The following is a 288,358-nucleotide window of genomic DNA, read 5'->3' on the forward strand; positions in this document are numbered from 1 at the left end:
AGGCACTCCCAGATTATATGTCTATCACATATTGTAGACATTTTTAAATTAAGGTAATATCTGTCTATTTACTTACCTACCTTCTGTCTCTCATCATCATGGTGTACACCAAATATATCTACAGCTCAGGAAAATTTTATAAAGTCAACACACATGCAACTAACATTCACCGTTTTGTAAAAACTGGCCAGGATCCCTAACAGTCAACTTCTGTCATCAAATTTTAGTGTTACTTGTTTTTAAACTTGAAATACATGGAAAAATGTACTCTTGTACACGTGTACCCTTGATTTCCTTATTTATTTCCTTAGATAAGTTCTCAGTTTCCTTCTGTATCACATTTTACTTGCTTGGAGGAATCTCTTCTTTCTGTGTGCATTTTGTAGTGACCCCAACACACTAAGATCACTCATAGATTCTGTGATTTGTTAGAAAACAGAAAATATGTATGGTTATAGTTCTGTGATTTGTTAGAAAAACAGAAAATATGTATGGTTATAGTTTGTTACAGAGAATGGATATAGAGTAAAATCGACAAAGGTTAAAAAAAAATCACTAAAGGTAAAAGGCACCTGGCACAAAGTCTAAGAGAGACCAGGTACAAGCTTCCAGTTGTCCTATTGACAGTGATTAATTCTAGCAATGGTGTGGGACAATATCTACAGAATATTGCCAACCATGGAGGCTCACTCAATCCTTGGTGGTCTAGGGTGTTTACTGGGGATGAGTCTCGAGGCATGCATGGGACTGATCTCAATTACTCAATCTCCAGCCCTGCCAGAGGTCAAACTACTACAGTGTGGCCCAAAGTCCCCACTATGAATCCTGTTGTTACAATAAACTCTCTGGCATGGCTCAAGCCCCTGGCTATACAAAGATACTCTAGTCAGAGTATTGCAAGGGCTCAGACGTTGTCTTCCTGAAGACAGACCTTTCTTTGAGATGTGCAGGGTTTGGACACGAAAGCCCACTAAATTAACTGTTTCCTGCAAGCTAAGCACCCCAGACCTTCTGAGTTAACCCCTTGCTGCATACCAGGCCTCCGAACAATGAATTTTCTCAGTCTTGGTTTCCCTGAAAAGTCTTACTTTACCTTTATTTTTTTTAAATATGTTATTTATTTACTTGACAGAGAGGGAAAGAGCAAGAGAGCACAAGCAGGGCGAGCAAGAGAGGGAGAAGCAGGCTCCCCGCTGAGCAGGGCGCTGGTACAGGGCTTGATCCCATGGTCCTGCCATCATGACCTGAGCCGAAGGCAGACACGTAACTGACTGAGCCACCCAGGCGCCCCTACCTTTATTTATTTATTTATTTTTTGAAGTATCTTTTCACTGGATACAGTGTTTTTCTCTCTGTACCCCAAACATATCACTCCTCTGTCCTGCATAGTTTCTAATGAGAAATCGACTATAATTCTTATCATTCTCCTTCTATCATTAATGTTTCCTTTTTTCCTGGGTGTTTTCAAGTTTAAAAGAAAAAATCTTGCAGTGTGACAATGAAGTGTGTATTTGGATGCATGTGCGTGTACGCGGTCCATCTTACATCTGTGGTTTTATCACTACACGGCCATAGTTCGAAGATGTTGAGGGTTTGGTTCCAGACCACTGCAGTAAAGCAAATACTGCGATAAAGTCAGTTAAATAAATTTTTGGGTTTCCCCATGCATATGAAAATTATATTTACACCATACTATAGTCTGTTAAGTGTGCAATAGCATATGTCAAAAAATGTACATACTTTAATCAAAAAATAGTTTTGGCTAAAACCTATTGACCATACTAATGAAAGAGTTTAAAATATTTAAGAATTACCAAAATATGTGACACTAAGAAACAAAGTGAACAAATGCTATTGGAAAAATGGTGCAACTAGACTTGCTTGATGCCAGGTTGCCACAAACCTTTGGTTTGCAAAAAAAAAGAAAACTCAACCCTCTACACCCCCCAAATTTTCAAAAGTCAGTATCTGTGAGCTCTATGTTTTATCAAGAATTATAAATCTTGGGCCCTTGGGTGGCTCAGTGGGTTAAGCATCTGACTTGATTTTGGCTCAGGTCATGATCCCATGGTCTTGGGGTTGAGCCTCAAATGGGTTGGGGGGTCCGTGCTCTGTGGGAATCTGCTTCTCTCCTTCTCCTTCTGCCCTTCCTCCTGCTTGTGCTCTCTTTCTCTCTCTAAAACAAATCTTTAAAAAATATTATAAATCTTGGTACATTAGTATCAAGCATTATTTGACCTTGCTTCCCTTTCTTCTCTATTTCTTGGACTCTCATATTTCAGACTACTTTATACTGTCCCACAGGTCACTGAGACTCTTACTTTTTTTCAGCTTTTTATCTTTTTCCTCATTTCAAATATAATTTCTATTGCCTTGTTTTTAAGAGTACTGATCTTTTTTTTTTTTTCTGCAGAGCCTACTCTGCCATGGAGCTCATTTGATGAGTTTTCAATTTTATATATTTTTTAGCTTTACATGTTCCTTTTGGTTGTTTTTCAGAGTTTGGATTTGTCTGTTAAGTTTCCTCTTTGTCCTTTACATCTTTGCGTATATTTACAGTAACTGAAAGTCCTTGTCTGCTACGTCCATCATTTATGTCATTTTGGGGTTGGTTTCAGACAGACTTCTCTTTGTTTTTTGGCCATGTCTTTTTGATTCTCTGCATCTTATTGTTTTTTTAATTGAATACTTGACATTGTGCATATGGTGTTGAGAGTTTGGATATTTTTAGCTTCCCTTATAGATTGTGGGAGTCTGTTTTGAAAAGCAGCTTAATTTAATTGCAGTTCAGCTTCCTATTTTCAACTGCTTCTTTTTGAGCTCTTGGAGTTTGTGTATAAAGTAGGCCTACCGTGTCCTATAAGACCTTCCATGATCTGGTTTGTAACCGTGACTTTTAATTCAAATCCCATATTCATTTGCCTTTGCTTCAAGTGTTTCAGGAACATTTGTCTTTTTGCTATTTTTAAAACGTGCCAGGTTTGCTTTAGACGTGGGTCTTGATTCTTGCTTCTCCTCTGCCTAGAATGTTCTTGTTCAATTTGTTTGTAACACTTGTACCCTTATTTCAAGATTTGGTTGTTGTCATCTCTTCAGACGGTACTTGCCTGACTGCCATTTTAAGAATCGATACCTTTTCATTTCACCACCTGATCACACTTCCCTTACCTCGCTTATGACTTCTTCACAGTTACTATCTGATATAATAAATTCATTTACTGAAAACACTCTGACTATAGCAGGCACTCCTGAATTTTGCCTTTTTCATAAACATCCTAAGTGACTAACAGAAACCTGGCACATTCAAAAAATATTTGTTGAATGAGAAATGATTCCCTGTTCCTTAGCTATCAGATATGATAATGCCTGCCCTGGAAACTTCAGGTTTATTTTTCCTGAGTGTTAAATGAAATATTAACAGTGTTGTAAAAATCTGTCATTTTTAAAAATGCTCTTACTGTATTTAGGGAAATCTTTGATTTGCATATTTCAGAGGTATACAAGGACCTACTTACTGGCTCTTACACAAAAGAACCAGGTGTTTATTTTTTTCAGCTCCTTTAGATGGGGTGATCACTATTTTGATTTGATTGGGAGTAAAGTTTTTTCCAAGTTGTGGAATTTTAGTGTATGTTTCCTATATTTGGCAAATCATATGCTACTGCCTTAGAGTTTGCGTATTCGGTGATGTAAAGAAGTCAGTGGAGAATTAATTTTAGCCACAGCAGGGATATCCAGGGTTAAAGTGCTGTGGTGGCAGCAGCCAGGTGTCTGATGTTCAGTGACAGTGGTTTTCAGAAAACCTCATCCTATGTCACATTCTCTTTTTATTAATTAAGCCATCCAGCCCCCTAATGTTCCTTCCCAAACCTTTGTTTTTGGTTAATTTAATAAAGGGGAAAATGTCTCTTGCTTGTTGACAAGAGTTCTGGCTGTTATACTCCTGAAACAATTTAGAAGAGGGTAAATTGTTTAAGACTATAAAAGCATTCTTTATCATTTTTTAAATTAGTGCAGCACAGAGCTCAGCTGAACATGCAGATAGCCAGTGTGAAACACCTGCAAACATAAATGGTTTTGCAGAAATGGGCATAGTATGTGCGTTAAGGAGTTTGATTATGGGGAATCTCAAGCTGAATAGGAAAATCACTTTATTTTCTAGTTGTTGTACGTGTTGTATTATATTCAGATATGCCTCCATGGTGTAACAGGTGGAAATGAATGTAGTTCCCTTAATAGGTGCTGTTTAGTCCCCTTAAACCATCTAGCAGTAGCTGATCATACATGAACCGGTTGAGAAGAAAATCAACTACATCTTACATGGCAAAGGAGGCAGAAACAGGACAATTATCGTTGGTTCATAAAGTGGCTGTGTCTATAGGGGGAACAGAAGCTCATCATAGAATTTCCTGTAAACCGGGGGATCTTCCTCCCATGCAGTTTCCTTATTACTGCTTTGTCATAAAGAAAAACTTGAAAAACATTTTAGAGAGAATTTAAAAGGGTCTGTTTATCAGTTAGCTTTTGCTTAATACAAGCTCAGTGATGTATAATAGAAAGCGTTTAGTGCACATTTACATGTGTTCAGCTTGGATTGGGTAGGTTTTCCTGCTGATTTTGGCTGGTTTCTTCTAGAGTGACACGGGTGACTCAGTTCTGTTGCATGTGTCTCTCACCCTTCAACAACAGGCTAGCCTAAAGGTGTTCCTATGGTGATGCCAGAAGGTAGGACATGTCTCCTTGAAGCCCGAGTTTGAACCTGGCACGTGGCGACTAATGCCGCTGTTAACGTGGGTGCATAAATGTCTCTTTGAGACACTGCTTTCAATTATGTTGGGTATTTACCAGACGCTTCTTATGGGCACTCTATTTACTAAAGGCAGCATGGAATTCTCCAGCATTGTATTCTTGTGTAGGACAGAAATTGCTTTGCTGATCTTGAGAAACTATTGACCAAAATGGCAGAGGACCTATTCTATAGAGTTCAATGGTATCAAGAGGATGTTTGATTTTAAAAGTATCCCAGGAAGTAAATGAGGCTATACTTGGGATTAACTGAAAGGTGTTCATACTTCATATAAATGTTAAAAAAGAGACCCTTATCTTTGATTATGAAAGTCATAAATGTGTATTTTAGACTCTTTAGAAAATTCATCTTATTTCTTCATATTGATTATTTAAAGCACTTTGATATAAAATAGTCAACTTTTCTGCTTCCCAGTTGTAGCAATGTTAAGGGTAGCTAGGATGGAGTTTGGTTCCCCATAATCCTCATAGCCTTTCGTCCATCCTTTATATATAAAGTTAATGTTTCCTCCATTGTAGGGTGCCATACAAGTAGAGCAGCAGGGCTCCCTTACCAATCATATCATCCCTTCTGTATTCTCCTGTTTTATATATATGTCCATGGGTTTTAGTTGTAATTAGCAGGAGGAGTTAGAAAAACTGTCTGTTCTCTATCATGTTGGAAGTGGAAGTTCCAGAATTATTTTTTTAAAACAGTTTTTGATGGTTACCCACAATTATATGATTTACCTCAGCTAAATAAACCATTCTTTATTTGCTTTACATTTTGGATATTTCTAGTTCTCCCCCATTCATGAAGATCTTCCCTATATAGCTATTCTGAGGGCTGCCCTTAGCTCCTTTTAATGATAAGTGGTGGTTTTCCTTAGCTTACCTAAGCAATGCCAGGATAGTGCTGTTTATGAGATCCTGGAAAGTTCATAGAATATTTTACTCAAATGCTTTGGAATTTTCACCCAGCTTCATGGCATTGCTACCTGTTAAGAAGCACATATCTTCTTGAGAGTTAAATCTCAGAACCTTGTTAACATTTCCATCTTTATGGAAGGAGGTTTTGGTATGTCTAGACCAGCTCTAGCCAAGATAATTTTCTTTTTTTTTTTTTAATGTAATTTACTTATTAGAGAGAGAGAGAGAGCACATGCATGCATGAGAGCGGAGGAAGGGGCAGAGGGAGAGAAGCTTCAAGCAGACTTCCTGCTGAGAGTAGAGCCTCACACAGGGCTCTTTGCCACAACCCGTAAGATCGTGACCTGAGCTGAAACCAGAGTCAGACGCTTAACTGACTGATTCACCTACACACCTTAAAAAGAACTTTTTATAACGGGAGTGTTCTTCTGCTTTGTCCAGTTCAGTAGCCATCGGTGACAGGTGGCTATTGATACTTGAAGTGTGGCTAGTGAGAACTGAGAAGATAAGTTTTGAATGTTATTCATTTTTAGTTTGTCTAAATTCAACTAGGCACTGATAGCCAGGGACTACCACATAGGCAGCAAAGGCGTAACATACAGGGACGTCAGACATCTGAGAAACAGTTGAGATGGAGGGGAGGCTGCTATCCTTTTTTCACAGTTTTGACGTTGGTACGTCTCAGATGTCTACTCTTAGTGCTGGAGATAGCCCTGTCATGACGGAATGTGCAAGCCAAAGGAGAGAAGTAATTATCCTTCTGAGACTGTTTTAAAAGAAGTTTCAGTTTAAATCCAAAAATTATTTTCAGGCCTCAAAAACCACACTTGCTCTGCACTGAAGGCCTCTTTTCTTTACAGAGCCCAAGTGTTGCAGGATCTCAATAGGAGTTTCATCATCACCGTTAATAATAACAACAACAGCAACCACAGCACGAGTCATTATAGCAGTAAACATTTATTTAGTGAGAGCCTTGCGCCACATTCTCTCTCATTTTCTTGTTTAATGCAAGAATCTTGTGGGGTTAGGTTATGGTTATGAAATAAAGGTGCAAAATAATTAAGCCACTTAACTAAATTCATATAGCCATTAAAAATGAGGGGCCTGGGATCCACAGGCAGGCAGCTGGGCTCCTTTTCTTACTCCTACACACTCCTGATTCTCTGGCCCTGACCATCAGAAGAGGGGCACCACCAGCATCATTCAGACTCTGTCAAGGGGAAAAACCAAAGCGGAGGGCCAGGGGATACTGTGACCAAGAATGCTATTTAGAGACCGGAAGACCTTGGACTCCTATTGGGATTGCATTACCGCCTAGGTTTGCATTCACCATTTAATTTCCCTGGTCCGGGAAGCCTGGGTGGCTCAGTGGCTTAGTGTTGCCTTCGGCTCAGGGCATGATCCTGGAGACCCGGGATCGAGTCCCGCATTGGGCTCCCTGCATGGAGCCTGCTTCTCCCTCTGCCTCTCTCTCTCTCTCTCTCTGTGTGTCTCTCATGAATAAATAAAAAAAATATTTAAAAAAATAATTTCCCTGGTCCTCAACTGCAGTATCTCTAGAATCGGCATAGTAATCCCTACCTGGCAGTATATTTGGATGGGCCGCCCAAGACATGAAGATGACGTAAGTGAAAGTGGTTTGTACAATGTAAAGAAAAATGTGCCCTTTGTCTTTGCCATCATCACCTCTGTTAGATTTAATACATCAGCAGATGCACAGGTTCTATAACCATCTACGTTGTCATTGCCCAACGTTAACACCTTGGGTTTTAATCCCTCTGTGGTCATCCCTAAATACAGAGCTAACAATCTAATTTGGTTTCTCTGGGGCCTCAGCCTCCAGGTTTCATTCACATTATTCTCTGCTCTGTGGGATGTCCAGCCCCTGGTTGAGGTTGTCTCACCCATCGTACCATCCGGAGGCAGGAGGTGGGCAAGCGGGGGTGACTAGAGATGAGAGACTTGAGCAGATGTTTCACTCAGGGCAGTTCGAGTCAGTGACACGGGAAGGAGGGCTCCGGCTGAAGGTCAGGAAGGTGAAGACGGGGAGGCAGGAAGACTAGATAGAGAGGCAGGGGTGTGGGCCCTGAGGGAGAGGAGGGCTCCCAGCAGGACACAGGTGGTCCTACCAGGGTAGGGGGTGAGGGAAGGCCCTGAGGGAGAGGAGGGGTCCCAGCAGGACACAAGGTGGTCCTACCAGGGTGGGGGGTGAGGGGAAGGCCGCCTGGGCCTCGGCCAGGATAGAGGGATTATGCTTAGGGAGGCTTTAAATAGGTTTTGCTGGGCTTGACTGGTTCCTGATAGGAGCTTAAAAGGGACCCTTTGAATTTTAAGAAAAAACAAGCCTGGAGGCAAAGCGATGAGGTGTGAGGATTTTACTCCAGCCAGAGGAAGCACTTAGCCCCAGGGACCAGCTGCACAGGATCCTGGCCTCCGCCTGGGGAAGGCCCCCGGGCCTGAGGGCGCCAGAGCCCAAGTTCTCAGCGCCCAGTGAGCGCACCTGGATGCTGAGGCAGAAAATGGAAATACCTCTGGGTCTGCTTAGAACCAGTCCTGCTTGCAGCTCTCACTTTTGCTTAAACAATGTCAGGGTCCTAGAGAGCTTGCCTATCTGCTCAGTTGCCTTTGAGCTGAACTTCCCCTCCCACATCATGGAATGGGGGTGCTGAGGTCCCCTGGAATGCCAGTGGCTCCCTCAGTTCTGCTGGGTTCCCAGGGTTCTGGGAGTCCCCGTGGCATCCAGATTAGCCTTGAATGATGACCTCCAACAACCCAACCTGAAAGAGTAGGAGGAAGGGGAGGGGAATGAAACCATGGGATTCCTGCCTGACGTCCCCACGTTGTGTCCTTCCCTGGGGCCTGGAGCAGGAAGGGGTCTGTGTGGGGACAAGGTGGAGGGTGGGGAGAGAGTGGGGAGCACACACTGAGGTTGGAGGACTCAGCTTGCGTCCCATGCACAGTCTGTGTGACCCCGGGCAAGCACTTAATTTTCTATGATCCTATTTCTTTAGGAACGAATTGGGAGTTCTAGGATGATAGCATTTTAAAAACTATTAGCGATGCTAAATGTATGAAGTGGTTAGCACATTTTCTGGCATGTCCTTTATAACTCAATACTTACTATGGATTATTATATTCCTGACTTCTGGGTTTTTTTGTTTGTGTGTTTCAAGTTTATACTAAACGATCAACTTGATTCTCCCCCCTTCCCTGCCCCCTCTCCTGTTCTCCACCCATATCAAATCCAATCGTAGTCAATAGAAACCGGATCCTGTCCATCATGAGAGACATTTCAGTACTGGGGATCAAATCAGCAAATTTTAGGATATGATCAAAATTCTAGCTAATTCCTCACTCTGATTGAGATTCGTATTTTAGGGCTATGTCTTAGGAATAGAAGTCGGACATACATCTGTGAAATGTGGATTACAGCTTTCAGCCGTGGGGGAGATTTGTATGAACCAGGCTAGGTAACAGACTCTTCATCACTGAACTGCATAATGATGCGCCTCCTTCTTTTCTCTAGACATGGCCTTCTCCAAGAAATTAAAGTAAACCGTTTTTTATTGATCTTTTTTCTTCAATGTCAACTATGTTTTCTGGCCATCATTATTTTACTTCTGCCCTTTGGTTAACGTAAAATAAAACTATCAAAAAGACAAAAGTTATCTTAGCAGGTTTTTCCAAGGTGGTCCACAGAAGGCCTAGAAGACAGCAGCCACTCAAAAATATCTGCCCCCTCTTTCTCTCTGGTGAGACACTGTGGGGATCCTGAGGGTTTGAAATCAGAGAAGTCAGTTCCAGTTGTTGGGGAGGAAGAATTTTCTCTGCCCTTCAAGATCCTTCTAGCTGGACTGAGGATCAAGTTGATAAGAAACAGATGGGCAGGAGTAAAACAAATTTAATAGTATATACAGGAATTCACACAGACGTGGAGATTCCAAAGATAGCGAGGGACCATGAGGCTTATATGCACTATATGTAGGGGCTGAGGAAACAGAGGAGAAAGATCATTAGCAGGAAAGTGAGAGGAGTATTTGGAAAATAAAAGTTGCCCTATTATGCAGATAAGTTTCTCTTTTTTTAATATATTTTTTATTGGTGTTCAATTTGCCAACATATAGCATAACACCCAGTGCTCATCCCATCAAGTGCCCCCCTCGGTGCCCATCACACAGTCACCCCCACCCCCCGCCCACCTCCCCTTCCATCACCCCTTGTTCGTTTCCCAAAGTCAGGGGGCTCTCATGTGCTGTCTCCCTCTCTGATATTTCCCACTCATTTTTTGTCTTTTCCCCTTTATTCTCTTTCACTATTTTTTATATTACCCGAATGAATGAGACCATATGATGATTGTCCTTCTCCAATTGAGTTACGTCACTCAGCATCATACCCTCCAGTTCCATCCATGTCGAAGCAAATGGTGGGTATTTGTCGTTTCTAATGGCTGAGGAATATCCCACTGTAGACATAAACCACATCTTCTTTATCCATTCCTCTTTCGATGGACACCGAGGCTCCTTCCACAGTGTGGCTATTGTGGACATTGCTGCTTATGCAAGTAAGTTTCTTAGGTGAAGAGGAATCTCTGTTAATAGTTCTCTTCCTGGTACCAGTGGCAGTTGAGGTGGAAGTAAAGAATTTTTCTAAACCTGCAAGGTTTTGTTTGCTTTTTTTTTTTTTTTTTTTTTGCTTTTAATTGAAAAAAATATTCATGCTAAAGTGGCCCATCTTTGGGGCTGCCCTGGGCGCCTACACAGTCTTACCACTCATAAGTCATGTGACCTTGAGCAAATTGTGTAAAGTTTTGCTTAGTGCTCTCATCTGTAAACGTGCAATAATAAGGCCTATGACTAAGAGTTGAGCTGAGAAGAGCCTGGCACAGAGTAAACTGATGATTCTCATCTCCTGTGAGCCTAAGAGTTTCCTGTAAGTTCTACAGGTGGATCTGTTGTTTACTAAAGATTGAGAAACTGTGTATTGTATTAGATACAAATAACAGTAATTCCTTTTAATTTACTTCCATGTTGGCTGAAAGATCTAGTATTCATACTAAGGGATAATTATTTGAATAACATCATATAATTTCAGAATTAGAATATGCCTTAAAGGTCATATTTAGAATCTTCCTTGATTTATAATTTGTTTTTACAACTTTCTTGACAAATGCTCTTTAAACTTTTCTTTAAATGACTTTGGTGATTAAAAAATCTGTTCTGTTAGAGTTATTTTTATTCTTTTCTTGTTTTTTAATTTGGTCAGAACTCCCTTTTCCACTACTCAGAAAAAGTTGAATTTCATTTCTACAGGTAAACTTTTATATATTTGAAGATGGATGTAACATCCCCTTGAGTCATTTCTTGTCCATAGTTAGTACCCAAAAGTGCTTTCCAAACTGGGGGATCAGCAGACCTCTATGGAGTTTTTAAATTAATACAACTTTCTGCTCTTATTGAATCAGAATCACCACAGTACATCCCTGGAGTCAACTTTTTTAAACAAGTTCTTCAGGAGATTCTGTGGGTATAGGAATCTTGCTTTCCAGGAGTTTTCAAGTGGGGGCATTTGTGCACCCCAGGGGATATTTGTCAGAATCTGGAGACGTTTTTTGGCTGTTGCAGCTGTAGTGGGGTGTGCTACTGTCATCTAGTGAGCACCAGCCACTGCTAAACATTCAAAAAATATCTGGGACAGCAAAGAGTTATCCAGTTCAAAATGGCATGGTAGTGAAGTTAAGAAACTTTTATTCCCTTCTAATATGACATAGATTTGACTCTCCTCGATATCATGGCTGACCTCCTAACTATTGTGTAAATGTCTTTTAAGTCTACTGCCTAGTAAGGACTGAACACAATTAAAAAAAAAAAAAAAGATGTGAGGGAGCAATGCATTCCATTCCGAGATAATTCATTAATAGTAGAATTTCAGGTATTCTTGGGAAGAGTACTAGAAACTACAATGCCTCTAGTCTATAACTACACTGAATATCCTGTGATTTCAGTTTGACAAATATGTTCGTGACCCCAGGATGCCCATGGAAACTGGAGGAGCTGCCTCCTGCCCCCTGCCTCCTCCTCTTCCTCTACCTCCCTCTTCTCTTGCTCTTCCTTTTCCTCCTTTGCTCACCCTGGAGAAAACTGCAAAAAGACTTTTCAGCCTTGGGCATGAGGATTTCCTTGATCCTAGTGATTTGTGATCACAACTCGATGTGAGGAGGTCATTTAGAATGTAGATATCCTTTGCAATCTGTTCACAAAAGCTGGAATCTAGAGACTCTTGTCTCCCGGTGGACTTGCAAGAACAAAATAATTTAAAAACAAAAGCTGAGCAATAGTGTCTTATTATCCTAGCCTATATCCACTTACTCCCTGAAACACTGAAATGGACTCTGAGATTTGGTGGAGGAGGTCCAGGTAAGCATTTATTTAAGAAAAATGAAAACTTAAGACTGAATATGCAAACAGACAGTGGCCAGACCACATATAAAAATAGAATGCTGACTCACAGTCAGCAAATAGCCCAAGAAATTAACCCATTATATATTGTAGCCAGCCCTAGCCGAGGAGGCCAGCCTGCTAGAAGTCAGACTTTTAGGAAGTCAGACTATCTCTAGCAACAAGCTCAGAAAACCAAACAATAGCCCGTATGACAATTGGCCTAAAATAGCCAGGACTTGATTAGTAACTGACAGGTTCCCTGACTTTTGTGCCTGCTTCCATCGTAGGAGCAACCAGAAATAGTCAGATGTGCATCCCTAACTCATCATATAGGATGACACCCTGCTTCTACTTAGCCTGCCTATGCTTCTGCATGCCAACAGCCTTCACTCACGGCACACCTAAAACCTCCTTTTTCCATAAGCTTTCCCACTCTTTTATCTGCCGTTGAATTTCTTCTAAATGCAAGTGATGGTAGCTGAGTCCCCTGATAGAGCAAACTCTAGATAAATAGCTTGTGCTTGTTCTCATTTGGTTGGTCTTCATTTATTTCTAGAGGAGTTTAATATTTTAAACAATATTCTCCCTAGTAAGTACCCATAAGATTACTTAGTGTTCTTCATGATATTAGAGGAAGGTAACATTGAGCCTAGTTAAATGATGAAGAAATGGAGGCTTATAGTCGTTAGGAAACTTTCCTTGAGTTCTATATAGTCAGTCAATAGCTGTGCTGAGATTTGAACCCTGAACATATGACCTCCCCCATCCCCCACCCCATACCTGTCTCACACACCTGATTCCATAGCTTGTAACTGTTGGTTCTGTATCATGTTCATGACTCTATATGCCTGAGATTTGAGGCTTGGCCTTATTTCCTCTCTAATGATCTTTGACTCTTTGCCTCAACCCAAGTCCCACAGTGCCAAAGTTATGCTATAGCCCAAGTTTGCTTCTTATGGTAAGGACAGCCTGGATCATACCAGTCTGTCCTCTAGGAGAGGTGGGGTCAGGGAGAGATGGACCGTGTGCTTGTTCTTGGTTGCTTGAGGCCATCTAGGAAGAGGTAAAACTTTATGCGTTGCCCGAAGTTACGGCATAAGCCACGCAGAACACTCACTTCACAAGTTCACATCAGTCACTCTCCATCCACAACAGTTTTGTTGAGCTCTTTTTTCCTGTCACATTAAAATTCCTAAATGAAGTCTGCAGTTGGGGTGCTTATTATGGGGCAGAGAGGAGATGAGCAGAATGGAGTTCAGAAAGGAAGGGTGAGAGACCTTGGCTGCCAGCAGTGAGAGTGAATCCAGGTCGAAGTCAAAATTGGGAAGTGTCCCGGAATGCCAAGTAAGAAGACGGACAGGACTTCAAGGGAGTGACTGCAAACTATGGCTCTTGAGAGGAAATTTCCTTTTCATGCTCTGTAATGATATGGAAATGGATCTGTTGAGTTAGGCTCATGCTGGGGAAGAGAAAGTAAATGGGGAACTTTCTGAAAGATCACAAGTCAAGTCCTTCCACTTAGAGTCAGCCCAGGAGTGCTCCCCAAACTCATTACCATGCAGCAGTCTTGCCCTTTAAGATTTTTTTTTTCAGTGCTGATGGCTAAACCTGACCTTTCGTGTAAGTGTATGTGAAACTGCCGGGACTCAGCCGCTGTTGACTATAAGAATGACAGAGATGGGATTAAAAAAATAGATGTACCTTTAATCATCTTGCATTTTACAAGCTCAACACAATAAAAACCGTGATCAATCTTCAGAGAAAGCATACCCTGGAAAGAGGAACTGCATTAAGGAGTAAATATCACTGGTTTTATTGGACTCCAACTCTTGTTACAGCCGGGTTCTAGAATCAGCCTCAAAGACAAAACTTTGTGGAGTACCACCAGCTAGTAGTGGCTGCAAAAGAAACTCAGCTGCTCTGATAGAGCTCAGATGCTGTGGTGCTGTCTGAAGGAATTTTCTTTCACACTGGATCAGCAGAATTGAGAGGGAAAGGTAACCTTGGGGCATTTAAAAGACAAAATCATAGACACTGCGACTGCCCTGCTGTTGAAGATTTGCCTTCTCTGTTTTCACTCTAGATTTCATATTTCTTACATCTAATGAATGGGCTTGTCAATGCTTACTGCCATATAGAAAGGTTATGGAGTGAGATCTCATCCAGAAGAGTATTTTGAGACCACTGAGTACTTGCTTTGAATGCTACAAATGACTATTGGACCATGAGACAGGAGAAAAATCAACTTAGAAATAATAGAGCTTTGCATGGTATCCAGCATCGTAGCCCCTGCCATTTATTGAGTACTCACTATAGGCCAGGGACTAGGCCAGACACCTCCTGTACATTATTAGATTAATGTCTCTGTGAGTTTATCAAGTAAATCATCATTTCGGAGCATATGTCTGCTCCTTTGAAATCTCAGTCATGAGCAGAGAGTGGTGAGCTCGCTGCTATAACCAAGAAAATAAGGAATATAACCAGAAGAGGAGGGAAAAGAATACAACTTAAAAGCTGGAGACTCGAGTTCTAAACAATTCCAACAATTCCACAAATTGCATTTTTCCTTGCTCACCTCAATTACTTTAGAGAAATAAGGAGAGAATATGAATGAGCACATGTAAAAATGCTTTGAACACCAAAAGGCTAAACAAATATGGGATCAGATATGAAGCTGCTAGATATTAACGTAACCTGCCTGCCGACTTACTCTTTCCTCTGTTTTAATTATTGTTGAGCTAGATGTCTCCAACTATGAGTCTGGATTTGTCATTTTCTTCTTGAATTTCTACCAGTGTTTGCTTAATGAATTTTGAAGTCCTATCATTCATGCCTGATGATTCCCAATTTTTGTGTCATTGTACTTCTTGATCTTTTATTCTAATATTTATGGGTAACCCCACTGACTGTGCCAATTTCTCTATCTGTTAGGGTTTTTGGTTTTGTTTTGAAAGAATAGAAAACTGTGGCTATTTTAAGCAGCATTAACAACAACAAAATGGAAAATTCAAACTAGCTCATAGAATCAAAGGAAAGCCTTAAAGGAACCACATTTGGAAAAGCTTATGGTAAAGGTGCTTGAGAAGACATAAGTGTCGACGTTGCAGGGTACCAACATCAGGAGGTATGAAGACCAAATAATTCTCTTCTCTGTGCCACTCTTCTCATGACTTAAATTCCAGGGGAAAGCATTTCATTGGCCGAGATCAAGTAAAATATCCACCTCTTGGCCAATGACAGCAGAAGGGTCGACAGCCCTGGAATACTGCATCTAGAGAGAGAAGGGTGAGTTCTTAAAGAAAAATCAGTTTGCTCTTAATGGAAGGAGACACAGATACTGAAGAGGCAAAAACTGACAGAACTCCTCAACTGTGAAACATGATTTGCCTGCCAAAAATTATGTTGTTATCATGTAAATCATGTAAAATCCCAAAGATGATGTATCAGTCAGCTTCGGCTGCTATGAGAAAACACCGAAGACTAGAAGGATTAAAAAATAGAAATTCATTTTCTCACAATTCCAGAGTCTAAGATCAAGGTGCCAGATGATTTGATTTCTAGTAAGGCTCATATGTCCTCATATGGTCTTTCTGTGTGTGCGGAAAGAGCAATCTCCCTTCCTCCTCCTCCTCCTCCTCTTCTTCTTCTTTCTTCTTCTTCTTCTCCTCCTCCTCCTCCTCCTCCTCCTCCTCCTCCTCCTCCTTCTTCTACTTCTTCTTCTTCTTCTTCTTCTTCTTCTTCTTCTTCTTCTTCTTCTTCTTCTTCTTCTTCTTCTTTCTTCTTCTTCTTTTAAGATTTTATTTATTTGAGAGAGAAGGAAGGCAAGAGAAATTACAGAGGGAGATGGAAAGGGAGAGAGACAAGCAGACTCACTGCTGAGCAGGGAGCCCAATGTAGGGCCCGAGCCCAATGTAGGGCCCGATCCCAGGACCCTGGGATCATGACCTGAGCTGAAGGCAAACGCTTAACCAACTGAGCCACCCAGGCACCCCTCTCTTCCTCTGAAAAGGCCTCAAGGACCCCAACCTTAGTGACCTCATTTAAATGTTACCTCCTAAAGATCCTGTTTCTGAATATAGTCACATTGGGAGTTAGGGCTTCATCATATGAGTTTTGAGGGGTCCATAACACACAAGCTTTAGTTTTTGGAGGGGAAAACAGCAGGCAACAGCACTAAGCAAGAACATTAAGATTTTCCATGAATATCTGCATTTTAAATCATTTTATTTTATTGTGAGCTTTTGTATATGCTGTAGGATAGAAATGGAAGCACATTCTTAGCCACTCCTCACTTGTAAGAGAGTACAAATCGTTGTTTTTTAATTCAGCTGATCTTATTACCTTGAACAATAGAATTTGGGAGAAAGGACATCCTGGAACTCCTAAGAGGCACCATCTATGCATCTTTTGGAGCACATGCTCTTGGAAGTTTATCCACATGGAAGCCGTCATGCTCTGAAAAGCTCAAAGCACATCAACAGACTGAAGGACGAGTCTTGGTGTGAAGTTAAGACAAGCAAAGTAGCCCTAAGTTGCCAGACATGTGCATGAAGAGGCCCTCTATGGAAGTGGATCCTTGTATTTCCAGCTGCCTCTACTGTTGCCACAAATGACCCAGTCAGGCCCTCCCCCAAATTCTTACAAAATTATGAGTGAAAATGATGTTTTACTTTCTTTAGGCTAATCAGTTTTGGAGTAGTCTGTTATGTGACAATAAGCAAACTGAACAGGCACCAAACACTTATGAAAAAAATACCTGTGTAGGAAAAAACAAACAAAAAACCTTAAAAGTACTAATATTCAATTCCTAATCTCTTTTTTTTTTTAAAGGAAAATGAAGTTGATCTAGAAGAGCTCTTAAAACAATAGTGTAATGTTAGCCTCTCATTGGAGAATTATTGAATCTTCATGATTTTTAAGGTTCCCTGTGTTTATGACTGAGCAAAAGCTGGGGGGAAATTTCCCAAGGATTTCCAATGACACAGCGGACTGGAAAACCAATAGCCTCTGGCTGATGAGATAATTTCCTCAAGGGAGAGTTTAACTTCCACAGGAGTAGAAGAACAATGGAAAGAAGCTGGAGGGAGAAAAACCAAGAACTATTCTATATTCTCTTGGTTAAAGGCTATTTCCTCTCTTTTTATGATGAATTTCTTGGGAGAGGTAAAACAAACGATGCCTCTTAGCACTCATTAACGAAGGCTTTCCCTCCCCTTCAGATGGAAAAGCCTCTTCCTTGGCCTGAGAGCCACCCCTGCATTTACATTCAGCACCTCCACCAAGCTAAAAGTTACCGGTTGCATTTTATTAAGAAGTAAGTAGGAATTACCACTACCTTCCAAAAAGTATAACAAACAAATGCATTTGCCTCAAACTGCAGAAAATACAAAGGCTGTAAATGTTCTCTTTATTAGGCCTTTCAAATGGAATATTTTGAAGAAAACAAACAGCAATTGTAAGATTGTAAAGAGAAATTAGCATTTTGCTTGAAAGAAATGGCAATTAACAATGATGACAATGTGATTTATACTAATTGAGATTAAGTCAGACAAAATGGCAACATTAGTAATCATTTGAAGTGCTGTATTACTCATTATACTGTGCTTTGTAAACATCTCTCTTGAAATTAAAAAGTAATTAGTAGCATTTTAGTCATTTAATTCAGTCTAATTAGGATTTTCAAAAATCTACAGACCTGCTGTTGAAATCCTTTCCCATTTTGAATTGAGAAAACACATTCTTTAAAAAAAAAAAAAATCAACTTCTAGTGCTCTTTCTTTCTTGATCCGTAGTCTTCATAAAAAAATAATAATAAAAGAGGAGAATGGTATAATTAGAAGCAATAGGTAGGAATTTACTTGAATTGGGCTAAATTTTAAAATTCGACTTATAATTCATGGAAAACGCATTTTAATCTTTTTTTTTTTTTTTCCTGCGAGTGGAAAGCATGTTTTGTCAGTTGCTAAACGGAAAGAAGTACTTATTATTCTTTTCCTGGTCTAGTTCAGCCACATCTTCAGAATATGTCTTTAAAGAGAAAAAATAGCTTTAGCCAGAGTTGTTATTTGGATGGCATTTGGAATGTAGAAAATTAAGTTTATCGCCAGGACTTTATGACTGGTGATAACATTTGCTCTTTGTACTTGATGAAAAGAGACGCTCAAACCTCACCCTTGGGGCAGCTGTAAGTTGAATGGCAGGGCCTAGAATGATCGCCTCCCTCTCTATGGGAGTAGGGCTGTGACTCTCAGGCTGTGACTCTCAGGCTGGATTTCCTTTTGTACTTCGATGGTGGCGCTAAGGATGGGGGTGTTTATTAGAAGTCCTCAGTAAGTTCATGAGTTTCCTACCGCCACTGTCACAGTTACCCATCAGATTGGTGGCGTGAAACCACACGGATTTATCCCCTTACGTATCTGGGGGTCGGAAGTCTGAAATGGGTCTCCCTGGGCTAAAGTCCAGGTAGGAGCCGGGCTGTGTTCCTTCTGGAGATTCTAGAGGAGAATCTGTTTTCTTGCCTTCTGAGCTCTGTAGAGGCCCTGCAGTCCCTGGCCCGTGGCCTCTTTCTTCAAGACTAGTGTAGGCATTATTCTGATCTCTACTTCCACAGCTTTACCTCTTTCTCTGATGCTGACCTGTCCTCCCATCAGTCTGTCTCTTTCTCTGCCTTGGATGCCCCTTGTTTCCTCTTTCACTTAAAAGGACTCTTATAACAACATTGAGTCCACCCGGATGAATTCAGGGCAATCTCTCACATGTCAGGTGAGTTAGGAATCTTAATTCCGTCTGCAGCCTGAATTTCCCCTTGCCATGGATCACCACATATGCATAGGTTTCGACATTAAGATGTGGCCATTGTAGGGGACCACTGTTCTGTCTACCACAGTAGGATAAGAGGACTCTTGGATAGCTCGGGGCCAGGGGAAGTAGGAAATCCTGGATCCTGCCCAGATCAAATCTTGGCCTTTCTGCCTCAGAGTTCTCTAAGGATGTGACATACATCAAAAAAAAAAAAATAATAATAATAATAAAGTCAGATGGGAAACAACCATTTTTATAATAGATGGACTTGAGCCCAAAAACAACGTGCTGCAGTACACTGGGCTGAGCCATGGGGAAACATCCTTTTTTTTTTTTTTTTGGCTAACTAGTTTGAAATAGCTTTCGATCAGTGTTGCCATGTCTTCAGTAGCTACCTAACCTGTGCCTAAATGTGCATCTAGTATTGCTACCTTCACATTATTCATTCATTCTGTCTGCAAATACTCATTGAGCACCTAGGTTGTGTCAGGCACTGCTCTAGGTTCTAGAGATATAACATTGAATAAAACGGACCAAAAAATAAATCTTGTTCTCAGAAGCTGATGCTCTAGTGTGTACCTAGGGGTAGCAGGAGACACATGCTATACAAGTAGAGAATGTAAATACAAAATTTGTTGTTTGGTGGTAAATGGGGCAGGGGATGGGGATAGAAACTACAGAGAAAGGGCATTTGTAATTTTTAGTGCAGCGTACAAGGAAAGGTCTCCTGAGAAGCTGACTTATGAGCAAAGGCAGTAAGGAAGTGCAAGACTTGGACATGTGGGTATATAGGGCAAGAGCAGTGTGGCAGAGAGAAAATACCAACACTCTGTTGATGGTGTGGTATTTTTAAAAGAGATGTTAGCATGAGTAGAGCAGAGTGAGCTATGGGAAGACTTAAAGGAGATGAGATCAAAGAGATGCCCAGATTCCATCAGACCTTGTAAGGACTTTGGCTTATACTCCAAAGACATAGGAATTAGAAGGTAGAAGAGTGATGACACCATCTGACCTGGGTTTTAAAAGGCTACCTCTGGCTAGTGTGTTGAGAACAGTCTGTGGGATATGAGAATGAAAGCAGGGAGATGAATTAGGGGCTCTTCTTTCATCCCGGAGAGAGATGATGGGGGCTTGGACCAGTCTGATAGAAGACGACGTGATGTGGAGTGGTCAAAAGGGACGGACCAGACCCAAGAGAACAGCAAGTGAGGACGGCCTTCTGGGCTGAAGACAAAGCACTGAGCTGGAGCTATAAGTCATTATTTATGTACTCATGAAGAGGGTTGAGTCCGTCCTCTGGAATCTGACCAATTTTGATTCGTATTTTTCCTCCCTGCGCGTTGATGCGAAGAGGAGAGAGTATGGAAGGCATGGGGAAAGGGGACGACTAACAGTAAGTTCCCATTACAAGTTTGTAGAATTTATTTGGATGCTTTTCCAGGGCAGTCTGCTTGCCCTCAGTTGCATCCCTGTAGGGCCAAGCCTTCAGATGTACCCGCCAGGGAAAGTGCAAGATTAATTGACACTATTTACAAATGAAAGAGGTCTGGGAGGCCAGTGAAAGAACAAAAATTTACAAATGAAAAGCTGTGCATTTCTATTCTAGTATATTCACTTTATTTTATTTATTTATTTTTTTAGGTGGGGCAGAGGGAGAAGGAGAGAGAGACTCTCAAGCAGGCTCCATACTCAGCATAGAGCCTGACCTGGGGCTCAGTCTCCCAACCCTGAGATCATGACCTGAGCCTAGATCGAGAGCTGGACGCTTAACCTGCTGAGCCACCTAGGTGCCCCATATTCACTTATTTTTTGTAAAGGTTTTGGCAAATCTTCTCCTTCTACATGTAGCATCTTACATCTTCTGAAGATGGCTGCAACGATATTTGCCATCCCCCCCCCCATGTTTTTCCAAAAATCTCTACTTCTCCATTGAGAAGTGGTGTCTAATCTCAATCTCCTTGAACCTGAACAGTCTTGTGTCTGGAACAATGCTGTGTCACTTTCAGGAATAGGCCATAAAAGGTGCTACAGCTTCTATTGGATCTTTGACACCCTGAGCTGCTGTGTGAGAAGTCCCAGCATCCTTGGCTGCCCTGCTGCAGAGGAAGCCTTAAGCCATATAGAAGGAGGACACATATTCTAGCCCATAGCCCAGCTCAGGTCCAAGCGGGGAGCCAGTGTCAACCCCCAGACGTGAATAAAGTGCCACCAGAGCCCATCCTCACCTAAGTCTCCCCAGGTGAGGCTGTAGACCACGTGGAGAAGAGACATGACTTCTCTGCTGTGTCTTGTCCCAAATCCTTGTCCAAACAATCTGTGGACATCATCGAATGGCTTCTGTTATGTATATGCCACTACTTTTTGAGGCTAATTAATGCAGAAGTAGTAACTTGGCATCTCCGGTTCCTCATACATAAAATGAAGATGATTTCACTCACTTCCTTCTAAAGCAGAAAAGCTTATATGAGTATGCTAAATTTTTTACTTTTTACCAGAAAAGCTTAAAAAAGAAAACTTAAGGTTTGTTGAGTGTTCATCAGGAACACATTAGAAGTGCTTTCAAGAATTTTGCACTTATTAGTTCCTCATCCTCACCGCAATTCCAGGAGATAAGTGCTGTTATTAAACCCACTTGGCAGATGAACAAACAGACACAAAGAAGATAAGTAGCTTGGCTCTTGCCTGAGTTGTGGTACCTAGCAAGTGGGTGGGTCTGCTGGGCTCAAACCCAGGCAATGTGTCTCCAGAGTCTGTACCCTTAACATCTAGATTATGTTGTTTTTTAAGGAGACGTAGGAATGATTTTTAAGAGTAGTAGATTGAATTGTCGTTTAACCCAAGCCCTTAGCGTGTGACCTGGAGTCACTATACTCTGAGTCTTAATTTGTGCCTTCTTTGAATTGGGAAGGTGATTGCTTGACCCTCTGATCTCACGGGGCTTTGGTTAGGATCATATGAGATAATGCGTGTGGCAGCCCTCTGAAGTTTATAGAACTGTAAGGTGGTGGCTGTCCTTACCATTCCTATTAGAGAACCTGGCATTTGACGTACCTGGAAATAGAATTTGGAACTTTGAAATGTAGCTTTTAATCTGAAGCAGTGCTAGTCCTGCTCTTCCGAAGAATAAACTGTGTCCCGATGAAAATCCAGGATCTCACCATTTCTTTTAGGTTGTTTTGTTTTTTGTTTTGTTTTGTGTGTGTGTGTGCCAGAGATGTCTTTGGCAACATGCCCTCCTAGATGTCCAGAGAAGAGGTGGTCTTCTTCTGATTGTCTAGTCATTCTCGTAAGAGTGTGTAAGATGGGTAATGCAATCTTTGCTGCTTTCTTTATTGTTTTAGTTTAATCAGACCATGCTTGTTAGTTGTAATTAGGTGTCAGTTTTATTAACTTTGCTGTTGTAACAGCATAGCAAAAAGCGAATATATTCTATAAATGCTAACTTCTATGGTGTGTTATTTAGATTCCCAAAATAAATTAAGGCTAAAATATTGAGTTCAATTAGTGAACAGTAGAAATGAGGGAAGGGACAGAGTCAGAGTGGGAGAATTAGAGGAACCTGCAGTCATAGAGGAGTGGAGGAGTATTAAAGCAATTTAATGCAGTTAAATTGGATTTTAAGGACCATAAGGAGACAGACTGGGGCCTTGGGGAACAAAGGAACCTAGTCATTGCAACAGTGAAGAACAAGGACACTCTGGGTATACAAGGAAGAGGGCTTGGAGGTGCTGTGGCAAGGGAGTGACATAATTTGAATGGTAAATATGGGCCATAAAAATAAAGTCTTGTAGTGGTTGAGGAAAGGATGGGAAGATTCCTAAGGAATTCTTAGATAGTGTGTGTATGTGCTAGAAGAATGCGCTGTTATTCCTCTGAACTGTAAATTCCTCTGAACTATATCAGGACATGGGATATTGGACTTCAGAAATAAAGGAATACAGCAGGATTTTTCAGTCTTGGCACTGTTGACATTTTGGCTCATCTGATAATTCTTTGCAGTGGGGACTGTCCTCTGTATGGCGGACGTCTAGCAGCGTCCCTGTCCTCTACCCACGAGATGCCAGCATTATCAATTGTGATAACCAGAAATGTGTCCAGACATTACCTCGTGTCCTCTGGAGGACAAAATTGCCCCTTGTTTAGAACCACTGGGATAAAGGAATAAACATTATTAATGTTATTGATATTTTGGGTGCCTCCTTTCTATCTGTTACTGTTCCAAGCACTTCACTTATCTTAAACTTTTTAATTCTTAAGTGAAAAATAGGTATTGTTGCCTTCATGTTGGAAATAAGGAAATACAATCTGAGAAGTTAAGCAACTCATAGCATATATGCTATTTTAATTGACTATATGTTATTTAAATAACCGTAGAAGATGGTTTGGACACTAATTTTTTTCTTGCCAAACTCGGTTTTACTATTGACATTCTGTTACTGAGATATCTTTTCTTTTTCTTACTGTTTCTCCTCTTCTTTCCCCACACTTTCCACCTACAATGCAGTGGCCACTGACAACACACTTTATATTGGAATAATAATCACTATGAATGAGGAAAAGGGGCTCAAACCAAATCATCAGTGATTCTTACCAGACCGCATGCCTGACACAGTGATTACTTTGTGGTTCAATCACTTTTCAGATTATTGGGCCATCATGGAATATATCAAAAAAATTATGATCAGTTCTATTCAATTAGACAGAAGCTGAGTATTTATTGTATATCAGATATGATACAAAGCTGAAAAAACAAGATGAAAAGATGGTCTCTCTCTCTTCTGGAACCTTATACTTTGGTGAAAGAGCTATTTACAATATTGTAAAATTAGCTAGTGAGTTCCTTTGTTCTGCACTTTTTTTTTTGCACTTTTTAGCTTTCCTTCATAACATTTATAACTGTTTATGTTTGTTTGTTTGTTTATTTATTTATTTATTTATTTATTTATTTATTTATTTATTTTATTAATGCTGGCTTCCCCTCCTGGAATGTAAGCTTCCAGAAGGTCAGGGCCTCTCATTACTCACCACTGTATCTCAAGAGCCTGTTAAGAGTGCTTGGTGGAAGTATGTCGAGGAAATGAAAGTGTACCTAACAATGAATAAATGAACAGGAAGGACTTAAACAGAGTTTGGAAAGAGCATAAACATGGCAGCTTCCCAGCTTGAAGTGAGGCAGATGGGCCGGTTGGAGGAAAATCAGAGATACTCCCTAAAGGTAGAGATAACTCATCTGTGTCTTGGTGACTAATTAAAAGTTAATGGTTCACTCAAATAAGTTATGATTGTTTATATTAGTCAACACTCAATCCTGAAGAATCGGGAACTTGGATATATTTACTGAATCTTCCACTCATTCCAAGTTGCCTTGCTATTTTTATAGCACTTGCTTTAAGGACAAGTCAAGGCATTGTTTCCACTTCACCCTTAAATTTTACAAATATAGTGAGAGGCTGATGTATCGCTGTGATCTTGAAAAGGAGACATGGATCTAGAGAGGTGAGAAGATGCCTCTGGGTCAGAACCAAACCTCTTTAGTCATGGTGGCCACCACCGTGCTGAGTGTGGGCTTTAGGACAATATTTATGATCACATTTTTATATTTTCTGGTTTTTAATGATACTGAAAAATAAAAATAAAATAATATACTATAAGAAGTATATGAAAGTACTGTAAAAAATTATGGTAAAATCCCACCATAATTCTACTTTCAGAGTTAATTACTGATGATAGATTTCTATAGAGATTTTCAGAGTATTAATTTATATATTTTTAATATTATATTATATATTATGTATTTTTTATATTATATATTATATATTTTTTGATATTTAATGTTATTTCAAATATTGTTATAAATACTGTCGTATAACCTCCTTACATGCTCTTGCTTTGATTTTATTTGTATATTTTGATTTTAGAAGAGCATACATGTTTCTAATAAAAAATTTGAACAAAAATTACCCTAAAAAGCAGACAGTGAAAGAGTCCTGCCACCCTGTGCTCCCAAGGTGACTGCTAGTAACATTTTGGTTTATATCTTTTCAAATATTCTTATATTACATGCATACACATACCACATGCACAGATACACACATATGTCAGTGTGTGCATTTTTTTTCAAAAATGGGATTCAACTTGCTTATTTCACATTTTCAAGTCATTTATGCATGTATATCTCTGCATCATTTCTAATAGATAATGAAAAACATTAAAGGGATTTCCAGTTTTTCTTTGCTACCAACATTGCTTCAATAAGTAACTTTTCCCCAATTCATGCATATTTGTGTAGATACATTTTTGGAATAGAGTACTAGAATTGAAGATTCTATATGGAAGGATAGACCCATATAAAATTTGACGTTAGAAAACTACCCTGAAAAACATTATACCAGCTTATGTCATTACCAACTTGATACAAACGCCTTTTGTTCTATTAACACTCTTCAAAAACAACACCTCATTGTTTTGATTGACATAGAGTTTATTAGTGATGTGAAGGATCTTGTATTTATGCTATATTTCATTTTCTGCAAATCCATTCTACCTCTCCTTTGTCCATTTTCTTCTTTGGTTTTTATTATTTTCCTTGTTATCTTACAGGCATGTTTTACTCTAATGATGCTAACATTTTGCTTTTCATTTAAATTACAAAAATTTTCTCTCATTTGTTTCTCATTTTACCCCCACATTTTGATGGGCTCTAGTTTTACTGTGTTCTGTAATAATATTAAAAAATTATATATCATCTCTAGACTTAATGTAACGCTAAAATTAACCACACACACCCTGAGATCATACAGTAATTCTCCAATATTTTCTTCTAGGCTTTTTAAAGCTTTATTTTTTTCCCTCTTAAATCCTTACATCCTGTGGACTTGTCTTTGGTATAGGTTATAAGGTAAATATCTAATTTTTTCGTCAAATATTGTCATACCCAAATTTATGCTACACTGACTCCATTTGTTATTTTTTTTCATTTCATTAGTTTTTTCCCAAACTTTTTAAATTACTATACTTTTATAGATTGTTTCTTTAACTGATAGAAGATAATACTAATTCATTATGCTTCTTTTTCAACATTTTGAGTGTTATTTTTGAAACTTCTTTGTGGTGTAGGTATGAGAAGGCAGGTTTAATGAGGCAGATGGAATCAGGAGCCTAAAGCTAAAACTTTACTGTTTTTCTTAAAACGACTCTTTTGACTATACAGGATAGGCTACATCTGGTTGTAAACCTTACTCCCCCTTTATATTTGTGGAGTGATTTAATCAGATGCTATCATGATATTTTTGTATGATGGTTAATAGTAGAAGCCCTAACTGCAGGTCACAGGTCAAAGGGACCCAGTGTAAATCAGTAATTCAGCGCCAGGTCTGAACGCTCATACACGAAGTGAGTATCAATGAACAGTCTCAAAGAGTCACAGGCTGGAGAGTCAAATTCCAGAGTCATGCTTTCAGACTAAAATAGAGATGGGACATGTGGCCAAGGTTTGGTTAAGATACTTTGCATTAGATAAAGCAGAATTAGTGGACTGTTCAACCAGAACTAAGTGAACCATCCATATAGGGCAGGTTGGGTTCAAGACTAATGTACTTTAGATTGGTTTTTTAAATAACACTGTGTTATAGAAGGATTTACTGTAAAGCACTAGGAGAATGTTTGCATATTTGCAAGCTTTTAAAAAAATTGGATTGTTTTAAAGGCACAAGCTGTTTTATGAAGAGTAGACTTTCAATATATGACTACAAGAATATGGACCAGGAAACCACAAGGGAATTCCATATTTGACCCATGCCTCATCCTTGTTTAGTATCAAATTTGACCTCCTAGCCTCTCTCATTGACTTGTGATTTTTTTTCCACATAATTTTGAGTGTCTAAACCAGTGTCTGCCTCCTGTTCTGCTCAGTGAACTGACCCTTAAGTATTTGATATCTCAAAGCACCCTTTGAATCAACTTCAGTGCTTTTTATGCCTCTGGTGGAACCAGTAGGTTTAGATTACTAGAGGCTCTGAAGAATCAATGGCCGTATGTGTGGTAACTACTTCATCTCAGCTACTATTGAATGATTCTTGTTTGTGCTTCAAGTTTTGCAAACCATTTCAGGATCCCTCTGGGCTGAGAAGGGCTAGAGTAATGTAAGATATCACTAGCAATGGTAATAACCTTTTATTTATCAAACACCTTGCTTTCAAGGAGCTTAAAGTGCCTTATGGATGTTATCTCATGAATCCTCCTGACATCCCTGTGAGGCCAGAAGCAAATGCTTTGCTATCCTGGAATGGAAGGAGAGAAAATGGTAAAATGGGAAAGTAGAACACACAGCAGTCTTCACTGAGGGATGAGGGTAACTCCTAATTGATCCGTGATATGCAGTAGCCATGACTTGATAGGTTATGAGAAAAGGTCTCTTCCCAGTAGTTTAATTTCTATGGATGATGATGACGATACCTGATACTGATTGAATGCTCATTACATGCCAACTAATTCTTTAAGTACTTTCTTGCATTAACAAATTGAATCCTCCCAACATTCCAGTGAGATTATTTACTGTTATTATACCCATTTTTACAGATGCAGAAAATTAAAGAGAAGTTAAATGACTTGCTTGGGGTCACGGAACTAGGCTGCTTGAGCCAATAACTGAATCAAGGTAGTTTAACACAAAATCTAAAACTTTTTTTTTATAAATGTATTTTTTATTGGTGTTCAATTTGCCAACATATAGAATAACAGCCAGTGCTCATCCCGTCAAGTGCCCACCTCAATGACGGGCACCGTCACCCAGTCACCCCCACCCCCCCGCCCACCTCCTCTTCCACCGCCCCTAGATAGTTTCCCAGAGTTGGGAGTCTCTCATGTTCTGTCTCCCTTTCTGATATTTCCCACTCATTTTTTTCTCCTTTCCCCTTTATTCCCTTTCACTAAAATCTGAAACTCTTAACTGTTTGTTGTACTATGGAAAATATACTGTATTAAGATCTGAGGTAAATACAGTTAGAGATGGATTCTTTTGATTTAGGTACATTCTTTTATGTATGTATAAGTCTCCTTTCAAAATACAAATAATCTCAAGATAGTGGGATTTTTAGTAAACACTGACATTACTTATTGAAATCTGTTCCTCTTGGAATAATCAAGGAGAAAAGGCAGTAGCTATGATTTTGAACACCTACACTAAGTGGTAGGATTTTCAGAAGATTTTCAAGGCAGGTATAGACAGATGAGGGAAATAAAATGTATTGCACACTTGATATGTCTAAGCACAGTGTTAGCTACTCTATATAGATTTAGTCATTTAATATTTCCAACAAATTTTTGAATCCTGATTTTGCTTATGAAGAAATGGTGAATTAGGCTGTCCAGAAATAAGTAGCAGAAGTCAGACCATGATCCAGGACTCCATGGCTCTGAAATCTCTACTCTTACCTCTGTTATCTGTCTCACTAGGGGGAAGTGTAGATAGAAGGGAATCCCTGGCTGGATCTAGGCAAAGTTAGCACTAAATGCATGAAAAGAAGAAAGAAGAGAATCTGGAAGGGAAACAGTTGGTAAAGTAGAGGGAATAGCATATGGTTTAGGGGGAGAAGAAAGACTTTCAGCATGGGAGCAATCAGAGGTGGTAAATGTGAAGTCAAGAAGGCTGAAGACCAGGTACCTTTTGGTAGGTAAGCAGTCTCTATGACCTTAAACAGAGCAGTAGAATGGTGGGGAAAAGTCATGTTGCAATGGATGTTGTACAGAATTGGAATAGAGAAAACACAACAGGCAATTCAAGATAAAACTTAAAATAGATTGAGCAATTTTACGGATTAGTCACTGCTTTACATACATTGTCTCTGAATTTCACGATGGTTCTTTGGGACTATTATTATCACTATATTTCTGATGAGGAAGCGTAGGGTTAAAATTTGGAAGTAGTTAGTCTGACATAGTGTAGTTCACTATGTAGTAAAGCCAGAACCAAAAGCTGGCTCTCACTGATTCCAGAGCTCATGACTTTTTTCAGCTTCTCCCTCCAGAATGTGTAGACTGCTCCTTGGTGAAGCCTGCCTGCCCTATACTCTTTTACTTCTCACAGATGTTTACTATTTCTCCTTGTAAAAGGGTTATATTCCCTGCCCCACTGATGTCAGTCCTATCCACATAATTTGTTTTGGCCAATTAATGTGAGTGACAGTAACATGTGTTACTCCTGAGCAGCACAGAAGTCATAGAATCAAGTCATAGATCACTGTGCTCTTTTTCACTCTGCCACAACACCAGGGACATTCTAGATGAAGGCTGCTTAGTCAACTTGAATTCCAGAGTGAAGATAAGGGAAAGTGAGTGAGAAATAAGCTGCCGATCTAAGCCACTTATATTTTGGGGTTGTTTGTTACTACAGCCTAACCTTGCCTATTACAACTGATGTACTGTCCATGACTAGAAAGAGGGGAAAGAGTGAAAGCCAAAGGTAAAGGCAATTGTAATGCAGAGAATGTACACCTATCACCCAATCAATGTCAGATCAACTAGATGGGCTATCAGGACTCAAATCTAACATCCCAAGGAAAAACGTCTCTAGCTAGACAACATACCCAGCCAGAAAAGTGTGTAGCTGAGAATACCCCTAGGACAATTCCTGACTTAAAAAAAATTATTACTCTGATGAGTAGGACATACATCCTCATCTCATATTAAATATGCTGTTGAAAGTGATTTATTCTGAAAAGAAATAGTCCCTAAGCAATCTCAGAAACTCAACAGCAAATGCATATTTAATGCGTCCATTTTTTAAAACAGTACACTTGCAGAGAAGGCACTTGCAGCCCCAGACCTTGGAGGTTGGGAATAGGGAGAAAGCATTTCCTCCTGATTATTAAACAAAACAAAAGGGAAAAATAAAATAAAGCCCTAGCCTGCATGTGTGGATGTGTGCGTGCGTGTGTGCATGAGCTTGTGTGTGTGCATGCACGTGTGTGCATGCATGCACTTGCATGTATGTGGGAGAAAGAGAGGAGGCGAGGATTGTAAGATGTTAACTTGAGCATTATAATCCCTCTCCCAGGATTTTTTTTTTTTTCTGAAAATGACTACTTTTAACACAAAGGTCACTAATTATTTTGGTAAAAATTCTTTAGAGCCCTTAATGAGCCAAGATTTTCTCCAGAGATCAAGCCACTTCTTCAGAGGATCATGCCAGTTCTCATACCTTGTTATCTATATACTGTCTTCTCGGGATTATGGATGAAGAGGTGACTGTGACCCTAATCATTTCTATGTATTGAGAACTCCTTATGTTCAAGCTCCCTTTTTGAGGTGGTTTCCACATATTTCCTCAGTTAACTCTCATGATGGCTTTAGCAGGCAGCCCACAAAGTTCTGTGTACTTGTGTCCCTGACTGTTTCTCCAAGTTCGTTTCATTCTACAATCTCTCATACTGACTACATTGCAGTCTTCTTTCATCTCCCTAAATTTTTGTTCCAGACTCAAGGCATTTGCCTGTATTGTTTCCTTTGCTTAGAAATCGTTGTCCCATAAGATCCTTCTCAACTTGTAGGTTTCAGTTTCAAGTTATATTCCCCAGAGATGTCTTTGCTCACCACTCTGGCTGATGCTGCTACCCCCAGGTAGGCTTTATCTCAGCCCCCTTGTGTGTATGCTTCACATTGCTTATCAGAATGCAGACATAATGAATTATTATGTATTGTGTAAATAGATCAATTATTATTATTTGTGCCTTATGTATGAAAAAAATTGATGCTCAGAGAAGAAAAGTGAGGATATTTAGCAGAGAAAGGACTCAAAATCAGATCTGTCCAACTCTGAACCACACACCTTTGATGCACCATACATCCATTTGTTTATTTATTCACCACTTACCAAATATTTGTTCACTGCCAGACATAGCTTTTAGGCATTAAGAGTATAATAGTCCGTAAAAAAAGTTGAACACTGAAATGAAGTTCCTGACTTCAGGGAGCTTATACAGTTGACTCTTGAGCAATGCAGGGGTTAGGGGTACTGACTCTTGCACACTTGAAAATCTGCAATTAACTTTTGACTCCCCAAAAGGTTAACTACTAATAACCTACGTTGACCAGAAGTCTTACTGATAAACCTAAATAGTCAATTAAAAACATATTTTATATGTTATGTGTATTATATACTTATTCTTCCAATAAAAGAAGCTAAAGTAAAAAATATGTTATTAGGAAAATCATAAGGAAGAGAAAATACATTTATAGTATGGCACTGTATTTATTTAAAATTACCTGTGTAAAAGTGGATCCATCCAGTTAAAACTTATTTGTTCAAGGGTCAGCTGTTTTTCAGTGGTGCAGACAGATTATTAACCAATGAATCAGGGAAATAAATTAGAAACCACAACTGTAATAAGAACTATGAAAGGGAATAATATGGTGGAGCATTTGAGAGAGTTGGTTTGGAGGAAGGAGTCAGTAAACTGTCCCCTAAGAAATAACAAGGGAAGATTTGAAGGGAAAGTAGGTATTTAAAGCATGAAGGGAAGGAAGAACATTGAGGGGAAAAGGAAGAAAATGTGCTAATGCCCCATGATGAGAAGCAGCCTGCTTCCCAAGAATGAAAATAAGTCAACGTTGTTGGAACCAAGAAAGCAAAGTAAAGTGAGGGAGGTAAATCGGAGCCAGCTATGTCCTGCCTTGTGAGGCTTATTAACAAGTCAGGTCATCTAGTGGGATGCCTGGTGGCTCAGTGATTGAGCATCTGCCTTCGGCTCAGGGAGTGATCCTGGGGTCCTGGGATCGAGTCCTGCATCGAGCTCCCCGCAGGGAGCCTGCTTCTCCCTCTGCCTGTGTCTCTGCCTCTCTCTCTCTCTGTGTCTCACATGAATAAATAAATAAAATCTTTTTTAAAAAAAAGAATTAAAGTCATCTACTGAAGGAGTTTAAGAGGAGAGGGTATCATGATAAGATTTACTAAAAGAAAGGAATGTTCTGGAGGCTTTGTGAGAAAATGGATTGATAGCAGGCAGGAGTGTATACAGGTAGAGCAGCTGATTGCCCAGGGTAATAGATGGTGGTAGTCTGGGCGAGGAATGGGTCTCCTCTATTTTTCCATCAAAGCTGACAAGCTGTTGCCTTTGTATTCAGCTGTATAAATTGGGGTGTCATTGCTTCTCTTATCATCATGGCTCAGTAAACAGGCACTTGAGGTGGCAAGAATCTTGTGCAGACTGTGATCCTTAAGCTGCAAGTGGAAACTGTTCTGGTCTTTCCAGGCTTAGCATGTAAAGTAGTGGTTCTCAGAGTGTGGTCCAAGCATCCCTAGAGTCTCCCCCGAATTTGTATGTGTGTGTGTGTGTGTGTCGGGGAGGGTAGGTGAGTCACCACGAGATCAAAAAGACTTCCATAATGATACTGAGATGTTATTTGCCATTTCACTCTCACCCTCTCACCCTGCACAGAGGCATTTTCCAGAGGCAATATGATAAATGCTATGCGGCAGATTGAAGAAGCAGAGAAGAGAATCTCTCTGGTTTCTATTAATCTAGGCACTAAAGGGATATGCAAAACTAAACCAAAACAAAAACACCACTCTTTATTTATTTTTGTTTTGTTTTGTTAGATAGGGAGAGAGTGGAGTAGAGGGGGAGAGAGAGAGAGAGAATCCCAAATAGGTTCCACACCCAGTGTGGAGCCTCATGCAGGGCCTGGTCTCATGACCCTGAAATCATAACCTGAGCCCAAATCAAGAATCAGACACTTAACCAACTGAGCCACCCAGGTGCCCCTAACTGCTTTTTTTTGTTTTGGAAAAAAAAATATTTTCTAGAAATATTTATTTATATCGACATATAATGAATCTGTTATTGCCATTTTGAGTGAGCTTATAAATAACTATTTTTAAATGTCCTAACTTGACTTTTTAGTGTAGTAAATATAGACAGATACAATTCACACAAACGAAAGGCTTTTGGGGGTCCTCAGTAATTTTTAGGAATATAACAGAGTCCCTAGGCCAAAAGTTTCAGAACACTAGTTATAAAAAATTAATAGTCTGACACAAGAGACCATGTGAAATATCTAACCTGATGGAGGAACTTTACTAACAACTAAAAGAATAGTTAAGACTTAACCTGCTGTCACTAAGAGCTAGTCAGGGGTGTTTGATTTTTTTTTTTTTAATTTTTTTTTAATTTTTTATTTATTTATGATAGGCACACAGTGAGAGAGAGAGAGAGGCAGAGACACAGGCAGAGGGAGAAGCAGGCTCCATGCACCGGAAGCCCGAGGTGGGATTCGATCCCGGGTCTCCAGGATCGTGCCCTGGGCCAAAGGCAGGCGCCAAACCCCTGCGCCACCCAGGGATCCCGGGGTGTTTGATTAATTCAGGACATGTCTTTAACCAAAGTGGGTTCTTGCAGAAGCAAACAATATATGGTAGCGACTGAATGAATATATTTATTTGCACCCTATCTTAATACCCAAGAGGTGAGTTGGAGATACTGAATGCATATTTTGGTGCACGAAATTATACCAGAGGCAGTGCCAAAATTCATAACTTACATTTAAAATGATCTGAAGACATATTTCTTGAATAAATAAAATAACTTCATGAATACTATAAAAGATGTGATTTGGAAAGCTCTGATGTTGGGTTAGTCTGAGAGAGTTTATGAAGCAAGATGATGGGAGGGTTTGTAAATTTACCAAAGTGGTATCAGAGCCTCCTCTGTCTCTATAGTGTAAATAAGAGCTAATTTATACAAAGTTCAGTCTTCAAAAACAAAATGTATACCATGATCTTTCTTATATTTACAATCAAGGGAGGGGTTTATCTTGACTAATTGCTTAGTAGTTTTTTTAGAAAAGGAAAAAATATTTATATTTGTGCATAAATATATACAAACATACCCCTTCAGGACTATTTCTTTTTCTTCCCCAGGCTTCTGGAATTATTGAAATACTGTTGTACTTGATTTTAATTGGTAATTTAGGAGTTGGGTAGGATTTCTTGGTCGTAGTTTTCATATTCTGTAAGCCAGAGAGAAAGAAAGAAAAATGATAATTAATGGAAGAAGTATGAGGGGAATAGATATTTAAGGACGAAATAAAAGTTCTCTGAAGTCTAGAGACAGGATCATAGTGTTAAAGAACAGGACTGACATGCCCTAGAGAAGAATTCCTTGTCTTTCATTCATCCTGTGTCCTTGGAGAGCCTCCATGAATGGCTGATGATTTCACATATAGTCCCCATGCCTCTCCTCACATGCTTTGCTCTGGCTTTTAGGGTCCATGATTCACTCGCAACCCCAGTCCACTCATAGTGCAAGACCTGGCCCTGACATCTCATCTGTGCTGGGAAGGCGTTTTATTCTTAATTCTCCAACATGCATCATGTGGAAGAGACCATGTTTGTTGCTTGGGGTTTCTGCTGTTTTCTGCACTTGTACACGTGTCCGTTGCTTCCGGTCATCTTTTATTTGGTTACACACGTGATGTATTACAACATAGCGTCTTAAGCCATTCTCAACATTATGATTTTAATGCTATCTTTCCTTCCACTCTAGAAATTACATCAGGATATAAGTTGGTGTACGCAATGCAATTTTAGATAGACGCTTGTACCTCCAGGACTGAAGCGGGAGCAAGAAGTTTATTAAATAAAGGAACACATGAGTACCTTCTGGAGATGTTCGCTTGAATCCGGACTCTGTTAGTTGTTTGCTTTATGGCTTAAGTAAAGTATTTCTCCCTAGATTTCAGTTTCCACAGCCATAAAATGGATACAATATCTTTCTTCTTATCTGTATCTCAAGGCCCTTTTCAAACTTAATATTCCTGAAGATCCCTGAATTTTTTTTTTAGATCCCTGAATTTTTAAATACTAAAGTACAATGTGATTGTAAGACTCATTTTTTTTTTTTTTATGGGTTTCCTCCTCCTTACTTTCATATCAACAGTGAACAACCAGGCCCTTCCCTCTTAAGAACTGATTACTGCTTGAACACTTCTCCACTCTAGGGACTCTGTTAAGAGAACTGATTCTCTGAGCCATTCTGCAGGGATACGGAAATAGCTGTATTATCCAGAGACTTTTATAATAAGGGTGCTTTGTCTGTAACAAAGTGAAGCTTTCCTTTCCCCCAAAGAAGTAAGTTCTTCGGATGAAATGTCCTCTGCTGCTGAGTCAGTGACCAAGAGAGATTTTGTTGATTTTCCACTGGCCTTGTACTGAAGCAATGGGACATAATTATAGGGAGGTGATTTCCATAAATTGCCTCTGGGAGGGTTTTAGGAAACAGACTGGTAAGGGATGTGCTGGGATTCTTTCTTCTTTCTTTATGTAATAATGATTAAAACAACAGCAACAGCCTCTGGGCACAGCCCCTGCAGACTGTGGACACTCAGACCATCCAGTACACAGTGCCATCCATTAAGAGAAAAGCTGAGGGCAAACGGGGAAAAGAATTGCATCTAGCATTGTTTTATGGGAAGCAGGTTCCTCTCTCCTTCTTCACTTTCCTCTCATTTTCTTAGAATTGTCAGGCTTTGCAAGATTCTGATTAACTAGCTCTCCAAACTTCCGCTGTTACCCCTGAACATATATATGACACAAATTGATTCACTTGCTCCTTCTTGCTTGAATTAATAATTTCTTATTCTTTGTGGCAATGTTGTCAGGTATTGTTTTTCTTGTATCTCTCTTATGCATTTTGCATCTGTTTCTGCACTTTTTTTCTGAGACATTTCTGGCATGTATAAGCTCTCATACTTTCCTCTATAGCCATTTCAGAGTCTTGACTGAGAGTGCTTTCCCTTAAGATGTATCTTGAGTGTGTAATTTCAGGGAATAATACAGTCAGTTCTTGATCAAGCAGGTTAAGGCATGCAGGATAGACGAGGTGGTTACCAACATCCCAAAGCCTGGATATATTTGTTAGAAATTGTTACAAGAGATGGGAACACAATTGAAACTGCATTGGGCATTAAAGGGGATTTATTGGCTCACATATCGATAAAGTCCACTGGCACAAAAGAGTCAACCAGAATTGGATCCGGGGGCTTAAATGATATTATCGGGGCACTCTCTTTCCCTCTACAAGCTCTCTCACAAGTAACAGGCAAGATGGTTCTAGATGCCTCAGATTCATATCTTACCAGGTTAGTAACCCAGTGAAAAAGGACAGTCTTTCTCAGTAAATATGGCAGAGAACTCCTAAAAAGGACTAACTTTGCATAAATTGAATGTATATCTACTCCTGAACCAATTAGGCGTATAGGATATTCTGATTAGCCATGCCTGTGTTTTGTGCTCATTCATATGGGATTCATGTCTACGCCAACATTACAGAATGAATTTCCCATTCTGGAAGTAGAGGGAACAGAAAACAGAATGAATGGTGAATCGAGAAAAATAACAGGTGTCCTTAACATACGTTAAAAGAAAAATAAAACAGTGTAAACATATGTGGTTATTATATCTAATATTTAAGAACACATTTACAGGTCTTTAGTCAGATATCTTATAAAAATGCCTTATGTCAGAATAATACTTTAGGAATACAAAGCATCACATAAATTTATTGCAAAAATGATGGCAAATGAGTGTATCTTTAAAATAGTCTTCTCCCGAGTTAGGTGACCTTTCACTTCCCTACTTGAGAATGGGATGTGAATAAGACAGAAATCAACTGCTGTTGAGTAGGGTTCTTCTCTCACCCCTCTTTTCCTAGTGGCTTCCTCCTGGCAGTCCTTCTATCCTGATGTTATTATCTGTAGGTGCACAGTCTCCCACTCTTGTCCCTCTTAAAAGACCATTGGCAGAAGAAATGACTCATCCAAGATGGTTTGACTGAGTTAACTTTTCTGAATTCTGTGTTTTTGCCAGCTTCCCACAAGCTAGCTTAGGCATAGGTGGATGACAAAGTGGAGCTGTGCAATGCCTCTTGAGGCCTGCTCTTGCTCTGTCACATTTTCATTTTTTCTTATCTTATTGGCTAAAGCAAGTCATAAGCCCAACCGAGATTAAGAGACAAAGAAATTTAATCAAAATTTTTATGAGAAGAGCTTCAAGGTCTTATTGAAAGGGTAAGGATACACAGAGAGGTAGAGAATTACCACACATTTCCTCGTGCGGTTTCTTCATGATAGTCTTCTGCAAATAAACCATCCTGTATTTTTTATTAAAAGTGCATTATTGGAGGGACTTACGATTTCTGCATGTAAGTCACCTCTCTGTCCTAACAAGATATTAAAAGGTGAACAGACTTAAAAGTTAGTACCTCCTCTTGGATCCATAAGAGAGAGGAAGACACAGGGCAGGCCACTGTTATCAAGATTGGATACACATGTAAATACAGGGAGTTACTGCTTATTACAACATAGGCTCCCAGGCAGAAATTGCTGCAGAAATCACCTTGGGATCCAGTGCCATGGTAGGGAACCCAGACCAGTAATTGGTGAATTGCTAGATGGTCGATGTGGACAACTTTGAGAGTTAAAAACACACAGTCATAGGAAGTCCCCCACAATATCATATGATTTACCTCTGGGAATTCAGCCAGAGTCCTACAGTAATATCTGAAAAAAGTCCCCTTGTGCTTTTGGCAGAAGGACGGGGAAAGGAACCATTTTGAAATAAGCCAGAACCTTCTGTTCTTCTTAGCAAGGCCTACCTTCAGGGAAACTAGTTAAACCAGATTTTGATTGACTTGGAGATGGGAAGTACCCAACTTCAACAGGCTGTAGCCATCTTGTCTCACTTAAGTGGGGAGAAAAATGCCTGAGAAACTCTCATGAATTTCACAAACTAGGGACAAGGTTCAAGAAAACTTGGAGACCTACTCACAGTACACACAACACTTCCTTTATCCTTATACCTCACTACCACATTACCGAAGGCCTACTTACAGCAGTTCCTTGTACTCAGTACATCATATCTGACTATCAAGAAAATTTACAGGGCATACCAAAAGTAAAACAAAACAAAACAAAACCAAACAAAAACCATAATTTGAAGAGAAAAGACATCAGAACTGAACATGGTAGGGGTGTTGGAATTATCAGAGAATTGTAAATAACTGTGTTTATAAGTTAAGCATTCTAATGGATAAAAGCGACATCATGCAAAAACAGATGGCCAATGAAAGCAGAGAGAGAAATCCTAAGAAAGAATGAAAAGAAATTCTAGAGATAAAAAATTGAATGTAGCAGAACTGAAGAATGTCTTTGATGGGCTTATTAGGAGACTGGACATGGTTGAGGAAAGAAACTCTGAGCTAGAGATAGATCAATATTGAATCTTCAACCACAGAAAAGTGAAAAGAAAAAACAAACAAACAAACAAAAAAATGCAACAACATCCCAGAACAGCATACCCAAGGACTATGGAACAACTACAGAGGTGTAACATACACATAATGGGAATATCAGAAGAAAAAAATGAAACAGAAGAAATATTTGACAAAATAATGACAGAATTTTCCCCAAATAAATGTCAGACATTAAACAACAGATCCGGGAAACTCAGAGGATACCAATCAGGATAAATGCCAAAACAAAATAAAATAAAACAAACCAACAACCCAATTATGCTTGGGTATATCATTTTAAAACTATAGAAAATCAAAGATAAAGAAAGAAATCTGAAAGATGCCAGAGGGAAAAAATCACCTTACCTGTAGAGGAACAAAGTTAAGAAATGACACTGAACATCTTCTCAGAAATAGTGCAAGCAAGAAGACAATGGAGTGAAAAGTTTAAAATGTTGGGAGAAAAATCAGAAAACCTAGAATTCTGTACTCTGCAAAATTATCCTTCAAAAGTGAAGGAGAAATTTAGACTTTCTCAGACAAACAAAAACTGAGGGAATTTGTTGCCAGTAGATTTATTTGCCTTGCAAGAAATGTTAAAAGTTCTTTAGAGAAAGGAAACATATAGGTCAGAAACTCAGATAAATAGAAAGAAAGGAAGAGTATTGAAGAAGGAATAAGTGAGGGTAAAGAACAAAGCAAAACTTCTTTTGTTCTTATTCTTAACTGATCTACCAGATAAAACACTAATTCAAAATAATAATGGCAATAATGTGTCCTATTATATAGGTACTATATATGTACACATTTATATAGACATGCATATGCACTTATGTATGCTTATATATAAATAAAATGAATAATAGCAAAGATATAAAAGCTAGGAGGAAAGAATTAGGATTATTTTGTTATTATGAGATTCTTATACTGCATGGATTAGTTATGAAAGTATATGGCAAACTAGATCAACCACTAAAAAAAGCTAAAAAAATTAAGTGTAAATGATATGGTAAGAAAGAAAAGATTCATATAAAATGCTCATTTGAAACCACAAGAGGCAGAAAATTTGTGGAAGAAAAAAAATAGGAACAAAGAATAACAAACATAAAACATTAATGAATATGGTAGGTATTAATCCAACTGTATCAATTATCACTTTGAATGTCATTGGTCTAAATGCATGAATTAAAAGAGAGAGATTTTCAGAGTGAATCAAAATCCATGACCTAACTATATGCTGCCTACATGAAACACACTTTAAACATAAAGACATATATATTAAATACAGATTAAATGGAGGAAAATATACCATATAGACATTGATCAAATTGGGTGTTACTATTTTAATTTCAGGAATAGCAAACTTTTAAAAAATTATTTATTTATTCATGTGAGACACACGGAGATAGGCAGACACAGGCAGAGGGAGAAGCAGGCTCCCTGCAAGGAGCCCAATGTGGGACTCCATCCCGGGACTCCGGGATCATGACCTGAGCCAAAGGCAGACGCTCAACTGCTAAGCGACCCAGGGATCTGAGAAATAGCAGACTTTAAGGTAAGGAAATCTATCAAAGAGAAAGAAGAGAATTACATAATATTGAAGAGGTCACTTCTCCAAAAAGATATAATCATTCTTAATGTGTATGTGCTTAACAACAGAGCATCAAACTGCATGAGGCAAAAACTGAAAAGAATTACTAGGGGGAATACGTGAATTTACTATCATAGTTGGAAACTTCCACAGCCCTTTCTGAGAAGTAGACAGATTAAACGGCAGAAAATCAACAAGGACATATTTGAATTCCGTACCATCAGTCGACTGGATATAATTGACATCTATTGAGTACTTCATCCCAAAACAGGAAAGTACATATCTTTCTCAAGTTAGGGAGATAAATCATATTTTGGCCCATAAAATGCACATTAACACATTTAAAAGAATAGAAATCATACAATATCTGCTCTTAGATCACAGTGGAATTAAACTGGAAATTAATAACAGAAAGACATCTAAAAAATGTCAAAATATGTGGATATTAAACAACACACTTCTAAATAACATATGGGTCAAAGAAGAAACCTCAAGAGAAAAAATATTTGAATGAAATGAAAATGAAAATACACCTTATAAAAATTTGTGGGATGCAGCAAACATAGGTCTTAGAGGAAAATTTATGGGATTAAATGCATATATTAGAAAAGAGGAAAGATCTAAAACCAATAATCTAAATTTCCACCTTAGGAAACTAGCAGAAAAAAAAGAGCAAATTAAATTGGAAGTAAGCAGAAGAAAAGTAATAATAAACACAGAAAACAATGAAATCGAAACCAGAAAATTAATAGAGAAAAATCAGTGAAATCAATAGCTAGCTTATTGAAAAGATCAACAAAATTGAAAAGCCTTTAACCATGCTAAGAAAAAAAGAAGACACAAATTATTAATGTCAGAAAAAAAAAGAAGGGACATAATTATAAATCATACTGACATTAAAATAATAAAGGAATACTATGAACATCTTCACATCTACAAATTTGATGACCTAGAGGAAAAGGACACATTCATTGAAAGACACAAGCTTTCAAAACTCATAGAGGAGAAATAGAGAACCTGAATAGGCCTATGTCTATTAAAGAACTGAATCATAGTTAATAACCTTCCCAAACAGAAAGCACCAGGTTTAGATAGGTTCACCAGTGAAATCTACCAAGAATTTAAGAAAAAAATTCTACCAATTTTCAGAAGATAAAAGCAGAGGGAGTATTTTTAAACTCATCCTGTGAACTCAGCCTTACCTTATATCAAACCTGGACAAAAACATTTCATGAAAAAAGAAAAAAGCTAAAGACCAATTTGTCTCATTAACATAGATGCAAAAACACTTGAGAAAATGGTAGTAAATTGCATCCAACAGTATTTAAAAAGGATTACACATCACAACCTTGGGGATTTTATTTCAGATTTGCAAGGCTAGTTCAACATTTGGAAATCGGGGTGACTGGGTGGCTCAGTCAGTTAGGCACCTGACTCCTGATTTTAGCTCTGGCCGTGATCTCAGGGTCATAGGATCAAGCCCCACATCGGGCTCCCTACTCAGGGTGGAGTCTGTTTGTCCCTATCCCTCTGCTCCTCCCACCCCTCTCCCCAAACAAACAAATAAAATATTTAAAAAACAAACAGAAACATTTGAAAATCAATTAATAGAATCCATCACAGTAATAGGATAAGAAAGAAAAACGACATGATTAATATGAATAGATAAAAAAACAACTTGACATGATACAATACCATTCGTGATTAAAAACTTGCAGACTACAAATAAAAAGGAACTTCCTCAAATTAATAAAGAATATTGACAAAAAATTCTTTTTTTAAGATTTTATTTATTTCTTCATGAGAGACACAAAGAAAGAGAGAGGCAGAGACACAGGCAGAGGGAGAAGCAGGCTCTATGGAGGAAGCCCTATGGGGGACTTGATCCTGGGTCTCCAGGATCATGCCCTGGGCTGAAGGCAGTGCTAAACCGCTGAGCCACCCGGGCTCCCCTACAAAAAAATTCTATAGCTATTATCACATGTAATGCTGAGAAATGTAAAGGTTTCCTATAAGGTGACGTAGAAGACAAGGGTGTTCCCTCTCACCACCCCTTTGCTATATTCTGCTGGAAGTTCAGGCTTGTGCAATAAGACAAGAAAAGAAAAAGGCATACAGTTTGGGAAGGAAGAAATAAAACGGTCTTTGTTCACAGATGATGTGATCACCTATGGAAGAAAACCCAAGATAACTGACAAAAAACTCCAGGAACTAGTAAGTGATTAGAGCAACATGGCAGGACACAGGGTTAATAATACAAGAGTCCATTGCCTTCCTATATACCAACAATTGATAAATTAAATCTGAGTTAAACACAAATACCATTTTTACATTAAGCACACCAAATACCTCGGTATAAATATAACAAATGTGTAGAAGATCCATATGAGGAAAAGGGCAAACCTTTGATGAATAAAGTCAAACAAGAAGTAAATACATGGAGAGATATTTCATTTTCATGAATAGGAAAACTCAATATTGTCAAGATGTCAGTTCTTACTGACTGCATTTGCAAATTCAACAAAGTCTCAAATAGGAAATTATTTTATGGGTATAAGTCAAAACTGATTCTAAAAGTTATATGGAGAAGCAAAAGACTCAGGGTAGCCAACACCATATTGAAGGAGGAGAACAACGTTGGAGGTTGGGTACTACCCAACTTTAGGACTTCCTAGAGAGCTACAGTAATCAAGACTGTGTGGTGTTGGTAAAAGAACAGATGAATTCATCTTTAGGAAGAACAGAGAGCACGGAAATAGGACCCATAAATATAGTCAACTGATCTTTGACAGAGGAGCGAAGATAATACAAGGGGGCAAGGAAATTTTTTTTCAACAGATGATACTGGAACAAGTGGAGATCTGCACACACATAAAAGAATCTAGACAGAGATCTTACACCCTTCACAAAAATTAACTAAAATGGCTCACAGACCTAAGTGTAAAATGCAAAACTATAGAACTCCTGGAAGATAACACGGGAGAAAACCTAAATCACCTTGGATATAGAGATGAGTTTTTTGGTAGAAAGCCAAAGGCACAATGAATGAAAGAAATCATTGATAAACTGGGCCTCATTAAGAACTTCTGATCTGCAAAAGTCCACATCAAGAGACTTTGAAGACAAACTGCAGACTGGGAGAAAATATCTGTAAAAGATACTCCTGATAAATGACAGTTTTTAAAAATATACAAAGAACTCCTAGAACTCAGCAGTAAGTAAACGACCTGATGTAAAATGGGCCAAAGCCCTTAACAGACAGCTCACCAAAGATAAACAGAGGTCAAAAGCCATGTGGAAAGATGTTCAATATTATACGTCATGAGGGAAATGCAAAATTAGAATATGTAAAGGACCAGTACGCACTTTTGAGAATGGCCAAAATCCGTAATACGATGATGGCAACACTAAATGCTATTGAGGATGTGCAGCAAAAGGAGCTCTTACACCTCGCCAGGCGGTGTGCAGAATGCCACAGCCACTTTGGTGGATAGTTTGGAGATTTCTCACAAAACTAAACATACTGTTCACTTTCGATACAGCAATCACGCTCCTTGGCATTTACCCACGGTGGCTGAACACTTACGTCCACGTAACCCACACAAGGGTATAGATAGCAGCTTTCTTTATAATTGCCAGTATTTGGAAGCAACCAAAGGGTCCTTTTGTAGATTCATGGATAAATAAACTGAGGTGCATCCAGACAATAGACTATTATTTAGCACTAAATAGAAAGGAAGGAAACCTACATGCATATGACTAAGCGAGAGAGGGTGATGTAAAATGTTAGATACTGTAGGATTTCAGCTGCATGAGTCTCTGAAAAAGGCAAAGTTATGGAGACAGTAAAAAGATCAGTGGTTGCCAGGGTTGGGGTTGGGGTTGGTGTGTGAGAGACAAATAGAGGCCAGAGGATTTTAAGGATTGTGAAAATACTCTGTGTGATAGTATAATGATAAATACATGTCCTTATACGTTTTCCAAACACAGAAGATGTGCGATACTAAGGATGAAACCTAAACCGCGGCCTTTGGGTGGTTATGATGCGTCACGGTGGGTTCATTCGGAATAGGAAACCTACCATTCTGGTGAGTGATGTTGATAACAGGTAGGGTATCTGCATATTATGAGCAGGAGGTATCTGGGAAAATCTCTCCATCTTCCTCTCAAGTTTGCTGTAAACCCAAAACTGCTCAAAGAATAAAATCTTTACAGCGAGCATGACTGCATTGGCGATTTTACCACGGTTATAGAAAAATGAGGGGTGGAGGAAAACCTAGATATTCAAGATAGACTCGATTCTAATTTTTCCATAACCCACCTGCCTTAAGAGAAGAAATCAATTATCCGATATTCAATATTCGTTTGTAAGGAAGTCCTTTTCAATGGCTTGTTTTATTGAATTCCTTCAAATATTTATAGAATTATTAGAATTGCTGAAGTTGTATCTTCAATTTGATTTCTTCTTGAAGACCTGTGTGGGATCTATCTCGTGTCCGTGTCTCTGCTTGCTATTCTTCTCTTGCACTGTCACGGGCAAACAGTCATTAATCCAGGGCAGCAGTTTTTCATTTCAGGGCTTGTCCTGCCTCTGACTAGCCAAGCACCGTCGGACAAAATAAAATCATGCAAGTATATACCACTGGGAAATGATGGCCTTGGGTCTCTTCTGCACCATCAGTGTTGCTAGGGGATCCTTTTAGATTTCCTTAATTGTTCACTCAATAGATGTTTCCTAAGAGCCCTGTCTCTCACACGCACTCCACTAGGATGCAGTGCGGAACATGGAAGTGCATGAAGATGGATTAGTCTTAGCTTCCGTAGAGACTGTCCTCTAGTCTATTGGGTGAGAAAACCGTAGAAGAAGGCATCGTACAGCTACACGTCGAGCATATGCCTGGGGCACGTGTTACGAAGGGACGGTCGAAGAAAAGGGGACTTGTCGTAGCATGGAAGTGGGGGAAGATTCCCCTGGACAACACCACCCTTGGGGCACCTGAGAGGCACAGTCTGTTAAGCATCTGCCTTCTGCTCAGGTCATGATCCCAGGGTCCTGGAATGGAGCCCCCCATTGGGTTCCCTGCTCAGCGGGGAGCCTGCTTCTCCCTCTCCCTCAACCCTTACCCACTGTTCATTCCCTCTCTCAAATAAATAAATAAATAAATAAATAAATAAATAAATAAATAAAATCTTTTAAAAAAAGAAAGAAACACCACCCTTGTTTCCATCTTCCATAGTCGTTACCTCACAGCCTTCTTCCTGTAATTTCCACAATCTCACTCTTTACTGGGAAAATAAAAAACATGAGAAGAAAACTCTGTTAATTATTCACTGCAAAACCCACACACTTGGGTTTGGTGTATTCTCTTTTCTTCCTGTGATGACTGGAAAAAAATGGTCTCTTTAACCTAAATCTGATCTTGTCTAACATCCCCACCAAAATCACATTTTTCTTATGATTTTTTCTCCATTAAAAAAATTAAATTTAATTGACATATGACAAATTGAACATTTAAAGAGTATAGTTGAGGGGCACCTGGGTGGCTCAGGGGTCAAGCACCTGCCTTCGGCTCAGGGCGTGACCCCGGGGTCCTGGGATCCAGTCCTATATCGAGCTCCCCACAGGGACCCTGCTTTTCCCTCTGCCTGTGTCTCTGCCTCTGTCTGTGTCTCTCATGAATAAATAAGTATAATCTTTAAAAAAAAAACTTCATCCAAGAAGATGCATAGATAACAAATAAGTTTAAAAAAGATGCTCTACATGATTAATCATTTTAAAAAATCAAAGCAACCATAAGAAAAAGTAATATTGAAAACACAACCACACCAATTGTTAACAAGGATATAGATATGGGAACCCTCACATATTACTGTATAACCACTTTGGAAAACCGTTTGTTAGTTTCTTTAAAAAATCAAACATACATCTATTTATATAATCCAGCCATTCCAATCTTATGTATTTTCCTAAGAGGAAAAAGAAAACCAAACTAGAATTACACAAGAATTTGTGCACGAATGTTCCTAGCAACATCAGTGGATCTCCAATTAATGATGCTCAGTGAAAGGAGGCCAACTAAGAAAAGTTAAAATTGTGTGGTTTAATTTATGTATTACTCAAAAAAAAAAAAAAAAAAAAAAAAGGAAACTAACCTAAAGTGATAGAAAGCACCTCTGTGGTCACCTGGGGTCATCAATCCCAGAAGGGGAGGAAAGAAGAGCTGATAAAGGGGTTCAAGGAAATGACTGCTCGTGACACACATGTTCTCTACCCTGACTGTGGCAAATACTTCACAGGTCAAAACATCAAACTGTACTGTTTAATTTTTTAAATATTTTATGTATTTATTATTAATTAATTAATTAATTTATTATTTCAGACACAGAGAGAGAGGCAGAGACACAGGCAGAGGGAAAAGCAGGCTCCCTGCGGGGACCCCGATGCAAGACTTGATCCCGGGACCCCGGGGTCACACCCTGAGCCAAAGGCAGATGCTCAACTGCTGAGTCACCCAAATGCCCCTTGGATGAAGTTTTTTCAAATATTTTTACCATTTTTTATTGGGTTATTTGATTTCTTTTTTTTTTTAATATTTTTATTTTTTTTTTAATTTTTATTTATTTATGATAGTTACAGAGAGAGAGAGAGGCAGAGACACAGGCAGAGGGAGAAGCAGGCTCCATGCACCGGGAGCCCGACGTGGGATTCGATCCCGGGTCTCCAGGATCGCGCCCTGGGCCAAAGGCAGGCGCCAAACCGCTGCGCCACCCAGGGATCCCATGATTTCTTATTGAATTTTGAGATTATATATATTTATATTTGCAAATATTTTCACTTAATCTATACCTTGTATTTTACTAGTGGTTTTGTACAGTAGGAGTTTTCCACTTTGATGAATACCAATCGGGCATGTTTTCTCTTTGGACCATCTGTTTGATGCTATATCCTAGAAACCTTTGCTTACAAGGTAACAAAGAGACTGCTAACTCTGGGAAACGAACTAGGGGTGTTGGAAGGGGAGGTGGGCGGGGGGTGGGAGTGAATGGGTGACGGGCACTGGGGGTTATTCTGTATGTTAGTAAATTGAACACCAATAAAAAATTAAAAAAAAAAAAACAAGGTAACAAAGATTATTTGCTTATGTTCAGTTTTAGGTATTATGTTCAACTCAAGTTCATTTGAGTTATTTTTTTGCATGAAGTAAAAGGTGTGCATGGCCTTCCTTCCCCTTCCCTCCTCCTCCGTCTTTCTTTTCTTTCTCTTTACTCTTCTTCTTTCCTGCATGAGGATATCCGATTGCTTAAGCACAGCTGATTGCAAAGACGAGCCTTTCTCCATTGAATTACTTTTGCATTAAATTTTAGAGATGCTCAGTTGTAATGCCGATATGATATTCAAGGGGCGTGACCAGTCAGTAGGTGAGTTAACATTTTCAAGAGAAAAGAGAGTATATGTTTGGGGAATTTTATATATAAATGATAATTGAATATGTGAGAACAGATGATATAATCAAAGAGGAACAAGTGCAATGAGAAAAGAAGAGGGAAGAAGTGAGAGCTATAGACAGAGAGGAAGGAGGGGAAATTAGGAAAGCGTAACTTTTTGAATGGATAGGAACCACAACTGAGTAGTCTTAAGCTGCAAACGAAATGAAAACGTCGAGGGAAAATAAAGTTTCTTAAAAAATAATTTTTTTTCAGCTTGCAATTTCTTTGTTATACATTAGATAAACTATTAGGACTTTTATCTGTCTGTTTTAGTTAAACTTTGTATTTGAGATAATGGTAGATTCACATGCAGTCATAAATAATGATCTGGAGGTGCCATGTACATTTTATCCAGTTTCTGCCAACAATAATATCTTACAACCTATAGTACAATATCACAAACAGAATATGGGTATTGATACACAACACCTCCTTCAACATATGGAACCTTAATGTTGTCCTTTAATAGTTACACCCACTTTCCCGGGCCCTATCTGCTTCTTGGCCTCTGGCAACCACCAATCTGTCTCCATTTCCAAAATGTTCACATTTTAAGAAGTTTGTGTAAATGGAATTGTACAGTTTGTTACTCTTGGGACTTTGTCTTTTCTTTTTATTTATTTATTTTTTAAATTAAATTAAATTAATTAATTAATTTTTTGTCTTTTCTTTAAGTAGGCTCTGCACTGGGCATGAAGGGCTTGAACTCATGACCCTGAGATCAAGACTGAATTGATATCAAGAATTAGATACTCAACTGACTGAGCCACCCAGGTCCCCCTGCGATTGGCTTTTTATATTCAGCATAATGCTCTGGAGGTTCATCCAGGTGTTGCATGTATCAATAATTTATTCATTTTCATTGCTAAATAGTATTCCACCGGATTGGATGTATTATAGTTTGTATAACCAGTCTACCCATTGAAAAATGCTGGGATATTTTCTACCCTGGGGCTATTACAAATAAAGCTGTGATAAATATTTATGTACAGGTTTTCATGTGAACGCTTTTTTTTTTTTTTTTTTTTTACCTCAGGGTTAAATGCCCAGGAGTGTATTTGCTGGGTCCTAAGTAGTTGCATGTTCAGTTCCTTAAGAAGTAAGAAATCTTGATTTTATCTTATTTTTTATAAAAGAAGAGAAGGGTAATGGTTTTAAGAGTTAGGTAGTGATTGTTTCAATAATGCTGATGAAAATATACTTTCTCAAATGTTTATGCTTATATTTACAGACAAGACAAAATTTAATTTTTATTAACAAAATTTTCTGTCATTTAAGTACGCTTAAATTTAAGTACGCTTAAACAAAATGATAAATCACACTCTGATTTGTAGCATTTGCCAGTTGTCATGACATAAACACTCTGGCCGTGGCCTATTTCAAGCTAGAATGTGATCTCGCTGAAGGTGGAATTAGGAAGAGATAGTCAGGAGCACGCACTATGCAGTGTTTCCACCGTACAAACGCAATAGACGACCTCAAGACCATACACGATAGTCCAATATAGTAAGATGATTAGGAAGTGATTATTTTGAGTATTTGTTGCCTTTATTTAACTGTAATTTCATATGATTTAGTTTTTAATAATGGCTTTGCTTCACATACAACTTAGCAAAGTTCCCCCAAAATCGAGCAATCAGCTCTCAGGAATTGGTATACTTTGGCCTCAGAAAACCACTTACTCTTTTTCTCCTTTTGGGCCCCACTAATTTTCTTCCATATTTTCTATGTGTTCTAGTCCAATTACCTAAATATACGATACTTAATTTTTTTCACCAGCTTAACTCTTAAAATAGTCTAGTTCTAGTTCTCTTCCCCGGGCAATAATCTCACTGGGAAGTGTTTCTTTGAAAATATTATAATGTTGGTTTTTTTCTTGATTATATGCAAATTCACTATAGAAAACTTAGAACTATGAAGAGGAATATAAAAATCAATAATTTTATCACCTCTCTACTAATAATTTCTAAAGTACATTGGAATTTTATTCTATGTCTTGTCTTAGCTAAAGAGAACCAAAATAATAATTTGGTCTTTGATCATTTCTTTCTTCACCTAAACTGTATTCCCTGTATATTTCTTTCTTTTTTTTTTTTTTTTTTTGGATTTTAAAAATTTATTCATCTTACAGAGAGAGAGAGAGTGCAGGAGCACAAGCAAGGGGGAGTGGCAAGCAGGGAGGGAGGCAGGTGTCCCCCCAGCAGTGAGCATGTGTGCGGGCTGCATCCCAGAACCCCGGGGTCATGACCTGAGCCGAGGGCAGCCACTTACCTGGCTGAGCCCGGGCTTCTCTATCCTCCTGGCACCCTTGGCCCATCGGGACACGGGATAGACGGCTGCTGCGGGTGTCCCCAAAGCGGTGCATCTGCCAGGGCCCCGGGTCTGCCCAGAGGGCTCAGAGGCTAAATGAGGGTCGTCCTCCACACCTGCCGCCCCGTCTAACTCGGGGGCATCAATTGGCCACTTACGTTTAATAGTGAACTAATGGTTACTGCTAAGGGTGCAGGACAAAGCCTTCCGAAGGAAAGGAGTGTTCCATGGACCATTTGGATGTGCATGCGTGTGTGTGTGTGTGTGTGTGTGTGTGGCAGTTTTAAGTGATCAGTTGTTTAAAAAAATCAGTACTTTTTAATCGAAACAGCTTGAAAAATCTGTTGCAACAGATTTTGAGACCCATTAAAACAAAAGTTTAATGAGAAAAAAAAAAGACACTCCCCCCACCTTTATATATTTCTTTCTAACAGATTAAATTTGCAGCAGCACCTTGCCTGTCCCTAGATGAGGAAATACTTTGTCTCAGCACGTTGTGACCACTCTGGTCTCCGTTCCCCCATCTCCACCGGGGCCGGTGATGGCCGAGTGACCCTGGTCAGGCCCCGAGTCCCAAGCACAAGGAGGGAGGTGTATTCGGGGAAGCTTTTCCTGTCCCGATGAAAGCCGATTGACGTATACAGCAGGTGCCATTTCTCCATTTTCCTGCCTTAACCACAAGCGCCTGGAACTGCCCCAGACACCAGGATGGATGAAGTGACAAACACAGAGGAAAAGGCAAAGAGCATTTCAGAAATGCCAACTGTGACTGATTTGAGCTGATTTGAGCTGCTGAACTGAAGCTGGAAGCTTCTTCCTGCCTCCGAAGTTCTTTTTAGGGGAGGGGGGAAGAGCCTTATACAATGAATCCACTATCGATCAGATGTTCCTACCTGACAGGCTCACACCCCCTGGGGGTCTGCTTTTTCCTTTATAGCCTGAGCCCCAGCCACGCTGAGCGATGCCCTCGCGCGCTTCCATGCTTTTGCTTACACTGGCATCTCGGACTAGGACGTGCTTTTTCTTCCTGATTGCTTAGCTTTCAGAATAAGATAAAGTATCATTTTCTACATAACTGTTTTGACTCTTCATTCAATCCTGTCCCAGTAGGACTGAAAATGCTTTCTCTTTTGGTCTTTATTGTACCTTGTGTATGGCTCTATCACAGCGCCTGTTGTACTCCTACTTGCATCTGCATCTCCAGATTTCCTTTAGCACAGTGTTTCTCCACTTTTTTTTTTCCCTCAATTACTGCCTTCCTCAGAAGCCTTTTGGGAAAGATTTCCCTCCCTAATTGTCCCCATCCCCCTATAAAATAATAATACCACCGATAGATTCTGTATCTGTTAGTGCATTGTGTGCATATTTGCTTTATACGTTAAAAAAAGAATAAGTTCTTTTTTTTTTTTTTTTTGTAACCCAGAAGAACCAGTTTTTGTCCCTTTTAGGGCAATATCCCCCTTGTTGAGAATGTATGCCATAATACAATGCCTGATGCTGCTGGGTGTCTTGTAAACATCTGCTGAGCTAATTAAGTAATCTTGACTTTTAGTAACTGAACACGGTCGCCCCATCCACACAGGGCAAACAGATGAAAGCCAAAGAAAACTCCCCTAATTTATTCTCAGTCTTCCCCTGAGCACCACTGCTCCCTTTCATCTATACGAAACTGTTGTTTCAGATGGAACTATAGGTAGCTAGACTCCAAATGGCTAAAGTAAAAGGGATAATATGGGATGGGAAAGACTAGATATAATTTTAACGTCAGACATAGTTCGATCCAGAGCCTCAAAAAGTGTCACCAACACCCTGATCTCTCGGTCTTCGGGGTCTACTCTGTGGCCCAACTTTATTTGACTTATTCTCGGACTTGTCCTTCCTGGCTGTAAAATACCTTCTACTAGCCCACTGGGTTATATCATTCTAGATTTATCTTCAAGAGACAGGATAAAGAGCTTCGTTCTACCGGGGAAAAATATATTGCATTTTATTTTATCGCCTGGCACATGTGCTGGTCATTGGACCAACCCCTGTAGCCTGGGAACACAAGGCAGCACTGGGCTTCATTCTAGGGCAGGATTGGGGTGGGAGCTTGGAAAGGACTGTTGAGTGGCAAGAAGAGGCTAGGGAGTAAGAATGGAAGGTTTCGGAGGCATTGGGTAGAGTAATACTAAATGGGGATCATTTCCGTTGAGCTGTGTTCTGGGTTGAATTGCATCCTTCACAAAACTCAAGTGGTCAAGTCCTAACCCCCAGGACCTCCGAATAGGACTGCATTTGGAGATAATTAAGGTAAAATGAAGTCATACGGATGGACCCTAATTCTATATGACTAGTGACCTTGTTAAAAGAGGAGATTAGGGCACAAACACCCTCCGAGGAAAGACCATTCGAGGACGCAAGGAGGAGACAGACCATCATCTACAAGCCGGGGAGAAACGCTTATAGGGGAAACCAATCCTACTAACGCCTTGACCTCAGACTTCCAGGCCCCAGCATCATGAGAAAATAAACTGTGTTGCTGAAGCCACCCAGCCTGTGGCGCTTTATTTTTGGGCCCCGGCAAACTGATGCAGGCTGAGCATCTTCAGAAAGGGACGCAGTGAGCTCACTGACTGCAGAATTAACTCTGCTTTTTAGTGCCCGTGAAGTGAGGAGATGTTAGCAGTGGTTCAGAGGTGCTCTTGGCAAGGGAGGTTATTATGCTGAGATGCGTTCTCAGTTTTTGCTCCAAGGTACGTCTCACTGCAGAGGTAAATTGACATTTAAGGCCTTTTCTAAGGTAAATTGCAATGATGAATTTTGACACCTCAATCCACTTAAATTGGGTCCCTTTAATGCTGCCAGAGTGGAGATTATTTTTGGTCAGCTTTTCTTTTATAATCCTCCCAGGGTCCGACCTGGTGCTTTGAAGAGTAGGTGCAGTGCCAGGTTGAAGGGCACGGCCAGCAGTCTAATGACTGAGAAGGGACGGAGGCATCCTCTCTGCCTTGAAACTCAGAGCGGAGGCTGGACATAGAGCATCTTCTAAGATCTTTTATGGAAGCTTTCCCTATTTTGCATGTTTAATTGAAATCTGCACTTGTAGACTTCCCTTTTGAATACTTTTCTTTAGGCATTATGCCTGGTGGTTAAGAGGACTGCCTTCGGCAGGAAACAGACCCTGGTTTAGGACCTCATTTGACACCAGTCGGTTGTGCAAGTGGTTAAGAAAGTTGTTTAAACCCTGTATGCCTCTTATTTCTAAAATCGAGATCCTAATGGGACTCACGTCACAGAGCTTCTGTCGAGATTAAATGTGATCATGTCTGCAAAGAACCCAGCACAGTATTGGGTTTCTACGAAGGGCTCCGTGGGTACTAGTGCGCTGGGCTCGTGTTAAATGGTAATTAGTAAAAGTAGCACAGAACACCATAGACCATGATTATAGTGGTTAGAGAAAATGGGGCACCCGGGGGCTCAGCGGTTGAGCATCTGCCTTTGGCTCAGGGCGTGATCCCAGTCCCAGGATCGAGTCCCACATCGGGTTCCCCGCGGGGGTGCTGCTTCTCCCTCTATGTCTCTGCCTCTCTCTCTCTCTCTGTGTGTCTCTCATGAATAAATAAATAAAATCTTTAAAGAGAAAGAAAAAAAAAGTAACTTTTCTTTCCCCTTTTAGCAAGCACCATTCAAGGAACACAGAAAAAGGATGCTCATGAAGCATTATCTACAGGCAGGAGTCCGTCAAACCCTCTTAAGTGTCAAACAATCAACTCTTATTATTATTTCAAGGATGGAGCCAAATGGTGCCGAAATAGGCCCACACTTGATGTATCTTTGATTGGTTTGGATTTGTTTGCTCTCTTTATTGGTAGCGGATCGGATCGTGTTTTCTCTGGAATACTAATCTCTTAGTCTCTCTGCTGTTCAGGGAGCATCCTCTCCAGGCTTCCCAACCTGCCACCTCCTTCAATCTCCTCTGTAGTGGAGTCTTGGTGGAGATTTCAGGCTTCTTTCCTACCAGTGTCAAGGTCTGGAGCAACTTGCCGGTGTACTTTCTGGCCTTTTTATTGCCTGTGAAACTCACAGGGAAACCCAATTTGGTTTCATTGTCTTTTGGTCTTGACTAATAAATAAAAGCGAGATAAGAAAGTGACTCTAGTAATGGCAGCCTAAGTAAGCAAAACTCTGGAGTGTATAAAAGATGATTGAGTTGGATGAATGTGTCAGTTTCCATTCCTAAAATACTATAAATATTTTAGGTCAGCTGTTTCAAATTAAGGCTTTTTACATCTTAATTTTACATAGCAATGTTCAATAAAAGGACCATGCGACGTGATTAGGGGCCTATAAAGAGATATATTTGCATTTTTTAATTAAGTGTTACGTAGGTATCCATCTCTGTGTATACGTGTCCCTATACATACATGTACACAGGGACATACATACACCAAATACACAGTACTCAGTGCGTGTTTAGAAAATGTGGTGTGAATCCTAAGGTACATATCACTGCTCTGTGGTTGGTAGCTAACAGATAGTGAATGGTGTTAAATCTAGAACCAGTAAATCTAATCAAGAGTCCTTGTGGTTCTAACGAGTAGAGAGACAGCCGTGGAAGATTAAAGACAACACCGAGTTTGGAGTCATTCGATCCAAATGGTCCTAAATTAGAAAAAATAAATAAGCATGATATGTTTCTCAAGAGTCTTTTTTGAGAATTCAATATGCAAATGGAAGGTATGGGATTATCCACATGCGATCCAATGCTCATTGGTGATGAATGGTTGGTTTGTCACATATAAAAATGAGTAAAAAAATAAAAAAATAAAAAAAATAATAAAAAATAAAACTGAGTATCTGGGATGGTGTGTTACACGGGAAGAAGCTAGCCTCCGGTTAGCTAATCAGGTAAAAATGATTTTGTGAAGAGTGCTTTGCTTTTCTAAGCCTCAGTCTTCTCATCTATATAACAGGTCTGGAGGACAAAGGGTTTTCGAGGTCCGATCTAAGGACATTATGCCTCCCAGGTTCTGAGATTCTATCTTTGTTTCGCAGAGGTGAGCATGTTGATGTGCAATGATGGGCCACGTGGCCGGGGAGGCAGGAGGATGGAGCAGAGGAGTGAGGCGTCAGTCAAGGGCACACATTCGTGTGGCTCTGTCGCGAGACGCAGGTCCAAGAGTCTGGAGCGCTAGGTTCTAACCCTACAGATGCCGATCAGGAGGAGTCGATGTCTTGAGGCTCGCTTGTCTTATCTATAATTGGACCGTTTCCAGTAACACGATTCTCACCTCACTGCAAACTCCGTAGTCATTGCATCCCCCAGCCATCGAGGTAGCCAGGGAACGTGTGAAACCAGAGACCAAACTGGCTCACAGGTACAATGGGCATGTTTGTTGTCTTACTTGTTTCATAGTTTCATATTTTTTAAGAGTTTTTCTTTATTTACTCGAGAGAGAGGGAACAGTAGTAGGGAGGAAGGGCAGAGGCAGAGGGAGAAGCAGGCTCCCCGCTGAGCAGGGAGCCCGATGTGGGGTTCAAACCCAGGACCCTGAGATCATGACCTGAGCCGAAGGCAGATACCAAACCGACAGCCGTCCCAGAGCCCCTATAGTTTTGTAGTTTTATTTCTAAAACTTTCTATAGTTTCGTCGCCTTGTGTAAAGCAGCAGGGTGGTTCAGAGTGAGGGGTCTGGAGAGTCCTGCCTGCGTTTGAGTTTCAGCCTCATTCACTTATGACCATATAATGTGACTAGACGTTTTACTTAGGCAATCTTGGCCTCCTTTCGCTCATGTTTAAAGTGGCCTAACTCTGGGAAACGAACTAGGGGTGGTGGAAGGGAAGGAGGGCGGGGGGTGGGGGTGACTGGGTGACGGGCACTGAGGGGGCACTGGACGGGATGAGCACTGGGTGTTATTCTGTATGTTGGCAAATTGAACACCAATAAAAAATAAATTTATAAAAAAATAAATAAAACAAAATTCTGGTTAAAAAAATAAAATAAAATAAAGTGGCCGTGATTATAGTAGCACTTTTCAGGATTATCATGAGGAGTAAACGAGCTAAAACATGAAGAGCTTGGAATGGTGCCTCCTGGTACATCATAAGGGTTTAATAAATATTAGCTATTACTGTCTCCATTTCTGTCTCCATTCTGTGTCCACGCGATGTCTGTTTCTTGAGAGCCTAGTGGTTAAACCAAGATGGTTCAGTATTTCCTTAACTGTGAGAACAAACATCATGCAATGCTGCCTTTCTCCGCCTCTTTCTCTCTCTTCCTCCCTATCTGCCATGTTTTTCCTTCCTCCCTCCCTCCCTTCCTTCCATCCATTCTCCCTTCCTCCCTTCCTTCCTTCCTCCCTCCCTTCTTTCCTTCCTTCCTTCCTCCCTCCCTCCTTCCTTCCTTCCTTCCTTCCTTCCTTCCTTCTTCCTTCCTTCCTTCCTTCCTTCCTTCCCTCCTCCCTCCCTCCCTCCCTCCCTTCCTTCCTTCCTTCCTTCCTCCCTCCCTCCCTTCCATCCTCCCTCCTTCCCTCCCTCCCTTCCATCCTCCCTTCCTTCCTTCCTTCCTTCCTTCCTCCCTTCCTTCCTTCCTTCCTTCATCCCTCCTTCCCTCCTTCCCTCCCTCCCTTCCTTCCTTCATCCCTCCTTCCCTTCCTCCCTTCCTTCCTTCCTTCCTTCCTTCCTTCCTTCCTTCCTTCCCTCCTTCCTCCCTCCTTCCCTCCCTCCCTTCCATCCTCCCTCCCTCCCTTCCTTCCTTCCTTCCTTCCTTCCTTCCTTCCTTCCTTCCTTCCTTCCTTCCTTCCTTCCTTCTTTCCTTCCTTCCTTCCTTCCTTCCTTCCTTCCTTCCTTCCTTCCTTCCTTCCTTCTTTCCTTCCTTCCTTCTTTCTGTCACCTGAGCCTACTGTCATTTCTTCTCATAGTAAATAGCTGATGGGAATTTTCCATCAGGAAATTTCCAGACATTTGCTGGGAACAAGCTTATCCTTTGTAGGATCAGAACTTAAACCAATAGCCAGCTACTTTGGTCAGTGCCGTGATGTTGCCTCAGATTCCCCAAACATCTCTACCTACTACGATTGCGTGGATTTTCATGCCCCCCTTTACCCAAAGGGAGACTAAAATATTTGGAAGAGGCATATGTGCCATTGTCCTTGATCTTGAACTGGGACACAGGTATTTCACACCCTTCTGGATTTCTCTTTAATCTCTCCCAAGATATCCCACCTAGGTGGGGAAGGAGGAGGGCAAAGCACAGAGAGATTGAGATAGAGCTGGAGGTTGAGAGGATAAAAGACCAAGATGGATAGTCTCTAACACTCACTGCCTGGAGGAAAACCACAACAATGAAATAACAGGAGCCACACTGACCATGGGCCTAATTTTATATTACTTGGCAATTCCAATATGTTTCTGGCAAGCACTGATTTTTCCTGAGGAGGATAAGGAGGTATGGACATGTTCCTCCCACCGTCCCTTCTCTTGATGCCACAGTTCTTTAATTTGTTGCATCACCTTTTGTGCTATGGACGTGTGGGACACATGTTAAATAATATTACTTACACTGGCCTCAGGGAGGTTCAAATGTGCATCTCATTCATCTCATATGTTTAAAATCCCTAGCATACTGATGTGGCTATAACTATGCTCCGTACATGTTTATTGAGTAATCCATTGGATAAGGATTATGTACAGGGCTCATGAAACCCTATATAAGCATATTTCTAAAACCAGATTACAAAAAATAAAACCAGATTAAGTAGGGATTATTCTTCATTTTTATTATTTCCACAGTGTCAAACATTCAGAAGTTTGTTTTAAGTGGATTTTATTTTTTATTTTTTGCGTTCATGCAACAGACATAATAGTTTGACTGCTTCTGTTCTCTACACAGGAATTTTCAAAGCATTCTAATAATAAATCCTGCAAAAGGTTTTGACCATAATGGTTTTTCAAAGCTTACGCACAAAGAAACTTAGTTAAGACTGGGCCATAAATAAGACCTCAGTGCTGAAGCAGGAGAAGGCCCTGTATATCTAAACCCATTAAATGAATCATTTATTTTGCTACTCGTTCGTCATGTTTTGAAGGTCACATAACAATGCTTTATTTCTCATGGCCCATCAGCAAGCTGTGGAATCAGAGGCTGAACCGAGTCCTTGAGTCAAATACTTGAGATGGGTAATTGTATTTTCAGGACTAGTACCAGCAATTTTGTTCGGCAGGGAAAATCAAATCCCATGCCCTGGGAGGGCACAGCATGCTACTAGGGCAGGAAAGGGATTTCTCCTTGCGTATAGGCTCTGAATGGTTGGGTCATATTGAAATATTTCGGGGATGTGCTCAGCCTTTTTTATCTCCCCCAGTCCATGACTTAGGCGATTTTTAAGGTGGAGATGGCATAAATAGTTCTGAAAGGATGTGCCTACAAAACAGATGGATCTGGATTTGAAACTCCATTTGGGCCACTCACATACTGTCTATTGTTAGACGAGTTACTTAACCTCTCTGGACCTCCTTTCCCTCCTATAAATCGAGGCTAATGTTATCTTACAAGATTGCTGGGAAGATTTAATGACTTAGTACATGGAAAGTGATTTCCACAGTGCCTGACAGACACACAGTAGATGCTCAGCGTATGCTAATATCCATCAACCCCCTGTTCTTTTCTTACAGCTAGGGCCACTTATGGATGGAATCCTCCCCGGAGCTGTGCCCAAGAGCCTCTGGCAATTCCGGTAAGATTGCTCTTCGTGTTGCTTTATGTCCTGTTTATTCTCTCGTGTTTTTGTTAAAGTTTAATTTATTACGTTATAACTTACATGCAGTAAAGTGCACAGATCTTATGTGTGTGGCTCAATGGATTTTCACGTAGACATATACCCAACTATCACTCTGATCAAGGCACAGAAGAAGTATTTCCAGGGCCCAGGAGGCTCCCTCATTCTTTTTTCTAGTCCAAGTGCACCAAGGACCAACTGCATCATACGCAGCTCAAAGTCCAAAATGAAAATGTGGGCCCCTTCGTTCAGAAAATATTAAGAATTTCAAGACAGTGAGTACAGAGCACTACACCAAGCATAGGGCCTTTCCAAATGTGGAGCCTTATGAGACATGCAGCCATGAAGCTTGCCCTGATTACACCCCCCCACCACCAGGGCAGCTTCTGTCTCTATTCATTATGGTTGTGAAATTCATATAACTGGAATTATGCAGTGCGTACTCATTTGTGCCTGTTTTATTTTTTTTAAATCCCTCAACATAGTATCTGTGAGATTCATCCATGATTTTGCACGTTCTAGTAGTTTCTATTTTTCTTGCTGTGCATACCCTATTGTAAATACATAATCCCAAGTCATTTATCTATTCTCCCGTTGATGGATATTTAGGTTATTGCTAGCTTTTGGCTGTTAAAAACAAATCTGCTTATATACGTCTTTTGGTGGACACAGGCACTCTCGGGTGTATCCTTGGGAATGAATTTGATGAGTTACTGGGAAAACAGTCTAACAGGTTCTTCATGTGAAATGATTATGCCTCTGAAAATGCAAATTAAAACCCCATGGGATCCCACTAAATACTCACTGGGATGGCTAAAATGAAAGAAGCTGAAAAGTCCATTTCTTGATGAAGATATTGAAGAATTGTAAGACTCACACATGCTGGTGGGAGTATAGCTTGGTTCGGTTGCTTTGGGGAACTTTTGGATGCTGTTTGCCCAAGCTACACATACACTGACTTCTGACCCAGCACTTCTGCTCCTGGAGATATATAAATAAATAAATAAATAAATAAATAAATAAATAAATAAATAAATAAATTTAAAATTTATATATATAAAATATATATAAAAAATAAAATATATATATATTTTATTTTATTTTATTTTTTATATATATATATTTTAAAGTTTTGACGTCACTGTGAAATTTTTGAAATCAATTTCAACCTGATTCTTGCTTTATTTTTATGCTGCAGTGGCCATTTGCAGTGGAAGTCGATCGTACCTAAGCTGATGCTCACGATACCTGGGTTATCTGCTTACGCACTCCTGCTATCTTCTGGCAACAGGTGGGTCAAGACCGGCAGCCTGGTGGGCCACCCAAAGGTCATGATTCAGAACCATCTCTTATTGGTTTTATTTATAGCATCGTTGTGTAGCTTATTCGTGGAGGAAAGCAAGAATAGGACACGTAGGTATGTGGTGTTTTGTGAAGTGGGCCTCAGATACGCCCCTCTAGAGTGCAAGCTGCCTTGTGGAATGTGTTCAGAAAGGTCCTCATCACAAACAGGACATTGCAGTGGGCTCAGTCTCACCCACCTGCTTAGCCCATGGGTTTTCAAACTCTAGCCCACGGAATAATGTCCTGGTGTCCTGAGGAAATTTTAGAAAAGCCATGTTCCCTGGTATACTCTCTTGGAGATTCTGACTTGGCAGATCTGGATTAGGCCCCGCCATCTGCATTTCTGGGATGCTCTTCTGCTGAGTCAATAGTTTATGCTCACCAAGGCAGAGCAGTAACAAGGCTCACCAGCCTGCACCCAACTGAAGGCCCTTGCTAATCTCTGCCTGTTCGGCTGGTGCACAGATATTTAGCTGCTCTCACCAACTCCCTTCCCAGGTGGTCACACCAATTTCTTAATCCCTGGGAAAGCCTAGATTTAAAGCTCTAAGACTAGACTGATGTTACCACTCATCTAACAAGAGTATAATCCATCTCGTTGGGTGGGACCTACTTGTTGGGCAGATGCTTCTTGAGCTGATTCTTAAGCTAATCATTTTGTCCTTGGCCCTACAGAGCCAGCTGCTGTCATTAAGCCAGGTAACAATTATGACCCATCTATTAGACGTTTACTATGGCTTAGTCTCTTTGCACATGTGGTATCTCATCTAATCCTTACAACATTTGCAAGCTTGACACTATGATCATGTTTATTTTATAAGTAAAAAACAAAACAAAACAGCAACAAAAAAACCAATGGCTTAGAACAGTGAGGTTCATTTGCCTGATTAACATTCTAATAAATAGTTGGGAAGGCCATAGTGCTATGTAACTTGCAACCTGAGGTGGGTGTTTCTGGGGTTGCTAAAGAGAAACCAGGGTTTGAACACAAGTCTTTCTGATTTTCTAGTTGCTATTTGGTGTCTAGGCCCAGCCTCCTTTACCTCTCTGCCCAACACACTGTTCATGGTTGCATTAGAACATGGCTTCTGGGGATCCCTGGGTGGCGCAGTGGTTTGGCGCCTGTCTTTGGCCCAGGGCACGATCCTGGAGACCCAGGATCGAATCCCACGTCGGGCTCCCAGTGCATGGAGCCTGCTTCTCCCTCTGCCTATGTCTCTGCCTCTCTCTCTCTCTCTCTCTCTCTGACTATCATAAATAAAAAAAAAAATAAAAATAAAGAAGAACATGGCTTCTATTTGTCATATTATAAACGTCGGACTTGCAGTTCTGGAACTCGAAGGAAAAAAGATCTTCAGTCCCTGTTGTAGAGCGGATCTGTTTTCTATCGGGCATGCAGAAGTTTAGAGATCAGGGGTTGTTTCCTAATGAGGCCCCACTGCAGGCTGTGCATAAATCGGATTGCTCTTCTTACTTATGCTTTCCTGATGCCCACAGTAGTTTGACCTAAATGAATAGATAATTACTCAGGCTGTTACAAACATTCCGATCCATTCGGTGATCCCTTTATTAAATGAAACAGGCCCTTTTATTCTTTTTCTGATACTGCCTGTTAATAGAATAATCTCAAAGCTATTAGCATTTAAAGAGGAATTAGACAAAGATGTCCAGAATTGTCCCTTCTCCTGGCTCTTGGTTGCTCATGGGACCCTTGCTTTAGCTAATTAGCCTGAAATGAATATTAAGCGCATTGATCTCTATCAAACACACCCTGGAAGGAAAGCTTTTGTGAAAGTCATTTCAGTCGCAGACTTAGGTTGCCCATACCTAATCGAAAACAGTAGGCGCTGGGAACATGCCACAAATCTAAGAAAATAAAACAAAAAAAATTCACAGGAGATGGCCCAGGTAGGGCTGTTGCACTTCATGAAATGCCCTTGTGTATGGGGATGGGTTAGCTTTATTTTCATGGGAACCAACTTTCCTTTTACTTTTCCACCCCCAGGACAGCTTGTAGGGCCTTCGCCTCATAGCCCAGTATAGAGAGTAGGTGTTCTTCCCTGGAAACACACAGGCGGGGCTTCACTTCCTTAAGACCTATCAGAGCTGTGGGATCTTGGGCAGATAATCTCCCCAAATCCAAATTTGTAGACCATTGACATGAATAAAAATCTCTGGCCTGCTTCGTCCGTGATGGGGCTGTGAAATGGACGTAGTCAAAAGTATCCAACAAGCATCAGTTGTCAATAACAAAGACTAGGGTGGGAGCCCTGGGCTGGGGCATCAACAAGCAGCAAGATTCCAAGTCTGACCAGTTAAACGTTAAAATCACCAGAGGATAGAAGAGTTGTTTTGTCCTTCTTTTTTGAGGGACACGTGATGTGGCCTTGTAGCATGGGGGGAAAATACCTTTAAGTTTGGTGGCAGGAAAGACCTAGATGTGGATCCTTGTTCTGTTTCTGCTTTAGGGCGTCGGGCCTGAAGCTCTCTGAAGCCTCGTGTCTGTACAGCGGGGACGCCGTGCCTCCCTCTGGGCGCTGCTCGGTCGGGGTCGGCGTTCAATGAGAAGGTGTTTAGCAAACACCCAGCGCCCCAACTGCGCTCACTATTCTGTGGTTCTGTTTTCCTTTTCTGGGCAACGTATGGATTCCTGCTGTTACGGGTCCTCCTGTGGATGGAGCTGAGATGAGGGTGGAACTGGACGGGTGGGGGGCAGACAGGCGCTGAGTGGGGGTGAGGGGAGCCCTCAGGGCAGGGCGCCGCTGCCCACCCTGCACACCTCCCCGAGCCCGCGGAAGGCATGACGCCTCCCGGGTGCAGGACCTCCTCGATCCTTAGAAACCCAAGGCGCACCCGGCCTACACGCGACAACATGCTTGCGTTTTCAGGCCGTTTCCGACAGCTCGCCCTGCAGCTTGGGGTGCATGGAGTGGGGTGCGGGCCGGGGTGCGGGCTGGGGAGGTGGCCGGCGCAGCCAGTGCTCCTGCTGCAGGAGGAAGCCATGGTGACAGCATGGGGACAGCAGGCCACCTAGTGCTTCTCCTGACCCTGGGCCACCATGTGCCCCTCCTGACCCTGGGCCACCGTGTACCCCTCCTGACCCTGAGCCACCGTGTGCCCCTCCTGACCCTGGGCCACCGTGTGCCCCTCCTGACACTGGGCCACCGAGTGCCCCTCCTGACACTGGGCCACTGAGTGCTCCTCCTGACACTGGGCCACTGAGTGCTCCTCCTGACACTGGGCCACCGTGTGCCCCTCTTGGCGGCAGAGCCCCTTTCCTGGTCAACAGCAAGAGGCCGAGGGCCTGCACCTGCTCACGTCCCTAAGCATCTTCCCTGCAGGCAGTGCCCCGGGGGTCAGTGGCACCGACCTGGACTCCTGCTTCCCCCCGTCACCTCTGCCCGCTGCTCAGACCCCCCACCCCGGGAACCCTCTTTCCCTCTTCCCATCGGCTGAACCACAGGCCTCTCGGCCACAGAGAGGCCCCTGCACGTGGTGCCCTGGGCGCCTGACGACCACAGCCTGGGAGGTGGCCGCTGGCCCTGCTCCGCTGCTGGTGAGGCTGGTGACCTGGGTCCCCTGGGGTGACCCGGGCCGTGGGGGCTGGAGCCCCACCTGCAGGCACCCGCGGGGGCTAGGGGGGCGGCTCCAGGCTCGGGGAGCAGAACTGCCTCCTTTGTCCTGAGGGTCTGGCCGAGCGGCAGTGTCGCAGCAGGCCAGGGGCTTTCCTCAGGAGCGGGAGGAAAAGAGGGGGAAAAGGGAATGTAGTGGATTATTTATGGGGCCCTGCTGATGCTTCCTGCCAGGCCGCCAGGTCACAGGTCACCCCTCCCGCCGCCACCCAGTGGACCAGTGTCCGCAGTGAAGCAGAAGGAAACCCCCCAGTCTCTGGAATAACAGGACCAGGTTTGAGTCCTACCTTTGCACCTCAGGGTTCCGGGGCTGTATCGACCCCTGAGCTCTCGGGGCTCCCAGATCAAGTATCGGTGACCAACAAATCCATCAGGGATCGGTTGTAAACAGAAAAGACTGTGGCAGGTGTAATGTGCCAGCACACCTGTGGCCAGAAAGACAAATGACCGTGGCTTCTCCTTTGTTACCACGACACAGAGGTGTCACTAGGCTCAGATGATGGTTTTGCACTTCTTTTCTGGAAACCACGGGGATTAACAGAAGGTATGTCCCCAGGATCCTGAAACAGCTGGTGTTTGAAGAGGCCAAGAGTCCTTTTTGAGTTGTGCTCCTGGGACCTAGAGCATCAGCGTCCCCGAGGGCTGGTTAGAGACGCAGATTCTTCAGCCGACCAGGATCTACACAACAGCCTGGGTGGTAACCCGCTCCTGTGAGCCTGAGAAGCGGCTGCTGTCACGGAAAAGGAAGGACAGGGTGCTGGACCCGGAGCTTCTCGGGGACATGACGTGTCCTGATGCTGTGTGCCCGGGCGTCCGGCCTGTGGTTCCAGTGCTCACCCACCGTCACTTTGCTCCCTTGTTTTCTGTCACCGTGCAACCCTGAGCAGCAGGGGAATCTTCTGCCCACCTGCAGTCTTTTAACCGTCTCTGCATTCCAATTCGAAGGTCAGTGAGGTAGGCAACACGACTAAATACAGCTAGATGGGAAACCTGACCTCTGACTTGACCTCTCAGAGCTCTTCTTTTTTTTTTTTAATTAAATTTATTTTTATTGGTGTTCAATTTGCCAACATACAGAATAACACCCAGTGCTCATCCCATCCAGTGACCCCCTCAGTGCCCGTCACCCAGTCACCCCCATCGACCCGCCCACCTCCCCTTCCACCACCCCTAGTTCGTTTCCCAGAGTTAGGAGTCTTCATGTTTTTGTCTCCCTTTCTGGTATTTCCCACTTATTTCTTCTTCCTTCCCTTTTATTCCCTTTCACTATTTTTTATATTCCCCAAATGAATGAGAACATATAATGTTTGTCCTTCTCCGATTGACTTACTTCACTCAGCATAATACCCTCCAGGTCCATCCATCTCTAAGCAAATGGTGGGTATTTGTCATTTCTAATGGCTGAGGAATATTCCATTGTATACATAGACCACATCTTCTTTATCCATTCATCTTTTGATGGACACCGAGGCTCCTTCCACAGTGTGGCTATTGTGGACATTGCTGCTAGAAACATCGGGGTGCAGGTGTCCCGGCATTTCACTGCATCTGTATCTTTGGGGTAAATCCCCAAGAGTGCAATTGCTGGGTTGTAGGGCAGGTCTATTTTTACCTCTTTGAGGAACCTCCACATAGTTTTCCAGAGTGGCTGCACCAGTTCACATTCCCACCAACAGTGCAGGAGGGTTCCCCTTTCTCCACATCCTCTCCAACATTTGTGGTTTCCTGCCTTGTTAATTTTCCCCATTCTCACTGGTGTGAGGTGGTATCTCATTGTGGTTTTGATTTGTATTTCCCTGATGGCAAGTGATGCAGAGCATTTTCTCACGTGCGTGTTGGCCATGTCTATGTCTTCCTCTGTGAGATTTCTGTTCATGTCTTTTGCCCATTTCCTGATTGGATTGTTTGTTTCTTTGCTGTTGAGTTTAAAAAGTTCTTTATAGATCTTGGATACTAGCCCTTTAAACTGATACGTCATTTACAAATATCTTCTCCCATTCTGTAGGTTGTCTTTTAGTTTTGTTAACTGTATCCTTTGCTGTGCAAAAGCTTCTTATCTTGATGCAGTCCCAATAGTTCATTTTTGCTTTTGATCCTTTTGTCTTCTTGGATGTACTGGCACGAAAACAGACACATAGATCAATGGAACAGAATAGAGAATCCAGAAGTGGACCCTCAACTTTATGGTCAACTAATATTTGACAAAGGAGGAAAGACTATCCACTGGAAGAAAGACAGTCTCTTCAATAAATGGTGCTGGGAACATTGGACATCTACATGCAGAAGAATGAAACTAGACCACTCTCCTTCACCATACACAAAGAGAAACTCAAAATGGATGAAAGATCTAAATGTGAGATAAGATTCCATCAAAATCCTAGAGGAGAACACAGGCAACACCCTTTTAGAACTCGGCCACAGTAACTTCTCTCAGAGCTCTTCTAATGAGCATCGGCACTGTGGCTCTCCAAGGGGATGCAGGCCAGCCCGGGCATCAGGGCATCATGCTGCCCCAACACTCCTTGGCTCTGGGACTGTGGGCAAATTCAAGGCTTCAGAGCCTCAGCTTTAAAAAAACAATCATTATATATTTTTCATATTCACAGCAGCACATGCTTTGGTATGCAGATTATAACTACTTAATGAAAATATGCTAGCTAATAATAAATATTCAACAACTGGATTCTCTCTTTAAATATTGAAAGGCAGGGGGGTGCCTGGGTGGCTCAGTCAGTTAAGCTTCTGCTTTTGGCTCAGGTCATGATCCCCGGGTCCTAGGATGGAGCCCTGCAGCATCGGGTGCCCCGCTCAGCAGGAAGCAGCTTCAGCTTCTCCCTCTCCCTCTCCCTCCGCCTGCTGCTGCCCCGGCTTGTGCTCTCTCTGTCAAATAAAAATTTATATATAATTATATATAATATATAAATATAAATTATATTAAAACATTATATAAATATAATAACATATATAATTATATATAATATTATATATATATATATATATATATATAGAGAGAGAGAGAGAGAGAAAGAGAGAGAGGAAGTACTTGAGGTTTTATATTTTTTAAAACTCTGCCTAAGTTTCTTCAGTGATATAATCCCTGAACCTGGGATGAAAAAGGAGGTTCTTCCTCAAGCTACTTATTTTTCAGTAGAGGAGCAGTGTGATGACACAGTGTTTGGGGAATAGAAAGACCTGGATATAGAGGAATATCTCAATGAGTATGAGCTCTCACCAGTTTTCTTCGTAGGTGGAAAATAACATTTTTGAGAACCATAGTTTTCCTGGTTGCCTGTGGCCAGTTCTCCAGCAACTGCAGCGAAGGTGTTGATCATCTCGGGAGGGGGCAGCGTGGCCTAGAACCCAGCCTTGAACTTCCCATTCTAGGTTTCTAAGTTCACAAGAAGAATGAACCAGTGCTTTTGATGTGGATAAAACACAAACAAAAACTGGCCGCCTGGCTTTGGTGGGAGAGGAAAGGACTTTTCTGGGGACACCTGTAGCTGGGTTTACAGGTTAATCACCAAGGCTAAAAGAAATGGGTATAAAAATGTCCTGAAAAGGATGCAATAAGGACAGAGAAGGGTAAGGAGGGAAGGGGAAGGGAGAAGGAAAAAAATAGAAGGGAGGAAAAAGAAACAGCAGAGGGGATGATGCTGGGGATTCTGAAAACATTGGGTAAGCACCCTATTCTCTGAGCTTAGAATATTAGAAACTTAGAATTGCTACAAGTGGCTCATGAGAAAATAGAGTAGTGGTGTCCAGGGGAGGTCCTTCAGTAGAAGGACTTGAGGTCAGCCCCATCTTGTCCTACACGTTGTAGCCAGATTTGGAGAGAGCTATCAGGATTTCCTTGTTGCCTTTGGGGATAAGCAAGTGCTCACGACGCTAAGGAGATCAGGACAGCCGTGTGTACGAGGCAGTGGCAGGGCCCTCATCTTTGTCGTCATCACCACAAGTGTCAGCATCATGTCCAAAAGACCCAACAGAACTTGCCACGCTTCAGTAAATCCCATGCAGAATGCCTGTTGACCAAGTCGACCAACTATGTACAAGGATGACCACTGGACAGAGACCTACACTCCGGAAAATGAATTCCATAAGGCTCCCTCAATGAAAGTCACTTAGAACCAGAGACCATTTTCTCAAATCAGGACAATGTGAAGAGCATCTGGGAACACAAGTCTCTCTCTTGCAGTCCATCTTTGACCTTATTTACTGAGAGACGACAAGGAGGAGGAAGAGGAGAAAGAAATACTCAAAACCAAAGGATTTATCCAAAGTCATCAGATAGTAAATGAGATAATAATACTTGAGTTTGGTGAAAATAAAAATAAATGCAGGAAACAGTAAGCTTAAGGTAATTTCAGTGGAAGGAAGTTTGAATAATTTGTCCTCTCTCAGCAAATGGTTGAGTTCAGTCCTGTGAGAAGCCAGTAAGATTTCCTTTCTTCACACATGAGTCATAGAATATAACTGTCAGCCTCTCTACCATTACTTACACGTAGCCTGTTTGAACTTAGGGGGAGGCAAGAGGAGGCCCCGGGTCACAGGGCAAGGCTTGTGTGAAGGAGGTTTCCCCAAAGAGGAAGGAATGCCGAGTGCTGGGGAGACAGAGTGCGAAGGATGCTGCTCACTTCTGTGTGTCCATCTTCTATTGGGGGAAACGTGGCCGAATGAACACGTGAATGTGTCAGAAGGGCCTGGGTGAGGCCGCTCCTTTGAGATGTCGGTATCAGTCACGGCCTCACTATCCCATCCCTACACCCAGAGTGATCCTTTTAACATAGAAGTCACATAATGGGGCTCCTGTGCCCCAACTCTTCATCGGCACCCCGCCTTCTTAGAGTGGAAGCCAGAACCCTACCAGTGACCTGCTGACCTGTCCGACCTGCTGCCTGCTGCTTCCCCCTCAACCGCTCATCCGCTCTGCTTCAGACAGGCTCGCTGGTCTGCTCTTCTCATACCGAACATGTTTCCATTTTAAGGCCTGTCCACTGGCTGTCCTCTCGGCTCAACTCCTCTTCTGCTAAACACCTGCAGTCCTACCATATTATATTATTTATGTGTTTTTATGCTTTTTCTTTATTTCTGCTTCCTTCTTCTGGAGTGAATGCTTCACAAAGGCAGGGATTATTTTTGCCTGTTTTGTTTAAAAACATTTTTGATTCACTAGAATAGTATTTGGCCACACAATAGACCTCCGTAAGTATATGCTCAATGGATGAAGGAAGGAAAGTGGGTCTGATAACCTCTCAACGAGTCTCTTTTAGGCATCTTTTGAAATGGATGTAGTGATTAGTTCCTACAGGACTGTGCCTATTTTTTTAAAAGAATCCTTCATTATAGATAGATGCCTCAGAAAGTGGATACTTTGACCTGTTTCTTCCTAAAGGAAAGATGAAATTCCTTATGGAAAAAAAAAAAAAAAAAGTCTTCTATTTACTAGCCATAGTCTTGAACTGGAGGAAATTCTGATTTGATTTCACATTCATTTCTCTAAAATGCTGCAGGCTCTCTTGGGGATTCAGGGAAAGATTTACTCGTAAAAGCCATCTAATAAAGAAATTTCCCAATGAAATGCTCACTGGAGACCCAAGTCTCCAAGATCTCATTAAATTGTTATGCACACAATACACTTCTTCGCTGCCTGGGTCACTTTGCTGCCAAGGTACATCATGAAGGGAAGGTGATAAATCTCATAGATCTTTCCTCTGTCTCACCCCCGGGTTTCAAGTCAGAAAGATTGTCCTCCACCCAACACTGATCTAGATGGGCTGAGAGGCAACAATGAAATGTTCAAAAGAAGCTACAGTGGCTTTGCTCACATGGAGTCTTTCTGAGATGTGAACACCGAGGACCTTGGGTCCTTGGGGTACTTTTGTTGCTAAAGAAACCGAATTCCTTTCAAGTGTGGTCACATTGAAAAGAGGAACAATGTTGGGGAGCCATTGTTATGTCTTCCTAGAGCAAATGTGCACAGCTTTCAAGTTAAAACTGGACATTTGAAAATCTAAAAGCTGTCTCTGTGGACTTTTACGTTAGAAGCTCTCTATAATATGTGGATCAGTGAGATCCTTTGGAACCTGTGTTCATTGTGCCCACATGAAATAGGCCAGACCCCACTGGGAATCAAGAAAAGAGTAAACTGCTCATTCATTTGGTGGAACTGGGTGGGAGCGGGGAGGGGGACGATTAACTCTTTCAGGAAACAGTATAGACGCAGACATAGGTGTGAGACATAAGATGGGGGAAGAGACGTTGTTTACAATGTGTCAGCCATTCAGGTATTTTATTTCTATAAAACAGGGTTGCCCTTGATGTAATTTCTCAGTGCCTCTCTTCAAATGTAGATATGGGCATAGTTTAATTTTATGAAAGCATTTCTTTTGCAATAACCTTGTATACTTCAAAATTCAAAGTACCTGAAAGAAAATGGGGGAAAAAAATTGCCTTCAAAGAATATGTTGTGTTGGTAAGGTCCAAAATGAAATAGTTTTATCAGATAGATTCATGACAGGCTTTGGTTCTATTTTTCATTTGGACATTGTGATATTAAAAAGACTTCCTGGGGAGTAGTTTTGCAACGTAAAAAGGGTCGACGCCAAAATATGAAAACCTAAGACAAAACAAAACTGTTGTTTCTTCAACACTTATTAGAGGCCAGAAACTTTGTGAAGTGATAAAGACTTTATTTCGCTGAATCTTCGTAGCTATGACAAATGATAATTTCCATATTACATCAGAGGAAATTGGCACTCAGAGAGTGTAAATTGTTTTTCCAAGGTCTCACAGCTTTCAAGGGAGGGGAACCCACACATTCAACTGTTCTGCTGATTTCTAAACCTATGGTCCTCAAGGTCTACTTACACACCCTATATGTTGAAAAAAATAATTCCATTTCCTGCCCATAGAATCTGGCTTAGTCTATTTTTTCCCATTTTAATTGGGAAAATAACCTAATATTAAAAACTAAGAAGCATTCCTCATGCCAATTGTTTAAAATAATTAAAGGGCATTATGTTTACACAAAAATTTAGGCAAATATGTCTTTGAATGATTGTAACCATTATGAACATAGACATTTTATACTTTGCTCTTAATTTTAGGTCATATACATTGGACGTGATGTTGAAATTTTAAAAACGTTTAAAAATATTTGTGTAACATTTGAATGACTGGACACATCATAATGTTGGACATTTGAGTTATTTATCATCTTTAGGTATTATCGTTAGCATTGCAGCCAACATCTTAGTTAAAAGGAAAAAAAGCTAATGAATAGTTCCTCCAGAATAATTTGAGATTGAGATTACTGAAGTATCTTTATTTCTGTTGCTGTGTCTTGATACACTGTCTTTCAAAATGACAGACCCACATTGCAATCGCACCCCAGATTGTTGGAGCTTATAAGTTTTACCACATCTTCACTGTCTTTGGCAATTATGATTTATTTTACAAGTTCATCTGTACAATAGCCATAAAATAGAAACTCGTTGTTTTAATTCGCATTAATTTGATTATTTGTAAGACCCCAACATTCCCCCATATATTCATTGACAATGTTCATTTTCCTTTTTTATCATGCAAATGAGCTGTATTGCTTAAATACACTATTTTATCATTTTCCGTATTCACAAAGCATATACAGTATATCTTAATCTAAGTAACTATGTACTCTATGTATCTGTAGAAATATAAATGTGCTTGTGTATTTCACTTTAGTTAGATGAAATCATTGCAGGAGACATAAAATACTCAAGGATTCCTTTCTCTGAGAGGAAATCAAAAAGTCTAATATCTTTATCATGTACTACTGAGCACTTAAATTATTTACTTTAATGAGATAATCCATATGACCTTTCCGTGACTCTTGAGCTTCCAGGAACTCAATGAAATAGTCCCCCCCAGTCTAATTAGGATTTGTCATAAGGATCCTACCATTTGGAGGCTGGTGACCCTGCTGGCTGTAAGGGATGTGGCCCCGGAGTGCAGATGACAGGTACAAGGTTCTGAGCATCCGTGGTGCCTGCACCCTGTGCCCTGCTCGAGGGAAGCCCAAGCCTTTAGTGCAGGCTTTTGGCCTAGTCACAGCCTGAAGAGTAAGTTCTGAGTGTCATTTGTAGCCACTGCCACCGAGACACCCACCACTTCATCGTAGGCGGTTTTTTTTTTTTTTTTGGTCTCATACATTTTCGTGAAACTGCGGCTCTAGAAAGGATTTAAAACCATAAAACTTCCCCTTGAAGTGAAAAAAATAGAGTCTCTCCACTTGTGTGAAGTGTCTCATCCACAGAAGCAAGTTTGGATGACTCGAGAGAGGGCGAAGGCCCTGCACCAACACACACAGAACTTCTTTCATCGGCTTGGCAAGCACGATCGCGTTGGGCCTTATTTCAGAGGCTCTTTGACCCACAAGTGGGCAATGAAACGCCGTGATGTTGGGTAGAAAGTAATGAGAGCATGTGGCTCTCCGTCTTCCTTTTCTCCTTCATGGTTAGAACCCTCTGTGATGTTAACCAGGAATAGAACACTCCATGGCACGAGGTGTTCCCGGCAGGCTGGATGGTCCCAGAAGTGACATCCTTTATCTCAAAAAAATAAAAAATAAGTAAATTCATTTATCTTATCCCTCACTCACCAGTCAGGGAGCAGGTGTGCAACATGGTACAACAGAAAATTTGCACTTCCGCATTGTAACTTCTCAGTCCTCTGCCAGTTATTTAGCCGCGTCCCTGGGCTCGCGGGTGGCATCTCCGAGACGAGGTTTCTTATTTCCAAAATGAGAGACTGGACCGACTTCCCATTTCCTTCTTGCTGTCAGATTTTGTGATTCTTCAGTAACACCCGCATCAAGCATCTACTTCTGGCCCAAGACACTTCTGGCTTAGGAGGAAAGCATGAGAGAAACGTAAGCTGTATTCCCTGCCATGCCAGGATTTTTCATCTTGTCATGTCCCACAGTCAGAGCCACTAAGTGACAATGCATGAACCCCAAGAAGTGGTGCGTGCAAGAGCCGGCCTCCGAGGGCATCTTGGCGATAGATGAGACAGTACCAGGTGTGTGGAGGTTGGAGGGATCATCCAACCTGGAAGCTTGCAGACCCATGTTCCCAGTTCTACTACAGCACCTGCTCCCAGGGCCCTGTGCTTCAAGCGATTGGACTTCTAGGGTTTAATGTGCTTATCCCCCTCCAACAAATGGGAAGGGAATAATTTCCTTGAATAGTTTGTTATTCTAAGAGTTAGGGATGGAACACATAGTGCGTCACCTGATACGTCGTGGACACCTGAAAAATGTCAGACAACATATGGAGACGGGAGGGGTCACAGGAAGTGGAGAAATGTGAGCAGCACAAAGGCTTTGGGTTGGGTTTTAGAGTATTTGTGTTGTTGTACTTTCAGTTGAATAAAGGAATTTGCAAAACGTGGCATACATATATATAATTTACATCATGGAGCTTCCTGTTTTAGGGGGACAAACTGCCACCCCTGCCCCCCAGAAGGAATGGAGATGCGTTGTTACTGTGGCGTGTGCTTTGAATGGCTGGGGTGCGTTGAGAACTTATAGCAAGATCACCTGATTTCATCTGATGTGTTGGAAAGGTGATTCTCTAAGGAAGTGACCTCTGTGCTGAAATCTGAAGGATGCTAAATAGGAACCGATGAACTGAGAGGAGCTGCACACCTAAAACCCCGACACGGGAGGGAGGGAGGCATATCGGGTTATTAGAAGTAGGACAGGGAATCGGACAAGAGTGGTGCCATTGGGTCCAGTGGGTGGAGAATCACTGAGGGAAAATGTTAGGGGTGAGAGAGGATCCCTGCTAAGCGGATCTGACAGTCCTCTTGCTTCAGGCCGTCCACGATGATCAACTGTCCGCTGGAGGATGATGAAGGACGGGAAATTCGGTCGATATCGGGGTGGAGATGGGCTGGGGGAAAATTCTCACTCAACTAAGACTTAGCAAGACTCTTGCTACCACGGACATCATAGTCTAGGCTTGGAGGCCTTAGAGGAGCCCGAAAAGAAGAGACACCTGGTCAGACGTAACTGCAATTTATTTCAATTAGTACATCTGATTAGAATAGGGGAACCCTGAATAGCTTCTTTCTAAAAGTATATATTACTTTTGTACATCGAGTCACAACATCTTCTAAAATGATATATATTTTTTCTATTATTCACTACTATGCTAAGTTCAAAATAATCGGCATCTATAAAGAAGTTTCCTTAAAGTGCACAGGTTTTTAATGGGTGTTAAACCTTTAAAGATAACGATGTCACCACCTTTACAGGGGCTCAGCTTGCAATCGGTTGTCACGGGTGCTTTTTCCTTTGATGCGTGTGGAGTTACGTGCCACCCTTTCCGTTATGCATATGGAACTAGGGATGGAGCATGGACAAAGGATAAGAACGTATCTTTTGTTCTTTAATGAAGCTCTTTCTTTTCTTCTTTAAATCATTACCGGAAGCCTTTAGTTCTGATGGTAAAGTCCTGGGTCTATCTTGGCAGACCCCAAAGTTTCTGTTTATATTGCCCTTCATAGGTTTATCCTTTGCATTCATATGTGATCTTCATGCCAGTTCTCCATGAAGTAGGAGCAATGGAGAACAAGGATTAGGAACTTGAATTTTGTAGGGCACCTGGGTGGTGCAGTTGGTTAAGTGTCCCACTCATAATTTTGGGATTTTGGGATCAGGTTGGGATCTCAGGGTCATGGGATCAAGCCCCACATCGGGCTCTGTGCTCACCACGGAATCTGTTGGGGATGCTCTTTCTCTCCCTCTCTCTGCCCCTACTCCTACTCTCTCTTCTTCCTTCTCTCTCTCAAGTAAATAAATAAACCTTTATTAAAAAAAAAAAAAAAAGAAAGAAGTTGAATCTTGTACCCAGACCAACTGGGGTTCAAATCCTGGCTCTGCTATTCATCAGCGCTCTTTTGCTAAGTACCTCCCATGGATCGTTTTAAACTCAGTGTGAGAAGTGTTGTTATTTTCACATGTAGAGGGGAAAATTGAAGCGCAGAGGGGTAAGGATGTTTTTCCAACGGCACATACCTAACTCTAAAATGTAAGGCAATGGTGCTTGCTTAAGGTTAGCAACTTTCTCTTCTATAATAATTAAAAATGTTTCATATTTTCCTGACTCTGAAATTCTACAAACCTCTTGAGGTGGACCAATCTCTGGGTCCCTAAATACTTTGCCTTATTAAAAAGCAACAAAGTCTCCTGATGGAAGAGTTGCCTGGCCAGGGAAAACATTTTTTCTTGTTTCTTAATGGAAAATCAAGCCTGCTGATTAAAACAGAGTAATAGTTTCGAAAGCTTCCTCTTGACAGAGCATTTGCTTTCTCATTTCCTAATGAATTACTCCCCAAAGAAACTCATTATATTTCAAGGCACAAGACTCCCTGGAGACCTCCCCACCTCCACCATTCACTTACAAAAATGTTCATCATTTAGAAACCCATAGGCCTTGGCCAAATTCACTGAATCCTCCTTTGCTTATCAGTAACTCTTTGTTCTAAGTTATGATCAAAGCTTTGCCCCCAGATAAACAGGAAAGGAAACCTTTTACAGAAAAGGAACATTTTGCTGATGAGTTGAAAAGATGCGATCAGTAATACGATTATATTATTGTTTTTATTATTATTATTATTATTATTATTATTATTATTAACGTATTACAATTATACATTAGCTAAGAGTCTTGGCTCATTGGGAGGTACACGTGAAACAGTTTTATTGTTTCTAACAAGAATTCCCCATAAAGCTCAATTGATGCCTCTCTTTCCCACAGGGGAGCAGGTGCCTTTCATGATACCTAATTTCATAACATGTTACTCTCTTTTTGGGTTATTACAATCATTTTGTTTTAGTTCTTAAGGTTCATAACTTTTAATTATAAAACTTCAAATCCATGTCTGAAGGAAAGCTCTCCTATTCCTTTCTGACTCTGCACCAGCTCCCCAACATGCTGTTTGTGCCTAAACCATCAACTAAGCTGGTGGGGTTGCAGTACGGGGGTCTGTTCCACTTTACCCAACCCTCCCTTCACTATGAGAGCCTCTTGGGTATTGGGGTGAGAGGAAAGGGTGGGGGAAATATGTAAGTTGTGTGTGTGTGTGTGTTTTTTTTTTTCCTGGACAGCTTTGGACTCCTTTCCTGCCTTGTTGATTCTGAGGTTGATGTGGACTGCTGGTGTTTTGTTTTTTTTGAAAAAGATTTTATTATTTATTTATTTATTTGTTTGTTTGTTTATTTATTTATTTAATCTATCTATCTATCTATCTATCTATCTATCTATCTATCTATCTATCTACGGGAGAGAGAGTGTGAGTGGGGTGGGGGTGAGGAGAAGGAGAGGAACAAGAAGGCTCCATGCTGAGTGTGGAGCCTGACTCAGGGCACCATCTTACGACCCTAGGATCACGACCTGAGTCAAAATCAGGAGTCAGACACTTAACCGACTGAGCCACCCAGGTGACCCAGACTGCTGGTGGTTTTAAGAGCTCTCCTGCTGGTGGGAACCCAAATCTCAGTAGCCCCACTGCACACTAAGGGTTCCTTGTGGGGCTCAGCTCTGAGTCACGCGGATGGTGTGCCGTCTTCCTTGTGCCTCTTCTGAGCACAAGGCTGGGTCCCAGTCTCACCTACTCACTGTGGTCTCACCTGTGATATCTGCACACACTACTAGGGTCCATCTTTTGCACCTGTCCATCCCACCATGCCATGTTAGCTCTTTGCCCTGCCCTGGAAGCATTGGGCATGCTTCCCTTGCACTAGTTGCCTAAGGCTACCCTAACACGGCACCACAAATTGGTTGGCTTAAAGCAACAAAAATTTATTCTCCCGCAGTTCTTGAGGCTAGAAGTCCACAGTCAAGGCATTGACAGGGCCACACTCCCTCTGAGGTTCAGAGTAGGACCCTTCTCTGCCTCATCCTACCTTCTGATGGTGGCCATTTCTCCCTGGCATTTTTGTCTTGCATCACTCCAGTCTCTGTCCCTATTGTCACATGACATCCTCCCTCTTCCCACAACATCTTCTTATGAGGACTTGTGGATTTTGGCAGCCGACTTCAGTGTAATCTCACCAAACTTCACTAGTTGCATCTGTCACTCTTTCCTCCAAGTAAGATCACACTCTAAGGTACTCAGGGGTGGACTTCAAAATATCGTTTTTGAGGACACAGTTCTTTCCAGGCACTCCCAAATTTGACAAATGATTCCCTTGGCTTTGAGAAGCAGAACTTGTCACATGACTTCTTTCTGCCCCAACCAGAATGTAAAGAGGTAGAATTTCTTCATGAATATTGCATTATTCAAAACCAATACCCCCCCCATTCTTTTAAAAATGTGATAACTAAATCTGCTGAAATGTTGCTTCTCTGCAGGACATGAGGGGAAATGGCCCAAGAGCTAGCAGGTCTGAACTTAGAATGTTGTAAACTTACCACCTTGATCCTCATCTGTGGGCTTTTGTCATCAATTTGAGGAAACAACAACAAAAAATTATATGCAGTATCTCACACCATCTTGTTATATTAATAATACTGATAATGATGATAATGATGTCCACAAAGTTTTTTTGTGTGCGGTTGTGCCAGGTACTGCCATATACACTCATATTTAATTTTTATATACACATTTACATATACTGTCATATTTGATTTTTTTTGACTGAGATGCTTGCTTTTTTATTTCCTTAATTTTTAATTTTAAGTGAATGTTAGCCTTACAGAAAAGTTACAAAAATATAGTTTCCATCTGTCCCTCATCTCACTTTCCTTAATATTAATGTTATATGATTTTAGTACAATATCAAGATCAAGAAATCAACCCTGTACAACACTATTAACTAAATTATAAAATTTATGTGTATTTCACCAGTTTTTCCACTGGTATCCTATTTTTATTCCGGAGTCTTATCTAGGATCTCAAATTGCATTTAATTTTTATTTTTTCTTGACCTCTCATAGTCTGTAATATTTGTTAGCCTTTCCTTGGTTTTTACAGCCTTAACACTTTCTGGTGACTTTTGGTCACTTTTTTAACTGAGTTTTTGGTCAGTTATTTTCTCAAATGTCCCTCAATCTGGATTTTTCTCTTTCATTTTCTCCTGATTGGACAGGCTGCAGATACACATTTTTTTTGGGGGGGGGAGGGGGCAAAAATACTGTTGAAAAACTTCTCTATCCTTCTCCCTGAATGTTATCATGGGGTTCATGATGTTGTTATGAGTCATCACTAGTGATACTGAGTTGGTCACTTCATAAAGGTGGTTCTGGTAGGTTTTTCCATTATAAGGTGAGTATCTATTCTCTTTATAGAGAGAAATACCATGAGGGAGATACTTTGAGGCTATGATCATCCTGTTTCTCTTCATCTTGTACCTACTGATTTTAGCATCCATCATAGATCTTGTCTGCAGCAATTATTACTGTGGTATGATGTTTGTTTTCTATTTCCCTCTTTCCTTTTTTTTAATTTTTTTATTTATTTATGATAGTCACAGAGAGAGAGAGAGAGAGAGAGAGAGAGGCAGAGACATAGGCAGAGGGAGAAGCAGGCTCCATACACTGGGAGCCCGACGTGGGATTCGATCCCGGGTCTCCAGGATTGCGCCCTGGGCCAAAGGCAGGCGCTAAACCGCTGCGCCACCCAGGGTTCCCTCCCTCTTTCCTTTTACACTTATGAATTGGAATTCAGTGTAAGGAAGTGCTGCCTTTCTTCCTATTTATTTTATTATTTATTAAGTCAGGATAAGCTCAGGAATAGCTGTTTTTAACTTACGAGTTACAGTTCAGTATTGTCATAATTTTTTTTAGTTCAGGTCATTCCTCCTTTGATATTAATATAGTGTATATATATAAATGATTTAGTAAATATACATACATTTCCTAACCATTTCCATTGGGAGGGCCTCCCTAGACTTAGTGCAACTCTAGTACTAAAGAGTACACTTAGCTCCTAATTCTTGGTTTCTAAACGATATTTTCCTTGTATTGGAAAATCTTTGGAGAAGAGGTGGATAACAAGGCTAAAACAGAGAAAATGCAAGATAAATCTGAGTAGGAAGTGTTAAAAAAAAAAGTTGGGGCTTTTTTGGAACCCCAAAGGAGCTCCTAATGGCCACATTTAATTTTTTTAACTAAATTGTAAAGCAGCCTTAGCCATCCCCTTTATACAGATGAAGAATGACATTCAGAAACATGAAGTAACTTTCTTGACATCATACAATTAATAAGCCGCAGAAAAGACACTAATACGGAAGAAATCATTCTGAGTCATTTTTACCCAGTTATATAGTAAGCCCTTTTTAATGAGTAGACACAGGTCTTGTTTTATTTTCAGAAAGTTTTCTTGGGTTATCATTTTAAGCATTAGTTTTGTTTTATTGTTTTGATGTTTGTCCTTATGTCATCAATTATATGTATTTTGGGCTTCCTTTGCTTGTCATTTATTTAAGCCACTTTCTCTCTGATTAGTCTTACATGTTTATCTAATGTTCATTCTTGATTGGTTGTCTGGTTCGCTTAAATTTTCCAAATTAAATATTTTTCATTTAAATCAACTTTATTGTTTTTACAAGTTTTAGTTATGGAGAGATGGTAGGTGTTGTACAAAGATTCCGTATACTGCAATCTGGTTTTCCCCATGGTTAATATCTTACATTAGTATGACATATGTATTATCATTAATGAACCAATACTGACAGACACGTTATTATTAGCGCATGTTCATACTTCATTCAGATTCCCTTAGTTTTTGCCTAATATCCTTTTTTTTCTGTTCCAGGATCCCAAACAAGATACTACATTACATTTAGTTGTCATGTCTCCTAGTTTCTCATATTTTTATTGTTTCTGATGATGATAGTTTTGTAGGTCAGATGTTTTTTAGCATGATGCTCTCTTTGGCTTTGTTTGTTTCAAGGGAAGACTTGGGAAGGAAGTTTTTAGATATTTGGGGAGTTTTTTGGGGAGAAAGACAATAGATGTAAAATGCCACTTTAATGAAATCCTTTTAAGAGTACATATAATTAACATGTTTTATCTCAGTCGATTTTGACCTTGGGCACTGAGATAGTGTTTGTCAGATTTCTCTACCATGAAGCTATTCTTTTCCCCCCCCAGTTCATACTAGTTTCTGGAAGGAAGTCACTGTGCTTCCCACACTTGAGTTTGGGATTTGATTCCAGTCCTGGAGGGCATAGTAAGTCCACAAATTATTTGGAATTCTAATGCACACATTTATCTTTTCCATTTAATTAATTATCTCATTATTGATTTATATAATTATGAGCTCTTATATATTTATTTTATACTATGAGTGTAATCCATTGCTTCTTTATACTGTTGATAATAGTCCATGCTTCTTTATGTTGTTCAAATTTTTTTAGCTTTGGCCATTGGGAGCCCTTTCAGTCGCCTCCTGTGTGCCTTTAATGTATATGCCACCATTAAATTGTTTGGGGGGGGGGATTGTCTAAAGCACTTGCTTACGGACACCACAACATGGTCCAGACTAATTTTATATATTTTTACCCCAGTTCTTGGATCAATCATTTCTCCAAGTAACTCTGGTCTCTTTTATTGGAAAGCAATATTAGAAGCCAAAATCAGGGTGCTAGGTGTCCTTGTTGCTACTGGAGTGTCAATGATTCTAGGCCATTTCGACTGACAAAAGGGATATATATTTCTATATGCACACGTCTACAAACATTTTTTAATGTAACCTTCTATCTTCACTAAATTAAGCTACACATGAGTTCTTGCTGATGTTTCTTGGTGTCATCTGTTATCATATCTATTATTCCAGAAGGCTCCTCTTGCATATGAGTAAACTCTTATTCCAACTTTTATGTCCAAGAAATCTGGATTTTACCATCTGCCATCCATTTACTTAATTGTTCAGTTCTATTATACATGCACTGCACTATGAAGATTGCTAATCTACAGCCCCATGGGAAACAGCTTTGCCAACCAGAACATAATGCTCACATGCAGTTCCAGGCTCCCTTCACTTCCAGAGTTACTTAGGTCAGCACCTTCCCCATCCCCTCCCTATGCTAAAGTTGTTTCATACATTTGTAATATGGTTAAGTTCTTTTGTACCATGCTACATTTCATCCAGTGATCCCCAAATGTCCTATTTTTTAAAAAATTAATTTATGTGCATTAAGGTTCGATCTTTGTGCTCAAAGTTCTATGCGTTTTGACAAATGCGTAATGTCATGTATCTCCCATTACAGTATCACACAATAGTTTCTCCATTATATAAATATAACTGTGGCTTGATCTATTAATTCTTCCTTCTCTTGGACTTCTGGCACCTGTTGGAGGAGGTCATCAAGAGGACATGACCCCCAGTTGAACCAGGAGCCCCTCCCCTCCCCTATCCTTGGAATGTGTGTTCCACCCATCATTCGACAGCTGGAGCTATTTCAAGGATGCAGCCTTGAGAGAGTAAGGTGTTGGAACCATCTGGACTGAATATGCTCCTGAACCCAGCGAAGATCTTTTTCTAAAATTCTAAGATTCTAGCAGGCAGCCGGGAGATCTACTCTTGCAGCTGCTCAAGGCAAGCCTCAGATGTAAGACCCCTTGCTTACTAACACTGCCTCTTTCTTCGGCCCCTCCTTGCCTTCTGTGCATTGCCATCAGTTTGAGATTTCACCTGGGACGCTCCCAAGGTTGCAGCCCACCAGCAACAAATGATCATTTTACTGTTTTCATAGTTTCGTCTTTTTCAGGATGTCATAAAATTGGAATTATAAAATAAGTAATCTTTTCAGACTGACTTCCTTAGACATGTGCATTTAAGTGTCATCAATGTCTTTTGTAGCTTGATAGCTCATTTCTTTTTATCAGTGAATGTTGTTACATTATATGGATAGACCGGTTTGCTAATTCATTCGCGTATTAAAGGATGTCTTGGTTGCTTCCAGTTTGGGCATTATGAATAGTTAGCACAAATATTCACATGCAGGTTTTTATATAAGCTTTAAAATAAGTTGGGTAAATACCCAGAGTGAGATTGCTGAGTGATATGGTAAAACTGTACTTAGCTTGGCAATAAATAGCCATAATGTCTTCCTAACTAGCTGCGCCATTTTACAGTCCCACCAGCAATGAATGAGTTCCCATTGCTCCACATCTTTTCCAGAGTTCATAATGTCAGTTTTCTGGATTTCAACCATTTTAATAGGTAGGTCATGATATGTAAGTATTGTTTTAATTTGTAGCTTTCTAATGAAAAGAGAGGTTGAACATCTTTTGATATGCTTATTTGATATCTGTATAGATAGCAATAAGATAGCAATAGATATCGTGAGATATCTGTTTAGATAATTTTCCACGTTTTTATTAACTTCAATTCTTAGAGTAATTTTAGGTGTAATCAAAAATCAGGTGGAAAGTAGAGGGCTCCTATAGATGCCCTCTTCTTCCCACCAGCTTCCTCCTATTTTTAACACGTTGCATTATTGTGGAACATTTGTTTCAATTGATGAACCAATATTCACACCTTATTATTAACTACAGTCCTCAGATTACCTTAAGGTTTGCTCTTTGTGTTACACAGTTCTGTAAGTTTTGATAAATGCATCATGTCATTATAACATCATGGAGAATGGTTTCATTGCCTTAAGTATGCCTAAATATCCACCTACTATTCCTCATCTCCACTTCCTGAAAAACAGGAGACTGCTGAAATTTTCAGTGTCTCCATAGTTTCGTGGCTTCCAGAATTTCACATAGATAAAATCACACATTATGTAGCCTTTTCAGATTGGCTTCTCTTGCTTACCAGTATGAGTTTAAGGCTCTCCCCCATGTATTTTTGTGACTTGATAACTCATTTGTTTTTATTGCTGAAGAAGAATATTCCATTTTAGGGAGACCTATTGAAGAACATCTTGCATACTTACATATTTTAGCAATTTTGAGTAAAACCACTATAAGTATTCTTGTTAAGGTTTTCGTGTGGACCTAAGGTTTTAGCTCCTTTGGTAAATACCTGAGTATGGTGGTTGAATTGTGTAGTAAGTCTAACTTTGTGAGTTTAGCTTTGGAAGAAGCCTCCAAACTGTCTTCCAAAGTAGCTGTACTGGTTTGCATTCCCACCAGCCACGAATGAAAGTTCCTTCCATTCACTTCCTTCCCAGGACTTGGTGTTCATGTATTTCCAACTCAGAGTTTTGTCCTCACATTTCCAAATGTTTGTTCAAGGATTTTTTAAAAATTCATTTTTGAGTGTAGTGTTACAGTTTTCTCAACTTCGAGGTTGTCTTTTTGGAAGAAAGAGAGAAATTTCACCAGCTGAAATGCTTTGATTCATATTTTCTATTTTTATTTCTGTAGCTTTGTATGAATACAGTCAGAATTTTTGCTATTCCTATTCACACTTTATTTTTTAAAACATTGTTCCTAGTTCAAGAATTCTGTTTTCCTTTGTCCTCTTCTATGCAGCTTCTTCTGTGAATGGGGCTGGCTTGGTAATGGGGAAGGAGGGGTTGATGAGCCTTATTTTTCTTTTGTTTGTCCAATCCTTAATTTCCCTCTCCCCACTTCATTCCGTACTATCTTTCACTGCCTCATTGCTAAGCACTACCACCCACCCTGTATTTATATCTGAATATCCCCCAAAGCAGTACTTCTGCATGGTCACCACTACTTGCCAAGTTTCTTCACTGTAGCCAGTGCTGTGAACCATCAGCTTCTGACCTGTGTTCGCTATGTTGGCATTTAATATTGAACTTCCACTTTCTCGGGCGATTTTGTCTGTACTTTTCTGTGTCCTTCCTACTCTTCTTTTCTTCATTAAAATTCCTTAAGCCTCTTCTATCCTGTTCTCAACATCTATGGGCTTACAGTAATGGGTAGGAACCCTGTTGGAATTTTTTAATCTACTTACAATTCATTTTCCCTTGTGGTAGTAGTAAAGGCATATTATTTTCATAGTTATTAGGAGTCTCATAGGGAGGATGTTGGGAAGATTTGAAATCTGGCAGCTACCCTTGTGTTCAATCCACTAGCTTTGAATTGAGAGCAGAAATTTCAAAACTTCAGAAATGATTTGTCTTGGATACAGTTTTATGAGAAGGTAATGTCCTGAGCTTTCAGGGACTGAGGCTGTGAGCCCTGTATTGCAGCACAACATATGGAAAAGTGAAATATTTGAAATGAAATGAAGAAAAGATAGATGGTTAGATGAATGGATGAGTAAAGAGAAACATTTGGATGGCTAGATATATTGTGAGGATTATATTAGAGGCAGAGGGATGCTGGAGAACTTTTTGTGCTTTGTGAAGGACTAGCTGGCCCCATCCATTAACTATGTGGTAGGGGAGTAAAAAGGAAGAAATTTCCTGCCAGAGAGAGACTGATTCATGATGCCTTTCTGTCTGCATGTTGAGGTTAAGACAAATTAAATTGGCAATTACTGCAAACATGAGGGTGAAAACAATTAGCAAAAAGTCAAAGAAAGAAGTTATTTTCTTAGGGAAAGGAAAGCCTTTTGGAGCATCCATGCCTCTGTATGGGGGGTATGTAGTAAGTTAAAGGGGCAGAGGTATTAGATCTGACCTGTGCCTCAGCTCTGGAGGAGATTCGTCTCCTTGCCCAGAAGTTTCTGGGCCACTGAATTGGTAGATTTTCCTGGCATCGCCAGCGAGTGGTGATAAGCGCATTAGGCCTGGGTGGGGAGGAAGAGAGAGGGAGGGAGAAGTATAAATAAGGCAAAAGGGATCTAGGGCAGTCTGCTTTCTCACCGTTGGGCAGACACAGGAATTCTCCATGAGTGGAAAGGACACTGCGAAAGGTAACAGAAGGCACCTTGTGAGTCCCCTAAACGAACAGCCATACCAGAGCAAGGGGATTTAGGCAGGAAATGGAGTAGCCCCTCTGTGGCATGGGGAGAAAGAAGAATCATTTCTCGTCAGGGTCACTGAAGTGAGGGATGTGCTCCAAGAGGAGCTTCCATGAACCCCTAAATAATCAAAATATACATTCCAGAAGATTCCAGCACTTTTTTGCCAGCAGCTTAGAGAAAGTCAGAAGCCAGCTAATGCTACATGAGGACTTGGGGGTGAGGAAGATGGAGAAGCAGGCAACAGGCTTGTCAACTAGTCTGGGTAGTTAATCCCAAGGGCAGACATTGTCTTCCCTGGGGAGAAGGGAGAGTGTTCAGGGCCATTCCTCCCATTCGCCATCTCTGTAACACACACACACACACACACACACACGCACATGCGCGCACTTCTGCTGGTAAGTCTTTGGAAAGTTCTGGTAATGGACAATTGGAGTGTGAAAGATAATAATGCTACCCCGGGCTGACTGAAATTACCAGGGCTAATTACCCAAAATGAGACCCCTTCAAGCAAAGAGGGAATAGTTTGGGATTGATGATTATCTGAAGAGACCAATATCCAATCAGATGCTTTTCTTCCCAACTCATATAGTTTGTAGAACAGAAGTCAAAAAAAAAAAAAAGGCGTTAATACCTATTATTGAAGATAAATAAATGAAATCGTCCATGTACATTACATCCCAGACTTGACTCTCCCATTCCTTGTTACTAAACCTAAAATTTTGTCGCCAAAGATTCATTACCTTTATATTGGAAATATGACTAAAATCTGTCCTGCGTACCCTCCCATGTTTGTTGAAAAGGATGAAAACAATGTATAATGATTACCACCATAAATTGTAAAAAGCTGGTATGACTATCAAATAATAGAAATAAATTATAATCTATAATTATCAACTAGACCCTGATGTCCGTGTTGAGAGTTCCTGGGTAGGTTTCTACAAGATGCTTTCCTTTCTGTTTTAGCTACTTTGTTTCTGACCCTTCCAACAAATGTGAACTAATGTGGAGAACTCCAAGAACCAGAGCAAGAGGAGACAAAGAAGAGTCGACTAAGAGTGGATTATAGGTAGAAGGGTGTTTCAAAGCATGTGTGGTGGGTAATGAAAGAAAAACACTACAACAGTTAAAAAAAAAAAAACCAATCAACCTATCTTTTCATCTTAATCCAACAAGAAACAACTTTTTTATTACCTGATCACCTGTAGCTACGGTCCCTCCTGACGCTAGTCGGCCTTCCTGTGTTGGGTACCTTTGAGGGGGTCCTTAAACTTCTCCCTTGCCCTAAATGTTAGTTTTTTTTTTTTTTAATCTAGGCACTATTTTAAGAATTTTACATGTCATGTCATTTTGATAACTACAATGAAGAGGTAGGTCTTTTTTAACTTTAAGGAAGAGAAACTGAGGCACAAAGGGATTAAATAACTTGCTTTGTCACAGCTGTTAAGTACTGCAGCCAAGATTCAAAGCCAAGAAGAGGCCCAGCTCCAGGCAATGCTCAAATTTACTAACTTAAGCCAATAATTTTCATGGTTCATTTTCCTGTTTCTGGGCAGAGGCATTTGTAAACCATCATATTTAGGTGACAATCCTGTTGCCTCTAAAATGAAAATTTGTTTCTGCTCTTGCTTACCTGCTCATAAACACACACACACACACACACACACACACACACACACACTCATTCTCTTAAGCATCAAAATTTTTTTGATTTTTGGAAAAGATGACTAGCACTTTTGGTGCCTTAATCCTTTTGTGGTCAATGAGTTATGTGTGTTTTAGCCTTAGATTTATTTTAACTTTAAAAATGACATAAAAATGACTCTGATGGCCATACATTTGAGAGCACTGTGAAGTAGGAATCATTCCATGCAAGGCCACCATTTATTAGCTCTGTATGTCCTTGGTTTTATGTAAACTTTCTAAGCTTCAGTTTCCTTTTCCTTAAGGAAAGATAATTCTACCCACTTTACAGGTGTTTATAAAGATTATGTAAGATGCCGTGTATAAATTCTAAAGACTTTTCCAAATGGACGGTGCATGTGATAACTAATTTATCTTCTATTCTCTGTATCATCTCTTCATTTCTCCTTGAAAAATGAAATTTCCCTTGGTCTTTTATCCCCTGTGAATACTCTACAGTTTAAGTGGATAACCTAAGTTTCTCACATAGAAACTTCATCAGAGAAGTAAGAAATATGTATTTGAAAGTGAAGAAAAATGAGGCCAAAGAGTCACACAGGGGAATTGGAACCAGAGGCAGTTCTTACTCATAGTCTAAATCCATTTTCTTTAGATTATAGTGTTCACTTTTTCTCATCTCTGTTTTTTTCTTTCATTTCATCATATTTTCATCTCTCTTCAGAGCTAAAGAAGGAAAAAAATGAAAACAAAAATGGACTCAAATCTCAATTGAGCAGGGTCTTTTTTTCATCAATTTTCAGGGTCCCAAGTTCCTTAAATAGAGAATATAAATGGGTAAGAATCTAAATTTGTATAGGACTTCATTGTTAGGTGTCTTTACATCATTATGTGTTACGTGTTTGAAAACACTCATTACATTCACTATTCAGCGTGATTCCTCTCAATAATTTAAGACACATCAAGTAGATTGCATCATTCCTGTTTTATAGATAAGGGTACAGAGGCTCAAGGAAATTGGACAGGATAGACTACTGGCTGAAGGTTCACAGCAAGTTGAAGGAAGAGACAAGTGAGAGGAAAAAGATCCTTGACCATAAAGCAGAATTCAACTTTTTTCCACCTCAAGTATAACCATTTACTGCTTGATCAAAACCATTCAGTTAAGGGGATACAGCCTTTGTCCAGGTAATTTGTGGGACATGATACCTAACTGATGGTTGCATTGAAGTACAAAGCATTTAAATGGCCAGTGGTTTCTGACCTTGTCTAGGATTTTAAGGCCCATTTGAGATGATACTCTATTTGGTAAGGGGTAGGTGTGGGCCCCATGTATTTGCTGGGAATACACTGGGGAGAATAGAATTCTGTAGAAAGGAAGTGATTTTCAGGATGTGATAGATAATCCTCACACTCACGTACGTTTGAGCATTTGCATACATTATTTGGTAATTAGCATATCTTATTGCCTTCTGACATTAGGAATTAGCTTGCCTGTTTGCTTTGCTTCTCTGCTTAGCGCATTACCAAATGTGTCACAGGAGCCCACTGGTCACCACAGAGCTTTGCCTGCGGCCTGGGTCTCCCTTAACTCACAAAGGGCTCATCAGATAAAAGAGATGATTTCAGGATTTCAGAATCATCTCTGACCTCTGAAGTCCTTGAAGGGGGAGCACATTCCATTTTGGTAATTTCCAGAGAGATTATAAATCCTGGTGATTATAGAGCATGGTAATAGAAAATAATTAGAGCTTATACTTAATGAATATGTATGCCATGTTGCTATTACATAATCCTAAAAATGATCATCATTACATGGCAACAAATCATACTCTTTTGCTGGCATATACAAACAATGTTCTAGCCCCAGATGGTGATGAGCCATGAAATAAGGTACATATGGGAAGGACTAGGTCAGTCACAAAGAACTTCAGGGGGAGTGATGAATCTTAAATACTTCTAATAGAAGGATAACGTAGTGATTGAGGTGTTGGAATTTTTCCAGGGAAAGTTGCTTGATTGGCCTTCAAGCAATCTGATAGGCAGATGTTTACCTTAGAAGTAGGAGTCTTATGAAGTAGAAGAAGCCCTCTAAGTGTGATGGTTAAGTTATGTGGCAACCTGACTGTCCCGTGGGATACCCACTTAGCTGGTTAAGCCTTAATTCTGGGTATGTCTGTGAGGGTGTCTCTAGAAGAGATTAGTATTTGAATTGTTGGGCTGAGTAGAACAGGTTGTCCTCACCAATGTGGGTGAGCATCATGGAATCCATTGAGGTTCTCAGTAGAACTAAAAGGCAAGGGGATGTTGAAGTTCCTGCCTGCCTGTCTCCTTGAATTGAAGCATCAGCCTTCTCCTGCCCTCAGGGTCCTTGGCCCCCAGGCCTTCAGATTCTGGCTGGAATCTGTACCATTGGCTCTCCAGCACTCAGGCCTTTGGATCAATTACACCACCATCTTCCCTAGGTCTCCAGCCTGTAAATGGCAGATCACAGGACTCCTCAGACACCACAATCATGTGAGTCAATACTTATAATAAATCTCTTTCAAGAGATGTTTGTATATAGATAGATATAGGTACATAGACCTAAGGAATTTGATACAAGATTATCTATTTCCATCTTCTATGGGTTCTGTTTCTCTGGAAACCCTGGATAATGCACGAATACACCAAAGTTCCTCAGCTTTGCACATCCAGAAACTTGAACTTATCGGTACAGCTGAGTTGCACTGATTCACGAGCCTCATTCATGCTGAATAAGTTCACAAGAGACTAAAGAATGTCTACCAAAATGAAGTTGATTAATCTTTTCGATAAATAAGATAAGGTCATCTTCTTGGAAAATTACAGAGGTGAGCTTGATGAATATAGATGCACGATAAAAATTAGTTACAAGACTGGGCAATTTGATGTCATCATTGTTTTCTGTGATATACTGTCCCTGAGGACTAGGATATTAATTTAAAGCTCTTCCTTTTGATCAGAATTTGAGTCCATGTTTATAAAACAGGGCTAAAAATTTATTTTCGAATGTGAGGTATTTTATATAGAGTCAACCCCTTTGGTTTGATTAGCATCGAGTCTTGAGTTGGTCTGGCAATTTTTCTTTCCATTCAAGGTAATTTCGTATCACTACTGTGATGTATCTTGGGTTAGTTGTATAGTTTCTCTCTGAGAAGTTCTACTTTCTTTCTCCTAAAGAAATATTTTAGGAGTGTCTCATTATTGTCTCACTGCAATACCCAGAAGTCTTTAGGAACAGTTGTAATCAACAGAAGTAGCTTGAGAATATCATCATTATATTATAAGTCCCTAGCTAACTTGACAGCATGAGTGAGGACTTGTAGGTAATAATGCACCATGTAGGGGAAGAGTTTAAGAAGACCAATGCGGTCTGAACAAATTAAAATACAGTCAAGAGTTATGAGATCAGTTGGATGGATGTGGGATCCCTGGGTGGCTCAGCAGTTCGGCATCTGCCTTTGGCCCAGGGCGTGATCCTGGAGACCCGGGTTTGAGTCCCATGTCGGGCTCCTGGCATGGAGCCTGCTTCTCCCTCTGCCTCTCTCTCTCTCTGTCTCTCTCTCATAAATCAATCAATCAATCAATCAATCAATCATCTTTTTTTAAAAAAATTGGATGGATGCTGGGAAAGGTATCTTGGAGGTGGGCAGTTGCACATTCTGCAATGTAGAATAATTGGTAATAATAATAATTGAATGTTGAATGAATATTGAATTGAATAGAATAATTGGGGATAATAAGGTAAAATTCAATCTGGAAAGTGGAAGTGTTGTGAACCCTGATGCAGAGAGGGATGAGGCACTCTCAGGTAAGTCCTAGACGTTCGCTGATGGAGTGCTGCTCTGCCTCTAGCCCCCTTCTGGAACCTGGGGACACAGGACTGAATGGCAGAAGGAAGCTTCCTGCTATACCATCTAGAGGGGAAGGCAGACATTAAGCAACTATTTAAAAAAGAAAAAGCATTAAATAATCATCAGTGGCAAAGTATCATAAAATAAAAGTCTAGTATTCCATGGCAGGGTATCCCCATGGAATTAAACAGAGTCTGGTGGGGTCTGAGTGCTGAAGCAACTCCCTGGTATAATAGAATTACGGATTCATTGCTTATAATCGTGAATCTGCAATGACCAGCAGGGGGTTAGAATTCCTAAAAGGTAAAGTGAGATACCATCACTTACTGTGGACTCAGAGGATCTGAGAATCTTCCTTTCATTATCATTTTTTTAAATATTAGTAGCATAGGCCAGTGTCCTTGGGCAAACGTCTGAGACTTAGTGAATGTGTGAATGTCCGGGTGGTAACTGGCCTCCCTGGGATGCTAAGCTATATGTGACTTGGGTGCATCTACTTAATGGCCCTCTGCCCGTGACAAATTCCAAATGCCTCGTTTTAAGACCTATTTACTTTTCTGCGTGTAGATGTGGGCCCTAGACAGGAATGTGGAAGATGGAACATCAATGAACTGTACCTGGAAACTCAGTAAAATGGAGAGGGTGACACAGAGTAGGTCGTGCTTGGTCCTCATCCATCCATTCATTCAGCTAATTGCCATCTGTGCCAAAATGTGTGGCCAAGGCTGCACTGGGATTCCAGGGAGCGCAGTGTTAATAAACCGTTTCTCTCCTCCCGGGTTTGAAATGTCACGAGAGCGCTGAGATGCAATAGAGGATTTTAATGGACATTCAGGTGTATGATTCTTTCTATTATCATTCTGATTATTATTATCATTATTCACATCCTATTAGCTTTTCACCTCAAGCTAATGTGACATTTCAGTGCCATGGAGAATCAATGAAGCAAAAATTTCTCATGGTACCGCAAACAATTACTGTTGATTTAAGTACAAAGACTAAATACCACGTGGACAATATGGATAAAGAGATTAAAACGCACACACACGGACGTAACCATCCATTATTGAGAATCTTTTAAGTGGCTTTCAAAGTTAGCGTTTTCTGCTGGGGAAGAAAAGGTTCCACTCTTGAATGACTGTAGCCTGAACTGAAACTTGCTTTCAGCATAATTAGCTATGTCCTCGCTTCTGATAATGATGCCGAACTTCGGGTTTCATTAGACTCTAATTGCTGTTTTAAATTGTCTCCTGCCTCACACTTTCCTTTTTGCGCCAGCTCATTCTGGCTGGTTATATATATATATATATCCCCCCCGCATTTTCTACTTTTGTTCCTGTATTGACACAACAATACTCAACATATGAGCCACAAAACTTCTAACAAACAGGGTGATCCTACCAAGAACGTGTGATGTTGTCCAAGCAGCTTCTCTCACGAAGATTTTGTGCCTGTTTGTCAAGCACATTTGCAGTTTCTCCTGGGAAGCAGCTAGCTCATGTTCCCTGGCATATAGACGTGACCGTGTGACCAGGTCCAGACCGTGGAGCATGTACAGGAGAGGCCCCTGCTCCTCACACCTTCACATGGTCTTCCATTGCCTTTCTTGCCCTGTCTCCCGGCCAGGAGATGATGTCCAGGTGACCTTGGAGGCCATACGGTCTCCAAGCCCTGCTCCCTACTGGTTTTCATTACGTGAGTCAGAAACAATCTTCTGATGAGTTAGGCTGCAGAGATTGGGGTTACCCCAGGCTTAGCACAGATGTGGGGGCTGGCAAGACCTAAGGCCATTGGGCACTCGTGTGGGTGGGAGACTGGCAGGAGCTGATGCTTTTATTTATTTTTGTTAAAGATTTTATTTATTTATTCATGAGAGACAGAGAGAGAGGCAGAGACACAGACAGAGGGAGAAGCAGGCTCCATGCAGGGAGCCTGATGTGGGACCCGATCCCGGGACCCCAGGATCAGGCCCTGGGCCGAAGGTGGCGCTAAACCGCTGAGCCACCCGGCCTGCCGGAGCTGATACTTTTAGTCTTAAGGCAGAATTTCTTTTTCTCCTCCTCCTTCTCCTCCTCTTCCTCCTCCTCCTCCACCTCCTCCTCCTCCTCCTTCTCCTCCTCTTCCTACTCCTCCTCCTTCTCCTTCTTCTTCTCTTCCTTCCTTTTCTCCTTTTCTTCCCCCTTCTCCTGCTCCTCCTTCTTCCTGTGTCTCTTTTTCTTCCTCTCCTTCAGGAAAACCTCAGTTTTGCTGTTAAGGCCTTTCCACTGATTGGATGAGCCCTTCCCACACAGCTGAGATACCCTCCTCTACTTCACATCAACTGATTGCAGATGTTAACCACATCTACAAACCACATCTACTTCCACAGAAACACTCAGATTGGTGTTTATAACCCTGGCCAGGATGACACATTAAACTAGGGGAAGGAAACCCTCTTTGCTTAAGTCCAGAAATCTAAACTCTTAGAGATCATAGGAGAGCTTCTTATTCGTGTAATAGAAATGCTAAATAGAAAACTTTATTGCAAGTACAGAATTTTTCTATTAGAAAAGGCATCTACATACTGGGAACCACTAAAATCAACAGTGGCCAGCCAGATGCATACTGTGCATGGAGCTGAGCGTAAGAAGAGGGATGGTGTAGCGTATGAAAAATTGGAGTTAGTCATTGAATCAAAAAGTTTGCAGTATTGCAGGTTGGTTACAACCACTTCTGGGTTGGTTACGATATGTACTAACCTCTAAATAGTGACATTTCTTTCTTCTTTCCCTAAAATTACTTAAATTGTTGGAATTGGATGATTTCTCTGGGATTGCTGACTCAGGAAATCCGTAGCAGTTTTGATCTGGAAACATGGAAAAGGAAGAGGGAGATAGGCGGAGTCTACTCTCCACACAAACGTAACTCCGGTGGGGATGCAGGGTTCGAGAACGTGTGTGAAGTCTCCATGGCCTCAGTCTTACAAGACAGTGCTTTCAGATCAAGTGAACAAACTGATAAACGCTATTTGATGAGACAGTCATTGGATGAGAGACAGCATGGCCTTCAAGTGCCTGCCTGCCCTGTCCCTCGCTGCCTTTGTAACCTTGAACGAAATAATTTTGAGCCTCAGTTTCCTCACCTATCAATTAAGGGGATTGTGCACAATGATCCACCCAGAATGTCTTAGCTGTACCAGGATGTGTCTGCTCTGAGGAGAGGTGTATGGTTTTCCTCACTTCCCAGTTGTAGCAAAGTACTGAAGAGTCACTTAGGACCCAGCCACCCTTGACAAATACCCGTGAGAAACAGCAGTAGCTTCCACTCCTATTTGCCAAGTGCACGTAGGTGCCTGGCACCTTATACGCAGCGTCGTGTAATCATCACAGTAGTCCAGTGAGGTGTGGAAGGTTAAAGCCAAGAAGCAGTCGGTTACACTGATCGCTGAGCTCACACAAGCTAAAAAGTGGCAGCGCGGGCGTGCCCTCCCCGGCTTCAGCTGCCGGGAGTCCTGACCCCCTGCTGCGGTGCCAGGTGGACCTCTCAGCCTTTACTCCGAGTCGTGCCCGATGTGTCCGAAGCACCCCTGCCTGTCTTTCTTTCTGCTCGACTTGGCTCCCTCCTCAAGAAGCAGTGCTCACACCTGCTCCTGATAGTGTTCATTGTCTCCTTCTTCGCCTCTCAGGCTCTCACAGGGGTCACACCTGCCTTGGTCTCCGGTGAGTGATGACAACCAGGGGACGCCCTGCTTCCAGACAGCTTTCCTTTCTGGTCGGGCTGAAGCTCATAGTTTGTAAAAGCAGCAGAGGGGCAGCTCACGGCGGGGTGGGGGGGGTAGGGGGGGAATTGGGGACAGGCCGGCATCCGTTCTCCCCTTTCCTTGAGACATGTTTGCAGTTGGCTACACAATTTAGAGGAAGAGAGACAAGTTGAAAGGAAGCACAGTAAAATGGGAGAGCAGAGAGATGGCTTCTGAGATCTGGGAGATGTGCCCCTCCCAGACCGCTGGTGGCACCTTCCCTGGACAAGGCTCCTCCATCTGCTGCAGTAAGAAAAGCTCTTTCAGGACCACGAACAGTGCCCTCCCGCTCCCAGGTCCCTGTCCCCCAGGGGTCACGGGGCCAGCTGCCCCACCGGTAAGAAAACCCATATATCCGAATTCTGCGAGTTTGTGTGGCAAATCTTTTTTCTTCGATTTCCTAGTCATCTAAGCCTGTATCTTAACTGATTGTGAAGCATACAATTTCTTTACCAAATTTCCCTCTTCAAGCATGTTTGAGAATTCCGCAGTGTCTCGGCATTGCCCAAACCTGTCCTGATTGTCCCTATTCTGATGGTCACCCCAGCCACCATAGGGCTTGTGTGTTACCGTCTCCACAGCCTGGGATATGTGCCCCTCTCGTCTTTGCCTGTCAATGAGCTTTTTGTTGTCACCGTAACAAAGTTACCCCAACCTCATGGCGTAAAACAGCCCATGTTCATTATAGTTCAGTAGGTCAGAAGCCAAGTACAAATCTTAGCGAACTAGAATCAAGTTGTCAGCAAGGCCACAATCTTTTCCGGAAGCCCTGGGGAGGAGTCCACTTCCTGCTCATTAGTGTTGTGGGCAGTATCCAGTTCCTCATGACCGTAGGGCCGAGGTCCCTGTTCTTCTCCTGGGTGTCAGCTGAGCCTGTTCTCAGCTCCCAGAAGCTGTGACTCCCCTTGGCTTATGGCCTCTGTCCTCTGTCTTCAAAACCAGCAACAGTGGGTCCAGCCTTTCTCACCTCCCATCCTTCTTTCTGTCTTCCTCTTCTGTGTTTAAACTCAGTGACAACATTGGGCCCTCATGGATCATCCAAGATAATCTCCCCCCCATCGAGGTTCTTAATCCTAATCACTTCTGCAAATTCTTTTGCCATGTAAGGTCACATCGTCACAGATTCTGAGCATAAATGGTGTGGACATCTCCATTGGGGCCATTGTTCTGCTCTTCCTGTTGTTCAGACATCAGTTCAGATGTCGCTCTCAGAGGGGCCTTGCTTGATCCTAGAAAATACTGTTTACACAGTAATGATCGTTACTTGCATTTACTTTTCTCACTTACTGTTTTTACTTGTTTACTGTCCATGTCTCCAACTAGAGTGAAAGCTCCTTATGAGGGGTCTTGTTCACTGCTCTGTTCCAAATGCCTGAAAAGTATTGATACGTAATTGCTATTCAGTAAATGTTTATTGAATGGACAAAAGTATGCATAAATGGAAATGCTCTTGAGCCCATCTGGTATAGAGGATTCTGGTTTGGAGTCTTTATATCCTATATTTCCCTTGTCCATATGGTTGACAAAATGCCTACTGTCTTCATCAAAACAACTCCTTCTGCCTCCATCTCCAAGTGTCTTTGGCCAGGGCATTAGAACATCATATTCCCAGTGCAGGACATTTCCCAAAGCCTGAGTTCTTCAGTCCAGGAAAATAATGCATAGAAGACTTCAGTAAATGATACAGATAGGACTTCAGTCTTGCCTACCAGATTCTCTAACTTTCACGAGGTAAAGATGTGACCCTCTGTCAGCAGGTCACAATAGCTAGTTCATGCATATCCCTCAAGAATTTGCATGTATTTGTGGGGAGAGTATAGCTTTACCCTTATTTAGGAAAGATACATTTTCTTTCTTTCCTGAAAGAAGAAATACGTGATACAGTAGAGTTTAGCTGTCCGTTATCTCAAACTGTTTTTCTTTTCTTTTCCTTTTTGCTTGCTTTATTGCACACAAACAAATAAATTTTTTTTATAAAAGAGAAAGGAAGAATTGCCCCGAAGTTGATACCAAAACTTTGTAAAGAAGCAGGAAAAATATTTCTAAGTATAAAATGGAAGTCCACTCCTAACCACACACAGACAGACACACACACACATACACTTACACAGACACTTCCAGCAAGAATTTAAAAATCCTGGGCTCATCTTACCATGATATGTCTTTACGGTAACATTTGTGGATCTCTAGACATGAAATGTAGCCTGTGCTCAGGTGATATATATATATATATATATATATATATATATATATATATATGTAATCGCATTTAATAATTTTTTAGCCTTCTGGGAAGGTACTGTTACCCCATGTTATACACAAGGACATTTTGGAGAAAGAGTTTCCAGGAGATAATTTGGACTCCAAATCTGGTTGGTTGATACCAAAATCAGTGTTCTTCTCAGGATTTTTTCATTGCTCTAAATCTGTCAATCTTTCTGCTTTCCGTTAGGTCACTCCAGTTGTCTTCTGTACACATGCACACATACTATCCTCATGCTGTCCATGAACGCATCCTTTTCTATGTCTGTTCTTCTAGGGGAATATTCTCATTCTCAAAAACATATTTATTTTCCTTGACTCAAAATATTGTTTCCTTCCAAAGCTTGATCTCACCAAGGAAATCTCTGGGACTGATACTAAGTTGAAAGCAGCCTGACCTGGTCAGAAAGATGTAGAACTTGAATTTGAGCCATGAGTCTACCAAGTTTGGTAGTAAGATTTTGGGCTAAGGATGTTGTAGAAAAGCCCTTGGGAAACAGTGATGTCTTCCTGAGACTAACATTTATCAGGCCTGTCCTCTGAGCTCTGCATCTGGTCAGCACACTTCCATTGGTTATCTCATTGAGTTTTATCAACATTCCAAGCCTCTGTTTCTGTATCTCTAAAATAGCATGGAGAACTTTAGTCCCTTTCCCACTGGTGGTAGTGACATCAATGTTGTATGTTATACACGTGAAAATGATTTTCTAAATTCAAATCCTTGTACAAGTGATTGCGAAATCCAAAGTGAAATGATAAAAAAGAACCTTGACCTGTTTTAAGTAACAAGAACATTTAAATCTTGCATAAATGCAAGTCCAGCAGGGCAGGCTCCAGGTGTGAATGGAACAGAGGCTTTAGAATGTCATCAAAGAGCCTGGTTCTCATTGTCTTTCCAATCTTCTATCCTCAGTATTGGCTTCATCTAAAGCTGTTTCTTTTATGATGTTAAAATACTTTACAGATGAAATCATGACCAAAGAGATTCTTTTTCCTGTCCAGCCGGCAAAAGAGAGAGAGACCCGGTGCCAAGAATTTTACGTATATGCACTTTCTTTAGTTTGATTGGGCTAATTTATGTTTAAACCACTACTAGATAGGAAAGAGTTACCCTACGAAGGCCATTCACTGATTGGCTCACAATAACAAGAAATGAGCTCCCTTCCCTGAGGCTCATGGAAATAGGGGGTCATTTGCATAAAATTGGAGCCCTGTGTGGAAGAACACAGTTGAGTCTGTGGCTAGGCAGTGAGCAAATCCACCTTCACAGGGGACTTCTGCCCTGTTTTCCACGTCTTCTGTGTTTCCTCTTCAGAAAGGCAGACTGGTTGCTCCTATTGACTGACTAGAGCCCAGGATGTTTGTTATTTGCACTTGATAATGAAATGCTGCTCTGTATCCTTTCTGGCATAAGAAGTCAGGTCTGGAGAACAGATCAGACCATCCAAGGATTTCTTCCTACCTGTATAGGCGTGTTCCGTACAATGTGCCTTTGCCACTCCTCCCATCAAGGAGTAAAATTTATTTCCCTACCTTGTCAATGGAGACTTGTCTTGGAAGTTGCTTAAACAAAAAACTGCAGTTGGATATTGCAAGGCTTTTCAGCCTAAGTCTCAAAAGGCATGTAGCTTCTAATCTTGTGTGCTACCCTAAGACTGCTGTGTCTAAAAGCCCGCGTTAGCCTCTCTGAGGATGAGACACCACATGGAAAGAGAGGTCAAGCAGGAGGCTGACATGAGCAGATACATGATGCCTGTTTCAAGCCTCTGTATTTGGGGGTAGTTTGTTAAACAGTAATAGATAACTGGTATACAGTCTATGGGTCTGGTTATTTAAGAAAGAGGGGTGTTTCATATATATATATATAATAAAGTATAAAGCATATTATACTTAATATGTATGCTGTATTTAAAATAGGATATGCCATAATATAGTTTAAAATGTTTATTTATAGGGGAAGAAAGAATAAAGTGAAGGGGAAGGATATAGAATTCTTTGTTGATTTGAATTTAAAATCATGTAAATATCATACATAATTACACAACAAAATACAAGTTTTAAATACAATCCTAAAAATCAAAAGTAAAAGCAAAATGAACTTAAATTTCTATCTAGTGGTACAACTTTTCATAGTAACTTAAAAACACAGTTATTTGTCTATCCATCCCTGGAGGAGAAAAATAATTACAAACAAACAAACAAAAAAAGACAAAACCACTTTAAACTTGGTTATTCCAGGAGAAATACCTATCTTTATTTACTATCTGGGTCCACTGTACCTTTTTTAATCTTTATAATTTCAAGTTATTTTACAAATAAAAGAGTTCAGTGGACCCATATGGTAACCGCAAGACAAAATTAATTTTATTCTGTTTTTTAAAGTAAATTTTAATGTTTTTCTTCAGTAAATTATTCTGAGAAACGTCTTAATTGAATGAATTCCTGAATGAGTAATAAAAATTCGGTTCTTTATTTCTCCATTTAACACCGATTTTTCCCTCTTTGTTTACAATTAACCGTATTTTACAAAGGAGGAATTTGACAAAGAAAAATAAGATATGGATTTCGAATGTCCAGCAAAGGACTTTTTCTTAGACTGTGTTTCTGCCTTCAAATCAGAATGACTTCAGGGGAAGCAGTCAGAACCCTAAATATTAAATGTTCTATCTGGAATACTCTCAATAATTGCCTTTAAAAAATGTAACCTTCACCCGTTTGAAGAAGGTGAATTAGGAACTCAGTTCTTTTTCCTCTTATTCAAGCGCTGAGACAGTACAACTATGCATTTAGCAGTGACAGACTCAGCTTTATGGGACTAATTATGAAAACCAATTATTTATTTTTCTTCATTAAAAAGCACAAATATATGTGAATAGCCTCCCTAAGGACTGGAGAGTTTCTAGGAATTCTTTTTTTTTTTTCAACAAGAAGAGGTTAAGAGTTTATTTTCTTAGAGCAGCTATTCCAGATTGGTTTTGTGTTTAATGGAATGAGCTGATCAAGTGCAAGTGGAGAACTGAGTATCTCTAGCCCAAGAATCATTATGGACATATTGGAGTGGAGACCTTGGTAAATTAAGTATCAAGCTAAAAGCAAACTTAAAATGAATTCTAATCCCATTCGACATAGAAGGTACATCCACATTTGTCCTGGTGCTGATACAGAAAAAACTATGAGACAAAAATCTCTTTCCTTAAGAGATGACTTCCCAGTGAGGAAAAGAAACATTTGTGAAAATAAAACTGATGTGTTGTGACAGCGACTGATGTGTCCACCAAATACTGTGGTATTCCACGTATATAATGAGTCAGCTTGAACTAGGTGACTAGAGCATGGACTCAGAGAGGATACGTGTGCTGGGATTCCAAGGGCAAGAAGGAGTTGGCTGGGTGCACCAAAGCATTGCTAGACAGAGGAAATGGCAGGATGGAAAGGCTGGATAGTGCAACATGCATTTGGGGAACGGTGGAAAGTCTAGAATGACTTAAGCCTGAGATGCGTGAGACAAACAGGACCATTTAGTGGAGGCAAGGATTATCTGTGCCTCGCATCCATTCTCTACAACTGTTCTGAGCCAATGTCTTTTGGGAGAAGCAGTCAGAGGGCAAAATCGGCAGGTCTGGTCAAGAATTGGGAGCTTGGGACCAATAAAGGGCATGGGTGGGAGAGGTCATTAACAGCATCCGATTGGCATTCACTCCAGTTTTTGGAAAGGAACCCCATCACTCCTTGTTTTGCTTGATCTTTCACATGCAACATAATGATTAAGAGTCATTCTAAAACATTTCTAATTACTAATGAGATATGCAGGGGAGTAATGGTGCAAGGACTTCTTGGACAATCTTGGCACTGCATGAAATCCTCATAAAGAGGATGAACATAGAGGAACCCTCTTGCTAATGGTGCCAGACATCCATGTAAACCTGTGGAGTTGGAAGAGCAGAAGGAGGGCACAAAACATGGTGTCAATACCGATTGGCCACATACAGATCTGTGAGGTTAAGATATTGTTTTTCTGTTCTGTTTTGTTTTGTTTAAGGGGTTGCAATAGTGTTAGTAGCAGGAAAGGAAGGAGATATGATTACTGCCATTATTATATATATATCTTTCCAGAATTGAACTGTGGGCTCTTGGATCTTGGTTATAAGGAGTTTACTTTCTGACTGATGATGTCTGACTACACCTGGAGATAAAGCAGCAGGTTGGTAATGCATATTTCTACACATTTTGTATTGTGATTAACTACTATGGTTTTCTGTCTCTCAAGCACTCACTGCCTTGTACTCAATACATCTCTGTTGAATGAATGAATTGCGTACCTTATATTATACAGGATTTTTGCATACTAGACTATACATTTTATGAAGTCAAGATTTTTTTTGCAGTAGATTGCTGAAAAATGGCTTCGAATTCCTCCACCCCTGGATGTGCACCACATTTGAAATATGATTTTGCTACTCCTTCCAAGAAAAGATGGGATATGTTTCTTCAGCAGTTTGGATCTCAGCTGGACTTCTGACTTCCTTTGACTGGTGCAGTACAGTAGGTAGAAGATTTTAAAAAGTTCTGAGTGTAATTCTCGGACCTTGAAGTTTCTGCTCTCACCCTCTTGAAATGAAGATCACTGTATAAAGTTGCTAGGTTGGCTTTCTTGGAGTTGAATAATCATATGTAGAGAGAGAGTTTGTTACCAACAACCAGCATATGTATGAAACCATCTTAGACTATGCCTCAGTCCAACTACCAGCTGATTGCCATCACAATGAATAATTACAGGTGGAATCAGTTGAAAATCATCCAGATGTACTAAGCCCAAATCAGGGACGCCTGGGTGGCTCAGTTGTTGAGTGTCTGTCTTTGGGCATGATCCTGGAGTCCGGGGATTGAGTCTCACATCAGGCTCCCTGCATGGAGCCTGCTTCTCCCTCTGCCTGTGTCTCTGCCTCTCTCTGTGTGTCTCTTATGAATAAATAAATAAAATCTTAAAAAAATAAAAGAGTTGCATGATTAAAAAAATAAAGCTCAAATTATTGGCCCACAGATTCATGAGTAAGTAAAATAGTTATTTCAAGCTGTGGAATTTGGGGGGGTTGGTTTTTTATGTAGCAATATATAACTGATATACTTTATCTGTATGATTCATTGCTGGATTTCTAGAGCCTAGTCAATCTCCCAACACCTAAATAGCCCTTGTTAATTTTTTATCAACTACAAATTTTGATTCTTACAAGAATCATACGAGGTAGATTATTATACTCATTTTTTTTAAATGAGGAAAAAGAAATTTAGAGAGATAATGTAACTGGTCTATATCAGTAAAAATGCCAACAGGAAACATAACACCCACACCATAGATTAAATTGAGAAGAGTTTCGTAAAAGGGCTATTGACAGAGGCATGAATAGGGAGTTCAATTATCTGAGAGTCCCAACATGGAACCTCGTTGTGACTGCCCCAGACCTGAAGAGCAGAGAAGAAAGAGCAACCACAAATAATGTTTGCTTGACAGGAACTAAAATCTTTGATGTAGTGATCCCTATGGGGAGAAAGATGCAAAATAAGTACCCTAATCCCACTGTCTTCCTATCCTCTGGTTTCTTGCTGATGCCTCATTGGACAAACCTAAACAGAAGCAGAGGCCTGAAGAGCATGTTGAGGAATCCATGTGGACAGCTTCCCAGGCATGGATGGGAGAGAAGTATGGAAAGTGGATTTGGAGAGTCAAGAGAGTGCCAAATATGCCGCATGGGGCCAAGACCATTGCCTGTCAGGAATCCAGGTCTGATGACTCCCAGGACTCTGTGCAGCATGCATTTGGCTGTTTCAGGTCAGACATTGGATTCTTAGAATATGAGAACTGATCTCCAACATCTCTTTCCTAGTCTTTTACAGAAATAATTGCCTAAAACATGTCTGCATGGCATAGAGGTCATTTCTTGCTTATTAGCAACTTAATTAGTCCCCGAGTGGGGCAGGAGAGTTGAGGATGTTTGTCAAGAAAAGGAAGCGATCCTATTCATATACACATTTTTTAAGAGTATTTGCGCTCCTGGTACCCTTAAGAAGGCTGTTTCTTATGGTTGGAGAATATTGTCCTTCATAACCAGATCCTATTTTGAGTCTTGTGAAAAGATGGAAAAGTAGTTACTGTAAGACTGCAAAGAAAAGCAAGGGGAGAGAGATAATACAGACACTATATACTTTCTTCTTGATGAAGGGGCACCTAGATGGCTCAGTCCATTAAACACCTCAGGGTCTTTGACCTGCATTGGGCTGGTCAAGTCCTGCACTGGGCTCCCTGCTCAGCAGGTGGAGAATCTGCTTGTCCTTCTCCTTCTCCCACTTTTGCTCTCTCTTACTTGCTCTTTCTCTCTCTATCAAATAAATAAAGAAAATCTTAAAAAAAAAAAAAGAAAGAAAGCAGATGAAGAATGGTTTCACCCAAGAAAATAACTTAGTCATATAAGCACACAGAATTTCCAAATTTCTGGTAGATAATGTGGGTCGTGTAGTGTAGTGAAAAGAGCTCTGGGTTTGGGACTCCAGACCTATCCTCCCTACTGAAAGGTGTAACACTGTGATTCAATATTTCAACTCGTTGGGATTCCATTTTCTCATCTATCAAAATATCAAAATTATGTCTGACCTATCCACCTCCGAGGGTAGGGTATAATAGCATGGTAACATTTTTCTCTACGGCACACTGAACTCTGTGTGTGTAAGGTATTCTTCTCAACAAATGCAAATATTTTGCAACCCCCTGGAAAAATCAAACAAGCAAACATGTGGCCGTATTTCTTTGAACAAATTCAGTTACCCTTGATGGCCTTCCTTCTGAACCCTGTCTTTGAAAGCTGTGCTTTGTGAGAAAAGGTGATGAGTTGGCCACAAAGAGCCTTGACCTCGCGTGGCCTTCCTTTGTGCTGGCTGTCCTGGATAGCAGAGGGCTTAGCCGCGGGTAGCCCTCAGGGATCCAACCCCAAGCAAGTGATGTTTGATTCATAGAGTTCTTGAAAAATCAGAGGGAACAACTGAAGCCTGGCCTGGATTACAAGATTTATGAAATACAAATTTCACCAGTGGCCTCTGTCTCCTCTTTCTTTTTTGGTGATGGGTTAAGAGCTCAGGTTAGAGAAAAATAGAGAAGAAAGCAGTAGGCAAGTTAGGCAGTGACTGATGATCCTTCTGGCCTGAATCCAGGTGCATGTTTGTGCACAGCTCCATGTTTGCACGGAGAAGGGAAGCATATAGGGGCACAGGGACAAGTGATAAAGTAGGGCCACCAGCGTGGTGGAGACTACACAATGAGAATTTTTCCAAGATCCATTTTGGAGAGAAGGAAGTGACTTTGTTTTCCTTGCCCACTTTCTCTTAATGCTTCTTATACCGTTCAGATAAATGGATGGAGGTACATTGCCTCCATACTCATTACAGAGGGTCAAAGGAGATTTTTTTTTTTTTTATCTGTAGAGGTTTGATGTCAGATATATTGAGGAAGTCTTTCTTTATTATGCTTTTATTTTGGCCAAATGAGTTGTGCTAAACTTAGCACACGTGCCTGAAACAGCGTGGTAAAATAAGTTGTAGTGCTTATTTACATTTCTGGCATATCTTCTCTTATTTGCTGATTACCTGTTTTTCACCCTATATCTTGTCCCACCCAAGTTAGAAACACTTGGCCCTATATAGATATATATGGAGGTAGGTAGGTGGGTCTATCTCTGTGTGTGCTGTGTATACATGTGTGTATGTGGTTCTTGGTGTTTGGAGCCTGGCTTCCTCTTAGGAACAGTAGTTATGTCATCTTCCCACCTTTGGCTTCCTGTGCAGCCTCAGAGTAGTTCCCCACTTTTGCTCTGGTTCCGCGGATGCCAGCCTCAGAGCAAAGCTAATTCAATGGCCTGACACAATTCTGACCCTACGAAGGCAGTAGGAATGAGTCTCATTCAATTTATGAAACTGTGATGACCTGTTTTCTTATGGATGGTTCTATATTTATTTATCTTATTTGGGAAAACAGTACAAAGAACATAACCATAACTTTCATATGAAAAAAAAATAATGCAGCTGTGATATACTTGCTTGGGATATTGTTGTAACACACCTTCAACAAATTGACCTTCTGGCTATTTTGCCTAAGCCTTCATAGATCTCAGCCTCAGGAAGATGTTTGCTGTCTCTTCAATGAACGGATTATAAAGGGATAACAAAGAATAGTAACTAACAACAGCTACCTATTCAATAGCACCCACTAAGTAGGCCAGGCATTTAGAGTGTGTGTGATATATATGATATATACACACATGTGATCTATACACACATATAAAATGTGTGTGAGTATAGATAATGCATATATTTATTATGTGTGTGTATGGAATTCTCTCAAAGAGTAACGCAAAGATATTTATTCAGAGCATAGCAAAAAATTGATGCCAATAGAAGGGAGATCAATTATGCATAGACTGTCTCCATAGTCAAAGGCAAAGGTAGGACTTATGAATATTTCAACTCTAAGTGTGCATGATGTATCTATATCTGTGCAATGGTCATTAGTAGATAAGCCAGGCTTCGCACCAATTCCTCCGTTCTGATTTTTTTGTTCTCCTCTTGGTCAGCTCAGCTAGCAGAGGAACATATTTATCAAGAAGACTCCAGTCTCTTCTTGATACAGCAGTATCAGCTGAATGTCGGCTCAAGATAATGACCAGCTAAGTAGGCTCCGTGTACCATTCCCCATCTAAAATGGAGTGGCTCCTCTGCCTTAGGCAATTAAAAGGTATTTGTTGATTGTCAGCCAAATGTCAAAACCGTGCAAGGTCATTCAGAAAGCATACGGGAGAAAATCTTTCTTTGAAGATCACATAGGAAAATATGGTTGAGATTATGATTTAGTCTCAGTGAAGTCCCAATAACATCTGAGCAGCTTTTGGTCCTAGCCACCAACGTGGAATGTCAGTGTCTTTCCTTTCATCAAAGTAGGTACATCCCTGTTATCCCACTTGCATTGTATCCAAACTTCGGTTCTGAGAAATAGTGTTTAGAAGGAGAGTGAGGGAGAGGGAGAGAAAAGAAGCAGGAGTCTAGAGGAATAAAGGAATAGATTATACATGATTACATGTGTAGTTTATCATTTTCAAATATTATATTAACCATTCACTAAGATGTCATCATGAAACTATGCTTTACCAGCATATTCTTGGCTATTTTTGTGGGTCTTTACCATTAAAAGCCATATTCATATCATGCCCATATGTTTTTATACATCAGCCCTTATGTAAAAAACCATATGACACACAACATTTAAAATTTGTAAGGGGGAGGGCACCTGGGCGGCTCAGTCAGTTAAACGTCTGACTCTTTAGTCTCAGCTCAGGTTGTGATCCTAAGATTTTGAGATCAAGTCCTGCATCAAGCTCCGCCCTCTGTGCTCACTGAGGAGTCTGCTAAAGTTTCTCCCTCTGCCCCAACCCCCCGCCCTGTGTGCACACACTCTCTGCTCTCAGTCTCTCTCTCTCTTAAAATAAATACATAAATCCTAAAAAAATAAAATTTTTATTGGGAATTTTCTTTTTCTGTCCCAGAAATTATACTTTGTTATTTTTCATATCAGGAAATTGAGATGTAAATGATGATACTACCTTGGTCTTCATCATGTTCAATATGCTTATTTTCTTTTTTTCCCTAAGATTTTTTTTTTTTTTTTTTTTTGTATTACGATTTCATTTTCTTTTGAAACTCTGTGTTTTCTGTGTTATGGCCCACCTCTGGTTATTTTTGTTAAGATGAGATAAATAGACAGAGAGATACCTGCCTACTGTCACCAGTAATCCATCACAGAAAATCTGACATTCTGCATGCAAACAGGAACTGGGAGTCAATTTCCCCTTATTTTAAGTGAGATAAATTATAATGTGTTTCACACCAACCCAAAATCTGTGACAAACTTCCCAAATCGCAACTAAAACAAACTATCTATCTAAAGCTCAAACTGTGTTTGTTTAGGATAGAGGGTACTTAAAACATCACTTTCTGATCACCAATATGTTATTTTATTAAGAGTTGCTTGTTTGCAGTAACATCTCTTCTTCTATTATAACTATTTTTCTCCTTTATTTTCTCGTTTTCTTTAGCAAAAAGTTAATTTTGTGGGGATGGGGAGAGTCATTGAACAGCATTAGTCGAAGGAGGGCTAAGCATAAAAGATACTGTGGAGATCTCTTCAGCACAAGCTCAGGATGGCAGGAAATGGCTCACACTGAGTATGAACGACCCTGCGATGCCTCTCTTAGCACCAGCAAGTTTGGGACCCACATCCCCTTCATTGCTGCCCAGAGTTGCTTTTCAAAAGATGCACCATGGTTCTGATTTCCCATCAGTTGTATCTGGAATGTAACTCACAGCCGTTACCGCACATTGTCTTTTCACTGCACTTTGTAAATATTGCATTTAGAACTGGGGATGTATGTATAAACTTTTCTTAGGTATATTGCTGAAAAGTGTTATATCGAGAGATAAGTGCATTCAATCAAGTTATGTATTGAACACTAACAAATGTTTTAGAAGGAAACAATTCAATAGGGAGAAGAATCTCGCAGACCGTGCCTTTATAATGTAAGCAGTTTTCAGAACTGTGGTAACCATGACTCTAATGGCGTGCTCCGTGGTGGGGATGAGAGGGTAAGTGCATGTTGTACTCCCATTTTGAGCAGCTCAGCTGAGGTAAAACAGAAGCTGGGGGGAGGGAAGCAACTAATGCCCAAAACAAGAAGAGTCTTTTAGAATCACCTCATACATTAGAGTGTGGATGTCAGTAGCCATTACATTTGTCGGAGATAAATTTCTTATTATGTACACTTTTATGGTTATTCTCTATTTGTAGCAAGGGCTTGGGGTTTTACATTTCTTGTGTATATATTTATGTGAATTGGGTAAGATAATCTAAGTGGCATGTGAAGGAGGCAAAACTTACAATGATATTATGTGAAGATCTAAGAAACAGTCAACAAAACTACAAGACAACCTACAGATGGGAGAAGATATCTGCAAATGACGTATTAGATAAAGGGCTAGTTTCCAAGATCTATAAAGAACTTTTTAAACTCAATAGCAAAGAAACAAACAATCTAATCAGGAAATGGGCAAAAGACATGAAGAGAAATCTCACAGAGGAAGACCTAGACATGGCCAACACGCACATGAGAAAATGCTCCGCATCACTGGCCATCAGGGAAATACAGATCAAAACCACAATGAGATCCCACCTCACCCCAGTGAGAATGGGGAAAATTAACAAGGCAGGAAACCACAAATGTTGGAGAGGATGCGGAGAAAGGGGAAGCCTCTTACACTGTTGGTGGGAATGTGAACTGGTGCAGCCACTCTGGAAAACTGTGTGGAGGTTCCTCAAAGAGTTAAAAATAGACCTGCCCTACGACCCAGCAACTGCACTGCTGGGTATTTACCCCAAAAATACAGATGCAGTGAAATGGCAGGACACCTGCACCCCAATGTTTCTAGCAGCAATGTCCACAATAGCCACACTGTGGAAGGAGCCTCGGTGTCCATCGAAAGATGAATATAAAGAAGCTGTGGTCTATGGATACAGTGGGATATTCCTTGGCCATTAGAAACGACAAATACCCACCATTTGCTTCAACATGGATGAAACTGGAGGGTATTATGCTGAGTGACATAAGTCAATCGGAGAAGGACAAACATTATACGGTCTCATTCATTTGGGGAATATAAAAAATAGTGAAAGAGAATAAAGGGGAAAGGAGAAAAAATGAGTGGGAAATATCAGAAAGGGAGACAGAACATGAGAGACTCCTAATTCTGGGAAACGAACTAGGGGTGGTGGAAGGGGAGGAGGGCGGGGGGTGGGGGTGACTGGATGACGGGCACTGAGGGGGACACTTGACAGGATGAGCACTGAGTGTTATTCTATATGTTGGCAAATTGAACACCAATAAAAATAAATTTATTTAAAAAAAAGAGCTAAAGATTTGTAACCATTGTAGAGTTGTCTCCTACTAAATACTGTGCGATCTTGGTCAGGTTCTTTAGCCTTTTTTTTTTTTTTTTAATCTTATTTATCTACCCATAAAATATGGGTAATTACAGTCAGCTTGTGATGGCTTTTAAAGATAAGTATATTGACTCAGTTTTCTTCAAATATAGACCACAGGACAAGTCAAGAGAGGCCATTGGGATGGGGTCTAATCCAAATGACTAGCATCCTTAGGAGGAGAAGATATTCACATAAAAGGATAGTAGTATTTGAGTTATGCTGTATGTGGCAGGATCTGTTAATTCCATAGTCACGTGTACTGGCTCTATTCCCAAATGAAATTACATTTACAGGGACTGGAGGTTAAGATTTTGAAATATCTTTTTGGTGGATACAATTCAACCAATAATAGTGAGTAAGAAAGGTGAAATTTTCCCAAGTTAGTCAATGAGGCTGACAACAAAAGAGGCCAGTGCTACTTCTACCTAATGTAGTTGGGTCAAAGTACATGCCACATCCTACAGGACAAGCATTCAGTTTATTGTATTTAATTTAGTTCCTCAGCCAAATCTTTAAAAGGCCTTTCAAAAGTTCAATCAGAAAAAAAAAAAAAAATTCAATCAGGATAGTAGTATTTGAGTGACGCTGTATGTGGTAGGATCTGTTAATTCCATAGTCCTGTGTACCTTCTTAATCATAAAATGGTTGCCTTAGTCTGAGACAATGGGAGGTGGTATTTTATGTCAACAATTCAAATATTATCTGAGTCTATGGATGATAGTGACAGCTCAGGAAATGTGGGCAAGGCAGGGGAGCTCCTACCCAAAATAAATAATAATTCCTGAAGAGAGGAATGGTTGCGTTCCAGAATTGACGGCACTCAAAGCAAGCAACTTTGCCAAGTGAATGGTCAGTCTTGCTAGGGGATCCTACTTACAGGAGATCAGTATGTTTTTGCTACTGACATGCCAGCGGCAGCATTTGCTAGGTCGGCCTCACTCAGAGGCAGTTCATACTAATGGGTGTAAAAATAGCCTTCCTCTCCACCACCGTGTCTACTTTGTTTATGGCCGTTGTGCAAGCATTAGCGTGCTCACAGAAGGAATGTGGGTAACCACCTCCGGATACATTTATCTATCTCTTATTCAGTGCTCCGTCTAAGGTAGATGCTTCCTAATGGCTGTGAAGTGAGATAGCATGACCTGCACAATCTGCGCTTATTATCATAAGTCTGTTTACATAATTTTTGTACAAATCTTCTTGTTTCCAATCATCTGACCTCACTCTTTCAGACCTCTTCAGGGGTCAGGCTAGATACTAAACAATTAAATATCTGGTTTTGCAGGCCACGCAGTCCTTGTTGCAACTCTGTTTTGATTCTGTCATTGAAGTGTGAAAGTAGATATAGACAATAGGGAAAAAAAAAGTGACTCTGGCTATGTTCCAATAAAACTTTATTTACGAGAATAGGCAGTTGGCTATATCTGGCCCATGAGCTGTTGCTTGTCGATCTCTATTCTATAGAAGGAGTTGATCAAATATACATGTCAGTGTTCTGCTTACTGGAAGGGTTTCCCTCTCATCAGAGCTCCTGCAGTCCGTTCTTGCTCACATCAGTGTTTTGAGCTCTTCCATCCATGAGCCAAGCCTGATTTCCTTTGTCATATGTCAGCTGATTTTAGGAGGTGACCAGAAATCCACATTGTGAGCTGAGGGTGACATGTTGGTACAGCATTGGTAGGTGCTCTTGGGCTGTAGAATATCTGGTACGTAACTTCCTTTTGTCTTTTAGTCCCGCTCGGCTCAAATACCAGATTTGTTGTTACCATATGATGGATTGCTTCTGCACGTGTCTAACTGGGTGAGTCTTACAATACCAACCAGTTGTAGGCAGCTACATTTTATAGCTATTTTATTTCCCATGGTGTAGCATTTAGTCTCTAGTAAGGCCTAGTAGCAGATTTTCAAATGATGAGTAATGCAGAAGACATGGCTTTGCCCTGGAACACTAGGGAACTTCATTGTAATTTTTCTATTATACTTACTAGAGACTCCACATGTCGTCCTTATCTACCGTAGATGCTCTAGCATCAGTGGATCTGTTGTGGCCTGAGCTGAAGGGCGAGCTGTACTAAAGCTGATATCTACAACAGAATCCTTTTCTGCTTTGAAAATCACTCTCTGCCTGCAATATCAAAGTGGCACACCAAACACTATGTATCTTCCTTAACGGGGAAGATACAAAAATTAACAGTAATTTTTGCATTACCTTAGAAGCAGTGTTCCAGCATATCTTGGAAGTGGTAGTCCTTTGAGTTTCTGTGAGTTTTATATTCCACAGTCTCACATGCATATGTTTTGACAGGGCATCCAAAGTAGTTGCCATTTTCTTTCTTTACTAGGTTCAAATACTCTGATGCTTCAGATTGAGTGTCTAAAGAATGAGATTCTGAGACATAAATTAGTGTGCAGGAGGTTTATTAGGGAGGGCTATTAGAAGAGACGGTAAATGAGAGGCTGACTGGTCAGAAGGCGATGAGCTATGATGCAATTTTAGAGAAACTCTGGGGCTAGAATGAAATTTCTTCTTTAGAGTTTTTTTCCCCAGGTGGGCTGAGTCTGTCCGATCTTCATACCCCCACACAGATCAGTCATTGAAGTTAGGCCACTCCAGAAGAGGGCATGGACCAGGTTAATGTGACTCTTTCCACAGACAAGGTTAAGGGCCTTCTTTCCAGGAGATTCCCAAGGGGATTAAGAGCGGAAAGCCCTTTCTTGGCAGTACTCCCAGGAACTAGAAGTCATTTACTCCTCCATGGAGATTTGGGCCATTTTTCACATTATCCCCTCTATTAATATAGAGGACCCAGGATGATATTCTTCAGCTATCAAGGAAGTATTAGGCCCCTGGACATTACTGTGCATGAGGGCTAGAATGTTCACATAGCCATTATGAAGTGAATAAATGTGAAGTGCTATCTTCCCCAAGTGAATGAAAGCTGCTTTGATTCTTTTTCCTGTTGGAGATTGAAAAGAACACATTTGTCACATCTGTGACCCCCTATATACTATCAAGCCTATGCTAGTCTGTTGTTTTAAAATATATATTCAGTAGAGTAGATGTGGTTGGGACCATCATTTAGGTATGTTTAAATGATGATAGCCCTAATCTGCCTTGATTCATCTGTTTCTTGCAGAGACCATTGCAATGATTTAAAGGTAGGGATATGCTGAGTACAGCAATCCCTATTCAAATATCTTGAGGTAAAAAAAAAAAAAAAAATTTAAGGTATCACTTGAAATTAACCTGGGGGTATATATTACTTCTGATATATTTCTTGGCCAGTGGGGCAGTTTTAGATGCTTTCCACCAACTTATAAATCCCAATGGAAGATAAAAAAAAAAAATTAGACACAGGACAGTTCTATGGCCCATTGGGTTCCCTGACCTAGTATTTTATTTGTTACCTGGAGTCTATACACTTTCACTATTCTAACAGGGAGTCATCCTAGCACTTCCAGTCTCCTGATTATCAGATCAACCCCTTTTCTGAGAACTCTAAAATATTAAAACATATTTCCTTTACTCCAGTGTACATTTATACTGAACAATAGCCGTAAAACCTTTAGAGGAAAGTGTTGAGAGAATATTTTATATATGTGCTGATGCATTGTAAGACTTTTTTCAGGAAAACCCACCTTTTCCTTCAGTAGATGGACTCTACTGAGTTTCAAAATGGCACCAATCTGGCAGCTAGGTGACAGAGCCTGATTGTCCATTGCTGTAACTGAATTCACCAGCTTTTGATATAAGTTAAGCAATTCTTTGTTGGCTGTCCATCTCCAGGAAGACCATGGCCTATCAGCTGTTGCAACAATTCCCTGAGTGTCAAGGCTCACTTGTTTCTACTCCAGACTTATTGCTTATGATAGTAATCTATCCACCTTGCCTCAGAAGATTAAGTGCCACCACTTTGCCTCTGTTCTCTGAGTTGTACTGTCCTCATTGATACTGGGGAACCCAGATCCATTGCAGCATCTTTTATGGTATTGTCCTATAGGGGACAGACACCATTACACTTTTTCAATGAAGCCATTGTGCCTCTCTCTTACTGGTGTAGTCCTACTGCTTTCATAAATGTAGTTAATTCTGAACCCTCCTAGGGCGGGATTAGCTGGTGGGTTTGCTGATTTCACATAATAAACATATTTTAAAAAATAAATATATTTTCATGTTCACCTCTTGAAGTTTTTTTCTCTCTTTATCCAAGACATTTTTGACACAAAAACACTCACTTGTTGTAGGTCACTGTCCTGTTCAAGTTGTGGGAGCCATACCATTTTAACGTTTGGACTGTGTCCAAGCATCCTTGCCAGGATATTAAATTCTGGTCATGGGAGAGAGTCGCTATGTCAATGAATTCCTCCATGCAGCCTCACATTCCATATTTCCTAGTCCAACCCAGTATTATCTCACTAGTCACTGTTGTACATATTAACTAATTCTGTAGTTCTTGGATAAATAAGAAAATTTCTACCAATGTAAGATTGTATATCTCTGTGTTTTCCGAGATCTGATTCCAGTTGTTAGTCTAGAAGCAATGAGAGGAATCAGGAGTAGATATTGAAGAAGTCGGGCATAATTTTGTGAGACATACACCTCATGCGAGGCTATTACATGTCCCTAATAAGGCTTTTGTGTCAGATAGGAAAGCTGCCAGTGTATTATGTCTTTACAGCTTACTACGTTTCTGATCAAATACGTGGCTTGACAATCCTGCTGCAGGGAATGGGGTTTTCTTTAAAATCTGATAGGAATGCCTCCTCCTTTTCACAAAATACTTGGAATGAATAGCTGATTGACTTATGCTTGCCATTATTTCTTTTCAAGGCTTCTAGGACAATTAACAGAAGCCAATTTAATCCACTATGTGCCATTTTCCCCAGTATTTTTCAATAATTAAAAACATCGTATAGCCAACATATCCCTTTCTACTTGTATCTAACCCTTAATCAACTCACAGTGAGAGTTTAGTAATCATGACATCACAGCTTTTCAGATATCATCACACCACTTAGCACCAGAAATGAGATCCATTGACTAGTAGGTGACCCAATCCCAGGATCTCATCTTAAGAGTGTGCTTTCAAGAGCCTTTTCAGTACCAAGATTCAAAGATTGAACTCCCCTAAAAGCAGACCCTGAAATAAGAAAATGGTGGGCATATATAGTTTACTTTTGAGATGATTCTATGAAGCATACATATGAGAGTGGGGGAAAATGAGCCAGAAAGGAGTAAAGCCAATGAAATCTGTCTTAGTATTTGGGTATATAGGTTATCTATTGCTGTGTAACAAATCGCCCCAACACTAAGTGAATTAAAACAGTTTATCATGTCACACAAATTTCTCTTTTTAAAAATACTTTATTTATTTATTAGAGAGAGGGAGCATGAGCAGGGTAGGCAGGGGGTGGGGGGTGGTGTGTAACAGAGAAGCGGCAGAACAGGGTTCAATCCTAGGACCTTGAGATCATAACCAGAGCCACGGGCAGCCCCTTAACTGACTGAGCCACCCAGGTGTTTCATGTCGCATAAGTTTCTGTTAGAAATTTGAATAGCTTATCTGGGTAATTCTGCCTTGGAGGCTCTCCTGAGTTTGAAGTAAGATGTTGGTTAGGGATTGACTGGGGCTGGTGGATCTGCTTCCCTGATGGCTTACCCACATGGCTAGTACGTTGCTGCTGGCAACGTATGAGGTCTCAGTTCCTCATAACATGTACCTTTGTGGAGGTACATATCCATGTTTGAATATTTTTAATACACGACAGCTGTCTTTCTCCAGAGCAAGTGATCCAAGAGAGGTCAAAGCTGAAGCCCCATTATATTTCATGACATATCCTCAGAAACTGGACAATGTAACTTCCTTAATGTCCTACTGATTACACAGAGCATCCCTAATCAATATGAAAAGGGAATATAGAGGGCAGGATTTCCTTGGAAGTAAAGACCATTGGGGGCCACCTTGGAGGCTGGCCACCATGGTTGATTAACCCTACTTGAAACTCCTCCTAAATTCCACTGGGAAATTCTGAGATGTAGTATGCCTCAAAATTGTCCCTCAGGATTGCTGGGATGCAGGGGTATCTACCTACAACATTCCATTCCCCGTTGGTTCGCTGACCCCAGGACTTGAACTTGCTCACATTTCTGAGCTGCATTCACATATAGCCGAGAGACCTCATTGGCCGAGTCAGAGAGGCTCATGTTCTTGAGGCACAAAGCAATCAGCATACTAAAAATTGTCTCCCAACACTTCAGGCAAATGTGGCAGTGGGCTGAGGTCTTGAAATGGGGCAGCAACAGCCCCATGAGAATAAATGTGAAATACCTAGGACTCAAGTAATAATACATTATTATTGTTATTATTTTATTATTATTATAGCTGATTCTCATTTGTGGTAGTTGTGTTCTATAAAGTCACCATGAACGCTGAATTAGCAAATACTGAACCATTCTTCCTGGGGGAGATACAGATAGAGTCCCGTGAGCCTTTGCTTGCAATATTTTTGTCAACCAGTCAATACATAACCTTGCTTTATGTGTGTCCCTGCTGAAAGACACCGTATTTAATATTACTATTGATTCATTAACATTGGACTAAGAGCCAGCAGTACTCTAACTCATGCCTGAATGATGCTTATCTAACACACATATTTTCTTTATGAGGCATAGCACAGCCTTCTTGCACTTCGGAGCACTAGACAGCATTTCAGCATGACATTTAGGGGCCATTTTAAAACAGGAGAATCACTAACAAAAAGCACAAAAAATGTGAAAAAAGGACACTGGTGACACGATGAGAGCTGCAACCAGAAGGCAGAGCATCACCTTTTTTGTACCTCAGCTGCAAATATGTGCACTCAGTCTTTTCTGTGCCTTTTTTGCCCGTTCTGTACATGTCTTTGAAAAACCACGGGAAGATATATTTTAGCATAAAGATGAATCGTCAGATACAGAATCTATAAACAAATGAAGATCGACTGTATTATTAGATACTTTACTATGTTAACCATATTTAGAAAGGCTTGATTATAAAAATCAAGTATGACTGATCCTTATTAATTGCTTCCTATAAGCCAGTCACTATTCTAATTGTCTGATTTGTATTTTATTTTTGAAATAACTTTGTGAAGTAGGCACCGTTACAATCTTTGTTTCCAGATGTGGTAAGTGAGGCGAAGGGCAATTAAGCAATACGAACTGTCACATTGACAGTGGATGAAAAGCTGGATTTTAAGTACGTACAGAGTAACGCATCCCATTGCCATTGTTGAGTGCTGTACTGTGCCACACCCTGCATTGCCAACTGGTAGCCTGTAGCTGAAAAGTAGGTTTCCGGGAAGTAGTGTACAACAAAGGGAGATACCGTGCACAACACATGCACCCTTTCCAGGGGTCTTTTGCATTCAGTATCTGATCCAATTGGGGATACCAAAGCCCAGCCCCCTCACCTCAGTAAAGGGCATTTCTGAAGGTTTCAGAGCTCCCTGTGGGGTTGGCTGAGACCTCTGTTGCAACCATATCACAGTCCAACTTCTCCTTCATCGAGATTCTGCTTACTTCATTTCCTTGTAGGCGTCATTCCTGAGAACATCCCCAAAGGGATGATCTGTATGTACACACAGCTCTCCATTTCAGGGTCTGCTTCCTAGAAAATCAGCCTATGGTATTTAAATGGTCAGCGCTTATCCTTTTCCATTTATCACATGAATCGATATATTAGTTGCTACCTTTATAACAGGAAAGCTTAAAATAAAAACAGTTCTAGAAATTAGCATGTCCATTCCTGTCCAGAAGCATTCAAATGGTTTTGTGCATCTTAGAACTCAAACAATGCTCTGGGATTCTTCATGTAGCCCAGCCACTATTACTATTCTACGTCCCAGGTCTCCAAAGCCTAGCATATTACCAACACTCGATAAGGCATTTGAGGTTTGACCAACGGAAGGCAACTTTGGTTAGCTGTTCAGTCAGAGTGATGAGTACAAAGTTGTCTCTTCATATTTTCTTTACCTAGTCAAGAGGCACTTTATGAACTTTAACCTGTTTCTGATTATTCAGTATATGTCCTTTATTCAAGGAACTTCCATACTTTGTCTTGAGAGAGAGTTCTTCACCAGACTTCCCCACCATAGTTTCAGCAGTGAAAACCAAACTCAACATCCCAAGCAAAAGCTCTTTGAATGAAGAAGCTTCCCCTGCTCTATCCCAGCATTGGGAGAATTAGGTCAGGACCTGGAAGATGACCCATATAAAGAGCATTTAAAAGGAACGTTAGCCCAGAGAAGTCCATGACTCCCATAGTCTTCATTTAGATAACTCCCAGCAGGATGATGTCCCAGAAAACTATCTTACCCTCTCCCAGAAGGCCTGATGTCAAGACATTATCTGATCATTTCCTCAGCTTCTATTCCCAGGGGGTTAGACTGATCCATCAGAATCTAACTGATAAAGACATTCTTATTTTTACCCCCACTGGAGAATGATGATTGTTCTTGCCTAGAGGTAAATTGAAACTTCAAAATGTCGGCTTCTGCTGTATGAAGATTCCTGCTCTCTGCCTCCTTCCCTTTTTGGTCATTAAACAGCAGTTGCTCTCTTTAGCAAGTCTTTCCATTTCCCATACCCTAATGTACCTTTATTAGTTTAAGCAAGTGCTGCTTTCTTATTCCAAGTTTTATGACACATCAAAAGTATTTCTTTTTAATGATCCAGCTCTATTAGTAGCTACTGCTTTAGGAAGATCTCTGTTTAATATAGGCGGCTATTTTTAGAGGTAAACTCTTCCCAAGCTGTATGAACATTTTCTATCTTTCATCTATATTTCATTTACTACCTCTTTTAACCTTTTGTGCTTCACTGTTCTGGGATAATATCCAGACCCACCAAAGGGAAAACAAATCAGGACAAGTTTTGTTTTCATGCATGCCACTCACATGCATGCTAAACAGTGTAGGAAATAATTGAAAACCCAATGGGAAAATTGATAGTATATTCATATTAATTTTTTACAACAACATAAAATTTGTATAAAGTATGTCTCTTTAGGATATCAAGCAATAGGAGAACTAAGTGGGCTAACAAGGAACCCCTGAAGGGTTTGATGTTTTATTTATTTGCTTTCTATTTGTGTATGCAACATGTGTATTTTCTCACTGTTTAGGATTTTATATTTGACCCTGCAGTACTTGGTTAACTTTTTCCGGATGAATTCTGAATTTTCCATCATGATTGTTGTTGACACACAACGAAGATGCTAATTTAAGAGACTCAGAACTCTAGATATGAAGAGGACTTTATAAATTCACCTTCATATCTTAAAAGGGTACAAAACTGAGCTTTAGAAACTTTAAACAATGTACAGAATGTCACAGTGTGGCAGAGCCAGGACCGAAAATAAGTTTTTAGCTCCCAATCAAGAGTTTATCCTGCTGTATCACCATTTTATGTAAAAAGAGAAACCTTCCATTACATGAGGGCTCTAAAACTCACACCAGAAAAAGATAATTCTAGGAGAAAATAACCTAGAAAAATGAATTTGTTCAACCTGTAGTTCCTGAAATGTAGTACTGGTTTCACTCAGGGTTCTTGTAGGTAGCTTATCTGATAGTATGATATTTTTTTGCATGGTTATATCTATACTTTTCCTGGCATAAATAGTGTATTAATTAACCCCAAATCTGGGAGGATCTATATTGAAATGGTAAAACAGCATACATTTTCTCTAGTTACTTCTCACGTAAGATAATTTGAACTGTCATTCACTATAATGGAAGTTAAACTGAGGGAAATATTATAGGAAGTTGAATAATGCATAATGTGTATACTCTCTATTCTTCTGTAGTTCATCCTCAACAAGGTAACTTGCATACCTGGGACACACTGTTTTTTCTTTACCTTGCCATCCTGAAATTAATTCATATATTTTATTTAAAAATATTTACTGAGCACCTTCTGTATACCTGTGCTATATTAGGTGTGGGAAATATGTACAGAGGTAAACATAATCCTTACACACTTGAGGAGTTTTTAGGAAGATGGCAAGGTAGACCCTAATGAAATAACAGTACAAATAAATTTAAATCATGTATATAAACACAAAATCATACCTCTTACAAAGGAAATGAACAGTGTGCAATGGTAGTATAAAAAAGGGATATTTGACCTAATGGCATGTCAGCAAAGGCTTTCCTGGGAAAGTAGCATTTGATTTGAGAACCAAACTGATAAGAAAGAATTGTGAAAGATGGTTATAAGAAGTGGTATTTAAAAATGGAGCAGCATGTGTAAAGTCCTTTGGTGAAAGAACATGATTTATTTGAAGATTAAAAGGTTAATGTAGGGCAGCCCGGGTGGCTCAGTGGTTTAGTGCTGCCTTTGGCCCAGGGTGTGATCCTGGAGTCTTGGGATTGAGTTCCACGTCAGGCTCCCTGCATGGAGCCTGCTTCTCCCTCTGCCTGTCTCTCTCTCTCTCTCTCTCTGTCTCTCATGGATAAATAAATAAAATATTAAAAAAAAAAATAAAAATAAAAGGTCAATGTAGGCTTTGAAAGCTGAGGGGGGTCATGGTGTGAGATGAGACTGGGACAGGATTTGGGGCCTAGGGCATGCTGAGCCATGTTAACTACGTTAATTGCACCCCAAGAGCAAAGAACAAAAACGAAATCCACTGAAGGATTTTACACATGTGATAAATTACCAGATTTGCATGTAGAAACCACTGCTCTAGTTGCAGGGAAGAGATTTGATTCCTTGGGGTTAAGTTGGGGGTTTAATTTTTTTTTTTTTATGATAGTCACACACACACAGAGAGAGAGAGAGAGAGAGAGAGAGAGAGAGAGAGGCAGAGACACAGGCAGAGGGAGAAGCAGGCTCCATGCACCGGGAGCCCGATGTGGGATTCGATCATCCCAGGTCTCTAGGATCGCGCCCTGGGCCAAAGGCAGGCACTAAACCTCTGCGCCACCCAGGGATCACCAAGTTGGGGGTTTAAAAACATGAAAGAGGAAGGAGAATGTTTTGATAGTTTAGAAAGATGAGAGGTTATTTGGGCCAGTGTAGTAGCAATGGGAGTAGAAGGATTCAAAGTGTGTTTATATGTGACATTCAGAATTTATTAATGGATGTAGAAAAGGAGAGGGAGTTGTCAAAGATGACTCCCAGGCACTTGACATGTAGAAAAGGATGAAAAGTAGTAACATTCAATGAGAGAAAGAGAAATAGAAAAGATCTTAGAGTATAGAATAGGCAATGCTTCCAGTTTTGTATGTGTTCTGTTCAACCTGTTTGTAAAGTGTCAAGAGGGTAGCTGGAGGTAATATATATGGAAGCTCAGAGGAGAATTAGAAGTTTTCAACATGAAGACAGAGATTGAAGCTATGGCTATAAATGAGAATGTTTTGATTTATTTACTGTATTTTCAGATAAAACAGACAAGAGGAATTAAGTGCTATTGAGAAAAGTGCATTATTAATGGTGAAATAAATAATATATGGTGAGGAATAGGTTCATTTCTATGAAGCCAGATGAGAATGGACACTGAAGCCTATGTGAGTTGTCTGCTAGAGAAAGTGTACCCCTTAAGTTATAGTAAGAAGAAGGTAGTCTTATGATGTGATAGTGAGATATGAAGAATTCCTGTCTTACAGCAGAAATTTCTCTCTGTGTTGGGCAATGAGAGAAGAGAGGATATACATAGACTTTTGTGGAAAGCATAAAAGTTTAACATAATTGCTATGGAAAATGGAAAAGATTTGTTGTCAAGAGAAATATCTGATTTCAAGCGCACATTAGGGTCTCTTTTAATTTGAAGATCATGGGAAAATTGCAGGATCAATTTGTTCTTTTGTGTAGTTTTCTCAAGCAGTGTTTAGTTGCTTGGGTGAAAGCAGAAGGAAAAGGAATGTTTAATGTCATTTAGGGTTGATATTTTTCAAAGTGGGTTTCTAATAGAGAAGAAGAGGTGATTAGCAAGACTGTTTTGGAAATGGTGAACCAAAGAACCTAAACTGGATAATGAAAGAATTAGCAAGAGGGAAAGGTTATTGGATTGGGGAAAAAGTAAAAGGAGCTAATAGTCTAGGTATAAAGTGGTCAATTGACTAAGCAAGCTGGAATAATAGGGAGCTGTGAGCACAGAGACTGGACTAAAGGGTTAAGAGTAGATTATAAACGATGGATTAGGAAGGAGGTTTTGTAGTAAGAAATATAAAGATGATGTTATTTGGACCATAGTGTTGGGTGGGGTGGGGGGTGGAAGTGAGGTTAATGATTTTGGAAATGGAATTATTTCAGGTGATGATAAGCTTGAGTATATGACTTTGAGAATGGGTGGTTGAGAGAAGATCATCAGAGTTGAGGAGCTCGAGAATGTTGATTGAGGCCAGTGGTCTGAGTGGGTTGACCACATGAATGACAATGAAGGTAGAAAGGAAGACTTTCGAAGTGTCAAGGTCTCTGTTGCAGGAGAAGCAAGAGCAGGGTCTCTGAGAATGATGGTACGAGGAGAGAGGGAATGTTAGAGCCCGATGGCTATCGCTGGCAAGGAGCAGACTTTTTTATAAGACATTGGTGAAGAGTTTCAGAGACTGACTAGCAAATCCCATTTCTCCTTCTTGATCACAAAGAGGGACAACAGTCCTCATGTGACCCCTGCAGTCAGATGGGTTCTGAGTTCTGCCCATTGGTAGACAAAAATAAGTGATGCTGTGTCTTTTAACAAGATGATAAGTAGCCAGTATATCTTCCCTTTGATATCTTCCCTCTATCTGTGTCAGTTGGATGTTTCCAGAATTTATTTACAGTGTAAAAGAAGAGGACCAAAAGATGGAAACAGACTGATTTTTGAGTCACTTCTCAGAAAAGAAATGTTCAAACAGCACTTATTGGACAGGGCAGTGATGTGATTAAGAATAAAAAGCCTTCCAAAGGGAGGAGCCCAAAGCCCTGGAGAGCCCTAGGCAAGAGATGTATCCCAGAGAGCAAGAATCATAAACCCTAGGGTGGAGACTTCCATTATGTCTGCCCAGCAACACTGCAGAATTGTTCAGACCAGTAAACATGGTGAATTTTTCAGTCTTCACCTGTCTAAATGGGAGCATTTACTGTTGATATCCGGTTCCCATTTTACCACTACATGTGGTGTGTTCATTTATGTGGGCAGGGAGAAGATGACTTACCCTTTTAGTCCAAATCCTTACAGGATCCTTATAAACCACATCCAGAGAGGACAGAGATGGTTGGGCCTCATGTACTGATTCCAGAAATCTAGCCAGAGGCAGTGGCTGAATGGAGACTGGGTTCTATTATGCTGAGGGAGTGAGAAATTTTCTACGTGTGGAAGGAATATTGAGGCAAGAATTTATTGATCCAGACGGTTTGACTGTAACAGACACTGGCTGAATCTATCATCAATTTTATGTCCCTATCCTAGGCACGGAGAAGGCTGGATTTCTTAATTTTCTTTGCCCTTAGTTAGGATCAAGTTAGTTAGAGGCAAGCGTTAGTTATGGTCAAGTGAATGTGGGCATAAATGATGTAGGCTGTTTCTAGGTCTGAATTCTCAAACCACCGAAAGCCGTTTGGCCTGTTACCTCTCTTCTCAGTTTTGTGGGTAGAAAAAGGATTCTGAGATGACAGAGACATATGACAGAAGACAACAGGATGTGAATCGCCGCTTAAAGGAAAGCTGCCAGGAAACCTTAACTTTTACAACTGAATATGGCAGGACAGAGAACTAAACTTCCATTATATTAAGTCACTAAGAGTGTGAATACTTGTTCAGCAGCTGGTATCTTTGATCTTGAGCGGAATTGAATCAATACCACAAAAAATTTTTCACAAATATATGGCACTGGCTTAGTAGCAGAAAGCAAACAGGAAGAAAGTACCTCATGTTATGCTGGGAGAAAACACTTGGAAAATTGTCACTTTTGGTAACACTTTGAAAGCAGATGATTTACCTAACTGACCCGGCAAGCCTAGTGAAAGAAATTTGAAAAGATCATGCAATTCATGTTAGTTGGCTGTTACGGACAACGTTTGACAAAGTGTTATAGAAAAAGGGATGATGTAATGAAAATTTGGCTCGTTTCCTTGGAGAAATGAAATGGAGTAGATGTAGTAAAAAAATTGGAGGATGTGTAGGATTAGAAAATATTCTTTCTAGACCTCAAATGGTAACAAATGGAGTTACGTGTGTGTGTATGTGTGTGTGTTTGTGTGAAAATATGGCTCACCTTTTCATTTACCAAAATGGTTCAGGGTGAGGATGAAATAGAGTATGTGGTCTGTATTTGTATTTATTTCAAGAGAGCATCAAGGTAATAGTCGCTATACATAGAGAAAATCACAGCTTGAGAATTAAATCTAGAAAGAACCTTGGATATGGCTATCGGAGCATGAATTGATTGGAAAAGACAAAGTACAGGCCTAATAAATTTGGGGGGTAAAATGTATTTCCAGGGAAACTTCAAGCCCAGGCTGAAAATCTCTAATGCTGTTGGAGCTACAGTCAAGAGGCAGCCTGACTTCCCTCTAGCCTGACTTGCCTCAAGGCGGTCATACTGAGTCTATCTAGGATGTGGCTACGCAGGGTAATGGGAAGGAGAATGCTTTCTAAGAGAAGAGCTTGAGGTCATGGGGAGCTATGGCCAAAACTGATCTTTCCAAAGAATAGAACCAGTTCATGGACTCTCCACTATCTCCCAGAAAAGGACAATTCCCAGCGTCTTGTCCCCTAGCTTTCACAATTACTATGGACCCGTGACTCTGTGTGTTTCTTTTGTCTCCCCTTGCCTTTGTTTTTGGATGGAAGTGTCTGATATGGGGATCCTTTCCACGCTCCAACATTCTGTATTGAAGTGAGACAGATATTTTATCTTCACGGAAAAGAGCCACATGTGGACTTGATGTGGAGGAGTGGGAATCGCCTGCAGGACCTGATCTCAAGGTAGATGACAGTGACCAGATGGTACATTAGCCAGTCTCTTTTAGGAATAAAGAATGTATTCTGTGTTTTGGAGAAAGGGCAGAAATATTTATTTGTGTGACCAGAATTATTTTCTTATGGAAAACCCTAGGTCTACATTTGGGAACAACTATTAAGTTGGTGCCATATGACTAAGTGTGACTATTAGAATGTAAGGAGAAATAACATGGCACATTGAGCCAATAACATGGCTCATGTTATTACATGTGAGCCATGTTATTGGCTCAACGTGCCAATTGGGGTGCCACCTGGGGTGAGCAAATAAGTGTGTAGTGTGTATTCCCTCAGTTTGTATCTCTTCTTGTTGTCTGAATGATGCCCAGAGGACCTTAATGTCAAAAGAGGGTCGAACAGCTACAAAGAAGCAGCTAATCTGAGGGAAGTCACTTGACCTCATCAGACTATGTTTTGAGTGAGGAACAAACTTTAGTGTCACACTGGCCTTTCAGAATTTCTTTGTTACTGTGGCTTATTCTAGCCTCACCTGACTGATACAGAGGATTAACACTTGTGAGTATCAAGGCTTAGGGGAAAGGAAAACAACTCTCTCCTCAGATTTATAATATATGAACTTTGAGAGAAGGTGTAATTATGATGTGGGGAATGATATCTTTAGGAGAAAGCAATGTTTTTATTAAAGTAGGAATTAAGGAAAGAGCTAAGGAAAGGATTAAAGATAAAAGTGAGTTTATTTCTTATACAGTAGTGTTTCAGGAGAGGACAGTGAGAAGTTTGGACAGGTAAGCATAAGGTATAGCTAGTTAGGACCAAGGAAATATAGAACATCTTGATAGTAGGAACTCTAAGGATTAGAGGGCCAAGGTGATGGGGGTGGTGGTGCTTACACAACAGGATGAAAGGTCGGATAGGTCCAGTTTATACTTTTGGTCTAATTAAACTGTGGCTACCAGGCCTAAGTGTTGGAGGAATTATGTGACTCCATCAGGGGTGGACAGCTGCCAGCCCTTTCTTTCTCAGTGCCCCTGAAGCCCAGAGTGGTGGCAGGCCCTGCAGCTGTCATGCTTGGACAGCATGATGACAGCAACGATGATTTTGATTCTTATATTTTGTTTTCCTCAATTCTTGGATTGACTGCCCTAACCCTTCTCTGGAGGCTATTCAAAGGTCAATGTGTCATTGAGATGGTCAGTGGTTTCTTGAAGCATCTTCAGGTCAATTATCAACTTTGCTGTGATGCCATTAGAGATCCCTGGTTGTGACAACTATTTCCTGCAGGTATTGTTTTTGATAATCCAAAGCTGGAGAAGAGTTTTCAAAGGGGACATGATTCCTTTCAGGCTTGTTTTTTCTCTTAGCGGCTTAAGTTTGATTTCCTTCTGGCTTTATGCATCTTCTATCTCTCTAGGAAGCTTGATAATGACATTGTTTATCACATTGCATAGTGTTCTCTTTATTGAGTTCTTGGTATAGAAAACTCTCCATAATCTCGGTACTAGTAAAATGTACTTTTCCTGGAAAACTGGATTGTTTTGTTCTGCTATAGATAATGTGAATCGTGTCATGTTTACCAATGGTGTTGGTGGCTAGTTTTCATGTGAGTCTATAGTTTACCCCCTGCATGAAAAGTATTTTGGGCACGAATCGCACCTCGGGTCCATTTGTTTTTAACTTTTATTTTTCTTATTGTCTAGATTCCTTCAGCTTTATTTTTTTAAATGGCTCCATGGATATATTAAGGTGAATTTAAAGATTTTATTTTTATTTATTTATTTATTTTAGAGAGAGGGAGGGAGAGAGTGCAAGTGAGCATGAGCAGGTGGTGAGGGGGAGGGTCAGAGGAAATGGGAGAGAGAGAGAATCTCAAGCAGACTCTCTAATGAGCATGGGACCTGGGGCTCCATCTCATGACCTGAGCTAGAATCAAGAGTCAAGTGCTTAAATCACTGAACCATCCAGATGCCCCATTAAGGTGAGATTATAGCCTTTTGTGGTAGTTGTGGTGTCAGAAAGAATGAAAGAGACATAAGAAAGTAAAAGAAAGCAAGGACGGGCTAGAGTAAGAAGGAAAGAGTAATTTCTGCCAGAGTTTTGTTTATATTCCTTCAGACCCTGCTATTTTAGTGGGACTCAGCTGAGTTCCCACTGCTAGTGTCCATATCTGTGCTGAGGTCACTTTCTGGAACCGCAGAAGGCCATGATGCATATGTGTGTAGAACGCCTGATGTATCAGAGAATTAGCTTCCCCTTTGCAAATGTCTTTATCAGTGACTCTTAGGTTGGTATATAAATACCCCACCTTCCTCACCCCTCGGCAGGGATATTTATGACTTGTTTTGCATCACTTCCCAATTTGCCTGATGGGTTGAGCTCTGGTCAGTCACTGTGATATTGGGCTGCTTTTTCTTCCATGTGTCTCTTTTCCATTCTCCTATCACTCTTCCCTTCACTTCTCAAAGACATCCTTGCTGCAAATTCTTGTGTCAGGTCTACTTCTAGGGAGACCGAGCTAACGCTCGGTTAGGGAAGGAGGGAGAAAAGGAGAGGAAGAGGGAAAGAGGGTAAGAGAGAGACATGGGGGAGGAGGAAGAAGGGAAGAAGGGAGACAGGGGGAGAAACAGAGAAAATGCTTATTTTATGAACAATACATGTTCATTTTGCTACTTGAAGGATCCTCACTTTTCAGATAAGGTGTTTTATAGCTATAAGTATGTGATTTTTCTCTGTTAATAAAGGAGTAAAACTAAAAGGACTCAACTCACTTGCTTAAAGGTTTAAGGTAGTGAATAAATATTTATTCAAGAAGTTTCTCTATTTCATTAATTAATGCCTAACTCTAAAGGCTTATTTATTGTTTTTATTTATTGTTTTTATTTTTGTTTTTATTCATATTCTTTTTCAGAACATTAATAAGAACTAATTTCATACTCAGTCCCACTCTGTGAAGTGTGATGAGCTACATTCTGACATTTTCTAAAAATCTCATTCACATTCAGTTCTCTCTTCAGTACAGGTATCACTTGAATCTTACTCCTTGAGGGACGCCTGGGTGACTCAGCTGTTGAGCATCTGCCTTTGGCTCAGGGCATGACCCCAGGGTCCCGGGATCGAGTCCCACATTGGGCTCCCCGCAGGGAGCTTGCTTCTCCCTCTGCTTGAGTTATGCTTTGTAAACACTGGTGTAGAGCTCATGAGAAAGGCTGAAATTTGAATTTCGGAGTCATCTGCATAAATGTATTTGAGGTAATCAAAGGCCAAAGTGAAGAAAAGAAAATAAACACTATGCTGAATCACACTCTAACTTTACATCTAATAATATAGAGGACTAAAGTGAAAGTATTGGAAAAATAACTAACATTGCATACAATATCAAGAATAATGATACTATGCAAGTTTCTTGAGCATGAGGAATATGTCCTGTTAACCATCATATCTCTAGTCCTTTCACAGTTCCTGGCACATAATAAATGTGTTTTTTTTTTTTTAAATTGATAAGTAACATTTTCATTGTACTTTACCATTTTTAAGTTCCATTATCAATATCCTCACTGTCTCAACAACTTTGTCATTTATACTATTAAAATAGTGTGTAACAGTTACATTTTTATACAGAATGCATTTTTCCCTATACATCAAAAGGGAATATTTTCCTCACACACTTTCCTATAGTTAATAAGTAACCTTTTCCCATTTTTCCTGTTCTAGTATAAATCAGCTACATTTCACAGTGGCCATCATGGGAGAAAGTCTGAGAAGAAGAAGGAGAAGCATAGCTGCCTTCACTTCAGAGAATGTGTGTTTTGTTACGCTGCAGGCCAACATCTGTTAAAAGTCAGTGCTGAAATACAGTCTGCACTTCTATGATTGTACTAGAGAGGTTCCTGCATGGTGTTACAATGCATTTTTTGCAGAAAAATAGTTCTAATTATAAGAACTTCACAGGGATATTGTGAGGGGTCAGTGGGGTAAAGCTTGTAAACACAAAGTACAAACTCTCCAACACTCAGGAGAGGTGACACAAATGTTAGTTTCCTCATCGCTATTAGCAAATTCATCAGTCACCTGGGTAACAACAGTAAAACTCTTCCAAGAATATCTAAGGTAAATCCTCTAATGGAGGAACATAAGGTTACTTGTCCTAATTGGACCATAGCTCTGGTGGCACAGGTTCTTGACTTACCTTGAGTTTGAAATGCATAGACTGTAGATCATTACAGCTGCTGCTTATTAGGATCCTAATGATAGACATGATTTCTAAGCAGGAGTCTATTCTTCTCTTAAATGCTAAACCCACAAGATGAGTAGTTATCGCATGCATTTGATAATCTGATGACAAAAAGATCCACAGTAAACACTGGTCCCATTCTAATGCCTTGTGAGAAACATTATTGCAGTCGTGTTCTACTTTATTTTTAAATACTTCGCCTTACAATCTCTTTGCATTATAAATATGTCAAGCAGAGTAAATATTATCGGGCTATATTCTAATTTCCACATTCACCTAGATAAACTAGAGTGATAGCAGTGATGACACCCTTTCGGTGTTATGAATTATCCTCGTATTTTCTGTTCATCCCTTTGACATTCTCTTAACCATCACTGGAGGTCTCATTGCTCTGCCTCTAGGCTTCCACTTATTCTACTCTCTATTCTAACCAATAAAGATAGATGACTAGATGAACAGATAGATGATAGATCGATACATAGATAGAAATATATATATATTTCTATATATAGAAATGCATATATATATATACGTGTGATGTGCGATATAGTTTAATATTTTTTTATTTATTTATGACAGTCACACACAGAGAGAGAGAGAGAGGCAGAGACACAGGCAGAGGGAGAAGCAGGCTCCATGCACCGGGAGCCCGACGTGGGATTCGATACCGGGTCTCCAGGATCGCGCCCTGGGCCAAAGGCAGGCGCCAAACCGCTGCGCCACCCAGGGATCCCTATAGTTTATATTCAAATGTTACTTTCTTCATGTTTTTACTTTACAAAACAAGAACTTAGAACATATTATTCTTAGATATATTAATTTCATATGAAATATTACTTGCAAAACACAGGCAAATTATAATCTCCTTTACTATCCTGAAGATTCTGTAAGGCTTATATGACACATATATAAGGCTTATATGACACATATATATATGACACATATATTCATATTTGACGGGTGAAAAGCTGAAGTTTATAGATACTAAGTGACTTGCTGAAGTTCACACAGTCTGTAGCAAACAACTAGACCTTGTTTCAATTAGAGTCTTTTTGTAGAAAAGCAAAACAAACCTACCTAACGGGAAAAATGAATTCGTCAAACAGGCTTGAAAAGCTGAAGAATCAAGCTCATAAAATGACATACAGAGTCTCACTTTCATGACTAGTCACTCATCTTAAGAGCATTGTTGAAGTAAATTATTTCTTACTGTTTTAAGTTGGCTTAAAGATTCAAATTCTAAGGAGGAAGATCTGATTGGTCTTGTTTGGGCAATGCGTCTGCTTTTTCAATAGAAATATGCTTGGCAACTTGATTAATTGTCCCACCTGACTGGTCATATGGGAGGAAGAGTCCCCCTAAAGAGGTGGAGTAAATGCTGGTGGCCACAAAGCCACACATGTCCTTATTAGCCTATATTCTTGGTTTTCTATTTCCTTTTTTTTTTTTTTTTAAAGATTTTATTTATTTATTCATGAGAGAGACAGAGAGAGAGAGACAGAGACACAGGCAGAGGGAGAAGCAGGCTCCATTCAGGGAGCCCGACATGGGACTCAATCCTGGGTCTCCAGGAACCGGCCCTGGGCTGAAGGCAGACACTCAACTGCTGAGCCACCCGGGCTGCCCTGGTTTTCTATTTCCAATTCTAATACCTGTTCTGTGATAAGAATAGATTTTTGCTCCTTAGAGTCAGAAGCTCTGATAATACAAAATATTGGCAGTCACTTTAACAATAGGAGACATGAGCGACAGAGTTTGAACTCCTTTGGAGTGATGTTAAGATGCACATATAACCCCTGCTATTACCACGAACCTCACCATCTGATCCTGGCTGCTCTTTTGTGTTTGTGAGGAGCAATGAGATTGCTTTGGGTGGTCACATTCTAGATTGAATGAAATACAAGTTAATTGGTAAAAGGAATAAATACCACTGTTCCAGGTTAGGGTAAGTTATGTATAAATGATACGCTGTATTGTAACAAGGTAATATGTTCTCCAGATTTAATTAGCTGGGAATGTGAGTTATAACCTCTTTGTGAGGGAAGGGATTAATTAAATTCTTTTAGGAGGGGGAAAGCAGTCTGCAAATTTTCAACACAAATAAGTAATATTTTTCCATATTAATTAAAGCCAATTTTCATGATTTAAACATTAGGGCCATGATTACTACTCTTTATTTTTGCAAGTAGGGGACAAGGCAAATGAAAACAGGAAACCGGGTAGAAAAGAAACAAAAAGACACCCCCCCCATAGAATACTCAATAAACTTTAACTCTTCTGGCAGTGAACTCTATAGCCCACCATTTATCCCATTATAAGGGATAAATCCCAATGTTGGGGTGGAAAAGCAATTTTTAGTCAACTCCTGTAGGTTTTTGGTTATGAAGACCTTTTGTGGTAAAAGACAGATTAACAGGATAAAAACAAGTTTAATAACCTGCGATATACTTCCTATCTACATGGGAGATATCAAGGAAAACTAAGTAACTCCCCTAAATGGCCCAAACCACCATCTTAAATAACATCTCCAGGTAAAGTCAAAAGTAGATCCTGGAGGTCGGGAGCACCAGTTATTAGAAGATGGTATCACGAAAAGCAAAGGAAAGAAGGGCATGATTGTTATGCAGATTTAAGTCTGTGCCTTCTTCATCAACAAAAGTTTCTAGAGATTTGATTGTCCTTCTCTTCCTGGTACAGAGAGGAAACAAGCTTACAGAGGGATTTCCCTTTTAAATGTATGTGTTTACACAGTATTCTTTTAGTCAGTTTTCAGAGCTTTGTTGTTTATAGTTTCTTAAAAATAATCAACTCAAATAATGAATATGCTAAGGAGGCATAGGTTGAGGTAGCATATTCTACTCCCTTCATCAATCAAGTTTTCTAAGGAAGCTGAGACATAAGTGGTCAATACCTACCTCTGAAGCTATCTGATCATTTTACTCATTAAATGTATTAAATGACAGATTTACCTATTTCCAATTGGTGGTCAGAATAAACACACTAAATTTATGTTTTGAAGACCTAGCCAGTTAGTTGCCGAGACCCAAAGAAGTTAGAATGATGAAATAGCATGGCTTCAAAGAAACTTATCCGGGTTGTTGGTCTCTGATATTTACATAAGCTTGGGAAAGTATATTACCTCTGATCCCTAGTAAAATCATCATAAAATAGTGATAATAATACCTGTCTCATATGCTTATTGAAAAATTCAATGAATATGTGAAAGTTTTCATGTCTGTGGGATAGTAGCAAAAATTTGTTCAAATTTGCTCAAATTTGCCGTAGAGAATACAAAGATATTTAAGACCACAATAGTAATTTAAGTTCTAACTAGAAAGTGAAATAATACAAAGAATCAGCCAATTCAGACCCACATAAGTCTTATACAATGTAAAGCTTTACTAATAATCTTAAGGACAAAGGTAATCATAATTCATATATGAAACAAAAAAAAAATCTCTAGGACTGTAGTTTCCCAGGTTCCTGTTTGTCCCTTCAGGGGCACACTATCTCAGATTAACATGAGATTCTTAAGCAATATGTATGATTGCATCACTTACTCAGAAGAAGGCTTAGACATGACACATTTCTGTGTTATACTTAGTTAAGTAGCTTATATGACATTTTCCAGGAAGACATGTTTTCTTTCATAGTTGTGAAACAAAAGTTGATAAGCTAGAATTTATTAAAATGAAAAACTTCTGAAAAAGACACTGTTAAGAGAATGAAAAAACAAGCCACAAATTGGAAGAAAATGTTTTCAAAACATGTATCTGATAAAGACATTTATCCAAACTATACAAAGAAGTCTTAAAACTCAACAATAAGAAAACAACACAATTATTTATGTGCCAACCATCGAAACAGACACATCACAAAAAGTCAAGTGTCAAATATGTATATGAAAAGATGTTCAACATCTTATGTCATTAGGCAATTGCCAATTTATAATGCCAATTTATTTCTGCAATGAGATACCACCACTGTGCATCTATTAGAATAGCGAAAAACCAAAACACTAAAACCACCAAATGCTGATGAGGATGTGGAGCAAAGGAACTCTCATTTATTTCTGGTGGGAATGCAAAATAATACATCCACTTTGAAAGACATTTTGGCAGTTTCTTACAAAGCTAAAAATACTGTTATCATATGGTTTGGTATTTTTGCTCTTAGGTGTACCTACTTGAGTCAAAAACTTATTTCTAGAAAAAATGTGCATATGAATGTTTATAGCAGCTTTTTGTATAATGGCCAAAAATTGGACATAACCAAGGTATCCTTCAATAAGTGAATTAATGTATAAACTGTGGTATGTGCATAGAATGGAGTATTATTCAACAATAAAAAGAAGTGAGCTATCAAGCCAAAAAATAGGTAGGAGCATTAAGTACACATTTCTACATGAAAGAAGCCAATCTGAAAAGGCTATATATTATATGATTCCAATTAAATGACATTCTAGAAAAGGCAAAACTATGGAGACAGTAAAAGATCTGTGGCTTGCAGGGCTTCAGGGTTTAGGGGAGAGTTGAATAGGTGAAGTGTAGGAGATTTTTATGGTGGCAAAACTATTTTTTATGATACTGTAATGTATCATATATGACTATGCATTTCGAAAAATGCAGAAATTTACTACACAAATCATCTAATTTAATGTATGTAAATGTAAAAAATCATTTAGGAGCTTAGGGTATCACAGACAAGGTGTAGTATGTGTCAAGAATATCTGTATTACAAAAGCATAAAAAAATCCCCCTGAAGTGTGTGTGTGTGTGGGGGGGATGCTGACCTAAGTAAGTAGAAGTGAGTGGATTCTGCAATACTGAAGACAAAGCAATGTGTTTGCTTGCTGTATTTTGGTTGATAAAGTTGTTTCCCTTGGAGGAAGGGGGTAACAATTCTGATACTTCTATGCATCTGCACTGGAATTGAGTAATTAAGTAAATGGATGGTAGATGGTGGGGGCCAGGTTTCTCATTGTTAGAGTAGGAATTTGCAGATAAGTATGAGAAAGAGGGTAGAAAAATGCATCTGGTAATGACTTAGAGTTGGAGACATTGGTAAGATCTCAGGTTTTATATATACATATATATATATATATGTATAAACCATATATATGGTGTGTGTGTGTGTATTAAACCATATATAAACCGTATATGTTTGGTTACATATAGAAATATGTATAAATATGTGTATATACACGAGTTAATATACATATTTATTTCTTTTTTCTGTCTGCTGAGAGCACCCAAAAGAAGTGATACCACCATAGCAGTGAGCACACTCAAGATCCAAACCTTGGTTTCTATTATCATGTGCTAGTAAAAGAACCAGCTGTCCCTGGAGAAATGACTGAGTCCAGGCAATATATGGGATGAGCCTGAAGCATCCGATAGCATCAGAAAATATACAAGTGCTCAAACAAATAAAACCACAATGATTATGCCAGAGAGGCACAGAACCCAACTGAAAGAGCTCCCAATGGCCAAAGCTGGAACAGTTTGATCAAAATACATGAATATTAGATTATAACCCAAAGTACAAAATGAATATCCATGAATCTATAGTGATATAAATAAAATTCAACCAAATTAATAAATGGAGAAGAAGAGACAAATCTGTGCAGAAGGATTCTCAATAATGTAGATTCTCTGCTCTCAAACATAGGGAGCATAAATCCACATTCTTTAAATGTGTAAGCACAGCAGCTTCCTTCCAAAGAGTACAGAATGGAAAAAGGGGAAACTAGAATAAATTTGGTTCTGAAATCTGACAAGGTCAACATCAACAGTCATAAAACATGTTGATAGAATGTACCTTTCATATGATAAGAATGAGTGAATGAATGAATGAAAATGTATACAGTATTTCAGTCCCTGATAGTACTGGAGAGCTAGCAAATTTGGCTTCATTTGTATACAATAGAACTTTTTGTTTGGCATAAGAAGAAATCCCCACTGCATTGTATTGTCACTTTTTATTGTTTCCTTTTAGTTGCATCTTCACACCATACTAAGAGAAAATCCAACATTTTTCTGTTCTTTTATAAGCATGGCTATATAAAGTATAAACTGCAAATGGGCATTTTTGAAGAGTTTTTAGAAGCACAAATCTAATAACTGTCTTCATCTGCCATAAAGAAAGCATTCCTTACCTTCCTTTTTCATTTTGTTTGTTTTTTTTTTAACTAAAAATTCATCTTTGCAAATTAAGAGGGTTATTTCCTTCTCATCACTAGAAAGAAGGTTCTGTGAGGACATGGGTTTCTGTTCTTTTTTTTTTTTTTTTTTTTTTTTTGGTGCTGCAGTATTCCATAATCTAGAGAAGCACCTATCAAAGAAAAGATGGTTAATAAATATTTGATAAACCAGTGATCATCTCATTGCCTCCATTTGCCTTTTAAATACTTCCCTGTACCTGGGGAGATGCTCATTGAAGTCCTGAAAGTGCCTGGGATTGTTATGTTAAAACAAATTCTTGGCATTTGTCTATACTTTGGGTTAACTGAGGAAGAAATAGTGACAAAACAGAGATAGTATCAAAGAGATGCAGGAGAACTCATGATGTAGAGTCATTGCATCCAAGGGAGGCGAGCATTTCCAAAATGAGGTTCTCAGTAATGAATATTACAGAGAATAATGAAAAGCAAGCTGTTAGAACTAGTGGAAATTAAGGCATTAATAAAGAAGTTTCTTATTAACTTCATGGTTGCCTGTGAGTGGTAAGGTCACATATGTTATGCTTCAAGTATTTCTTAGCATACAATAAATTTTGCTATGCTTTATGTGATAATTATTGTTTCAAAATGTCTTGCTCATAGTTTAGGCTCAAAAGTGAGAAAACGTTTATTGCATATTGTTCAAATAGTCTTTGTGATCCTTCACCATCTTAAATGTAATACTGAATGCACAATAAACCTTTAACAAATACCATTTCACTTGTCGTATTAATGGTTCTAGATTCCATTTTCCCTTTTCTTGAAAGCCATGATAGTCTTCTATTGCAAAATAATGGATAAATTATATTTTATATGTATACAAATAATAAGTTGGTACTTCTAGCTAGCAAACAATTAAAAACATTACTATAACTTGAGAATAGTGTACAATAATAAAATAATTCACTTGTGGATCCTTGAGTAACTTGTAGAGCACCTTAACTTTCATTGTTTCAGTGAATTTTATAGCAACTGTAGGAGGAAGCAGGGTATGATGTTACCATTATTTCGAGAAAAGGTAATAAAGTTTATGATTAGGTTTGGATTTGCATAACTGACACTGCCACTTATCATTTATGATCTTTGTCAATTCACTTAACATTTCTAGCTTCAGTTTCTTCTCCTATAAAATAGTCTTCTCTATAGACATATTGAGACAATTCAGTCCGATAATCAAGTGCATTTGATTGCCATGCCACATACAAGCAGATATAGAGATAAACTGATTTCTGATTGGTTTAAAGGGAATATAAAATCAAATAGAATATGCACTTGGCAAATATAATAGCTGAGATTAGACTCAATCCTTTGGGTTCTCAAAAGCTTTTTCTTATACCTTTAGTCACACTGATATTTGGAGTGCTAGCATTTAGTATATTCTTGCTATATATTGCACTTGATATTTTAGGTCCCAAAATTTATTCAAGAATATTTTAATAATCATTCCGCTGAAAATCTAATGTGAAGTTTGTCTCTCCAAAGGTAGATTTTCACTCTCTTAATAATAGCATCGAGAAATTGCTCAGAAGTTCCTTTTATTCCACAATATCTCAGAAATTGAGAACAGATAATGAGAATGTATTTGCAGTCTTAATGTAATTCCCAGTGGAGATCTTCACATTTTTAATTATTTAACGATGTCATTTAAATATTATCTGTCCTCCATGAATATTTCATGTTCATCAAAAATTCCCTGAAAAAGTAAAAATAACCTGTACATTTGCTAAAGAAGGCAGTATCAATAATAGCATCCAAATGGTATTTCACTGCCTTTGGCTTGGGGAATAGTTTTAATCCAATGGTTCCAATCAATCATCTAAAATTTTTGTAAGAGTACACAGACTGAGAGCACGTTAACAAGAGAAATCTTAGAAATAGGGTTTGAATAGTAAAGTAGAACTGGAAATAAGCTCTGTCTGTCTCAAGATGGGATGTTCTTCAGGAACATGTAGAAAGTCTCTAAAAGTCAAAGCTCAGTCACCTCCATTGATTTTCTCATTTTGAATGCATGTGCTACGGACTGAATAGTGTTCACCCAAAATCTGTATGTTGAAACCCTAACCTTGCCACATAATTGTATTTGGAGATGGGGAATTTAAAGAGGTACTTAAGTTTAAATGAGGTTGGAGCCTTAATCCAATATGACCGGTGTCCTTGTAAGAAAAAGAAGAGACAGTAGGGATGTGTGCACGCAGAGAAAAGGCCACGTGAGGATCCAGCAAGAAGGTGGCTATCTGCAAGCCATGGAGGGAGGCCTCAGAAGAGCCTGGTGTCCTGATCTTGGGCTTCTAGCCTTCAGAATTGTGAGAAAGTAAATTTCTGTTGTTGAAGCCACTCATCTGTGGGATTTTTGTCATGGCAGCCTCAGCAGACTAATACGTCATAGGTCCTTTTGGAGGTACCATGGCCTGTGGAATATTAAGAGCAGAGGTGTGAAGTTAAGTAATTACATGAAGTAGAGTTAAATAATATGAGTTACCATATATAGAACATCTAGTTTCTTTTGAGAGATTAAGACAGATACTTTTTTTTTCCAAATAAAACCTGTAATGTTGGCATTATTATTGGCATAATTATTCTCAGTATACAGGTTGAGAAAACTGAGGATTGGAAGAATTAAGTAACTTCCTCCAATTAAAGAGATGAGAAGTAATTGATAGACGATTAGAACCTAGATTGTTTTTCAGTTTAAAGTGGTGGCCTTGTCATTATGCCGTAATGCCCGCATATCTGTATTTTTCTGGCTTTCACTCTATCTTCTTGTACTTTTCTCAGCCTTTCTCCCTCTCTCTTTCTCTCTCTCTCCCAACACACACACACACACGCACACACACGTGTGCACGCTCACATGCACACACATTCTGTCTTTTGTCTCTTCTATTTTGCTGTAGTTCTGGCTCATACACTGACATATACTTAGGAGGTATAGTATCCTAAGCTAAATATGTCCTTTAAAAAAAATAAATATGTCCTTCAGACTACAGAGCATGAGGAACCAAGAGGTGGAGAACAGAGTCGGGAAGGACGTCGTTGTGGCTTTTCTGATTATTTACTGAAGACAGCTCACCATCAGCTCAACCTTCAACCTGTTTTGCCTGCTTCTAACTGTTTTGTTTTCAATTACTATTGTACCTTGGCAACAAAGTCAGAAACTTTAAATGCATTAGTCTCATTGTTAATTTAATTAAAATGCAGCTCTAATTACATCCTCTCTGAGGAAGTGAGAAAAAAGTTGGAAACCATTGAAAAGCAGACTACTGGAGAGCTTTTGAAGGTTATCAGAAGAGCTAAGAGATTGGGAAACGCTGCTTTATGAACAGACAACAAAATAAGTAATGGCAGGCATGTTGGTCTTCTCTCTTTCTATTCTCTCCCCCATCAACCCTCATCCCCTCTCCTCTGCACTTCTCCCCTCTCACCTTCTCTCCCACAGTGGTCATTCTTTCTTTGGAAACCTGCTTAGTTTGTTTCTAAGGATTCTGTCGGGAATGAATGAAATTGAGCAATTGCATGTGTGCCGTATGGAAATTTTTCTAGCTTCATGTTGTTTTGAACTAGGGAATTTTGATGCGAGTGATTCAGGATGTTTCCATGCATTAATACAGCGCTTAAGTGTATTATCTCTTTTGGTAACAGCCAAAGGAATGGTCACGTGGGTTATTCCCATTTGTCAGATGTAGAAATTGGGTCGTAAGTACGTTAGGCTACTTGTCAGAGACACATAGTCTATAAGGATGGAACTTAGTAGCCTGAATCTATAGACTTGTGCAGACTGTACAACATATTGAGTGTTCTCTATATAGTGCAATTTATAATACCTGCTTTAGGAAATAAGAAAGTTACTTCGTCGGGTGCCTAGGTATGGAGCCTGCTTAAGATTCCCTGTCTCCTTCTTCCTCACCCCTCCCCACTTCTCTCTTTCCCTCTCTCTCAAAAACAAAGTTACAACTTCCTTCTTAAATTTACAATAATCAATGTGTTTTTACATGTTCAAAATAGAATTTATTTTTCGCTTCTTAAATCTGATAATCCAAGCTTTTTTTTTATATATGTGTAAATGAGTTTCTTCCTAAATCCAGAGATATGTGAGAAGCCATATGAATATCAGACTATCAGATCTAAAACATAGAATATGGTTAATTGACTCCTCATCAGTGCTTGGCTCATGTTATAGTCAGGTGTGTATGTGCGTATGTGTCTCCTTTGTTGAGGGTTGGGGTAGGGAGAGATTATAGCTATTAGTTAAGTCCAGAGGTATTGGAGTAAAAATGTCTGAGTTAACCCAGTAGTAAACACTTCTTTTTAGATAGTCTACTTATCCATTTAGGTCTCAAGTTCTTAATTTGAAAATGAGGAGAATAATAGTACATGCCATACTAAACTCTATGAAATTAAATGATAAGATACATGAAAAACATTTAATACTTGTCATATAATAATTACTAATTAATAGGAAGCTATTTTTCTTCCCATAACACTTTATTTCTAGATTATTTATTCTGCGAGAAGGATGGATAACTAAGTTCTTGTGGCAATAAAAGATTGTCATGTTTAAGGTATATATATTCTTTAGATGCACTGAAAATAGTAATGTTAGTGATATCTTCTGATTGTTAGCAACTGGTTGCCAGAAATGAGCAGTTCTAAACAAAGGAAATTTCAAATCTTGAATGTCAAAAAAGTTGGAAGATGATTGGAGTTCTGTTTTTTGGTTCTTGAGTTAGAAAGAAAACTACAAAATGACGCATGCAGCATTTCTAGGTGGCTTCTGCTGGGTAAGGTTATATTCCAATTGAGGATCCACAATACACAGTCTATCCAGGCCTTTCACCCAAATGTTTCTTGAACTGCCACCCTAACCATACACACACACATACATATCCGGAGTATGTGAACATGACGGTATAAAAGTATATTTACATTTCCTGATTATGGAAGCCTGTTAACTCACTAAAATATATGCAATATACAGAAAAAAATATTTAAAAATCATCAATAAACCCACTGCCCAAATTTCCATTATGGAATAAAAACCACCCAAAAAGAGAACAGCCTGTTTATTCAGAACTTGCTATTGCAAAAGGGATAGCCATTATCACTTGTGTTTGGTAGAGACCCAGAGGCAGACAGATGAGTGGGAAGGCTTACTAGTTAAAAATGGGAAAGGCTTCAGTATGCTGTAAAAGGAGGCTTTCAGGAAAATGGAAAAATTGTAGGTGGGCCAACTAGAAGTAGGGCATGCTATGGGATTAGTAAGAGATAATCAAGTATTAGCTCTTTGGGGTTGATTGTTACAGAGGTTATTTTTTGGCTCCCTGGATTTTTCGTAGAGATAATGGTCTTTCCTTATAAGTCTGGCTTGTAGATAGCTAGTAGGCTGGCTTGCTAGGATGGTTGCTGCAAATTGTGAGCTAGAGTTCTATTTTTATATATGGTCTGGCTATTGTCCATTTATATATTCAGTCTCTCATTGTACTTAATAGAATGTTTTATTCCAGACCCCCATCCCATTACCAAGACATATATTTTATTGTAGAATAATTAATTTAATTTTTACAGGTAGAAAAAAATGTATATTAACCACTAAGCATCCCATTCCCTAAAGCCCAATATCAGTGGTCATATTTATTGCATATATAGAGCACCTACTATACGGCAGGTTCTGATGGGTCTAGGGACTTAATGAGGACATTGTTGCCTACTTCAGAGAAGCTAGAATTTTTGCAGGCATAGACATGATATGGGTCTAGATGTCCTGTTTGCGTCAACATTTTCCATGAATGATGTCATGCACTCATGGCTAAAGTAATCATATGTTAATTCATATGTGTTTGACCCATAAAATCAGAGAGGTTCATTACGCAAATGGAGAAATATCCAAGTGTAAAATGTGTAATGCTCAAAGTTAAACAAGTATTTAAAAAACGAGAGTAATTCTGTATTTTAAACTAAAGTAATTAGCTGTCTGAAAAGTCTTTAATTAGTATATCATTTGAATTTAGAATTAATATTGCAGATATTAAATGACTGCTTATTTCAGATAATTTTAGTGGCTAAATCAAGTGCAATTGAATGCAGTTGCATTTGTTCTCAATGCACTATGCTGTTTTTATTAACGAAAATTAATTTAAACTTGGATTGCATAACTTGCCTGTGTATACAAAGTTAAATTTATAATTGCTATTAAATACCAACTCAAGAAGCATCATGAATGCAAAATTTTAAATGAATTTCATTTACATAGTCTCCAATAAAACTCTCACATACGTTAAATATGTACAAATACTTTTTTCGTTTATGATCTTTAGATGTGATGATTACTCGGATTTATATTGAGTGATTAACAACATCAGTTCCCTGAAACTTGATTATTCTAATATAAACGTGTTTGAACTGAGAAGTCAGTGGATCCTGAATTGACTTATTTTGTGATTTCTGTAATGTCAAAGTGAATTTTTCTCCCATGATACTATGTCAAAACTAAATTGTGTCTATGTGTGTGTGCACAGTCACACAGGTGGTTGTATGTATTTAGTTTATATTTTATGCTGGTGTGATCTTTTATCGTCCATACAAGATATAGTTCGGGGATAGATTAACAAAGACTGTTTCTTAAACTTTGGAATCTGGCCGTTCTGGAAACCAAGACTTTGACTCTAAATTTTGCTGGATTTTCTACCTTAAGGTAGAAGGATTAAGCCTTAAGGATTTAGCCTTAAGGCTAAAAGGATTTTTTTTTTAATTTTGACTCTCTTGAAAGATATACAAATTCGTTGAGAAGAATCTAGATATGTAGAATAAAAACTCAATCCATTAAATAGTTTAGTTACGACCTTACTGTTCTTTCCTCCACAAACTCATACTAATATAGAAGCAGTCTGTGTTTTTCCTCTTATGGCCAAAGCCTTTTTATTAGGGTGATGTGGTGAGCGTCTTATTCTGGAAAGGCTTGTGATTATGAGTTTGACCTCGTCCTAATTTCTCTTTCTTTTCTGAACTCTATCCTGGTTCTCAAACGTGTTTTGGTCCTGCTTCGGGTACTCCTTTCCCTGTCCCAAATAGCCGCTTGCTTATTTCAAAGTTAAAATGCCAACTATACATTAGTTTTTGTGTCCACCTATAACCTTTCAAAGTTAAGACATTCCAGCACAGAACCCATTGCCCACCTTGTTGTTAGTTTACTGATTCTGTCCTTATTTGTTAGTACACTGATTCATGTAACTGTTAAAAATTCCTACAGTTGTTAATATTTGCTTTCTATGACTTTTGCTACTGCTTAGGGATTCTTTGTTTCTCTGAGCTGCTGCAGTAAACGGCCATCACGTTGAAGCCACTCACTTTCTAAAAACAAACAATTTCTGATCTGAACGCTAGTAAAATTTTTATTACTAATTTTTTATTACCCTTACACACTATGGATTATTTTTTTGTGTCATCAGATCATTGCCAACCCTAGGGTTGACATCTGAGGTTTACTTTTCTCGGAATTACCTTACTAACTTCGTGGTGTAACGGTTTCATGCATATATTGATGCATATTCATGAGCTCATACATGTTAAGTGGCCATTTCCTCTGAAATACAACTTGTGGGATGATTTGATTTTATTAAGAGTTAAGTTAAAAGAAAGGGGGCTGGTATTTGTGAAGTGTTTATGGTTTTTCAGACACTACATTAATCTGCACATTTCTCTATTTTCTTAGAATAAACCTGTAAGGTTACTGTCATCAGACCCAATTTGCAAATGAGGAAACTGAGGCTCAAAAAGGTTAAATTGATCAGGATTACTGAGCTGTACATTATAGAGCTTAAATTAATAATTCCAAACTGTCCTCAAAGCTTATGATTTTTTCCCAAAATATCATATTATGTGAAGGGTCAAGATTTCTAGTTTTCTTGTACCACAAATACCTTGAAAAGAAGGGACATGAGCATTTGGGGAGACAGATCTCAGACGTATCAAGTCATAGGCTTAGAAAGGATTTATTAGATCATTCCTTGCACATTAAGTGGGATCATATCAACTCACCTGAAACTGGCTGAGGTCCTATTTAAAAACATCTCTTTGAAAGAGGATTTGATGGCATCCTCTTGGCAACATATTATGTTTTTGGAAAATCCCCATTTTATCAATCTACAATCAATCTATCAACAGGATTTTGTTAAGTGCTTACTGTATGCCACACTCCATAATATGCAACATCTGTAAGATGCAAGGTCTTCCTACAGAGATGATTTAGTGCAGTTGGGGCGAGAAGGCAGATAGATGAAGTGAGAACTGGTTGTTCAGTATAAATGTTGAGTCTCAAATAAGCAGTAAAGGATTTCAGAAGATGAGGAAGTACCTGAGGATTACATGAGCCCCACAGGATTTTGGAAGTGATAGTTTAAAATGGAACTTGATGGGCAGCCCGGGTGGTTCAACAGTTTAGTGCCGCCTTTAGCCCAGGGCGTGATCCTGGAGTCCCGGGATCGAGTCCCACGTCGGGCTCCCTGCATGGAGCCTGCTTCTCCCTCTGCCTGTGTCTCTGCCTCTCTCTCTCTCTCTCTCTCTCTGTCTCTCATGAGTAAATAAATGAAATCTTTAAAAAAAAATTAAAAAAATAAATTGAATTTGAAAAAGAGAGATGAATCCCTTTCTTCACATCTAAAAGTAATTCCTTTGAATATGAGACACAGGTAGCCACAGAACTACCTTAGTTGCTTATATAGCAATCCCTGGGTCCCAGAATGTCTTTTTCTAAGAATATGGGCTCTGGCACCTGGGCTCAACTCCAGGCTTTGCTAATCCTTTACCAGAAATGTGGGCAAATTATGTAAGTCCTCTGTACTTCAGTCTCCTCTTCGTGTAAAGTAGAGTCTTCATAATATCTTTTTCGTATGGCCATAGTGCAATTAGGTGAGTTATTACATTCAAATAGTTTAGAATGGTCTCAGGCACGTGGTAAGATCTCAGCATATGATGTTGTTGCTGCTGCTAATCAGAATGAAGATGAAGAAGGAGGTGGGGGGAGGAGAAAGAGGAGAGGAGGAGAAGGAGAAAGGAAGGGGAGAAGGAGAAGAAGGAGCAAAATTAACAAAGAGGAGGAGGAAGGGAGAGGCGGAAGCAGAAGCACGTGTTAACGATGATGATCCTCGCACGTATTAGATGATGCGACCTGCCACCCCTGCTTCATGGGCAGTAGGATCTATAAATACTATCAGAACTCTCTACTTCTGACACCTCCTACTTGGGTGAAAGCAGAGAGATGTTCCCTGTACTGACCCCTAACACAGAATATTGTCACAACGGTCTATTTTCTGACTTTACTGGGTGCCAAACGAGCCAGCCAGCCATGGGGCTCCTGCCACCTTACTTATATTTCACAACCTGGAAGCCAGTTGTGAATCTGGACCTCCGTACTTGAGCCATGCTAGCTTCTCTTCCAGGGACTCTCAGACTCACCCTTACACTGACTATTATGCTTTGAAAATTGTGTTTCTTATTCAATACCAAGAATTGATGCCTAGAGCCCCAGGGTGGTGCCCTTCACAACATCCTGATTCCACCCAAGCCAAACTCTTTTAAATAGTTCCCCAGATGGAATGCGGTTTCATGCCATGTATATGCTGCAAATTATAATATGTGACTTCAACTTTATCACACATTTACACCTGCTGGGTGGGGTCAGCCCCATGATCATGATCGATCTTCTTCTGTTCTTACCACTGGTCCCTACTTAGTCCCTTGAGCACAGGATCAGGACTATTAGCAAAATGTATGGCTTGTGACAGAATTGCTACTTAACGCTGATGAGGCGCCTGGGTGGTTCAGTTGGTTAAGCATCCTCCTCTTGATTTCTGCTCAAGTCATGGGGTTGAGCCCTGCATTGGGCTCCATGCTGGGTGTAGGCCCTGCTTAAGATTCTCTCTCTCTTCCTTTGCCCCTCCACCCTACATGAGGGCACACACACTCTTTCTCTCTCTCAAGAAAAAGAATTGATAATTAACCCTGATATACAATGTAAAAATGTATATTATAGATAAATATATAATTTGCACATATATAACATCTGTGTGTGTATATATATATATAAATATATATAACTTGACATATCTGGATACTTGAGCTCTCATATAGTCTCACCTAAGATGACTGTGAATGTTATAAAGTCATTATTACTTCTCACATTTTTTGTGCCTAATGGCTCTCTTGTCTGCATTGTTTCAGTACCTTGGGGAAATCTGAATATAGCTAGGGAGCTAAATAATAGATTGGGGGGTGAAAGCAGTGCCCCATTTTATGACTGTCTGTTAATAGGGTGCTCACTTCTCTTTCTCAACAAAGCTGTTGGTACCCTTTGCCTTAGGGTTAGCTCTTAAGAAGCAGATCCTGAGATGAGGACTTGTGGACAGTTGATTTATTAAAGACACACACCCAGGGAAAGACTTTAAGATGGTGTGGGAAACTGGGCAGGAAGGAAGATCTCAAGTCTTGGATTCAGATGGATCCTGAAGGGCAAGTGTGGAATGTAAATGACGTTTAATAATTTGTCCCAATTCTGAGAGAGGGAGCTGAGCCTTCCTAAGACTGCGCCTATCAGTCATGAGCTAAGAGCCATCCACGGGAGATGTAATCTCCAAGCCACTTTTGGCAAATGGCTCAGTAGTGCAGGGGCAGCCTACTGTTGCAGAGCATCCCAGGGCCACACCAGTAGGCTCAAAGCACACATGAGCCCTGGAAAGGGAGTCTGTAGACAGTAAAGGCCGGTTTCCCTGTAGGCTTGCATGAGTTTCTCTGAGCCGTATACATAGGACCAGAGAGCCGGTCATGGTATCTGAGAGGGACTAATGCAGCAGTAGATGAAAGTTTGGGGATAGGAAGGATTCTAGGCTCTGGGCTCTCTCATGATTACAATAGTTGCCATCTATTGGTTTAGGAGCCTGCCATTGATAAACGTAACACTCAGGAAACAAGAAAGTTCTTTTTTGTCTCAGGAGTAGGTAAAAAGGTACTCAGGCTCAACAATCTTCCTGCAAAAATAACTCTTTAAATCAGTTCCAGATTGTAATTCACCTTCTTTATGTAATTTTCACAGGCCTCGTTCTTTGTAATAAATGAACAATTTACATCTGCTTGCCTGTGTGAACACCGACTGTTCCTCGGGGGAATTGGATAAAGACAGGAGAAATGTACTCAGAAGAATGGCTGTCTCTGCTCTCCATCCATGGTTTTCATAATCTCTTCATTGAGCAAACATTCACTGCCGTGTATTAACGGCAGGACCAGTGCTTAGAGCAGGAAATGCAATGACAAATAAGACACAGTATTTGTCTTAAGGGAGCTTAGTGGAGGGAACAGACATTTCAATAAATAGTGAACAACAGGGTTTGCTCATCTGCAGCGTGGGGATATTAGTTGCCCATTCTATTATTCTGTTAATTATCTATTTCTGTGTTATGAATTAGGACAGAGAACACCAGGTTTGCTTGTTTTTACTCCATTGTGTCTAGGATCTCAGCCGGAAGACTTAAAGCCCGAGAGGCTAGTATTATTTGAAGGCCCATTTGTGCACATGCCTCATGGTGGAGGCTGGGTGCTTGCTGTGGGTTTAGTTTGGGTTGTTGGCCAGAATATTCACGTGACCTGGGCTTTCTCACAACATGGTAGATGGATCCCAATAAAGAGCATCCCAAGTGGAAGTGAAAATCTCATAGCGCTACTGTGAAAATTCCAATATAAGATGCTAAGATCATCATTTGGCACATAGCGCTTAATGAGAGTTAGCTCTTACTACTACTGATGATAATATTATTAACAGTAAATTGCATACAAATGTAGTATTTTATGTAGATCCAGGGTAATTTAATCCCCTTTTTGGTTACTCTCCCAACAAATCAGTTGTTTATTTGGAAGCTGTGTTTCTGTTCTTTGCTAGTAGTCCTTGGGCTTCAGTGTGAGATTTTAGCTGATGTTGAAAGAGCTGAACAGTGCAATCCAAAAGGATCATGGTAACTTTTGACTTCCGGTGAAAGAAAGCTGTCAGGAAGGGCAATCAAAAGTGCAGTCACAGAGACATATGATAATTTGGGAATTCTTGGAACTGTGTCTCCAACTCCCAGTGTGCTGATTGGGTCACGGTCTTCACTTGTTAGCAATTTCGCTTTCATTCATGATGATCATTCCATTCAGCTTTGAAATGAAATTTGTTCCGGTATAGAAGGCCGTATAAACAATAGTTTTCCTCAATTGGAGGTTATGGGTAAGGGGAAGAGTAGAGACAGGAAAGGGAAGTTACAAAAGATACTATTTGGCACGTAACACTGGACTGTCTCCATCTAGTAAACATCAGGTGCATATTACATCACCCTGAATGACTGATCCCTTTCCAAAGAGTTTCATGGTGGTTGCCTCTGTCTCCCTTATTACTTGCCAAGGAAGGCAGTATAACCTGGAGTGATGCTGACTGAGTATAATCTTTCCTGTTTTTCTGCAAAAATCTGAAGCCATCTTGATCTTTGGATATAGTATCACGCTATTATTCATCAGGGTGATGGTTTTCTTTCAGCCCACAAATTAGCCTGCCCTCCTTTAAAAATATCTTTCGGGACACCTAGGTGGCTCAGAGGTTGAGTGCCTGCCTTTGGCCCAGGGCGTGATCCTGGAGCCCTGGGATCGAGTCCCATGTCGGGTTCCTTGCATGGAGCCTGCTTCTCCCTCTGCCTGTGTCTCTGCCCCCCTCTCTCTCTGTGTGTGTCTCTCATGAACAAATAAATAAAATCTTTAAAAAATATATATATCTTTCACTCCATCCCCCACTATTTCTCACCACCCCTCTTGTCCCTAATGCTCAAACCACATCTGACTTCGTATAACCTCTGAATAAGACATAATTTAACACTTGTGAATTTTTATATGGTGTTACTCCTTTTTTTATTGGAAAATTTCCCTCCTTATTTTCCACTTTTCAAAATGAACACAAACCTTGTATTTTGAAAAATATTTTTCATTCCTTGTCTCTATCCAAAATTTATCACTTCCTCCTTCTTGCTCCCATAACTTTGAGTCCACATCATTTTTTTATAGGGCACATGCCATTTTAGTGCTGCTTGGTATATATGGTATCTCTCCTCCTCCTTAAATTGTGGCTTCCTCTGGAGCAGGAACTATTTTATACTCATGTTTATCTCTGATGTCTGTACCCATTGGATAAAATGGCTAGTGAGTGAATTACTTGAATTGATGAACAACTGTATCCTGGTCTGGCCTGGTCGGGCCTGGTCCCATTAGGCAGCCTTTCTTCTAGTCATGTGTTTGCATTTTCATGAATCTACTACTGTATAACAGAACACCCCAAAACTCAGTGGCTTAAAACAAGGGTTATTTCTGAAGTTCCATGATTCTTGAGATAGACTGAGCTCACCCAGATGGTTCTTAATCAGTTTTATACAGTTATGATTCAGATGAGGGCTCAGATTAGAATCACTGTGAAAACGTCACTCACATAGCAACTAGTTGTTGCTGGCCTTCAGCTAAGACCTCAGGACTCTTGCTGGAACACCTATAAAGCATTTTCTTTTTATGTAATGTAGGGAGATAGTAAAAACTAGACAAAAGTCACCTACTCATTCTTTTTTTTTAATTTTTATTTATTTATGATAGTCACAGAGAGAGAGAGAGAGAGAGAGAGAGAGGCAGAGACACAGGCAGAGGGAGAAGCAGGCTCCATGCACTGGGAGCCCGACGTGGGATTCGATCCCGGGTCTCCAGGATCGCGCCCTGGGCCAAAGGCAGGTGCCAAACCGCTGCGCCACCCAGGGATCCCTCACCTACTCATTCTTAAATCAAGCTTGCATTTCCTTTGAGGTTTGCTTCTTTTACATCTAATATGCATTCCCATGTTTCTTCTATGTCTTTAAATATAAATGCCTCCATATTTCAATTTTAGCTTTCTTGGTCAATCCAGTCATCAGTTACCTTTACTGTCTCTAATCGTTCATGACTCTTTTAATCTACCCTTGTTTTCTACTCAAAATCTCATTTGTGAGAAAAAAAAAAAGCACCTGATAAAATCCAACCTATTTTTATGATGAGATCATAAAAAAAAAAAAAAAAAAAAAACAACTGGGGACCTTCTTCAACCTGATAAACAGCGTTTATGACAAACCCAAAGGTACCATCGTGCTCAATTGCAGAAGATGGAAAGCTTTTCTTCAAGATCAGGAGCAGGAAAAGAATGCCCACTTTATCACTTCTGTTCAACATTGTGCTGGAAGGTTTAGGCAGAGAAATTAGGTGATGATAAATAAATAATTTAAATAAATAGCAACTGAATTAGAAAGGAAGAAATAGAACTACTCTCTGTTCTTCAATGAAGTGATCTCATAGAGAGAAAATCTAAATTGAGATACCGTTTCACATGCACTAAGCTGTAATAAAAATTGAAAATAACTGTTGGTAAGAATAGGGAGAAATTGTAACCCTTGTACATTGCCGATGGGAATGTAAAGTGGTGCATCCATTGTGAAACAGTTTGGCAGCATCTCTGATCCAGCGATTCCACTCCTAGATACAGGCCCCCTCAAACTACAAACATACATTCAGACAAATACTCGTACACGGATGTTCATAGCAGCACTATTCACAATAGCCACAGTGTGGGAACAACTCAAATGTCTACCAGTGGATAAATGGATACATAAAATGCGTTCTATACATGAGTAGAATATTATCTAAAATACAAAGTAAAGAAGTCCTGTAAGGAAGATAATAAGAAAGACATAAAAGATCACATATGTTTCCATGTATATGAAATATCAAAAATAGGTAAATCCATAGAAGCAGAAAACAGATTAATAGTTGCCAGGAGTGGTGGTGGGGGGCGTAGGGGGTGACTGCTTAACAGGCACATGTCTTTTTTATGGGTGGTAAAAATATTTTGGAGCTACATAGAAGTTATAGTTTGCATAGCACTGGGAATGTACCAATTGCCACTGAATCGTGCACTTTTTTTCTTAAGATTTTATTTATTTATTCATAAGTGACACAGAGAGGGAGAGAGGCAGAGACACAGGCAGAGGGAGAAGCAGGCTCCATGCAGGGAGCCCGACAAGGGACTCGATCCCAGGACTCCAGGATCACACCCTGGGCCGAAGGCGGCCTGCTGAGCCCCTGAGCCACCTGGGCTGCCCTGAATCGCTCACTTTAAAATGGTTAATTTTATGTTACTTGAATTTCACCTCCAAAAAAAAAAAAAAAAAAAAAAAGTTGTGATAGTTACATGACCCCAAGTTGTAGTGTATTTGCTTTACTGACTCAGATTAGTTTGTCAGTTTTCTGGATGCGATAATGTGGTAGAAAGGACAACAGAGTTGGAATCGAAACAGACTTCAGTCTTTTTCAGCTTTCGTTTGAGATCTGTTGGGGTCCTCTCACTGAGGGCTGGCTGGAAGGAGTGTGGAGACCACAGTGACTGTGAGATACAGCATCTCAGATCATCGCGTTTACCACTCTGGGGTTTTGTTCTCAGAGGGTAGCAATTGTACACCCGCTCCCTTCCACTGTAGCAGGTAGGCCGTCTTGGCTGGAGGAACCACTAAACATTACGACAGTCTATGTTTTCCAGAGAGAACGGTTCTAGTAGATGACAATGACATAAAATAGGGACGGTTGCTTTGTCCTTGAGGCCTTCCCCTCTGGCACTCCACTACTAATCCCATAAGCCTCACCAGGTGAGAAGCTACATCAACTCTGTATGACTGTAACAACCTGCCATGCTCGTATTGTCTCTTTCTAAAGAGCGGGACCGTGTAATTTATTGCAACAACACAGTTTTGAGAGGGAAAGAGGACTTTATTATGAATTATACTGGGCAACAGTCACAAACTTGCACTGTTCTAGGCAAACCAGGACCTGTGATCTCGTGTGTATGAGGATACGAACAAATACAGTTCATGGACTCTGCTGATTAGATTTTACAGAAGCCAGTAGTCCTAGATTTGCGACTCCCACACAGAGGCAGCATTGTGTAGGTTTTGACACTTGAATCCCAGGCTTTGATGTAAAAGGCTTTTGCTTCCTGCTTCATTGTCAGGCGTGTGTGCTGGTCTCTAGGTTTGCCATTGGTCAAAACTAGGTGCAGTATCCAGGCTAGTGGCAGCAGGAATAAAGGGCCCCCGGGCGTAGTGTTGTATGTTGAATACAGATGCCCCTCCTTTTTTTCCCTTGTGGGATAATCACATTCATTTTGCCTACTTTTTTTAAAAGTTTTATTTATTTATTTATTAAAAAAAACAAAACAAAACATTAGAAACGACAAATACCCACTATTTGCTTCAACGTGGATGGAACTGGAGGCTATTATGCTGAGTGAAATAAGTCAATTGGAGAAGGACAAACATTATATAGTCTCATTCATTTGGGAATATAAAAAATAGTGAAAGGGAATAAAGGGGAAAGGAGAAAAAATGAGTGGGAAATATCAGAAAGGGAGACGGAACATGAGAGACTCCTAACTCTGGGAAATGAACTAGGGGTGGTAGAAGGGGAGGTGGGCGAGGGGTGGGGGTGACTGGGTGATGGGCACTGAAGGGGGCACTTGATGGGATGAGCACTGGGTGTTATTTTATATGTTGGCAAATTGAACACCAATAAAAAATAAATTTATTAAAAAATAAAAAAATAAAAAAAAACAAAAAAAGATTTATTTATTTATTGAGAGAGAGAGAGGAAATGCTCATGGGGTGGGGGAAGAGGGAGAGAGAGAATCTCAAGCAGACCCCGATTGAGCATGGAGCCCCATGTAGGGCTTGATCCCTTGGACCTGAGATCATGACCTGAGCTGAAGTCAAGAATCAGTCGCCTAACCAGCTGAGCCACCCAAGCACCCCCAATGTGACTACTTTTATATCCAAGGCCACTGAAGCTGATTTTCCTGGCCTTTCCTGCTGGGGGAATATCAGTATGTCCATGAAAAGGCATGTACTGCTTTGGGGCTGAGGAACCTCTAAAAGCCTATGTCAATTCATGGAGGCTTATATTGTATAAAGATAAAGGAATGTTCCTACCAAATGACACTTACGGGCTTGGCCAAATTAGCCTCACCTCCTCATCTCTAGGAATCGAAAACCCTCGCTGCCAATCTTTGGGCGAGTGATGAGCATGAGCACAAGCACATCGGAGGAAGCAGGACGAGGTGATGCTAAGTGTTTGCAGTCAGATCAGGCTGAGACCAAACGCTCCCTTTGCCATTTATAAACCATTCGTATCCTATTTTGTGCACGTTACATAATCAAGATGAGGCTAAATTATTCTTTAAATAGCAAGGCCTGCTCAAGATGGTTGGATGAAAATATTTTAAAGCTTATATGGTAGAGTAAAACTGAAAATAGATAAGGGGGGAAAAAAAAGAAAAGGGATTGGGGGAAAAAACGAACGACCCACAAGGAGTACTTGTCCTCTAGATGCACCATCAGGCCTTTGTGCTGTTGGCAATAGACAGACAGATGATGGAACTGGACAGATAACTCAGCATAGCTCTGTGTATACAAGAAGGCTGTGTATGTAAAGGTGAGAGTTCAGCTAAATAAGCAGGAAAGGATGTACTTTTAATGAATGGTGATGATATCATTGGTTAAAAATAAAATTTAACTTCTATTTTAATATATACAAAACAAATTTCATGTGAAAAAAAGTCTTGCAAGAAAATCGAGCAGAATTTAACCAAATTCGGATATCCTAGAGCCATAAGGTAGATGATAAAGGTAAAAATTAAGATAACTAAGAAAAAAATGAACATATCTGAAGTCAGCAGACAAGTATTGGGAAAATATGTGTCTCTGGTAAGAAAAAATGTTGTGTCAATTACATACAAATCACTCTTTGAAAAAGACAGAAGTGGTAACCAAACAGAAAAACGGATGGAATACATGAAAGAGAAATTATAAATAAATCCTGATGACTTATAAACACATGAAAAGGTGCTAAAAATCGCTGATATTTTGGAAAATGCAAAGTAACAATGATTTACCTGTTACGACATGACTGACTTCAATAAAGAGTAATAACATATTTCTTGCATGATTGTAGGAGAAAGAATATTCTTGTACCTTGCTAAGTTAGAACTGTCTCATGCCTTTAGGAAAGCAAGCTAGCAATATCTATTAAATTTTATACATGAAATAAATTATATTGACCTAGCAATTCCACTTTTGGAAGTCTATCCTATTTCAAATAGGTAAATGTGTTAGTGTCTGCGAAGGCATTTGTAAGGATACTAATTATAGCATGAAAACTGTGTGCTAATCCAACGAATGCCTATCGGTAGAGGAATAAAGGAATGGACTCATAGTGCAATATTAATTAGCCAATATGATAAATGATTTGGAATATACCTCTAGGATTTGGAGGAATTTCCACGAGGTATCACTGACTGAGACAAATTGTGAAATGTGATTGTATTTTTATTTTAAAAAAATTAAAAACTTTGAAAGTATGTATACATTTAAATACTATGCTTTATTGAACCTACAGTATCATTGACTGCAGGGCACACCATCATTTCATATAAGGAAAAAGAGTGTTTTTTTTTTTTTATCAAAGTCAGAAGGCTTTTTTTATCTTAAAAAAACTACCTTTCATTTAAAGAGCTCTTTTAGGTTCAACTACATTTTATATATTTTAATATATACAAAACAAATTTTGTGCTTGCCTTCTGTAAGTTATTTTCATACATGAAAAAGGAACATGTAAGCAAAATAAACTGGTCAAGGTTTTATTAAATTCTCTTCACAATCCACAGTGGGACTTTTCTGAGTCCCTTTTCAAATCCAGGTCATAGATATTCTGGGTTTCCACAGGATGTCTTCCTTTGCAATCAAGATCATTAACGTTTATAAAGTGAGAACCCCAGCATTGTCTACAGACTTTTTCCCAGGCCCCAAACTCCCATTCCTTAGATATTGATATGCCTGCAGTAGAGAAGAGAAACTAAGTCACCAGTTGGGTGTATCTCAGTTTTGGAGACCTTAACCTGCGACAAAGATGCAGCTGAGAAGCAGTGAAATCTAAAATCGCCCGTGTAAGCAATTATATGATGCTGGAGAAAGCTATAGTAGAAACCATACTAGGCTCCTAACCTGGGGTATCTAGGTGGAGCTGGCCCATGGTGTGGACAGAAGGGACTGAGAGGGGAAGGAAGTAACATGAGAAAGGGGGAAAAAAATTACTGCATTAGAAACATGGTCATGTGACCCAGTCTTGAAGAATGAAGTTGGAGGACTGATACCACCTGAATTCAAGGCTTCCCATAAAGCCACAGTAATCAAGACGTCATGTTGGCAAAACGGTAAACAAAGAGATTAGTAGAACACAAGTTGGAAGCTAAAAACTGACTGAAATAAACAGAGACAACTGATATTTAAAAAAGGAACAAGGCCATAGAATGAGGCAAAGACAGTCTTCTCAACAAATTGTACAGGAATAACCGGACGTCCAAAAAAAAAAAAAGAATCTAAATATCAACCTTACATCCTTCAAAGAAATTAACTCAAAATGGATCATAGACATGAATTTAAAACCTAAAACCTCAAAATTCCTAAAAGGTAACATAGGAGGGAAAAACCTAGATGACTTTGGGTATGGTGATGCCTTTTTAGATACGACATCAAAGCACAGTCCATGAAATACATTAACTGATAAGCAGGACTTTATGAAAATTAAAAACTTGGGTTCTGTGAAACATAATATCAAGAAAATGGCAAGACAAGCCACACACGGGGAGAAAATAATGTGAAAGACACATCTGAGAAAGTACCCTTGTCCAGAATATGCAAAGAACACTTAAAACTCAGCAATAAGGAAACAAATAATCCACATAAAAAATGGGCCCTGAACCGTAACAGGCACCTTAGCCAGGAAGATACATGGATGGTGTGGAAGCTCGTGAGCAGATGTGCACAGGTATGTAGAGCAGTTTTGTTCATAATGGCCAAAACTCTGAAGCACCAAGATTTCCCTTTGGTAGGTGAGTGGATTAATAAACTGTGGTGCATCCCAGCAGCATAATATTATTCAGCACGTGCACACACGTGCACACTGAGCTATCAAGCCATGAAAAGATGTGGAGGGGGACCCCGGGGGGCTCAGCGGTGGAGCTCCTGCCTTTGGTCCAGGGCGTGACCCCCAGGTCCTGGGATTGAGTCCTGCTTCGGGCTCCCTGCATGGAGCCTGCTTCTCCCTCTGCCTGTGTCTCTGCTTCTCTCTGTGTCCCTCATGAATAAATAAATAAAATCTTAAAAAAAAAACATAAAAACGATGTGGAGGAAACTTATATGCATCTTACTAAGTGAGGTCAGTCTTGAAAAGCTGCATTTTAAGCGATTCCAACTACATGACTTTCTGGAAAAAGGCAGAACCGTGGAGACAGTAAAAAGATCAGCAATTGCCAGAGGTTGGGAGGTGGGGTGAGGGACAAAAAGGACACAGAGGATTTTTAGGGCAGGGAAACGACTCTGTGTGATATTATAACGATGGATACATGTCATTAGACATTTGTTCAAACCACAGAATGCACGACCCCCAGAGTGAGCCTGAATGTAAGCCGCAGACCCTTCTGGGTGACTATGATGTGTCAGTATAGGTTCAGCAGTTATAACAAGTGTCCCCCTCCAGTGAGAGATGTCAGTAATGGGGACAGGCTCTGCATGCGCAGAGGCAGGGGCTTGGGGAGAGAGCTCTATACCTTCTTCTCCATTTTGCCGTGAACCTGAAACTGCTGTTAAAACAAAACAAAACAAAACAAAAGCAAAAAACTCAGTCTGAAAAATATAAATACATACACACATGCATAAATAAATTTTATTTTTATTTTTTAAAAGATTTTATTTATTTATTCATGAGAATCAGAGAGAGGCAGAGACACAGGCAGAGGGAGAAGCAGGCTCCCTGCAGGGAGCCCGATGTGGGACTCCATCCCGGGACCCTGGGGTCAGGCCCTGAGCTGAAGGGAGCCGCTCAACCGCTGGGCCCCCCAGATGCCCCCATAAATTTTAAAACACAGTTGGAACATGTAAGTAATTGCACTTTTGTGTTACTGTAATATTATATTTACCTATTCATAGGTAAAAATCATTAAAACTTTTTTCTTAAATGCAAGGACAAGAGGTTGGTGGAGGACTTCTCAGTGTGCTGTGTGCTCTGTGCAGTTGTAGGAGTTCAGGAGACATTTGAAGGGATTAAATGAGAAAGCCTAAGAGCTAGTAATAAAAGATAGTAAAGTCATCATATCACGTGTGACACGTAAGAAAATGCCATTTACTTTTTCTCCTCCACTGTTAGTCCTAGACATTTCTCCTTTCCCACCCTCTTTGCTTGAGGAGTGCTGGGAACATTGCTGAAATTCAACAATATTTGTTGATAGAATGATCAATAACAAAACCAGCATTTTCTGTGGTGAGTTTTGTAGAATGTCGACCATTAAGGTATTCTGTGGAAAAATGGCTCTACGATTTGAGGGAAACTCTAACACTCTGTCTTTTTTTTTTGGCAGATTCACAATTGCTTCATGGAACTTGTAGTAAGTTATTTTATTGTACTGGTAATTTTCTGAAACACCTGATTATGGAGACTGTTTAGCATATGAAACATGTCACCATCCGGAATTTGTATTCTATGGAGTAGAGAGAAACTGGTTTGTAGTAACTGGTATATGTGACAGGAACTGGAAAAGTATGGGCCTATCACTTCACATGTGTGTGGTGTAGAGAGCTATCATTTCCCTTGATTTAGGGCAACGATTTAGGAAGGAATCGGTGTATACATTCTCAGAAGACAGACTTTTCAGCTCTATGTCATTGTGATGTCGGGAGCGTGGTAATTGAAAAAAAAAATAATGGTGATGGTGTCAATAATGTGGACCATTGGACCACACGGGTTTGAGCTGTATGTGTCCACCTATAACATGGATTTTTTTTTTTCAGTAAATGTATGGAAGAATTTTTTGGAGATTCATGACAATTTGAAAAAAAACTCACAGATGAACTCTAGCCTAGAAATACCATAAAAAGAAAAAAAAGAAAAAAAGGTATTACAGTAAGAATATGGGAATACATACATTATATCTGGTGTCTAATGCTTATAACCTACAAAATATGTGTGAATCGCTGTTTATGTTGTTGGCAAGGTGTCCGGTTGATTGTAAACTATTAGTAATGAAATTTTGGGGCAGTTAGAAGCTTTTTGTAGGTTTTCAATCGTGCGGGCAAGGGGGGCCCTGTGCCCTGAGCCCCTGTTATCTTACAGCAAGGTCATAAACCTCTGGCATCAGCTTGTGTTTCTGTTGTGCTGTTTTTAAGGAGCCCAGAGAGGCTGTGGTGGTGCCCGGAAGGGTGCATTGCCTCGGAGACTCTGAATGGCTGCTTCTAGCAGGAAACAGGATCCTCTAGTTTTCATTAAGTCTTGGCCTAAAAAAAAAAGAGCCAATCAAGCTTCCTGCCTGGCCCAGGACATGTTTCTCTGTGTGTTTCCAGAGGAGTGCCACTCCGATGGGCCACACACAGTAAAAGAAGAGAAATCAGATGTGAGATTGGAGAATGGAGAAAGGATTTCCATTCCTCGGTCCTCGAAGCTAAAAATGAGAAAAAGTGAAAACCACTGATGTCATCTATGAACAGGGCAGGGCACTAGTGTCACGGGATGATGATGAAGGTGGTGGTGGTGGTGGTGGTGATGTACGTTGTACTCGGACAGAGTTGGACTTGAATCCTAGCCCCTCACTTCCCAGCTAAACGACCTCAGACTAGTCCCATTAGCTGCAGGCATTTTGGGTTCTTCCACTGTCAAAGGCTGATATTCGTGTGTACAAGGTGTTGTGACAATTAGACTGGGATGCGCCTGTAAAGCACTTAGCACAGTGCCTCAGAGATGAACATGACCTAGACCAGCCCGCCTTTCCTGCCAGCCTCATTTCGGACCAGCGTGATAGTCTACATTCACCCTTCCAACACCCTGGCCTTGCCTTAGTCCCTGGGTCTTTGTAATGTTTCCACTGCCGGGAAGGGCTCTCCCAAACCCTCCAATTCTTCCTCGGCCTGGGTGATGTTTTCCAACATCAAGGTTACACCTTTTATTTTTATTTTTATTTATTTTTTTTAATTTTATTTCTTTGGAGTTCAATTTGCCAACATATAACACAACACCCAGGGCTCATCCCATCCACCTTTTAAACGGGATTCATCAAACAAGCTCATTAGTGTGTCTTTAGCCACGAAGCAGGTGAGATCTCACATGTGTGTTTTATGTTGTGTTTCTTAGCCCCTTGCAGTTATCCGCCCGCTGCACTTAATTACAGCTGTGGTTAAATATATATTTTGCAAACGCTCTTTTTAAATGTTGGTCTATCGCACAGAGCTGAAAGCCTTAGGAAGGAAAGAAACTGTCTTGTTCACAGCTACCTCCAGCCCCTGGCCGCAGGAACGGTGCCCAGGAGACACTCAACAAACCCTCACAGGTTACAGCTCGGGTCCCTGTGGTGGCTCACGGAGAGAGAATCAGTGAGCGTCACCCAATTGGAAGGATGATGCCTGTAAAGCAAATGGGAGATGTTACTTGGGTCCAGGCAAGTGTGGTTCTCTTACAAAGGCTGCAGCTTCTTTATTGTCCTTTTCCTTTCTCCAGCATCCCTGAAACACATGCAAAGCACGAGAGAGTACAAAGGGATGCGGAGATGATCTAGGGGCCCTGTGGGGAGAGGCCGGCTTCCCCCACAGAACGCTTATGTTTCTTCAGCTCAAGTTGGATTGGGTTCATGGATTTGGTAAAAACACATCAAAAGGACCCCCAGGAGAGTTCAATGTGCTGGATCACATGGATACGTTCTGGAGTAGGTATTTGAATTTCAAGCTATATTTAAGAGTGAAACTTAGCTTCCCCAATGTGAGAAGGTACTTCACAGAACTTGACAAAAATCAACCGTGGAGAGTCATACAACCGTGCTGTATAAATTTTCCACTAATATATGGATCCCTGCAAGAAGGGCTGTGTTTTATTGTTTCTAGATATCTAGTCACTGAAAGAGCACCCAGTACATAGTGGCAATTTATACATTTTTTCAATGGATGGGTGGATTGAAGGATGGATGGATGGATGGATGGGTCACTCAAACATAAGCTGGTAACCCACAGTGCGACTGTATATGGGAAACGGATTTTCTTGAGTGTTCCAGTTTTTCATTTCATTGCTTATTTAATTCATGTAACGATCTTATGGAGAATCACCCTCTATTTACAGATAATAGCACTGAGAAAGTCTACCAGAGAGCTCGTCCAAGACTTTGCAGAGCTGACTCTGAAGTGTAAGAAACCCAACTGCAGGGCTGCGTGGTGAGTCCTAATGTATGACTTGTAATCTAGAAATTCTATACAGGAAGTGATAGGGGAGCACAGGAGAGGATGCTTAAAATCTCCAGATAAGGAAAATTTTTAGAAAATGAGTGACTATTCTGATACTGAAGGAAGAAGAAGCTGGGACCCAGACAATGAGCCACGGATGGTATTTCCAGAAAAAAGAAATAGCCAATATGAAGCCTTGTTAGAAATGTGAACTTAGGGGATCCCTCGGTGGCTCAGTGGTTTAGCACCTGCCTTCGGCCCAGGGAATGACCCTGGAGATCTGGGATTGAGTCCCACGTCGGGCTCCCTTGCATGGAGCCTGCTTTTTCCTGTGTCTCTGCCTCTCTCTCTGTGTCTCTCATGGATAAATGAAAAAAAAAAAAAAAAAAGAAATGTGAACTTGGCACCCTTGAGGAAGCCACAGACTACTGGGTGGCTGCAAGGTCGGCTTAGGTAGAGGAACCGTGAGAGATGAGATCAGGGGCCGGAAGAGCAGCAGTCCCATTAACCCATTAACCTGAGGCCCAGAGGAACCACCATGTGCCTTCAAGTCCCTGGAGATGTAAAGTTGTTTTTTTTTTTTGTTTTTTAAATTTTTACAGAATCCAATTACAGTCTAGAAAAATGGTTTGAGGCAAGGCACAACTGGAAGAAGGGGTGAGAGGGATCCCTGGGTGGCGCAGCGGTTTGGTGCCTGCCTTTGGCCCAGGGCGCGATCCTGGAGACCCGGGATCGAATCCCACGTCGGGCTCCCGGTGCATGGAGCCTGCTTCTCCCTCTGCCAGTGTCTCTGCGCCCCTCTCTCTCTTTCTCTGTGACTATCATAAATAAATAAAAAAAAAATTAAAAAAAATTAAAAAAAAAAAAAGAAGGGGTGAGAGGGCCAGGTAGGAAGGCACAGTAGCGGCCTGTGTAAAGAGAAGGCATGAGGATCGGGAGGCGGATGCAGATGCATTATGAGATGCTCAGGAGGGAACCAACATCTCAACAGCGTGGCCAGTACCACTGTGTCTAATTTATAGATGAAGGATCCCAAGGTCAAGAGGGGGAAAATAATCTGTAAGGGCAGAGCAAGACCTCAAGACCAGACAGGCCCACAGTCTTACCCGGTTCACCTGCCACCATCTCCCAAAAGCCTGATGTCCCAGATATTTGAAGCTGTGGTCTCCAACCCGCATCCCCAGCAGTTCAAGTCCTCTTTCCTACCACCTTCCGTTCCTTCCCCCAAGGACCAGCTGTTGTGCCACACACTTCAAATTATCAAATGCAAATGCACTTTGAAAATCAATTTCAGGATGCTTAGCCAGAAATTTTGTTAAGCAGTTATCGACTGAAAGCAGAAAAGTTAACATGCAAATCAAATCTGCATTACCTGGGTCTCTAACACACATAACATCATCTTTCACTGACATAGATAAGATGCTGCTGCTTTAAATAAATAAATAAATAAATAAATAAATAAATAAATAAGAGAAAGAAAGAAAGAAATCCTGCTTGCTGGCACCCCAGATGCAAGCACCCCTTCGCTTAATTTGCTGATTTCTCTGACAAGAATAAACAAATCTTTAAAAATATAATGAGTCAGGCCGTTCTCTCTGTGGTATGCAAGTGGCTCCAAGGGAGTCCAGAAGGCCCCTGCTGAGGGTCATTACCTCTTCCAGGCCCTCTGGGAAGCATTCGGTAAATAATTGCTTCCCCCCCCCCCCCCCCCCCCCCCCCCCCCCCCCCCCCCCCCCCCCCGCACTGCGCAGACACCCTGGTGTGCCAACGCGGGCTGGGCCCAGGGACTAACTTCTGAACTGGGAGGATTTGGCTGATTAACTTTCCATTAAGTGCCTCCCGACTCCACGCTGACACTTGGGGGATCAAGCCGAGAGCCGAGAGAATGGAAATAGTCCACAAGCTCCGCTGGTAATTCACACCAGCAGGTGACAAATCCACACTACCTGGCTGTTCCCTGAACACTGCTGCCTGGGAACCCAGCCTTCCAGCCCAGAGCCTCCAGCTTGCTCTTCCGAGGCTCCTGTCGCTCCAAAACCCCACGGGGGAAAGCGGGTTAGATGGTTTTCCTGGCCTGTGGGTGGTAGGTAGTGAGGCCTGAAGATGCCAACAGATCTTCCAAGGAAAAGAGGCTTGGCGGGGGGAGGGGGGCGGATAAAAAGCCACCATGAAGTAAATTACAATCTAAGATGTTAGGCAAAAAATATGTGAATTTGGGCAAGTGCTTTTTAGACCCTGGCATGTAATAAGAACTAACCAGAAGAACCTGCTGGCTGCTGGGGATTTACCCCAAAGATACAGATGCAGTGAAACGCCGGGACCCCTGCACCCCGATGTTTCTAGCAGCAATGTCCACAATAGCCAAACTGTGGAAGAGCCTCGGTGTCCATCGACAGAAGATGGATAAAGAAGCTGTGGTCTATGTATACAATGGAATATTCCTCCGCCATTAGAAACGACAAATACCCACCATTTGCTTAGAGATGGATGGACCTGGAGGGTATTATGCTGAGTGAAATAAGTCAATCGGAGAAGGACAAACATTCTATGGTCTCATTCATTTGGGGAATACAAAAAATAGTGAAAGGGAATAAAAGGGAAGGGAGAAGAAATAAGTGGGAAATATCAGAAAGGGAGACAGCACATAAAGACTCCTAACTCTGGGAAACGAACTAGGGGTGGTGGAAGGGGAGGAGGGCGGGGGGTGGGGGTGACTGGGTGACGGGCACTGAGGGGGGCACTGGATGGGATGAACACTGGGTGTTATTCTGTATGTTGGAAAATTGAACACCAATAAAAAATAAATTTATAAAAAAATAAAAAATAAATACTGGGTGACGGGCACTGAGGGGGGCACTTGACGAGATGAGCACTGGGTGTTATTCTATATGTTGGCAAATTGAACACCAATAAAAAATAAATTTATAAATAAATTAAATAAATAAATAAACTGTTATATGATTATACAAATGTAATCAACCTGAAACCTCGGTTTCCTTGTTTCTGATTCAGGTGGATGTTGTTAGGAATAAATACAGTGTTTAGAAATATTTGAACAGGATGTGATGAGCACCAGGCGTTATGCTATATGTTGCAAATTGAATTTAAATAAATAAATAAAGAAGTAAAAAAAAAAGAAGAAGAAGAAGAAGAACTTGCTGGGAATGCGGATTCCAGAAATTCCGCCTCAGGGGTATCTGTTACAAGGTCCCCTAGATCACAGTGGTGCGTGGGTGGTTGCTAATCACACGTGAAGAATCGCTGTTGAATGCCTAACCGTTCTGCTTGTGAGGTAGGTAGAGCCCAGCAATTCAAGAAGCACTGGTGTCCTGATGACGGAGTAGTTCTTTGACAAAGCGATGCATATAAATTGAAAGAAAAATTAACTTTCTGCCTTCTTAAATCACCACAAGCGGTGCTCCTAATGGGACGTGTGCACTTGTTGCGCACTGCACAACTTCTCAAAACTTGGAGTCCGATTAGACACTGCCACCCTCACTTCTTATTCACACTAATTTCATAGGGGGCCTGCTTTTTTTTTTTTTTTTTTTTATCACTGCAATTGCTGAGAATCCAGTTTCCTAGAGACATGACACCATTGACGGGAATATAAAGTGACTGCGGAAAATGTGAAGTAGGAGCTAGTAACTCCGACAGCCCCTCACAAGAGTCGAATCATCACTGTGTTTTCCTATCAACGAGCCATCGATACCTCAGGGTACCCCTACGAGTGTGGGGTGGGCCTCCAGGATGCCTCAGCACACGCTTTGGGAATCACGGGCATGAACAGCAGCGGGACCTAAGAGATCGGACGGCCCCAGAGCCGCAGGGGCTCTTCGCAGCAGAGAAGGGACAACTAGACAGATGCTTGAGGATAAGGAGTTGGCCATCCTTGGGAGATGGAAACACTTTCCTATTTCGGGGTGCGTGGCCTCTAGCACGCCAGGTTTCGGCTTCTCCGGGAGCCTAACTGGAATGACTTGTTACTTGCTAGTAAGTGGTATGGTTTAGTTAAGCCCCGAGAGCTTTAAATTTAGAAATGGCTTGGTTTGGTCCTGTTTTGGTTGTTGCACACCTACTATGCACATTCATCAGTACATTTAATCCGCCCGACCACCTGTAAGATACCGTTAACGCTGTTTTCCAGATGGGGAATCTAGGGATTAAACTGGGTAAGACGCTCGCATGCTCTAGACCTTGGACCCAGGTTTAACTGGCTCCGAAGCTCAAGCCCTTGGCTCTGTAAGACAGCATCCCTTTCCTGAGAAACAGCCCATTCAGGTGGCCACCATGTAAGTCTAGAAGGCTCCGCTTGAGAGGCTTGCTCCCTTGTTCAGTAGTCACGTGAGCCAACAGCCTCATGTGTCATGTTTTACCCCCAAAGAGGATAAATAATAGTAACTATGTTGTAGTTAATTGAGAATGAACTGACATGAGGCCTTTGCACATTAAAAAAAAAAAGCCAAATCCATCAGTGATAACTATGGTTATGAGCACATGCAGTGCCATTGGGCAGGTATACACTCCCCACGAACCTGTACGTCAACATTTTAACAGAAGAGATTGTATCAGAAGATAATGGCTGGCTCTATTTTACATTAGGTAGACTCCCCAGTCATTCAGAAAGGTGACAACGCTTTGGAAATAAGATCTCCTCCATAAAACCTCACTGTGACCTTTAGGCGTAGGTGTCATCCCTTTGTACCAGACTGCCGACGGCAAATGGAGATTTTTATGTAAAAACCGAATACAAATAAATGGAGGAGATCCCAAGGTACAAAGTGGAGGGAGATTATGACCAGCTCCTCCCTTCCAATAAATTCCAGGTAAAGATAACTCTACCCTCTAGATTCCCCACCTCCCATCCGCCCCCCGCCCCATGCTGTGTCATTTGGGGAGACCATCAGATCACTGAATCTCTTTGGCACTCAGTTCCCTCTTTAATGCATAGTTCTGTTAAATGGTATCTGTGTTACTCAATATCAATGCAGTTCACCCAAAATCAGCAGATTTTTAATTGACCCTGAATTGTGTTAAGTGTTGAAACTATGAGATGAGAAATACTCTACAAATCAGAATCTTAAGACTGAGTGTGTCTGTGTGTGACAGAGAGAGACTGAGAGACTGGAACCAAAAGCAAGGGATATTTTCTGCCCTTTCTATTTTGGAACTTATATTAAAAGTGACAGCCCTGCTCGTACCTCCTGTGCTCCTATTGGTCCAAGTTGAACAATTTTCTTGAGACCCGTTAAAAACAAAATATAGCAATTAAGTTTTCCTGTCCCCCATGCTTTAAAAATCTTGGTTTCAGACCGTTAATTACGTGTCAGTGGTTGAAGGAGAGGTGAAAATTAAGGCTCTAACTGAAGTGAAGGTTAAAGAACCTAGGAAAACTTTACTTTTTAATATTGCTATTCCACTTACACACAAGAATACTGATTTGCACCGACTTTTGGGCCTCACAATTGTCCCTAATATCATTCAATATTAGGTATGATTATCATCAGACTATTTTAAACTCTAACTTGAAATATAGATACAGATGCCCCAGATACAACTATCCACGTAGATGCAGCCATGGACACACACAGGTCTAGGTACCCACTGGAAGGCACCAGGCCTCCCCACCATGCCCTGGGATTCCCACCATGGTTCTATCATGTACTAATAAGGCGGGGGGCAAGGCAAGCTGTGCTTTTTCATTTTCTTCCTTTAGTTCCCCACTCCCAATTACTAAAGTCTGGTATTACCATGAAATATTTATTTATTCGTAGGCATATACTTTAACTTAGGGGTGGTTTATGGGGAGTGGGAAAGGAGAGGAAGGGGTGAGGCCTTGTGTTTTGGTGATTTTCATTTCAATTCCCTTTTGACCCTTTAGTGGCAAATGTTCACGTCAGGCAGAGAAAACGAGTGACGCAATTCTCATTAGGGCTACAGGGGTTCGCAGGCTAACATTTACTTGGCTGTGTTTATGGCTCTATGGATGAACGGGTGCATTGTTAACAGGGCACCTATAGGGTTGGAAAAAAATGCTGTGGCACAGTGAAACCAGAGAAGAGGAAAGCACTCAATTCTTGGTGCTGTTTTGACAGCTGAGAGTTCAAGACTCTCTAAACAGAACGATCATGCTAATAAAAGTCCGTGCCTTCAGCCCCTAGTGTGTGCCCGGCGTGGTGTTTGGGGTAGGGGGTGGGAGCTGATGAGACACCGGGAAGATTCATTCTATCTCTTGGAATCTACGGTATCCTTAGTTCCACGCGGTCCTCACGGCGGCACTAGGGGTAGGTCTCATCACCTCCGGTTCATGAATGTGCAAACCCAAGTTTCAGAGACGTCAAGTCACCTGCCTGCAGGGAGAAAGTGTTGGAGTCGGAATCTAAAGCCAAGTCCTTTGACCCCGAAATCCAGTCCTTCTCACTATGATGGGTCACCTCCCGCCCCAGGTACATCAAGGACACAAGCAATCAGTTCCCTGGTTGCACCTCAATTTTTTTTTCCCAGCATTGACTGGTTTCATGGATAGTTCTATGCTCTCTGGCAAATTGATGGTGACTTTAATGCTGAATGAATTCTAACATACATATGGCAACGGCAACACTCGCTGAAGCGAGGAGTGAGCAGAGTTCTCCTGAGTCGCGGGACTCTGTCTATGAATCTTCAGAACAACACGTGAGCCATATTATCATTAGGCCGACACAGGTAATTATGAGGAAAGGACATGTTCCATTGACATCCTCATTTCACATGATAAATGGCCAGAACCGTCCTCTCCGAATTTCAGTCCTCTGGTCCACTACCAGCCCATCACCTGGGCAGCTGGCGGAAAACATCGACTCCACGCTCTTACTGAGTCAGCACCTCCAGAGGGAGGACAAAACCAAACCTACCTGGGGAACCTGTATTTACAGCCTTTTCCTAGGTCACCTGGGTCTGCAGTACGTGTGGGGGCTCCTCCTGAAGACACCTGCCGGGGCGCCATCCCCCCCTTTATTGCTACGGCCGGGATCCTGGAAAGATCAGAACCTCATCCAGCACAGTGGCGGGGGTTGTGAATTCATGTGTTACGTCTCCCCAAAACGGGATGTCTGTGTTTTAACACTTCACCCAGGACATTTCATTTGCATTCCTTTTGTATATACTCAAATACAGTTTTCTTTGTCAGAGTCCAAGAATCTGGCAGAAAAAAAAAAAATCTCAATAAAGAGAAATGGTGTCTTATCCCACCACTCCGTGCCACACCCATCCCCCTAGCACAGCCACTTTTTCCTTTTCTTCTGTAAGTACAGGATCCAGCATTTATACAAATTAAAAAAGCTGTGCCTAGAATAATAATTTCCGTAGGCTCAGCAATGCTATTCTTCACTGCATTTGTGTTTGAAATCACAGTCAAACTGAGTGAACCTCCTCCTTCCCTCTGACACAGCCACTGCGGATTGTGAATTATGGCTAAATACCAAAGTGTTATTTAATGCAGCAGGGAAGGAGTGATGTGAATGATAGCCCATTACCATTTTACACCCAGAGATCAGTCTCCAAGTTCAAGGCTATTCTCTTAGCCATGCCAGAAAAATTACACAGGCCGCTACTAGTTTTTATAACCCCTCTAGGCGATGCTGGAGCGATAAACATGATGGGGATGAAGTCTTGCCATGTGTATCTAACAGCACCGAAGAGAGTGGCTAGTTCAGTGCTGACGCAGCACTCGGCTGATGTTACGGGTTTAACACATCACCTAGCTCTTTCCCTGGGTATCTCCTGAGCAGGAGCAGGCTGTGTGTGCATGGTTGCGAGTCTCCATATATCTATACTCTGTTACACGACTGAGCTCCCGCTGTCGTTCTAAAGAGAGAAGGAGAGAAGGAGAGCTTCGCCGTCAGCTCAAACTGTACTGACATGGGGCTGGTTTCTATGGCCTCCGAGCAAGGAGCTGCCCTGCGTAGGCCAAGACTTAAACATCTGCTCTTCCAAATCCACGTTCTTTTTTTTTTTCTTAATAAATTTATTTTTTATTGGTGTTCAATTTGCCAACATACAGAATAACACCCAGTGCTCATCCCGTCAAGTGCCCCCTTCAGTGCTCATCACCCAGTCACCCCCATCCACCCGCCCACCTCCCCTTCCACCACCCCTAGTTCGTTTCCCAGAGTTAGGAGTCTCTCATGTTCCGTCTCCCTTTCTGATATTTCCCACTCATTTTTTCTCCTTTCCGCTTTATTCCCTTTCACTATTTTTTATATTCCCCGAATGAATGAGACCATATAATGTTTGTCCTTCTCCAATTGACTTACTTCACTCAGCATAATACCCTCCAGTTCCATCCACGTCAAAGCAAATGGTGAGTATTTGTCATTTCTAATGGCTGAGGAATATTCCAGTGTATACAGAGACCACAGCTTCTTTATCCATCATCTTTCGATGGACACCGAGGCTCCTTCCACAGTTTGGCTACCAAATCCACGTTCTTGAAGTTCCCACCTCGCAGCTCCTTACTCATAGTTTTCAACGACACGTGATGCCCAGCTAGTCCTCTGTGAGCCCAGCATCCATAGCTGATTGGTTCCTTAGTGGACATTTGTCTTCAAGGAAGTCAATCTGCAAGTCCAGGGCGTGCACTGCAGTTAGACTCTGCTGATCCCACCGGAGCACACTGGGTTGGTCAGATCTTTCCAGGGGAATTTGAAAGCTAATTGGAAGACAGGTAGGAGAACCCAAAGGTAGAAATGACAAGATAGGTAGTGGCTGGTTTACTTAGGATAATGACAGAGAACCAGATGGGGGTTAATGCCCTCTTGCTGTGGAGACATGGAAGAGTCAGTGAGGTCAGGAGATATGGAATATTCCTCAGCCATTAGAAATGACAAATACCCACCATTTGCTTTGATGTGGATGGAACTGGAGGGTATGACGCTGAGTGAAGTAAGTCAATCGGAGAAGGACAAACATTATAAGGTCTCATTCATTTAGGGAATATAAAAAATAGTGAAAGGGAATAGAAGGGAAGGGAGAAGAAATGGGTAGGAAATATCAGAAAGGGAGACAGAACATGAAGACTCCTAACTCTGGGAAATGAACTAGGGGTAGTGGAAGGGGAGGAGGGCGGGGTTGGGGGTGAGTGGGTGACGGGCACTGAGGGGGGCACTTGACAGGATGAGCACTGGGTGTTATTCTGTATGTTGGCAAATTAAACACCAATAAAAAATAAATTTATTATTAAAAAAAAGAGTAAACTAAAAAAAAAAAAGAAAATAGCTAGGGACCAACTTTTCAGTTGCTAAACTGGGTTTTCATCTGTGTAAGATGTGACTATATAGGTTTTCCTATATTTTTATACTTCTCTTTATGCGTCGTTTCTTGTTATCTCGTCAGTTTATAGCCGTGCAGTTGCCCTTGGTTTTTCTGGTGCCTGGAGGAACAACTAAGTTTCTATCTTAATTATTTCTGCTGGATGCCTACAATAATTTTGCTGTAAAGTATTTGTTGCCGTTCAATAAATAGCCATTGCTGAATGACTTGAATAACTCTTGGGTTTCTTTTACAACCCAAACTATTTTTTAACTCCAGAAAAAAAAAATTGTAAGAGTATGTAGCTGAACGTAACATACCTCGCACAGTAGTTCCTCCAGAGGGTCTCTAGTTTGGAGTTTCAAGGTGAGTTTTGCCACCTAGGATCTTTTTGTGTTTTTGGTAACATCACTCCATTTTTTGGATGGGAGATAGCATCTCTTTACTCTAAGACGGTAAATAACCCTATGGACAAGTGGGATTTCTCTACTTTCACATATTTCTGGTGAATTGGCACAGTGAGCAAAGTTTGAAACTGAGAAGGACAAACCCACATGTGTTAGGGTTCTCCAGAGAAAAAGAACTTATGATAAGGTATCTCTGTGAAGAGATTTATAATAGGATTTGGCTCAAGCAGATATGGAGGCTGACTAGGCCCACAGCCTGCTGGGCACAAGCTGGTGAACCAGGAAAGTCGGCGGGAGTCTGAAGGCCTGAGCCCTGGTAGCCATGGGTATAAAGACCCATAGGCCAACTTCTTGAGAAGCAGGAGCTCTCATGTCCAGGAGCTAGAAGAGATGAACGCCCCAACTTAAGAAGAGAGAGAGGGAAGTTTTCCTTCTTTTTTTTTTTTTTTTTTGGAAGTTTTCCTTCTTTTGCCTTCTTGTTCCCAGTTCACTGGATGATGCCCATCCACACTGGTGAGAGCAAATCTCTTTATCCAGTCTACTGAATCAAATGCTAACTTCTTCCAGAAACTCCTTACAGACACACTCAGAAATACTGTTTTACCAGCTATCTGTGCACCCCTTAGCCCAGTTAAGTTGACACATAAATTTAACTGTCACAACCCACCTGCAAGAAAATCATTATCTGTAAATAAAGATTGCAGCAGAATGGACCCTGACTCGAAATAGGACCTGAATGGTGGAGGGACTCATGATAGAGAAACAGCTTGAATCCCACCCTAACTCTGCAACTGACATCGCAGAACTCTGGAATAAAGGAAGAAACTCTCGAATTAGGAGTCCGGCATCTCTGCTGTGGGAACCCCTCATAAAAAAGATAGAAGTAGAAGCAAAGTGATTTCCCTACTAATGGGGAAGGAGAAGAGCTCCAGAGGCCTAGCAAGGTCAGAGACCTAGAGATTTTTGCAGTATGTCATGAACTTCGATCTCTGGGCTGCAGTGCAATAGATCAATGTGGGAGGAGGCACACGTTAAAAATGCCTCCCGGAGATACCAGGTCTAACTGCTGGAAAACTGAAAATACTACCATATATATATTTATATATAAAAGTGGGCCTTGCAGACGTGATTAAATTTAGGATTTTTGAGATAGGGATATTATCCTGGATTATCTGAGTGGCCCGGAAGTAGGGTCACAAGTCTTCTTAGAGAGGCAGAGGGAGATATGACACAGAAAGAGAGAAGGCGACTTGGCCACAAGGTAGAGATTGGTTAACATAGGCACAGTCAAGGAATGACTGCGGCCACGTGAAGCTGGAAGAGCCAAAGAACCAATTCTCCCCTAGAGACTGTGGTGTCACGGAACTGCGTTCTCCTGGATTTGTCCCGGTGACACTGGTTTTGGGCCTCTGGCCTCCAGAACTAGAAGAGTAAACATTTCTGTTGGCTTCAGGCCACCACGTTTGCAGTGGGTAATTCATTACAGAAGCCGCAGGAAATGACAAGAGACAAGAACCACCTAAAAGAGGGACCGGAGGTGTCGCAGACACTGAAGCAGAGGGTGGTAATTCCCCACCCAGGGGACTTTGGGAAGGAAAGGGACCTTACCTCTGATGGCAGGCTAGTATATACCGCCTCATTCTTGGTAGTATTTGGAAAGGAAAATCTGAGGAAAGCCTGGATTTTTTTGTTAACCAAATAAATATAGCTTTGAGCCGTAATATTGGGGAGTAATATTGGGGAGTCTCGGTGTGAGTTAGCACGTAAGGCAGCTTGAGCGATAGTGAACATGGGGTTGGCATTACTATTACGTGTCCTTCATAGATTTGCTACGGCAGCTACTTTTATTTTTATTCCTCCCTCCGTCCCTCCCTCCCTCTCTCTTTACTTCTTTGAAAAGCGAGGCGGTGGGTACACAAAAGCTTCATAAATTAAGAAATAGTTGAAATAATTTTTATGAAGGGTTCCTTGGTGGTACCTGGCATTTCCCAAGTCAGGGAAGAGGGATTTTGGAGGGGCCCTCAGGGGTGTCACGCTCTCCGGTGCCCTGGCTTCGTCCGCCCACATTGCTCTTCGGGCTTGCTAGTCCCTTCCTTCTACTCGGAGGTGGACTCTTCACTGCTCCCGACCCAGCTTCAAGCTGCTGCAGATCGCTGGCCCAACGTCAATTCTGTCTTCGCTGTTAAACTCCCTCATCGCACCAGGCTCTGGTCCTCCAAAGCTTGTGGAGCAGTTGTGCCACGTGCATGTATAGGTCTCACTATCAGTCCTCTCTCTACCCCTGATGTTTGATGACGCCATCCCTCTCTAGTGCATAGAAGTGTCATAGATGTCATAGATGTCACTGATGGAAGCTCTCTGGTGTGTTGGGATCCCTGAAAGGTAGAAAAGAGGCCCAAGGTTTCCATACACTCAGAAGTCAGCCTCCACATCTTTATTGATCGTCTTTCAAAACAACTCATTGATGATCTGGCTGATTATGGAAATGGAGTAGGATATTATGGAAGGCTGCCTTCCATAATATCCTACTCCATTTCCATAAATAGAATAAATAGGATGGTTATTAGGTATCGGAGAGTACACCTACAATCCTGTTCACCTCACAGGACCTTATAGAACCTCAGCCCTCAGCTTTCTTGCTGGGTTATGTAGCAGCCAGCTCAAGATCCCTATGATGGGACTCTCCTACGACCTGTCCTTTTAACCCTCACCCCAAGTCAAAATACCCCCAAATCTCCGCCTTGGCCATAACATGTAGTAGGGGAAAGCTCTATGCAGTCATATGATCTGTAGAAGTATTCCCCAGAATGAAGACTGCCTCCTACGGTGTTGAGCAGAACACTCTAGCATCCTTGGTGCCTGTGTTAGTGGCTGGAGTGAGCCAGGAGATCTGTGAAGGTTTGTAAAAGAAATCAGATCTCACATTTACTTAGAGCTCCCTAGTTTTTGAAGGACTTCTGAGACTTCTCGTGAATCTTCGAAGAGGCAGCACACAAGCACTCTTCTTGGAGTTGGAAAGGAGCCCGAGAAATCAGCACAATTCCATCTTTTTTTTTTAATTTTTAAAAATTTTTTTAAATTTATTTATGATAGTCACAGAGAGAGAGAGAGAGAGAGAGAGAGAGAGAGAGAGAGGCAGAGACACAGGCAGAGGGAGAAGCAAGCTCCATGCACCGGGAGCCTGACGTGGGATTCGATCCCGGGTCTCCAGGATCGCGCCCTGGGCCAAAGGCAGGTGCTAAACCGCTGCGCCCCCCAGGGATCCCCAATTCCATCTTTTTTACACAAAGGAGGATAAGTGGCTTGAAGAATGATGATTTGGTTAATACCAGAAACACCTGGGGCCTTGTGATCTTTTGCTACCTCTGTAGGATCTTCCTTTTCTCCCCATAATAATATCTGATGAATACTCGTCAGTAACTATTGGTAGAGATGACGATGCCGTCTATCCATCTGGGTCCCAGACCTGTCAAGAGATGTTCCCATTTGTGCCCTATTTACCTGACCACACCATCTCTCCAAACCATTATCTTAAATGTCTTTTTCTGCCTCCTTATCTACTCCTCTCCTCTCCTCGGTAACTTGAGATCTTTGAGGTTGTATCCTTAATTAAAGAATGTTTTTTCCCATCATGACCAGAGAATGAGTCCAAAGGGACATATAAGTAGTGGTGGGGGGGTGGGGGGGAGGACATGGCCTTGACAGTATGACCAGAAGAATGAACAGTGACAAGCACCGGCACGACCAATGTCACAATCATTGACATTCTGCTTGTGGTGAGGAAACTTAATTAAAATCTATGGAACCATGTTGAAAAATACTTTCTAATTTACAAAACGAATGGCTTTCCCTTGCCCTTTTAAAGGTGGGCCCTATTATGATATATCTTCCCAAACAATAGCTTTCTGCGCTGTAAACCCTTGAAAAAAAATTAGCAGAGGTCGCATAAGCCTAGAAAAGAATAAATAGGATGGTTATTAGGTATCGGAGAGTACACCTGAGCTAGGGTCAACCATATGACTGTCTCTTGAGGCCCCAAGCCGAGCTCAAAATAAAAAATAAAATGCTATCATCTGATCCCCCCTCAAGATGTATCAGTGTATTGGACCTACATACCTTGTTTTCTTTATCTGCAAAATGGACTTGATCATAATTCCCTTGGAGATCTGCTAGGAGCGCTGAATGAGATAAATAAGAAGATTGTAGCGTGAAGAATGGAATATAATGAATGATTAAGAGAAGCTATTTACCGCCCCCTCTCCTTGCCCCTCGTGTATCTCCTTTGCCTCCCCTCCTTCTCCCTTCTGTGAATTTGATCAAATGATCTGAAAAACAGTAATGCATCTGCCTGGGGGGGCCTCCAGGCATGACTGCTGGGATGCAGAGAGAATCTGAATCACCAAACCACCACATGCATAGCAGAGAGAGGAAAAGGCCCTGCGTAAGCTGATGCAGCCTTTTGGCTTCTGGTCGAAGTTGCAAATACATCTACTCCCCAGTGAGCCCAGGAGCGCTATTTGCTGACTTAAGTTTCTCTTTATACCCACTCTGACTTACTGAGCGCTTCTTAATACCTAGAATACATATTCTCAGCAGGTAAACAAAGATTTTCCTTCATTTCCATAACAGAAATAAATATGTATCCAAAACTCACTTTTATGTGAGGGAGACACATACCAAAGAAGAACAGACACACAACAATCAGAAAAAGTAGTGGTCAGTGAAATGGTTAAGAGAGTAAACCATGGAGAGCCTTACATTTAGTTATTTATCCTTATATTCAAGGGCTTATGAAATAAGAGCAACTTCTGTGAATAAGGAATAGTAGAAATATTATAAATTGAAAATAAGATTGTCATATCTGATTAAGAACAGTTTATTTTTTATTTTTTTTAAATTTTCATTTTTAAAGATTTTATTTATTTATTCATGAGAGGCACAGATATATAGATATAAAATATCTATATATCTATATATCTCTATCTATCTATCATCTATCTGTCTATCTATCTATCTTCTATCTATAGAGAGAGAGGCAGAGACACAGGCAGAGGGAGAAGCAGGCTCCATGCAAGGAGCCTGACGCGGGACTCGATCCTGGGTCTCTAGGATCACTCCCTGGACTGAAGGCGACGCTAAACCCCTGAGCCACCGGGGCTGTCCCTGATTAAGAACAGTTTAAAAAATATACAAAGGACTCTTAAAATGCAACAATAAGAAAACAAAAGACCCAGTTAAGAAATGGGTCAGAGCTCTTAACAGAAACGTCACCAAGGGAGACAGATGGCAGATAAGCATCAGAAAAGACGCTTGGCATCATGTGTCATAAGGAAAATGCAAATCAAACAACATTGAGATGCCACTGAATACCTATTAGAATGACCAAAATCTGGCACCAAATGCTGGCAAGGAAGCCGCTATGTGATTTAGGATCCCTATAGTTCCACGACCCCGTGTGGTCTCTAGGTCTTAGTCCATAACCTGTGCTTCCCCCTCAAACTTCTTACACCCCCGCCTATTCCCTGCTGACCTCTCCTTTCCTACTTCTTTCAGAAAATGCTGACCATCTGATGGTATTCCCGCATTTTACCTCCACCAAGCCCTTAACTGTACCTACAGCAGCACCCATATTTTCTCATTAAAACAGACTTTGAGGTCTATCAAAGGTCAGTGCCTCCTCTAATGCATCGCATCCCAATGGGTTTTCTTTGCTTATGTCTTTGTCCCCGTGGCAGACTCATTTATTTTCACCATCCGGTACCTTCCTCTCCTTGCCTTCCTCTTCTTTGCCACTATCAGCAAAAGAGCGTGATGGGGAAGCACTCGTCTCAGAAACAAAGCGAGGTGTTAGTGAGGTGTTCTTTGAAACCCTCCGGTGCCCTAAGGTTGTCTCTCTCCTGGCCTTGGCAGTGAAGTCTTAGAAGAATTGCCTCCCTGGGGGCCACCCCGCTCCTTCCCTCTTGCCCCCCAGCCCGGTCTCCTGGCCTCCCTCTAATCACTGTGCTGAAATCTTTACCATCTTTGATGTTTTCAAGACCAAGCAACATTTGTCAGACCTGCATTTCCTTGTTAATCCCTCAGTGTAGTTGGCCTGGTGGACTTTTTTTTTTTTTTTTTTTAAAGACTCTCCAGAAAACAAAATATAAAAAAAAATAAAAATAAAAAAAATAAAGACTCTCTCCAGGTTGGTTTTATTGACTCGTTGCTCGCGACTCTTGCTTTATTTTCCTGCCTTGTCCAAACCATCTACTCAGTTTCGCAAGTGTCTGCGTAGGCCCAGGCCGAGCCTGGGGTCCTCTTCCTCTCTTTCTCTGAACTACCGACTCAGATCTTCTCCAGGGGTTTCAACACCACTTTCTGGTGGTGACGCCCAAATGTCTTTTCTCAAGTTAGGACTTCTCCTGGAGCTCTTGGTCCATGTCCAGGTATCCAACTGTTTCCTTGCCATTCTTGGAACCTTGATCTCTGACTCCGGCTTCTCCCAAAAAAACCCACCCAGTCCTCCCCAGGGTTTTTTTTTTTTTTTTTTTGCATATCAGCGAATGACAGGTGACTATTTACCCAGTCACTTAAGCCCAACGTGTAAAAGAAGGGAAGGGAGAAGAAATGCATAGGAAATATCAGAAAGGGAGACAAAACACAAAGACTCCTAACTCTGGGAAAAGAACTAGGGGTGGTGGAAGGGGAGGAGAGTGGGGGTGACTGGGTAATGAGCAATGAGGGGGGCACTTGATGGGATGAGCACTGGGTGTTATTCTGTATGTTGGCAAATTGAACACCAATAAAAAATAAATTTATTATTTAAAAAAATGAAAAAAAATAAAAGAAAGGCCTGATTTCAGTTTTTTTTTTTTTTTTTTTTTCTTTCCAGAGTGGCCTCCTCTGCACCCTATGCAAGTTTTATCGGTTCTCCCTTCAGAATGTCTCAGATCTGACCACTTTCCCCTGATTCCATCTCCCCTCCTCTCACCAGTGCAGGATCACGTGATGTGTAGACTCTCATAGTAGCTTTCTAAATACTGGTTTCTCTGCTTCGGCCTTTACCTCTGTTGGGTTCCATTTGCTACGCAGCAGAGGTGTCTTTTCAAAATGCAGATCGTCTTCCATCATCCTCTTGCCCTGCTTTCCACTGCACGTAGAATAAAATCCCAACTCTTCCCAAGGCCTGTTCTCTGTGTGTCCCTCTGGCCTCTTTGTGCTTTGTCTTTCCTTTGCTCACACACTTGGCACCTGATTTCCTTTGTTGTTTTGTTCTGTGATCTTCTCAACTTGAGGTTTCTTAGCTTTTTTTTTTTTTTTTTTTTTTTTGTAGCAGGTGCTTCTTTATCCCCCAGATCTTACCTAAAACACCACCCACCTCAGGACTTGGTCTCCACCACTGTATCTAGGGTAGCTTTCCTTACTCTCACATTTTTAACTATCTCACGCATTTGTTTCTTTTCTTTTACTCATTCCACATACACATGTAGAATGAGAGCCTCTTAAAAGCATGGGCTTTTAGGTTAACTAAAACTCAGTCTATTTGCACCACCTGTAATCAGCACATAAAATAGTCATTTAATATTGCAAAATTAACACGTATATCAAAATAGATCATTTCAACATGTGTAAAGTATATCTTAGTATTTTTTATTTTCCTTATATGTGTATCTTTTTCTTTCTTTTTTTTTTGTGTGTATCTTTTTCATTAGGAATAATTTTTGAGCTTAAATGTCTCTCTGGAAGGAATTGATATGTTATTGAGTTCCCCCCCCCCTTTTTTAAATATGATCTACCAAACACTTCATGTCTTATATAAACAGATTTCTTGATATTAAACCATCCTTCATTTTTAGTGTCCACTCTAGCTGTTTCAGGTTTTGTTAATGTTTTAACGCCTCGGTGTATTCTATTTGGTGATCTTTTATTTAAGGTTTTCATACAGACAGCATGAGATTAATTATAGCCAAAAATTTACAGTCCCTTATGGTTGAGTTTTATTGCTCACTGGGCCATTTCTTACATCACGAGAGCAGTGATTCTCAACTGAGTGAGAGTGTGTCTTTCACGTGACATTTAACAATATCGGGAGAAGTTGTTTGTGGTCTTAATTGGGGGAAAGGGAGGAAAGAGGCACTACTGAAATCTAGAGGGTTTCTGCTGCTAAATGTCTCACGATGCACAGGACAAACCCCCACAACGAGGAATCATGTGGCCTGAATGTCTGTCTACTACCGTTGAGCTATCTTGCTCAGGATTAATACCTCTTCCTTCTTGTGTAGATCTGCTTGGGGCATAAATGCCTCCAGCCCGGGGAGATACCCAGGCTCAGCCCACAAGGAGTCTGCTTGTGTAGGAGCGTTCTTGACAGAAACTTTAACTGGGATAAATAGCCTTAATTGGGGCAGGTGAAATAAAGCTCATCAGGCGAATTGAGAGTATTTCAAATTACTATGACCTGCATTTGGGCCTACCGAATTCAGTTTGCATATTCACACCCAGATTGTGCACTTCTTTATAGTACTTGGGGTCCCGGTTGAAATAACAAAGGATTGATACCACTGAAGGCTGCGGCCTCTGGCTGCCTCCTCCTCTCTCCCCCAGCCTTAAAGATCTCAATTTTCCCTGGGGCAGTGCAGCATAGAACATCCTAATTCTGTTCTAGGATATTAATCCCATCATATTCATTTGTTGTGGTTGGTTATTTTATGACTAGGCTCTGTTGTAAATTCCTCAAGAATATTAACTAATTAGTTATTAAAAACTCCTATTAAGAGATACAGCCATAATCTTTAACTGTGGGGAACCCAAGACAAAGAAAGATTAGGTGACTCGTCCAAGGTCATAAGATCATAAAGCTAGTAGACCACCAAGGCAGTTTGGCTTAAGATTTCATGGCTTCTCATCACTGCTCTTTTGCCTTTCCTAGCAAAATTGTAATTAAATTAATAAGATTAAAAAACCCCATTAATGTGAATGTTTAAGAGAAGAAATTGTTTGGATTATGATTTCTTTGCCTTGCTCATTTACGTATTTTTTATCATATTCTAACACCCACTTGTACAAAGAGATAGCAGACACTTAAAGTGTTTCAGGAAAATAAACACAATAATCAGGGATAAGCAGCTTAAAATTGAGAAAATCTATTTACTTACGTTTTAAATATGAAACATAAACAAATACTGCCTTTTTTAAAGCTGCAAAGCGGCTCAGTTGCAGAGCCAACACCATAAGTAATAACAATGACCATAATGGCTAGTTTATTAAGGTCCCTACTATGTGTCAGCTGTTACGCCAGCCCTATTATACACCTTTATTTACATTGCACATTCAAAGCTAATTATATGAGATGGAAACTATTATTTTGTCCGTTTTAGAGATGAGGACTCTAAGATCATTTTTGTTTGGTTGGTTTTTTAAAGACTTTATTTATTTGAGAGAGAGAGAGAGAGAGAGAGTGTGCATGCACATGTGAGCATGGTGAGGAGCAGGGGGGAGGAGCAGAAGGTTCTGCAGAAGCAGAGGGAGAGGGAGAGGGAGAGGGAGAAGCAGACCCTGCTAAGCCCAGCCGGGGCTCCATCCCAGGACTCTGGATTAAGAATCAGTTGCTTAACTGACTGAGCCACCCAGGCGCCCTGGGAACCTAACATTATAAGAGATAAGTTGACCCATTTGAGCTTATCCAGCTTGTACATGGTGAAGCAGGATTTTGCCTTTGTGTTCCCCCTCCCCCTTCAAAGCCTCTCATGCTTTTGACGACAGCAGCCTTCATCAAAATGTTGCATTTGGAACATGGTTTGTGATCACAAAATTAAGAAATTCCCCCCACCCTGAACCCTTGACTAACCAGAAGAGTTAGTTAGGATGATGGCAATGCCAATTGGTGGCATTCCCCATCAGCAGTTTGAAGGGATGTGAGTCGGAATCTTCCTCCTTTGTTAGAGGAAGATCATATTCTGAAGGCAGCCTCTCCTGGAGTAACTGCAAGGGCTTTATTTCTATATCCATTTCTTAGGGTTGAACGGAGGCTTTATAAAATCCTAATTTTATATAATTGCTTTCAGTATTTATTAAGCATCCTAGCAAGGGGGAACCAAAGTCATTGCTGAGTACACACACACCTGGAAAAAAGGAAAATGAGGGCTAGCATCTTTTCCTAATGGTATTTGGTATTAGTTCACAAGCCTCGATTTGATTTCAGATGTTCTGATTTCTGTAAATGACCGTTGATGAAAACAAACCATAAAAAACGATAAGCAAAAAACAAAAACAAAAACAAAAACAAAAACAAAACAAAACAAAAAAACAAAAACAAAAACAAAAACAAAACCAGATAAGCATTCACAAATTTGAACTTTGGCACTTGTAAAATTAGGTAAGATTTAGAAGGGAAAAAAAAAGAACGACTTCTATAGAAATTAGTTCAGTTTTGCTGGCTTATCCCCAGTCGCCATCTTTTGAAAGGTCAGAAAATCCTTGAGAAGATTCAGATTCATGAGCAAAGTGAGCTCCTAGAAGCTGGGGATTTGACAGGGCTAGAAGGCCAAGTTGGAAGGGTAAGTTCTAAAATGGAGAAATGAAAGAGACGGTGAGGGAGAAAGGTGGCCTCGAAATATGAGGAACCAGGATATTTGCCAACAACAGAGGTGGGATAAGCCAACATCCTTCCTGTGGAAGTCAGCCGGCAGGTGAATGGCTTGTCTGCGCTGCTCCAGAGAACTGAGGCAGGCCCTTTAAAAAATTATTTACGTATTTAAAATCAATTAATTAGCATATAATGTATTATTAGTTTCAGAGGTAGAGTCAGTGATTCATCAGTTGCATGTAACACCCACTGCTCATCACGTCACGTGCCCTCCTTAATGTCCGTCACCCAGTTACCCCATCACCCACTCCCCTCCCTCCAGCGATCCTGTTTGTTTCCTGGACTTAAAAGTCTCTTATAGTTTGTCTTCCTCTCTGAGTTCATTTTCTTTTATTTTTCCTTTCCTTCCCCTATGTTCATCAGTTTTGTTTCTTAAATTCTGCATGTGAGTGAAATCATATGATAATTGTCTTTCTCCGACTTATTTTGCTCAGAATGATTCCCTCTGGTTCCATCCACGTCATTCCAAATGACAAGATTCCACTTTTTTGATGGCTGAGTAATATTCCCTTGTATATATACTCCCTATCTTTATCCGTTCATCTGTTGATGGACATCTGGGCTCTTTCCACAGTTTGGCTACTGCGGACATCGCTGCTATGAACATTGGGGTGCAGGTGCCCCTGTGAATCTCTCTGTGTGTGTATCCCTTGGATAAATACCTAACAGTGCAATTGCTGGGCAGTAGGGCAACTCTGAAAAACACTATGGAGGTTCCTGAAAAAGTTAAAAATAGAGGCAGGCACTTTTTAAAGAAGTCCAACTTAAAACAAGATCTTCAGATTCCACTCCAATAAAATACAACCACCCCTGAATCCCATCTCATCTACCACCACCCCTCCAAAAAAAGAAAAAAAAATAATGTTTATCAGGAAGCATTAGCCTTGGAAGGGACTTAATCTTGCAAATGAAAGCAACAAAGTTGTCAAGTGTAGACAAGGCACTAAGCTGCTTGCAACAATATTTGCTCACATTATCCACATCTAGTAGGAGATGTTATTTTCTCGTTTATTATGTACTTCATGCTCTTGCAAGATTAGTTTCGGATTTTCTCTTAACTTTGGTGCCTTACATTTGGAAATGTAACTTTGTGTTAAAGGAGGTTTTTCATTTAATTAAGGAATGCATTCTAGAGCTTGACTGCTAATTAAAATCCAACATTTGCTTAACGTGGATGGGTTAATAATTATAGGAAAATCTTATTATTTTTTTTGTACTTCATGATTGAGTTGCTGTTTAATTTTGTACTCAATATTGTGATTAAATATGTTGCTGTATTTGATTTTGTCTCGTTTTTGAAAATAAGAGAGTAAAAAGGGTTCCCTTGTTTTTTAAGAAAATTTGCCTGCGTAACTCTTGTATTCCACTTGATCATCTTAAGGCGACACCTGAGTTTTCCGTCAAACCGATGTCTGTGCCCCAAATATCATTTGCTCTTTCTCTAAGCTGTCTCATGCCATTATTATAGATCAGTGTTAAATTTGTTTGATCGGCTTACATTCATTGAGTGTCTTTTTGATCTTAGGCTAAGTCATGCAGGTGGAGAAATAGCCAAATATATATATATATATATATATATATATATATATATATATATATAGTCCTGAAGAAGCTCACCACCTACTAAGAGAGACAGACAAGTGAAAAAGTCTTTAGAAAATCATATAATGTGTACAATAAAAGCATGGGTTATATTTGAGGAGCAGAGGAGTCATGGCTTTAGAAATTATCTGAAAAGTTATGTCACAACCAACTTTTCTCAGTTGGCATCCTCCCCTTTCATGTGACTTATTACTTTAAATCTCTTACTTTAGATTTATGACACAATCTCTAGTCCTTTTTCTTACAACTTCTATTTGCCAGTCAATTATATAAGTAAAATTGGCTAATGGTATGTGTAATTTCAGTGGAACGAAACACCAAGGCATCTGGCTTTTAAACCAACATATTTAAACTCAGCAGTTTTGTGCCTTTGATGTAGGGTTCAGATGTCAAGCTAATGTTTAGATGAAGATCAAATAGTCATAGTAACAGATGCTGCCTAGAGAGCCTCCGTGTTAAACGATCCGTTCATACAGTAAGGAGGTCTCTTTACAGTGGACAGTGGTCATTGTGTACAATAAAAATTTAGAATTACGTAATAACTTTTCCAGGTATTTTTTGGAGAAAGTGAGTTTTTTTTTTAAACATTAGCTGGACCATGGGGAGGTCCAGCTTCTATTCCTTGTTTAGCAGATTAACGCACTGATACACATCTAAAATATGCCAACTGGAATGATGCCTGCCTTCTACCTTGTTTTTCACCTGGTCAAGTAATTTTCTCTCTGAAAGTCAGCCAGGCATATGGGAAAAGCTATTTTTCCAAATTTCAACCTTATGGCAGCATCATGTAAATGGCCTCTGAACATTATTATGTAATACAATGTGTAATGTGTTAATAATGCAAAAAGAGTAAAACATTTTCCTCCAAACACACACACACACACACACACACACAAATAAACAAAATAAAATATTCCTCGGGGCAAAATATTAAGCCTTCAATATTTCTCCACCCCCCCCTCAAAAAAAACAAACAAACAAATCATTGAAAATTTTAGGTAGGATGTGAAGAATATATTTGAAGGGAGAAATAGGTACTCTATATGACATTAGCTATGATACTCGTGGTTATGAATACATATATTCTTGGTAATGCTATTTATAATAAGAAATGATAGAAAGCATCCTCAAAGACTGAAGAGAGAATACTGGTAAGTTAAAATGACCAATCCTTCAGTGGAACACTGTATAACTATTTAAACTCATATTTTGTAAGAGTATACAACCACATATTAAATTTTCTCTTAATAGTAAGTGAATGAAGCGACAGTACATACATAGTATAGTTGCAACTATGTAAAGAAATTAAAGATAAGAGGAAAACCAGTATTATGCAGAAAACATGATGGAACAAAATTCGCCAAAATATTAACTCATTCATTTATAATTCATTTATCATTTTATTCACTTATACATTTACTTACATGATATTTATAAGGGGCCTTAATGCTATATTTAGCAAGTAGATGTTGAGGATATAGTAAAGACAATAAGACAAACCTTGAGATTATGAAACATACTTTTATCTGATTCTGACTGTAAGGTTTTAATACTCTGGCCTTTGAATTTGTTATTCTTTCTATAAAATGTGTAGATTTTTTTTTAAAAATGTGTAGATTTTTTTAATGATGGAAAAAATTATTTTTTTCCATTACTGAAAAATGGGGGAAAAATTTACAACTAAAACAAAACACATAAACAGAAATATTATCTCTGTATCACAGATTTTCCTAAACCTGGATTTTGAGCCTGGCTAACTGATAGTCTACAGATACAGTGGAGTTTCATTAGTGTTGGAAGAGACAATAAATTTTGTTGTCAAGTGAAATCCCAGAGGAAAGTCCTTGGCAACATCTAATGACCTAACCTGAAATGGATCCAAGGTGATTGCAAATCTATAGCTTAGCTCTTATGAAAAACATATTAGAAACGTTAAGAATTCAAAGTGTTAGTAGCTATTTAGCCACACTGACTAACTTAGATTTGTCTCAGTGATATCAGATCTCAAAAAACCAAAACCAAACCAAAAAACCCTAAAAAACAAAACAAAACTAAAAAACCTAGTTACTCAGCATCAAAACACTGTTTTACCAATTTTCTCTGCTGAACCCACATACTTTTTCTACCATTTAATGAATAACATTTGCCAGTCCTATTATAATATTATAATCTCGTGGCTCAGTCCTATCTCAGTTCTAGTCCTTGATAAAGAATGCCCAGACACCTGCTCATCCACCTTTCCCATACGTATCTCCAGCCTGGGAACGCGGGATCCCCTCCTAGAGAACATCCACTACCTTTATCACACTTGCCAGAGAGGTTTCAAAATTGCCTTTCTCACTTCACAGACCAAAGTGGCCAATACAGAGCATCAGCGGGCTCCCTGAATACCTCCTTACCGGTCTCCTCTTTGTTCCCAGAATCTGGCATTCCTTCCCTCCCACATCATGTTCCCTGAGTTCAAACCCCAGTGCTTTAGGATGCCATTATCTTCAGGCTGCAGTCTTGAGCCATATAAGCCATACCTCAAAGAAATATGGGCCAGGGGTGTGTTCCTATCTTTTACCCACAACTTCTCTATGCACTGCTTTCTCTCTTTTTCTGGAACCTCTTGACTATTTGAATTCCCACCCTGGTAAGTTCTTCTGAGGTTCACATTAGACGTGATAAGCCAGCTGCCAACCGCCCAGCTCAGATGGAGTAAATGAAGAATGAAGCCATAGCTTTCTGTTCCATTGGGAATTGCCTTCTGTTTTACGTTGTGCGGTATGGCTGGGGGGTAGGATTTTCCCCCCCATTGAATGAGCTTCAAGTCAGGTCAAATAATGACAATGTCATATGAATGGGGCTCTCCCAGGAAGGTCTGAGATGCTTCAAACAGTAACAGTGCTCCTGAGATGGGACTTTTTAAGGAGGTCCAAGCCCCGTCTGCCCCTTCTGTGGTTGTAAGACCCCTGCCATGGAGATGGGGAGAGGGGGTGGGAGTAAGACAAGTTAAAACGTCCCAAACATCCACTGTTTTTGCTGAGGTTTAGCAGTTTTTCTTAGATAAATGCTCTTTATACTGTTATAACCCTTTCATTAATTTCCAGAGTTCTGAAAAAGTTGATTTGGACCATTTTGCCCACAATTTTTGTTGCTTCTGTTGGAGGCACAGATGTGCAGAGGTTCTCAGCTCATCATTCCCGAAGTTACCCAACCCCTCCCTCTAGTAATAAAAGCTTTCTCGGTTCTGAAAATAAGTATAAAACCTGGAGGTGAGAACTAGACCTGTTCTCGCCCCCTTACAAGTAACCAACCAGCTTCATGGATTTTTTTTACTCTTATTTCTACTGAATTGTCTTAAGCTCTCTCAAAGTCTTGCCTTTCATAGACATTTGATTCCAAATAACTCCAGGTGAATAATTTAAATGATTGTTTGCTACCACTTGCTATGAACTACCAGGGCTCCATTGATTGCCAGCATCCACGTTATTAGTGCTTTTAACACTTAACTCATCAAAGAACTTGAACTTCTTTATAGTGGTCTCCATGGCCGCCCAATCAATAGGAACCTCAGTACCCAGCCCAGTACTGTCTAACCCAATACATCTAATTTAATTAGATTTTTTTTTTCACAGAAACTTTTATTAGGTACAATTATTTATTTGTTTTCTTTAAAAAATTTTTTAGTTTGTTATATGTTTCTCCAACGTGGATTTCTCAAAGCAATTTTCTGAAAGCAAATAGCCTTATCCACTTCATTTATTGTTGTATCGCTAGCAATTTTAACACTAGAAGGCACTTATTGGGAACGTTGTGAATGTCTGTTGCATGCCTTAAACTAAATCAGAATTTACCGTGTCAAGAAAAAGAAAACTTTTGTTTTAATATAATTTTCTTTTTTTAAATATAATTTTCAAATAATTAGGTGTGAATAACAACCACAACTGACCGCGTAGTTGATTTCACGACTGGATTCTCAATGAATATTTGTTGAAATAATGAATGAATAATGAGTAAATGTTTTCACTGCTTTGTGAACAAAAATCAAGTGAGGCTCTGAGTGCATCCTTGGTACGGATTGTTTAAGTATCCTCTTACTACAAAATAGCAGCGGCATAAATTTGAGGGTGGATGACGGTCTGGAAACATTGGAAAGGAATGGTTCATTGGCAGGTGAAGCGGGGGCCACGGCAGTCCTGGAGGAGTGATGCTGTGGTAGGAGTTTAGGCTGTGACCTGAATTCAGAAAGAGGTAACATGAGACAAAAACTCAAGCTTACCTCCTTTCCCCCAGATTTTACAGAATCTAAATAATTGGAAAATAGGCCTAGCTATCCTGCCCTTGGAGCTACCATACCAGGAGACATCTGGCTCATGTAGTTATTGGGTTGCTTGCTTCTACCCGCATTAACCCCTGGAAGTTAACGAGGTTGATGTCATCTTCAGCTTTGTTATAGATGGAGCAGGTGGCATTCAGCAGCTTTCCAACAGGTGCCCCAATGGATATTTGCTAAATAACAACTGCCCACTCCATTCCCATAAAGTTACCGAAGATCTAGCCACCTCCAAGGCAGCGTCCTTTCACAGAATCTTGTATTTTGGCTCCAAGTATCATGAGATCTTCTCTGCCTAAGCCATACGTTGCTGTGCTGGGAGCGAAGGCTGCTTCCCTCTGGTGTCATGTCACTTCCACTTACACACCACTCCAGAGCTAACCCATCCTGCTTGGACTTTAATTAAATAACCTTCAAGGAAGAAGTACCACAGGGGGCAAGGTCGCAGGGATCGCTACAATTATTTCCTGCAGCTATTGATTTTACACTAATGATCTTAAATGATGCATAGCTCTGGATCCAGCCATCTCACTCAGAATGGCAGGTGTGGACGTGTGCTTTGGCTCCCACAAGAGACCAGAGCAATTTGGACAGATTTAAACTTGTTGATGCTATTTCTAAGTGTGAAGGAGGATGAGAGTCTGAAATAAGGAGGTTATGCAAAAATATGACAGAGGGTATGACATTAAGATGAGAGGCTTTGGAACCAGAAAGAACTAAGTTCAAATGATAGTTTGTCCATAACTGAGGGCCTGGAGCACAGAGCTCAACACCTCTGAGCTTTTTTTTTTTATCATTAAAATAGAGATGATGATATGTATTTTATATTTTTTAGAGTATAGAAGATGGCAATTTAAAATCATTACCCATTCTGCTATGATAATTGCTCTTTCCTTTTCTGCTTTTATTCAAGACATTAGATACATATTTAACCCCCTAGGGATGTTTATCTTTAATACTTGGAGCACCAAAAGCCTTCAAGTATCAAGTAAGTATATACCTAATGATGGGATTAGGCTCTCAACCCGGCTATGGTAAAATAGGAAAACACTTGAGTTGGGACTTTAAAGAGCTGGTTTTGGAACCAAGTTTTACCCTGGTGTGGGGTTACCTTCGGTAACTTTTTGCCCTCTCTGAGCCTTTTGTACTTTATGAAAAAGTATGGATACCAATGGATCCCACACTGGTTGTTTTAATGACAAAAGAGATTAAAAACATGAAAGCATTTGAATGACACATAAGTTCTATAAAGTGTCAATAGACATTATCCCACAAATACACCTTAGTGGTCAGAATCCCTGAAGGACCAGGAATGGAGGCATTTTCACAGCTTTACAGAGAGTATTGGTTTAAAAGCCACTGCTGATAACTTAGGAAATGATGTGCATGTGCAAGAAGGCAGTTGTTTTACTCCTTTTCTTTGACTTCTGATGCCAAGAGTGACCAATAATCAAGGGGTTGAAGAAATCCGACCTTAAGAGTAGAAGCTTACATTAAGAAGCAAAGTTGTGAAAACAATCATGAGTCATAGCTCCCTCCCTCTCTCTCTTCTTGCTCTCCCCAACACCCCCCGGGATCCGTGACGGTAGCTATACTCCTTCTCTTTATGGCAGATTCTTTCATGATAAAGACAGACTCCTGTGTCAAACTGGCATTTTCTCATATGAGTTCTTCCTGGTATTTTTTTATCTTCTAATTTTTCAAGACTATTTCCCCAGTTCTTTGGGTTGAAATACTCACACTCTGACCCTAACTTACTGTGTCCAAAATTCACATATCTGCTTACTTATCTTCTTCTCTAGCAAAGTATATTCAGAATCTACTATATGTGCTTCCTATATTCTAGATCTTGGAAATCCTACTAAACATCTTCACCTCACTTAGAAGGGAAGTCAAATGAATGAAAAATGAATGACCAATGTCCCGATAGTGAGCATAAGTAAGGAATGTCATGGAAGGCATTTGGAAAGAAATGAGGGCTAAGTTGAGGACAACGGGGGTGAGTGGGTCAAGGTAGTGATGCTGGAGATAGAGAATAGGCTTTCAGGGCAAGTTTGAGAATCTGTAAATAATTTCAAATAAGCAGAGCAGAGTTCAGAGAGGGAAGGGAGGGTAGTATCTGAATGAGCTGGACAGGTAATGTGACTGATCATGTGCTACCTTGGGTGCAGACAGTGATGCCCGCCCACACCTCCCTCCAAGCATTTCTCTCCCTGTCTACTGGGAGTGCTGTAGGCCAATAGGCTCCATTGCTAGGGAAGCAACACCTTGCTGTTCAGGGATTGCTTAGCCTGTAGAGCCCCCTTGCTCAACATCATAGCCCTTCTTGGGCTATCCCATACATAATGGCTCAGTAAGAGAGAGGATAAAGATCTGGCCAGCTCCACCCAACTTGGGATTACTTCGGAAGGCCATTCTAGTACTAGCGCATCCCATGAAGTGGCCAGTACTTCCCTTGGCCCTGCACCAGAGCTCAACTACTCCTTCTGCTAACTCTTGCTCCCTCTACCTCCCCTCCAGAGGTTTTGATATTGTGGGCAGTGCTTAAAATCCAGTTCTCAGGGATTTCAGCCTACTACAGGCATCATCACATCTCGGGGGTTAGCTCATCATGCTGTGCAGCGACCCTCATCTTACAAATAGAAAATGGAGACTAGAAAAGGACGGTAATTTGTCAAAGAACCACCATTAACCATTGGCTGTATAGGTTCTAGAATATAGGTATCTGGCCTCTAATTCAGTCCTCTTTCCCTATAATGGAAACATTGCCATTGGTGTGCAACTTCTGTGAACTGGAAAGAGAGGACTTTGCGAGTTAGCCCTATCTCCCCTCACCAGGCTCCTCTCTCATTACTGTCTCCTTACCTTCTGTGCTATAGCTCTAAGAACCTGTTTTCAATTCTCCCAGTGTGGGTGATGAGTTATTTCAGTCTTCATTATATGTGAATAACTCTCCAGCTAGAGTCCCCAGCTCCTGCCCATTGGCTGCCTGGCTACACATCTAAAGTAAGAGTTTATCCGTGGAGTCTTTTGCCTCCTCTGGGCAGAATTAGACGAGTGTGCCAGCCCCTTTGTAACCTTATAGTGTGCATAACTCTCAGAGAATATACCCTCTGTTTTCTTAAGTTTTCCATTGTAGGCTCAAAGTTCCTTAAGACCTTGATAATTTCCCCCCTCATTTCTGTATCTGCATCACTTAGGACAATCGATAGAAAAAAAAATAAATAGAAGAAGTTATAAATTTTTAAAAAAAGTAAAAAAAAAAGAAGAAGTTATAAATTTACAAAGACTTTTGGGCATATGAGCTTCAAAATAAATAATGATGATGCTGATAGTAGTAGCGATTACAATAATCATGAATCTTTCAAATGAAAGAGCATAACAACATTAAAGAACTTTGACAAATACTTTGTACTATTAGGAAATATCATCCAAAATATGAAAAAGATGTGGAAAAGGATGACTCTGTGTCCTTTTAAAATTACACCAGAATATCATCCACCAAGGAATCATTTACTTCTAAGTGAATGCATATTTTATTGACATTGTATTTAGTATTTATTAGAAGCATGAGTCCGTAAAATTACACATTTTGAGATGTGTTTTTCTGAGGTAAAAGATATCTATACAGCTTAAGGATATGTTGCTCTGTAGTGATCTTACTCCAGTGTCCTTTCTTTCAGTGCCTGTTTTTACTCAGTTTCTCTAATTCTCCTTTGGACTAGCTTTACCATCCTGCTGTTTCTTCCATTAATTACTTCAACCTTTGACAGGTGGTCACTATATATTTGTATAAGAGGCATGTTTTTCATGTTTTTGAAAATTATGCTTTGACAGTCCTTGATGTGAGATGAGCAAAATGGAGGTACCTAACCTAATTATACATATGAGTAACTAAGACTTTTAATGAGCTGAATTACCTGGTATGTAATGGTGGCAGGTTTCAAATCTAATTCTCTTGAGTTTGGCACTTTGTGTGCACACGAGAATCTTGGATGTGTTTGGGAATGTGTCAGATGGTAAGGAAGCTAGTTCTCAGAAGAGACGTAGGTGTTAAGAGTGTTGAGAATATATGGCACTGAGTATGTGGTTTTGCCAGTTGTTGGCCTCAATAAATAATCTGGGAAACGTTTCAAAACCACATTCTCTCCATTTTCTTTAAATTTGAAGTCTTAGATTACTGTGTTGGTATTGAAAATTAACAATTTTTTACACTCACTTTTACAAGGATTTCTGATGTGTCTGAATGTTAGTGAGAGAGTAAGAAAAAAAAGAGAAGGAGATCTGTGATCTGCCTCATATAATAATACTATATATGTATTGATGGCTCTGTTTTCCCTGAGGGACATTTCTATGAATGACACAGGAAACAAGGTAGGGTTTTGTAAGTGAGATTTGTGGGTGATGCACTGGACGGATAGATCCTAAACTAATTAAGCATCATTTTTTTTAAATGAGAAATGATGCCTTTATGAGATTTCCCCTGTCATTTGAGTAGAAAAACAAATCTTTGTAATTTTGTTATCATATCTTTGATCTGACTGAAGAGATTTATGTTTATTCAACCTGTTTCTCAGGCAAGAAGGTCAGAGTAGGATGAAGGTCTGTGACATTCATGTAACTAATGTTAGATAAATGTCATGTGTCTTTAGAAATATGGAAATAGTTTTTCAGCCCAAGTAGCTCAACATCACTTCACATGCATTTAATTGGTGTCTAGCATGCAAAGAGGTGCTGCGGGGAACACCAACTGCATGCCTTTTGCCTTATATATATTTTTTATCTTTTAAAGACTTACTGTACTTATTTTATAGGGAGAGGGAGGAGCTAAAGGAGAGAGAGAAGCTCAAGCAGATTCTCTGCTGAGCCCAGAGCTCTAGGTGGGCCTGGATCCCACAACCCTGAGATCTTGACCCAAACCAAAATCAGGAGTTGGACACTTACTTAGCTGAGCCACCCAGACACCCCTGCCTTGTGCCTTATGAAGTATTTTGAACATGGTATTCCATGTAACTGTAAAATGATATCATGATGTAATGGGAGTGATCCCATTTGAGTACTGATGGAGATGAGGCTCAGTATTTAAGTATTTATGAATAATTATAAAACTAGGAAGTGATTACACTGGTATATATCTATATACATATAATATATATGTTCTATCTCTCTATCTCTCTATCTATTACTGAGTTCAGGGAAGCCCACTTCTTTCTCTGCTGATAATTGGAGGGAAACCATGGAAAGGTGAAGAAAAAAGACATCATCCTAACAAGTCATTCAACTGAAGTGACCTAATGCCTCAACATGGTAAAAGGTGTATAATCTTATATCCTGATCTGTCTCAAATCCAAACTTGATTCTTCCTGTGTACTAACAGACACCCACATAATTATCGTCTATTTCCTCCCTCATCATGCACAATTCAAATGCTCCATATGTACTGGGCAATGTGAAATAATACAAATTTTGTAGAACAAATTCTTTTTAAATTTTTTTAAAATTTTATTTATTTATGATAGTCACATAGAGATAGAGAGAGAGAGAGAGGCAGAGACATAGGCAGAGGGAGAAGCAGGCTCCATGCACCGGGAGCCTGACGTGGGATTCGATCCGGGGTCTCCAGGATCGCACCCTGGGCCAAAGGCAGGCGCCAAACCGCTGCGCCACCCAGGGATCCCAAATTTTGTAGAACAAATTCTATAAAATAGTATGAGAGTAATAAAATAACAGGTAAAATAACAGGTAAAAATCTAAGGGAAATTTATTATGCACAAGGAACAATGTTTTATACGAGCAAAAATAATGAATAATCCACCATCAAAATAATCATGTGTATGTATGAACTTAACAGGATCAGACAAAATGAATATAAAGAAACAAATAATAGACATTTAAGGGTAGATTGACAGATACAAGAAGGGATTAAACACACAGTCTTTGGAAACCTCATAAAACAGAAAGCAATATTATTAAACATATACATGACTTGAAATACATAATAATTTGATGTGACATGTAGAATGTGCCTCCAACCAAAAAGAATTGCTGATGTATGTGAATTAAGTCAATACAGTGTTGATGTAGTAGTAGAAGTCTATTGTAGCTGGGGTGAGAAGCACACGTACGCGGAAATTTGAAGTAATACAGCAAATGAGTGGTGAACAGGTAGGTTGCAATACTGGAAAATTTGACTTTCTATTTAAGAAAAATAAGTAAATTGGTACTTATTTAACTTACAAGCCAAATATACATTCCAGATGGATTAGAAACTAAAGCATGGAAAGTGAACGAAACCAAAAAAGCCAGAACCTTAAAACTTGCAGAAAGATTTAGAACAGAACATCTGTTTGACCTCGATATAGAAGTATTTATAAAATTATGCACCAAAAGCATGAAACATGAAGGAAAGGGTCGATAAATCTGAATACTCAATTTTTAAAGACACACAGTCCTTTAGCAGAAACAGACAAAACACTAGCTTCTAGAATGTGCGATGCAAATTATGACAAACAGCCCAACAGAAAAGTTCAAGGTATTTGAACAAGACTAAAAAAAAAAAAAAAAATTCAATAAATTCACCATTGAAAGATATCATCATCCTACTCGCTAGAACCTGTGAGTGTTGCCTTAGGTGGTTTATGGGACTTGCACAAGTGATCAGTTGAAGGATTTTGAGATGGAGAGATTATTCTGGAGCATCCAAGTAAGCCCACTGTAATCACGAGTGGTTTATGATCCTATACATTTTCTTGTAACTCCTATGGTAATTATATAGAAAAAAAAAACCCTTAAAATTTTTCAGTTTTGCAAATTTATTTTCTTAAAATTCTAGAGGCCAGAAGTCCAAAGTCAGATTCATCGAGCTAAAGTGTTGGCAGGGTTGATTCCTTTCTGGAGTCTCTGTGGGGAATGTTTCCTTGCCTTTTCCAGCTTCTGTAAGCCACCTGCATTCCTTGGCTCATGATCCTGTCTTCAGATCATCCCAACCTCTTGCTTCCATGGTCACTTCTTCCACTTTCTCCTCTGATCCTCTCGCCTCCTTATTCTCACTAAGAAAATCAAGGAGTTGGATGCACGTAATCTATCTCTGACTGGCACATTGTGGGAAATGAATAAGGATTGCCATTAGTATAGCTATTAGCATTTCCACTATGGCCAAGGATTGATGAAAAACAGTTGCTTATTCATACACTAAAAACGGGTAGAAAAGGAGGCTATGGCAGGAGAAAGTACTGTATCTGAAGTGAGCAAACTTTTAATGGAATTTTAAAATTTTAAATGTACAAAGGAGTTAGAGGTTATTAAGCATTCCTCTCTCCCCTTTGTTACCTTACCCATCCCAAGAAGAATTTATAGTCTAGTCGAATATCTAATACATTTGCTGGCCAGAAGGGCGGTTGTCTAGGTTAAAATCTTCTGTGCTCTTTCTCCTCTCACATGCACGTGTCTTGAGTATTAAGATGGCCTGTGAAGAGAGTATCTCTGGAGTTACCACCTAAACCAGGACACCTTTAAAAAGGAAAGAAGCATCATTAAAAATTTTGTGGGGCCAACAGTTTGCCTTGGGATTGTCTCAGGTGTAGCAGAGCTTGTAGCCACCCTACATGTGGGGCGATATCTGTCTTTTCTTGCATGTGCCCAACTTATACGTGGGGTTCTCTGTCCTGCATTTTTCACCACAGCTACAAAAGTAATAAAAAAAGAACTGAAACTGGACCTAGTCATTTCTCTCTTCATTCCAGTCACGCACAGCTGACTGCATTAGTCAAAGTTTGAAATAAGTCTGGCCAGCTTTCTTTCTTGTTCCTTATTTCAGTTTACCTTGACTGCTACAATCTACCGAGATCTGTGTGTGGACACAGAGGGAAGGGCAAGAGCCCTAGGCCTGGACTCCAGTCGCACCAACCAAAATGTGCTGCAAAAACAAAACAAACAAACAAACAAACAAAAAAACCAAAAAACCAAAAACAAAAAACAAAAAAAACGTACTGCAAAGGACAACGTAGCTAACGATATAGTGATTCTTTTGCCTTTTTTCCCTGTGTTTTCCTCTTTTGGGGACACCATAAGGAGGAATAATTTACACTACACTGCGTATCATATATGCAAACATCTCTTGCTCCCCTGATCACAAATACCATCTTGATTTGCATATCATATATGCAAACATCTCTTGCTCCCCTGATCACAAATACCATTGAAAATGTTCATTTCAAACAGTCAAGTTAAATGCTAAGCTTTCCCACTAAATATTAGGTCATCCTACTTAAGACCAGATACTGTTCCATGTTTTTGTGTGCATGGGTGCATGCGTGTGTATGTATTATTTTATATGTAAGACGTGTATGTAGTATGAAAATATTGTATCTTCATCATTTATATTTGAATATATTTTATATTATTCTATATATAAATTTTACATAGACTATTAGGCATTGTGTATGCATCCATCTGTGTATGTGCATTTACATACACGTGTGTATGTACATGTAAGTTCATGTGTATATCATCTATATTTATTATAGTTTTTTTTCTATTGGCACTATTCTCATTTATCCATCTCTACACCCATCCATCCTTTTTTTTTTTTTGGCATAAGCAAATGTTATCTTTCTTTCCCTGAACTCTGACAGCGATGATATTTTTAATACCCTTTCTACAGACCTTCTCATTTAGAGAGCTATTACTTGTTATCACTTTAGGGAAAAGGTACATCAAAAACAACAAAGTTAAGGCAATAACTGCTTGAGCTCTCTGACTGAATTTTTGACATCTGAGAATCTGATCTATGATGTCTGATTCCCATTCTAAGAGGGCAACAGTAGTCTTGTTTTCTCATTTCGGATTGTTTGCAATAGGAATGTGTATCTACCTAACAGCATCCTGGGCTGCTCCGATCAACGATGTAGTAAAATTGCACGTCGAAGGACCTCAAGTCTGATACTTCTTTCCAACAGATCCCTATCAGCTGTTAATTCTTCCAGCATTTTACTGAATGCTTTATATTTGCCAGGCAGGATAATAGGCCCTGAGGTAACAATGGGAATTGGACAGATTCAGCCTCCTGTGGCCTGTGCCCTCCGTGAGCTAGTAGTCTGGTGGAGATGGGAGACAGATTAATAGGAAAAAAAAAATACCTAAACCAGGATGGGCTGGAGATGGAGGAGGTCAGGAAAAGCTTTTTTGACAATTTGGTACCCTTTTTTTTTTTTTTTTTTTTTTTTTTTTTGAAGACAAGGTACCTATTACTTGGTGGATAGGAATACCAAAGACATTCTGTGGGCATGGCATTTAATATTGTGCCTTTACCAAGGGGTTAGAAAATCAGCTCAGATAATATGTCTTCCCCTCACTAAATCTTTTATCCTTAGACTGAAGTTACCCTATTAAAATCAGGGTTGGATCACAGGTCCCTGCGTGATGCTTTCCTCCAGGGGAGACCCCCAACGCCTCAAAGTCTTTTCTATTCATTGCTTTTCCAGCACCAGAATGCTCTGGAAGGGATGAGAGGTTACATTATTCCATGGCTTATTAGTCCATTTTCCTGGGGTGGAGGTGAAAAGGTCTTGATTTTTATTTTCAAACTGTTCAGATCTTTGATCTCTAAGGGATAATGTACAGCTGGATTTTCCCATACAAATTTTGGGCTTGGCCTTGTCTCAGGCTATTTTGGGGTAAGCTGAAGATCCATCATCTGTCCCTAATAGGACTAAAACTTATTGGTGTGAGCTCTAGAAAACAATTACGGATAAATTAATTTTCAAGAAGAGGAGGGACTCAAAATACCCACTGGTTTTCTGCACAGATGTTATTATTGGTTATATATATATATATACATATATATATATATATATAAATTGTATAATATACCATAATAATATTTTATGCTCTAATTTACAGTGTACCCAGAGCTTTTACCTAAGTGTTCTCATGTTATATTCATAGCAAACCTAGGAGCAAGAATATGCTATTCCTTCTCCAAATGAGGAACCTGGAGCTTGTGGAAAATAACCAATTAGCTCACTGCCACATAGCAGATTTGTGTTGTAACATCTTGAATCTAAAACTTGGGTTAAAAAAAATAAATAAATAAAACCTGGGTTTTTTTTTAAGTCTATATTTCTCTGCAGTCACATATTTATTTAAAGTAATCTATGGAAAGCTCAACTATAACGAGGATTTTATTAGAGAATTTAATTTATCCTTGAGAGATCCTCAAATAAATTTTAGAAAATGTATGACTTTTTTTTTTAGGATTTCTATTGTGTAAACATAGCCTCTGATAGCACATCTTCTTCAGTATTTGCAAACAGCTCTTTGGAAGGCACAATCTGTTTTGCTTTATTATTTTGGCACATCTTGTCCCAGCACCAAAGCTCCCGCACAGTTGGTATATATACATATAGACAGTGGTGTTATTGTCTGTGTAGCAATAGGATTTTCAATGAGAAAGGAAATTAAAAAGCAACAGGTGATGAAAACAGAATGATTACATCTGGGCATAAACACTGGCAACACCTGATAATCTTGAAAGACATTTAGTTCTGTCCAATAAATACTTGTATCTGTGCAATGGAACCATTTTTCATTATTTCTGAAGCCGTCGTGACCAGATTTTACACGTTCAGTTTAATGCTTCTTAAGAAAATGAATATGAAAGCTCTGGAAATTTTGCGCAAAGCCCCCCCTAAATGGGCTTGTTTAAGCTCCCCTTAAAGCTGTAGAGCAGTATTTTGCACCTTCCCTTTGAAAATGTGGCCACTGCAAATTTTAATGCTACTCCCTCGTACCCCTAAAGAAACACTAACCACTTGGCTCCATGTAAAGAAGCCTTTCGCCACTGAAGATGCGGCTTGGTGTGTTATTTGAACACTGTAGAAATCCTTATGGGAATCCAACAAACTAGTATGCGGGTCCTCCCGTCCTTAAAGACAAACAATTCAGTTTCCTTATCTAGTAGGCTCCTATTAACCTCTCTGGGTGGGCGGGGGTGGGGGTCCCAGCACCACGGGTCACAAAATCTAAGTTCTTTGCTTTGTTTTCCGATATCAGTACCCCTCCACTGTTTATGAGGAGGTGGCATCTCTGTCTGTCTGTCCATGACTTGCCAGTGGGAGACGTTCGCCAAGCAGTAGCATGCCAAGGTCATGTGAGTCCCTTAAGCAGGTACTCAGTGACTAAGGCCCCTCTTCCTTATCCTTCCCTTGCCGTCGGAAAATAAAGACCCACTGTGTTCCAGGACCCTTCTGTGTCCTATTTCACTTACTAGTCGTGGCAAGTTGAGATGTGGGTGTAATCATTCTTATTTTAGAGATGAGGACGCTGAAGTTTGGAAAGACTAGGTTTTGTGACTGATGTCACCTCGATTGAGCTGGGATCTCCAGTCCTTCTGTTCCTTAAATCCACGGCCCTCCCTACCGCAGGAATCGGGTCTACTACGCCTCTGTCTGTACAGTGAATCATTCTGGCAAATGCATCCTTTGGTGCCGTTCAGGTCGGTCATGTATGTGTCCCCTGAATCAGCTATTTCTGTTTGGAGACATGGTAACCATAGTCAGCTTGACTGTTAGGATGAAATTCAAGTAGCCAGGAAAACCAAGACTGTCTGTGGCAGGAAAAATAAATAAATAAAAATAAAGGAGGGGAGTTAAAGTCATCTGTGTGCATGACCACAGACTCAGGGGACCTCACTTACATTTGTATTGAAAAGGCTTTCTCAACTTCCCACTGTGCTTAGTATAAAACCCAGAGTTCTTCTTGATGCCCATGAGGCCTGGCTCCTCTACTCGATTCCATCCTCAGTCCCTTGTAATAGGTTCCCTTTCTCTTGTGCTCCAAGTTCAAGACCTTCTGAGGGCTTCTAGAACTAGCACAAGGGGCCTTCTTGGCTGTCTACCTGTACTCCTTCCTCCCTTCTCTGCCCTGTAAAGGACGGCCCGGGCGGGAAGCGGACGGGCACGGGAGGGCAGGGAAGGGCATGGAACGGGACGGGGGAAGGGAAGGTGGAAGACGGAAGTGAAGGAAGGGAAGGGCATTGCCTTTCAGGGAAGGGGCACGGGAAGGGGGGAAGGGAAGTGGAAGTGGTAATGGGAAGGGAGGGGAAGTGAAGGGAAGGAAGGGGTAAGGGAATTTACTTTACTTCCGTACTTTCCTTCCTTTCCTTTCCTTTCCTTTCCTTTCCTTTCCTTTCCTTTCCTTTCCTTCTTTCCTTTCCTTTCCTTCTTTCCTTTCCTTTCCTTTCTTTCCTCCCTCCTTCCATTTCCCTTCCTCATCTCCTTCCTTCAACAGATATTTATGGTGAACTTTTATGCTCCAGACAGAGATGCTAAAGACTGCAGAGTGGACAAAATAGTGAATGCTGTCTCTATAGATCTTACATTCTAGTGCAAGGGACGGCATACGTTTCGTATGTGTGGAGAATAGCAAGACGTCAGAGTCAATAGAGCGAAGCAAGAGAGAAAGAAGGTGGTAAGAAAGCAGGTCTAAAGGGAGTAAGGGATTGCCAATGGTAAGGGTTTTGAATTTTATTCTAAGTGACGTAGAGAGGCAATGGATGTTTTAAACAGAAAATAGATGCAAACTCACTGGCTGCCGTGCAGAGAATAAAATGCAGGGATGCAATAGGAACAGAAAGGCCAAGCTTAATGTTGTCCAGGTGGGAGATGATGATAGTGTGGCTGGGTAGAGATGAAGATAATAAGAAGTAATGAGATTTGGGAGATATTTTGAAGGTAAAGCTAATAAGATTTTTTTTCTTTACCTTAAAAAGAATGATTCAGACATTTTTAGCTAAAGCACTGGGTGACTGTGTCCCATTTGCCAATACTGGGGGGCTGGAGGGAGAGGGCATGTTTTGGGGGAGGAATCGAGAATTATTAAAGTTGATATTTTTGTTAGACAACGAGGGTTAATGTCAATATGCCATCTGGAATTCAGGGGGCTTGAGAGCTGCAGTTACCTATGGAGCTTATCAGGATACATCTGACCTTCTCATCTTGGGGCATTTCCCTCTGCCTGGAATGTTCTGGTTTTTATCTACTTGGCTGTTTCCCATCACTCAGGTCTTAGTTGAAATGTATTCTCTGACCACACGGTCAGAAGTAGACGCTTTCGTCTCCCCCGTACCCTGCCTACGTACAATTTTGTATTGTTGCTTTTCTCATCGGTGTTGATTTCTCTTCAAAGAACTACTTTACACTTCACATTCACTTGTTTTGTTTTCTTCTTGATTTATTATCTCTTTTCACTATGATGTAGGCCCTGTGAAGTCACAAACCACGTCTGTCTTATTAATCGTCACATCCCTACATGCACAGCTCACGCGTGCAGTCGATGCACAAATATATGTGCAGTAAATGGACATTTTTTGTGTTCTTCCCACATCTCACTAAAGCTTTCCCTGTCGGTTGTGCCCCTATCCTGAGCCCATCCACAAAGGCCGACACTTGTACGAGTGATGCCCACTTGCCTGATGCCCACTTGCTGCCAAAATCTGGGCTGGTCCATTTACTCTGAGGCTGATATCCTTTGTGTCTGGCCGGAGGCAAGGGCACCTCTGTGCAGATCTCAGCCTTCAAAGGCGGATCAGAGCCACTTTGTTTGCCCAGGCTTACTTCACAGGATTTGCAGTCCGTCTCTGAAGTAGTCACGTATGTACACAGCCGCAAAGGAACGTGCCACCTGCCAGAAGGTGGCTTTTGCTCCGTGGGCTTTGCAAATAGAGGACACACCCATCTCTAGCTGAGGGTGTCTGCGGGGCTTCACAAAACGGACTATCCTTTCGCTGAGCCCAGGGCGTAGAGAAGCTTAGTGGATTAACAGGGATCTAATGTAATTCAAAGCATATGAATCCTGTGCACAAAAGATCAAATTTTAAATCCCAGATCTTCCGCTTAGAGTTTATAGCCTCGTTCAGGTCAGTTAAATTCTGGAAGTCTCGGTTTCCCCATCTATAACGCAAGGGTAAAAAGATGAACTTTTCAGGGTTTGTGTAAACATTAAGATGATGTACAGACCCTCGCACTTTGGCTGGATTCTCTATACACTAAAAATACACTGAATTGTTGTGGTTATCATCAATGAAAAAAAATGCAAATAAAATGGAGAGAAACGCAGAGGTGCAGAGGGAAGGAGATCATACCATTTGAGGAAAATGATGTTACTCGTGCTTTAAGTATAGAATCCTAAGAAATTATATTTGTTACTTTTGCCTGCATGTTAATTTTCTAACAAAACAGTAAGTTCCTTAAGGAAGAGAGATGCTTCATGCTTCTGCTTAGCCCATGGAAGTTTTATCTAGTTTATTTTGCTTTGTATTTCCAGATTTGTATTTGCTCCCGGAGTAGTAGGACGTATCCTCAACCCCTTGCAAGTAGGCAGGGCAAAGTGCTAGTTTTGACCAAGAAACTATGTACGGAATCTGTGTGTTTCACATCTAGGTAAAAGTTAAAAAGAGCCAGCAGGGGGACCAATAATTCTCTGCCCTTGCTGTAGTCATCATGAAGGCCTTTTTCCAGATGGAGCAAATACAAGATAATGGAACCTCCTTTAGCTTAGATCTCGAGTGGAGTAGAACCCTGGGCAACCCGTGTGGATAATACATGAGAAATAAATACATTTGTAATGTGATAAGCCAACGGGATTTGGGAATGTTTATCACGGCAGCATTACCTAATTTATACTGACTAATACACGTAAATAATAGTTAATTCTGAGTTTCAGAGCAAGAATAAGTCTAATCATTTCTTCTCTTAAAAGACCTTTATAGACAATAATTCCCTGGTGATTAACATAAAAGTAAGGCAGTAATTATTCCAAAAGCAATGAAAATGAAATAGTTCTTGTTTCATGAATCCTAGAAACATAAGCCAGACAATATAATTTTAAGAACTGATATAGGGTCCAAGTATTTTGAATAGATTATTACAGATAAAATTGAGAGTTCCAGTGATCTTTGGTTGAAAAAAGACTTCAGATTTAAAGGAGTTAGTTTATTTTTTTTTCCTTGGTGCTTGGTTATTAAAGCAGTGTCTCTGTTGGTCTTTCTGAATGGGGATCTCAAATAAATAAATAAACAAACAAACAAAAACCCAACTTAGGAAAGATTGGAATTGAAGTTTCTTTCTCTTTAACAGGCACTTAAGTACATAGTGGGGTGGGTGGGAGGGATGTGGTGACCACCTACGGCTCTGCATCTGGCACACTTGCTTCTAGCTCCTCATTTTTCACTACCCCCTTGATGGGTGTCCTTAGATATGTAATCTGCATTAAAAGACAGTATCACCTAATGTATAAAAGCCTGAATCTTGGAGCCAGACTGCCTAATTCATATTATATCTCTGTGGCTTATTAGCTGTGTGACCTTAGGCAATTGACTTAAAACCTCTATTCCTCAGTTCCCTTATTGGTAAAATGGAGATGCTAATAGTAAATATACTGTAGACTTTTTGTGCAAATTAAATGAGTTAAAACATCTGAAGCACTTATAAAAGTACCAGGCATGTGAATAATAACATTTCAGTAACTATTAGCTTTTTATATTATCTATGTCTCTCTGGGACTCTGTTTTATTATCTATAAAATAAAATGATTGGACTAAATGATCCATTAAAGTTCTGTTATTTTTTTTTTCTTCCAAAAATGAAGGTTCCATGAGTTTAGGACCTATGACTGTGTTTGTCCCGCTATAGTGAAAATAACCTAATGAATTTCAACACAAAAGACACTCAATAACTATTTATTAAATACATGTGTCAATGAATTTATGATAACAGCTACCACTTATTGAGAATTTGAACATGACGCACACTGTCCTAGGTGCTATTATCTTAAATTCTCGCAATGAACCAATAAAGTAAGTACTATTATCACCTCAAATTATAGATGAAGAAATGATGTAAAAAGATGTTAGATAACTATTTCAAGATCACACGTTTAGTGAGTGGAGAGCAGTGGAAGAATGGGACTTGGATTTTATTTATTTATTTATATTTTATATTTTATTTATTTATTCATGAGAGACACAGAGAGAGAGGCAGAGACACAGGCAGAGGGAGAAGCAGGCTCCATGCAGGGGGCCCGACGTGGGACTCGATCCCAGGTCTCCAGGATCACAACCTGATCCAAAGGCAGACACCCAACTGCCGAGTCACCCAGGTCCCTTAGGGACTTGGATTTTAAATCTGTTTGGTTTCTAAGTTCTTAAGTGGAACCATTTTTTCTTTAAGTACCTTTATGAGGACAATTTGTAATATAGCTATGGAGTTGATCTAGAAAGCCGGAGTTGACTCTTAAAATAGCACTTCCATTACTCACTGCTCTACAAAATGGCAGTCACCTTTGTACTTGCCTGTGCCACCCGTAAAGAAATAAAATTTTTTGAGAACTAAGAATGTGTTTATCTTGTCTGAGTACAATGGCTGATACAGGTACTCAGTATGTGTTAATGGATGAAGAAATGAATAGTAATTAGGAACGTGGTGGTTGCTGAGGGAGGCGTTGATAGGTTAATACATTTCAAATGTTATTTTATATCAAATCACCAAGGTCATGATTAGATTTGACTCTATGTGGGCACTTGATGGGGTGAGCACTGGGTATTATTCTGTATGTTGGCAAATTGAACACCAATAAAAATAAGTTTATTATTAAATTAAAAAAAAAGATTTGACTCTATGTCAGGTGTCTTATCTATTTTATTTGCTCAATTATCACACAAATATGTAAGGTGAGGACTATTAGTTTAACTGATGAGAATACAAGTACTGCGAAAATAACTCACCAGGAGCTCAACTGTGAGGCCAAGTGTTTTGGATCCTAACTCCTAGTTTTTCTACCACTTCAGGTTAGCATGCAATTGTTTTTAAATTTAAAAGCGAATTTAGAGTAGTTTAGCGTTTCCCCATAATTATAGCTCTCTTGAGGGTTGAACACTTCTCAGGGAGGTGAAGGCAAGAGAGTTGTAGTACTAATAGCAACCAAGAGCCAACATGTACCTTCATATTATTTTTATTTCCTCCATTCTGTTGTTGAGCAGGTCTTAGATTAATAAGTCTTGAAAAATATCACCCTCTTTGAAGTGGGCACACGGTTAAGTGCCTTAATTTACCAGCATCTTGGAGCCATTAGCATTTTGGGGGAAGCAGAGTATTTCTAGTTCTCTCCCTAGAGTAATTGGTGAGAGACTGTGTAAGCTGTGTGAAAAGGTTTGGGGTGCTTTGCCAAAGCCATTTAGGGTTACCTATCAGGTGAGGTAGTGGTACCCATAATCTGTGAAGACTTCCGTATTTTTGGCCTAGCAGTTCAGCTCAGCATGGTGATAGCTGGCAGGAGCTCAATAGCTCATTGTTATAGACAGGCTGTTCTAAATTGAATGGATCAATGCCTTGATTAAAAGCTAGAGATGTAAGCCAGTCTGGGTGGTCAAAATGTTTGGTCCACTGACATTTTCCTGTAAACCATTGAATCATTTGGCCAATAGACCCAACTTCTGGATCAGAGAATAATAATTATGGCTGGCCAATTGGTAATGGATTCTCTTAACCGACTCCCTGAGAACTTGTGGCACTATTTTAAAGCAGCGCAATTGGAAAGCTCCACTCCAGTGCTTCACAAAATCATTCCTGGAGTGTGAGACAATTTGGCTTAACATCAAACAGAAATGGCACATTAATATGGAACCGTTCTCTTGGCACTGAATGCACTTTGCCGGAAAAAATGGCAAACTGATTTTGAGAAAAGATTTACAGACCTATAGATGAGTAACTGTCTTGCCTTTTTTTTTTTTTTCTCTCTTTTCAAACAAAACACCAAGTAATTAAGGGAGAATATAAATACTGAATTACATTTTAAAATAGGTTTGCTGTACTATTCCTTTCCTTACAATCTGTTGAAAGGAAATAGCATTTCTGCTTCTTGAGATGATATGTTTCTAAACAAATCATGAAGCCAGGACTTGGCTTATGTGTAAAGCTAACAAATGCCAGCACCAAGTCCCATCGACTAGATATCAGTGTAATGCATGTTTCTGCAGGGATTTTTAGTTTCTTTAATATTACCCTCTTCCTTGTTTAAGTGGAGAACACTCCTTGAAAGCTGGATATGTGTTCTTTAATATGATTTGAGAATATCTCTGACAAAGGCATAAAGGGCTCCTCTTCTCTCCCTATCTGGCCATTTAAGAATAGAAAGACGTTACTCAGATTCTGTATTTCTTTACATCAATCTCCTTTGAATCTCAAAATATCTTTCCATGGTTTACCCAATACTTCCAAGAATAGGTGTGCTTTTATATGGAGTGATTCACTAGGCACATTAAGCAGGTTGTCAATCTTGGCATCATTAACAATAGGAACCCCTTACCATTCCTGTCTCCTCACCTGATGGAAAAAGAAGTAATCAACATCCCTATATAGTATTCCTACCATGACTCTAATGATGAGGGAACACAAATTCAGAATGTGACAAGATCTGATTTCCTAGTTACAAGTACCCTTCTGTCAAGGAGAACACTTTCTATTATGCTTCACTCCACCCACAGCAAATGCTTGTGATTCAGTAGTTTTAAACCAAACTTCAAGGGTACCTATTAATTTGACATTAGCTTTATTCCTAGTTGCTTTTTCCTTTCTTAGGCTGTAAAAGTCACCTCTCTTGTCCATTCAGTTGATCAAGTGCAGAGGCTGCCATAAGGTGGCAAATTAGGTTGCTTTATTTTTTTTCTTAAATAATTATTTTAATGGGTTTCAATGTGAATTTTGAAATTGACATGGGAGTCACCAGTGCCCAGGTTTTTTTCTTGAGCATTACTCAAGAAAAAATGATATGTCTCAGGGTTCCATAGGAGTGTGTTATTGGGATATATCCCAAGAGCATGTCTGCTATAGAAAATAATAAGTCTTATGAGAATGGATTTTGTCAATTCTGAATGTTCATAGAGCTAAATGACGTCTCCTGGTGGTTATTTTTGCGACCTGACCTTGTTTTCCCCAGATGGGCAATTACTTGCAGTCAGAAATTTTCAAACTTTTTTTTGTACTTCCATTTCCATTAAAAAAAAGACAGCTAAATAGTCTTGTTGAATTAATGGATCAAGGGGGGCGGTGTGTGAGGATGAGACAATGAATGTGGCTAGGGGCATGTTCACAGTTTTCCTGTCACCGTCTGTTGAAAAGTTTCCATGACTTTAATCAGATTTCTTCATTTGGTAGGGATCATTTACGAGAGACACCAAATAAAAAACATACCCATTAGACTTCCCCTGGGGAGACAATTTTGGAAGTTGTAATTTTCCACTCTAAGTATGAACAGCTTCACCATGAAAAGAAGACTTCACATGGATAATGACAATAATGCAGTTTAATTTTTAAGGCGCCCAGCCTGAAGGCCTCCTAAATGGGAAACAGATGTGCTGGGCATCTTCACTTTTTCTCCAGCAGTACATGCAATTTATAGAGATCTAGGGCATCAGACAAGGCTGGGAGAAGACCCCTGTCTAATGACCTGGGCCACAATATCCAGCAGAGAAAAGATCATGTTCAGTAATGTTTACCGAACACTTCGGATACACCAAGCACCTCAGTAGTCAAACCTCACATCAACATTACGAACTTAGTCCTATTGTTACCTTCATTTGTTAAGAAAAATGGGACCTAAAGAGATTAAGAGAATCATCTGATGTCACAAATGTTAAATGCATATCAAGCAGTCTGACCCAGAGACCATGCTCTTAAGTGAAGGAAACCACCAAACCATATGAGGATTTACTGAGTTTTCACAGGATAATTTTCATACATTAGTCTAAGCCTTTATGGCAGCCCTCAACGTAAACATTATAATCAGTGTAGACAGGTAGAAAGTGATATTCAGAGACATGAGGTCCTTCCCCACAGTTATTGTTCTGCTAATTGGCTAATACTTACACACTCAGTGTCACTTCCAAAACAGTGTCATTTAAAGCATATCAAGTTTGCTCTGTGTGTTGCTTATTGAAGTTTTCTCTTTTGCCTGGCTTCCCCTTATGCTTCTAATTTATATATAAAATGGCATAAAATTGTGCAAAGATATTTGGGCCTAAATTTCTATCATAGATAATCCTAGGGTGATCAGGAAATATGACCAAAGTAAACGGAATTTTTGTCAAACTTGGGAGAAAAAAATAATTCCAGGTTTCAGTAATAATTACAACAAATTGAGCTAATCCTAAATAATTAAATAAGAATATTGCACAAGTGGCGTGGACTGTGTCTTACAGTATTCTCTGTCCTAAGTATTGCTGTAAACCACTAGGGCAGAGGTTACTTTTCCCTCAATATACAATCTCGCTTTCTTCCTTTTCATGCTAGAAGACCTCAACACGTGGGGTTGTTTGCATGGCAGGTCACAGGTTGCCCGATAGATACATTTCTAAGCTCCTCTTGCACATGGTATGATCATGTGAATAAATTAATTCCATAGAATGAAAGCAGAAGTGAAGGGCTTAATTCCAGTGCCACATCCATAATAGAAAACTGCTTTTTCTGCATTTCTTCTCTTCCTCTTTCTTTGTTGTGCTTAAAGAGAAAGTTGTGTTGGGAAGCTAGGTTCAACCATGCAGATGTGAGAAAGCCACCATAGTAGAATAGTGGAGTGACAAGAAGGGAGGGAACTGGATTCCTGGACAAACTCATGGAGCAGACCTGCCCACCTGCTGGACTCCCTCTACTTCTGTGCTGAGAGAGAAATCGACATTTATTCTGCTTAAGGGCACTGTATTCTGAGGTCTCTTTGTTATGTGAACTTAGTATCTACCCTATTACATCAGTGTTTCTGAAATTAAAAAAAAATCAACATTCATTGTCTGAATCAAGAAAAATTTAAGAATTATAAACTGTTTTATATTGTAATCTCTATATTTCCTAGAAGTCTTATAGAGACAGATTACGTGATATTGTGGGCTGAATTATGTCTCCCAAAGTTTGTAGGTTGAGGTGTTTACCTCATAATATGACTATATTTGGAGATAGAGTCTTTAAAGAAATAATTAAAATTAAATAAAATCATTGGGGTCTAATCTAATATGGCTGGTATTCTTATAAGAGGAAGAGATTAAGACACAGAAACACGCACACACTGACAGAGGGAAGACCTTATGATGACAGAGGGAGAAGACAGCCATCTACAAACCAAGGAGAGAGGCCTCAGAAGAAACTAATCCTGATGACACCTTGATCTCAGACTTCTATACTTTAGAATTGTGCAAAAATTAATTACTGTCATTTAAGCCACTTAGTCTGTGGCACTTTGTTATGGCAGACATAGAAAACTCAAAAGAAGTTTAGAGTCTTCCAAGAACTCCAAAAATCTGGGCAAACTATCCTTGTGAGAGTTACATTAAAAAAAAAAAAAAAAGATCAACACATAAGAGATGAGAAATCAATCATGTAAGGAAGTTTAAAGAGGCCCTACTGTATACTGGGACAATTCTATGCATTGAGGATAAAACGGTGTCTAAGACAGATTGAATCCAGCAACCCACTATTTCCTGGTGCCCAAATTTTTATATAAAAAGAAAAACAATCAGGATAAAGACTGATATGTTGGGAAAGAGTAATCTACTTCATTCTGGGCATTTGAGGAGGATCTTTCTGGGCAGCAGTATTTATGTTGAGACCTAAGTGACACACACACAATAATGTCAACCATGCATATCAGGTCAGGGTGGCGGAGACTTTCAGACAGGAAGGGATGACATATGCAAAGGTACCGAGACAAAACTGAGATTGGCTTGTCTGTTGAACAGACTCTCGGTAGCCCCAGTCCCGAGGCTTAGGGTAGAGGCTATATGGTCTTGACACTGAGGCAATGCCTGCCCCCAAACTTTTAGAACTGAGGAAGTAACCCCAATGATCTCCAAGTCTGGTTCAAAGTCATTAGTACTTTGTGTGAATTCTTGAAGAATTTTGCATGTTCACAGCCAAATAGCTCTATCGGTCCAGTCCCATAAAATCCAAGAAATCAGAGAGCCTTTCTTCATTTCATTCTGTCTTCATCCCCTTCAGCCCAAATTGGCAGTGTTCCCACTGGGCTGGTTGACTGATGAGGTTCACACCTACACTAACCTCCTTATCAAATGATGGGTGCCCAATTCCATTAGTGTTCTCTTCTGAATAGGTTTTTCTCATTTTTTTTTTTTTTTTTGTAATATGGAAGGTTGGGGACTTTTCTCAATCTTTAAGTTCCACTTCTGTTTTGCTTAACAATTTTTTTCTTCAATTTATTTCTCTGTTCTCAAATTTTACTACAAGCAGTCAGGAGGAACCAAGTGTGACTTCAACACTTTGCTTAAAAACGTTCACAGCTGAATAACCAATTTCTTGAAAGTTCTGTCTTCCACAAAATACTGGAACACAAACACCATGCAGCCAAGTTCTTTGCCACCTCCTAAGGAAGATCACCTTTTTTCCATCGTTTGATACCATGTTTCCCATTTATGTCTGAGACCTCACCAAGATGGCCTTTACTATCTGTATGTCTACCAACATCCTGTTCATGATTATGTGTATTTTCTCTAAGGTAGAAGCTCTAAGGCAGAAGCTCTAAGGCTCTGCACTTTTTCTAAGTTCTCCCCAGAACCAACTTTAAAATTTTGGTCAGGCCGACCTAGGCTTTCTTCTCACACGCACCTCAAAACTCTTCAAACCTCTACCCATTGCCCAGCTCCAAAGTCACTTTCACAATTTTAGGTATTTATCACAGCAGCACTCTGCTTCTTGGCACCAATTTCTGTCTCAGTCTGCTCCCTCGAAGACCTAGTCTACTTGGTAGCAAATACCATAGACTGGGTGGCTCAAATAACAAACATTTATTTCTGAAACTTGTGGAGGCTGGCATCACGAGTGCCGGCAGATTTGGCGTCTTGCCCTTCCCCTGGCTTACAGACAGCCACTTCTTGCTGTATCTTCACATGGAAGAGGGTTTCTCCTTGGGTTTATTTTTATAGGACACTAATTTCATCATGGAGGCTCCACTTTCATGGCCTTATGTAAACCTGCTTACCTTCCATAGCCCCATCTCTTAAAACCATCACATTAGTGATTAAGGCTTCAGCAAACATCCAGCCCATACCACCAGTCTTCTCCTTTCTCAGTTCTCGGCTAAATGTTCCACATCTGGGTATTTTCTTGCAGTTATGGGCAAAACTTAATGGCTGCTTCATTTGGGGTTTCTCAGCATGTGGTTGTACCTTTAATATGACATTGGTGAATTGACATTATATATATATATATATATATATATATATATATATATATATATATATAGGCTCTGGAGTCTGCTTCCCTCAAAGAACAGAGGATATTAGTGAATTTGTGATTATGTCTTATTTATCTGTGTAGTCTCTATCCCTGACATAATCTCTAATGTTTGTAGGTCCTCTGGCATCTTGCAGGTAAATGTTGGTACAGTGGCTACAGATAAGTACTATTTGTATTTAAGTCATAGCATTTGTGTTGAAAGATATGTTTACAGTAAAAGATGGAGAGGACAGGATTAGAAGGGTTTCAGATACTACCGTACATGAAGATATCCTAGTGCAATTCTGCAGACAATCAGGGAATTAAAAGATTTCCCTGCTCATTTCCAATTGCTTTTTGCAAAAGGAAACCTCATGCCAAAACACTTTCCAAAGCAGAAGCTTTATTCCTGTTTCCTTTAAAATAAAACCCAGGCTGTCCTTGTCTGTAATGTTCATCATATGTCCTTCCAACTTTCCCCAGCTACAAAGGCTGTGATCATGCTACTAAATACTGTCTACAATGATGCCAGCACCTCTGGCATCTCGTTAAGCAAAACTTGGTGTTGTACTTGCGGGAATAACTCGTCAAAGTCAACAAATTGTGCTGAAGGGCAGATTCAGTTGCCTCTAATGTAAGAAACCAGTCCTTCGGGAGTCTGCAGAGAAGAAGCTAAAGTCACATCTTAGACTTAATTGTCTGACTCTGAAGCACAAATTCTTACGATAACACAGAATGAGATTCATTAACCATTATGATTCAGCAAATATTTAATCAGAAACTAATATGTGCCAGGCATCGTGCTACGCATTGTAGGTTTGATGATGAATGATACTCACTCTGCTTTTCTGGTGTGCCTGATACATTAAGGTGGGCCAGACAGCTTAGAAAAACAACACTATTTTGGCAGAACCACTAGGGCAGGGACTGTGTATGATTTGTTTACTCTGTAAGAGCCTGGAATAGGTCCTGAGACTGACAATTCTACAAATTTTGTTCAGCATATTAAAAACATTATTGGATAGTGTACTATAAATGGGAGTATATTCAAGGCATCATGCTCTGATCAGCTCTGTTGTGAAAGAGCGAGCAGGACTGGGGGAAGAGTTTCCCAGTCCCAGGACTGGGACTTCACAGAGTTTTTTGTGGGAAGGGTCAGTATTTCGAAGGGTGGAGGGATGCCTTGTGGGAGGGTGTGGAATGGGAAATGGGGGCTGGAATTGGGTGAATGAAACCTTCGAGGCACAGGGGTGATGTGTGTGAATGCATGGGACTCTGAAACAGGATGGTAGGTATTGAAAGCAGCTTACAGAAAATGCAGAAATATGATGTAAAAGCAATCTTCCTTAAAAGGTTGGGGGGTAAGGGGAGGTGCCACTAACAGTGAAGGAGGGTGACTTGTGTTGCCGAAAACTACTGAAAATGGCAGCTCCTTCAGCTTTAAAGATCAGCTCTAGCCCAGTACAAAGTAAGAGCTTATGTCAAGGGCTCCCAGAACTGGTTGCCCCCACTCTTTGAATGAGGAATTCAGAGACCTGGCACATCCATACAGCAGAGGAATCATGTCTTAGCGGTCCTGAGTCCTAGAACATCGGCATTCAGAGGTGGGAAGTGGAGCAAGGACTACTGCTTAGAAGTCTCATTTGCTTTTGGCCATTGCAGAGTTTCTTTCTCTGCTGAGTAAAATTTAGACTTACCGAGTTTGTAGCTGAGTTATATTGGTGCTGCTTACAGAAGTACTCCTTTGCTTTTATCCTCTAGTGAAGATATAGACAGATAATAGACTCATCTTCTTCACGATGCCAGGGATTTTAAATCAAACCCCAAATCAGAAGTGACACAGGGTGATGGAAAGAGTGAGGCTGTTGATGTGAGAAAACCCGAGGTCAAGATCCTATTTTCTAGCTTCTACCTAAGTGAGTCTTTAGTTTCCCTAAGTCTCAATTTCCTAATGCATATGATAGGGCTAATAAAATTTGCCAAAACTACCAAAAAGTTAATCTCAATGTATAAAATAAAAATTAATTAAAGCTAATCCTAGCGTATAATAATATCAGTACTAATGTCCATTTACTGAGTGTTCGCCACATCTCTGCCAAGGTTCTTTTACATTTATTACATCATGTAAGCATCTTGATTACCCCTGCAGATTGACTTCTCTAATATGCAAATAATGAAACTAAGTTTCAAAGAGAGAAACTCTTAATAGCTCACACAAAAGTAAATGCCACTAATATTTGTATTTATTACCAAATCTTGATTTTTTTTTCTATCTTGTTTCTTTTGGATAGGAATAATGTACTTAGGGTTAAATCCTCAAGTAGGAGGAATTTTGACTTGGTTCACGTCAGACTCCGAAAATACATATTCATAACTAGAATTCCTAAAGTTATGCATGTGGTAATGATGATAATATTTTGTAGAAGCCAAAATGTATTGAGCGGCTACTGTCTGTATCAAACAGCTGCTAAGTCCTTTCCTTGGAGTACAGCATTAGTTCCTCATACCAAAATGTATATTTCATGCTTGATATTCATACTACTATATGAATAATGGCATCACCATTTTCACCATGAGAAAACCAAGGCTTCGAAGGACAAAGAAGTTTCCCAATTTCCCAAAACAGAAAGTGGAGGAGTCAGAACTCCATGCAGCCTCATTGCAATGTGTGCTGATCTGAGATTTTCAGCTGTCCATCAGTACGTAGTGTTGATGCTGCGACATGGCATTTACCAAAATGCCACATTCAACCCAACCCACTCTTACCAACCCAACAATTACCACCGTTCACTCCATGGTAATTGTCTATTTCTGTTAGATCTTTGATTGCCCCCTTCTTCAGTGCTGCATGGATGATGAAGGGGGGTAGACTAGTTTGCCCTAGAAATAGGGGAATCTGGAGACAAGTAGTCTGCACTAGTCCTTTTGTAGCCATTCCTGAACTGCTTCCCAATTTACTAATCATTATGTCTATTAAGAGCAATCGTAGTTTCCGATGTTGGCATCAATGGTTAGGTTTCTACCCTGTTAACACGCTTCATACTTCTGCTGCTCACTTTCTATACTTCATCAGAAAACAAAACAACAACAACAGCTTGACACGGGTTTTATTCTTCATCACATATATTTCTGTTTTCATTTCTAAAATTTTATTTATTAGCTTATTTCAATAATATATTTATAAACATGTAGATTTTAGGGCATCAAGAGAACCCCAAATGTCCATCTGTCTAAAATCTGAAATTCTTTCATTCCTTTTGGGTAAAAAGGGGTTATTACTTTCAGTCACTTTATTACCATGGTTATTCATTCAATGAATATTTACTGAGACAGGAACACTACGAATAAATGAACATTCTCTCCGTTACCAGATGATCTGGTAGGAGAGAGAGAAAAATAACAAAGGTAATTTTCAATGACGATAACCCTATCAAAAGACCATAAAATGGAATAATGGATTTTTTAAAAGTGAGGGGGCATAAGATGGTCTCAGTGGAAAGGTGACATTTGGGCCGAGACCTGAATGAAGGAGGAATGGGCCTATGAAGGTGGGGGAAAGTTTCAAGTAGAAGTAGCAGCAAATGTAACATCCCTGAGGAGAAAACAAGTTTATTTGTTTATTTATTTATTTTTTAAAGATTTTATTTATTTATTCATGAGAAACACACAGAGAGAGAGGCAAAGACACAGGCAGAGGGAGAAGCAGGCTCCATGCAGGGAACCCGAGGTGGGAATCGATCCCGGGTCTCCAGGATCACGCCCTGGACTGAAGGCGGCGCTGAACCACTGAGCCACCCAGGCTGCCCAGAAAACAAGCTTAATCTATTTCAGAAACTTAAGTATATCAGTAAAGCTGCCATGTAGAGAGATGAGCACATCCTGGTATGAAATGAGGTCATGGAGGGGGGAACCAAATTTAGTGGGGTTTTCTGGGCCATGGTAAGACCTTTGATCTTTCTGAGAATATGTTAATTTTGATAATAATTAAATACGAAAACACTTAACGTGAACATTGAAAGACTTTTCCCAATACCATTTCCAAGCATACGATGTTTTCTAAGTGGAAGCAGGTATCTAATTATGGCATCCGAGTTGTGCAGAGACCGCAGAGATAAAAGGAAAATGAAATATGGGTCTGGGGCCTGGGTAGAGAGGATAGTGTGAACCACAACAGAGGACCATACAACGTTTTTTTCCAGGCTCAGCCTTCATGTCAACTAAGTGAATCCATTTTGTTGGTGCAATTGTGATTCGTAGTCACCAGTATCCTCTTTCCCTTCCTTTATAAATAATACCCAGAAAATAATACTCCACTGGAATTGGAGGAACTTTGACCCCTATTGATTCCACTCAATGTTCCTGGGGGGTGTAAGGAGGATGGCATTTGGGATTTTTGCCTGACTAGATAATCCCATTGTTCTGGTCACAAAATTTGGGGTGTATGTCCCAACTTTGGCTAATGAGTGCTACTTCAAGATTTCTGTTCAAATATCTGAAAAAAGAAAACATTTATTTATTTATTTATTTATTTATTTATTTATTTATTTATTTATTTATTTTTGGACTGCACCATGGAAGGCTGTAAGTTTGGACTTATTAGTAACCATCATGCCACCACATGAAATCTAAAAATGAACCAAGATGAAGGAGCATAAAGCTGAGAAATAGAGAAAGAGTAGGTCTTCGTAACATGGTTTGAGTCCTAGATCAAGCAGCCCTTGGCTTGTGTCAGGCAGGTCCTCAGGGGAAGCAGAACACACCCCAGATGGTTTATATGAAAACCTTTTGATGAAACAACTATTTACAGAGGAGTAAGAGAAATTAAGGGAATAAATAAAGGGGCAGCCTGGGTGGCTCAGCGGTTTAGCGCCACCTTCAGCCCAGGGCGTGATCCGGGAGACCCGGGATCGAGTCCCATGTCGGGCTCCCTGCATGAGGCCTGCTTCTCCCTTGACTGTGTCTCTGCCTCTCTCTCTCTCTCTCTCTCTGTATCTCTCATTAATAAGTAAACAAAAAATCTTAAAAAAAAGAATAAATAAGGAAGAATGAGGTCCTTGACATCTAGAAAAAGTAGAAAGTGGTTACCATCTCTGGAGCCAAAGAGACAAGGGGAAGACACTGTATTATTCTATCTCAGTAAAAGCTGGAATGGTCCAGTGCCTTGTGGGGGTGTTGGCAGTAGAGGGATGGAAACTCATCCCTGAAGGAAAGTGAGTGGAGCAGAAATGATCTGGTGTTCCTCTCAGCTAGCCCCTCAGTCTTTGCCTAGAGCTCCCCTGTCATCACCCAACCAAAGGAGAGCCAGCAAGAAGGTCAGAGAAGTAATGAACAGAAATCAGCCCCCAGCGTCATGGAAAAGGCTGAAGAAAGGCGGATAGCGCATGGGAAGTAGAGCACAAAGAGGAGAATTTGCACCCAGCCATACGGAGCCTCATGTAACTGTTCGTATACACGAGCTAAAGACATTTGTGCGTCTCCGCCTTTTCTTGTAAGGCACCTGGAAATTAGTATTTTTGTCTGTTGCAATCAAGAGGATATTAACTAATAAATCCTTTGGATCTTGAAAAATTACAGTAGCCTCTGGCACACGGAAATCTTCGCTGTTGTGTATCTTGCTCCGTGGAGGATCGGAGCATCCAGTTAGGCAATTAGTGAGTGGAGTGTGTGTGTACACACTGTCCCAGTTCTCTCTGCAGAGACCAGCTGTGAAAGTGATCACGAGTCTGTGCTTCTTCCATTTCTACTAGAGCAAAATGCTAATAGAATGAATGGAGTAGTTGGAATATTTTCATGTTTAGTTTAATGTGGATGGGTAAATATTCATATGATGGCAGTTTCTTTTCACACAGAGCTCGGTGGGGACGCTCCTTCAAATTAAATGAGTCCAGTGGGGCATTTAAAGTCGGAAAAGGAGAGCGAGGAATGTTTCTGTAAGACGTAGGTGAATGAGTGCATGAGTCTCGGGTCCCCAGGCCCCAGAAAGTATTTCCTCTGTGATTCCAATTGGATTCTTTACCATAAGGCGGAGGTGATAAAAAGGTAGCAGGTGAATCCTAAACTTTATCCTCTGGAAGGGAGGTCACAGAGTCCACCTCTTTCATCTTACAGGTGGGGAAAAACGGGAGCCAGCGAGGTGCAGTGACTCGCAGAATGTCACCCGGCTCGTCAGTGGCCAAGCGAGACTTGGAGCTTGAATTTGCAAAGTCTTGCTCTTCTGCATTTCGTCCTGCCTTGTCCCGTTATAGAGTTCAGGATGCGCGAAAGTGAGAGGTGGCCTTGGTTCCAGCTCGGTGGCCGGGTCGCCGCGTCTGTAGGCAAGGTGCTTGCCTTTCCCCGCATGGTGTGTGATACCCACTGGTTTTCAATCATTGCCACTTGTCGGGAGCCCAGGCCACAGCTGCACTGGCAAATATGCACCTTCCGTTTCACGAGGGATGCATCGTCTTCCCGAACCTCGTCAGTGCCTTTGTGACCACAGAATGAGGACGTTCATCGGGGTGCTGTGTGCGTGTGAAAGCGTTGGAGCTCACAGGCCCCCCTGCACCACGGTCAGGGTGCTGTCCAGGTCAAGACCGCTCCTCCCTGCACCCCTGAGGACATCAGCAGGCCAAGTTACGGGTGACAGTGGCCACGTTTGCTGATCCTTCAACTTTTTCATTGAAGGTAACTAGCCCCTGCGTGTTAAGGCAAATGCTTCAAACTCCTTTGTCTGGAGTTAATAAGCACACATTGAATTTTCTCTTTGTTAACTGCCCGCTGTCCTGAGCAATCCAATTGAAAAGTTGGGCGTCATCTAGGGCCTCCCACTTTTAAGAAGAGCTTGCAGAATGGCTTAGTTCAGCCTTTTTTTTCCCCCTCTGGTGTACCCCAAAGAAGTAATAAGGGCTTGACTGCATTTGCCATTTTTAGTGGTTTGGTCTCTCCTGATGTGACAGCAACATTGGGCCAGCGGGTTAGGTTTGATTTACTCTGTAATGAGGCTTTAGGGACAGTTTTCTCTCCTAATCTCGTGCTCCACTTGAGTAGCAGCAAGTGTGGCTTATAAATGTTGCCGTTCTCCAGCTCCCTGAAAGACTTGCTGATCAGTGGGAAATGTCAATGTCACGGCTATTTCTTTGAACTTGAGTTATTTTAGTCTTGTACCTCAAGCCCCAAATGAAGTTCCTAAACCATAAATAAATGCAGTAATTGGCCCAAACCACGGTGACACTGGCAAGTCTTTGATATATCGCTAAACAGTCACATGCTCCTCTTGGAATCAAAGCATCTCAGAGTTGGACGAGGCCTAGAAGGTCGTGTGCTCCTACTCTTTATTCAACCCTCCAGTTACACTGCAACTGGGGTCTCAAAGGTCACGCGAGCCTCTGATATTTAAAGAAAATTGGTTTGAACCGCTTTACCCTCATTCTGTGCAAGTCGTGCTCTCCAGAAAGACTTTTGCAAATTTTTCACATGCTTCTATTCAGTCGTCGCCTCTCTTTTCGACGAAACACTTGACTCCAGTGCTTCTTTCTCTTCTCCCTGGAGTGAGAAACACAGGATCCTGACTGTTCTCCTGAGTCCCTCCAGCTCCTCCTTTGAAAAGGACATTTGTGAGTATTTAGAACTTTGCTGAAGACCCCATGCAACTTGTGGAACCACACAGCAAACAATTTAAAATTGAATAAGCTTCCCCAACTTTAAAGTCTCCGTGGCTGAGATGCCACTGGAATTTCTTCACAGGACTTCTGCTCAGCGCCTTGGCTATATATATATATATATATTTATTTTTAAGATTTATTTATTTATTTATTTATTTATTTATTTATTTATTTATGAGAGACACAGAGAGAGAAGCAGAGACACAGGCAGGGGGAGAAGCAGGCTCCACGCTGGGAGCCCGACGTGGGACTCGATTCCAGGTCCCCAGGATCACGCCCTGGGCCAAAGGCGGTGCTAAACCGCTGAGCCACCTGGGCTGCCCTTGGCCTTTTTTAAAAGATGCCTCGGAAAAAAAAAAAATAAATAAATAAAAGATGCCTCGGCTGTGCTGCACATTTGATTCCGCTTCATCACAAGTATTTAACTTCGTTCAGTGTAACTGAGATTTTCTAGTCCTATCTGACAAAATGTACCACAAGGAGCTTCATATGAATGAATAAATACACTCGCTAAAGTGGGTTCCTAAATATGTACCATTTTTTCCCTGACAAGAAGTCTGCTTTTGACCAGTTTTCACCTCCCAACGCTCTCCCTTCCTTTCTCCTTCCTTTGTCTTTCTTCACCTTCCTCTCTACTTCTCACCCCGTCCCTTCTCCTCCTCTTCTCTCTCCTTCCCCGTCTCTTTCTCTCTCTCTCTCTCTCCCCATCACTGGGGTGCAAGGGTGCAAGAGTGCCTGACCCCAGAGGGCCCAAGTAAACCAGGTTCGGCCACTTACTGCTAGCAAAATCCAAAGGCAGAGAGATGAGTAGTGGTGAAACAAGAAAATAATTGATTGCAGTAAAGCCAACACCAGGGGGACAGTGGTCTAGCATCTCAAAGATTGTCTCCAATGTTTTGAAGATGCTTCTAGGTTTATGGAAGGAAAACGTGGGAGGAAGGTCAGTGGGTACCTGCAGGTGGGCGGTACAGGCCAGGCTGATCGTTGTCTTGGGGCCAGTCATGCAGAGTCTTGCTGGTACAAGCTAGTCCTCACTGCTTAAGGGATAGTTTCAGTCTCCATCATGGGCTGCTCTGCCTACCAAGTCTTCTGCCCGAGTTGAGAGAGAAGCTGGAAAGAAGAATTTTTATCAGAAAGGAAAGACTAGTTGCAGTCCTCTTTCCTCCCTACCTTTCCCATATTCCTGTCTCCTTTTCTCTCTCCTTTCTTTTTCAAGACTTTGGAAAGAAAGAAACTAATTTTCCCTCTCTCCTTTTTAGGTTCTGGCTTAGACTCCCCTGTAATAAAAGACAGATTAACAGGAGAAAAACAGAAGTTTAATAACTTGTAAACTACATCTTCTATACGTGGGATACGACCAGAAAACGAGAGTAGCAACCCAAACCAGCCATCACATGAAATATCCTCTTGAGGTACTGACAAAATAAAAGCTTGAGGGGCATGAGTGTGTGTGGGGGGGTAGGTGTTAATGGAAGGTTACCAGGAAAAGCAGTAACCAGTAGCAACAGTCGGCCGTTAGGCTAATCTCAGTCCACCGATGAGGGTTTCTGGAGATGTGGTCATTCTTCTCCTCCTGGTACAAAAGCGGAAGACTTACTTACAAATGGAGATTTTCCTTATAAATATAAATTTCTCTCTGACAAAAAAGGAACTTCTGCTGTGTTTTCAGAGCTTCTATGTCTGTTGTTTCTTAAAAATAGCCAGCTCAAGATAATCTTTATGTCATAGAGACATATTTTGAGGTGGCAAATTCTGTTCCCCTTCAACTACAAGGCTATTATAACTAGGAGATCACACACACACACACACACACACACACACACACACTATATGCTCCTTCCTTCTTCAAAAATTTTAATCAGATAAGAACAAAGACTTTTATAAGTTTGAAGATAATGCTCAAGCTTATTTTACTTTGCATTACTTTACTGTTAAAAATCATGCAAATGTTAATATATTGATACTAAAAGCCATTTTTTTTTTCTTAAGAGCAGTTTTAAGCTCACAGCAATGTCGAAAAGAAAGTGAGAGGATATAATCCTTGCCCCCATGCATGGCCTCCCTAGCTATCCATAAGCCCCATTGGGGTGGACCATTTGTTAAAATTCGTAAACCTACATTGCCGTATTATCACCCAGACTCCCCAGTTTATATTGGGGTCCATTCTTGGTGTTGTAATTCTTTGAGTTTGGACAAATGTATAATGACATGTATTCATCATTAGAGTATCATAAAAAGTACTTTCACTGCCCTAAAAATCCTCCGTGGTCTGCTTGTTCATCTTCCCCACCTCAACCCCAGCCCTAGCGACTATTGATCTTTTTTACTGTCTCCATAGTTTTGCCTTTTCCAGAATGTCACGTAGTTGGCATCACACAAGATATAGTCCTTTCAGAAGACTGGCTTATTTCACTTAGTAGGATTCCCGTAGTCTTTTTATATTTTTCCATGACTTAGCCTATTTCTTTTTAGGACTGAATAACATCCTATTGTGTGGATGTAACCACAGTTTATATATTTCCATTTACCTCCCAAAAGAATATCCTGGTTGCTTCCAGCTTTTGACAATTATGAATAAAGACACTGCAAACAATCGTGTGCAGGTCTCTGTGTCGACATTGTTCCAACATTGTTGGGTAGATGCCAAGGCGCACGATTGCTGCATTATATGGTAAAAGTATATCTAGTTTTGTAAGAAGCCATCAAACTGTCCAAAGTGGCTGTACCATTTTGTATCCTCAGTGAAGCCTGAGAATTCCTCTTGCTCCACATCCTCATTATCAGCATTTAGTGCTGTCAGTGTCCCAGATTTTGGCCGTCTTAGTGGTATCTTACTGTTGTTTTAATTTGCATTTTCCCGATAACATATATGTATTTACCATCTGTAGATCTTCCTTGGTGAAGTATCTGTTAGGATCTTTCTTCGGCCCATCTTTTAATTAAGTTGTTTGTTTTCTTACTCTGTTGAATTTTAAGAATTCTTTGTATATTTTGGATAACAGATGTTATCCAAATCCTTTATCAGATCTGTCTTTTGCAAGTATTTTCTTCCAGTCTGTGGCTTATTCTGGCATTCTTTCGACATTGTCCTTTGCAAAACACAGGTTTTAAATTTTAATAGAATCCGTCTAATCAGTTATGTCTTTCGTGGATTGTGCCGTTGGTGTTGCTAAAAGTCTTTTCATTCCCATTTTCTGAGTTTCAATCTCGGACCACTTAGTCAATGTGCTGCTTTCTGTGTTATACTAATAGAGGTATATGTAATAAATGTAGATTCTGAGAAATTTAAATGTGAATACTTGCATTTTCTTAGTGGTTATGGATTTTTGAAAAAAGATAAGAGCAACTTTCTTTGAATTTTTACCAATTGTTTTTGTATTTCATCACTCTTTAAAAGAGCTTCCAGCCATATTTCATGATATATTTCATCTCCCAATTTATGCTCTAGTCTATAGGGAATTAATTTTTGTGTATGTTGTGAGGTAAAGTCAAAGTTTATGTTTTAATATGACATCCAATTAAGCAAGCAGTACTTATTAAAGGACTATCCTTTTTGTGCTGAATTTTAGTGGCAACTTGCTTGAAAAATCAAGTGTTTGTATATGCCTGTTTCCGGGCTGTGTGTTCTGTTCCACTGGATTCTTTCTCTTTAAAAACAAAGAGCATGGATATCACACTGTCCTAATATGTTAGCTTCATAGTAATTCTTGATGTTTAGTACTATAAGTCCTATAGTTTTGCTCTTTTTAAGCAAGATTGTGTTAGCTGTTATAGGTAATACTCATTGCCATTTAATTCTTTAGATAGGCTTGCAAATTTATTGTAAAAGTCCTTGTAGATTTGACTGGGACTGCATTACATTTTTAAATAAAACTGGGGAAATGGATTCTTCACAATATTGATCTTTTAATTCATGGACATAGCATATTCCTTCATTTATTTAGGTATGCTGTAATGTTTCTCAAAATGCTTGTAGTTTTCTATGTATATGTTCTACACATCTTTCATTTGGTTTATCCTAAGGTTGTTGATGCCTTATATATTATTATAAATAATTCCTGTAAAATTTATTTACAGTTGTTTTGTACTAATCTCTAGAAATACAATTGATTTCTACATGTATTGAAATTTTATTTAGAATCCATAAATTTCTTTCGTTATTTCTAACAGTTATTTTCAGAATTATTTTGATTTTTAAGTGAATTATCATCTGTAAATGAAGAGTTTTAATTTCTTTTTTCTGAGTTTTATGGCAATTATTTTATTGCCTTATGGCACTAACCTTGACTGCCTCATCATTGTATTATGTTTAATAGAATTGGAAATAATGGACATTGCTTGGCTTGTTTCTTGCCTCCAAAGGAAGCTGTTCAGTGTTTCACTGCATTTTTCTGACAGCTTTTGTTTTCTGTTTGTCTATTCTTCCTTTTCTGTAGATAGCTTTTAGTAGGCTAAGGAATATCTCTTCTATTCCTGGTTTCCTGGGAGTATTTTTTTGTTGTTATTTAATGAATAGATATTGAAATTTATCAAGTGATTTTTCTACATTTGTGTTGATACTGGTATGTTATTGTATTCTATTTTACTTATGCAGTACAGTGCTTTGATGGGTTTTCAAATTATAGTTACAATTTCATGTACCTGGAATAAACCCCATTTATCAAGATGAAATATCATTTTTAGTTAACACTGGGTTGTATAGCTGAAATAAAGCTTGGATTTTTTGTGTCTTTGTCCATGGGAGATATTGGCCTGTACATTTTCTCTTGCATACTATTCTTATCAGATTTTTAAATACCAAAGTAACATTAGTTCACAGAATGGGTTTTGAGGTGTCTTCACTTTTCCTATTCTCTGAAGAAGTGTTTTTTTCCTTAAACATTTGAAAAAATTTACTGGTGAAACCATTTGCTCCTGCATATTTTCCCTAATGGGAAGGTTTTCACTTACATATTTAATTTGTTAGTAAAAGAGAGGTTTCTCTCTGTCAAATTTTCCTTTTAAATATCAATACTGATTACTTGGTTTTCAAATTGTCAAATTTATGGTGTAGACTTGCTAATTATGTACTTTGGTTACTCTTTTTAAGATACGTAGAATCTGAAATAAGGTAAACATTTTCATCCTTGATATTATCTGTCTTTTCTCTAATTTTTTTCTAATTAGTTTAGCTAGATATTTATCAATACAATCAATGTTTAAGAGAATGATCCTCTTCCCTATAGAATGTATGTTTTCTGTTCTTGATTACATTCTTCTTTTTACTCTCTTTCAATTAAACTGTATATTCTTTCGCTAGTTTCTTGAAAAGAAAGTTTAGATCACTGATTTGTAAATTTTCTTTTTTTTATAGTACATGCATTGTCCTCTAAACACTGAAATAGCTGAATCTCATACATTTTGTCTTGCCATAATATTAGGGTAATTCAGTGGAAAATATTTCCAAATTTTTATTTTGTTATTTTCTTTGTTCCATTGGGGTACCTGGAAGTCTGTTTCTTCATGTCCAGACACTTGGGTTCATAAAATTATAATGAGTATATTGAGTTCCATTGTAATTGAAGTGTTCACGGAACATACTCTGGTTTCATTCTTAGGCAATTCTTGGAAGTTATTTTTTGGATCAATGTGTGGTCATGATAAATGTTTCATATACACTTAAGAAAAATATTATTGTGAAATTTTATTGAGCTCTTTCTTGCTAATTCTAAGTGAACTTTTTTTTTACCAATTTTTCATGAACCTATGTTAGAATACCCAAATACAATTGTATTCCATTCGATCATTATATTCTCACTTTTAGCTTGTTGGCTTGACATAATAAAATTTAAATCATATTATAACACCAATAAATTTAGAATTGTTATATTTCTCTGTTTTATTGATCCTTTAGCTCTATGGAATTATTTTTGTTTATCTCTACTAATATTTCTCCCCTTAAAATATCCTTCCATCATATGAATATAGCTGGGTGAATATTCTTTTAATTAGGGTTTACATTGTATGTTCTTCTTGTTCTCTTACTTTCAAGATATTTTGGTTCTTATTTTAAACTGTGTACTTTATAAAAATATGTAGTTTATTTTATATTTTTGATTTTTAAAGAGTATTTTAGTAACTTTATTGAGGAATGCACAAATATACATATATATATATATATATGTACGCATATGTATATTCAAAATACGGAATTTGTTGAGTTTTGTCATACTGGATACACTCAGGAAACGAACACCGTAGTCAGACAATGAACATAGTAATTCTACCCCCAAAATTTCCTGGTAGCTTTTTGAATTCCTTTTCCATCCCAGGCAATTTTTTAAATCTGCATTCTGTTGCTAGTTTGCATTTTCTAGAAATTTATATGGAAATTGAATCATAAAAGCTGCACTTTTTTATGGCCTGACTTCTTTCACTCAGCATAATTATTTTGAGATTCGTCCATATTGTTTATATCACTAGTCCATTCTTTTCATTGCTAAGTAGTATTGTATTTTATAGATATAACACAATTTATTTATAAATTCTTGGCTAAGTGTTGATGGACAGTTGGGTTGTTTCTGGTTTTTGAAAAAAAATAAAGGTGCTATGAACATTTGCAATTTACATATACACCTTTATGTGAACATACACTTGAATTTTTCTTGGGTAGAAGCAAGGAATTGGATAAGTGGATAGTCATATGGTAGTTTATTTTTAACTTTTAAAGAAACTCCCAAAATCTTTCAAATTTTCTATTTTGCATTACCAGTAGATTATCTCTTTTACAGAGTACAAGCAATTCATTTATTCTCACCAGACTTAATAAAGTCATTCTTTTTAATTGTAGCCATTCTAGTTGGTAAGTAGTGTTAGATCACTGATTTTAATTTGCATTTGCCTAAGAAAAAATGATGTTGAGCATTTTTATGGCCTTATTTACCATCTGTATATCCTTTTTAGGTTTATTTATTTTTTGAATTGTAATTGACCCACAACTTTATATTAGTTTCAGGTATAAAACATAATGATTTCATATTTGTACATATTGTGAAATGATCACCACAATAAGCCTAGTTAACATCCATCACTACACATGGTTGTATTTTTTTTCTTGTAATGAGAACTTTTCAGATTTGCTCTCTTAGCAACTTTACAATATACAATGTTAGTAAAGTTAGTATTCTGTATGTTACATTTCCATAATATTTATTTTGTAACCAGAAATTTGTACCTTTTGATCACCTTTACCCATTTGCTCACCCTCTACTGTCCACCTTGGCAACTAGTAATCTATTCTCTGTATGTATGAACTCAGTTTTTCTGGTTTGGTGTTTTTTTTTTTTTTTTTTTTTTTTAGACTCCACATATAAGTGAGGTTGTACAGTATGTTTTTTCTCTGAACTATTTCACTTAGCATAATGTCTATAGGATCCATTCATACTGTGTCAAATGTCATTATCTTTTTCATGGCTGAATAATATTTCATAGTGGGTCTGTACCATATTTTATATATCCATTCATTTGTTGAAAGACACTTAGGTTGTTTCCATATCTTGGCTGCAAAGAACATAAGGGTACAGAGATCTTTTCCACTTAGTGTTTTTACTTTTGGATAAATATCCAGAAATTGAATTGCTAGATCATATGGTAGTTTGAAGAAACTTCATACTGTTTTCTATAGTGGCTGCATCAGTTTACATTCCCACCAACAGTGCACCAGGGTTCTCTTTTCTCCACATCCTCACTAATACTTCTTATTTCTTGTCTTTTTGATGATAGCCATTCTGACAAGAGTTGTATCTCACTGAGGTTTTGATTTGTATTTCTCTGATAGTGTTACATTAGTTTCTGATGTACAATATAGTAATTCAACAATTCTCTACATTACCCAGTGCTCATCATAACAAGTGTGCTCCTTAATCCCCATCTCCTATTTCACCCATTGCCTCCTCCCCTCCCCTCTAATAACCATCATTATATTCTGTATAGTTAAGAGTCCATTTCTTGGTTGTCTTTCTTTTTTTCCTTTGCTCATATTTTTTTTTTTTTTTTTTGGTTTTTAAAATCTACATACAAGTGAAATTATATGGTATTTCCTTGACTGGTTTATTTCACTTAGCATTATACTCTCTAGCTCTATCCATGCCATTGCAAATGGCAAGATTCATTTTTTATGGCTAAATAATATTCTGTTATATATATATATATATATATATATATATATATGTGTAATGTGTACATTTTGATATCCCTTCATCTGTGAATGGACACTTGTGTTGCTTCCATAATTTGGCTACTGTAAATAATGCTACTATAAACAGAGGGGTGCATGTATCCTTTTGAATTAGTGTTTTTGTATTTTTTGTGTAAATTCTCAGTAGCATGATTAGTGGATTGTAGAGTAGTTCTAGTTTTAACTTCTTGAGAAGCTTACATTGTTTTCCACAGTGGCTGCACCAGTTTGCATTACTACCAAAAGTGCAAGTGGTTCTTTTTTCTCCACACCCTCAGCAACACTTATTGTTTCTTGTGTTTCTGATTTTAGCTATTCTGACAAGTGTGACGTGATATCTCATTATAGTTTTCCTCTGTGAGTTTTTTAAGTGGGATCATTTATTTGTTTGCTGTTGCCATTTAGTTTTTAATTTTGTTTTTCATTTATAGAAGTTTATTTGATTAAAATAAAACTTGTAGTTGATAATTTTAGGTAAATGCCAATTTTTTAATTCATGCTTTCGTTCCCCCATTAGATTTCCTTAAACATAATTTATTTTCATTTTATGTAGTTAGTAATTCTAGTATCTTAAATATATATACCTATGATTCTGGCTTTTGTTTGTTAGTTTGTAATTATTCTCTTATAAATTCTATGAATTTTATAAACAGCTATTGTTATTTATTTATTTATTATTTATTTATTTATTTATTTATTTATTTATTTTTAAAGATTTTATTTATTTATTCATGAGAGACACACAGAGAGACAGAGAGAGGCAGAGACACAGGCAGAGGGAGAAGCAGGCTCCATGCAGGGAGCCCAATGTGGGATTCGATCCCGGGTCTCCAGGATCAGGCCCTGGGCTGAAGGCAGGCGCCAAACCGCTGAGCCACCCAGGCTGCCCAGCTATTGCTATTTAAAGTTATTTGTAGGGCTCTCTAAGGTCTGGGATGAGGATATATCAGTCCAGAAAATAACCATGTTGGAAGTTGTCTGGGGATACTGCCAAACTGGTGATTTCAATAAAAGTTTTTAATGCCCTGTTCTGCAGATACATGCTTCATCCATAATATAATGTGTTTCCTGTATTGCTTCAGAATTGTCTTCTATGCTTTTGAGAAAAAAAAAAAAACAACAACAAATGGGTTAGATGAAACCCAAAACAATTGTTAACTATAGATTGTAAGTGCATCGTTAACCTATAGGACATGTTAAATATAGATTGAACAAATAGGCATTTGTGAGTTAAATATAGGTAAAAAGAATGAAACAAATAAATGATAATATTACTTGTAGATAGAGATAGAAGGGTGCCTGGGTGGCTCAGTCGGTTGAGCGTCTGACTCTTGGTTTTGCCTCAGGTCATGATCTCATGGAGTGTAGGATTGCGCCCAGCATCAGGCTTTGTGCTCAGTGAGGATTCTGCTTGAAGATTCTCTCCTTCTGACCCTACCCCCACTTGCTCACTCTTTCTCTCTCTTAAATAAATAAATAAATAAATAAATAAATAAATAAATAAATAAATAAATAAATCTTTAAAGAAAAATAAACAGAAAGCAACGTAAATCTTAAATATAAAGCATGGATCAGCTTTATCTATCTCAAATTGGCTAACCAATGGGGAAAAAATCAAATATTTTGCTTGCCTTCTTTTTAATTTACAAAGATACCCTTAATTTAGGTCCAAATACTAGCCTTTCTTGCAGATATTAAATTTCAGAAAAGATTTTATTTATGTATTTTCTTCTTTATATACTGCTCAAAGGAAGTCAATCAGATTTTTGTCCCATCTTCCTTTAGTGGGAAGAATTTTCTTCCTTGTTTAAACTTTATATGAGATTGTAGACTTCAGTGGTTCTCAGATTTATGCACATGTCATCTACCAATTCTCCATCTTTTAGGAAGTTAGTATTTTGTCTCTTGACCACTGTATGTAACCTTTTAAACCAGAGTACCTGGTTACCCCCATTTAATAACAGATATCAGAAACCTTTAATTTTAGCCCTTGCTTATACTTCTGGATTAGTTTATGCTTGTTAGCCTTTATAATTTTTGTTATTTTGGCAAAGATTTTATTATTCATATAGTGTTTTTTTTGGATATTTTGTAACAAGGCAGTTTCAGAAAACCCAAAATAAAATAAAAAATCAAGAGTTATTATTGTTCTGAGATATTAACCACATTTTAAAGATTGTTCCCAAGTTCCAGTCTTTAGGGAAGCTTCATCACCAGATCATTTTCTCTGCCAATTTTATATAACATTTATATATTTAAATAATTATTAAATGTAATCACTAAAGACAAACCTATTTCTGAATTTTCACAGGGAGAAATAAATGATTATAATAACTCAGTATTCTTTGGTAAAATAATTATTAAAGTGAATATTAGATATATAAGTATATGTGGATGAATAAGAAAGGCAACTATAATTTACACTTTTAAGAGAATCAAATCATTTTCTTTGTGAACTGGGTTTGTTCAAAATGATACCATTCAAATATCTAATTACCAAACTTCTTATAACTCTATGAATTGCATTCCTTCCCACTGAAGTTCCAGACCCTTACCCTCCTTATTTTTAGTTAAGGATGATACATATAGTTCCTTTTGCCCAATTGTTTTTGGAATATCCATGTCTGGATAGATTTCCCATATTTACAAAATTGAATTTGATTTTCTCCTTTTAATCTGTCTAATGTCAGGGTGATTCTTAGTCCAGACAGAAGAATGCTTGTTGTTAAGTCCTAGCAATCTTTCTATAACTTTCCTCTCAATTATGTCAATGAGTAAATGAAAATGAAAAATGAGGGGATGTAATTTAAAGCTACCTAATAAAAAAACTAAAAGTGATAATTATTTATTTTGGAAGAATATGAAAACAATGGTCTGAGAGGTGGCCACAATCCCCTTTTTTGTAATATATCAAATATATCATTCAGTATTTACTCGTATTTTATTAAATCTTCAATATACTACCAATAACTCTAACTTGTTTGTTTCTCACAACATCCCCAGAAAGTTTGCTTAATGACAACCTGTTATCATTATCCTGTTTCACTTTCCCTCTCACACATAGGAAACAAACATTTAGGAAGGGTGTGTGACATGTAGAGCATCAGAATGAAGACTGAACTCAAGTCTTACTCTTAACTCTTCAATATACCTTTTGTTGTTGTTGTTCAAAACCTCAGAGGAAACAAGCTGAATCTCCAGAACCTTCTCAAACTGCTCTTCTCCCCTTCAAACTAGCTGTGGTTTTGCCAGACAGGTCTCACCAGTCATCTCTCTTTAGCAATTTCAAGGTTTGGTTGGGGGAGGTTGGGTAGATGACAAGTAAAATGTTCTGGGGTAAATAAACAGTATCTGCTAAATATTGTGTAGAGCACCACAAAAAGAGTTGCATATACATGTATGAAAATAGGGAGACTGGACTTTTACAGCTGTGTTATTGATGCCAGTGTTTCTGTCTAGTAAGTAGATGCAAAACCGTAACATTTATCTTGTGATTTTTCTGTATTCCTAATTCAAGCCACACATAGCTAACCTATGGATTTTCCAGTCCCTCCATGTGGAAGCAGCAAGCCTTTCATCATGGGATTGATCCCAGGGCACTTTTACAGGACATCTGTCTTTAGGAAAGACAAATTGTTTTTCCTACTGGTTTGAATGCCAATGATAGGGATATTTTTCCAGCAATGAAGAGGATCTAAGAATGTATTTTGATTGGAGATAAAATATCAGCATCCAGTCTCTGAATAAACCAACATGGTTCTCAACCATAAGAGGAAAATTTGAGAAATTTGAGAAAGAATGATAGATCCGTCTACTCATTTTGACTACTGGATAATATTTCCATTTTTCCTATATCTGGAAATACATCGAATATCCTTTGGGCATGAGATATTGTAGAAAAGAAGATCTGACGTGATTCATGGTATATAGCTGAGGAAATATAGAGAAATCCAGTTTAAAGTTTTAAAGTTGGAGGTACAACAGGAATGTGAAGAAAAGAGTGGGTGTTGGGGAAATAGAAAATTAGTCTGCTGTGAAAGTTGTCATGCTTAGATGCACATCTATAAGATCTGTGATTTGAGATCATTGGTGGCTTGCCTCTTTTCTTGCAAATGTCTCATAAGAGCTAAATGAAGGAGAGAATATGAAGTATCTTTAAGACTTCTGCAGAATTTTCATTTAATATATGCCGTTAGAAAAAAAGGACAAATGATCTAGTCTATTTTTGCTGCAAGCTATATGGTATTATTTCTGAACACATTTTCATAAAGGATAGCACTCATATAAAGAAGTACACAAGTTAGTCTCAAAGGATTTTGCACAAACTTGAAGACACCTTGATAGCTAGCAGTAGGTTAAGGAACAGAGCATTTCTAGTATCCCAGGAGTCCCATAGTGCTCCTTCTGTAACTATTTCCCCCTAAGAATCAACGATATCCTGACTTCTGATATAATGAGTTTGCCTGTTAATGAACTATTGTAAATGGATTCATATAGTAGCATTTTTAGTATGATTATTTTCACTCAATATCATGTTTATGTTTTAATTCATTTATACTCGTTGCTTAATGATATTCTTTGTAAGAATTTCTGCTAACCAGATATTTATTAGAAAATACCTTTCAGCCATGTATTCGCCTATTCATTCGATATTGGGAGCCAAGCATAGTAGTTGGAGGACAAAATATAGCAAAGAAAGAAATCATGATATTTCATTCTGGGAGGTGTGAGGCTACAAGCAGGATATATAATAATAAGTTAAGAAATCTAATGTTAAAATATGCAAATTCTATGAAAGAAGTGAATGAAGTAAAAAATTTTAAAAAGTAGATTTTTACTTAAACATTAGATTAAAGATTGAAAAGATTTGTCTCAGGCAAATACTTGGATAAGTATCTTTGAGCTTTAAAGAGATAAAAACCAAATATTTTTTCCATGTTTACTTTTCAGTGGTTAACAAAATAAAAGCTAATTATGCCCCACACATTCTTTTTAAAAATATTTTATTTCTTTATTCATGGCAGACAGAGAGAGAGAGAGAGAGAAAGGCAGAGGGAGAAGCAGGCTCCGTGCAGGGAGCCCGACATGGGACTGGATCCCGGGTCTCCAGGATCACGCCCTGGGCTGAAAGCGGCACTAAACAACTGAGCCACCCAGGCTGCCCTGCCCCACACATTCTTACACTGAGTAATAAAGTTTTAGTGTTGGCCAATGGATCAAGCCAGGGGCTTGATAAACTCTCTGACTTACAAAAAGTTTGGGGAATATTACATAATAAATGCTTTTCATTCGAATAATTTTACTTTGTTACCGATAATTTTGAAGTTTGAAGAAATCAGATTTAAATGATATTTTGTCCCTTTCTTTCCTTTCTTTAATTTCTATTAAACTATCCTTCCACATTCCCATTTCCCCCACTTTTGCTATGAAAATGATTTGACTAGAGCATTTAAGAGTAGTAATTATTCACAGATTTAATGCAATCCCTGTCAAAATACCAATAGCATTTTTCACAGAACTAGAACAGGTAATCTGAAAATTTGTATGGAACCACAAAAAAAACAAAAACAAAACAAAAATCCAGAGAGCCAAAGATGTCTTGAAAAAGAATAAAACTGGAGGTTTCACAATCCCTGACATCAAACTATACTATAAAGCTATAATAATAAAAAAATATGGTACTGGCACAAAAATAGACACACAGACCAATAGAACAGAAGACAGACCCCAGAAGCAAACCTATGATTATTTGGTCAATCAATCTTTGACAAAGGAGGCAAGAATATGCAATGGGAAAAGGACAGTCTCTTCAACAAATGGTGTTGGAAAACTGAACAGCTACATGCAAAAGAATGAAACTGGATCGCTTTCTCACAACATACACAAAAATAAACTCGAAATGGAGTAAAGATATAAATGTGAGACCTGAAACCATAGAAATACTAAAAGAAAGCACAAAACTGTATTCTCTCTGACATTGGCTATAGCAACAGTTTTCTAGATATGTCTCCTAAGGAAACAAAAGGAAAAATAAACTGTTAGTACTACATCAAAATGACAAGTTTTTGTATAGCAAAAGAAACAATCAACAAAACTAAAAGATGACCTACTGAATAGGAGAAGATATTTGCAAATAACATAACTGATAAAGAGTTGGTATCCAAAATATATAAAGAATTGATATAATGCAACACCCAAAACCAAAGAAGCCAAGTAAAGATGGGTAGGAGACATGAGCACATATTTCCCCAAAGAAGCATCCAGATGGCCACAGACACATGTAAACGACGCACATCACTCATCATCAGGTAAATGCAAATTAAAACCACAATGAGATATCCTCATACCTATCAGAATGGCTAAAATAAAAAACAAGAAACAACAAGTGTTGGCAAGGATGTAGAGAAAGACCCTCATGCACTTTTGGTGGATGGGAGTAGGGGAGTTCCTCAAGAAATTAAAAAATAGAATTACCGTATGATCCAGTAACCCACTACTGGGTATTTACCCAAAGAATATGAAGACCCTAATTTGGAAAGATATATGCACCCCTATGTTTGTGGCAGCATTATTTCAAGTAGCCAAATTGTGGAAGCAACTCAAGCTTCATGGGTAGATGAATAGGTAAAGAAGAAGTGGTGTATACATACAATGGAATATTACTCAGCCATATGAAAGAATTAAATCTTGTCATTTGCAACAGCATGGATGAATTTATAGGGTATAATGCGAAGTGAAATACGCAGTCAGAAAAAGACAATACCGTATGATTTCACTTGTATGTGGAATTTAAGAAACAAAACAAATGGACAAAGGGAAAAGAAAAGACAATCCAAAAAACAGACTCTTTAACTATAGAGAGCAAACTGACGGTCACCAGAGAGGAGGTGGGTGGGGAAATGGGTGAAACGAGTGGAGAGGACTAAGGAGACTTCTCATGATGAACACTGAGTAGTATATGGAATTCCTGAATCACTGTATTGTACACCTGAAACTAAAATAGCTCTGTATGTTAACTATTACTGGAATTTTTTAAAGAAAGGGAATAGTAATGATTCAGTCAGTTTTCCAGCCAGTCCCTGACCTTATCACGTCCCCAAACTCTTAATCGATTTAATTTTACTCTGTGATTCTTATCTTTTGTTGCATCGGATTTTAGCTTCATTTTTTTATATTTGAAAAAAATTTTAGTTTTAAGGCTGACATATTTTTTTGCAACGAGGATGTGATATGCAGCAACATATGTAATATACCCTATATATGTATAACAACTATATACACATCACATTTTAATGTCCAAAAAAGTCAATACCAACAAATGAGCACTTATTAATTAAACTGTGTTTTCTACCATAATAACTCTGTGAGGTAGATGGAACATGGTTGTTTCTTTTTTTTGTGGTACAGAATTCTGAAGATTAACTTGTCCATAGTTACATGGCTAGTCAACAGCAGACCTGCTATTTGAATTCAGATCTTTTAAGCCAAACTGAGCATGCATTCCAGTACCCAAGAAACAAATTAATGTACATTTATTATTTTTATCTTTCTTCCATTGAAATTAGGGCATCCTGAGTGCATGGCACACCCGGTAAAAGAATAAGAGTACAAAGAATGTTGAGGGCAAAGAAAGAAAAATAAAGTTAAGAAACTCCAGATTTTAACTTCACCTAGATTTCACTTATACCGAAGGCTGATATGACTCATTCCTATCCTGTTTCTCCAATGATGTTCTAGTTTTTATGAATGTTAATAGAAATGGCAAATAAAAGTAACAGTAATAAAAATAGAGATAGATGGCCAAACTGTAATTCTATCAACAAAAAGTATTCAAAAGTAAACAGATTTCTTTGCTCTAAAACATGTCTGTGCCTTTAATGTGGTAGTGGAAGGGAAGGGAACTTAACTGACTATGAAATCCTATTGATTTTTCTTATGAGGCATGTCATATAGTGTACCATAGAACACACATAAGAAATGCATTAGGAAATTATGCACCTGTTTCAGGGAGCTAGCCTACACAAGGATTTACACAGGAAAAATTAAGAAAAATATATCTATAATTTTATCCCAAATAGAATTGTGCAGCAGTATGACCAGAATTGTTTATTACTTAGTGTTTTAATTTTAGAGACTATGTGCCTATATTCCCAGACAGAAAATCCATTCTATAACCTTATCTTCCATCAAAAGTGAGCTACAGACTTTAAAGAACAGAGCTATGTGATAGACTGTCTTCCTAAACTTTCAGTCTTTGTGTGGTCAGGGAACAAGAATTTCGTGTCCCTTTCAAAAGTCCTCATGTCTGGACTAAGAACCACACTGAAATGAGGCAGATTAAGAAGAGAAAATCAAATTCAATGTTGTACATATGGGAAATATACCCAGACGTGAAATTCCAAAGACCACCAGGCAGAATGAAATATATATGTCGTCCTGGACTAAGGAGGAGGTGGTCAGGGTCTGGAACTCCAGAAGGGAGTGCAATTTAAAGGGTCCTAAGAAAGGGAGATGTTTGGTAATTAGATGTTTGCCTTGCCATACATACGGGCCACTCAAATAAAATTTATCTTTGCTAATAACCTTTTTTCTGGAAAAGGCCCCAATTTAGATTATTCTGTGAGGTTAAGGGAGGGGACAATGTTCTCTTGAGCCCACAGGGTCTCCATTGCCTTCAGCTCAACAAAATCTTCACACCAAAGTGGCCCATCTTGGTGTGGTGTGACTGCATACATACATATTTAGGTGAATAAAATAAAATTTATTGGGGCCCCTGGGTGTCTCAGTGGTTGAGCATCCACCTTTGGAGCAGGTCACGATCCCGGGGTTCTAGGATCGAGTCCTGCATTGGGCTCCCTACAGGGAGCCTGCTTCTCCCTCTGCCTATATCTCTACCTCTCTCTCTTTCTGGGTCTATCATGAATAAATAAAATATCTTTTAAAAATTTACTATGAAAAATAATCAGTTACTTTTAAATAGCTTTTTAAGATGGTCCCCTCCTTTAGAATAAGTAGTTCTAAAAATTGGCAATAGGAGTCATGATTCATGGAGAAACTTTAGTGTTAGTTTCACCCAGATCAGTCCAAATGGGCCAACCAATTCCTTTTTTGACCTCTGATGGTTAAATAGGTAATACTGCTGCTCAATAAAACATGGGACCTCTGCCTTGACCTCTCTTTTGGTTCACCAGCTGTTGTTTGAAGACACTACACTGCTTGGATCTCTGTCTGCAGTAGAGTATAATGTTTCTGGATTGGTTTGTTTGTTTTTTTTTTCCCATTCTATAAGTTTCCCCTGTAGGAAGAAAGAGACCATTTGTGTCTTAGATAATTAATATTTACTATTCCAGATCTTTTTTGACAGTCTCTATAGTGAAGATTATTCCTCTTTCTGGATTGTTCCCAGAAGGGTTAAATGTAGAAGTAATGTGCCATTTAAGAGTTAGAAACCTTAATAGAATGCTATGCATGCCCCCTTCAGCTCCCTGATAATCCCGTCACCAGCCCTGTTGTAGCATCCATCCCGCAAGACTTCCACTGGCATATTTTCCTTGAAGATTGTCCTTTAGAGACTAAAGCTTCCTTACCTGGAACGGCTTGGCAGTTATGTGTCATTCTACTCTCCTTGTTTCAAGAAAGGACAGCCTCTGAGGCAGTGTAGACTCTGGACATCCATGAGAGCATGAGAGATCATGTTGAATTTAAATTTCATCTGAACTCACATTCCTATCTTGTTTCTCTTATCCATAATAGCTTCTCCTGAGAAATTCCTCACAGTAAATCACATGCATACAAATGTCAACATCAGGCTCTGTTTTTAGAGAAACTACCCTAAGATGGATGTCAAATATGATACAGTGAGGAATGGAGGAGCAAAGACATGCAGCCCCAAAAGTTTATCCAGAGTTTAGGGACCAGAGAAAACCCAGTGCTTTAGTTTTGTAGCATACTGATTACAACAACAAAGAAATGAACAGAAGTGAGGTTAGTCAGATGCTTGTAAATCATTAGTAAATTCATCAGACTACAGACAAGACTGAACTATTAACAGCAAATGGAAGCAGTCAAGAGAACAGTCTAGGAGTGGATAAGAAGAGTTCCTTTTCAAGTTAGGATATAAAAGGATTTTCACAGCCCCCAGAAAGGGGGGGACAGTTTAATTTAAATCACATTGAGATTGTCAAAGAATGGTGAATTCAAGAAAGTCCAGAAGAATTCATTTCAGAAGAGAAGACTTTCACAAGAGAGGAGAGAGTCCTAGTTCTTTCCTGCGGGGCAATGCCAGGTCTAGATGTGGGCAAGGGAAGAAGGCCTTCTAGATAATTTGCAGAGTTGAGGAGAAACCAATAAGTTCAAGCTATTGGCAATGATAGGGAAGGTAAGGCGGTTTGGAGCTGCGGGTCCAATAAAAGTAAAAATAATAATTTAGCTTGGCAATTCATAATTACACTCAGTTTGTCAAAGTAAGTGGCAGTGAAGGCGGGGCTAGAAAGTATAGTGGCTGCAGTCTTGAGCGTTTTCACTGGGCTTGGATAAAAGTGACCCCGTCACTGATTCTGAAGGTGAGAAAGCACAAGCCAACAGCCTCTTGGATCAAATCTAATAAAATAAAAGAGATTAGCCCCTCATGAGAGTAACCACAGCAACACACTGGTTGGTAGGTGAGCTAACAAAAAATGCATTAATCTTATTAAATCTGAAGCTCAGTTGCAGATCAATTGGCACCTCATCTCAGTTGCAAGACATAGGAAAAGAGCTCAGAATTTCTAGGCAAACCAGAAGATCATTATAGTATGCTTCAAACTCCACTATTCTTCTACATGCAACATCTTGTTTGCAACTAAAAATGTGAAGTATACGACAAATAATTAGAATTGGCAGGCAAGAACTTGGCAATAATTACTCTAAATGTGTTTAAGGATTTACAAAAAGATAAATAGGTGAACAGATGCACATTCTTAGCAAAGAAGGGGAATCTACAAAAACAAGTAAAAATTCTGTAGATAAAAACATGCTATACTGAAATGAAAAAAGAAACAAAAACCAAAAAAAAAAAAAAAGAAAACAATTAACACTAGATAGAATTAATTGGAAGAATGGATATTGCAGGTGACCTTGAAAACAAGTCAATAAGCATTAACTAAACAGAAGTTCATAGGAAAAAAGAATTTTTTTAACTGAATGGACTATAAATAACCAATGGAACAATGTCAAACGGTTTAATGTATATGAGTCTAGGGAAGACTAAAAAAGGTATGAAATATTTTGCTGGCATATGAATGAATCTCTAAAATGTTATCTAAGTAGGATCTGTTTTAAGAGATTGCTCATGAAGTAGCCAAACCCCAAAGAATTAAAACTTCAGTTCCCATTTGAAAAAAAGAGATTTTGAACTTGCTTTCACTACATGCAGGTACCAAAATGCACATCCCATTCTTCATCTAAGAAGTCTAGAAAGTATTTATTCTGTTAACTAAGGAAAGGAATGTGAATATTCAGAAATGGCATAAAAAAGAAACTTCCCTTCCATTTGTAATTTGCTGCACGAATTTACCATAGAAGGATATTGAATTTTGTTAATGTGCCTAAATACATTCATTTTTGAATTAAAATATTTCACCGGTGATATTCTATTTATATATTTCTGGATTTGATTTTTTGATAGTTTTCTTCGGAATATCCGTTTCTGTGTTCATAGGGATAGTGTTCTATTTTTTGTAGTGTTATTATCAGATTTTGGTGGTAGGATTATGTTGCTTTCATAAAATAGATTGGGGAGGAATTTGTCCTCCATTGTTTGGTAAGAGTTAGTCAAAGTTTAGGATTATATTCTTTTTAAATTTGTACTAGAACTTGCCTGGAAAAGGACACCTAGGTGGCTCAGTTAAGCATCTGGCTTAACTGAGGTCATGATCAGGTCATGATCTTGGGGTCCTGGGATCCGCTGAGTCAGCTCCCTGCTCAGTGGGGAGTCTGCTTCTCCCTCTCCCTCTATCCCTTCCCCTCGCTTGTGTGCGCTCTTTCTCAAATGACATAATATACTATATTTTTAATATGTGTGTGATGTCTAGTAATATCCCTCCCTGTTTTCCCCTAACAATGTATTGATTTTATTTATCTGTTTAAGGAATCAGCTTTTAGCATTAAATATTTTGTTTCTGTTTTATTCATTTGTTTTTTATTTCATTGATTTCTACTCTGATCATTATTTGTCTCTTTCTGTTTAGTGTAGGTTTAATTTACTTTTCTTTTTCCAGATTCTTAAGGTGGAAGTTAATTAATTTTGAGCCTTTCATCTTACTAACATGAAGATCTTTCCATTTTTCTTTTTTTTTTTTTTAATTTATTTTTTATTGGTGTTCAATTTACTAACATACAGAATAAGACCCAGTGCCCGTCACCCATTCACTCCCACCCCCCGCCCTCCTCCCCTTCTACCACCCCTAGTTCGTTTCCCAGAGTTAGCAGTCTTTACGTTCTGTCTCCCTTTCTGATATTTCCCACACATTTCTTCTCCCTTCCCTTATATTCCCTTTCACTATTATTTATATTCCCCAAATGAATGAGAACATATAATGTTTGTCCTTCTCTGACTGTCTTACTTCACTCAGCATAATACCCTCCAGTTCCATCCACGTTGAAGCAAATGGTGGGTATTTGTCATTTCTAATGGCTGAGGAATATTCCATTGTATACATAAACCACATCTTCTTTATCCATTCATCTTTTGTTGGACACCGAGGCTCCTTCCACAGTTTGGCTATCGTGGCCATTGCTGCTATAAACATCGGGGTGCAGGTGTCCCGGCGTTTCATTGCATTTGTATCTTTGGGGTAAATCCCCAACAGTGCAATTGCTGGGTTGTAGGGCAGGTATATTTTTAACTGTTTGAGGAACCTCCACACAGTTTTCCAGAGTGGCTGCACCAGTTCACATTCCCACCAACAGTGTAAGAGGGTTCCCTTTTCTCCGCATCCTCTCCAACATTTGTTGTTTCCTGCCTTGTTAATTTTCCCCATTCTCACTGGTGTGAGGTGGTATCTCATTGTAGTTTTGATTTGTATTTCCCTGATGGCAAGTGATGCAGAACATTTTCTCATATGCATGTTGGCCATGTCTATGTCTTCCTCTGTGAGATTTCTGTTCATGTCTTTTGCCCATTTCATGATTGGATTGTTTGTTTCTTTGGTGTTGAGTTTAATAAGTTCTTTATAGATCTTGGAAACTAGCCCTTTATCTGATATGTCATTTGCAAATATCTTCTCCCATTCTGTAGGTTGTCTTTGAGTTTTGTTGACTGTATCCTTTGCTGTGCAAAAGCTTCTTATCTTGATGAAGTCCCAATAGTTCATTTTTGCTTTTGTTTCTTTTGCCTTCGTGGATGTATCTTGCAAGAAGTTACTATGGCCAAGTTCAAAAAGGGTGTTGCCTGTGTTCTTCTCTAGGATTTTGATGGAATCTTGTCTCACATTTAGATCTTTCATCCATTTTGAGTTTATCTTTGTGTATGGTGAAAGAGAGTGGTCTAGTTTCATTCTTCTGCATGTGGATGTCCAATTTTCCCAGCACCATTTATTGAAGAGACTGTCTTTCTTCCAATGGATAGTCTTTCCTCCTTTATCGAATATTAGTTGCCCATAAAGTTCAGGGTCCACTTCTGGATTCTCTATTCTGTTCCACTGCTCTATGTGTCTGTTTTTGTGCCAGTACCACACTGTCTTGATGACCACAGCTTTGTAGTACAACCTGAAATCTGGCATTGTGATGCCCCCAGATATGGTTTTCTTTTTTAAAATTCCCCTGGCTATTCGGGGTCTTTTCTGATTCCACACAAATCTTAAAATAATTTGTTCTAACTCTCTGAAGAAAGTCCATGGTATTTTGATAGGGATTGCATTAAACGTGTATATTGCCCTGGGTAACATTGACATTTTCACAATATTAATTCTGCCAATCCATGAGCATGGAATATTTTTCCACCTCTTTGTGTCTTCCTCAATTTCTTTCAGAAGTGTTCTATAGTTTTGAGGATCTAAAGCTACACATTAAAAAAAATAAAAAATAAAAAATAAAAAATAAAAATAAAGCTACACATTTCTCTATAGGCATTGTTTTAGCTGCATTCCATAAGTTTTGATGTGCTGTAATCAACCATCATTCAGTTCAGATTATGATTTCCAATTTCCCATTTAGGTTAGGTTCTTCTTGACATGTAGGTTGTACAATTGTGTTGCTTATTTTTTTCAAATATTTGTGAATTTTCTAGATGTTGCTATTGATTTCTAATTTAATTCTGTTGTGATAAAAAGTACCCTGTACAATTTTAGTCACTTGAAATTTATTGGGGCAATGTATTGCCAATCATATGATATATCTTTGTTATCATTCTATGTGCACTTACAAAATATGTACTCTTCAGTTATTGGCTATAGTGCTCTATAAATTTTAAATAGACGAGTTGGTTGATAGTATTTTCAAATATTCTACAATTTACTGATTTTTTTGGCCTAGTTCTTCTACTAATAACTCTTAGAATTGATATTAAGATCCCCAGTTTTGAATTTGCATTTGCTTCTTCACCTGAAGCCTTGTATAGACTTTCTTCTAGTCCTTCAAAGAGACCAAGCTCTTTGCCACCTCGGAGTCATGACACTTGATCCCTCTCTCTCTCTCTCTCTCTCTGCCACCTTCAAGTGATTTCTTTTCACTATTCTAGCTTCAGTTTTTCACCTTCACAGAAATTTTATGATCACCTCATTGTAGTTTACTTGCCTTCAGTGTTTTCCTCCATCATTACTTTCCATTTCCTCTTTCCTATGAAAGAAAAGGAAAGAGGAAATGATATCTATTATTTTTAAATTATAAATAGATAAATTATAAATAGATATTTCACTTCTCCTAACTTAAATTACTCATTTGTGTTTTATCTGGGAGTATACCTGCCTTTTATTCCTCAATGCCTTGTATGTCTGGCACATAATATGTACTCAATAAATATGTGCCAAATACATAAGCAAATTAATATGAAACGATCAGTAAATACCTGAGTGTAAGAGTGAATCCATCTGGTACTTGATATATTGCTTTTTTGCTTCCTTAGGCTTCTTAGACTCTTCCCTGGTAGAGCTGTCCTACTACCCTCCTTTCAACTTAAAAGTGGATGTGTCTCAGGTTTAAGTAATTGGAGACTAGGTGGTCTGATGAGCACTCCTTCTCAGTCTTACCTTTCATTTCCTTTCAAAGCTCCTGTGGTACTTCTGATGACATCCTGGGGGTTGATGGATAGTCTCGCTCAAAAAAAATACTATTCTATAGAACACATAAATATACAAATATGCCTTCTCTAGCAAAGACAAAATACTTTGTGGGCAATTATAAAATATTTTCTCTTCACAGAGAATAGGAGTCTGTAATTTCATTTCTATAGAGCTGTGGCAATGTAAATATAGAAGCAACCTATATTTATTGAGTTACTGTTAGTTAAAGCAACACGGTAACCACAAGGGAATAAAAAGGGAAGATTATAGGGATTAATCCAGTTTAAACTGGCTGTCATGTAGCATAAGAGAATTTCAAAATGCTCTAAGAATTATATGATATTTAATCATAGGGATTGTTAAATAAGAAAAAAAATGACAGGTTGCTTTTTTAGGGAAGGTGACCTCTTTGCAGAAGTTAGAATGAAATGCTTAATAAGTAGGCAGTTGCTAAGAGTTATACATATATTATAATAAAGAAGGTGTTCTAACTAAAACAAGACGGGCCGTGAATTCCATCTAATCCTGTCACTTACTAACCTGTAACGCATCTGAAACTCAGCTGCATCTTAGAAGCATTTGAAAAAATATCTATCTTGTAAGATTGTCTTCATGATCAAATGAGCTATGTAAGCTATGCCAATCGGCACTCATATAATTAATACACTTTGTTCGTATTGTTGATATCACAAACATTGAATTGGCTACCATGATGCGCTATAGAAAAACAATAGCTTTCCTTTTAAAGATGTATTAAAGCGTGTGCACATGCACTAAGACAGTAGGGAGAGAGTCAAAAGGGAAGAATCTTCAAGCAGACTCCCTGCTGAGTTCGGAGACTGATGCAAGGCTCGATCTCACGACCCATGAGATCATGACCTGAGTGGAAACCAAGAACTGGATGCTTAATTGATGGAGCCACCCAGGCACCCTAATACCTTTCTTTTTTAAAATCAATTTTAAGAAGTAAAATGCTTTCTTTTTCTGCATATCCATATTATTTCTACAACCCCAACATGTCTATCATGTGTATCAGTGTATCACTTAGCACTCAGCTCCCATACAATCTATTTTGTAAAAGTTGTTGTTGTTTTAAAGACTGTATGTAATTATTCATAAGAGACACAGAGACAGAGACAGAGACCCAGGCAGAGGGAGAAGCAGGCTCCCTGTGGGGACCCCGATGCGGGACTCCATCCCGGGACCCCGGGATCATGACCTGAGCCAAAGGCAGATGCTCAACCACCCAGGTGCTCCTATTTTGTCAAGGTTTTGATGTCATATGACAATAATGAGGGACACATCTTAAAGCCATAAATTCATGACTTATATTACTATTTAAATTTTTATTTCATGACAGAGAGTACTCTTTTATTTTCATTCACTGTGCCATAGCCAAGCTGAAGTCATTGAATATTTGTTAGCCAATATCTGTTCATCGAAAGCATTATTCTTCCTTTTAGCACATTCCTAAAATAGAGTGCTTGAATAATCTGAACTTCAAATATAGAAAGTGCAGTTATCAACTACAAAAAAACAATAAATGCGGATTATAAGAGTAGTGCTTTTGGCTCTGCAAAAGGTAGTTAACAATTCTCCCCACATAAAGCTTAAAATCAAAGATAGAGGCCACAGATCTTGTTCCATTTCTAAGTCTGCTTAGTAGTCATATATCATGAGAAGTAACTTTAATAGGCCTCAGACATTTTATGGACATATAAAATTAAGGGGTTGCATTAATCAATGTTTCTCAAACTCAAGTGCCTTTTAAAAAGTTTTTGCCATATTGCATGTCCTACATTATGTCTATATAGTATTTTCCTTGAAATCAACTTGAAGGTTTTCTATTACTTCATAATAAAATGATATGAGCTTACAGCTTAAATACCCCCACACATTTATTATCCCAGTTTATGTAGGTGAAGAGTCTGGGTGTAGTTCAGGGTCCTCTTCAAGACTGTCATCAAGGCATGGTCCAGGATTTGGTTCTAATCTGGAAACTCAACTGGCAATGGATCCACTTCAACTTTACTCAGATTTCCAGCAGAATCGTTTTCCTTAGGACTGTAAGACTGAGTGCTCTAGCTTCTTTCTAGGTGTTGGCCGGAGACTGTTCTCCGTGTTTAGAGGCTGTATTTAGCCTCCAGAAGACACAACAGTTCTTTGTCACATGGGTCTCTCCCTAGTGCCTCTCACAGTATGGAAGCTTCTTTCTTCCCAGACAAGGGAGAAAGGGAGAGCGAGTCTGCTCTGCATCTGTAGTCTAATCTAGGCAGGAGGAGAGGGAGCCACTCACTCCAGCCATGACTCTCAATATCCACAGAAGTCCTTACACAGGATTCAGCAATAATCTCTTAAATGTGGAACAACTTCCAAAACACCTTTATTTGCTTTCAGTCAACTGATTTTTTCATAATTTTAAAAATAATTTAGGTTACTCAGAATAATGATTCTGTTACCCAGTTTTGTCATTTAACCAAGCCATCATTTATAAATCATCTACCTTTTGATCATTAGAAATATGACTAATAATCCTAATCACGGTATTTTTAAAAATATAACTCCAAATTTCCTGAATAGTCTGGATGCAAACATTACAAAGTGGAGAATGAAATCTGAGAATGTCTCTATCCTTAAAGTCAGCAACTGGTTGGGCTAAGATTGTAATCAATAAAGACCAAAGATAATCGGCGCATGCTTAAAAATTTTAAAATGGACCCTTGTCATTTGTCATTTTTAGGAAATGGGAAAAACTGAAGTTGGCATTTTGCAAATGTCTTTCTTTTGACTTACAATCTGTCTACAACAGAAGGGCTACTCCGGCTCCAAATGGATTCAACAGCCCTTTCTTCTTAAGATCATCACCAGAGATTATTTTTTTCCAGTACTTATCCAATTTTAAACAAATAAAAAATAAAAACAGCCTCAAACAATCTGGAAGTCTCTTTAGTTTCCAGCCTTTTTCACCAAAAGTCTACATTTTTGTCTTGTTCTCTGAAGGTGAAAATGTGTTGGTATGTCACAATGAAGTAGATAGCAACAAAAAAATTATAGTAACAACCGAGTTCTGATTAACTGTGTATTTCATTTTTTTAAAGATTTTATTTATTTATTAGAGGAGGGGGCACGAGCAGGAGCACAGGGAGAGGCGAGGGGGCAGCAGGCTCTCTCTGCTGTGCAGAAACTCGAAGTGTCATGACCTGAGCGGAAGGCACCAGGCGCTCCCCAACTGTGTATTTCTGAAGTGCCTTGAGAACTAAGTTTTGTAGTCTGGAAGACATACTTTGTTGATTTCATCTATTTCATTTTGTCCCCGTAATAAACATTCTTCAGCTGCTGCTTTAAAATAGAAAACATCAGATATTGTCATTATCTCAGATATTTATTTTGGGCCATTTAATCGATAGCAAATAAATATCAAAGCTTATACTACGGATAACCTTTCTTGCTAGTTGTTTACTAGTTATTTTGCTGCCTGCAGAGATATTTTTAGCATTTTTCTCTACACATGAGCTGACAGTGACGAATTTTATAAATACTTGCCTCTGCCTTTTGAAGTTATTTGCATTTATGTGTGTGAAACTATTAGTTTGTTATTAAAATGTGCTTTAGACCTCCCTACTATTGATACGGTCTTTTCAATATTAATAAGATCTAGATTCCTCAAGGCCGACAATCAACCTAGGCATGGTATACTTCTTAAAAAAAAAAAATTCTATTTGTGTTTTTAGTTTCTTTCTTTTCTTTTCTATTTAATATTTTATTCATTTATTCATGAGAGACACAGAGAGAGGCAGAGACCCAGGCAGAGGGAGAAGCAGGATTCATGCGGGGAGCCTGACATGGGACTCGACCCCGGGCCCCGGGGTCATGCTCTGGGCTGAAGGCAGACACTAAACTGCTGAGCCACCCAGGGATCCCTCTTATTTTTTTCTTTTCTTTCTGGTGTTTATTTCTTTCTTGTTCTTGTCTTTATTTGTATGGGATGTGTGTGTCTTAGTCGGTGTGGGGAGGGTAGGGGATGGGAGGGATGAGTGTGGGCTTTGATTTCTTTGGTATGTTCTTTCTTGTTTCTATCTTTGTTTTTTTGCTTGATTTTTTTTTTTCTCTGTCTGTTCTTTCTTTTTTTCTTTTCTTTTCTTTTCTTTTCTTTTCTTTTCTTTCTTTTCTTTTCTTTCTTTGTGTGTGTGTTTAGTTTCTAAAAAAAAAAATGTGAACTTTTAAGACAAAGAATGTTTCCTTGATCATTCCCATGGACCAGGGGTAGTATTCTTTCAAAGTTTTTTTTTTTTTTTTTCTTTCAAAGTTTCTAAAGATGTTACACATAAAACACTGTAGAACCATAATGTTTATCAATAGAAGATTGCTCGAGTCAATTATGGTACGGTTGTACAGTAAAATTTGACCATTAAACCATTTGAAGCTGCCATTTTATAAATCAAAAGGAATTGAATATTAGCTGTTTCATGCGGTTCACCTAACATTATCTAGCAGTTTAAAAGAAAGAAGTTTGATCTATAAAGAAGAATGTCCCCAAAATCTGCTCAACAAAATAAAAGGGCAAATTTTAAAGAAATATGCAGGCTATAACACTACTTTATATATATATGATTGCAAATATGTGAAAAATTCTAGAAAAAATGTGAACACTCTTAGAACTGAGGCTAGGGAAGAGGAGAAATGGGGAATCTGTTTTTTTAATTTACTTTTTGATTCCTCAGTGTAAGCACAAACTAATAGCATAATGTTATTATTATACTTATGGCATTAAAAAGCAACAATAAGCAGTCTCTCTCAGTGCTATCTAACGTTCAGCTCATGGCTGACACCAGTTTGTAAGATTTACCAGTCTTTAATGAGATAGGTACAGAAATTGAGAGAAGCTTTTAGAAACGTGCATAGCAGTTTTGTGAATAGTTTTGTATCACTTGAATCTAATAATGAAAACTGGGGCCTGCATTTTGTATGTCCATTTTCACTTGGTCTACTAATTGATTTTCATTTTATTCTATCAAAGAATCTATCTATGATTTAACTGGAAAAGGAAGAAAGAAGAAAAGAAAGAAAGAAAAGAAAGAAAGAAAGAAAGAAAGAAAGAAAGAAAGAAAGAAAGAAAGAAAGAAAGAAAGAAAGAAAGAGAGAAAGAGAGAAAGAAAGAAAGAAAGAATACTTTATCTTTTGATAGATTATATATATATAATATATATAATCTATCAAAAATATATTATATATATATATATATATATATTTTTTTTTTTTTTTTTTTTTTTCCCCCAGAACTCAGGTCAGGTTCTGGCACAGCAGTCACTGAATTAATGCAAGATGAATAAATAAATGAATGCAGTTGACAGATTTGAGGGGCTCCAAGAAAATAAACAGAATTTGGTGCTGCTTTGGATTGATGCTGAGGGAGAACAGGGGATCATAGAAAACTGCCAGTTGTTTACAGTGGTTCCTGGAAGGTGCTGATACCATTCTCTAATATAGGAAACACCAGCAGAGTAGCAGAGTCATGTCATGTTTACAGATGATAAATTCATTTTTGAACATTTTGACGATGAGATTATCTATGAAATATCCAAATGGGGATGTCAGCAAGCAGACACATGGATTAGAAGTTCGGGAAGCAAAGTCTGGGCTGAGATAGAGACGTCAGGGTTGCAGCCTCTAGAGCGAATGAGACTACATAGAATGCAGATTGGGAAAGGAAAAGGCTAAGGACAGACCTCTGGGTGCTTAGCAGTGTCCGGCACATGGTACATGATTAGTAACTTTGTCAAACGAAGAAGTAGGTAGATATGAACCTATTTCATTGCAAACCCCAGCTTTCCTTAATAATTCTATTCCTCCACACTGCACAGCATCCTAATAGATACTGCTTGGGGCTGGGGGCCAGGTGAGGAAGAAAGAAAATTCAGAAACACATGGAAAGTCCTTCAGAAGAGGCCCAGCTGTGTTGAATGCTGCTAAAAGATCAGGATAACAAGAGAAAAGTGTTTACTGGATTTATCAACATAAAGGTCATTGGTAGGTAACCTTAATAGGTATTCTTTCCATGGATTGATAGGGATAAGACCTGTTTTAAGCAGGTTGAAAGTAAGTGGAAAGCATAACATTGTAGGCAATATATCCATTCTTTGTTAGCTAGAAACACAAATCAAGAAATCTTGGAGTTCTTTTAATAAGTTATTTTGGATGTGGGTAATAGAGACTGGACCTCCAAGTAAGATGGTTCATAAACATCTGTTTGGGGCCCCTGGGTGGTGCACTTGGGTAAGCATCCAACTCTTGGTTCCAGCTCAGTTCATTGATCTCATGGTCATGAGATGGAGCCTCGTGTCAGGCTCTGTGCTTGGCACAAGGACTGCTTGAGATTCTCTCTCTTCCTCTCCCTCTGCCCCTCTCTCCTTCAATAAAAAAATAATAATAATAAATCTTTAAAAAACTGGAATCTGACTTAAACTTCATAATACTAGAATTAAAAATAAAGCCAATAAGAAATATATAATTTATTAAGTGACTCTTAGGTGCTAGGTATTTTACCTAAATAAGTTGTTGTTATACATTGTTTGGTGTAGTTTTGTTTGATTGTTTTTTTAAAGATTTTATTTATTTATTCACCCAAATGTGAACAGCGTTGTTTGATTCTAGAACCTAACCCATGCTCTTAGTTGATGCATCTACCTTAATTTTTAAACATTAGGAAAAAATAACACATTACGATATATAGGCCTTCAGCAGTTCACATAGACTTCATTTATGAGTTCCTCGAAGGCAAGAAACAAATTCAAAAGAGCCTTTAACCAGAAGTCAGCTGTCCTGGATGCCTTGTCTGATATTTCCAAGAATTGGCTGTATTTCCTGGGACAAGTCAATTCTCCATAGTAGACCTCGTTGTGTCATTGTAAATTTAGAGTTTTAGACTAAATAGCTCTTGGTACATTTTTTCAGCTCCTGTATTCCATCATTTCTTATTATATTCTTTTGTTTTCATTTTAAAACATTCATATATATTAAAAGGATGTGAAGAGTCCTATTCTTATCAGAAGCCTGTCTACATTTATTTACTAGAAGTTTATAAATTAGTTTGAGAATGAGACACTTTTCTATTTTTTTATTAATATTGCAAAAAGAAATTATTCCAAGCTCTGGTGATAAAAATGTAGTTGTTGTTTTCATTAATATTTTCATCATTACTAATTAAATACACTTATTGAGTCCAGCTTCTTGAGGATTGGAACTTTGAATGGGTGCAGTTTGGTGGAGAGTCAGCTCAGGAAGAAACCATTGTCTAAAGACAGGCTTGGATGGGATGGCATTTGGTGAAGAGTATTGGAGCCCTGGAACCTTGTAATAGATACCCACCTCCAATGCTCTGTAGCCTACCCAGCATTGAAATCTTCCATGTTTAAAGCTTCTGTTATATCAGACTTGGTGAGAGATGCCTGTTTCAAAGCCACCCTGATTGGTTTTTTGAAAATTCCAGCAGCCAAGGCTCAAGAATATACTTAGGTTCTATCCATTTGATGCTTGGGAGGGGAACTTAATTTCTGAATCTGATGACAAAAATAAGCAAGGGACATTTCTGCTTCACACAGTGGATTGGACTCCCTTTGTTCGGTCTGAAACCTGCTGGAAAGCAGTAAGCTATGTAATCCCCAAGGACAAAAATAAAAGGAGAGGAGGTGACATTAATAATGTATAGTGACTAGCAACTGATGTATCAGGCCAGATAACAAAAGAAACCTAACCCATTTTGAGGGGGAGTTTCAAAGTGAGGGGATTACCGTCACAGAATCATAAAAAATGTCCAGAATTGAAAATAAAAAATAATTCTGAAATAGGTTGGGTGTGTGGCTGAAAATCATGAAATTGGTTATGGCTGGAAGCCTATAGAAGAATCATATAGACACCATATTTTCTTCCTCATTTAGGAAGGAATCTAGGAAATGACTCCTTGGAGAGAGTGAGCCGGAGAGACTCTGCTCTTGGTGACATGGGACACAACTGAGAGGTGAGCTGTCATAATTAAATCAGGGTGGTTAAGTGAAAAGTGAGTCTACTTGCACCCCTTCCCTGTGAGGTTTCTAGAATGCTGGTAGCCAGGATTAAACCATTCAGGCAGAAGATAGATGTTTTTTCTCTGGGTATACTCACTAGTCTAAAAGAAAACACCTAGAGAAATAAATAGTTAGATGTCCTTCCTATGAAACAGCTCAACAAGATCATCCTACAGTGAAATCCACCATTTGACAAGCTCAGTCTACACACAAAACATCACTTATCTACCTTTCCTCAACCTCAAGTAGGAGCAGAGTGCTGAAGACCCCCAGCATTTGAGAGAATTCCGAAACATTAAAGACAAACACCAAATAAAAACAACAACAAAAAGAAATCAGAGGAGACAGTGCAGAGATCCGAGCAGGGGAACACTAACACCAAAATATCATAACCCTATTGTCTCTTTCCAAGTTCCTGAATATGGTTGGTGCGACTCTGAACCTGGTGGCATTCCTGGAATGGTGTCGTAATCCATCGAGTGGCAATTACTACGGCAGGAAAGGCAAAGGAGCGTCGGTGCTAATCCTTCTCACCAAAATAGCACATTTGAACCAATGGCTCATCTCTGAAAAACCTGCCAGTTTGTGCCACCACCAGAAGAGTTACAGGCAGGGAGGGGATGGCTTCCATTTTAAAAATCTCCTTTAAGTCTCAAGTTTGGGTGCAGAGGTTAGACAGTTTCTAGAAGAAGACAGGAAGTTAATGCAAACTTAGTGCTACAGGTTAGGATCTTTAGGAAACAGGCTGAAATGGAGTTAAAAGCCCAAAAGGTTTTTTGGTTTGTAACATCTGTGAACAGAAAATAGGAGGAAGCAGGGTTACTTAAAACCATGGGGGAACACTTAAAACCGTGATGCAGATTCGAGGAAATCTCTGTCAGCCCAAAAAAAGAGCTTCAGGGCAAAGATCGCCCTTTAGAGAGGTCATTGGACAGAGATGGCCAGGCTGTTTCACCACCCATCACCACCCATCACCGTGCTAGCTCATTGGCCAGGGCTGCCCTGAGAAGAGTAGAGTATAATCTTGAATCCTGGATCAGTGAAAATGGAACTCGAGGGGTGCTACCAGCTGGAAGCGGTCAGCTGTCTATGTTCCTTGCAGCTGGGTGGCAAATCCTTCATTGAAAGGGGACCTAAGTGGAGCATCTCCATAGCTTCCACACTTCTCAAAGGGTAATCGACTAAAGCTGATGGCTTGGTTCCAGTTATAGTCTCCTCATTTGATCTATTAGGTGGTATTTTTTCTTTTATCCTAATAAACTGAAAAGGCTAGTTATAGTTATTTGGCTTGAATGCCAATACCTTGCTAACATGTCAGAATCAGGCCATCTCTTTAGCTCTGTATCGCAGTTCAGTTTACGGAGGCCTTGAGTGTCTTATCAACCCATAAGACATTATACAGACTGACAGCAGTGATAACGTTGTGTTGCTAGAACCGAGAAAGCAGTAGGTAGCTGGTATCCTAGATGTCTCAGGATGGCGTATGTCCATAATAAGGTGAAAGACAAACTTCACTATAGATATATGCCACGCCAGTGGAGTTTCTGTCCTTCTGAAACCTGTTGAGATGTCACCTGCAAAGTCTAGAACATTGCCTCATCCCCATACTAAGAAATATACCCAATGACTTCTGTGCATCTTTGAGTTTTGAAAGCAAAAGAAATCACATTTTTGGCATGCTATTCTGACCAGTTTACCAGATGATCTAAAATGCCTCTGGTTTCACATTGGGAAATGAAGATATGAAAAGATATTACAGTAGGTAAATGAACAAGTAACACTGGTTCTAATGGAAGGAGAGACCCAAGAGTTCTTGGAATGTCTGGGGAAGATGGAGAGATTATATCGTACCTGAGATGCTCCAGTGGTGAATTTCTCATGGAAGCCTTTATGATTTGAGGACAAAACTGCACCATCTTCTAAATTTAACTTACCATCATTTAACAAAATAGCTTTTCTTTCCTATGAGAAACTAAGAATAGATACCTAATTATGAAATACCAATGACCATGTAGCTCAAGCTGCCTATCATAAGATATCCATGACTTGATCCATTGATTCTTCAGATTAGTTGTGCCCAGCCACCTTTAATAATCATGTGAAAGTGATAGATCCAAATCGAGAAGGTATTGAAGATATAGCATAGATATATTTTTAATGGGCTACTTCTAATTTGGTGTCATTCATTCTTTAGTCTGTAATTATAGCCTCATGGGTAGTATCCTGTGACCCATTGTCTAAGAGGAAAAAAAAGCCAATAGAGTTTTAAAAATATATCTGCATGATATATTGACATCCAGTGAAAATGACACTACTAATATATTCTAAGCTGATCAGACATTGAGAAACAGTTGGGGGGAAATTCTCTCAGTGATTTACAAATGGTGAGATAATGATTTCAATGGATGGTCAAGGTCTTCGAAGGTGCTAGAGTTCATAGCAAAGATATCTACGTAAAACCTATAAGGATGGATTTCTGGAAATGGGTCCAACGTTTGATAAAAATGGTTTTTCAAGTGAAATTTTACTAAACACCCTTTCTAGGAAGAAGGTTCTTAAGAAGAAGTAGACTAAGTAACATTCAGCTTTCTTCCTCAGCTCTCTAGAGATTGCTCATTAAGCTTATGTACTAAATAGTCACAGAAACTATGCATGTGCTCAGTAGTATGGACTGGTTTCTCTCTTTCTATTCTTCAGCTCGCAAACAACAGAAACTAAACCTGGGCCCCCAAAGGATATGACTTAACGGAAGAAATAAGCCATACAGCAAATGGTTGATGGTGGTGAGCCCCCATCCATCAGGTAGGAAATAGTAATTTATGCTAACCTGAAAAACATCTGAGTTGGTATTTGCTTCCTCTAGTTGATCATTCTTTTTTTTTTTTTTTTTGCCTGGAATGTCACCCGAAATGTGCTGAATGTCCTATCATGTTATCCCATGCAAAGTAAACTCACTTTTCAGGGAACATATGAAGCAATGATAGCTATAGGAGTCAGTAGTCTCACCATATTCGTGTCACCCAAGGAAATAGATTCGCGTAACAATAGAATGGCTAGGGAGACTCATGTAAGCTTGAAGATGGAGATATGCTTTATAATGTTGGGATGCTCTGGTATAGGGTGTGTAGAATACAGTTAAATATGTGTACATGGGTCTAGAAGCCAAAGTACAGAAATAGAGGTCATTCCATTTATCATTACCCATAATTACCAATTAATGACATTTTAGTTTTCAGGTGACTTTGAGTCCTAGAAACACAGATATCTTAATGCTCAAAGTATGAATGCTTCCACCAGAGAACCAAACACTATTGTAGAACACAGATTTTTCTATTAATTTGAAGTTAAGTGCTCGACATGGCCATGTCAGTCTTCTCTTGTCAGTGGGTAGGAGAGAAAATAGGAAGTTGTGAGTTTGTTTGGCTTATCTAATAAGAGAAAATAAGATGCTGATAAGCAAAGGGACATGAAGGAGTCTAGAAACAATCCGGATGATCCTTATTGGTGCTATCTTATGCTGCTCCAATTACTATTAACAGTTAATGTGAGGACACAGTAAGCATATGTAGGAAGCAACAACACAGGCTTAGTTAGACCACTCATAAATCAAGTTATGGTCCCTCAACCTGTTAATAAAATCGAAATGGCTACATTGTCTAAAAATTAGCAACTGTGTGAGGTTGCTTGACTATTTCTTCTTTACTGGGTGATGTGGCTAAATGCCGTGGGTGACTTTGCACATAAATAGGCCAAGTAGGCACTCTCCATCTGTGGAATACAGTTGTTCAGGGCAAATAGCTCTGTTGGAAAGCCTCGGCCATTCTTAGTTCTTGGAAACAATATTAGGGTCATTTCTTCCCTGCCTACCTGACATGGTGTGTTCCAGAGAGAGAGGCAGGCTTTGACACCAGAGACATTCTCTCACCCTTTCTTTTATATGACTTGTCAAAAGGCTAAGGTAAAGTGAAAAATCGACCAGCCAGCAATGGGGTGAAAAATGAGCTTGGGGGTTATGAGTTTCAATTGACTCTGATGATATCCAGGGGACATTTTCATTATGTGATAGTTGAATGGGGGGGAAAGTGGGTGCCTTTTCCTTTTGAAAAAATAAATGGCTTATAATGTTTCCTTTCTATTCCCTGGATAAGAATCTCAGGCTCTTTCAGTATTTGGGTAATGCCTTTGAGACTACTGGGGATTATTATTACTCTAGGGAGATAGATCAGAGAGTTTATTTCTTTGGTGGGTAGTTTCTGTTCTGTGGCACCTCCAGCAGGGAAGAACCTTCAGTTCCACACAACATTCAGTATTGGGTAAAATGAGAACCCAGTTGTAAGTCAATCTCTACCTTCTACTGGATGCTAAGAAGAAATGAGACACTCCCACACAGCTACTTTATACAAATATCCTTCTGTTATTCCACCCATTCATCTAAATAGCCACTGAGCCAGCCTCTGTAATGAAATATACTTATTTCTTAAGAAATTACAATGCATCCATAATAATATGAACTTTTGTTGGAAATATGAGAAACAGAATAGTAAATCATGTAAAAAAATCTGAGCTGTCAAAGAAAACAGACACATCTACTCCCAACACTATCTTTGTGAAAGTGGAAAATGAAGTTCCCAAGTGATTTTTTTTCAAGACAGAGATGCCTATAATTTTATGGCAGCCTTGAGCAAGCCTCAGAGTGGGTAAACATCAGAGCCAGAGCTAAGAACCAGGCCATCCAACCCGAAGACAGTATGTCTGCTCTTTCTGAAATTATAATCCAACTGTGGAGGGGGACCTGACATAAGTGAGACAAATCGAAGTAATGAGGTGATACAGTGTCTCTGTAATCAGTATCACTTAGGGTGTCACTTGTTTGGAATCATATGTACTTATATAATTATAGCTATATGAATTATATATGTGTAAAATAAGGGTAAATGGGGTGTGGACTGGTTTTGGAATAATCAGGAAAGCTTCTAAGGAGGTATGAGTATGGAAATATGTGGTTTGAGCCATGACGGTGCATAGGATTTAGATACTGGAGAGACCTTTGATAAAATGAGTATGAAGTTGTTTCAGTGGAGCTATCAGTCGGGTGGATGGATGGACCTTTCTTGCTGCATCAGAAGGTCAGAACTGGCAGCAGGGATATTTTGACAAACTTCACACCCTTGATCCCTGGGTAACTAACTATGAGGTGTTTTGTTTTCTTTTTTCTTTTTGTTTTTGTCTAGTTGTTTCCTTTTGGTTTGAATCTCCCCCGTTTTTGTTTTGTTGTTGCTCATTTGTGTTCTTTTGGTTTGAACTTCCTTTTGTTTTCCTGAGCTGCAGGAAATAGGGTGTCCTTGCACCAACTTTCTACCTTAGGATCTTCCTTGAAGAGAGCTCCGCGGTGTCTCAGGGCAGTGAGGAAGAGTTCAAACTCTAAATGGAAAGCAGCCCCCGTCCTTCTGGTGTTAGTGTATAGCTCCTTCCAATGCAGCTGGCTTGCTGTTTCTCACTCAGCTTTCTTAAAAATGTTATTGGCAAACTGTAACCGCTTTTGCCCTTGTTGATCTGCATGGTGGACCTCTCCTAATTCCTAAGCTGCAAATTAAATGCTTGAGGATGAACAGAGATCAGATTAGAAACTTCACACTTCACGGAGACCAGCTCAGCAGGAGCAGTCAGACTGTTAAGCCATCCTGAAGGAGTGGAAACAGGCTGCTCTTGTCTGGAAGCCCATTAAAGCAGTAGCTGGAAGAGCTGTAATGCGATATTAAAGCTAATTTCCTACAGGCTGAGAGGTGCCTCGGACACAATAAATAATAATAATAACATTATACTGTGTTGTCAAAACATGCTTTATACGGACATTGATGTGACTTATTATTTAAAAAGAATAGTGTTGGCTGTAATCTCATTGACATTTACCAGAGCTTTATGAAATGGAATTAATATTACAATAGGATAATTTCCTAAGGGGTTTTAATGCAACAAGAGACTGTTTATGCCAAAGTCTAAATTGTCTTGAGATATAATTACTCATAATGCACTTCTGAGCTGTTCCTGTGATACATCTTGTTAGTGAAATCACCTGTCTTAGAAAATATAAAATAGGTGAAAAAGTAGCAGTTGGAGAGTCCAAAAGTTAATTAAAAAAAAAATACTGATTTGTTGGGGCGCCTGGTTAGCTTAGTTGGTTGACTGGCCGACTCTTGATTTCAGCTCAAGTCATGATCTCAGGGTCCCTGCTCTGTGGGGAGTCTAGCTTCTCTCTCTCTCCCTCTGCCTCTCCCCTTGCTCATGCACTCTCTCTCCCTCTCTCTAAAATAAAATAAATAAATCTTAAAAACATTTAAAAAATACATTTGCTGATTTCTTAATTAAATAATGCATTTTTAAAAGAAGACACAAAATAATGTAGCTATTTTAATTGGCCATATGTGGACTTGGGAGCTCCTGTTCTCTATGCCTCACAGATATTGACATGACAAGACAAGATGTGATTGTAGCTAGAATGGGTTTATTCATGTCAAGAAAAATGAAGGTAAGTGGGTGGAAACGAGTAGTATTTTGGTAGGGAAAAGCAGGAGGATGTGGTACATGACCAAAGGTTAGCAATAACAAAGAAGGGAATCATGCAAATTAATGACTCAAGGGAATAATGTAGAAAAGGAGAAAACATGAATTTTGTAAATAACCCTGAGTAACTACAATTTATGTTTCAGGTAAGAGAAGGAGGAAACCAGAAAGGAACTAATGGGTATCTGGAGAAGCACACAATAAATTATGTAGTATGTGTTGGCACAAAATTAAGGGAAGAAGATTGTTTCAACCAGATGAGAATTCTCAACACTAATAAATGTTGAGAAAAGGTGAAGAGATACACATTTTAAATGGTTCAGTAATAAAGAGGCTTTCGTTGCTGTTGGTAAGAATAGAGGGCTCTGGTCCTAAGAGTTATGAGAGACATGGAGGGCCAAATCTCTTCTTTGCAGATATCCTCTAATTTTCCATGGCTACTTAACCAAAAAGGAGGGTCCATTCAAAATACTGGATGCCAGCACGGATGTTATGGTTTTCCCTAGGAGCATGGGGACCACATATGAAGCAGGGAATGCCAACATTCCTCGGTAGTAAATAGGCAGGGAATGAGACCAAAACTGAGAAGGTGTCCAAAGGTCATAGGCTGAAGAGAGCCATAAACTTAATGTCTGATAGCGATTTGGAATAGATGTTTTTCAGAATCAAAAATAACGGTGGGGCTTAAGGAATCAGACAGATGTTTGCCACAACAATTTTCGTTTTATTCCTTGATCCTTCTCTTGGATCATTTCATCATTATATGTGATTTTATTTTATTTTTAAAAGATTTTATTTATTTATTCATGAGAGACACAGAGAGAGAGAGAGAGAGAGAGAGAGAGACAGGCAGAGGGAGAGCCTCATGCAGGACTCAATCCCGGGACCCCGGGATCATGACCAATGACAGATGCTCAACCTCTGAGCCACCCAGGTGTTCCCATACGTGATTTTAATAACTGTTTATGGTTATGACTTCCAGTCTTATTTGTCCACCTATATTTTGCCTTTGAGCTTCAAACTCCTGTATCTAACTGCCTACAGAACATCTCTTAAATAATCATTAAACTCTAAAATTTCAGCCTGCAAAACTGAGGTCATAATCTGTCTCCTTCAAACCTGCTTCTCATTTCCCCCATCTCAATCGAAGTTATTTTAATTTATCTAGTTGGCCAGACAAGTAACCTAAAAATCATGTGTCTTTTTCTTGTTTCACCAATTTCTAATCAGCTCCCAAGTCTTGTTGCTTTTATTTACTAAATACCACTCAACTCCATTCGCTTATTTTCATCTTCCTTGACATTACCCTGTTCTAGGCCACCATTACTTGTTGTCTGATATTTGCAACAACGGCTTAGTTGTCTGCCTATCACCAAACGTGGTTCTCGACAATTCATTCTGCCTCACAGAGGCAGAATGGTCATTTGAACATGCATAATTAATTTTGTCATTCTCCTTATTAAACCTCTTCAAAGTCTTTGGAATGCTTTTAAAATTAGGTCCAATTGTATTAATCCAATTTGAAGATTCATAATCTGGACTTTGCTTATCTCTGCAGTATTATTTCATACTGCTCTTCCCCATGCTTCTCACTCCAGCCTCATTAGCCTTCATTCAGTTCCTCCAACTTACCAAGTTCCTTCCTGCCTCGGGGCCTGTGAATATAGTTTTCTCTCTGCCTAGAGCATTCTTACCTGTTTTGAGCCATGTTCTTATCTTTTTCTTGGGTAACTTCTACTCATTCTTTATTTTCTAGCTCAGAAGTTCCTTCTTTTGGTACGCCTTGTCATTTTTTTCTTGCTATCCAGGCATGACATACCAGGTAAAATGAACTGCTGTAAGTAGCCCTTTAGTAATGTGATGAGGTCTAGGGAGAGCATCCTATGGTCCTATGATTAGGATTCAGTCTTTTAGTGGGCCTATGCCTTTGAACTGTGAATTTAACGAGTGTTTCCATGTTCTTCTTCCTGCTTAGGTGGATCAGGATGGCTAGAGCAGGCTAGAGTTTATCTCCCTTCCCTGAAATAAATTAGGCTTTAAAAATACCACATCTTGTTAGGCTCTGAGTAATTAGTTTTCCCTCAGGACAGGCTTTGTTAAAGAACAATCCTCTGGCATATAGCAAAATGGTTCCTTCTCTCCTTCCCATGCTCAAACCACGAGGGAATTTTCTCAGATATTTACTATGAGAACCTGGTTGAGCTTCTGGAGGTAAATCACAATACTGGGGGAGAGGGTCCTTCTGAAATTTTTGACCCCATTAATTGTTCACACTGAGCTTACAGCGTTCTAATTTCCCACCCCAGTAACGGGTTCCCATTACAGTTTCTCACCCTAGTAACTGGTTCCCAATACAGTTTCCCACCCCAGTAACTGGTTCCCAATACAGTTTCCTGTGTTTGCCTGTTTCTCCAATCTTGGGAGCAGTGATTTCCCTGAGTCCTCCTCTCTCTTACAGATCCAAGAAGAGTTTTGATTTTTCAGTTATGTTCAGCGTTTTACTTGTTAGGACAGAGGGGTAACTTCCAAGCCCGTATATGCAGAATGGAAAACTAGTAGTTTCTTATTCTTTGTTTCCCTCAAGTTTGACTTAGGTGCCTCATTATATGTGTTTATAAATTTTTTTACTTTGATTTAAAAACAATAATTAGAAGAACTATGACATGCACAAAATATAAGATGACTCAATGTGTTCAATTTTCATATCTGTACCTTAAACTTTCCCTAAGAAGTTCCTCTCATGTTGTAGTATAGTTAGACTTATTTGCTTTTCTTCCATAGACTGTAAGAGGACATGAAGCATTTTGACTGTGTCATCAATGTATTTTCAGTATACCGCAATAATCAGAGAAGTTCTTCATAAATGGTGCTGAATGACTGAGTAACTGAAAGATAACAAACATAGTTGGATTTGGCAAAAACCTAGTAATACTTTAATCCATATTTGGCATTTCACAGCAGGCATGCTGCCATTTATCACTACCAATCCAAGGTAGGCATCCCTAACGTGCGACGTTACTCTTTGATTTTGAATCCAACTAGGATGTAACAGTCCATTTATATATGGAGCCACTACCACCCACCAGGAATTGCTATATGGCATAAAACTTATTTTTCTTCCAAGTTCTGGACTATACAGACTAAATCTAAATAGGTGACAATGTTCTTAAACTTCCCCTAGGTTCATGGTTTTTGTGCTATGTTGACATCTTCATACTGTTTTTGGAAACATAAAAAAGCTGCTGCTTACAAAAGCATGATCTAGATTCTAAAAAAATAATTCTAAAAAAGGCCAAAATGCTCCCGATGAGGTTGGATGGCAAATCCTGGTATCCAGACTTGGTCTTAATTGGCAAAAATTGGAATGGAAACAGGTTATTAAAATGTTTGTTCATCAAACACGCTCATGCCAAAGAGATTTATTAGTTATTCACTGTGTGTTTAAAGCTGTGCTTTGGTTACTCTGGTGGATCAAGCATAATCATTGTCTTTGAAGAGCTCAGTCTACCCAAAAGAAAGTCATATAAGAGATTAGTTACAATAATACATATACATATATATACTATAAATGAGTGATATGCAAAGTCCCATGAGACTAAATAGAGCCAGTTAATACTGTCATGAGTCACATCTCTAAGAACAAGATCTTAGGGCTTTTCTGTAGTCTAACACAACACCCTGGCCATTCATCTGAGCTCCTCTTCCCTCCAAAGACTGGTTTCTTCCTGCCCCTTTTCTTAAAACTCCAAAACTTCATTCTATTCCTGACTTTCAAATGATGACTTTATTTTTTTTATTAGACTAAGAAAATAAAAGTATGTAGAAAAGGACTTCCAGAAGTTTTATCTACCTACTGCTCCAGTGCCCTATGATCCCCTATGATCTATCAGATCCAGTTCCCTACCACTGCCCCCTGCCATGCTTACACCACTCTAGTCACATAGGCCTCTTCAATACTCCTCCAACTAACCGGGCATATATTCCTGCCTCAGGGCTTTTGCACTTGCTGTTTCCTCTGCCCCAAACTCTCCCTAGATATCTGAAGAAATTGCTCTCTCACATTGCTAAGGTCACAGCTACCTTATGTCTGAAGTCTGCCCTGGCTATTCTATATAATACTGTATTATCTTCTCACTCCTCAATGTTGCTTTATTTTTCTTTTAAGATTTTATTTATTTATTCATGAGAGAGAGAGAGAGAGAGGCAGAGACACAGGCAGAGGGAGAAGCAGGCTCCATGCTGGGAGCCAGACGTGGGACTCGATCCCGGGACTCTAGGATCAGGCCCTATGCCGAAGGCAGGCACTAAACCGCTGAGCCACCCAGGGATCCCTTATTTTCTCCATACTTATTACTCCTAAACACAGCCTACATTGTCTATTTTGTTTACTGTCTCTGTCCCTCCACTAAAAATAACTTTCATAAGGACAGAAACATTAACAGTTTTGTTCATTCATACCTTCCTAAGCATAAATGGTGTCCTTCACTGATAGTTTTTTCATTGCTTAGAACAGAGCCTATCACATATTATATACTCAATAAACATTGTTGAGTAAAATAATGTGTTGAAAGAGTGGGAGTTAGCACATAAATTATGTTCAACAAACAATATTCCCCAGAGAAATTAACACTAGGTAAAGAAATAAATTAACATAAGATAGTTCCATATAGTGAAGAGAGAATACCCAAAGGTCATAATACAACCTTTAAGACTAGGTCTCATGCCTTATAATCTTTGTAGTCTAGTATCTACCATAATGTCTGGTAAACAGTAGATAGGCACTGAATAAATAACTGAAAAATAAATATCACCCATTAAATCTATTAAGTCCATTCAGATCTGTTAAATCACCTTGAATATTTAATACTATGGGGCAGTCTTTTAATAAATATTCTGTGAAAGGCATGTCATACAACTTTCTGCACAGTATGATTCCCACATGTAAAAGAATATGTTTACAATAACTTTAGGCATAGAAGACTAGATGGCTAAATTTCAGAAACTATACCAGTGTTTATCTATAGGTTATGACATGAGGATGAGTTATCTTATATTTTGTGCATGTCATAGTTCTTCTAATTATTGTTTTTAAATCAAAGTAAAAAATTTTATAAAATTACATGATGTTACTAAAATAGGAATGGGAAAAGTAACAGAAAAAGGCAGCAATTAGTTATCTGGTGTCCAAGACTACCTTTTCACATTAGTGCAGCTTTATGAGCCATTCAAATGGTTGGTATTTATGTGTGGTGCACAAAGGCTGAGCTGCCATCAGCAGTTTTCAGAATGTCACTTGAACTTCTGTCAGGTAACAGGATATTCATTCATCTTCATCAGCTATAAATTTGGAATCCCAATTCAATTTAAAAATATTTATTGAGCTCTTAATATGTGCCAGGCACTCTGCTAAGGCACTAAAGCCACAAAGGGAAACAAGACACAGTCCATGACCTCAAGGTTTTCCATCTAGACCGACGACAGACATGTTTAAAAACAAAGGCAAAACAAACACAAGCAAATAAACAAAACCCACCAAATTCAGTGTGATGGTTATAAGGAAATCTCTGTGAGGGCAGGGACCATATCTGTTTTATCTACTTTGCCTCCTTTGTGCCAAACACAGTACCCAAAATGCAGAAGGCAACCAACAGCTATGTGTTCAATTTTAAGTTTAGGAGTGAAACTCGAGAAGTAGTCTCAAGGCATGTGGTATTGTGAATTCGAATGCCTTCTTCAAATGAAATATTGGTTTCTAGCCTTTCTTAGAAGCTGTTCTATGAATGTTAGAAATTAGGTCTGGTTTCCATGGGCTGTTCTTATATTTGAAAAGTAAAGTCTCACTAGTTGCATGCCTTATTCAGCAGGAATGGGAGAGTAACTACAGGTAGGAAACTTCTTTGAAGACTTGCATATAGCCTAGACATCCTCTTTCACTACCCATTACATCATAGCACCAGGGGGGCAACAGGAATAAACATAGAAGTGAGACAATATGGATTCTGAGTCAGAAAAACCACATGGCTGTGGATTTTAAGCACAGCATCTAATATTTAGCAGGATGACCTAGAGTAAATGGCTTAATCTTGCTGAGTCTTTTTAATCTTTAAAAATGAAGGTGGTGGATGCATCTCAGAATTATTATGGAAATGAAAGGAAATAATATGTGAAAGTTTCAGTGAAAATTAGGGATAAGAAGTATGGTATATTAATTTGTTGGGGCTACTATAACAAAGTACCACAGATTGGATGGCTTAAACAAAGAGAAATTTGTTTTCTCATAATTCTGAGGACACAAGTCCAAAATCAAGGTGTTGGCAGAGTTAGTTTATTCTGAGTCCTCTCTCCTTGGCTTGTAGGCAGCTGCCTTCTCCCTGTGTCTTCACCTCATCTTCCGTCTGTTATCTGTGTTCTAATCTTTTTTTCTCATAAGGATGCTAGTCATATTGGATTAGGGCTGAGTCTAACGATCTCATTTTAATCGAAGTATCTCTTTGAAAACCCTATCCCCAAAGAGAGTTGCAATCTGGATACCAGGGGTTAGGACTTCTACATATGAAATTTGGTAGGAACGCAATTCAGCCCATGACATACGAGTTTCCTTTGCTTTTTCCCCATCACCGTTTTTGGATAGAGTTTTGATATTTGAATTTATTGAAAGCTTCTGACAAAATAATCCCCTCCTACCAGCACCACCAAAGGATATAGGCATAGCTTGGCAGGATGAAGGTTCTTCTTTGGGCTCTGCGATTGTTCTAGGATGTAGCCTGGGTTTAATGTATATGCATAATGATATCTTAGACCTGATGGGGAATGGAAAACTTTATCAGCTACTGAAAAATATTTTGTATGTTTATAGACAAACTTTTAAATGAGAAGAAATTGGAGTTCACACACCAGTTTCAGCTCATTTGACTACTCTTAAAACTTGATTCTCACTAACATGCTGTATAAACCAGAAACAGATGTAATAAAACTAAGTATATGAGTGCTCTATGTCGCAGGACTTACTGATTGTCCTGACCGAGCTCAGTTAGGTGCCATATTACCAGCGTCATTTTCTGTGCATAGTAAAATTGATATAAAGAACAGCTCAATAGAAGAGATACAGTCTGCAGTGAAGAGTTTATAACACTTGTCATAATGGATCTGTCAGAAGAAAAAATGTTTACAGTTCATTGCAGAATATAAAATGTTTGCTAAATCAGCAGTAAAAGTCGAAGCTCAGATAAATTTGCAGCAAGGGTAGCAACACAACACAGCATAACATAAATACACCCAGCAGGAGAGGAGGAGAAAAAAAAAAAAAAAGCAACAACTTAGTTCTGAGCAGGATTTGATTTATGTCATAAATAAATATAAGGGGTATTAGGAAGATTAGTGCATTAGAATGTTAACACAAATCAAGATGTCCTGTGCCAAGCGGGATTGCTTGCACAACAATAAACTGTGCCAATGCCAGGTAAGTTGCCGCAGCTTCTTACTGAGCTTTTCATTTCAAGCTGGGAAGTTTCTGCGTGTGGGGTAGCCATGTAATTATGGATAGTGGTGTTCGGATGTCCAACTGGAACTCAACCATGTGGACCATTGCCTGACCATTGACTCAGCTCTTCCCAGATAAGCTAAGAATTGGCTGGTTTTGAATTTTGAAAAGGGGAAAAAAGGCAGTAAAAGAAAGGTTAATGTTATTTTACGAAGCAACTCTTCTTTAGTAGGAAGAACTTATGAAATATATTTAAGAGTTCTGTCCCGACCCACAAGGTAACAGGAGAAGGCCTGGTAGCCATGCTAGTCCCTCATGACCGCCTCCCAGTGATGGAGCTCCGTGGATCAGGAGTCATCAACAGACCCAAGTTGGACAAATAAGACTGCCAGAATTTGGAATTGCTTATGAATGAGGCTGTCTCTGTGCCATTAAATCTATAATATGCATGCTCCCCTGTGAGACTGCACACCCTGCAGCCCTCCATCGGGCTGGAACAAGGGTATTTACTCATTCTCTCTGTTCCCAATCGCTGCTTCCTGACCATTCTTCCTCCTACCTTCATACAAATTCCCACTACTCAGCCTTGTCCTCACCTACATATTCTTGGGTCATTCCCTAATCCCTTGGAGATTTTAGCCTTTGGTTGACTGTTTCATTCTCCAACATTACCTCCATCATAGCTATGGATGATTTTAGTGCCAATCAAGATGAGAGTTCCATTATATTGGGCTTTAAATTCTTAGCCTTTTCTGAGCCAATAATTGTGTCCTCCGTCCTACATTAACTACTCTTCGCCAGAGCCATACCTTAGGTATAGTTGTGAGCTGTAAATACATCCCTTCTGTATTTTAAATTTTGGGAAATCCACATTTAGAATCCCATCTTTCCAAGTCACTCCTTGCAGCACGTGACTCTAGCAAATACTCCATCTTGCCAGGATCTTTAGTCTTTTTAATTTTAACTCCTTTGTAATGTCCTTCATTTTCCCTACCTTCTGTGTCTTCTCTTGGGGTTCTTGAACAGTTTGAGTTTCATGGCCTATCATTGTAATAACTCCCTCGCATGCACATACTTTCAATTATTTTGCTAATTTCTCATTTTATATATTCAGCTGACAAAAATCTACCCTTGATTATCTCGAATTCTCTTCCCACATCTTGACTAGACCTCACAGCTGAATTGAACAGGTTGGAAAAAAAAAAAAAAAGTATAACCATCCTACTTTGTCTTGCTGTAAAACCCTGGCCACTCTTCTCGGGTGGACTTTGGCATCTAGCCATCCTAACTACTTTTCTCTCCATTCACTCTCCCATGTCCTCAGATAAATTTGCAGCAAGGGTAGTAACCTTCTGTGAATTTATTTGCACCTTCTCTTTTTTCTTTAAACATCCAGCACCTCCTCTTCCCTCCTCCTTCTCAGAGGTCTGCTTGGTGTTCTGTTTCACTGAGAAAATAGAAACTGAGGAAAGAACTTCTTCCAGTTTCCACCCACTGACCTGCATCTTTGCCAATATATTTCTCCCATTCCTCCTATTAAAATGGAACAACTGCACTCCCTTCTGGATCCACACCTCCAACCATCCATTAGTCCCATCCCCTCTTGCCCACTAAGAACATTATTTCAATCATTCTCCTCTATTAGGATCATTCTTTCTCTACCAAGTCATTCTCCCAAGCCTAGCTTGCATCTTCAACAACAGCCGCAGCAATAGCAAAAGCCATTTCTCCTCTTGCTGTTGCTGCAATTCTGTGATCCTGCTCTTCTTACAGCAAATGTATCTATAACCAATGCTCTAATTCTTTTCCTCTCATTTTCTTTGGAATCATCCCTAATCAGGTTTTCCACACCACTCCACAAAACTGCTTCTGTAAACGTCAGCATTGACCTTCTTGTGACTAAATCCAACAGTGCTCATTCTAATGATCTGGTTATCAGAATTTGATGGAGTTGATTTCTGTGTCCTTAATTTTTAAATCTTTCTTCCAGTGGCTTATGGAGCAGCAGATACTCTTGATTCTCTCTTACATTACTGGCCTCTTGATTTCGGTGCCCTTTGCTAGTCCTGTCTAACAACTAAAATTCTCAGCTCTTATACTTCTCAAACTATATTCACTCTCTCTGGATCTTCTTTTCTTATCTAGACTCATGGCTTTGAATACCATTTATTTGCTGTTAAGCCTCAAATATGTATCGCTATCCCAAGCCTTCTCTTCTGAAATTCAGAGTCATATATCAAATTTCCTACTCATCTTCTCTACCTGGATTATAAATTATATCTCAGATTTAATGTGTCCAAATTAGAATTCCTGTATTCTTCCTCCTATGCCTTCCAAAGCCACGGCTCCCGTAGGATGGCAACTCCAGCCTTCCGAGTGCTGAGGCCAAAACATTTATGGAAAGAAAGTGCCAGTGACTGATTAGTGGCTTCTTTTATACTCAGGGACAACTGATGGATCAAATCTTGATCAAACCTTACCCTACTACACTAACTCATGAAATTTATGGGAGCATAACAGATCCAAGCTGGGTGAGATTCTGGCCATGGTTATCATGTACAGGACCAAGCACCTGTACCTCATTGCTGAGATTGTTTATCAAATGACTAACCAATATTTATGAGGTACAGCTGCACCTGTAAATGGGCACAAAGTCTAAAAGCTGTAAATGGGACCAGAGCTAATGGTTTCACTGAGCTGATGTCAACCTTTCTCACTCAGCTTCTCTTAGAACTTGTGCATCCCAAATGCAAAGTGATTGGGGGTTTTAGAAATTGCTCATGTGAGTCACAAGATTTCTGTTATGACGTTGTCATGAATTCTACATGGACTCCTATCATGCAGCCTTTCTTAAAGCTAAGTAAACATGATGCTTAATGAAACACTGTATTCAGTGAGTGTGACCATCAGTCTGAAACCAAGACCGATGCTTGGTCAATTGTGATGAGTGTTGCAGTTTAGAGTCACATTCAACTTGCTTCCTGTTCTCATTCTACAAATTCAGTCAACAATTCTGTTGGCTGAATTTTCAAAATATTTCAAAATCTGAAAAAAAATTCTCACTCACCTGCACTGCTCTAATCCTGATTCTAACCATAGATAGTTCTTTTCTAGATATGTAAGAGCCTTTTAATGGATGTCTGTGTTCGTTCCCTGTCCACCCACCTCTTTTCAAAACTGCAGGTAAAGTGTTTCTTTTAAGATGTGAGTCAGATCATGTCACTCTTCTGAGTATCCTCCCAAGGATTTTCTATCACACTCAAAGTAAAAGTCAAGTTCGTGCAGTGACCTGTAAGGTCCTACCTAGCCTTGCTACTGCTCTCTCCCAGATCCTGTCTCTTTTGCTCTCCCTGCAGATCTCTCTATTCCAGTCACACTGGCATCCTTGTCTTTTGCAAATAACTAGCACTCTCACCTTGAGGAATTTGCACCTGTACTTCTTCCTAGTAGAAGGTTCTTTCTCAGAATATCTGCATGACTTGCCCATTCACCTTCCCTCAGTCCTTACTCCTACCTCATCTTCTCAATGAAGCTTTCTTTGATCATCCTGTCTAAAATTATAGTTCTTCCTTGTCCCTATTTTTCTTCATACTTCTTAACCTCTGACATTATAAATAAATAATTTCTTTATTGCCTGTCTATTACTTGTTTTCCTATCTATTACCTAACTCTCTCTACTAGAATATAAACTCTAATAGGTATAAACAAAGCTTTTTCTTTGTTTTATTTGCTTCTGTATTTCTAGTGTCTAAGATGAGCCCAGGACTTGGTAGGTGGTCAATAAATACTAATTGAATAAAGTAGACAATGGACTATCAAAAATACCTGATGTAGTGGATACTCTGGTGCCCTTTACATGTCCCCTGTTTCGAGCCAGTGCACTTATCTCCTGCTGCTGGGAGTTCACTGTTAATGGCACTCAGGTAGTTTCTTCTCTCTGAAGATTGACCTCTGCCTACCAGGGCCTACCTGATTGGTTATACCTATCCCTAAGGAGGTAGCCCATAGCTATTGTCTGGTTACACAGTAGTATAAAAGGCTGCAACCTTTCTTCTCAAGGAAGGGCTGACTCTGGGGTACATTAATTGTTCAGACATGAAGATCAGATTGCAGGTAGTCTTCAGCTGAAAACATGACCTGACTTAGCATTTTTCTTCTCCCACCTGGTTTCTTCATTTCCCTCCCCTTAGTTTCCTCTTCTAACAAGTCACTTGAATTAGAGTTCTCGGGACGCCTGGGTGGCTCAGTTGTTGAGCATCTGCCTTTGGCTCAGGTCGTGATCCCAGAATCCTGGGACCGAGTCCCACATCGGGCTCCCACATGGATCCTGCTTCTCCCTCTGCCTGTGTGTCTGTCTCTCTGTGTCTCTCATGAATAGATAAATAAAATCTTAAAAAAAAAAAAGAATTAGAGTTCTCATCTCAAACTCTACTTCTAGAGAATCCACCTAAGATTCCCCAAAAGAGGATGAGAATTTATAAGAAATAAGTTTAGATACCTTCTCTTCAGCCTACTTTTTGAAGAAAGATAGAGAAGGCAATAAAATGGAGAAGGTTACTTCTACAGAACATTTCTTTCTTTCTTTTTTTTTTATACAGAACATTTCAATGAGCACCTATTAAAAGAGACATATTATGTAAGCCTAGGGTCTCTTGGCATGTAGGAAGGATAACATAAAATCTCTCAGACTTCCAATTTAGTTCTTGCCTTTCTTATATTACTTGGGGATCAAGGGAAATTTAACTACTGGCTTCAAGATGAGCTGTAAGATCTTAAACATTCTTATTAGACTCTCTAAGGCACATATGTAAAGTTTGGAATTAAAACAAAAGTTCTAGTTTTCAAGGCTAATGTGAGAATTACATAAGATCATGTAGGTGAAACTACATAATATAGTTCATGGCATGTGATCTATAGATCAATATGGATTTCCACTGGAGATTTAAGGGTAGAGGTAAGACATTATAGCAGATTCATAAAACTTTTGCTTAAATGTGTTTCTTTAAACCTGCTGCAGTCTGAGTCATTTAAGAACTAAATTCTAAGACATAGGTTAGTTTGAAATATATTTATTAAGGAGTTTTCTTGGGTTAGACACTCACAGAAGGGAATAAAACAGTATTGGGCAGGGGGACAAGTTATGTTGATATGTAGGTGCAATCCAGCCTTCACCAATCCTAAGGGAACTCTAGAGCTTGAATGACCCCTCAAATCTGTTCCCTGTTTGGCCCACATGGCCAAGCCTTTAGAGTCCCATGTTGTTCAGTCATTGACATGACCCACCATGAGAATGGGTGTGGCCTTGAGCTAAGCAGTAGTTTGCAGCTGAGTCAATCCCTGAAGGTGCTGCTGATAGCTGAAGGTAGGCTGCTTCCCAGGAGATGGGGTAAAAGGTTAAAAGTAGAGCATGAGATTGGTCGCCACAAATCCTAATACATTAGAAGAAAATGGAGACCTCTACTCTTTCATTCAGTCACTCACTCAAGAAATATCTATTGAGCCCTTATGTATTTGGCACTATGCTGGGGACTGGAGAGATAATGAGGAATAAAATTTGTCCTTGACCTTGAACAGTTGGTGGTCACTGTGGCAGAAGATTTGTATGTAAACAAATACGTACAAGCTGGTGAATGCCATTTCAGAAGTAAGAAAAAAGTGCTGTAGGAGCATAAAGGACAGAACAAACAACTCAGCAGGGGAATTTGGGGAACACTTCACCTTGGCTTCACCACTCATTTATGTCTAAGTAGCTGAGCTGTTTCTACGCATAACTACAAAGAAATTGCTTGCATAATATATCACTTTCAATAGGTGCTCACTGAAACATTTTAAACTGTTGTTTAGAGCAAGGCTTTGTCTCCAGACAAATGTGTGCCCCAAACTATCCATTTAGCTTATGGCATATAGCAAATCAAGTTCTTGCTCAAAAATTACAGAGATTTAGGTGTCTGTGTCAAGGGATGTGTATTCTTTGACTTGGGGAAGTTTTAAATGGCTGAAGGTAGCTATTCTTAGAAAAAAAATAGTAAAAGACTCATTTGGGGGGAAAGAAAAGGAACCTGCACAACTTACTGTCACACTGGTTCAGCATGGTGTTCAGACATAAGTACTCAACAACTGAGTACAAAGTACTGATTCACTCAATAATCAAATGTATATTGAGGGCCCATAATGATTAAGAATTCATGGTATTATATATCTTTACATTCATTAAAAGCATAAGCCAAACACTAATGATGTGAGTCTTGAGACTATGATTTGGTCAGTCTGAACAACATATATTTTATTTTTTTTTTAACAGCGTATATTTTAATCACTAATACCCACTTATAATCTGAATTTTTGGAGATGCCCTAAAATAAAAACCTAAAGAATAAACCAGCTGAAAGTTGAAAGAAGCAGAAGAAAACTAGAGCCTGCTTTGGAAACTGGCCATGGAAAAGCATTGTGAGCCCACAAAGTAGGCTTTTTAATCACAGGGACCTGCAACTTGTTTCTTAACCTGTTTGAGCCTGGATTTTTTTTTTTTTATCTACTAGAAAAAAAAAATAGTATTCTCCCCAAAAATGCATTGTAATGTTTAAATAAGTTAATACATGTTAAGTGCTTGGCTCAGAGTAAGTACCCACAAATGTCAGTCCCTTTGATTTTCCATCCCTTGGAAATACTTTCTAAGAAAAATCACAATGGGAGATTACAGTGTTTAATAGGACCAGCTCCTTCAGTGAATGAAAACGACACTTTTATTTCAGGGTTCAGAAAGGTTAATGTCAATAGTTATTATAAATAACAATTTCATCAGTAATGGCCCATACTGTCATTTACATAAACGCTTGATAGTAAAAATGGCTTGTGTACATAGAAAACTTTGGGAGGCCTTATAAAACATTAGAAAGACAATGGGCATTGCTGCATGTAGACCTGAATTTTAATTTTAGCATCCCTGCAAACAAGCTGTGTGACCTTGTAGCAGTGGTTACTTAACCTCTCTGAGGTTCCATCAGTCACATAATATTGGGGATTAAATATACCAACTCCGTCGGATTTTTCTAAGGATTACCTAAAATAATATGCATTAACTGTTTGGTGTAGTTATAAGTTTTAGTCAGTAAATGAGCATAGAATCTTGCAGAATCCTCAACAATTTCACACCTGTCCTACCCTTTGGGTTCCCTTCTTCCACCTCTAATCTCCTTAGACGTCTGGCTCCTTCCTACTCCGTGTCATGAAAGTTTTGAAAATAATTTCTCTAATGGCGCCAACCTCCTTCACAGTTGGCTGTAAGCCCTTCCACTAAATTTTATTCCAGTTTATCAAACAGCACCCAGTACTGTGGCTAATAAGATAGAAATGGAGTTTCAGAACATAAACATTCATAGGATTGCAGATTGTTAGAGCAGGAAGGGACCTCAGAGATATCTATTCTCCTCACCTCATTTTACAGATGAGGAGACTGTGCTCTCTCCTGGGACTTAGAATGTCCTTCAGGTAAATCATTGGCCGTAGACAAGGTACAACTGACATCAGCTCATGGTGACTTTACAATCACCTTTAGAATTTACCCCTTAAAGGTAATGCTTATTTTTAATAATAATGATAATAATAATAAGGCATAATAATAATAAGGTAATGCTTATTTTTAATAATAAGCATTTTTAATAATAATGATAATAATAATAATGACCACATTCTTCTTCAGTAATTCAATAATTATTGAACAGCAACCAGCATTTGTTGATTGTGACTGTCTTGCTAAGCACTGTTCTCTGAGCTTCAGTTATTAACTCTTGCCCTTCATATCGAATCTCTGAAGTAGGTGCTATTATTGTGACCATTTTACAGATAAGGAAACTCAGTTACGGACATTAAATGATTTGCCAGAATTCACATATGCCACAAGTGGGAATACGAGGATTTGAACTCTGGCGGACTGAGTGCCCACTGCACTGAATGAATGTTTTACTCACAAGATGATTTTTTGAAGATCAGGAGTAAACTATCTGCATGTGTTCTGATCAGTGTTGTTGTTAGTTCTAACCCTTTCTCATTCTTGGGTCTCTGTTTTGTATGCCACATTATTGGAAATTATGGTAATGTAAATAGATCACATCATATGACTCGTGTGCAACGTTCAAAGGAAAAGTTCCTGCCCTGAACTCTCTAGGTCTCATAACATTTTACTCAAAGTCCTTCCTGCCCTTGTCAGCAGCAGAATCAGCAGCTGTAGCCAGGAGTGTCAGTAAAGAGGCTTGATTAAATATAAATACATCTATGGAGTCATATTTAAGGCAAACTTTTTAGGTCACTGCTGTTGGGAATAGAAAATGATTTTGGATTCTGAGTGTGAGATTAATTTCTAAATAAATGAGGCTGAAAAAATAGAGTACATTGCACCTATGGGTACCCTGAATCTAGTGACTGAGGAAAAACATTAAGAACAGTTTTAAAAACCACGTGGGGGTAGGCTGTAATATCTTTTGTTTATCTTCCCTCATAAAAAAAAAAAAATCCCAGCCAGGAAGATCGTAAGTGAAAAATGTATAATAACTTGCACTAGTGGCACCACTTAAATGAAATAGAAATTTCTTCCTTCCACTCATCTAATTCTCTAACTATAGAGGAAAATGAATAATATAAATAGAATGTATTAAACTCAAAATTTACGCTTGAAGTTTTCTGAAAGCATTTGGGCTTGAAAGATAATTTGAGAAGATTTCTGGTTCTGACCCAGATGAGGCCTCCAGGTCTTCCTCCTTACAACTAAAGGACCTGTGCATAACCCAACAAATGAGCACAGAAACATGTAAAGGCGGAAAGAAGTTGGGCTGCCTACAAGCCTTGGAACTTGAGGAGCAACATAGACCTTGAGTTTCCTGTTTCCTCATTGGCCCCCAAATATTCAAGACCGGGCCTTCAATTTGGTACAGTCAACAAATCAAGGGAAGCTTTGAGAAAGCCTGTCACCCATAGTCAGTTGACTGAGCAAGTGGTGACCCATGAGAGCCAGAAACCTTCTTGGCGATACTTAGGCTACTCAAGCCAAACACCCACACAGAAACCGCCGCCCCTTCCTCCATAGTTCTAGGAGGGTTGAGTGAGTTGTTAAGGTTCCCCTCCATCAAGCCAACCCTAGGAAGCAGATTCACCCACCTTGTGAGGATACAGTGCCTAGCAACGAGCTAATCTCCATCCCAGCTCAACATACACAGGCAGGATTCAGCTTCTCTAGCCAGCTATGGTGGTGTATGTGGTTCTGAGCGGGGAGTTGGTCTTCATCCCCCAACCAGCAGGAGGCTGTGGATGTCATATGGTAGAGCCCAGTGGTTAGCTGAATCTCCACCATCTGCCCCATGACGAGACTCCAATAGATGGTGAAAGTAAGAGGAAATCAGTACCTTACTTTCCTCCACCTCTGGTGTCAGTGGGATCTAGACCTCCCGAACCTCCTCCTCTTGGCACCTCCAAGAGTTACCAAGGCAGTGTGAGGCAGTGGGGCTTAGCACACCACTCCTGGCCATATCCAGCTCCTCACCTCTGTGACAGAGGTGCAGTGGGGAGCTGAGTCTCCACCCCTAGCTGGCGTCAATGAGGTGAAATGAGGTGGTGCCCAGTGCTGCTAGTTGAGGCTCTTGATATCATACCCTCTATTAACTGCATTTCTTCCCCGTTTTTCAGTTTCCCACTGCTCTGTAGATGATTTTTCAGCTCCCAAATACTTATCCCAAATTCTTGCCTCAGGGTCAACTTCAAGATAAGACATCATAATATTTACTGAGATTTTCCAAGTCAAGAGCATTGAAGGAGTGGCTGCATTTCTGAAAAAGTAGTATCAAGTAAATTGCCTCTATTGTCATGGAGTCAACATTTCAGCGGAGACAGATTCATCATGTTAGAAAGAAATTAAAATAGGTTAAGTGCTATGAGGACAAATGAAATGACATAGGGACAATCTAATGCTAATGAAATATAAGGCCCTTTGAGTTTAATCATAATTTCATGTCATTATCCAGGTTTGAACCCAGGCTTACAAATTCCTTCGCCACTCCAACTCTTTCTAGAAGGCTTATCAAGTAGGATGAAAGCAACATACATTTATTCATTCATTCATTGGCCAAATAAAACTTTATTAAAAATTAATATGGGTCAGGCACTGTATTACACAGCTGACATTATGCTGGGACCATGATTTATTGAATCAACCAGAACATAATATCAGAGAGTGAAGTGTTGACTTAAATGGAAGAGAACAGAGGAAGAGAGAAAGCTCCTTCCTAAGGAGAAGAATAGGAGGTTTTAGCATCGAGGGAAGCACAACCCCTCTCTCGCCACCACCCGCCCCCCGCCCCCCGGAATAAGACAGAAAATATCAGGATATAAAGATAGGTGATTCTACTCTGAATTTTCAGTACCACATTTGAAAAAGCTGAAAGGTTCATAGGGGGAAGAAAGGATAAAAGCTATAAAAATGTACTTGGAAAGTACATTTCAATTTATTTCAGTTCATTATTCTTTATCTACCTCATCTAAATAGTTCCTTTAAGTTAAAAGGATGGAATTGTGGAGTAGTCAATAGGGACCACAGAGGCAGGAACTGTACCTTGTTCAATGATGGAATCAAATGTCTATGCCATTGTGTCTCTGCGTGTGCCCTGTTTTAACCTTCAAGTCTCAGCATCCAGAGATTTCTGCCGTGATTAGCAAATGCCAGATCAATTGAAGAATCGTTGCACTGGATGGCAAGGGGTTAAATCATCCCTTGGAGACCGAGAATAGATTCTGATATTGGTTTTATTGAATCACTTAATTCTCTTTAAAGACGGAGAGAAGCCTAACTGCGACAAATGTCTGGAAGCCAATAGCGCCATTTTATACAGGCTTTTCCTTCTGGGATTTGTCACCTATGAAAGGTCATCCTCTGGGTTACACTAGCACCAAATGAAGGATTTTGTTTTTTGTTTGTTTGTTTTTTTGTTTGTTTGGAGGGTTTTTTCGTGGCTTCTATATAATTTTTTTTTTTTTTTTTTTACTTTTCTCATTTATATCATCACAACACCAAGATAGAACAGACATTGGTTTCATTAGTTTCTCCGGCATATGTTCTCAAATACCTACAGCTATTCTTGTGCCTACTTTAAATTTTTTTTTATTTAATCAGTTGCATACATCACCCAGTGCTTATAAAACAATTTTTATTTAAGTTCAATTTAGTTAATATATAGTGTATTATTAGTTTCAGGGGTAGAATTTAGTGATCCATCAGTTGCATATGATACCCAGTGCTCATTACTTTGAGTGCCCTCCTTAATGCCCACCACCCAATTACCCCATTTCCTTACCCACCATCCCTCCAGCAACCCTCAGCTTGTGTCCTATAGTTCAAAGTCTCTTATGGTTTGCTTGTCTCTCTGTTTTCATCTAATTTTATTTTTCCTTACCTTCCTCTATGTTAATCAGTTTTGTTTCTTAAGTGCCACTTGTGAGTGAAGTCATATGGTATTTGTCTTTCTCTGTCTGACTTATTTTGCTTAGCGTAATACCCTCTAGTTCCATCTGTATCATTGCAAATGGCAAGATTTTATTCTTTTTTTCTTAAGATTTTATTTATTTATTTGACACAGAGCGAAAGAAAGAGCATAAACAGGGGGAGTGGGAGAAGGATAAGCAGGATTCCCAAGGAGCAGGGAGCCTGATACAGGGCAATCCACAATGCTGAGATCATGACCTGAGCTAAAGGTAAATAGTTAACTGACTGAACCACCCAGGCACCCCAAGATTTTATTATTTTTGATGGATGAGTAATATTCCATCAAATATGGAATTTTATTTGATGGAATATGTATATATATGACACATCTTCTTTATCCATTCATCTGTCAATGGATATCTGGGTTCTTTACATATTTGGATATTGTAGACATTGCTGCTATAAACATTGGGATGCAGGTGCCCCTTCAAATCCCCATGTTTCTATTCTTTGGATTAATCCCTAGTACTATTGCTGGGTCATAGGGTAGTTTCATTTTAAACGTCTTGAGGAACCGCCATACTGTTTTCACCAGTTTGCATTCCCACCAACTGCCTTTCTCCACATCCTCACCCACATCTGTTGTTTCCTCTCTTGTTAATTTTGGTCATTCTGACTGGTGTGAGGTGATATCTCATTGTGGTTTTGATATGTATTTCCCTGTTGCCAAGTGATGGTGAGCATTTTTTTCGTATGTCTATTAGTCATTTTTATATTTTCTTTGGAGAAATGTCTGTTTATGTCTTTTGCCCATTTCTTGATTGGATTTTTTGTTTTTTGGGTGTGGGGTTTGATGAGTTCTTTATAGATTTTGGATACAAGCCCTTCATCCGATAACACATTTGCAAATATCTTCTCCCATTCTATTGTTTGCCTTTTAGTTTTGTAGATTGTTCCTTTTCTAGGCAAAAGCTCTTTATCCTGAAGAAGTCCCAATAGTTCATTTTTGCTTTTGTTTCCCTTGCCTTTGGAGACGTGTCTAGCAAGAAGTTGCTGTGGCCAAGGTCAAAGAGGTGTTCTCCTCTAGGATTTTGATAGATTCCTTCTTGTCTCACATTTAGGTCTTTCATCCATTTTGAGTTGATTTTTGTGTTCCTGTATTTATTTTTATTACATTGAACACAATTAATCAAAGAAATTATTGTTTAATATTTATCTTCACTGCTGAAATTTACTCAGTTTCGTAAGGGCAGAACCTGTCTTGTTCATTACCATCAACCACGTTGTCCAGTTTTCAGGAAAGTGCTTTGCACAAAGTAAATATTTGTTGGATGAATAGTGGAATGCTAAGAAAGCCATTTTTAAATGGATGTATTTTAAACTATAGTACATTTAAAAAGTCTGATCTCTCTCCCATGCCCTCCCCTGCCCATTTTGATTCATTAAATAGGGTCAGGGCTTATGCTTTTCATTTCTAACAAGCCCAAGAATGATAATCAGGCTGCTGATTTGTGCACCACACTTTGGATAGCATTTTTCCACATAATGTTGGATCACTGTATGACCTAGGTAAGGAAACCAATGGTAAGGTTCCATGTCCACACTTAAATCATTGTGGCCTCTGCAGACCATTTAAGATACTGAGCACAGAAATCAGGGATTTCTGGTGTCCTCATATAAAGAATGAAACTCTGTAGCAGATCACTGTCTCCTATATTATGATCACTATCTACTTAGGCCCAGAGCAGAATCAGCCCAAGGGATTATGAATTCCTTGGATATTGATATTCTGGACTATCCAGAGCATATCACTCTATTTTGGAGGATGAAAATACTCACATCATGGTTTTATATTTCTTCCTTTTGTATCAGTTTTAAGCAAGCCTTCCTAGCCACTAATTTGTTTCTGAGTTTTGAAGGACAGTTTTTAAGGAACATGGAGTTCATATTCATCTGCCCTTTTCCTCACCATCCAAGATTGATTCCCAAATACCACATGTTAATTCGTGCCTAAGAGTGCGCAGAGCTATATTGCTTACTGGCATGAAAAATGGCTTATCTGTCTACTGCCACTTCTTGTTGTAATTCTCATAATGTCCAGTTTCAAAGAAATTTAAATTCAACTCAGCTGTGATATTTCTACAATGACTGACATGTTAGTAGCTGTTTTGAATTGAATGAGTTGCAAATTACTGTACCTACTACTATCTTGAGGAATGGTTGTCTTAAGTTTTGAGAGAGAGAAAACAGTGAGGAGTTAATCAAGGAAGTTAGTGGGGAAAAGGTAATAACCTATATATGGGAACTCTTGCAATTGCTACATGTTCCTGGTCCCATTCTTTGGAGGCAAAAGTAGGCTGCAGTCCCTGCACTTTGAACATTAAAGAATCTTTTCTGTATCCTTTTCTGGAGCTAGACTGTGAATGTTTGCTGTTTTAGAAAACAAGGAAGACAATGGAATAACCATCTTTTCTCAATCTGATCTTCAGCTCTTTAGCTTCACTGATTTGGAGCTCTACAATCTGCCATTCCTCCTCATGGGGACTAGGGCCTTATGGTCAGTGCTGTTCTTCCCAGTCATAAGCTGATTTCCCTGGTCCATACAGGGCGTATTTCCTGCAAAGCATCTCCAAGTTTCCAACCTTCTATAAAAAGGAAGAAAGAAACAAAGAAACAAAACAAAACAAAACAAAACATACTTTAGACAGTGGGATACTTGGTAAATCGACTATTGTGAGAAAGTAGATTTGGACTTTCCCTCCAAGGTTCTAGTTTGCCTCTTGGTATCACACTTTGTTCTTAGAAATCACAAATTTCTCATTCCTTCAATGGAACTGAAGAAGTCTCTATGTGAAAGATTATCATGAATCCCAAACTCGCATCATTGAAAATTTCTTATCCAGGGTTCTGAACTGAAAGTGTATCTCCTCTCTCTTGTTTATACTTCATACTGGAAGAGATTGTCTCTTCTTGTTAATCCTCTAGTTTATTTTGTTCTAAATTTCTAGACTCCTGTCTATTAGTAGATCTCATTGGCTCTTTATAGAGACTTCGGTAAGTGGGATTTTCCTACATCAATCTTCTCTTCACCTCCTACATTAATCTTCTTACCGCTTTCTCTTTTGGACATTGACAAATTAATGTCTCCCCCACCCTTAGTTCCTTTAAATACACAACCCACCTTCTTCAGCTAAATAGAGCCAGGATATCACCAGCTCCAAACCAGTGAACTTGAAACAAATGACCCTGACTTCCTAGAAACTGTGTATTGAATAAACAGCCTAGATTTCTGTTTCACCATGTGATTCACTGTCTCTGAGAAATGTTTTAGAAAGTAGGCATAAGGAGAGCAGTAACAACCGTACTTGGTATCTGTAAAGAGTCCTTGCTAACCAGTGTCATTACCAATGTAAAGCTTTTGAATATATTTTTCAGTAAACATTTCTTAGTCAAGGTACATAAGTGTTCTCATCTAGCAAAAGAAAGACAGCCAGTGATGCAAAATATAAAAGTCCTTGGTTGAAAAAGCACTGGAATAGAGAATACATCACATATAGATGCTCAGAAAATATTTACTGACTTGGATAGCACAGCAAATCAACTAAGTTCCTTAGAAAAGTACATGGATATCCAGCTCAATGTTTCTCTCCAAAAGTTCCCACTGTGTATGCGTGTAGCACAAAGTACAGTTGTACTTTGTACACAGGAGTGGGGGGCTGAGATGCCTTTATTTCTTTACCTTCACTCCGTAGAAGCGAGAACACCTCTCCTCCTTTGTCTAATGCACTTGTATGATGATTTGGAAAATAATACAAAGAAGGTTGCTCCTTGAGGCAAGAGAATATGTCATATTGAACTCTATGGCCACAGCACCTAGCAGTATGTCCGGATTGTAGTAGCTGTCTGATGGATACTGACTGGATGAGAAGAAGACTGGAGGGAAAATAAGCAAAGCCATAAAAGAACTCTCCAAATCACACCCTCTCCATTCAAATATTCATGAACTGATGAGGCGGAGAAATTGTTCTGCTCTGTTACAATATCTGTCCCCGTTCCCTCTTCCACACATGTAAGCAGCAAGCACTTACTGTCAGATTGTGACCCTGGGGAAGTCATTCATTTCCACTTGAACCAGCTGTTTCAAATAACTTGTGCATGTTGCGTTTACCAAAGGAAAATTATACCTTTTTTTTCTTTGATTTACTGAGGGATTTTTATTTGGAAAACATTTACTTGTATCTTTCAGCTGTTGTGATAGATTTCACAGCAGTCTCCTCACTATGAAAGAGGAACCCCTACAAATTCCTAACCTTCTTCAAGGCCTCTTGGGGTGCCAGGGTGCCAGGCGAAGGGGAACATGGAGGGATGTGTAAGGGGAGTACATTGTTATGGAATCACTTGTGCCACGTCTGAGCATATGTATTGGAAAGCAACCTGTAGGAAGGGAAATAGTCAAGGTGGGGTTCAAATATTAGATTCAAAATTTTAAGTTATTGGGTCTTCCTATTCCACCTCTGTGAGAACAAATGTGAATAAGATACACCTCTATACAGCATATGCAATGTTTCCAGTACATAACAGGCGCTCAAAAATTGTAGGTACTATTTTAATCATTCAGGAAAAAAAAAAACCTTTTAAATAAAGAAACATTAAAACTTACATATCACTAGGGACATCATTAGGGAGCACTTCAGATTGTTTTTCCAATAGAGGTGATGGAATTACACCAACTTAGTAATACTCCACACTCCACATTCTCTTGCTAGGTCCAACTTGTAACAAATAATTTGCATTTCTAGGGGGCAAGTTCTTTGCCTGTGGTGTCAAAAAGTAGTCCCAGCATACAGTAGATATTTAATAAGCATGTGTTTATTAAAAAATGTGTACACTAGGAGAATGGACTGTGATGATGATAAACAATAGTGCGACATTCATTAGTAGGAACTGACTAGATGCAGAGCTTTAGGTGTTATAGAATATAAAAATGAATGATGGAGACACTGCCTTTGCATGAATTGGTAGTCAGGGTATATAGGACATGTTCCAGGAAAAGTGAGTCATTTTGTGATGCAACATCAGATTTGGGGAGATTTGAGATTTAAGGTTAGATATATTTGGAAATGTAGAATGATACAATATAATAAATGACCTTGAATTCTCAGAAGCCCGGCAAAAATGTTTGATCCAAAGGAAAGGCTGATCAGATGGGAGCAGTTAGGGGAATATTAAAATAGTCTAGTTTGCTGGTTTTCCAACTATGAAGTACAGGAAATACAGAGAGACGAGTGGTAGTGCTCTGTGATCCATACCCTTACACTGACCAGACTTTGTCTACTTTAAAATCAGTTATATATTGAAAAATAAGTAGTCTTTGGAAGAAGGGAGGAGACAATCAGCTCTGACTTAACATGTCAGGGGAAAACATAAGTCAAATTTATTAGTTATTGGACAATTTCAGTTCAGAGTTTGGTGAGTTAGAGTGAAAATCAAAAGATGGTCATAAGAGCCCATGCTGAAGTAAAGATGAAATTAATCCAGAAAAAAACATACAAGAGGAAGACTGGCTTTGATGAAAAGATGAAAAATTCTAGATACAAACTAAAGTGAAGCCAATGAATTCATAGGGAGTAGAACAAGGGATTTCACAAGCTAAATACTGCAACACAGGGATTCTCCAAAAGTTGCCCATAGACATCTGCCAAATTGAATTGATCAGAGTTGACTTGGCAGCTTTAAAAAATTACACATTCTTGGGCCTTTGCCTTTTGAGATTCTAATTCTGGAGATCTAGGGTAGATCAGGGAAAGCCGTAAATTTTCTTTTTTTATCTTTTTATTTATTCATTTGTTTTTAAAAATATTTTTATTTATTTACTCATGAGACACAGAGAGAGGCAGAGACACAGGCAGAGGGAGAAGCAGGCTCCCTGCAGGGAGCCCGATGCAGGACTCGACCCCAGGACCCCGGGGTCACGCCCTGAGCCAAAGGCAGACACTCACCACTGAGCCACCCGGGCATCCCAAGCTATATTTTTTTCTAAACATGCTTCTGTTTTCTGGTAGACAGCCATTGGGCAGAATCACTGATCTACTTCAGCATCCTGAGATGTCCACATGGATTTTGGCCTAATTTGGGACCTTAGAAATAAACACTAAACAAATAACTAAAGGAAGAAAATATAAAAATGAAATCCACCAGTTTTTTTTTCCATCGACACTTTTTTTTGTTGTTCTCTCCTAATGATTAAAAAAAAAAAAAAAAAAAAAAAATTTCCAGTCCTGACAAGCTGAAGTTTTGTTTTGGTGTTTTGGTGTTTCCTTTCAAGGAAGGGAGTGATACTCCATTTCTGTCATGAAAAACTTCCCTTCCCCTGCTGAAGCCAAGATACCAATTTTTTTCTTGTAAAGGAAATTAAAATGTGAAATTAAGGACACTACCATTTTAGCATTTGAGGTAAGTGTATCACATGGCCCAACTATCTCATTTAAGGAAGTTGAAAATGTCAAAGGAATTATCTGGTTTGTTTTCTAGGTTAAAAGCTACTTAGAGGCCAGGATGATTTCTTACTTAATTTTGTATTCTCTGTACCTATTACGTTTCAGGTTCATGGTAAATATATATAAGTTTTATGTGCTATACCGTCTTACCCAAGATGTTTATTTCTTCTTTCCCTCTCTCTCCTGCATATGCACATATATGCACACATGCGCCCGCGCACACCTACATCACATATCGATCACTGGCTATGGTCCATTTGCAGTCAGTGTAATGTCAAGATTCATCACCTTCCAAAGTGTGGCTTCACTAGACAGAGCAATGATCTATTTCTTTTTTCAATAGACTACTTTAAAAAAATTGTCACATAGAGAGATAATGAAGAATTCAGTAATTTGCCATTTTCAGAGAATGTTTTCCTATTTTTCAGTTCTTTCTCAATATGGGATGGGGTGAAAATCTCAAGGTTGTAGAATTTCACATGAGGTTGTCTGTGAAGTTAGGCAATGGCTATGTTGAAATTACAACTTAAATAATAATCAGGACAATAGCTGAGCAATTTTTTACCCCAAGTGAAATTAGAAGGAGAAAAAGATTAAAGGGGATTCAAAAGGAGTAGGGAATGTTTCAGATTTTCCTTCAGACTTTGAAGATATTTGCAGGGTTTTGATTGAATGATGGTGAACAATATAATAATCCATACATTTATAGAGAACTTTCCAATTTGCAAAACACCCTCAAAAATCTTATCTCATTTAATTCACAAAGCAATACAATATCGTGATTCCAATGGATATTAGTTTCTTCCATTGGTAGATGAGGAAATTAAGACACCAATGATTAATCAGAGACATTTGGGCTGAGTTACTTTTCTTGCACTTGGGAAGTTTTTTTATTCCTCTTGATCACATAAAAATCAATGTGGGAGAAAGATAGAAGGCATGCTTTGCCACTTTTTTTAAATGGCCAGGAAAGACCATCTTTGAGAAGATACCATGTGATGGTATTACAAGCAACACACTGAGCCGTGCCATCAAAAGTGATTCTGGATGGGCTAATAACTGACTTCAAGCAACTCCATTTTGCTTTTGAATTACATTTTTATCTTGGTGAAGACAAAGAACACAGCATTTTCAGTCTTCCTTAGCAGCTCTTAGATCCATAATAGCCCAATCCAATTAAAGGCCTATTCACTTCCACCATTACCATTACACTAGGTTGCTCTGCAAAGATAAAAGTAAGTTGAGCAAGGCAAATCCCATCTGAAGATGAGCAGTTCTGCCCATTTATTGACATCATCCTTGTCTTTTGTAGATTGGCTTGGCATTCATTTCATGGGGCTTTCAGGAGTGATTGTTTGCTAAGTGAATGAAAGAAAAATTGAAAGCATCAATGTTTACCTGACCTAAGACTTACATGGCAATAGCTACGACCAAAAGCAAATTAATGAACACATTGGTCACAAACCATAGAGGCAAATGTTTGGAATGTCTGAAAAGTTTAACACTTATTTTACACTACATTGGGGACATTTAAGAGCTTTGATCTTAGCCTATAATAATCTGGGAAGAAAAGAAAGGAAAGGAAATGAAATCTTAGCTACACATCTAACAAACTGAATTTGTGTCTGATAATGTGAAATATTTATTTAAGCCAGCACAGCAGAATATGATAATCCATGGGCTAAAAATGGGGGACATGAGTTCTAGATGTTACCAGTAGTTATCAGTGTGCTTATCCTAAATCATTGGAGCACTGTTGGGTTTGATCTAGAAGACCAAGGCAAAACAACTGTTCTGCAGTCAGAAAACCTAGGACAGGATTCTAAAATCTACAAGGAATCCCTCACCCTGCTGAATGTAGATAAATTATGCACAGACCCAAACATTGATATTATGCCTATGACCTAAGGCTGAAACCACAAACCTTATTATTAGCCCTTTCTCTGGAGACTTCCTAGACCAAGCTAATTCCTAATTGAGAGATAAGCTTAAATCTCATTTATCATAGACATTCTGGCAACATGTGAAACCCAGGTTCTCATGGAGGCCAAGAAAAATGCAAATTCTAAGTTACAAAATCCTTCATCATGTCAAAGTTCTGGCCTCAGTGCACTTCCTTGTTCTTAATCTTAACCCACTCTCTGGAGATAAATGAAGATGAAGTAGGAGTAGAGTGGAATGCATGGAGTAAGAATTATTGAAATTTTATAAAAATATCTGACAAAATGCCAGGCATATAAAAACATTAAAGTTCAGTTATTATTATTATTATTATTATTATTATTACTATTATTATCACCAGCAGCAGCAGTCACAGCAAAACCATCTTAAAGGCTAAAGGCAATTTTATCGACTGAGTTAGCAACTTTGAATGTAATCTCTGTTCTCAAATGACACAGTATGAACTTTGCATCTATAGGACATAAATTAAAGGCACAGTGTCTTTCAACTGGGTAATCCAGGACATATGATTCCATCACACAAGACCTGAACCTTCTCTGTGCAAAATATCTATCAAAACGTCAAGATAGCTGTACATCTGCATTCCTATAACTGACACCCAGTTTTTCTGAAGCATAGATCAATGCCACCCAGGTGTGGGTGTGAACAAACAGAACAGGCTAAACTGGCTGTCCTCAAATAAGTCCCTCAAAAAGAAAGATGAGATTCGATTATTCAAACTGAGCTAGGTACCCTATAGCCACCAGTTATCTTGGAATCACTGTCAAGTATACCCTGCAACTCATATAGGTCCCACCTGGGGAGAGGGCAACAATGGTAAAAAAACAAAAACTCTTTCCAGGGGCATCATATGAACCCTTGAGAGTGCAATTTTTGTGTAGAAGTCAGACATTAACTTGCCTTTCTTCTAAAAACATGGTGACTGCCCTTTAGAGGCCATAGAAATCCTTAAGTGTTTAAGGAAACAGTACCAGCAGGTCATGTAGCCCTCAGATGACTACAGAGATTCTTTTCTTGTTTTCGTCGTTATTCTTTTTTCTTTCTTCGTTCTTTCGGGTTTGCGGCGGGATTTCGGTCTTAGGGCGAGTGCGGTTCTGGTCGTGCGGCGTTTTGCTGTGGGGCGTTTGGGGTGGAGGTAGTGCTGTGAGTCGGTCTGTCTGTCGTCTTTCTTTCGTATTCTCTTGCTTTCTTCTTTCTTTCTTTCTTCTTTCTTTTCTTTCTTTCTTCTTTCTTTCTTTCTTTCTTTCTTTCTTTCTTTCTTCCTTTTCCTTTTCCTTTTTTTTCTTTTCCTTTCCCTTTTTCATTTTCTTTTCCTTTTTTCTTTTTCTTTTCTCTTTCAGAGATCTCTTTTTAAAGTAAAAGTACCCTGGTTTACTAAGGGAGTTTCTTGGAGGGAAAACCAAAGGTATTGTTATTTTTGTGTACCCTGCAAGCATTTATCTTGATGGGAGGGGCCATCCACTTAGATAAGCTGGTCAAAATGTATCCTTGAAATGCATAAAAGTCAGATTCAACTCACAAGCCAGAGTTGTTAGAGTGATCAAATTACCCTAGAATTTCTCCTTGCAGGCCAATCTCATGCAATCACTGAGACATTTCTGTACTTGGCTTAAAGCCATGGGCCAAATGGACAAGTCAATGCAGACTCTTAAGGAGAGAATCACCTATTTCTAAGGTAGATAGTGATAATTTTTGGATTTGTTCAACTTGTTGGGTCCAAGACCAAAGGAACATGGTTAAAATTACCATTGTAGGATGACCTCATCCTGATACCTGGAGTTCTACTGATATGAGCCTTTATTCAATGCTATATGAGAAAAATTGAACTGATTTATTTCTAGACAAAGCTTTTTGGATTAACTGGAGTGGTGATGGATTATCATATTCATGGGAAAGTTTTCTAGAAGCCAAGACAGTGTAGGAAAGAGGTGTAAATATCTTGGGGAGGCAATTTTCCATGTGCTCCTATTTCCACATGTCTTACAAGCAGAGCCATTGACTCCTTTTATTCTATAATATCTTTTCAAGGACGTTTGTAGAGCAAACAGCCTTGGAAGATAGAGATAATATGTCCCTTTAGAGAATAGTGCAGGTTTGTTTGCCGTACCATATAATAAAGAGTTTATCTCTGTTGGGCAAAAATTAAGTAGCTTCATTGCCTATTATCAAAGATTTGGGTTCTCTAAGCTGGGATTCCTGTGGTATAAACACACATTGCATATGTAGATGTCACTTGGCTTTTTCTGTGTTGTTCTACAGGATTTGAGGTTCCAAGAACAGCAGAAATGCTGATACTCTAGATGCTGCTATTGCTGTGAGTAATAGTTCTTCTCTGATCCAGGAGTCTTCTGTCTTTTGCCACCTTTCATTAAATTGTGACAGGCTAATAACCCTTAAAGTATTAGTGGCATTAATATGTAAAATTTATTCCTCATTCACACACATTTTGCTAACAACCCCCCCAGGAAGAGTTCCTTATGCAGTGAACTTAGCCATCTAGGTCTAGGCTCTCCATTTGTGCCTCCACACTCATTTCAGGGGGTAAGAGAGTATTGGAATACTACATATAAGTTTTTCATTGCCTCAACATAAAAGTGATACATGCCAATTCCACCCACAGTTCATGGGCCAGAATTATTCAGATGACCCCAAACAAATAGGAACCTGAGAAGTGTAATCTTTCTTATGTTTATAAAAGATAGTGCTTTCTAATTTCCTATACAAAATTAGAAAAAAAAATTACCTTTATACCCCATTAGCAAAAGAAAGTCAAAATTGAGTCTTTATCAGTTCCCACTGTCTACACAGGGAAAATAAACATACTTAACCAAAAAAAAAAAAAAAAAAAGAAAAACCCCACCCTATAGGTAGGATGGTGGTCAGCTGGTTATTCCTGAAGGGGATGAGCTGCAGGCATCACGTAAGACTCCTCTTACACCTTTCTATGAGATAATCTAACAAATGATGGCAACTGTCAGCCTCAGAAATGTTTGTATGAATATTTCAGAGACCATTGTAAGTATATTTCATATACATTATCTCATTAAATCCTCATAAAAACCCCACAAGTAAAGTTTTATTATGATTTTTATTTTGAAAATGAGGAAAAGTAGTTAAGGAGAGGTTGCCCATGGATTTAAAGCCAGTGGGGAATCCTAGCAGTTTAGCTCTTGAGTACAGACTCTTCACCGCCTCTATCTACTGCCACTTGTCATATCAATGTACTACTAAGAAATGCATTGGACAAGGTCTACTAAGTGGTTGCTGTCTCTTAGAATCCTACAAAGTCTGTCTCACTGTTTAAAAGAAATGAGCTAAATAAATTTGGGTCCAGTTCCAAATATATCAAATTTTAGCAAATGAATATGCTAGCATATAATTTTGAGCGTGAAGACTTTGTGGTCAATCTGGGATAGTTTTGTACTCCATTTTGCTTTGTAATTTGCATCGTGAAGACTGATGAGACACTTTGAGGTCTTGGTTATTGGCTGATGTTTGCCTTATTTCAAGAGTACATAGGAAACCTATCCATATTTTAAAACTATCTTTCAAAATATGATTGTGTAAGGCATGATTATATTTGGGGTAGTATTCACGAACTAGTGAATTAAACTGGCAACAATGTTTAAATGTTACTAATTTAAAAATATAGGGTAATATATTGGCTATATGTTAAATAATAATGATTTCTTATAGCATATAATATATTTTCAAAGGAGTTTTATGTCTACTATCTGACTTAGGGTTTCAAACATCTGGTTAGTGAGGTAGAAAATATATATTGTTATCACCATAATAGAGATGGAGAAATTATGGCAGAAGTTAAATGGCTTTATTTATTTTTAACTCTAAGTCAGGTTAGGCGACAACGAAATGAGATCTTTCTTAGATGTTAAAGAATGTGCAGTCTCCAAAAGGTAGAACAGTGAGTCAGTGATGGAATTAAGCTGAATCAAATATAATTTGGTTAAGGTTCCATCAGGATAATATTCTGATGCTCTGGTTCTGACCTAGTTCAATTAAATATGAACACAGAGAAAAGTGACAATTCAAACTGGTTTGGTTCATGGTTTGATTAATTGTTAATATCTTTAGACAATTAAGTACATTCATGATCTTTTCCCAGTTGTAGACACATGGCTTGGTTGTAAGTAAGTTGCTAGTTGAATTGGAGCACATTTAGGAAGGAAGTAGTGCTTAATTTTTAAGAGCTTATGATGTGTATGCTTCTTTATCACTTCATCTCTATTAGCTCTATGAAATACCTATCATTACCACTTACAGATAAAAAACTTAAAACATTAAGTTGGTTCAGTCACTCATTTAGAATTGGTGGTGAAAATTAGAATTGTTCCAATTTGTTCATTTTTATGACTTGGATGCTCATATGACTTTATCATACAGCATATGACTTTTACGTGTATGAGAGTGTGTCCATTCTTTATGGGGAACTATTTCTGATTAACTTTCTATTTGTCTGCACTTAATGAGAGTATTCTCTATGCAGAACTTCATGTCATGTTTCATGTACCCAAATAAGACAGACTGAAGACATCAAGAAACTTTGTAAAAAAAACCTACATTTTAAGTTTATTATTTTAACAGCACAGTAAACTGTTTTCTGTTTTGTTTTGTTTTGTTTTTTTAACAATGCTCACATCTGTATACTCTGGTAAATTTATTCCAATCATATCTGTTTACTGTCATACAAATATGGTCCAGATATTATGGACGATGCCTGAAGTCCCTAGGGAAAATCAATTCAAATTCATGGAAGAGTGATTTAGAATAAGAAAGGAGTGTAGAATTCATAATTCTACATCTGGATTTGGGAGAATTACCATTTAGATTCAGCACTGACCCTGACTCAGGAGATTTGTCTTGATATTAAGAAAGCTTTTTTTGTATTACCATCATCCCTTCAAGCTAGGGTATTATTGCATCTTTGAAAAAAATTGCAAACTAATAAAATCTGGGGGAACTCATCAGGTTTCTAGAGAGTTTGAATTCCACACGTGCAAACTGTCAGCTTTGAGTAAGTCATGCAAAACTCTATTTAAATGATTCAGCCTTTCCCTGAATATGGGAAATGGGAAATGTTATTCGGTAGTTAGAATAAAATGGTTTGAATGGCGAGGAATAGATTAAACCTGCTCACAGTCACTGAGCAGAGATAATAAGAGATGATTTGAAAGTGGAAATAGTCATTTGTGATGGGCCTCGCCGTTAACACACTAGCACGTGTGAAAGCGTTAGAGAGCATAGGTGAAACCAGTGAGCATCCCCATCTCAGTAAATCAAGCTTTCATCACAGGTGTCTTCCTGCTAGAGAACATCTCCTACCTGCCCCGAGTTCCATCCCCAGCCAGCCCAGGGGGGCAGGGTAGAAAGAACAGAGATCCATCAGTGGAGGCAAATCGAGGAACTGTGGGCAAGGTCCCCTGAAAAGATCTTAGCAGGATGATTCCTGACAACCAAAATTCAGATGAGAAAATGCCAAGGGCACGTTACTTTAAATATGTGTGGCAGAGAGGTTTGGTGTGCGGTTTGGGGTTTACTCACAGCTGAATCGCAGCCCTGCTTCTGTCTCTTTCTAGCCTTTGTGTTATCCTGATTAGACAAGTTACTTAATTTCTTGGAGTCAGTTTTCTCATTAATGACTAAGTGATAATAAGATATATATATATATATATATATATATATATATATATATATATATCATCATGAACTGAATTAGGCCATATACACAAATGTGTGCTACGCTCTCTGGTCCATGGTAATGTTTAAGTGTTATTTACAATTCAAGATCAAAAACTCTATCAGACTTACAACATTTGGGGGACTATTTGAATACAGAAGCAATATGTCTACCAGTATTTTTGATAGTTCATTAATCAGGATTTTTAAAAATCTTAATCTAGTTTGGTCCTTCATATAGCTGAAGCCCTGAAGTCCCCAGACAATCAAGAGAAGATAGACTTCCCTAGAAAACATCTAGTTTTCCCTATGCCGTAAAACCAATTAAGTTTCCACACCTGGAGGCTTTTATATCTTACCATTTGCAAAATATGGGGCTTCTCTGACAGTTCCCCAAGCCACAAGCCCCTCTCTCTGCTCTACTCAGGGGGAGAAAACCATTTTGCAATTGCCTTTTTTTGTAATTCTCCTTGCCTCTTTTAGACTACCTTTTAGTGTAAAATGCTTCCTGTGATTGATAAATTGTTCTTGTCTATATTCACTGGTTAATTACTTTCCAAAGCATCTGTTGCTTGTCAGGCAAATATGTTCCACATTTTTGTAAAAATGGCTTTTCTTTCTGGAAAATTCATTCAAGACATTCTGTAATACAAGGAATTAGAAGATAAAGTCCCTCCCACTTGTTAGACACATATTACCTGTCAGCCACTTGTCTAACCATTTCTTTTAATCCTCTTAGCGCCCTGAGAAACAGGTAGTATTATGCCCATTTTATAAGCAAAAGAATTGTAGAAATTAAATACTTTACCATACACATTGAACTTGAATCTAGGTCTATATTGCTCTAAAGTTCTTGGATCAATGTTTTCTGATTTGATATTTGGAGTGTGGGAATCATATCATGGGTGTTGTTGCCTTGTATAAAATGACAATAATAGCTATGGGTACATTCTCCATCACAATCACCACTTAAAATCCAAAATAATTTTACATCACAGAATGTCACTCTCAAGGAAATATTCTGTATGCAAGAAGGAGGTATGGGGGTAAAGGAAGTGTGTCAGGCAAAAGTCAGTGGTCTCCAGGACTCCCACTTCCCTATATGATCCCCTCACCTTGCATGTGGGTGGGACTTGTGAATACAATGAGTCCTCACACCTGTGACTATGTTACATAAAGTATCAGAAGGGATCTTTCAGATGTAATTTAGTTCCCTAATCAATTGACATTGAATTCATAAAAAGAGGTTACCCTAACCAGAGGTATTATGCAAAGCAAAATAGTCAATCAGAGAAAGACAATTATCATAAGATTTAACTCATATGTGGAATTTAAGAAACAAAACAGAAGAGCATAAGGAAGTTGGGGGGGGGGGGCAAAACAAAATGAAATTAGAGAGGGAGACAGATGATAAGAGACTCTTAACCATAGGAAACAAACAAGGTTACTGGAGGGGTGGGGGGGGGGGGGCAGGGTAACTGAGTGATGGCCATTAAGGAGGGCATGTGATGTGATGAGCACTGGCTGTTATATAAGACTGATGAATCCATGAGCTCTACCTCTGAAACTGATAGTACACTAAATGTTAATTCACTGAATTTAAATTAAAAAAAAAAATTAAATTAAAGAGGTTATTCTGGGTGGGCCTGACTTAACCAGATGAATCTTTAGAAGAGATCAGATAAATTCAAAGTGCCAGAGACTGCTCCTGCTTGCACTGAAGTAGTAAACAATCAATGTTGTGAACTGAACATGAAGAAAGCCATGTGGCAAGGACAAAAGGTCAGCCTCTAGGAGCTTAGGGCATTCCCTAACCAATACCCAACAAGAAAATGGAGACCTTATTCCAATAAATGCCAGAAACAAAATTCTGCTAATAACCACTCACTTTGGAAGGGGACCCTGAGGCTTAGGTGAGGTTATAGCCCTGGTTGACACTTTGATTTCAGCCTGATGAAACCCTGAGAGGAGGACCCAGCTAATCTATGCCTAGACTTTTAACCTAGAGAAATTGTAAGATAGATCAATTTATCTATCATCTATCAATCAATCAATCATCTATCTATAGATTTAAACTAAGTTTTTGTAATTTGTTACATAGTAATAGAAAACTAATACATTAAATTGAATGCCAAATGAGGGATAGATGGTAGGCACTACAGATGGGAAGTTCCATAAAGTAGAAATAAATCTGTTTCTGGGGAAAAGATGATAATATTGCTGTAGAAAAATCTTCAGCTCAGTGGGGATTGATGGTGTATACCAGACAGTTCCATTCTATTTTTCTCTGTAATTTATCATTTTCTTATATGATATATTGGTTTCCCCAGAAGCAGACTCTAAGACAAAGGAATTATGTAAAGATTCCCAGGAAAAGCTAGGTAGAGAAAGAGAAGACAA

The sequence above is a fragment of the Canis lupus genome, chromosome 18 (genome assembly GCF_011100685.1).
Source record: "Canis lupus familiaris isolate Mischka breed German Shepherd chromosome 18, alternate assembly UU_Cfam_GSD_1.0, whole genome shotgun sequence".
NCBI classification, from domain to species: Eukaryota; Metazoa; Chordata; class Mammalia; order Carnivora; family Canidae; genus Canis; species Canis lupus.